Genomic DNA, 288,358 nt, shown 5'->3' with positions numbered 1-288,358 from the left:
GGTTACTTGTGTGTAATGGGGGTTAGTTCTTTTTTATGCTAATGTTTATCAGTGGTTTTTTTAATATAACGCATCTTCATTTTGCCAAATATGTGACATTGGTCCAGATTATTATTTTGGTTTCCATTATTTCGAAGCGTTAATAAATTTCATACTCATCAGGATATTCTGCTATGAATGAGTATCTTTAACTATTCAACTTTTAAATCTGCTTCTAACATATTAATTATAATGGATAATTATAAATCATCACTAAAGAATATATTTAGTAATTCCAAATTCTACCAAAAAATTATAATTACAACTTTTAAAATTATGAACAGTCAAACTATAAATACATGGAGTTTTATTATTCAATCAATTAATTATGCATAATTTTTTAAAAAAACATATAAGTCAATTACATTTAAATATATTACTTATATTATTTTATGATAACATTATTATTAGAAATAAAATCATGTTTTTTTTTTATTTTTGAAAATTAATTTTTTATTTTAGTTTTATTGGTTGGATATTGGATCACATGGACCAAACCAATTTATTGTAAGATTGGCTTGGTTCAAATTAGGAAAAAACACTTGAAATCCATATTTTATTGCATGTACCTGTGCACTTCTAGAAAGTTTTGGGGAAACCACGACACTTATAGACATCATGTCCAAACTCTGCCACGGCTTTTGTTACATGGAACAGTACAAAAAATAGTTAATATTATATATTTACACAAGTCAATATCATGCTGCTACATTTTCATTAAATTGTTAAAAATTCTCTAACAAATTTTAATTCTTTAAATAAAATTCCACCATCAAAATCATAATAACTATCATTTTTCATATAAGTTTAAATTTTCACGAAATTTATTACCACATTATAAGGGAAGACAGAAAGTTGAAGGTCCTTCTTTCATTTTCTTAAAATTGTGGGTAGGTTATTTTAAAGAATTGAAAATGTCACTCTATATTAATTACTGATTATTATTTCCCTATATTATTACTGGCCTCAACCGTTCAAAATGGGCTCACACAAAACATATTTTGTTTGTTGCCAAAATACAAAAAAGAACCCACATTTTGGAAAACCTCGATCAAACACTGCAAGAAACAAAACCAACAAAAGTTCACTGCCAACTTCTTCATTTTTCCACCGTTCAACGTTCAACCGACCTCTTAATTTTCCTTTCTACTCAATCAGACAGCTTCAAACAGACCCCGCACACCTCTACAACTCACGGTCTCAAAAGGATTTTTAAATTGCACTGCCTTAAAAAATTTAAAAATAGCCTCAATTGTATACATCTAATAACATGATAGAAAAATCTCACCACAACCATTGATTCTCAATTAAATGAATCACATAGTTTATATTCCACACGTATATATAGTGGGAGCAGTTTCCAAACTTGGAGTAAGCACGGTGCAGTCTTTCTCCAAACTAATGTACTCACCGTGCATATCAATCAGAGGGGTGGCACGCTAGCATTTGTAGAGCATATGAAACTGTGTTACATGTGACAAAACTGTGCAGGCATTACATGGCCACCGTAGGACTTGTTTGGCGCCATTGTGCTCTATCACTGGAAATCACTCTTGCAACTCATCTCCAAACCAGATCCATCTCCTGAACCGAACAATTAACTATTTTGGTTTATTGTTCTTAAAACTAATTATAGCAAAAGGGGACAAAATTATTAGTTTATTAGCTGTAGAATACGGAAGGGAAGAGGATGAATCTAGCTGGTAACAGATGATACATCCACGGCTGACATGACAAAGCAAACTAGTATCAATCAAGATACTTTTCCATGTGTCAGGGATAATTGGATGTGAAGTACTCCTGTGGATTCTCCTCCCTTAGTTTGTAAGGTACTGTATCATCACTAACATCAAGTTGCTTCTTTTACTACTAGTCTTCTTCAGCTTCTTTAATTTTTTTATTAAAGAACAAAAACAAAATTTAGGTATATTTTAACAATAAAAATATATTTAAACTTATAATATAACTACAACACTGTGTCCCTTGCAGTTGCACGAAGAGAAAGCAAAAAAAGAAAAAGAGAATGAAAGGTTGAAAGTGATGGAAAAAAAAAAGAAAAAAAAAAAGTTAGTAGGCCGTATTATATAAAATATTGACACGTCTCCTGTTGATTGATGACCAGAGGAAAAATAGGCACTATTTGTACCTGTATTTTTTTAGTATTTTTATTTTTTAGTAAATAAAAATAGAATATAAATTAACTTTAAGAAGTTATTTTTTTAATAAGTTTTGTGATTGAAAAGTGATTTGTACTTTATACTCGTCCATTTGTACTTTAAGAAGTGATTTGTAAATTTTTTGTCTTTTTTTGTAAGGTTTTTTTTTTCTAACTTTGGTTTGAATTAATTATTTTTTTTACCAAAATACCTTTAGTTATTTTAGTCCATAAACAATAATAGATGTCATGAATTGATTCTTTCTCACAATGATGGAAGGATGGGAGAAGTTAGTTTTAAAAATTAAAACTCTACTACTATTGTCCTTTTTTTACACATTAAGGTTATATTTGATAAAATTATCACAAAAACTAACTGAAAGATAAAAAATTTATCAAAAGCGAAAAATTACGAATAGTTGAAAAATTAGAAGTTGATAGTTTGAAGTTGAAAAACTAACTTAATAAATTATAAATATTTCATAAAATTAAGCATTTCAAAAAATACTAGAAGTTATTAGAAAAGATTATTTACCAAATAGTCAAATAAATTTTTTAGTAAATAAAAAAATGGAGAAATTAATTAAAATGTCTTGCCATAAAACATAGTCTAATTATCTAGGTGGAAAGTAATTAAGTGAAAAGAAGTGATATATTAAATATATATTTTTTGGTCTTTTAAAAAAAAAGTGATATATTTAGTCTCAATAATTTCAAGAATAATTTTTAAAATATTATAATTACAAATAAATATATTGCTTGTTAATTAAATTAACTAAATTTTTTAATAAATATGAATTAGTTACAAGTATCTTATATTTTTGGGACATTGAGAGTTTAACTTAAAGAGTAAATAGGTCTAATAAAAGTAAAAATCAAATGTAAAGTATAGGCTTTATTGCATGTATAGATAATCCATCATTCACTTAAACTCAGGCTAGTACGTAACCACTTTTTAATTAAAAAAATTTGGCACACAGATTAACTTTATAATCTCTAGGCGCATAGCATTTGGTTTTATCGTAAAACACTATGCAAGTAACCTTGTTCCTTTAAAACAATTTCATAGCAGCTATGCCCAAACTTGACAAAAGGGACGATGTGGTGTTGTGTGTTCGAATGCTGCGAATCTTAGGCTGAATGGAATTGTAAAATCTCGACATTTAGGACAAAGAAAGTTAATGTTTTATTTGTTTATTTATTGATGATTAGATGATGATGAGGAATAATAATGTCAAATTGGGAAGCTTCAAATTTCAGAGGGAAATTACCCATTCGTGTCTTCTCAAGGTCGTTGGCAGTTGGCACTTACAATTGCTTCCTACAAGTCAAGGTTTCCTTCCATTCCTTTTCTTTGCTTTTACTCCATTAGACTCTCTCTCTCTCTCGATACACACACACTTTCTGCTTCACTCTTTACGTAATCAATAGTTTCAAGTGTGGGCTGAATATAGCTTATACTACTACCCCGTGTTTATCTTCATGTAAAGTTGGCTGCTTTTTTATCTGGGTGGTGAGAAAATATGTATCTTTTTCCTTTTTTATATTAATTTTTGAAATATTATTATTTTATGATTGATTGTGAAGCTGTAATCTATTATTGAGTTCTGATCATGCACCTAGCATACTTAGTTCTGGAATTTCAATTGTGATTCATGTTTTATTGTTAAGATGACTGAAAAGTTTGTTTGTGGGCGTGTTTTGGTGAAGGGGAATGAGTAGAACTTGCTAAGCTTGGAAAAATTGGCCCTTTTTGCTTTGAAATTGAGTGTGTGATGGAGTTTCCTTCCTTTGATCATTTAAATGTTTGGAGGGCATGTGCAAATGTGCGAGTTTGGATCCTTTTCTTACTCCTGCTGCTACTGAAGAGTGATATTGCGTGTTCTGGTTCTGACTACTTGGTTGGTCTTGGAAGCTATGACATTACTGGCCCTGCTGCTGATGTTAACATGATGGGGTATGCTAACACAGGACAGATTGCATCTGGAATTCACTTCAGGCTGCGGGCTCGTGCTTTCATTGTTGCAGAGCCAAATGGTAACTGGGTAGTGTTTGTAAACCTTGATGCTTGCATGGCTTCACAGATTGTGAAGATCAAAGTAATTGAGAGGCTGAAAGCAAGGTACTAGTAGTGACTAGTCTCAAGAGTTATTGTGATAAAGAAATTGTGGTATCTTGAGAAATTTAATTTGGTTTCTGCTTGTAGTAAAATATTTTGATCCCAATAGCTGTGTGCTTGAAGTCATACTTTCATTCTGTTTGGCAGATATGGTGATCTATATACTGAAGAGAATGTGGCCATTAGTGGAATTCACACTCATGCTGGTCCTGGGGGCTATCTCCAATATGTTGTGTACATTGTAACTTCTCTTGGATTTGTGCACCAGTCCTTTGATGTCATTGTCAATGGCATTGAGAAATGCATTATCCAGGCCCATGAAAATCTCCGCCCAGGATCAATATTTATCAATAAGGGTAAGGGAAAAAATTGTATACTTTTCTTCTTTCCTCCCTAGGCTCTTATACACAGGTACAATACAAGCATTCAATCCAGCATCCATAACTTTCATTTTAATTTATTTATTCAGATGGTAGTTTTGCACACTGTTGAATCATGTCAGAATACAGGAATCAATTTTAGTATTACATTTTGTGTAGTATTTTTAAAAGTTCAAAGACCAAAGTGCACATGACCCTAAGTTGAAGGGGAAAAATTGGATGTTGCTCTTACTTTTATTTTGAAATTGGAACAGTGGTACTGTTGAGTTATTCTTTCAAGACCACTTCATAACTTTCACTTTGAATTCTTATGTACGAACTTTAGTTAGTGTTGATTGCTACTCGGTGTCATGTATGTCTGGCACTGGCTTGGTTGATGAAATATCAAACTTGGGAATATATGTGCTAAGAAAGAGGAAATAAATAAAAACCACAGCAGGTATAAAGTAGCACCATAAAAAGTTCATTTATTTTTTCTCTAAGTGGTAGTTATTGGTTCAAGCTCAATACTTTATCTCTGTTGCTGTACTGGTTTTGTTTTTCACTGGATAAAATTATGATCTTTTCCCTCCCTTAGGTGAAATTGGATGGTAATAACTTATGACTCATTGAAAGTTTATCTTTAACTTGCAGGAGAACTCTTAGATGGTGGTGTAAATCGCAGTCCCAGTGCTTATCTCAATAATCCTGCCACAGAGAGAAGAAAATATAAGTATAATGTTGATACAGAAATGACTCTTTTAAAATTTGTTGATGATGAATGGGGACCTGTTGGAAGCTTCAATTGGTTTCCTACTCATGGAACTTCAATGAGTCGTACAAACTCATTAATTAGTGGGGATAATAAAGGTGCTGCTGCACGATTTATGGAAGACTGGTTCGAGCAAAAAGATTATGGAAAAACAGATTCTGTTGTATTTGAAGATGATGTCTTGCTCCGAAGAATCTCAAATATAATTCCTAGCCGTCATGATAATCGTATGTTACTTATGCTTTGTTTTTGGATGCAATTAGCTTCTTTTCCAACACAGATTAAGAAACAAGATAAGTATCCAATGTAACATTTGTAGTTCTACATGTAACTAGGTCAGTAGTAGGGATATATCTGAAAATAAAAAATGAATTATAGTCTAATTTAAAATTCATTGGTGCAGACCATGAATTACTGGAACTTGCTACCTCCTTCCAGTCTCCTCCTGGTAGACCTGTAAGCAAAACTTCGAGTGTTGCTAAACGAGTGAGAAGTGCTCATAGGAAGGTTGACAAGCCTCGATTTGTATCTGCATTCTGTCAATCAAATTGTGGAGATGTTAGTCCAAATGTGCTTGGAGCATTTTGCATAGACACTGGATTACCTTGTGACTTCAATCATAGTACATGTGGAGGGAAGAACGAATTATGCTATAGCCGGGGACCTGGGTAATTATTCATTGATACTCTTGTTGTCATAAGTGCATGGAAATGCCATCTAAGCCTTTGAAATTACTAATTGCATCCCATAACTTGTGTGGCAGCTACCCAGATGAATTTGAAAGTACCCGCATTATAGGAGAAAGACAATTTAGAAAAGCAGTGGATCTTTTTAATGCTGCAGATGAAGAGATTGAAGGGGGCGTTGATTTTCGACATGCATATATAGATTTCTCCCAACTTGAGGTAACTATTTCTGATCAAGGATATTCTGAGGTTGTAAAGACATGCCCTGCTGCAATGGGGTTTGCATTTGCGGCTGGAACAACAGATGGACCTGGAGCTTTTGATTTTCAGCAAGGTGATGATAAGGTAATCATTGTTTTATACCTTATGCTTGCCCATTATCCTAGACTTGCAGTCTTAAATATTAGTCATGGTGTATGCTTATTATTTGTTCTGATACACATCAGGGCAATCCTTTCTGGAAGCTGGTCCGTGACATGCTTAAGACTCCAAGCAAGGAACAAACAGATTGTCAACGCCCAAAGCCTATTTTGCTAGATACTGGTGAAATGAAGAAACCATATGATTGGGCTGTAGGTTACTCACACATCCTGAATGGAATGATTTTGTAGTCCCTTCGTTCAGTTCAATTATCTTTTCTATGTTGGTCGAATAGGGACTCCCTTTAGCATTCAACAAATATAACACTGTCTCATCTTGGTCTAGTCTTTTACTCTGGGATAGACTTCTTTTGGAAAAGCAACCTTAATTGCAATCACCCCCAAGTTGATAGCCTTGGACTTGAGGGGGACTGTTGGAAAACTACCTTAATTGCAGTCACCCTTAGTCTACCTTAATTGCAACCTCTTTGGAGGCTGCCTTAATTACTGCCTCAATGGTGGCGTTTTGTCCCACGTCGACTAGAGACATGCCTTAAATAGAGGTTATAAAACCTGGGCAATCCTCACCTTACAAGATGGATTTGTGGGGTGGAGTTGGACCATAAGCCCAAATTCTAAGTTTGAATTATCCTGTATCTGTGGTATACTTTTTTTCATGACCTTTTTTTTTGGAGTAAATTGCTAAATTGTTTGGCTTCATCTGTTTCTTTATTTTCTATTTTTGAGCAATTTCCAACCAATTATATAAAGTTATCAATGTATATGTGTCAAGTTTGATGTAAAGCTTGTAATTAGATGGAGCTATGGACATATATGTCTAACTATGATCACTTGATATCAACAATTGTAGTTTCCTCAATCTTATGTAAATTTCTTTTCTTTTCTTATTTTCTTGGGGGAGGGGGGTATAAATGTCTTGGGATCTTGATTGATAGATTCCAGTTCCAACACTTGTGTGTCTCATTGTCTCTCTTAAACTTCATTTTGTTCTAAATTCAGTTATCTGGAAATGGTTTCTGTGTGAAATATAAATTTGATAAAGGCAGAATATAATGATGTTTTATTTCAAGATATGTTTCACAAACCGACCTAAAGAAGTGCATTGTGCAGTTAGTAAATTGAATTGAGTTTTCAAGTTGTTTAAGAATTTTGTATAAATGAGGATCTATTATTTAATTACACGGATTGCATATATTATGGATTCAATGCATTTTAAATTTTTTCCCATTCATGTCCTCTGTTAACAGAAGTTCTATATAAAACTTTTACTGTATCACTTTCAGTCATGCAGATCTTGTATTGAGTGCTAATAAAAAGATAACCATTACTGGTATAAACCTTTCTTATTCATGTTAATTTTGCAGCCTTCAATACTTCCAATTCAGATCCTCCGAATTGGGCAGCTTATCATTCTTAGTGTACCAGGAGGTACCATCTTGTCTCCTTCTCTCTAATTTAGCCGTAATATGGTATTGCTGGAATTTCTACCTTCACATCCTCAATTGTTGTTTCAGTTATGACAGAAACTGTTATAATTGTTTGTAATTGTTTTCATTCTGACAGAATTCACAACAATGGCCGGGAGGCGTCTTCGTGATGCAGTGAAGACAGTGCTAACTAGTGAAGAATATTTTGAATTTGATGACATTCACATTGTTATAGCAGGGTTAACTAATACTTATTCACAGTACATCACTACATACGAAGAGTACCAGGTGCAAAGATATGAGGTCAGTTGTAAGAGACATGAAATCGCAGCAAACATTTCACATTTCTTAGATTTCCATAGCAAGAACAAATGCAACATTGGCGAAAATTTGTTTTTAGTGATCCAAATTCTTAATCAAATCATATTACTTTGTATTGACAAGAGAGAGATGGAAATTGGAAACAGACACTCGGTTTTCTAGCATGCTTGAAAATTTGTTCCTGCTTCTGTCATAGATAGACCAATCATCATGCACACTTGTGTGCATATGTGCAAACATGCACATGCATATGGAGAATATTACAGTAACAATATCATTTTTTCTGCAGCTATTCCATATAGCTTTCTGACTTTTTTCTTGTTCTTAGGGTGCTTCTACGCTATATGGTCCACACACACTCAGTGCATACATTCAGGAGTTTAAGAAACTTGCAGAGGCTCTCGTCTACGGCGAACCAGTAGAACCTGGTCCTCAACCTCCTGATCTCCTGGAGAAGCAAATAAGCTTACTTCCACCTGTTGTGGTGGATGCAACCCCCCTTGGTGTAAATTTTGGGGATGTTTGCACTGATGTACCACGGAACTCCACCTTCAAGAGTGGTGACTTGGTGACAGCTTCGTTCTGGTCTGCATGTCCTCGTAACGACCTTATGACTGAAGGCACCTTTGCACTGGTGGAATTTCTCCAAGAAAAGGATGCTTGGACTCCTGCTTATGATGATGATGATTTCTGCCTGCGCTATAAGTGGTCAAGGCCTTCCAAACTGAGTTCTAGGAGCAAAGCAACCTTGGAATGGAGGATACCACAGAGTGTGGCTCCTGGTGTGTACAGATTAAGACACTTTGGAGCTGCAAAGGGCTTATTTGGATCAATTCATCACTTTACAGGTTCATCCACTGCGTTTGTAGTAGCCTAAAGGGAGGCATGTTGTTTCAGCCGTTACTATATTTGTGATTTGTTTTTCTGAACTTTAGCAGAATCTATTCAATCCTAAAGAAGGATGTTTCACTATGGATCATCATCTGTTACCAGCTCGTCTTTATCCTCTTCCCCACAAATTCTACCGCTAACCGAATATTTGCTTAGTGTTGATATGGCAAAACTTACTCTTTAAAACTTGTTAACTACTTCTAGTTCAATCATTTACAATTTGAAAACTGCAGTTACATTTTTAAATATATTTATCATGAATAATCATCAAATTAGGATTTCACTGTAAATTATTTATAGCTTACTATTTCTTATGTTTTAAGATTCTGTTATTAAAATGAAATTCTGTGCTGTGTTTTTCTACCATATCTCTGATGTTGGTTGTTAGATGTAGTGGAGGTTGCTCCTTGTTTGAGACTCAATTCATCCTACACATCTATAAAATCCAGATAGACAAAAGGGATTTTTGTAACATTCGAATTATAATTTTTTTAGTATGGATCAGATGTATTTTTCACTCGAAGCAATCTTACTTAAATCGGGTGGAATCACTTTAGGTTGAAAAGTTATCCCTCAAGTATTTAACATACTTGCGTACTAACTTGAACTTAAGACATGGTTAAATAAAAACAACTCTTGTATCAGTTAATCCACGCACTTGGTGATAAATTACAAAACTTGAATCTATAGTAGGAACTTCATGAAAAGTATGATTTAATGCAAACAACATCGATGGGTTTCTGTGTTGCATGAATATGGGTACAATGTTAGTATTGGAAACGAGTACAGTTATGGGTATAGATACGTGATTTTCCAAACTTAGGGTACGGGTACGTTATATAAATTTTAAAAAAATCTATATACGTGAAAATAGAATTTAGTATTGATATGACTCTATTTATAAATGTTAAAAAAAGCATATAAAAGAAAATTAAATTCTGCAACATGACAAAAAATATCTCATAATAAAAACCTATAATACATAAATGTTCACACAAAAATATTAACACCTTAACATGACTATGATATCACACCTTATCAATTTCTCGTGTTATAGTCTGTGTTTTGCTGATTACTTGCTTACAATCTTTCCATAGAATGAATAAGAAAATGTGTTCTAATTTCTTTCATAACATGAAGTAGACATGGGTATCTGCGTGGTAGTACCCAAAAAGTATCCATATGTATCCATTTTTTCTGTAAAATATTTTTGGTATGTATCCGTACGTACTCACAAGTATCCAACGAGTATCGAGTATGAGTACATATGGAGTACGCGTATCAAATAATTTTAGAAGTATCCATGCATCAGAGGTTGGTTTAGTAGATGAGAGCCAACAACAGAATAAATAGTTAGGCTTAAATATAATTATATTTTATATTTCTATTTTAACAATTTATAATTTTGGTTCTTTTATTTCAAAATATAAACCGTTAGTCATCATGTTTTTTAAAATTCACATTTTTGTTTTAAAATAAAGACATTTAATTCTTAAGTTTTGTAAAATATGATTTTGATATTTTGTCAATTTGAAAACATCAACGATTAAAAAATTAAAATTGATTATGGTGTGAAATAAATAAATAATCACGTGTCACATAATTAAATTTTGATTTTGATTATATGAGATTAATTCTTACAAGTAAATGTTTCGTATATGATGAAAAAATCAAGATTATAAATTTTATAAAATTGAAAGAATAAATATCTCTATTTTAAAATACATTACTAAAAGTATGAATTTTTATAAAAAATGGGAACAAAATATTTTTGTTTTAAATAAATTAAAAAATTAAAATTACATTTAACCCTAAATATATATTATATGGTAATTTGACTTCAACACTGTTTTATTGAAATGAAAATGGAAGAAAAAGAAGTAGTGAAACCTGATGAGTGACGCCATAATGTAGATGCTTGTAAACGCCTTTGCCTATATTCTCGCATATAAAGTTAAATCACCTATTGATTTCCTAAAAACGCCTAACTGACCTTGTCATCAACACGGCTCTGTAGTTAAGTCTGGTATCTTTTACCGCAAATATATAACTCCTATTATACAACAATAACAAGGTTTTAATCTAAAACTTAGTATAAACTATTCAAACTTTCAGACTATAAATACACATATATAAAGAAAACTACCCACGAGCAAAACTAATAATAAAATCCCAACTTTTTTATTGGATGGGTCACACACTAACCATAACATGACGTACACAAGCACACATACAGCAGCCTTTTCTTACAAATACTACTACACCTCTTCTTCTTCTGGCGGCTGCTGCATTTCTATAATTGGCATCTCATGATCAGCAAAGATGTTAGGAATATGATTGAAGAAGCATACGAAAGCTATGAGTGAAGCAAGCATGTTGACCATAGAGTACCACAAAATGTCAGTAAGAAGAACCCAGATGAGTACCTCACATCCAACTATTCCTGACAGGTGGAATATTATGACTGGACCTTGCAAGTTCGTGTCAGCCATGGATGCCAGGCCATGGCAAGTGATAGCGGCGACGAAAAGGGACATGGTTGGAGTTGATAGGAAGGCATTGGTCACTGCCTCTGTATACTTAATTTGAACTGAACCTAACAGCAAAGTAAACAGAATAACGTATAAGGCTTTGCCATTTTCCATTGTGTGTGTTGATCAGAAGGATGGTTGAGACTTGATAGAAGAAAATATTGTCTTGATAGTAGAGAGAAAGTTTGAACCTTTGTGGAAGAAAGAGTTAATTTATACTTATAGGAAGCGTATACTCCTCTGTATAGTTTCTTGAAATATAAAATTTACTAAATATTTATTTTTCCAAAAGTCATCAAGGTTGAAAGTTTCTTGCTGGTTTCTTATGTATGTGTAAATTATCTTTCTGCCACACACATACAGTTCAAGAGTGAATGCCCGGTGAGTTATATACATATGACCAAAAGTCATCCAATAAGAAGGGCATTAATATTAATATATAGAAATAGTGGTAGAGAGTAAAAAAGTAAGTCTAATTCTTTATTTGTAATGAAAATGTTATTGTTTGTAATAAAGGACTACACCTATTTTTTATTCTCCTTCACTATTTTTATATAAAAACTATACCATGCTAGTTAGTAAATTTTATATTTCTAGAAAATGTACCATGCATGCTAATTAAAACCTTGTTATTGTTGTATAATAGAGTTGTATATTTGCTGTAAAAGACACCAGGCTTAAATAGAGACCGCGTTAACGGCAAGGCCAGTTAGGCGCTTGCCTGAATTGTCAATGTCATGAGGATTTCAAATGATTGTCATAACCAATTAATATGCTGGCATCCATTTATTTTCCTATTCACGTTAATTACTAATAGCATGGCAGACTAACTTTTAAAGTTACTATTGTAATTATATCAATTTTAGGTTCTTTAATTTTGAAGTCAGTATTGGAAATTTATATAGATTTATTTATTTATGGATAAATAATTATTTTTGTCTTTTAATGTATAATATACTGATAAATATATCTTTAAAATATAAAAATATAAAATTTAGTCCTTAAAAGTTAAATATGACTATTAACTTTCGTTCATTATTAATAAAATATAATCAATATTCGAAGAACTAAAATATGAAATATATATTATTTTTTATTTATAGTGAATAGTGACTAATTATTATAATTTAGAAATATTTGTGATGAATGGTACAATGTTACAATATTTATTTTAGATAATTTCTATTGTGATAAATAAATTATGGCTAATAATTAATGTTATTGTTATTATATTATGTTTGTTTTAAATTATGTTTATAATATTTTTTTAAGTGATTATTATAATGTTATGCCTTTAGTGATAAAAATGACAAAAACTTACTCTAAAAGATGAAAATATAAAATTTAGTCCCCAAAAATAAAATATGACAATTAACTTTCACTTATCACGGTTAATAAAATATAACCAAGATTCAAAAAAGTGAAATATGATATATATATATATATATATATATATATAATCTTTTATTTATAATTAATTGTAATTAATTATTATAATTTGAAAAAATTTGTAATGGTTGACACACTATTACAATGTTTATTTTAGATAATTTCTATTGTGATAAATTATGGTTAATAATCAATATTATTTTTGTTATTATGTTTGTTTTAAATTATGTTTACCAATATATTTTTTAAGCGATTATTATAATATTATGTTTGTAACAATAAAAAATGACAAAAATTTATTCTAAAATTATATTTTATCTTTGAATATAACAAAATTTTAGATCTAACAAATTAGTCCACTAGAAACATATAGATATTTAAGTCCAATAAAAAATTAATAAAATTTGTATCCAATAATGATAACATACATTGGTCCAATGCATGTATAAATGTACTAATTACTTGCGAGTGCCCAAGATACTTATTTAATATCTTTTGCGAATTTTATAACAATAGTAAGTATAAATTTTTTTGTCATTCCTAATTATGCATACTATTTATAATTAAATATCAAATGATTTAATATTTATTTGTTTTTCATAAGATTTTTAAATAAATGATAAAATATATTTTCTAAATTTTACAATTAAATGGTTGAGTATGAATAAAAATATTAATAAATATTATATATTAAATTAATAATTATATTACTCTATCGATATTTTAATTTATTATAATAAGAATTTTTAAAATTTATGACAATTCAGAATTTAGGATACATATCAACATTTGATTGGTAATAAAGTTATTAGTAATTAACTTATTATATTAGTTTATTAATAAAAATATATTGATTAATTAACTTATTGACATGAATGTATTATATTAATGATAATTTGCTGTATTTAATTATTAATTATATTTGTTTAAATTAAAAAATAATGTCATTTAATTATTTAATTTTTTGTAGGAAATAATTTTGGGACTGATACCTCACATAATCTAAATAATCTAACACTCTTTATATATATATATATATATATATATATATATATATATATATATATATATATATATATATATGTATATAATTAAATCTTGAATGAAAATTTCTTTTATCCATTCCTCAACAATCTATTATTAAAAACTTTATCTCAATTATTTTTACTGTAACAAAAGTGACCTTATATATTCATAACTTACATCAAATAAGAGAAAGAAAAAATATTCACGATTATTTATCGCTTGATATATCTCTTAGGGATATTTTAAATTTAATAATAAATTGATTATTTTGTACCTTAAGGGATCACAAATTAGTGAGACATTAATGTATATTCAATTTAATTTATATATATAGAAAAAAATTGATTTTATCAGATAATGTCACTTCAAACTCTTATATTTATTTCCTCTAAAATTATTATCAAATGATGTTGGTGATTCAATTATTCATTTAAATAAATATTATTCTATTATGTAAAAAGTTCTATTTTATTATTTATTTTAATTTTAGTAGGGCATCATTTAATTATTATTCTATTTCTGTAAATAACTATATTATCGTAATACTTATATATATAATTGATTAGTAAATAATATATAATTGATTGATTAATTGAATTATTATAATGGATTAATTCATAATTTAATTATTATAAAGTAGTATCTAAATTTTGGTGTTATTACTTCTGTACATTTCTATAAATTCAGATTTAAATTAAAATTTACATTATATTCTCTCTCGTCCATTTTTAAGTTTTTACCTTTCCTTCTTTACCCTACTTGCCAAACACGTAACAAGTACGTAACAATTAATAAGTTACAAAGGTTTCAATTAAGAAGGTAGAGAATATAATGTGAATTTTAGTTTAAATATGAATTTATAGAAATGGAAGTGGAGGGATGTGTAGTCTACTTCCTTAATTTGTTGATATGGATTGGTCCCTCACTCACATTTGCTTGTCTCTTTTTCTGCCTATGTCCCACTTTGTCCCCTCCCACCCTTACACCACCCTGTTCAACCTTTTTCTCAACACCTTTTCAGCACTTTTTTCCTTACTACTTTTTTCTATATGTTCTTTATTTTATTCTGACTAAAAGTGTTTGAACAGAAAAACACTTCCAATAATATTTGAACTGGACAGGATTTATAAAATATTGACACATGGGTACGGTAGGGTGGTTATGTGTATTCCCTGCATTCAAGCAACCTTAAAGTATTTAGTAGAGTGACAGGGATAGTTGAAAGCACACCGTTCCTGATCAGGCAAAGCATTATTATTCCTCAAATATGGTCCATAAAAAATAAGCACAGACAATATGTTTGACTGCGTATTGAAAATTAACGCATAAATGTTATGTTGCCAAAACAACAAAATTTAAGAAACCAGTTATGGTCCTTGTACATCTTTATTAAGTTCTTCTGGAGAAACATCATCCTAACCCATGTCTTGCATTAGGTTATTCATCACCAGCTCAAATGTGGGATCTCTACTTTAAATGCACACGAATAACTCTTAATAACTAAATAGATAAATTTTGTGAGCTCCAAAAAATTGATCTAAAAATTACTCTCTAAAATAAATTCAAATAAAATACACTAAAATATAAGTCTAAATAAAATTAATTATATTTCAAAGTATATTCACAAATAAAAATATTTATAAAAAATATTTACGTATTTAAGTTTGATAAAAAAAAAATAAAAAAATGTTTAAGTATTTTAATATTATCAAGCAACACATATCTATAGGGCTGAGTACCATGATATATATTTCCATGTTGATTAACAAATAGGTAGTAAAAATACATGTACAAATATACTAATTACTTGTGAGTGCCCAAGATACTTATTTAATATCTTTTGCGAATTTTATAACAATAGTAAGCATAATTTTTTTTTTGTCATTCCTAATTATGCATACTATTTTTAATTAAATATTAAATAATTTAATATTTATTTTTCATAAGATTTTTAATTAAATGATAAAATCTATTTTCTAAATTTTACAATTAAATGGTTGAGTATACATATAAATATTAATTATTATATATTAAATTAATAGTTATATTACTCGATTGATATTTTAATTTATTATAATAAGAATTTTTAAAAGTTATGATAGAATTTAAGATACATATCAACATCTGATTGGTAATAAAGTTATTAGTAATTAATTTATTAATAATAATCTATTGATTAATTTACTTATTGACATGAATGTATTATATTAATGATAATTTATTTTATTCAATAATTAATTATATTTGTTTGAATTAAAAAATAATAATCTCATTTAATTATTTAATTTTTTTGGAGGAAATAATTTTGGGACTGATACCTCACATAATTCCAATAATCTAACACTCTTTTATATATATTATTATATTATTAAATCTTGGGGTAAATTTCTTTTATCCATTTCTCTCAACAATCTATTGTTAAGATTTCGTCTCAACTATTTTGACGGTTAAAAAAAAAAAGTGAACCTTATATATTATTCATAACTTACCTCAGCCAAGAGAGAAAAAATATTCAAAGATACTGATGATTATTTATTCCTTGATATATCTCTTAGGAATATATATATATATATATAAACGAAAAGAATCACCAATAAATTAGATATAATTACCGTAATTGACTGTGCTAAGTTTATATTCAGTTTACGAATAAATTGATTATTTTATACCTTAAGGGATCACAAATTAATGAGATATTAATTTATATTCAATTTAATTTATACATAGACCAAATTTGATTTTATTCACTTGATAATCTTATATTTATTTCCTCTAAAATTATTATCAAATGTTGGTGATTCAATTATTCATTCAAATAAATATTATTCTATTATATAAAAAGGTTCTATTTTATTATTAATTTTAATTTTAGTAGGACATTATTTAATTATTATTCTATTTCTGTAAATAACTATATTATCGTAATACTTATATATATAGTTGATTAGTAAATAATATATAATTGATTGATTAATTGAATTATTAATCAATTATTATAATGGATTAATTCATAATTTAATTATTATAAAGTAGTACCTAAATTTTGGTGTTATTACTTCTGTACATTTCTATAAATTCAGATTTAAATTAAAATTTACATTATATTCTCTCTCGTCCATTTTTAAGTTTCAACCTTTCCTTCTTCTTTACCCTACTTGCCAAACACGTAACACGTACGTAACAATTAATAAGTTACAAAGTTTTCAATTAAGAAGGTAGAGAATATAATGTGAATTTTAGTTTAAATATGAATTTATAGAAATGGAACGTTGATATGGCTTGGTCCCTCACTCAGATTTGCTTGTCCCTTTTTCTGCCTATGTCTACGTCACGTGGACTCCCACTTTGTCCCCTCCCACCCTTACACCACCCCGTTCAACCTTTTTTCTCAACACCTTTTCAGCATTTTTTTCCTTACTACTTTTTTCTTCTTAAACAATGTTTTTATATATGTTCTTTATTTTATTCTGACTAAAAAGTGTTTGAACTGACTGGACAGGATTTATAAAATATACATGATAGTTACGTGAGATTTCAATGTAAACATGACACATGGGTAGGGACAGTCGACTCTCAAATCAATATATTAGTTTTAATCATTCCCTTATTTGAATTTGTTATAACATTAGATGTATCTAATTATCTATAAGATACATGTTATTTATAAGTTATAATTATTTATTGGTTATTATCTATAAGTTGATAGCTATATGTAAGAACTTTTATTTTATTATAATAATTCTTATAAACAAGAATTTGCATCAATTTTATAATTCTCATCTAATTTTTATACTTGAGTGTCAGAATCTTTTATTTTTTAATTTATTTCATTCTTTTTCTCTTAACAAAGGAAATTTATTGTCCGATGTGTGAGATCTAGGAGCTCATCTTGGCCTGACATGAGACAACTCTAGATTTTGATAAGTATACTATTATAGATGACATGCCAATGTTGATAGGTGAAGAATGACAATTAGAAAAAGGTAGAATTTTTTTCCCAAAAGAAAAATCTAGGAGCTTCCACCAATTTTTATTTAAGGAAAACATTGAAAAAATAAAACAAAGTAAGGAATAGTCTACGCTTTGAGAAAAATGATTTGAGAGTCGTTTACGTATGAGGAAGGTATCCACACCCCATGCGTCCATCATAAAGACGACAACCTTTAATCGAGTGTGATAAAAAATAAAGTGACTTCTTAATCATTTATCTTCCCTTAAAAACATGAATTATGTTTGATATATTTTTATTTATTTAGAAAAAGAAAGCAATTTTTTTTTTAGAAAAAAAGAAGGAATTTTATGTTTTTTTTTTAGATTTTTAGGTCAACAAGAGATTTGTTCTTGCTTCTATGTATCCTCAGGTGCAATAAGAAAATTAAACTTACATAATTCTTTGCAGAAAAAACCTTGTGTGTTGGGTTGATTTTATCTTTTTCAAAAGATTTATTTTAATTGCGTGAGAAAGTCGTTAAGGTGTTGGAAATTGAAACAACGTTGAATTTTACGTGAAAAACGGAAAGGATCGCTTAAGGCATTGGACCTTGAAGTGATATCAAATAAAGTGTATTTTTTGTGGAGAAAAAAGAGAATTGGGTGATAATTTATTTTGAGTATTTTTTTTTACCTTTTTAAGAAAATATTTTGGTTTTTGTGATAAACTTTGTGAAGTCAAACAAGTTGAAGACCCAACATGATATTCACAAAATTTACTCACATGTTATTGAAACATCACCAAACAAGTAGGAGACTCAACATGGATTGCACGAAATGTGAAAAAGGAGACCTAGCATTCACAAAATTTGAGAAGTCAAACAAGTTGGAGACCGAGTATAACATTCACAAAATTTATTCATACATTATTGAAATACCACCAAACAAGTCAGAGACCTAACATGGAGTGCACATAAAGTAAGCCTGTACTAAAGAATATTAATGCAAATTTACAAAAATACATAAATAATTGACATAGCGCTACAAAATCAAATAAATCGAATATCAATAGAAAGAGATAGAATAGAAGTGAGGAGTACACTTAGTAATTAATGATGGGGAATTAAAACATGGGGGATATCAAATAAATAGCGAAATATTTAAAACATATTATTAATTAAACTAACTAATTAGGCCATGATAAAAAGACAAGTAAATTGAAAAAATACAATAAATAATAGAGACAAAAAAAAAGAAATAAAATAAAGAGTCATCCACTAATTTACTTATTATGTATTTATTTATTCACTATTATTATTATTTTTTAGGGTCAAAGTCAAAGGTTTGACACTGACGAAGTGCTAACATGACAAGCCTGTCCATCAACCTAGGTGGCAAGGGTGCAAATATAAAATAGGAGGGTGTAACTATTAGTTTTTATTTTATTTAAGATTTAACAAAAACACTAGACCCAAAATGAAAGGGGTGTATGTGTAAAAAAAGGTGTAAATAATAGTGTTTATTTTATTTTAGGGAGACAAACTAGGTTGTCAATATTTTTTTTCATTTTTTTTACTATTATTGGACTAGGGTTAGAATTGGGCCATGACAACCCAACCCAACTCGTAATTAGAAAAAAGGTTGGAAAACCCTAAGTGTTTAACCCCCAAAACAACACGAGAAAGAAGGCTGCTACCATGGAGGGTGGAACACCCACTATGTTGTTATCAGTGCAGGGTTTGGCGGCGCGAGGTCGCTACGAGGATGACATTGGCACGAAGGAGTCTCAAGAACACAAACGAAGAAAGGATGAAGATGATGGGGAATGTGCGAATAACTAAAAAAAATGCAATAGCAAATAAAAAATAGCAATGCAACTCATATGGACCATGTCGACGCGACCAAGGTGCCCACCGATGAGATGAACCAAAATAAATAGCAGATCACAAAAAGAAAGAATGGGGAACGAAAAAGAAGTGGGAGAGGAAGATAGGAGAGGGAAACATGAGAGTGAGTGATGGAATGAAGGGTTATCTGGAGACTCCTTTCTTGATTTAAGATCATTGAGGGATACCATAGGTCCATCGATCCCGTTGAAGCTTGATGACATGGACTGATCCTAAAAGGATTTACATGACAAAGACTACCCTTGGATTCAAAAAGAACTCTAGGGTCTCTGTGTGAGCGACTGACGTTGAATGTATCCTACTATCACAATTGTCTTCAGGCATCGAGTTTCTTGTTGAATGAATTTTCTTCTCAAATTGTGCAAGTATGAACCTTAAGATATCAATTGTTTATTTTCTTATTTTTCTTTTCTTCTTCCTTTCTCTTTATCCTAACAATCACAAGTGTGTGTTCTATTCCAGAATCCAAATTCAAATAAAATTAGTCTTTCTTTGATTCACATGAATTTTATTGGACTTGTAACGTAGCCAGAGGTTAAGAGGGCCGTGTAAGAAAGGTCAGATAGGCTCAAAGAGTATTTAAGTGTTTTATAAAATAAGAACCTTGAACATCTTGTACTTTTATTCATTATTTTTACCTTTATTCATTTCAACCTTTTGAGGAACTTTACTCCATTTGTCTTATACATTGACCATCATTACAAGCCTTCACTCAATTTTTGTCTCTAATTTAGTTTGCATTTTCTTAGCCAAATAGCTTGATTTGCTGCTCTGACATTTCCCGCTTCAGCAGAAAGCAGTGTTGAGAGTCGCTACTTGCTTTTTGTCTCTCATATTTACTTTCAACTAGCTTATTTTTAATGGATCCTATTTTATCTCTCCACTCACACAATAACTCTCATTTTAACTTTAAAAAATATATAGTTATGCAAACTTAATAGTAATTACTTATATAAACAATTTCTACAACAACCTTTTAACAATTCATTTGCTCTAATGATATTTTCAAGTGCTTAACTTTAATAACTAACTTAAGCGATAATCTTGCTAATAGTATTTCCAATGTTCTGTTGAATACTTTACATAAAGTTGCCCTTGGAATCCAAAGAATGTTAGAAATTAAGGCCATTTATACTAGGTGTCTATGTAATATATGTCATTTTTAACCATGTGTCATTTTTCAATCAGAGGAACGGGGACAACAGATTATTACAGTCACTATATTACAATGGCCCAATTTATATTTATCTTTAGTATATTGTTTATAGTAGCTTTTCAATTTGGATAAGTTTTCCATTTTCAACAATAAAAAAGTGCCTTTAGCCTTATAGGTAGTATAAAAAAGCGCTTATAGCCTTATAAAACAAGCTAGTCGTGGTCCAAGTTTATAGATGTCGGATGAAGTGAAAGGCCAAAAAGGTTATTAAATAATCCGTTATTGACCTCAATAAAAACATTTCCTTTCTTGTTGTTGTGCATTATTTTTATTCTTCCCTATTTAGCCTCACCCCAAGTCCCTCTATTTATGAAACCAATCTCCTCTCTGTTCCTTACTTCTTTGATACCTCCTATTCAAGCCCCCTCCTCTCTAAACAACAAACAGTTATCTTTCTTTCTCATCTTTACTGTGAAAATCTGCAAAGCCTACCTTATTCTTCCTCACTGCTATGTTTTCCCATGTTCTTGCATCCACAGCTGACATGACCAAACAAATTACCATCATAACATTTCACATGTCAGGGATAACTGGATGTGAAACACTCCTGTGGATTCTCATTGCTGACTTTATGTGGTACTGTATGATCAACTTGCTTCTTTTTGGACTAAGCCACTCAGCTGCTCGTTTGCTTCTTCAACTGCATCAGTCAGCTGCTGCTCGTGTTACACGTTCACACCTTGATCAGATACCAAATATGGAACTGCAACCACTGCAAGCTCAGGTGTAGCATCTGAACATTAACATAGCCTGGTTTCATCAATATATATAGGCTTTAAGTTGTGTTTCTGGTTTTATGCTCTTATTATATAGTCTTATTTTTCTCTAGGAACATGTTATGTTGCTGTGATAGTTCCTTTTTAAAATTCCTAATGATTAAGGGCTTTGCTTAATCCCAAAATCATGGGGTTGTTAGCAGCAAAATGAACCAGACTTTTTTGGTTTGACTTTGATTCTCTGTAGAAGTTGGATTAGTTCCGATGTATACACATTATTGTCTTGTTGGACCCCAAATGTTGCTAAACTCAGTATTGTTCATGAACCAAATGGGATAGGTAATTCATAATTGTAAAAGTTCTACATAGCTGGATTGCCGATCAGTTCTAAGGGAGCAAGTTTTCTTGCTAATATTGGACAAAACTCAATTGAGAGGCCTAGTTCCACTATAAGAGATGCTTTAAGCGGAGAATTTTGGGGAAAACATATTGAATAGGGCAACATTTACAAAAGAATCCCTATTATCAAGGGAAAAAAGGCTTCCCCATATGAGGGCTCTTGATGTAATAAGGCAATTACAACTGTGAGGAGAAGCTTAAAATATAGGATACCAAAAGAACTGAACCGAACTAAAAACTAAAAACACCTTATGTTGCAGAAAACCGAAAAGAGCAAGGACTTGACCAAAGCTATGAAACTTGTGAGTACTTTGTAGAAATGGAATGGTCTTACCTTCCTGTTTTTTGTTTATTAAAAAAAATATTAATAAATCGTGGATATTATTAAATAAATCCAGTATGTCCTAATCTTTTAATCCCTATTTTTTTTTTGTTTTACGCTTCCTCAGCCAGGTTTGGGCAGAATAGCAGAGCAAGTATATTAGCATAGCAAAAATGCATTCCTCGTCATTAATATGTTTGCTAGTGGTAAGTGTGGCTTCTCGGGAGAATTGATGAATGCATCAAAGATGCACTTGCTATTGCTAGTACCAGTACATCTAATAATTCTTAATTGTTTGGTTTAAATAGCTCCGGACTGTGGAAAAAGGAGTATCCCGAACCTACACACCGAGGTATTGACGGCTATTCTCAAATATCGCAGAACAGAACAGAATGGGATAAGATGAGATAGAATGCAATAGAAACAAAGACAAGGGGAAAATGAGTTATCTACTCTTCTTAACGGTCAAAGCGAACCCTTTCATTCATTCCGAATTACAGATTTCGGAATCAATAAAATCTCCCCAAGTAGGATTTACGACAAGTCAGTTAACAGCTGACCGCTCTAGCCCCAGCGGGGATGGAGCGAAAGAAGTTTTGAGAATTCAAGAGAAGGTCACGGCGAGACGAACCATTTCTAATTAATGATAGGTGTCAAGTGGAAGTGTAGTGATGTATGCAGCTGAGGCATCCTCCAGTAGACTTGAACCTTGTTCCTACATGATCCAATCAAGTCGATCAAGCACTAGTCATCCATTTTCATTGTTCAACTCTTTGACAACATGAAAAAACCAAAAACTCTGCCCCTCCTCTCTATTTATTCAAGGGATGGAAGGGCAGAGGCCTTTGGTGTCCCCTCCAGTCGAGAATTAGGGCCTCACAATGAATAGCCAATATATTTGCTTTTATCTCATGCCTTTCTTCGGTTCATGGTTCAATATTCTAGTGTCCTAGGCATAGAGGAACCACACCAATCCATCCCGAACTTGGTGGTTAAACTCTATTGCGGTCACGATATTTTAGGGGAGGTCCTGCAGAAAAATAGCTCGGCGCTAGGATGATAAAAAGCTTAACACCTCTCATTCTTATTACTTTTTCAATATTAAAAAAGTAATAAGAATGAAAAATAAAAAGGTCGTCTTATCTAAAACCCCAACCAATTATGAAATCCCCTATCTCCCACTTCACACCTTGGAACGCACCATTCTTATAGAGAGAGGCGCTTTCACATCTTCTTATTTAGAAGTTTTCTGCCTTTCCTGGACACATACAAAACCAAGCACAAAACTCAGTCCTAAACTTCTAAATATGTCACCATATAAACTACTTGAGACTTATCCTTGAACATTCAAGTTTAGTCCTAAGGGATTCAATTGTATTCTTGGTTTGAGCCTTGGTCATAGTGCATGCCAACTGGTTTCCAGAGCTGCAATTAACTAAACTAACTTATTATTCTCCCTCTTGGGTTGCATGAAATATAAACAATATATATTTAAGGATTTTCAGAGATGGTAATACCTTATCTATTGTCATAACCACAATAAAATAGCTCCATTACAATTTTGTCCCAATTTGTTTGGGCTTTTCCTAGCCAAATAGCTTGTTATGGCGTTGTCCCTACTGAGATATTCTAGGCTTCAGCAGAGGATTGAGTTGGGCCACTACTTTTTTTTGTTTCTGTTTATCATGTTTACTATCATCATTTTGCCTGGGCAGGAATAAAATATGATATGATGCATCTGTTTAGATCAATTGAGGTTGTAAGTTTTCTGGCTAATGTTGGGTAAAATTGAATTCTGTGATGCCAAGTTCTGCTCTAAGAAATGCTTTAAGTTGATAGTATCCGGGAAGATCATATTGTGTAGGCCAATATTTAATAAGGAACCCCTAAAGTGTAAAAATAAATTTCTCCATAACAAGATTCTTTTGGTTTGTGAATCGTAATGTTGTTGATGGACTATACAAGTTACAACTAATAGTAGAAGCGTACAATTGGAATTGCTCTGGAGTTAGGGTACTTATAAACAGAAAAAAAAAAAAAATAGTCCTGCTACATAGAATGATGCTAAAAAGATCTGAACTGAACAGAGCATATGTTTCTACAAACGTGTGAATCATACGTTTCTGCCACTGCTTAATCTTTACTGGGCATACAAACGAACTTCTGCATTAAACATGAACAAACCCCAAAACTTAGTCCTAAACTTAAGGATCACCACATCTTTTGCAGTCAGAATGTCTGTCATAAAATTTCCTACAATATATGAATACAACCCTCCTCGAGGTTTATCCTTAAATATACAAGTTTAGTCATAAGAGATTCAAATGTATTTTTGGTTACCGCCTTGGTCATCATATGTGCTGATAGGCTTTCAGAGTTGCTATGAGCTGGACTTTACCAGCCTTTTCTCTTTATTAGATTTCATGAAACTTAACTTTTGTGTGCTTAGTCCTTTCATGCTGAACTGGAGTGTTAGCAAGGGCAATGGTTGCTTTATCATTTATGATCACCCCACAATAAAATAGCTTCATTCCAATTTTGTCTCAATTTAGTATGCTTTTTCTTAGCCAAATAGCTTGATTTGCTGCCAAGACATTTTCTATTTGAGCAGATAATTGAGTTGAGAGCAACTACTTGTTTTTGTGTATCATATTTACTATCAACAATTTGTTTTTGGATGGATCAAATATGATAAATCCTATCGTAAAAAATGTTGAGTATGGTTTTTCAAACATTTGACTCACTCAAAATGTTTGACTGATTCCAGGTACTGAAAGAACGTCAATGATTAGTTTGCACCTGTTGAAGTGTCAACCACGAGTTGTCCCTTTCCTTTGACATCGTGTATTCTCCATTACGCTATCAGGACTTCGGAGAGTAGGTCTTTTCTGGTTTCTTGGAATTGTTTGCATGAGAAGCAATGATACTGATGCTGCCTTTGTTTATCTGCCAAGCATCTATGTTGCTCTCTGTAGCATAAGCACATAACAGTTGGTGACAAAGAGTTTCTCTTCCTCATGCTCTTGATATTCTTCAACTTGAACTTGCTGTGCTTTCTGATTTTTTTTGTTTTGTTTTGCAGACCTTCTCTACGTCCTTGAGGATTGCAAGCAATATTTTAATGCGGAAAACCCTTAAAAAGATATGGAAAAAATCAAGGACAAGACTGGAGAAATATTTTCACTAAGTAGAAGAGAAATTGCAACCTCTCTCTAAATAAAAGAAGAGAACGATTTCAATCTCTCTTATAATAGGATAATAGACCTCTCTTAATACAATAAGAGAAACACTCAAAAAATTATCTATTGTTCTTTCTTGGATGGGATGCATAGATGAGCAAAATGGCTTGCTATTTATAGGCAAAGATTTGAATTAATGCATTGAATGCCACGGCAAAATTTCTTTACTCCAACCAATTGTACAGGCCTAGCTATGTAGAGGTAGATTTTACCACATGCCATTTTTTACTTTCTATGCCACAAAAGTGGCTTTACCATTGGGTGGTTTCACATTCTGTTCTGCAAAATGAAATGTGTCACCAGCTTCAAGAATTCCAAGACCTTAAAGGGTCTGCTGGCATGAATGGAGAGGGTTGGGGTTGGCTAGTAATTTGGTTCGCTGTAGTCCGTGCTATTTTGTTAGGAAGAAATAACATGAGTTTTGGACAAAAAACAATTCAGATTAAATACGTAGTATTGGAGGCTAATGTACATTCTTGGAAATGGCTAAGGTCAAAGAAGAAGGGGTTAAGCTACTCTCTGGCGGTGTGGACGACAATCCCAGCAGCTTGTCTTGGCCAATTTCAACAAAACATTAAGGGGGGCATGGGTGGGGTTGTTACGCTGGTTTTAAACAGATAAGTAACACACTGTATATAGCAGAATGATGATGGATTTATACGTGAGAAACATCCTGCGTTTCAGACTTTGGTATGATCCTGGGGGAGGTACATCTGTGAAGGGATATATGTTATTATGCTCGTTTTTGTAGGAGGTTAATAGGATAGCTGCGAAATTGCGGAAACAGGTTATGTGCAGAGATAATTCGAAGGGTTTTTTTTGTGTTTGCTGCAAAGTTATATACTTAAGTACTTGTTGGTTCTGAGGTTCCAAATGTTGGGGAAGGTGCTTTCGGTCTTCACAATGTTTTTTTAAGTTTGTTATTAGTCTTGGATTGGGGCACAACTTGTGTCATATTACAGAGCTTATTTAATAAGATTCACTTTTTGGCTGTTAAAAAAAATTAAGGTAACTATAATAATCTATATTCAAATAATTAATTGAACCAAATAGCTGACATAATCAAATAAACTAACCTTTCCAGGAGATACCTGATTTTTTTTCTTAGCATATCTGAAGGTAACCTATATGAATGGGTGAGGGTGATGGGAAGATCTTGTACATGGTGGCAAATGGTAATTAGAAAGGGGCATTTGGAGACCTATGAACAAAAACATAAGTGACCAGAGAGAAAGAGCATTTGATTTCATATCGTGGCAGACATTAGACACGCACTTTTGCAATAGAGTGAAACAGCTTGGGGTGCATTTTCTAGCAGATAGTGTATAAGTAGGGGACGACCAAGAGGTATATTTAACTTGTAAATGATTCTTAAAAATTAAAAATATATTTAAGAGATGTATAAGGGAGTGTGTCCTCAAGAGGCATGGATGTGTTGTTTATCAACATATAGCAAATTGTAACAGACTGCATAAAAGGCAGTAACACATCAGCAAAACATGTGATGTGGCAGAAAGATAGTTATTGACATTGAAGGAATTTATTAATAATTTTATTAATGATTAATGTTTATTTGAGAATTTAATAAATTGTTTTAGTGTGATATTTTTTTTAATTATATTTTTTTCATTCACAATATTCAAATATGAAACATTCATTAAAAAAATCAAATCCAAAACTTTTGATCACTCTTCATCAATGACTTATTAATTTTATATATTATAAATATTTCATTTGATATAAATTTATTGAAGATGGAGTTTGTGTAAACTCAATAAGGTACCCAAAAAAATACCCAACACTCAAAATTTAAAAATCCAACCATGATTAATATTAATGATTAATATTTTCTTAGATTCTTTGCTAAATATATAACTACAGAAACAAAAACCTAAAAGAGAAGAATATGACACTCCGTGATACTGATAGGAAGCAGGAAAATTGCTCCTCTTTGTTCAAAAAGAATACTAGTTCAGATTTGAGGCATGAAATGCCCTTTAGAAAGATCATCAAGGCAGTCAAACAAAAGAACACTTGACGAATGAAACAGATAAATAGTTCGACAATTTTGTATTAGAAAATAAAAATTAGAAAAACAACCCACGCACGGAATCGTAGAGGAGCGCAGCAGAAAAGCTCCACATAAGCCAGCAACAAGCTGCTCTAAGGATTTTTTTTAAAAGCTACATCTTATGAAAATTTACACTATAATATAAGCTACTTAAAATTTAAGAATTTTTGTGTAATATTGTTTGGCCCAATTTCTTCTTTAAATAGAAAAAAAGTTAAAATTAAGTTAGATACGTTAAAATTTCTGCATGGCATGTATTATGATCGTTCATATATTTTACATATAAAAATATGTACCAAAAATAAATTATTCCACACATAAAAAAAATTATTAGACGATTTAAAAAAAAAACACTTGTCCTAAAATTAATCTTACTTACCCAGAACTGATTATGAAAATTAACAACTTGTAAAACAGTTTAACTAAATTTAATTTTTCTAGTTAGTATAAAAGTACTTTTATATAATTTTTTTTTTCTACTCTCCTTTTTACTCATAACAATATTAAACTCAATTATTGGCAAATATTAATTGCTTCCAATTTTATAAGAATTAGAATTTTATTGTTAGCATACTAATTTATATACTATGTATACCCCAGCGTATTAAGGATGTTGTTAGGCGCACCCAATAGTATTGTTGGTGTACCTAGCAGTATTGCTAGCAGTATTACTGGTGTATCCAACATTCCTTCTAAAAGCCAAAAATGTCCTTGGGTCCTCGCATACCGGCAGATCAAGTTGATCCGTAAGTGTGCAGAGGATATTTTTTAAAAATTGAAGGTCATTTTTTTTACAATTTGAAGCTTTATTTTTTTTTTACAATTTGAAGCTTTATTTATTTGAGTCATGACCAATCAAAAAAATATTTACAAACTAAAATCCATTTGAAAAAATAATTAATTTTATTTTATGTCTCTTTTGTTTATGTAAATTAAATATTATCCTATGAATGTTTAGTTAAATGTAACATTGAAACTATTTCAACGAAATTCAAATGAATTTGGAATCAAGTAATTTAAAAATAACACTTAAACGTTAACACTAATATTATAAACAAAAATAACTTTAAATATACTGAATGTTAAGCAAAAAACAAAAATGTGGTCTAGTACAAGAAATGTATATACATCGAATGTCAATATGAAATGTGTAAAGAAACTACGACTGATCCATGCGGCGCCTACATCGAAATCTCACGTACACAATGCGGTCCTGGGTGACACTCCTAGCAATCTTGAGGCATTCTTCGATGACCTCATGTGTTTATGTGCCTGACATGACTACCCCTAGGCTGAGGTGACGCTCCAACCTGTCGGCGATTACATCGCAAGCCTCCTATTAAATAGAAAACAAACAAATTAGACAAATTAGTATTAAAAAATTGACGTAAATGACATTTCATACGTCTAACCATATAGTAACACTTACCACTACATGTCTGGGCTCTTCGACATCAGACCTGACTGGATCATCCGGGACCTGAGGGATTTGTCTGGGCTACACAACAAGTGCATTTGCCAGAGGATCTAATGACTGTGCCGCGATAATGAATGAATGAGAAATACGAAAGAACCAGTCAATGTAGTCTGACACACATTGACCTGGCATAACACATGGATCACTTGCTGCCGCCAGATGGTCTGAGTAGTGCGTTCATGTATCGTCTATGCCATCATATGACACCTATGGATGGACAGGGTGTGCAGGAATGCACTAGACGTAGCCGAACTAGCGCATAACCCTCTCTGGTCTGTATCTGGCAACAACAGGCCCCAACAGACTTGTCCCGAGAAGCATGAAATCGGATGAAAGTCCTACACAGGTCGGTGCTCTGAATATGGCATCCAGCAGACATCTGGGATTCACCGACGATCTAGGCGCTGCCTGTACGTCGTTGTAGACACCTTCTTCACAGTTTTCTTTGTTGCAATTCACCGACACGCATGTGGTGACACCTCGTCATAGTCCGGATCAGCATTGCACTCCGCAACTGACAGAAAGTGCTCGTATATCCAAGACTACAGGGTTTACACAAAAATCATACATGTTAACTAAATATACACTTATTAAAACATTGTTGTAATTAAATTATAAAATACATCTTAATTACCTGTAACAAGGTGATGTAACCAGCAAGCTGTCGACTGGTGCTGAGACTGGCATCATTAAGCTGATCGTACATATGGACGAGCCCAGCAGCTCCCCATGCATACCGCCCAACAAGAGTGAGGTCACGCAGGGCATGTAAGTGTACGACATGAACATGGGTTGCACTCTTATTAGCAAAGAGAGTGCAAAAAAGATGCAGAAGATAAGTGCGAGTGATAGTTGTCTTGTGTTGCGTCTGACATTTACGTTGGTATATGTCTCGCAGCCACTGCAGGCGTACGTATGGTCTGCCACATTGGCCTATCTCGGCCATGACCACCTCTGGTGAGACCATAAGTAACTCAACCAGGAGCAACATTGCCTCGTCAATGCACAGAGGCTGGAAGTCACGCAGTGCGCCAACGATTGACAGATGGAGAAGAGTCGCGATGTCATCCAGCATTATCGAAATCTCCCCCATAGAAAGGTGGAAACTAGAAGTCTCCCGGTGCCACCTCTCGACAAAGGAGGATATAAGTCCCTGATCGCCAGTGTCAATAGAACACACGAGCAAAGGACTTAATCCTATCCCAACAACCATGTCCTCAATTGCAGGAACAGGCCTGCCTAAGTTATGCACCTTTCTTCCATGGGAGGGTAACTTCAAATCAGGACGTTTTTGAATTAAAGTACAAAGGAACACAATTTGTTCAAAAAACGTGAATCAATAACCAATAAATAAAAAAATAAATGTTAACTAACTTTAATATTATAAATACATGTCCAGACCATACGCTGGCCGCAACATGGTCAGCATACTCTGTAAGCACTGATGGGTCTCTGGGTCCACCAGGAAATCCCTCAGGCTCGTCCTCGTCAGTCTCTGTACCGGTATCCTATGCGTCAATCTTTGCACCGGTGTCTTGTGCGACAGCATCTACCATGGGCTCATCCCCAACTACAGCAGCCTCTGCCTCTGGTACTGCAGGCGAATTCGCAGGTACCACAGACACATCATCGTCAACAATGACTGGTACTTGTCGCCTGTATACCGATGTGGTCGGCCTTCCGATGGGAAGCACCGTCAGTATCATCACCATCCCCTCCTCTCCCCAAACCTCTGGCAACAACCCTACCTAACGCACGGCCTAATCCTCTAGTCTTAACCAAGATCTACAAATGTCTATCACAAATTCCATCACTAAATCACACAAATTCCAATCAATCCTTTTATGTGTGTATGGTTTTCGAAATTTCATTTGGTTTGGTTTCGAGAAATTTGGTGTTTTGTGTTTGGGTTTGAACTATTGAAGTTATGTTGAAACTTCTTTAGATGCTTAATATTTGTTTTTAGCCTAATCAGCCAATTAATTGCATGATTCTAATTATTCAATTGTAATCAGAAAATTTTGTTGAATTACGAGTTGAAGAAGACAGCTAAAGAGGATTGGTCATCAATAAATAGCACTAGCAGTGTTATAAGCTTGAGAATTAGCAAAAAGGTTGTGATTAATCAGGAAAAGCTTTTGTTTGGGAGAAAGAAGGACAAGATGGTAACGAAAGCCTAAGGAATTGAATTTTAGAAATCAGAGAAGCTGCTTATGATTCTGATGATGTCATTGAGTCATATGCCTTCCGAGGAGCTTCAAGAAGAAATTTGACTGGTGTTTTGAGCCTCATCAAAGATCTTTGAGCTCCTACTCACATGTTATTGAAGAGGACATAATTGGTGTTCAAGATGATGTTAGGATTTTGATGTTATGTTTGGTTGACCCCAACAAAGGCCATAGAGTAGTAGCCATTTGTGGAATGGGGGGTTTGGGGAAAACAACATTGGCAAAAAAGGATACAAGAAACAAAATACGAGTTCTCCACTACTCTAAGCCAACTAAATTAAATTTAACCTATGATATTTTCCTAAGTTTCTCACATGTACCTATATATATGTTTATGTTATCTTTAACTTGATTGTTGTCATATTAATAAGTATGGAGTATCAAAACCAAAGGGCCAAGGAGGGTAGATTCTGTGAGAAACTTAAGATCAAGAATAAACCAAAGTTTATAGGAGTGAGACAAAGGGCTTCAGGGAAATGGGCAGCAGAGATCAAACACACATCAAAGAAGATTAGGCTACAACTATTAGTTTGTGTTAAAAGCAATTCAAATGATGGCATTTTGATATTCTCTGTTAAACTAGTGGATTGGTTCATAGATATTAAGGGAATGCTTTTACTTTGCAGCTAGCAAGCAAGAAGAAATGCCATCATATGGAGTGTTCCCTGAGTATAGAGATCATCCAGATGGCCCACCAATCACCAAAGAAATTAGTAGAATTGGGCATGGTCCACTTAGACCAGAATCAAATGAGGTGAGCCATTCATTACTAGCCTCTTAGCATATCCACAAAAGCATGGCAGAAGACAGAAGACATTGTTTTGTACCCACAACTTTTATAGTTATGAACCCAACATGTGTTCCCTTTAATATAGGATGGCTATAGATTTTGGCAGAACTTTTTAAAAAAAATGATGCATTATGTGAAAGAACTTATCAACATGACCCTTACATTGACACAATATCAAGCAAATGGTCTTTAGTCTCTTTGGTGATGTTGGGTTTTGAATTAGTGATTTTGTTGTGCTATATATAAGACCCACAAGTTGCTAGCTAGTTAATTATTGGATCATTACAGGGTGTTGCATCGTCATTTTAGTTGATGCAACTAATTTACCTAGTGGTTTTAACATGGCATTGGTTAAGCTTGAGATATTCATTTTGTTCTGTATTTTTCTTTTCTCGTTTTAGGTTGAGCTTCTCCTCATGCTTAACCAATTCTTCTCCCCAACTTGTGTTACTAATCTGATTGCAGAGAGAAGTAATCAGTGAGAAAGCAATGAGGGGTTTGAATTTTATACCTTTCCTAAGCATTATACCTCATGCTTTAGTTAAACAAACCCATCTTAAACAAAATATAAATCTCATACATTAATACAAATAAAAAATCTTTGGTAAACATTATAATTTAAATTTTTTAAAACTAAAAACATTCACGCGGATCAACTTGATCCACATGTATCCTGCAGATCAACTTGATCCGCACGAAACATAGGGATCAACTTGATCCGTGGGAAACATGCGGATCAAGTTGATCCATGGGAAACATGTGGATCAAGTTGATCCGCATGTATCCAGCGACACAGAACTCAAATGCGGATCATGTTTTTATGGTTACGGATCATCTATATACAACGAAGAAGACACACAATGGAAGCACGATAACGAACAACAATGGAAGCACGAAACGCCTACCATCATCTAAGATGCGGATAATGCCTATAAACTACCAACTACACAAAACGAACAACAATGGAAGCACGAAAGCAAAAGGCACGAAACGCTTACCTCGATGGAAAAGCACCAACTGTGACACCCTCTACCCCTCACATATATACTAATAAGGAAAAAAAAAATTCAAATATTAATTAAAAGTATTTTTAAAACATTTTTTTTACAAGTCTTTCAAAGGGGAAAAAGGCTCACATTCATTTTCTTCTACATCATATTCAAACTTGTCCAAATAAATAATAAAGTATTCTCGACTCAAACAAAGTCATCTAAGCTTCATACAATTAATATAGAACCTATATCCTAATGTCACATCTATCAGAGCGTTGTGTTCCCGTGTCCTCTAGCATGAGGTTCTTCATAGTCATCCACATATTCATCTGCTCCCCCGAACACAAGTTCAAGATCATCACAGGATTCAAAGACAACAACACACAGGGAGTGAGTTATCACATTCCTAGCTAATAGAGAAACAAGACAATTAAATATACATATTATATAAATGAGATACCACTTGCTTAAACATAGCTCACGTAACTTCACCACTTCGTCATTCAAAATTCACTTTTCAATCATCAATCACATTACACAAGAATCCCACACTTCGATCAAGATATAATAACACATCAATTAGCAAGCATATGCAACAGTTATGCTAAGACTCAATCCTATATACAATGTAGTACCATGTCAGTGAAAAACCACCCTGGGGTGCTTAGGAGTACATAGCAAGACACATCACACCATGGGTTTGTCAAGTCACTCTCACTAAGTAAGATCATAGGGAGACCAGTCAGGGTCACGATGTTTTGCGAGAATGCTCCAACCATATGGGATCAACATAGGCTTAAAGGAGCACTCAAACCCAGTGACCCCCAAGGCCAACACTCCGAAGAGTCCGTCAAGGCCTCTCTCTCCTGATTCAGGTCCAACCCCTAAAATAATTTTTGCATGCAGACACTGCTCATGAATTATACAATACCCACGACCTTACACTCATGTTTTAAACACGTTCAACGCAATTGCGCTACGATTTAACACTGGTTCCTAAATAGGAAACCTACATTTTCTCTTTAACACTGCGCATCAACGCTTTTCTCAAGATAACGCTGATCGGGTTATTGTACAATTCATAGCTTACAACACAAGTAATTTCACATCAAGTGTTAACTACACACTTATCCATAACTAGAACTCATTCACAATTTCACATCTTATAGTGTCACAATCCACCATCACATGTTTACACGTATCTCACAAATTAACACATGTTCAACTTTACACTTATACTCAATCTCAATAACAATATTATAATCTCAAAGCAACATGTTATTCTACAATTCATCACATACTCACAATTTGAATCATCATGTCATATCCTCAATATAACAATTTATATAAAAGACTATCACAACATGAAGACTAAAACCCCTCAAATAATATTACACAATTATATCAAAATCATAGATCGAAATATACAAATATCAAGAGCACAATTTATCAAGCAATTTTCATTAGGACATCAATATTTTATTTATAATCATAAAGGAAAAATTGCAATTTAACAAACATCCCAAAATAAAATCCCAATTTAGTACTCTAAGGATCCCTACACATGTTCTCACTAATCCCCAACCGTGAATAACTCATCCCTTACCTCTAAGCGAATTCACGTGTCTTCCCACACCGATAGCGTCATCTCTAACGGTTCTCTAAGATTCTTTCAGTTTTTCCTCCGACAGTTCCAATAGAGTTCCCAAACGTCAGAGAAACGGAGAAAGGATTAAAGCCTCCATTTGGACTATCTTCATGCGATTATTTTTTCTCCCTCCACGAACATTATCTCACAAATCCCAACGGTTAAAGCGTGCGAAACTAAATTTCGAACAACATATCCAAATTTTATGACAATCCAACGGTTAACGAAACCGGGATCGTAGTTTTACCAAGACGTCTCTGGGTTTCTGCGGGAAAGAAAAATGCTACAATGCGAGGGGTATTTCTCTTAGCTCAGACGTAATATCAAAATTCCCAACGGTGAGAACGCTCAGAAATGGGTTGCGGACATGCAGTTTAAATTTCACGACGATCCAACGGTGAATGAATCCGAGATCGTCATTTTTTCTGAGACAGGTTTGATGACCTGCGGAAAAAAAGAGTGGGTTTTGGGAGAGGAAGAGAGAAAAAACGAAATTGGTAGGCAGAGGAGGCTGAGAAGTCAGTCTGAAAATTGACTTACCATGTCACTATTTATAACTAGGGGTATTCACGACCTATTATTTACTTTATTTATTTATTTTTATTATTTTATAAAAAAAAGAAACTCTATTTTATTCTCCATCAAATGAATAATAAAATACCCTTTTTATTTTCTCTCAAACCATTATTTTATTATAACTATTTTTCTTTATTTATTTAATTATAAAACATCATTATTCTCTAAAATTTTATATACGAAAAAAAATGGAATGTTACACCAACGAAGAAGAAGAATGAAAGCACCACCACGACGCCGTTAACAATGGTGAACAGCAGCACCACCACTTCGCTGGCAGCAACAAAGCCCAATGGTCGGGGAAGCAGCAAAGCCAAGAGAAAACGACGGAAACGCGGAGGAAGGAGAGGAACTCAGCTCACGGAAGAGAAGAAGACGAACACGAAACAGAAGAGGAACAGGCGTTGCTGGGTGCACAAATTTTTTAAAAAATCATGGATATTTTGGTCATTTCACATAAACTGATGGATGCACCAGCAAAAATGCTGGGTGCACCACGAATTATGTGACGTCTATGCTGTTATATAAGCTGGATAAAAGAACATGGAAATGGAGGCTCACAGATAAGCTGGAATGCAACTTGGAGAACTTAGTGAAACAAACCCAAAAAACAGTTACAAGAAGAGAGTGACAAAGACAGAATGAAAATCAAGAAAAAGAACAATGAATTCCGGTTTCTTCTGCTGACGTAGTTTCATCAACAAACAAAGAAGAATATTTTATGACCGTCGTAGAAGGATGGACTTTCAACGACAGCCTACTCAAAGTCGGTCTATGACCCGGCATAGAATATCAGTAAATAATCAATGTAAAAGGTCATTTTTTTAGTAGTGTATGCTACAACAGTAATGCTTATGCTTTTGACTTTTATTTGTTAAGTTTGTGTTGATTACGATTGTAAACTCAACTGAATCATTAGTATATTCATTCCCTTTCAAATCTAGAATTCCATGAGTTCATTTGAATATGCAAATATATATCTAGATGTTCGGTCTTGCACTGTTTTGATGTATAATCCTGGACTGTTTTGCAGTTGATGGATTCACTATGTCAACGTTCAATTTTGAGTTGATGTACTGAAGAAATTCACCGCAATCAAAGAAGTCTGGATCTTCGGAAAATGTACAATACAAGAGACAAGAAAAATAACTCTTAAGTCTAATTTTTCCAAGCATCATTTATTATTCATTCCAAAATCTTTTAGTTGTCAACATATATTATATTGGCTCTATAATTCTCTACCGATTGCTAGAATTCAACCACGGGAGTTTCATGATATGGATTCCAAAAAAGCATACTTGATATACAAACCGATTGCTAGAGTTCAACCACGGTAGTTTCACTGTCTCAATGACTAATATATATTAAAAAGGTTTATTCACACAAAATATCACCTCATCGGTTAAATAGATTCAATGCAAAGTAAAATGATCTAATACAAACAAAAATTTTAATATACAAACTATCTAATGCAAAAAAATAAAAATTAATAGGAACTCAACACAGAAATCGATCATTTATTATGATTCTTAAACATATTTAAGTCATTAAACTATATTTAAAGTATCAAAATTTATTGAAAGTTTGGAGTTGTTGTCATTTGTTTCTACATGCCCCTTTCCTTTCCGAATGTAACGAGGATTTAATTAAATTCATTTTTTCATTAAATGTGTGTATTTATGTACGCATAAATGTTTTCTTAAAACAAAGAATTGTTGGGATTAAATAATTAAATTTAAATTTATACATTTTAATAATTTAACAATTATTTTAAATGCTTTCTTGAATTTTTAAACTTTTAAAAGATGATATAATTAGTTTCTTTAAATTGTAAATAGTTGGGGCTAAATTGTAATATCAAATTTAACAATTTTAATTATGTAAATGTTTTTATAAAGTGGGTAAAAAAATTGTTATAAATATTTTTTTGAAATTTAATTTTTTGAAAAGTTTTATAAATTCTTTCTTGAAACTATAAAAATTAAGGCTTAAATATAGATTCAATTTTTCTAATTTTAAATATTTAAATTTTTTTATGATAAATTCTTTTATAAAGAATGAGTATATTAGGTGTTAAATAATTAAAATTAAATTTAAAATTTTGATTATTTAATTATAAAAAAATTATCTTATCAATGCTTTCTTGAAATTTTAAATTTTTAAAATTTTTATAAAGCTTTATTTGAATTATGAATAGTTGGGGGTTAAATTAGTGAATTCATATTTACCAATTGTAATTATTTAAAATAATTTATAATTTTTTATTGAATTTTTTTTTCTAAAAAATATTATAAATACTTTCTTAAAATTGAAAATAATTGAGATTAGATAGTTAAATTTAAATTTACTATTTTAAATTATTTAAAATTGTTATTAATAGTTAGAAAAATTTAATGTAAACTATGAACAATTTTATAAATACTTTATTGAAAAAGAATGGTTGAAGTTCAATTAGTAAGTTTAAATTTTATAATTTTTATTATTTAATAATTATTATAAATACTTACTTTACATTTTAAACTTTTACATGATAGATGTTTTATGCTTGTTACATAAAATTCAACTTATTTTATATTTTTTCAACAATTTAAGAAATTAACAAAATTGTTAATATTTATACATATAAGAAAGTGAAAAAACTTAGATGCAATTTTATAGTATTCTTTATACTATTCTCCGATTAAAATTAATCTAAGTTTTGTCCTACAAAAATTATTGTCACCACAATGTATCTACGCATCGAACAGGTTCATGTTCATGTCAACATTAAAAAAAACATAATCAAATATTCATCATCAAACAAGGAGAAGGAAGAAGAAGTGTGATGATGGAATGAGACTAACGACATTGAAAAAGTTAATTTATCAGGGACTGAAAAAAGGTTTCAAGAACCAATGCAATATCAAAATTGTTATTTTATCTTAAAACAAAAACAAAAAAAATATTAAAAAAAATACAAAATTTGAATATTAATTAAGAATCACACAATAATAAGATATAAAAAGATAATAAAGAGATTAGTGTAACCCTAATTTAGAAAAAGATAATAAAAAATCAATTAAAGTGACTTAGACACATGTGTGTGCAAAGAAGACTTCAAGAGACACCACTGAGAAAAAAAAGTAAATTTTATGACTTTTACTCCCTTGAAAAATGAGAGTGAGGCCAAGAAATATGCTGGATGAATTGGTTAGGAGAAATCTCAAAGTAAATTGTATCGATAATAATTGTTATTCAAGAATACTAAATGCATTAAAAATGGATAAAAAATAATAACGTGCCTCTAATTTTATGATTTCTTGTGTGAGATTTGTAAATAATTGATTTTGTGAGTTTATACCGTGAAAGATTCATTTGGATGAATAATGTTGCAATTAATTGGATTTTTAGGTTGAAAAAGAAAAGATTTGGAAATGCTGTTGAAGAGTTCGCTTAGCGAGTCAGATTGGTTAAATGAGACTAATCCACTTAACGAGGAAGCCAACTCGCTCAATGAGAAAAAAACCCTAGAGAATGTAAAGACAAAGAGTAACACGCTAGGCACGCAGCCAGCCCATCCAGCGAAGCCTTTGTCGCTTCTTGCGCTTAGCACAACCAAGCCGCTATGCCTAGTTACTAACTCTCGCTCAGTGAGACATGCTCACTAAGCGCGCATTTGTAATCTGAGAAGTCCAAAAGTCATTAAATCTGGAAGAGGAAAGGGAAAAACAAAGCGTCAAATAGCGTGAGAGAGAAGGAACAGAGCTTCAAGTTCTTCACACTTTCACTTCACCACTCCATTTTCCATCTTATTTCATCCTTGTATTGAGCCCTCCTTGCTAATGGAGGGCTAAACACTTCATTGTTGGAGAATTTTTTCACTAAGCACTCTTGATGTATAAATTCTAATTATCTATTTAAGATTATTTGCTAGTGTTCTCTACTTCTATCCGTGTTTATTGTCCATATTTGTGGCTTGATCATTCATTCACATGTTTTGTTAGGATTTAACTATTGAAAAATGTTTTTAGTCCTTAGAACTTGGTAGAGCAGTTAGAAGCCTTCATTTCTAGGAATAGTGTGAAATAATCTAGTAAACACTGCATCTAATTCATAATGCGGCAAGAGAGAGTTAGACTCTTTCCTGTGAGAAATTGCAACTAAAGTAACTTAACGATGCAAAGAACATTAGAATAATGTAAAATAGAGAAAAACTTTTTTAATCACGGCAAGAGAGAGTTCAGTAGAATACTCCCCAATACATTCATCTTAGTATTTGTTTCATCTTCCAACTCTGTGTTTATTTCTAGTATTTGTTCTTAAGGCAAGAAAAATTTCTACCGTCACTTGAAAACATGAATGAGCTATTTCATTTTACTTTATTGCAATTAAAATTGTTTATAAATTGGATATGTGTCATTAAAGTATAAGAAATTTTATGTGGATACAATACTCGATCTTGTCATTTTAATTATTACTTGAACGAATTGGTGTATTTACCCATCGCTGAAACTGACATCTTAATTTTTAATCTAAGTTGAATAACATTATGTGATTTATGGAACCAATTTTATTTAATGGGATAAGATTTTGTTATCGTAATTGGTTATGTATCAATAAAATCCACTATTATTATAAGAAGAAATACTTATGATAATTATTTGCATTTGTCTATAAAAGATTTTGGGATGATTTTTTTCACATAAAATAGAATATATATATATATATATATATATGTATGTATATATATATATATATATATATATATGTATGTATGCTTGTGTAGAGATATTTTTATGATTGGGAAACAAGATTCCTAGAGGAGTTGGAGGAGTAGGGGCCGGGGACCTCCCAAGAGAGAAAAGGTAAGGAAAGGAAAAACATATTTCTTCTTATTCCTTTTTCATTGCCTCATTACATGCATATATAGCTGATACAATAGCTAAAGGACAAGCAAGACCAATAACAAAAAATACTAAGAGCACTAACAATGGAAGATCTAGAGCACTAACAATGGAAGAGCACTAACAGAAAAGCACTACGACACTACTAATTAACAATCCTAACAGAATGATTATAAAATGTCTAACGGTCTTATAGTTTTTTGCATATAAGATATTTGTACGAATTCAATTTAGACAGGCCACATCAACAAATAAAATTTATTTACAGTGTCGAAAGTAGAGTGTATAGCATAGAAAACACGCCAGGAACACACATACAAAGCATTAGTTTGTTGAACGAGAATCGTGAACTATAGAAATTAGAATATTATTGGCAGGTGATTCTGAAATGAATCAATCTCAAAAGTTGATTGACTCAATCTTCAATACGTGAACATATTCAATGGTTGCTGTAAACCAGAGTGTTGTGTGTGGAATAATGCTGCATGCTTTTTTTTTCAACTTTTATTATATTTTTAATTCCCACCCATATCAATCCATCATCCCACCACATTGGTTAATATTCACTTTGGATATGACTATGTAACTTTTAATCTCATCTGTTTAGAATTTAGATACATCGAATGATCCAAATTAAAGTGTTATTACTTCTAAGCCCCATTTGAATGGTCATCGTAGTGCGCCTTTTTCCTACTAGTACACTTGCTTTTTCTTCATAGTTGCATGCCTTCTTTTTATCCTGTCGTTATCCCTGTTCAATGCCTATATAAGTCTACCAAACTTATTCTCATGGACTTATAAGAAACAAGTTCATTCCCTCTTTGTATAATTCTTTCTTTGTTTCACTCTCATATCATATACATCTTCACTATGAATAGCCACAAAGCATACCTTGTTCTGATGGCTTTAGAGTTAACTTGTATTGGAATAAAGTATGGAGTCTCCGACAACACCAATCCCTTCCAGCATTCAACTCCAACCATCTTGCTTTTTCTCACTGCTATGATTTCCCATGTCCTTGCATCCACGGCCGACATGACCCACCAAACTACAACCCTAACCTTCCACGTGTCAGGGGTAGTTGGGTGTCAGACACTACTGTGGATTATCGTGGCTCAGGTCATGTGGTACTACGTAATCAACCTCCTTCTTTTACTTGTAGCCTCCTTCCGCTTCTTCAACTATGTCACTCAGCTGCTATCTGCTACACCTTCGAATGCTAATGATCTCATGTCCAACACGGAACTGCAGTCGCAAGAAGCTCAGGTGTAACATTTGTATGATAGTCTAGTTTCATGGATATATAAATAGGCTGAGTCGTGTTTCTGGCTTAAAGATGATGTAGTCTTATTTTTCTCTAGGAACACGTTTGGTTGTTGTAATAATACTTCCCTCTTTTCATGTCTTTAGGATTCCGGTTTACACTCCTTGTGGCAGTAAGACTCACTTGTTGAAGTAAACGTTTTATTTTAATAGAATAAGTAATTATTGTCTTTTTTACTGTGCTTGAACTGTTTATGTTTAAAAAAATATTTTTTGTTTTTATAAAATGAAAATTATATTTGTTTCTTTAAAAAACATTTATATAAATTAAAAAATACTTATTTTAAAGTTGCTTTTTTAACTTTAAACAATCTCACCCATATGAAATTATGAATTTCAATTTTTACAAAGTATTGTCTTCTATTTTATTTTCATATTTATTGTTTGATTAAATAGTTAATTTAACAGAATCATTAAAATTTAAAACTAATTATCATTATAGAAATTATGATAATAAAAAATAAGTCTTTTATACTTTTAATTATATATGTACATGTATGTGCGTGCTTGATAGTGTTTATTTAATAAAGATTAATAAAAATTCCTTTATTAATTTATATAAGTAGATGATGTGAATTTGATTATTTAACTATCTCAATTAAAAAATTTTATTGATTAATATTATCTTAAATAGTTAATAAAAAAATTCTCAAGAAGTAATATTTGTTTACTTTTAAGATTATCATAGTAACTAAAAAATTATTTATTATATTTTAATCACAAATACCTAATAATTTAGTGCACTGGTTAAATGTATATGAGAGATACTTAAATACTTTTAAAATTAATAATTAATTAAGAAAAAATCTATCATGATAATAAATTTCATTTCTATGATAAACAAGGAAAACAATTAAATATAATAAGATAACTTATATTAGAATTTGATGATAATAAATCCTAAAATCAATAAACAACAATAGCAAATTTGTATTGTGAATTTAGAAATTCATAAAAAAAAAGCAGTGGAAATTCTTAAACACATCTAAAAACACGGCCTTTGCTAAATGCACTTTCCTCATTGCAATGCAGACTCCCCTTTCATATTTTTGCTATTTTTCCCCCAAAAAATATCCTTTTCTTTACTTTGAACCCTGGAATTTGACATTTGAATTTCCCCCAAAGACTTCCGGAATCCATATTTTTATATTATGTTTGAGTCTTTTCACTTTTTCCTCAACTCACTTTAATTTGGATCAATTCATCACTTGTTTCAGCCATTACTATATTTGTGATTTGTTTTTCTGAACTTTAGCCAGAAATCTATTCAATCCTAAAGAAGGATGCTTCACTATGGATCGTCATCTGTTACCAAAAACATAATTATACATTCTTTTGTTATTAGGCCAATTAATGACAGACCTCAACTAATTGGAGTATATACATACTTTATTATTAATTAATAGCCTTAAATAACAAGGCCAATTAATTATACTTCAATAACAAGGTTTTAACCTAAAACTCAGTATAAACCATCCAAACTTTCAGAATATAAATACATATATATAAAGAAAACTACCCACGAGCAAAGCTAATAATAACATCACAACTTAATTATTGGATGGGTCACACACGAACCAAAACATGACGTACACAAGCACACATACAGCAGCCTTTTCTTACAAATAATACTACACCTCTTCTTCCTGCGGCTGCATTTCTATAATTGGCATCTCATGATCAGGAAAGATGTTAGGAATGTGATTGAAGAAGCATAAGAAAGCTACGAGTGAAGCAAGCATGTTGACCATACAGTACCACAAAATATCAGCGAGAAGAACCCACATGAGTACCTCACATCCAACTATTCCTGTTGTTTTTTTTTTGTTAATAACCGCAGACAGAAATATTAAAGAATAAAAGGGAGCATAAAGAAAGAAATTGAGATTGCAAAGCCTTGTTTTATTCCGATATGAAGCAACATATTTAAAAATATAGAAAAGAAAATAACTACTAACAGAAAGATAACACCACTAACATATCATGCCTAGAGAATAAGATTAAAACTATTTTATCCTATCAGTCAACATGACTTTTATTTTTCCAAAAAAATAGCATAAAAATCTTATCTACTATAGTTTGTTAGACAGTTCCAACAATCACATCTTAACACTCCTCCTTGACTTTGGAACTGCAAACTCCAAGCTTTTGTCTCAAGTATTCAAATCTGGCTTTTGGAAGTGCCTTGGTCAGAATGTTAGCACTTTGATTCTCTATTTTGTTGTACAGTAACTTCACTTCTCCTTCCCTTTGAACTTCTCTTAGAAGAAAAAGCTTTATCTTGAAATGCTTAGTTTTGCCATGAAACATCGGATCATTAGCAATTGAGATTGCAACCTGGTTGTCCACAAAAATCTGTGTGCTTTCTTCTTGTTTCATATGCAAATCTGTCATAATTTTCCTGATCCAAAGAGCTTGATTCACTACAGCAACAACAGCTACATACTCTACTTCTGTAGTTGATTGAGCTACAACTTCTTGCTTTTTAGAACACCAAGAAAAGACTCCAGAACCAAAGGAAAAACAGTAACCAGAGGTGCTTCTCATGTCATCAATACAACCTGCCCAGTCACTATCAGAATATCCATGGAGCTTAAATTTATGAGAATGAAAGTACATTATACCATAGTCTAAAATGCCTTTAACATATCTAATAACTCGTTTGGCAGCTTGAAGATGAACTTCACTAGCACAATGCATGAACCTTGAAAGTATACTTATTGCAAACAAAATGTCAGGTCTGGTTGCAGTAAGATATATTAAGCAACCAATCAAGCTTCTGTAATGCATTTCGTCAACTTTATTAGCTCCATCATCATTGCTAAATTTCTCCTTTTGGTGCATTGGAGATGTGGTGCTTTTGCAGTCCTTCATATGAAACTTCTTGAATATTTCCCTTGCGTACTTCTTTTGGTGAATGAGGATTCCATCATGATCTTGTTTCACCTCCATTCCCAAAAAGAAACTCATCAAGCCAAGATCTGTCATTTCAAATGCTTTAAGCATTTCAGCTTTAAACTCCTTTATGAGTTTCTCATCACTTCTTGTCACAAGTAAATCATCAACATAGACAGCAATAATGATTAAATTTGCATCTACCAATTTCACATATAATGCAGCCTCACTTGTACTTTTGACAAATCCAAGATCTTGAAGATGATTATCTATCCTGTTGTACTAGGCCCTAGGAGCCTGTTTAAGACCATATAATGCCTTTTTCAACTTGTAAACTTTCTGCTCCTCTCCTTTGATTTGAAACCCCTCAGGTTGCTCTACATAAATCTCCTCCTACAAGTAACCATTTAGAAAGGCAGATTTTACATCTAAATGATAAACTTTCCACCTTTTATGTGCAATAAAGGCAAGTAGCATTCTAATTGTATCAAGACGTGCAACTGGAGCAAAGGTTTCTAAAAAATTCACTCCAAACACCTGAGCATAGCCTTTCACCACCAACATGGCCTTGTATTTATTTATAGAACCATCTGGATTAAGTTTGGTACTATAAACCCATTTTACCCCTATAGGTTGCTTGTGTTGAGATCTGTCCACTAGCTCTCACGTGCCATTTTTTCCATCATTTTCAACTCTTCCTTCATAGCATTTATCCACTTGTCATCCTTTTTAGCTTCTTCAAATTCTGCAGGTTCTAGGATAGCTACATTACTCTTTTGATAAATCTCAGATAAAGATCTTGTACCTCTGACAGGAATGTCATCTACATTATCATCAAGGATCTGTGGGATTTCTTACAGCTGCTTCCTTATTGGCTCATCCCAACTCCATTGTTGATCTTCCATAAATTTGACATCTCTACTCACAAGAATTTTCCCATTTTGAGGTTGGAACATTTTGTAAGCTTTGGAGGTGTTGTTGTATCCAATGAAAACTCCGGGTTCTGCCTTTTTATCAAGTTTGTCCCTTTTAACCTGTGGAACATAAGAGAAACAAACACAACCAAAGATTTTTAGATTTTGTAAATCTGGTTTGTAACCAAACCAACCTTCAAATGGAGTTTTTTTGTGTAGAACTCTTGTAGGTAGTCTATTCAGCAAAAATACTGCAGTGTTTGCAGCCTCCACCCATAGCTCCTTTGGCAACTCCTTTTCATGCAGCATACACCTTGTCAACTCCATGATACTTCTATTTTTTCTCTCACTCACACCATTTTGTTGTGGGGTGTAAGGTACGGTGAGTTGGTGCTCAATGCTAGCTTCTTCACAAAATTTATCAAAAACATCATTTTTGTATTCCTTCCCGTTGTCAGACCTTATTGTTTGCAACCTGCAACCACTTTGATTCTCCACCAATGCATTTAAAAATGATACTCTCTGAGGTCCCCCCAACATCTATGTGAACCAATTGCATCTTTTGAGTTGCTCTCCAAGTTGATTGAGGAAATGGTTTTCTGACTAGCTTACCATATTGGCAAGCCACGCAATCGGCTAACTTGTCTTCAAGCATTGATATACCTTTCACCAAGGCATGTTTTTGCATGTATAAAAGTCCATCAAGATGGAAGTGTCTGAGCCTTTTGTGCCATAGTTCAACATTGGTGGTCATGCTTGAAAAAGCTATTTGCTTCTCCTCCATCAGATTTAGAGCATAGCTTTTAGCCCTCATTTTCACCCTGAATATGTCTTTGCCTTTTGCATCTTTGATCAAACACCAATTTTCTTCAGATATAAACTTGCCTTTTGCATCTTTGATCAAACACCAATTTTCACCCTGAATACGTCTTTGCCTTTTGCGTCTTTGCCAGATATATTTCAAACTTGCCAAGCTTTCAATAGAAACAGTCCCTTTTTCCCTTGACTGAGATGAAATCACCATTTCCAATTTTTACTTTGGAAACAATGGTTTTGTCAAGTTCTTTAAAGAGGTTCAGGTCATTGATCATATGGTTTGTGTAGCCGCTGTCTATTAACCATGAATCACTAGAACTATTGCTTGTGGCAAAACATGTTGCGACAAAGAGTTGCTCATCTTCTCGTTCCTCCGCAACCACCTTTGCTTCCTCTGATTTGGACTTGCATATTTGCTCTACATGTCCCATATTGCCATAATTTCTGCACTTGACATCTGGCCTCCACCAACATTTTCTTTCAGGATGATTTGTCTTTTTGTAATGCGGACAAGGAGGAAAGGTCTCACCTTGCTGCTTGTTGGAGCCTTCTGGGTTTTTGTTCCTCCATTTGTTGTTGTTCTTGTCTTTGCCACCTTTTTGAGTTTTGTGCTTTCGTATGAAACGCACCTTGTACCACCTCCTCTTGTCTCATCATTCTTCTCTGCTCCTAGGCTTGTAGAGCATTTATGAGTTCTCCCAAGGTGATGGTTGACAGGTTTTTAGACTCCTCCAATGTTGATATCTTCGATTCATACTTCTCGGGTATAGTGACCAAGATTTTTTGCACTATTCTTTCAGCAGGAAAGTCCTTCCTAAGAAGCCTCACTCTATTTGCTATGCCTAACAGTCGGTCAGCGTAGCCTTTAATTGTTTCAGTCTCTTTCATGCTCTGCATCTTGAATTCTCTGTCCAAGTTGAGTACTTGCATGCCTTTGGTTCTTTCACAGCCTTGATATTCTGATCTAAGATAATCCCAAATCTGTTTGGCAGACTTGAAGTTCATAATTCTTGTAAAAATAATTTTTGACACAGCAGAGAAAAAACAATTTTTAGCCTTAGCCTTGCGGTTGCTGCTCCACATTTCGCATCTGATCAATATAACCTGAAACTTGGAGCAGCAGCTGACTGATGTATTTGAAGAAGTAAACGACCAGCTGAGCGACTTGGTTGAAGAAGAAGAATTTGGCTAGAAGTAAAAGAAGCAAGTTGACCATAAAATAGCACATAAAGTCATGAATGAGAATCCACAGGAGTGTTTCACATCCAGTTATCCCTGACATGTGAAACGTTATGATGACCAATTTGTTATTTTTTGTTAATAACAATAGGCAGAAATATTAAAGAATGAAAGGGAGCGTAAAGAAAGAAATTGAGACTGAAAAGGATTATTGGTGTTGGAGACTCCATACTTAATTCCAATACAAGTTAACTCCAAGCCTATAAGGAAAAGGTACGCTTTCTGGATTTTCATACTGAAGTTGAGAAACAAGGTAAGCTTTATGGTATCGAAAATCAAAGGAATTGGAGCTCTGCCGATCAAAGACTCGATCCCAACTATTTATAGCGTCAAAAGTCTAAGCTGTCCTTAATCTAACGGTATATATTAAGTCGACTCGATCCCAAATTCATGACTTTATGTGCTATTTTTTGACAAATCCCAAATTCCCAAATCCACCAAAATAATTTTATTAACTTTTAAAATAAAAATTTTAAAGTAATAGGAAGGGATTGGTCACTGCCTCTGTATACTTAATTTGAACTGAACCTAACAGCAAAGTAAACAGAATAACGTATAAGCCTTTGCCGTTTTCCATTGTGGGTGTTGATCAAAAGGATGGTTGAGACTTGAGAGAAGAAAATATTGTCTTGATAGAGAGCAAGTTTGAGCCTTTGTGGGAGGGATGGGTGGGCTTATAAAGCTTGAGAGAAGAAAAACACTATGGCTCGATGAGTGAAATTTAATTTTGAGGTGACACTATGGCTCGTTGAGTGTTGGTTCAAGTACCAACTTAGACTCCATGTACTAATTTGTCCAGGTAAAATTCGGCTGGGGTATGGGAAAGTGTTTTATTGGTGAGACCCAATACACTTGGATACTTTGACAAATTTGTGAGGGCTTGATGTGGAAGCAAAGCTTCATGATGAATCAACAATGATTCAAAGATGTTTTGATGATAACAATGATGACAACAAAAGATGATGAACAAAAAGCTCAAGTGAATCAAAGAACATCTCAAGAGAATCAAGAACAAGTCAAGAGTTCAAGAATCAAGAAGAATTCAAGATTCAAGAAGAAAGCCTGCAAACAAGAATCAAGATTCAAGATTCAAGATCTCAAGAATCAAGATCAAGATTCAAGACTCAAGATTCAAGAATGAAGAAAAGACTCAATCAAGATAAGTATTAAAAAGTTTTTTCAAAACTTTGAATAGCACATGAGTTTTTGACAAAACCTTTACCAAAGAGTTTTTACTCTCTAGTAATCGATTACCATATTGTTGTAATCGATTACCAGTAGCAAAATGAGTTTGAAAATGTTTTCAAACTGAATTTACAACGTTCCAAATATTTTCTAAAGGCTGTAATCGATTACAATGTTATGGTAATCGATTACCATTGCCCTTGAACGTTCAAATTCAAATTTAAATGTGAAGAGTCACATTGTTTCATTCAAAAGCTTTGTGTAATCGATTACACATATTTGGTAATCGATTACCAGTGTTTGTTTTTGAAAAATCTAAAGATGTAACTCTTCAAAAAGGTTTTGACTCTTTCAAATGGTTTTTAAGCTTTTCTAAAAGATATAACTCTTCTGAATGGCTTTCTTGACCAGACATGAAGAGTCTATAAAAGCAAGGCTTTGTTTTGCATTTTGAAATCAATCATTCCAATCTTGAACACTTTTCCAATTCATTCAAACAATCCTTTACAAGCCTTGAATCTCTTTGAACTTCTTCTTCTTCTTCTTTGTACCAAAAGCTTTCTAAAGTTTTCTGGTTTTCTAAACCTTGAAAACTTGTGCTATTCATCTTTTTCATTCTCTTCTCCCTTTGCCAAAAAGAATTCACCAAGGACTAATCGCCTAAATTCTTTTTGTGTCTCTCTTCTCCCTTTTCCAAAAGAAGGAAGGACTAACCGCCTGAATTCTTTTGTGTCTCCCTTCTCCCTTGTCAAAGAATTCAAAATGACACAGTCTGAGAATTCTTTTGATTCTTCCCATTCCCTAATACAAAAGCGTTCAAAGGTTTAACCGCATGAGAATTCTTTTGTATCCCCATTCACAAAGTATCAAAGGTGTAACAGCCTGAGATCTTTGTCTTAACACATTGGAGGGTACATCCTTTGTGGCACAAGTAGAGGGTACATCTACTTGGGTTTGACTGAGAACAAGAGAGGGTACATCTCTTATGGATCAGTTCTAGTGAAGGGTACATCCACTAGGTTCAAAGAGAACAAGGGAGGGTACATCCCTTGTGGATCTTTGCTTGTAAAAGGTTTTTTACAAGGTTGAAAGAAATCCCAAGGACCGCAGGTTGCTTGGGGACTGGAGGTAGGCACGGGTTTATGCTGAACCAGTATAAAAATTCTTGTGTGTTTGTTTCCTTCTTCCCTACTCTTTTACTTTCCGTTGTGCATTTAATTTCCGCTTTTACTTTCTGTTAAGTTTCTCTTCTTCTCCATATTCTCTTAACAACATAAGTAAAAGCCTTAAAAGAGTAATTTTTTAATTGGTAAAGTTTTAGGAATAATTAATTCAACCCCCCTTCTTAATTATTCTGAGGCCACTCGATCCAACACTTGAGTGCAAGAGTGTTGGGGAAGCTCAAATTTGTCAAGTATCCAAGTATCCTAACCTCTGCCCACTAATAAAAAAGTTCAAATGGGTTGCACTGTTCTTTCTGAAAGTATCAAGGTGGTGGACCTTGAATCTCTCAAAAGGAAAAGGAACAGTGGAATCCCCTTGAAAGTTTTTTATTGTTATTTTTATTTTTAGAATCCCCTTGAAAGTTTTTTACTGTTATTTTTATTTAATGTATTGTAATTTTACAAGAGCATTTTTAGGTGTGTGGCTACCTAACCTTTAGTTTTAAATTTCTATTATTAATTATGGAACTTCAAAAAATAAATTAAATATTCTAAATAAAGTTCCGACAATAGTAATATAAGTGTTATCATCGTCTTATCAATTGAAATTTAAAAACCAATGATGTTTAAAACTAAGTGGTCTTAGGAGTTGAAAGGAAAAATGCATATTTGAAAAGTTTCTTTATAGCTTGTTCATCATTATTAATAAACTCATTTATATTAAAATAGATTAAAATGCAATATACATTTATTTAGGGGGAGGGACTATACAAGAAGAAGTAATTGTAATTTTATGAAACACAAACAATATGTTTAACTACGTAATGAAAATTAATGGCATAAATGTTATGTTGCCAAAACAACAAAATTTAAGAAAACAGTTATGGTCCTTGTACATCTTGAACTGGTAGTTCGAGAATATCTTCACAAAACCCCAACCTTCTTTGATTAGGTTCTCAATTATGGAGAAACAACATCCCTACCCATGTCTTGCATTAGGTTATGCATCATCAGCTGAAATGTGGGATGTCTAGTAGTAGTGATCTAGAACAAGAAGCTTAAGATTGATTTGTGGTTAGTTAAAAAGAAGGGATGGTTTGAAGCATAAGAATCCTCTCAGGCAGAGGATTTCTCTCAGTTGACTTCATCAGAGATAATTGGCACTCATCAAGATTAGGAGTAGAGAATAAAAATACGAATTAAATAGTCAGCAAAAGGAGTTTTATTGCAATAGATAGAGATGAAAGAGAAAAGAATGTAAGGAAGTGTGTATTATTGCACTGAGACACTCTTGAAATAGAAAATGTCTTGGCATCAAATGAAGCTATTTGGCTAAGAAAAATCAAACTAAATTGAAACAAAGCTACAATCAAGGGAGTGAAATCTTGTTTCTCTCCTCTTCCAAGGAAATCAAAGTACACCGGAGAGAATACTCACTATGGAGAAAGGTACGCATTATTGGTTTATTTATTATTTGTGAGAATCATAGATTTCAAGATTCTATTGGTTTCTTATAATTAATAATCTAGAAAACCCTTTAAATTTTTTACAATCTGATGAAGTACGATAGGTTTTTGGATCAATCCATTCATTCTTGCAAGTAGGCATTTCTTCTCCCTCACATGTTCATCTGCACTGCTATAAGAGCTATAATCAAGGGCCAACTATGGCTATGGAACTTCCGGATTCTCTTTACCACTTCAAAGCCATCCATTTCAGGCATGTGAAGTGTAACATCCCAATTTTCGTAAACTAAATTAAAAAGGATTGTTATTTATAAATAAATAGAGTTTAAAAAAATGATGAGATTTTATAAATAAATAAATAAGGAGATATAATTATTAATTAAAATAATGATTTTAGAGAAAATAAAAAGGGTATTTTATTTATTTGTTTGATAGAGAATAAAATAAAGTTTGTTTTTATAAAATAATAAATAAATAATTAGAGTAAACAATAAGTCGCAAATGTCCTTAGCTATAAATAACAACATGCTAGGTCAGTTTTCAGACTGACTCCTTTGCCTCACAATGTTGTTTCTTCTCTCTTTTCCCAAAACCCTCTCTTTTTCCCGCAGGCCACCTAACCTGTCTCAGAAAAATGACGATCTCGGACTCTTTCACCGTTGGATCGTTGTGAAATTTAAAAATCAGGTTCACAACCCAATTCCGAGAATTCTCACCGTTGGGAATTTCAAAATCATTTCTGAGCTTATAGGAAAACCATTCGCATTATAGCCTTTAAATTTTCCCGCAGAAATCCAAAACTGTCTCGGTAAAACTATGATCCCGATTTCGTTAACCGTTGGATTTTCATGAAATTTGGATATATTGTTCGAAATTCAATTTCTCACCCTTCCACCGTTGGGATTTGCGAGATAGTATTCGTGGTGGGAGAAAAAAGAATCGCATGAAGACAGTACAAGTAGAAGTTTCAATCTCTTCTCCGTCTCTCTGACGTTTGGGAATTCAATCGGAGCAGTCGGAGGAATAACTGAAGGAATCTCAAGGAACTGCTAGATATGCTGCTATTGCTGGCTGAAGACACGTGAGTCCGCTCAGAGGTAAGGGATAAGTTATTCACAATTGAGAATTAGTGAGAACATGTGTAGGGATCCTTAGAGATATCAATTGGAATGGGTTTTGAGGTGTTTTGTAATTTTTATTTTATCCTTATAATTATTACAGTGAATTATATATGTTTGACAAACTAATTGTTGTGAAATTGATATGCTATTGTGTTGAGCGTGAACCCTATAAATCGAGTACTTTTTCTAATTAATATGAATTGATGAAATAAAGGAGAAATTTAGAGAGATATTGATTTTGTATTTTTTCTTTTTCTTGTTGATTAGGTTTTTATATATAATTTTAAAAAAAATTAATATCATAATTAAAATTGACCAAAGTGTTCATATAATTATTTAGAATTTGTGCATTGAAAGCTTACTTTGTAATTTGTGATTCAATGTGATGTATGCTAGTTTATATATATATATAGAGGTAGTTATTTATATTAATAATTTATGTAAATAATATTGTAGAGTGTTATAGTATGATTCCAAAAATTATTAAGTGTTGGAGTTTGAGAATATTATGGTTAAATTTGATGAACATGTGTATGTTGTACCTTATGAATATCATTAGGAATGTTATGAGATGGTTGATGTGATGTTATGAGATATTAAAGTGTGGACATGATATTCGATTGTAAATAAGTGGATGTGTTTAACACTTGATGTTACATTAATTATATCGTGAGCTATGAATTATACGATAACCCGACCAGTGTTTATGCGTAGTGTTAAAGAGAAAGTGTAGGTTCCTAATTAGGAACCAGTGTTAAATTGTAGCGCAATTGTGTTAAACATGTTTGAAACATGAGTGTGAGGTCGTGTTATTGTATAATTCATGACCAGTGCTTATAAATGAAATATGTGATGAATTGTGGAATAATATGTTGCCTTGAGATTATAATATTGTTATTGAGATTGAGTAAAAGTGTAAAATAGAATAGGTGTTGAATTGTGAGATACGTGAAAACATGTGATGGTGGATTGTGACATTATGAGATGTGAAATTGTGAATGAGTTTTGGTTGTGAATAAGTGTGTGATTAACTCTTGATGTGACATTATTTATGTTGTAAGCTGTGAATTGTACAATAACTCGACCAGTGTTATCTTGAGAAAAGTGTAAATGCGCAGTGTTAAAGAGAAAGTGTAGGTTTCCTATTTAGGAACCAGTGTTAAAGACAAAGTGTAGGTTCCTATTTAGGAACCAGTGTTAAATTGTAGCGCAATATGTTGTACGTGTTTAAGACACGAGTGTGAGGTCGTGGATATTGTATAATTCACTAGCAATGTCTGTGTGCTAAAATGATTTTAGGGGTTGGACCTGAATCAGGAGGGAGAGGCCTTGACGGACTCTCCGGAGTGTAGGCCTTGGGGGTCACCGGGTTTGAGTGCTCCTTTAAATCTATGCTGATCACATATGATTGGAGCATTCTCGCAAAACATCGTGACCCTGACTAGTCTGCCTATGATTTTACTTAGTGAGAGTGACCTGACAAACTCATTGTGTGGTGTGTCTTGTTATGTACTCCTAAGCGCCCCAGGGTGGTTTTTCACTGACATGGTACCACATTGCATGTAGGCTTGAGTCTTAGCATAATTGTCTCATGCGCTTGCTAATTGTTTATTATGAAATTGAGGTGTTATTATGTCTTGATCAGAGTGTGTGATTCTTGTGTAATGTGATTGATGATTGAAAAGTGTGATTGATGGATGAAAAGTGAACTTTGAATGACAAAGTGGTGGAATTACGTGAATTACATGTAAATAAGTTTTATTTGGTTTATATGATATGTATATCTAGTTGTCTTGTTTCTCTATTAGTTAGGAATGTGATAACTCACTCCCAGTTTGTTGTTTGTGTTTGGATCCTGTGATGATCTTGAACTTTGTGTTCGGGGGAGCAGATGACTAGGTGAACTGCTTTAAGGAATATTGTGCTGAAGGACGTCAGGACACAACGCTCTGATAAGATGTGTCATTGGGATATAAGTTTTTATGTTAATTTTATGATGTTAGTCTATTTTATTTCACCTCACTGATTTAAAAAAATATTTTTGTAAATTTTGACGGCCTTATTTTGAGCCGAATATATTTTTAATGAGTTTATTTGGTAATTGAAGTGAATGTGAACCTTCTACCCATGTGATTTTGTTTACCAATATATTTTATTTTTTATATATATGTCGGGGTAAAGGGTGTCACATGAAGATCCAACAAGATAATTCTGAATGAGTTACCAGCACCACTGATAGCACTCAGGCACTCAAATCCTGATGAAACAACAATTACATGAAAACCAAGCTTCTCAAGTAGCTTCTTGGTCACGGTCCTGTTTATACCATCATCCTTGGCTAACACAACCTTAAGGCCTCTGAACTGTGAACTCGAATAATCTTTAGGTGCAAATATGGATTTTTCAAGAGATGGTCTTATCTGAAACTTGAGAAGTGTCATGCCTTGCACCAAACCAAGGGTGTTCGGAGATATCCATATATTACCTTGCATCATCTACATATTATTCCACATTGTAAAATCAGAGTTACGAAAACAATCATACAATGATGAATTAAAAAATATTACATAAGGTTCATTTGCTGAACAAATTAGCAGATAGGCAAGTTCACAGAAAGAAATTTGGGTTTGGGGCAAAACACTTCAGCATTTTGCTAGAGCTATTCACCCACTTAACCCCAAAATGCATGAACCTTCTTATTGGTCACTTAATCCAACCAATGAAAGAAAAATAGAATTTTTTTCTAGTCTAGTTTATGGTAGGAAAATTCTATAACTAATTGGATGATCTTACAAATTAAAAAAAGGTAATAATTTCCAAGGACATCATGACTTGAGTTGGATTATGACATAAACATCATGCCAACTCTTAGATGAATCTCGCCAGTAAGGAGAGAAATATGTGCAAAATTGTGTCAAATATAAGTAATCAACAATTCCGTATTAACAGATTGCCCATAGTTACACTTTCCGAATGAATTGGTAGAACAAAAAAAACTAACAAATAATTTCACTAAAGTTGAAGTTATCATATTACTTCATAAAATTTTAAAGAAAAAAATGGCAGCAAAAGTGATAGATTAGTGCATGGTTGTTAATTCATTGACAAGTGTATCAAATTGTCACAAGTAATAAAGTACTCAAAAATCCAAGTGTCGAATCCACAGACTTTATTTGTAATTAGATTAATGCAAACCTAATTTAAAAGTAATAGATAAATAATTTAAAATAAAGAATAAAAAATATAGGAGATAAGATAAAGATGTAAAAGAACATATAAAAGATTTAAGGATCAAAATAGAAGATAAAATATTTAAATTAAGATATGATAAAGATAAAAGAAAATAGAAGATAAAAGATAAGAAAAGTAAAAAAAGATAAAAATAGAAGATAAAAGAAATAAAATCAAGATTTGATAAGGTTGGGGTCTGCCTTGTTTGCTAGGATGTATGAGTTTATGATTTTTTTTTTTATCAATTTAGGTGACTCTGTTCTACCCACATCTGTTCAATTACTTGCCCCTCATTCCTCAGGATGATAAACCTATTTTATTTATCATTCTATTCCTAGCAATGATTTTCTTATTTCTATTTGTTCTATTAGAAGTTATTCTCTCTCGAGCGTCTAATCCCTATAACCAATGTATGCATACCTTCTTTAAATTTTATTTAGAAGTTACCCTCTCCCTGAGGAACTAACCCCTTATAAAGATGAATAATGCAAGATAAAAGCATAAAATATAATAGAATAGAAAACACCTTTGCATTGATGAATAGTACATCATACATTGCTTGACTTTTAAGCCTGTCAGGCCCTAACTAAGGGTTTAGCCACTCATGGTCATTGAGGACTTTGGGGTATAAGAACTGGGGTAAGAGGGGTGAAAGAAAGAAAATGAGTAAATGAAACCCTAGGAGAGGGGTTCTTCCTTTTTGATATTTTTGATATCTTTTGGATTTGTTTTGCTTGTAATCATATCTTCTTGAGATTTCCTGATATTTTGGATATTTTTACGATCTTTTTCTCTTTTAATCTCTCTTTTTCATATCTGCAAGCCATAAATAAAAAAAACATCAAATAAGTGAAAGATAACTGCTAAATAAATATTTTTAAAGATATTTTCAATATATTTTTATTATCAAAATAACTCATATTTAGCAGTTATCAATGATCAATTTGGAGTAGATGATCCCCTTTGAGCATCCTAGGGTGCCACAATTATTCAGCAACATATGAGCCAAATTAAGCTTAATGCAAACATGAAAAGCAAGGAACAATGATTCCACTACTGAGCACCATGCTCTATATATAACTTCCAAATGCTAAGGTGATAACCAAAATTTTTGAGGCATGTAGAAGGTGAAAAGGTTGTGGTATTTTATTTCTTGTTGGTTCAAGTTTGATGCATCGAATCTCAAATTCATCTCTAGAAAAAAAGGTTGTATAGGCACCAAAAATCATTGAAGTGAAACAGCAGATGTCAATAGCCGTTTTAGAACTGGAATTCAACTCGATATCCCCAGAATTATTCCCCCCACCCCCATTAGAGCTAAAAGCAGAATCTGACAAGAGGCAAGCAAACTTTCAAAAGCAAAATTGTGTTTTGTAACACACAAGCAACATGATAATATGCATATTGGTTTGAACATAACCGAGCACAAGATTTGTTGAGGCATTGACTAAATAGAAAGCTTCCCAATTATTATTAAATCTGATCTGTCAGCAATATCACCCAATCTAACTTGTTATGATAGTTTCACCACCCATTTCAAACATCATAAACAATTCCACATTGGATAATTCTGAAAATTCAGATCAGCAATCAAATTTGTCAAACCAAACATCATCCTATAAGCATAAAATGTAGTGAGTTAAACAAACCATTTGGTCCTTATAGGTGACACTCACTTAAGAATCAGTCCTTGTATGCAAAAAGCTTAAGTTTTAGTCTCTATAAAGCTATAAGGGCATATAGGGACTAAAACTTAAGAAACATAGTAAAAGCAGGGCCAATGTGTACTAACAAGTAATAAGAGCGTATATGGACTATAACTTCAATTTTTTTCATACAGGAACTGATTCATAAATGAGTGTTGCGAATAAGGATCAAATGATTCGTTTAACCAATGTAATTCTAAGGTCTAAAGCTAACTGCTATCAATTTATACAGTTAATGGATGACTGCATAAATTCACTAGAGAGGAGGAGGAATGTGTCCTTTATAAGTTACCGCTAAAAAGTTAACAGGGAAATTATACATCTGACTATAATCAAATAGATGATGATGATACAGAAATTAGATATAGATAATGATGCATCTACCTGTACCATATTTTTTGCACATGCTGAAGCTCAACCCCTCCTTAGTTTCATTGTTGTAGTACTGCCTCCTACCAGTATAATGTATTGTTGAAATTGCTTCATCTGGCTGAGAACTCGAGTAATCTGAAAATCAAATTTTATATGTACATACTCATTTGTACTGCTTGATCTCCAGATTCCAATATTTTTATCATCCCTGTCTCCACCATCACTTTCAAGAAAAACTCAAAAATTGAGAGTCCCTTTGTCATTCATGTTCAATAAATAGCCAATCATGTGTAAAATTTCTTGAAAAGCCCTTGCCTCATCACCCATAACTGTTTCAGGCAAAGACTTCTGGACATCAATTTCAAAACCAAAGCCTTCATAAACACACAAGCACTTGGCAGTGGAAGCAGCTTCCCTCATCATCGAATGAAAGGTTTCATCTCTAACCGGAAGCCTCCCTTTTCGTTTTCTGCAATTTCCATTACATTATTAATCAAACTGGAGAGGAGAACACATGGCCAACTTTCAACATTATATCACCAATAATCTTCTGCTCAGACCACAAATTATCCTCTTGAAACAATGACAGCATCCCCAGAATACAATGCATAGCCCTCCACATTCCATGGCTCATGACATTCTCAAACGACTTCGTTGCTTGGCTGGCCATCGTTGCGTTCTTTTAAGCCTGTTGCAGTTCTCAGTTTCACTCTTCCATATTCTGTCTCATTAGCTGAGACTCTTCAAGAACAGACGCATGAGACAGGGCAACATCCACTTCAACTATCTCCATCTCACGGTAGGTCCAAACTCTAGTGCTTCAATTATGCCACAGAGCCACCACTACTCGCAGCTCCTAGAGCAGAATTACGCCTCAAAATCTTCACCCCCTTGGTCTTTCTTATCTCCAACACATTAGAGTCGTTCACCGGAATAGAATTCTGAAAATATAATCAAAATAAAAGTTAGCAGTCTCACATCTCTAATTTTGGTGACAAATTAAAGGGGTTCAATTTGATCCAGAAGGGGGATATGTGAGGCAATGGCTACCTGAGATGGCAAGAATGTCAACCGAGTGGATCCATCATCCTTCGGACGCACCGCTTCCTGTGCTTAGAGCAGCAGGAGTTATCCCAAGCCAATAATTGATATAGATTTGGCCAGAGAAAGACTCACTGAAGCTATATTCAAGATGTGGGAATCTGAAGCAGCTGACTCTGAACCAAGGGATGAAGTTGTTGTAGACAACTCTAACACTGTTGAAAATTTGGACACTCGAAAAGTTTTAAAGTAATTTAAACAATAATTTATGATTAAATATAGTGTAACATGGTCAATACATAAATATTTTTTATACTTAGAAACAAATATAATTGGAGATATCCAACAAATATAATTGTTTGTCGTTTAGAGAGGGAACTCGACTAGGAGGTATCCAACAAGAAGGAATTGGTATGCAAAACCAAAAATTATATTTGATATGCAAAACCAAAAATATGTGAAGAGCTAACAAGGTCGTCCGATTTAGGTGTTCGTAATCCAACAATGTATTGTATGCAAAACCAAAAATATGTGAAGACCACGATGGAAGAATCCACATTAGATCAAATTAAAAATTAAGCAAAATGCGTTGTAGGTAACGCTGAAGTGGCTTAAGCAAAATGGTAGCCCGCAGCTAATTTGCGCTTTTTATTATAGAATCATGGTGTTATATATATTATTAATGGTATAAATTTGTTCTATGAATTTAACTGCATTATTGTTCTCTTTAAGTTGATGATTGAAATCAAGTCAGTCAGATTGCATTATAGATTTCCAACCAATGCAATTTACAAAGAACCCTATAATTGAAAATGAGTGTTTTGTTTGTTTCATTCACATGCATTTCTCATTTTCTCTTCTCTTTCGTTTTTTCCTTTTCTAGGGGATGTGTGGATCAGGTGGCCTTGATTTGGTTTAGATCAAAGTCTTTGGTTGAGATCAAATAGGAAGAAAAGATGAAGAAATTTTCAAATTTTTGTGAGTTTTACACCTTTCTCTTCTCTCCCATCAAACAATCCGGTGACATCTTTAAAAGAAACTTAATAATTAGCAGAGTCAAAGCAAAAGAAAGAATATAATAGGAGTAAATATCATTAGATTCCGCTAATACATTCTTCCCGATTGGTCCACCTCACCTATTTTTTAAAACTTTAACTTGTTTAACTGTACTCCAGATTTAATAAATTTATATTTTTTTTAAGACCCAAATTTTTATTTTCAACCCTAACGCGTTGCCCCTTTTTCATATATGGAAAACTCCCACACAGGCACAGTCAAGCAACAAGCTTGCAGCGTAGGGTCCAAATTCATTTACCCATTATTTTACCCTTCTTGCCCTTACATTTCTTGCACCAACAACTTCGTCACTTTCATATTTGGAAGGGGTGCTACATGGAAGTTGAGGGCAGGAGAGGAAAAAAGATGGATATAATTATGTAGCGAGTGGACTGAAGGGATTGGTGTGGATTCTTCCATCGTGGTCTTCACATATTTTTGGTTTTGCATACAATACATTGTTGGATTACGAACACCTAAATCGGACGACCTTGTTAGCTCTTCACATATTTTTGGTTTTGCATATCAAATATAATTTTTGGTTTTGCATACCAATTCCTTCTTGTTGGATACCTCCTAGTCGAGTTCCCTCTCTAAACGACAAACAATTATATTTGTTGGATATCTCCAATTATATTTGTTTCTAAGTATAAAAAATATTTATGTATTGACCATGTTACACTATATTTAATCATAAATTATTGTTTAAATTACTTTAAAATTTTTATTTTAAAAGTTAATAAAATTATTTTGGTGGATTTGGGAATTTGGGATTTGTCAAAAAATAGCACATAAAGTCATGAATTTGGGATCGAGTCGACTTAATATATACCGTTAGATTAAGGACAGCTTAGACTTTTGACGCTATAAATAGTTGGGATCGAGTCTTTGATCGGCAGAGCTCCAATTCCTTTGATTTTCGATACCATAAAGCTTACCTTGTTTCTCAACTTCAGTATGAAAATCCAGAAAGCGTACCTTTTCCTTATAGGCTTGGAGTTAACTTGTATTGGAATTAAGTATGGAGTCTCCAACACCAATAATCCTTTTCAACAATCAAGGTTTCTTATGCTTTTCCTCACTGCTATATTTTCCCATGTCCTTGCATCTACCGCTGATATGACCAAACAAATTATCATCATAACGTTTCACATGTCAGGGATAACTGGATGTGAAACACTCCTGTGGATTCTCATTCATGACTTTATGTGCTATTTTATGGTCAACTTGCTTCTTTTACTTCTAGCCAAATTCTTCTTCTTCAACCAAGTCGCTCAGCTGGTCGTTTACTTCTTCAAATACATCAGTCAGCTGCTGCTCCAAGTTTCAGGTTATATTGATCAGATGCGAAATGTGGAGCAGCAACCGCAGGATCAGGTGTAGCATATGTAACACAGCCTGGTCTCATCAATATATTTATATATAGGTTTTTACTTGTGTTTCTGCCTTTTTGCTACATATTATGTAGTCTTATTTTTCTCCAAAAATATGTTCTGTTGCTGTGCTAGTTCCTTTTTAAAATTTATAATGATTAAGGGGTTAGACTAATCCTAAAATCGTGTGGTTATTGACAGCAAAATAAACCAGGCTGTTTTAGTTTTACTTTGATATTCTGTAAAAGTTGGATTAATTCGATATACACATTATCATTTTGTTGGACTTAACAGTAGCTAAACTGGACTGTTCGTAATCATGGACCAATTGGGATACGTAATTCATGATGGTAAACGTTCTAGTTCTATATAACGTGATTGTTGATTACAAAAGAATTCCTATCGTAAAAAAAAATGGCTTCCCCGTACTAGGATTCTTGATGATGTTACGGACTAATCTTGCTCGTGTTGGACCAAATTCAATTGTGCAGCGTTAGTTCCACTAAGAGAGATGCTTTAAGTGGAGACTTTTGGCAAAAGCATATTGAATAGGTCAACATTTACATAAGAATTCCTATAGTAGGAAAAACAAGAATCCCCATAAGAGCATTCTCGATGATGTTGATCGAAGTAGTTTCAACTGTCATCAGAAGCTTTCTATGTAGGATGCCAAAAGAACTGAACTAAAAACACCTTATGTTGCAGAAAACTATTAAAAAGAGCAAGGACTTGTATTTAGAAGTTTTCTGCCATGAATGAATTTTATTAACTTCAGCTTTTCCTGGACAGGCACAGAACTCAGTCTTAAACTTCAAAGTCACAACTGCGAAATAAGTCTGCCCTAAATATCTCAGCATATAATTGAGATTTATCCTTGAACATCCAAGTTTAGTCCTAAGAGATTCACTTGTGTTCTTGGTTAGAGTGTCGGTCATGGTCATAATGTATGCCAACTGGTTTCCAGAATTAACTCAACTAACTTATTCCTCTCCCTCTTGGGTTGGATAAAATATAAATAATATATATGTTTAAACATTTTTAGAGATGGTACTAGCTTGTTATGGTGTTGTTCCTACTGAGATATTTTATGTTTCAGCAGATGATTGAGTTGGGCAACTACTTTTTTTTTTTTGTTTCTGTTTATCATATTTACTATCATCACTTTGCCTCAGCATGAATCAAATAAGATGCATCTGTTTTGATCAACTGTGGTTGTAAGGTTTCTGGCTAATGTTGGATAAAATTCAATTGTGAAGTCGATTTCTGCTCTAAGAAATTCTTTAGGTTGATAGTATTGGGGAAAATCATATTGTGTACTGTAGGCCAATATGATAGATTTCTCCAACAGGATTCTTTTGGTTTGTGCTTCATAATGTTGTTGATGGACTACAGAAGGTGCAACTAAATAGTAGAAGCCTACAATTGGTTTGGCTCTGGTGTTAGGGTAATTATAAATCGAAAAATAAATAATCCTGGTAAAATAGATTGATGCTAAAAAGAGAACAGAGCATATGTTTCTGCAAACTTGTCAATCATACATTTCTGTCACTGCTGAATATCATTTACTTAAGTTATAATGGGCACACAGACGAACTTCTGCATAAACATTAACAAACCCCAAACTCAGTCCTAAACTTAAGGATCTAACATCTTTTGCTTCTGGAATGTCTGTCACAAAATTTCCCACAATATATGAATACAACTCTTCTCGAGGTTTATCCTTAAAAATGCAAGTTTTTTCTAAAGATATTCAAGTGTATTTTTGGTTACAACCTTGGTCATTATATGTGCTAACTGGTTCTCAGAGTTTCTATGAGCTAGACTAAGCCAGCCTTTTCTCTTTCTTAGATTAATGAAACTTAACTTTTATGTGCCTAGTCCTATCATGCTTGACTTGAGTGTTAGGGATGGCAATGGTTGACTTATGATGATCCCACGATAAAATAGCTTCATTTCAATTTTGTCTCAATTTTATTTTATTTTTCCTATCCAAATAGCTTGATTTGTTGCTAAGATATTTTCTATTTCAGCAGAGAATCAAGTTGAGCGTCACTATTTGTTTTTGTCTATCATATTTATTATCAAGTATCAACGAAGTGTTTCTTCATGGATCAAATGTCATGCATCTTGTATGACTTATCATTAAAAATGTGGAGATTATAGTTTTTCAAGCATTTGACTCACTCATTAAGTTTGACTAATTCCAGGTACTAGAAGAGTATCAATGTTTAGCTTTGCACCTGTTGAAGTCTCAACTACAATTTGTTCCTTTCCTTTGACATCAAGTATTCTCCATTACCCTTGGTCTCATGAAATTGTTTGCATGAGAAGCAATGATATTGGTGCTGCCTTTGTTTATTAGCCATGCATCCATGCTGCTCTTTATCATGCTCTTGATGTTCTTCAACTTATCTATATGTCCTTGCTGATTTTTGTTTTGTTTCGCAGACCTTCTCTACATCCTTGGGGATTGCAGGCAATGACATTTATTATATCAGTAAGGACAACGAGGCAACTTTCCATTTCTCCTAACATCATTGTGCCTTTCACAATATTTTTTTCTTTATTTCTGTTTTGTCCAAGTTTCTTCCTTCAGTTGCAGGCAATCATATTGCTGTTGCATTAGTTGTAGCTTAGACTTCATATTTAAGCTATTAATGAATGTAGTTCTGAAATTTTCTTAGATCAGCTAAACTATTATAACAAACATTTATTCAATTAACTTTTTGTGAAGATGTTTCTTGTCTGATTCTGTATTTTCATTTCTTTCTCCCTTGGAAATGAAAGAATATACATACCATCTTTGCTTGAACTCTGCTCCATGTCAATCTGATCTTGCCATGGTCACTTCAGATTAGTAGATGAGGACCACTGCTGTGGAACTGAAAATGAATGAGCTTGTACTGGCACACTGCTTCTTACATGATGAAGAATCAGCTGTAGAGCAAATGTCTTGGTCAATGCTTGACATGCCAGTATCTTTGTTATGATTTTGAGAGTTATCCTTGTTCTTCCCCTCCTCTACCATATGTTTTGGCCTCTTCCGCCTAGGTGGTTCTGTTTTGGAATCCTGAAGTGCTGGCACCTTTTGATCATTAGCTGAAATAGTAGCTGATGGAGCCTTTCCCGGAACCACAACTTTTCGAGTGTCCAAATTTTCAACAGTGTTAGAGTTGTCTACAACAACTTCATCCCTTGGTTCAGAGTCAGCTGCTTCAGATTCCCACATCTTGAATATAGCTTCAGTGAGTCTTTCTCTGGCCAAATCTATATCAATTATTGGCTTGGGATAACTCCTGCTGCTCTAAGCACAGGAAGCGGTGCGTCCGAAGGATGATGGATCCACTCGGTTGACATTCTTGCCATCTCAGGTAGCCATTGCCTCACATATCCCCCTTCTGGATCAAATTGAACCCCTTTAATTTGTCACCAAAATTAGAGATGTGAGACTGCTAACTTTTATTTTGATTATATTTTCAGAATTCTATTCCGGTGAACGACTCTAATGTGTTGGAGATAAGAAAGACCAAGGGGGTGAAGATTTTGAGGCGTAATTCTGCTCTAGGAGCTGCGAGTAGTGGTGGCTCTGTGGCATAATTCAAGCACTAGAGTTTGGACCTACCGTGAGATGGAGATAGTTGAAGTGGATGTTGCCCTGTCTCATGCGTCTGTTCTTGAAGAGTCTCAGCTAATGAGACAGAATATGGAAGAGTGAAACTGAGAACTGCAACAGGCTTAAAAGAACGCAACGATGGCCAGCCAAGCAACGAAGTCGTTTGAGAATGTCATGAGCCATGGAATGTGGAGGGCTATGCATTGTATTCTGGGGATGCTGTCATTGTTTCAAGAGGATAATTTGTGGTCTGAGCAGAAGATTATTGGTGATATAATGTTGAAAGTTGGCCATGTGTTCTCCTCTCCAGTTTGATTAATAATGTAATGGAAATTGCAGAAAACGAAAAGGGAGGCTTCCGGTTAGAGATGAAACCTTTCATTCGATGATGAGGGAAGCTGCTTCCACTGCCAAGTGCTTGTGTGTTTATGAAGGCTTTGGTTTTGAAATTGATGTCCAGAAGTCTTTGCCTGAAACAGTTATGGGTGATGAGGCAAGGGCTTTTCAAGAAATTTTACACATGATTGGCTATTTATTGAACATGAATGACAAAGGGACTCTCAATTTTTGAGTTTTTCTTGAAAGTGATGGTGGAGACAGGGATGATAAAAATATTGGAATCTGGAGATCAAGCAGTACAAATGAGTATGTACATATAAAATTTGATTTTCAGATTACTCAAGAGTTCTCAGCCAGATGAAGCAATTTCAACAATACATTATACTGGTAGGAGGCAGTACTACAACAATGAAACTAAGGAGGGGCTGAGCTTCAGCATGTGCAGAAAAGTTGGTACAGGTAGATGCATCATTATCTATATCTAATTTCTGTATCATCATCATCTATTTGATTATAGTCAGATGTATAATTTCCCTGTTAACTTTTTAGCAGTAACTTATAAAGGACACATTCCTCCTCCTCTCTAGTGAATTTATGCGGTCATCCATTAACTGTATAAATTGATAGCAGTTAGCTTTAGACCTTAGAATTACATTGGTTAAACGAATCATTTGATCCTTATTGGCAACACTCATTTATGAATCAGTTCCTGTATGAAAAAAATTGAAGTTATAGTCCATATACGCTCTTATTACTTGTTAGTACACATTGGCCCTGCTTTTACTATGTTTCTTAAGTTTTAGTCCCTATATGCCCTTATAGCTTTATAGAGACTAAAACTTAAGCTTTTTGCATACAAGGACTGATTCTTAAGTGAGTGTCACCTATAAGGACCAAATGGTTTGTTTAACTCACTACATTTTATGCTTATAGGATGATGTTTGGTTTGACAAATTTGATTGCTGATCTGAATTTTCAGAATTATCCAATGTGGAATTGTTTATGATGTTTGAAATGGGTGGTGAAACTATCATAACAAGTTAGATTGGGTGATATTGCTGACAGATCAGATTTAATAATAATTGGGAAGCTTTCTATTTAGTCAATGCCTCAACAAATCTTGTGCTCGGTTATGTTCAAACCAATATGCATATTATCATGTTGCTTGTGTGTTACAAAACACAATTTTGCTTTTGAAAGTTTGCTTGCCTCTTGTCAGATTCTGCTTTTAGCTCTAATGGGGGTGGGGGGAATAATTCTGGGGATATCGAGTTGAATTCCAGTTCTAAAACGGCTATTGACATCTGCTGTTTCACTTCAATGATTTTTGGTGCCTATACAACCTTTTTTTCTAGAGATGAATTTGAGATTCGATGCATCAAACTTGAACCAACAAGAAATAAAATACCACAACCTTTTCACCTTCTACATGCCTCAAAAATTTTGGTTATCACCTTAGCATTTGGAAGTTATATATAGAGCATGGTGCTCAGTAGTGGAATCATTGTTCCTTGCTTTTCATGTTTGCATTAAGCTTAATTTGGCTCATATGTTGCTGAATAATTGTGGCACCCTAGGATGCTCAAAGGGGATCATCTACTCCAAATTGATCATTGATAACTGCTAAATATGAGTTATTTTGATAATAAAAATATATTGAAAATATCTTTAAAAATATTTATTTAGCAGTTAAATATTAAGATTTGATGTTTTTTTTATTTATGGCTTGCAGATATGAAAAAGAGAGATTAAAAGAGAAAAAGAGAAAAAGATCGTAAAAATATCCAAAATATCAGGAAATCTCAAGAAGATATGATTACAAGCAAAACAAATCCAAAAGATATCAAAAAGGAAGAACCCCTCTCCTAGGGTTTCATTTACTCATTTTCTTTCTTTCACCCCTCTTACCCCAGTTCTTATACCCCAAAGTCCTCAATGACCATGAGTGGCTAAACCCTTAGTTAGGGCCTGACAGGCTTAAAAGTCAAGCAATGTATGATGTACTATTCATCAATGCAAAGGTGTTTTCTATTCTATTATATTTTATGCTTTTATCTTGCATTATTCATCTTTATAAGGGGTTAGTTCCTCAGGGAGAGGGTAACTTCTAAATAAAATTTAAAGAAGGTATGCATACATTGGTTATAGGGATTAGACGCTCGAGAGAGAGTAACTTCTAATAGAACAAATAGAAATAAGAAAATCATTGCTAGGAATAGAATGATAAATAAAATAGGTTTATCATCCTGAGGAATGAGGGGCAAGTAATTGAACAGATGTGGGTAGAACAGAGTCACCTAAATTGATAAAAAAAAAAATCATAAACTCATACATCCTAGCAAACAAGGCAGACCCCAACCTTATCAAATCTTGATTTTATTTCTTTTATCTTCTATTTTTATCTTTTTACTTTTCTTATCTTATCTTTTATATTTTATTTTCTCTTATCTTTATCATATCTTAATTTAAATATTTTATCTTCTATTTTGATCCTTAAATCTTTTATATGTTCTTTTACATCTTTATCTTATCTCCTATATTTTTTATTCTTTATTTTAAATTATTTATCTATTACTTTTAAATTAGGTTTGCATTAATCTAATTACAAATAAAGTCTGTGGATTCGACACTTGGATTTTTGAGTACTTTATTACTTGTGACAATTTGATACACTTGTCAATGAATTAACAACCATGCACTAATCTATCACTTTTGCTGCCATTTTTTTCTTTAAAATTTTATGAAGTAATATGATAACTTCAACTTTAGTGAAATTATTTGTTAGTTTTTTTTGTTCTACCAATTCATTCGGAAAGTGTAACTATGGGCAATCTGTTAATACGGAATTGTTGATTACTTATATTTGACACAATTTTGCACATATTTCTCTCCTTACTGGCGAGATTCATCTAAGAGTTGGCATGATGTTTATGTCATAATCCAACTCAAGTCATGATGTCCTTGGAAATTATTACCTTTTTTTAATTTGTAAGATCATCCAATTAGTTATAGAATTTTCCTACCATAAACTAGACTAGAAAAAAATTCTATTTTTCTTTCATTGGTTGGATTAAGTGACCAATAAGAAGGTTCATGCATTTTGGGGTTAAGTGGGTGAATAGCTCTAGCAAAATGCTGAAGTGTTTTGCCCCAAACCCAAATTTCTTTCTGTGAACTTGCCTATCTGCTAATTTGTTCAGCAAATGAACCTTATGTAATATTTTTTAATTCATCATTGTATGATTGTTTTCGTAACTCTGATTTTACAATGTGGAATAATATGTAGATGATGCAAGGTAATATATGGATATCTCCGAACACCCTTGGTTTGGTGCAAGGCATGACACTTCTCAAGTTTCAGATAAGACCATCTCTTGAAAAATCCATATTTGCACCTAAAGATTATTCGAGTTCACAGTTCAGAGGCCTTAAGGTTGTGTTAGCCAAGGATGATGGTATAAACAGGACCGTGACCAAGAAGCTACTTGAGAAGCTTGGTTTTCATGTAATTGTTGTTTCATCAGGATTTGAGTGCCTGAGTGCTATCAGTGGTGCTGGTAACTCATTCAGAATTATCTTGTTGGATCTTCATGTGACACCCTTTACCCCGACATATATATAAAAAATAAAATATATTGGTAAACAAAATCACATGGGTAGAAGGTTCACATTCACTTCAATTACCAAATAAACTCATTAAAAATATATTCGGCTCAAAATAAGGCCGTCAAAATTTACAAAAATATTTTTTTAAATCAGTGAGGTGAAATAAAATAGACTAACATCATAAAATTAACATAAAAACTTATATCCCAATGACACATCTTATCAGAGCGTTGTGTCCTGACGTCCTTCAGCACAATATTCCTTAAAGCAGTTCACCTAGTCATCTGCTCCCCCGAACACAAAGTTCAAGATCATCACAGGATCCAAACACAAACAACAAACTGGGAGTGAGTTATCACATTCCTAACTAATAGAGAAACAAGACAACTAGATATACATATCATATAAACCAAATAAAACTTATTTACATGTAATTCACGTAATTCCACCACTTTGTCATTCAAAGTTCACTTTTCATCCATCAATCACACTTTTCAATCATCAATCACATTACACAAGAATCACACACTCTGATCAAGACATAATAACACCTCAATTTCATAATAAACAATTAGCAAGCGCATGAGACAATTATGCTAAGACTCAAGCCTACATGCAATGTGGTACCATGTCAGTGAAAAACCACCCTGGGGCGCTTAGGAGTACATAACAAGACACACCACACAATGAGTTTGTCAGGTCACTCTCACTAAGTAAAATCATAGGCAGACTAGTCAGGGTCACGATGTTTTGCGAGAATGCTCCAATCATATGTGATCAGCATAGATTTAAAGGAGCACTCAAACCCGGTGACCCCCAAGGCCTACACTCCGGAGAGTCCGTCAAGGCCTCTCCCTCCTGATTCAGGTCCAACCCCTAAAATCATTTTAGCACACAGACATTGCTAGTGAATTATACAATATCCACGACCTCACACTCGTGTCTTAAACACGTACAACATATTGCGCTACAATTTAACACTGGTTCCTAAATAGGAACCTACACTTTGTCTTTAACACTGGTTCCTAAATAGGAAACCTACACTTTCTCTTTAACACTGCGCATTTACACTTTTCTCAAGATAACACTGGTCGAGTTATTGTACAATTCACAGCTTACAACATAAATAATGTCACATCAAGAGTTAATCACACACTTATTCACAACCAAAACTCATTCACAATTTCACATCTCATAATGTCACAATCCACCATCACATGTTTTCACGTATCTCACAATTCAACACCTATTCTATTTTACACTTTTACTCAATCTCAATAACAATATTATAATCTCAAGGCAACATATTATTCCACAATTCATCACATATTTCATTTATAAGCACTGGTCATGAATTATACAATAACACGACCTCACACTCATGTTTCAAACATGTTTAACACAATTGCGCTACAATTTAACACTGGTTCCTAATTAGGAACCTACACTTTCTCTTTAACACTACGCATAAACACTGGTCGGGTTATCGTATAATTCATAGCTCACGATATAATTAATGTAACATCAAGTGTTAAACACATCCACTTATTTACAATCGAATATCATGTCCACACTTTAATATCTCATAACATCACATCAACCATCTCATAACATTCCTAATGATATTCATAAGGTACAACATACACATGTTCATCAAATTTAACCATAATATTCTCAAACTCCAACACTTAATAATTTTTGGAATCATACTATAACACTCTACAATATTATTTACATAAATTATTAATATAAATAACTACCTCTATATATATATATAAACTAGCATACATCACATTGAATCACAAATTACAAAGTAAGCTTTCAATGCACAAATTCTAAATAATTATATGAACACTTTGGTCAATTTTAATTATGATATTAATTTTTTTTAAAATTATATATAAAAACCTAATCAACAAGAAAAAGAAAAAATACAAAATCAATATCTCTCTAAATTTCTCCTTTATTTCATCAATTCATATTAATTAGAAAAAGTACTCGATTTATAGGGTTCACGCTCAACACAATAGCATATCAATTTCACAACAATTAGTTTGTCAAACATATATAATTCACTGTAATAATTATAAGGATAAAATAAAAATTACAAAACACCTCAAAACCCATTCCAATTGATATCTCTAAGGATCCCTACACATGTTCTCACTAATTCTCAATTGTGAATAACTTATCCCTTACCTCTGAGCGGACTCACGTGTCTTCAGCCAGCAATAGCAGCATATCTAGCAGTTCCTTGAGATTCCTTCAGTTATTCCTCCGACTGCTCCGATTGAATTCCCAAACGTCAGAGAGACGGAGAAGAGATTGAAACTTCTACTTGTACTGTCTTCATGCGATTCTTTTTTCTCCCACCACGAATACTATCTCGCAAATCCCAACGGTGGAAGGGTGAGAAATTGAATTTCGAACAATATATCCAAATTTCATGAAAATCCAACGGTTAACGAAATCGGGATCATAGTTTTACCGAGACAGTTTTGGATTTCTGCGGGAAAATTTAAAGGCTATAATGCGAATGGTTTTCCTATAAGCTCAGAAATGATTTTGAAATTCCCAACGGTGAGAATTCTCGGAATTGGGTTGTGAACCTGATTTTTAAATTTCACAACGATCCAACGGTGAAAGAGTCCGAGATCGTCATTTTTCTGAGACAGGTTAGGTGGCCTGCGGGAAAAAGAGAGGGTTTTGGGAAAAGAGAGAAGAAACAACATTGTGAGGCAAAGGAGTCAGTCTGAAAACTGACCTAGCATGTTGTTATTTATAGCTAAGGACATTTGCGACTTATTGTTTACTCTAATTATTTATTTATTATTTTATAAAAACAAACTTTATTTTATTCTCTATCAAACAAATAAATAAAATACCCTTTTTATTTTCTCTAAAATCATTATTTTAATTAATAATTATATCTCCTTATTTATTTATTTATAAAATCTCATCATTTTTTTAAACTCTATTTATTTATAAATAACAATCCTTTTTAATTTAGTTTACGAAAATTGGGATGTTACACTTCACATGCCTGAAATGGATGGCTTTGAAGTGGTAAAGAGAATCCGGAAGTTCCATAGCCATAGTTGGCCCTTGATTATAGCTCTTATAGCAGTGCAGATGAACATGTGAGGGAGAAGAAATGCCTACTTGCAAGAATGAATGGATTGATCCAAAAACCTATCGTACTTCATCAGATTGTAAAAAATTTAAAGGGTTTTCTAGATTATTAATTATAAGAAACCAATAGAATCTTGAAATCTATGATTCTCACAAATAATAAATAAACCAATAATGCGTACCTTTCTCCATAGTGAGTATTCTCTCCGGTGTACTTTGATTTCCTTGGAAGAGGAGAGAAACAAGATTTCACTCCCTTGATTGTAGCTTTGTTTCAATTTAGTTTGATTTTTCTTAGCCAAATAGCTTCATTTGATGCCAAGACATTTTCTATTTCAAGAGTGTCTCAGTGCAATAATACACACTTCCTTACATTCTTTTCTCTTTCATCTCTATCTAATTCTCTAAAACTATCAACTATCAACTATCATCTAACCAACTACCAACACTAAGCTTGATGAGTGTCAATTATCTCTGTTGATGAAGTCAACTTAGAGAAATCCTCTGCCTGAGAGGATTTTTATGCTTCAAACCATCCCTTCTTTTTAACTAACCACAAATCAATCTTAAGCTTCTTGTTCTGGATCATCCCACATTTCAGCTGATGATGCATAACCTAATGCAAGACATGGGTAGGGATGCTGTTTCTCCATAATTAAGAACCTAATCAAAGAAGGTTGGGGTTTTGTGAAGATATTCTCGAACTACCAGTTCAAGATGTACAAGGACCATAACTGTTTTCTTAAATTTTGTTGTTTTGGCAACATAACATTTATGCCATTAATTTTCATTACGCAGTTAAACATATTGTTTGTGTTTCATAAAATTACAATTACTTCTTCTTGTATAGTCCCTCCCCCTAAATAAATGTATATTGCATTTTAATCTATTTTAATATAAATGAGTTTATTAATAATGATGAACAAGCTATAAACAAACTTTTCAAACATACATTTTTTCCTTTCAACTCCTAAGATCACTTAGTTTTAAACATCATTGGTTTTTAAATTTCAATTGATGAGATGATGATAACACTTATATTACTATTGTCGGAACTTTATTTAAAATATTTAATTTATTTTTTGAAGTTCCATAATTAATAATAGAAATTTAAAACTAAAGATTAGGTAGCCACACACCTAAAAATGCTCTTGTAAAATTACAATACATTAAATAAAAATAAAAATAACAGTAAAAAACTTTCAAGGGGATTCTAAAAATAAAAATAAAAGTAAAAAACTTTCAAGGAAATTCCATTGTTCCTTTTGAGAGATTCAAGGTCCACTGCCTTGATACTCAGAAAGAACAGAACACTAGTGCAACCCATTTGAACTTTTTTATTAGTGGGCAGAGGTTAGGATACTTGGACACTTGACAAATTTGATACCCTCACAAATTTGTCAAAGTATCCAAGTGTACTGGGTCCCACCAATAAAACACTTTCCCATACCCCAGCCGAATTTTACCTGGACAAATTAGTACATGGAGTCTAAGTTGGTACTTGAACCAACACTCAACGAGCCATAGTGTCACCTCAAAATTAAATTTCACTCATCGAGCCATACTGTTTTTCTTCTCTCAAGCTTCATAAGCCCACCCATCCCTCCCACAAAGGCTCAAACTTGCTCTCTATCTAGACAATATTTTCTTCTCTCAAGTCTCAACCATCCTTCTGATCAACACCCACAATGGAAAACGGCAAAGGCTTGTACGTTATTCTGTTTACTTTGCTGTTAGGTTCAGTTCAAATTAAGTATACAGAGGCAGTGACCAATCCCTTCCTATCAACTCCAACCATGTCCATTTTCGTCGCTTCTATCACTTGTCATGGCCTGACATCCATGGCAGACACGAACTTGCAAGGTCAGTCATAATATTCCACCGGTCAGGAATAGTTGGATGTGAGGTACTCATGTGGGTTCTTCTCGCTGACATTTTGTGGTACTGTATGGTCAACATGCTTGCTTCACTCGTTGCTTTCTTATGCTTCTTCAATCACATTCCTAACATCTTTGCTGATCATGAGATGCCAATTATAGAAATGCAGCAGCAGGAAGAAGAGGTGTAGTATTATTTGTAAGAAAAGGCTGCTGTATGTGTGCTTGTGTGCGTCATGTTTTGGTTCGTGTGTGACCCATCCAATAAATAAGTTGTGATGTTATTATTAGCTTTGCTCGTGGGTAGTTTTCTTTATATATATGTATTTATATTCTGAAAAGTTTGGATAGTTTATACTGACTTTTAGATTAAAACCTTGTTATTGAAGTATAATTAATTGGCCTGTCATTAATTGGCCTTGTTATTTAAGGCTATTAATTAATAATAAAGTATATATATACTCCTATTAGTTGAGGTCTGTCATTAATTGGCCTAATAACAAAAGAATGTATAATTATGTTTTTGGTAACAGATGATGATCCATAGTGAAACATCCTTCTTTAGGATTGAATAGATTTCTGGCTAAAGTTCAGAAAAACAAATCACAAATATAGTAATGGCTGAAACAAGTGATGAATTGATCCAAATTAAAGTGAGTTGAGGAAAAAGTGAAAAGACTTAAACATAATATAAAAATATGGATTCCGGAAGTCTTTGGCAAAATTGACCAGCAAATAGAGAGGAAAGAGGAGGAAGTGAATGTGTTAGTGATTATCTGAGGAAGGTAATTCAGCAGTGGCTGGACAAAGGATTTGTTAAAGGAGATTTCAATTCCAGGTATTTTCACTCTTGCTTGAGGGCTAGAACATGCCGGAATCAGCTGTTATCAGTTAATTCCCTTTTCTTATGAGAAAATCAAGGTGGATGTATGGAACTAAAAGTCCATCCAATTTTGTTTCTAATCGTGGTTGAGAGTCTATTTGAATTATTTATAAATGGTAAACAGTTTGGGTCTTATAGAAGTCTTAATCTTGGCATTGAGAATGATTTCTCCATTTTACAATTGAGATCGTCGAGGCTGATCTCCAGGAAGAGGTGGTGGATTCTTCAACGATGGTTCTCTTGGTGGTGCACTTGAATGTCGTTGCAGCCATTAGAGAAAAGGGGAAATTCAAATGTCAAATTCTAGGGTTCAAAGTAAAGAAAATGATATTTTTTGGGGAAAAAATAGCAAAAATATGAAAGGGGAGTCTGCATTGCAATAAGGAAAGTGCATTTAGCAAAGGCCGTGTTTTTCGACGTAAGTTTAAGAATTTCCCCTTGCTTATTTTTTTTTATGTATTTCTAAATTCATACAAATTGTTGTTTATTGATTTTAGGATTTATATTATCAAATTCTAATCAGTTATCTTATTATATTTAATTGTTTTCCTTGTTTATCATAGAAATAAAATTCATTATCATGATAGATTTTTTCTTAATTAATTATTTTTCATATACATTTAACTAGTGCACTAAATCACTAGGTGTTTGGGATTAAAGTATAATAAATAATTTTTTAATTAGTTATTATGATAATCTTAACTATTTAATCAAACAATAAATATGAAAATAAAATAAAAGACAATACTTTATAAAAATTGAAATTCATAATTTGATATTTTAATTTATATAAATGTTTTTTAAAGAAACAAATAGAATTTATTTTTTATAAAAACAAAAAAAAATATTCTTTTAAACATAACAGTTCAAGCACATTAAAAAACAAAACAATAATTACTTATTCTATTAAAATAAAACGTTTACTTCAACAAGTGAGTCTTTGCCACAAGGAGTGTAAAAGGGAATCCTAAAGACATGAAAAGGGGGAAGTATTATTACAACAACCAAACATGTAATAATATCTACATCATCTTTAAACCAGAAACACGACTCAGCCTATTTATATATCCATGAAACTATAGACTATCATACAAATGTTACACCTGAGCTTCTTGCGACTGCAGTTCCGTGTTGGACATGAGATCATCAGCATTCGAAGGTGTAGCAGATAGCAGCTGAGTGACATAGTTGAAGAAGCGGAAGGAGGCTACAAGTAAAAGAAGGAGGTTGATTACGTAGTACCACATGACCTGAGCCACGATAATCCACAGTAGTGTCTGACACCCAACTACCCCTGACACGTGGAATGTTAGGGTTGTAGTTTGGTGGGTCATGTCGGCCGTGGATGCAAGGACATGGGAAATCATAGCAGTGAGAAAAAGCAAGATGGTTGGAGTTGAATGCTGGAAGGGATTGGTGTTGTCGGAGACTCCATACTTTATTCCAATACAAGTTAACTCTAAGGCCATCAGAACAAGGTATGCTTTGTGGCTATTCATAGTAAAGATGTATATGATATGAGAGTTAAAGAAAGAAAGAAAGAATTATACAAAGAGGGAATGAGCTTGTTTCTAAGTCCATGCGAATAAGTTTGGCATAGACTTATATAGGCATTGAACAGGGATGACTACTGCAGGTTAAAAAGAAAGCATGCAACATGATGACGAAAGAAGAAAGTATTTAATAGTAGGAAATGGGAGAAAGGAAGCCATGCATACCGACTGTCTTTAGAGTCTGCCTGCCCGTCTGCAACAACGTGGGCGGGGTCCCTTTTTTGCAAACACTTTTTAATTTGGATCATTCGATGTATCTAAATTCTAAACAGATGAGATTAAAAGTTAAATAATCATGTCCAAAGTGAACCAAAATGTGGTGGGACGATGGTTTAAAATGGGTGGGAATTAAAAATATAACAAAAGTTGAAAAAAAAGAACCCTGCAGCATTATTCCACAACACAAACACAACGTTTACAGCACCCATTGAATATGTTGACGTATTGAAGATTGAGTCAATCAACTTTTGAGATTGATTCATTTCAGAATCACCTGCCAATAATAATATTCTAATTTCTATGGTCCACGATTCTCGTTCAACAAACTCATGCTTTGTATGTGTGTTCCTCGCGCCTATACGAGAGTGAGGCCTGGCGCCAATCTACTTTCCACACTTGTTAATAAATTTTATTTGTTGATGTGACCGGCCTATCCATCACTACGCATACATACGTACATACATATATTATTTTTCTATTTTATGTGAAAAAAATCATCCCAAAATCTTTTATAGACAAATGCAAATAATTATCATAAGTATTTCAATTCTAATAATAGTGGATTTTTTTAATATTCTTTTATTGATACATAACCAATTAGAATAACAAAATATTATCCCATCAAATAAAATTGGTTCCAAAACCACACAATGTTATTCAACTTAGATTAAAAATTAAAATTTCAGTTTCACGATACAATTTACTTTGAGATTTCTCCTAAACAAACTCATCCAGCGTATTTTTTGGCCTCACTCTCATTTTTCATGGGACTAAAAGTCATAAAATTCACTTTTTTTTCTCTCACTAATGTCTCTCGACGTCTTCTTTGCCCACACGTGTGTTTAAGTGACTTGAATTGCTTTTTTTTATTATTATTTTTTTCTAAATTAGGTTACACTAATTTATTTATAATATATGATCATTTTGTATCTTATTCTTATGTGATTCCTAATTAATATTCAAATTTTGTATTTATTTTCTAATATATATTTTTATTTTAAGATAAAATAATAATTTTGATATTGATTCTTGAAATCTTTTTTTTCCCTATAAATTAACTTTTTTAATGTGGTTAGTCTCACTCCATCATCATACTTGTTCTTCGTCCTTCTCCTTGTTCGATGATGATAAATATTTCATTATGTTTTTTTTTTTTATGTTGACATGAACATGAACCCACTGGATGCATAGATACATTGTGGGTAGGATAATTTTTGTAGGACATAACTCAGATTAATTTTAATTGGAGAATAGTATAAAGAATACTGTAAAATTACATCTAAGTTTTTTCACTGTCTTATATGTATAAATATTAACAATTTTGTTAATTTCTTAAATTTGTTGAAAAAATATATAATAAGTTGAATTTTATGTAATAAGCATATAACATCTATCATATGTAAAAGTTTAAAATATAAATTAAGTATTTATAATAATTATAAATAATACAAATTATAAAATTTAAACTTACTAATTGAACTTCAACCATTATTTTTCAATAAAGTATTTATAAAATTGTCCAAAGTTGCATCTTTATCATATGATGAAGAAGTTTATGAAATCTTACAAACTCATTTAAGAAAAAAGGCAAATAAAGAAGATGACACAACTCAAAGCCCAAAGTTATAACTATTCAAGTCAAAATATGCATTTTCGTCATCAAGAGAAGAAGAAAGTCCATTAAAGAAAAATGTGGAAAAGAAATCTGTCATTAGCAAAAGTTCTAATCTACAAGCATCCAAGAAGTCAAAAGATGTATTTTCATTATCAAATGAAGTTTATTCAATCTCAGAAAGTTCATTAAGAAAAAATATGAATAAACAAATTGTTCTAACATCCTCTAATGATGAATAGTCAATCTTACTTCAAAGTTTAAAAAGAATCACATAAAAAAAACAAAATTCAACAATAGGTCGTCAACAAAAGGAAATAAATACAAAAAATATATTTAAACAAACAATTTTTAGAATTTTATTAGCATAATTTTTATGTGTTTTAACATTATGGTTGACTACTTTCCTTTTATTATATATATTTCACACTATTTGTTTTAACATTATGTGCTTTATTATGTCAATTTTAATTTATTCTTATATTACTCTTATAATATTTATGCATAACACTTATTTTTACCTTCCTGTTACTCAACTTTAATTGAATAGTCATACTCTAATTTTAAAATATTTCTTTATAAATATATGAATAAATAAAAATTATGTTAATTTATACATAATTTTGTTAACTCATTTAACCATAAATGATATAAAATATCATTAATAATTATATTTTTAACTTTATTTATCAATCAACTTATTTATTTAAATATTATTTAAATTATTTATAAACTCCCGGATCGCATGAGTCTATGTCTACTTTTCATAAAATATAGATTTTAAAAATTCCTTAGAGCATCTTGTTGCTGGCTTATGTGGAGATTTTCTGCTGCGCTCCACTTCGATTACGTGTATGGGTTGTTTTTCGAATTTTTATTTTCTAATACAAAATTCTGGAACTATTTATCTGTTTCAATCGTCAATTGTTTTTGTTTGACTTCCTTGACGATCTTTCTAAAGGCATTTCATGCCTCAAATCTGAACTAGTATTCTTTTTTAACAAAGAGGAGCAATTTTCCTGCTTCCTATCAGTATACACGGGATGTCATACTCTTCTCTTTTAGGTTTTTGTTTCTGTAGTTATGTATTTAACTAAGAATCTAAGAAAATATTGATCATTGTTGGATTTTTAAATTTTGAGTGTTTGGTATTTTTTGGGTACCTCATGTTAAACTCAATAGAATAAATAAGTTAGTTATTGATTGATATAGATATTGCCACGTGTAATAAGTACACTCATATATGCTGAACCACATACTAATTGTGCTGAATGAGTATTAGCCACGTGCTACTTCAGTGGCAGAAAAAACTAGCTGATATAATATCATTTTGTGTATTTGATCAATAGAATATAAAAAAATAGAAATAATTTCCGTTATAACTGTTTTTCCCTTTCTCTCTCTCGTTCTTGGAAAAGTGTATGTGCGTGATTTGATTTGATGAATTATACTCCTACAAATGGTATTCAGAGCAGGTTGTTGAAGTGTGATCATCGATTGAAAGTGAGGTGAGTGAAACCTACTTTGTGTGAGTGAAACCTAAACACGAGAGACGGTAAGCGAGTGAAAACACGAGAGGCGGTGAGGAACCTTATCAATGGCAACGACGAACGAAAACTTTCCGGCGAACTTTCTGGTTCTTGATGGGAGAAATTACGATCAGTGGAGTATGAAGATGAAGGCGATCCTCGGTTATCAAGATGTGAGGGATCTGGTGGTGAACGGACTTGATCCGTTGCCGGCGAATCCAACCGCTGCGCAACAAGCGATATATAGAGATGCGAAGAAGAAGGATTGCAAAGGCTTGTGCATTCTGCATCAGTGTGTGAATCAAGCAATTTTTGAGAAAATTGCGAGATCGGAGATGAGCAAAGCGGCGTGGGATGTTCTCGTGAGCTCCTACGCCGGTGATCAGAAATTGAAGAAAGTACGACTTCAAACTCTAAGGCGACAATATGAATTGCTAGGCATGGAAGAGAGTGAGACAATTGCTACCTATTTCACTCGTGTTCAAACCATGACAAATCAAATGAAATCGTGTGGTGAAACTCTGTCTGATGAGAAGATTGTTGAGAAGATATTACGATCGGTGCATTAGTGATTTGATTATGTCACTGTAGCGATTGAAGAATCGAAGGATCTATCAACGCTAAAATTGGAGGAGCTTCAAGGATCACTTGAAGCACATGAACAACGAATGAATGAGAGGAAGTCTGTGAAGCCTAGCATTGAACAAGCACTCATGACAGAAAGTGGAAACAGACGTCGTGACAGTCAAGGAGGACGTGGTAGAAGTAGAAACAATTACAGAGAAGGAAAAGGCAGAGGTAACAATTGTAACTCAAACTCTGGTAGAGGAAACTCTAGTAATAATTACAATAGTGAACAAAAGAACAATAGCAGTGAGAATTATAGAAGAAGAGGTGGAAGAGGTGGAAGAGGAGGAAGAAAAACTGATAAGAGTCACATTCAATGCTATAATTGTGAGAAATACGGTCATTTTGCTGATGAATGCTATAGTAATCCAAGCCACATTGATGCAAGATTGACTCAAGAAGAAGATGAGAAGGAGGAAATTCTGTTAATGGCAGTAGAGGAGGAAATTGGTGATGATGGAGTGGAAGAAGTGAGAAAGGAGAAAGTAGATATAGAAGAAGTGTTATCTATGGTGACTGTGAAGGATGAGAGTGATCATGGTGATAACTGGTTCCTTGACACTGGGTGTTCAACACACATGTCAGGAAAGAAGGAATGGTTTGTTGAGATAGATTTCACTGTCAAAAGCAGGGTGAGGTTTGCTGATGACAGGATTATGAAGGTTGAAGGTGTAGGAAAGGTGATGATCAAGAAGAGAGATGGATCTAAATGCTTTATTTCTGGAGTGTTGGATGTTCCAGGAATGAAGAGCAATCTTCTGAGCATTGGACAGCTACTGGAGAAAGGGTCCAAGATGGTGTTGGAGGATTGTGCCATGAAGGTGTATGACAATGAGAGGAGATTGTTGATTAAAGCAAATTTGTCAAAGAATAGAACATTTAAAGTTGAGTTAGATGTTCTAGTGCAACAGTGTTTAGCATCAACAATTGACAAGGAAGAATGGCTATGGCATTTTCGTTATGGTCACTTAAACTTCACTGATCTGAATAGGTTACAGAGTAAGGGAATAGTGAAAGGAATTCCCCATATCAAGGTGCCAAATGATGTATGTGGAGAATGTATAAAAAGCAAGATGTCCAGAAACTCATTCAATCAAAATGTATCCACAAGATCCAAGAGGAAGTTGCAAGTTGTTTTTTCTTATGTATGTGGACCAATCAACATATGACTCCTAGAGGTAACAAATACTTTGTTACATTTATAGATGAGTTTAGTAGAAAACTTTGGATTTACTTGATTAAAAGGAAGAGTGATGTGATTGAAGTATTCAAGAAATTCAAAGTTTCAGTGGAGAAATAGTGTGGAAAGAATTCAGAGATATTAAGAACGGATGGTGGGGGTGAATATGTATCTGCTGAGTTTGCTGAATTTTGTGAGAAAGAAGGCATCACACATGAAGTAACACCTCCATACACTCCTCAACATAATGGAGTAGCTGAGAGGAAGAATAGAACTTTGTTGAACATGGTGAGGAGCATGTTAAAGAGCAAAAAACTACCAAAATATTTGTGGGGAGAAGCTGTGAACACTGCTGCATACATCTTGAACAGAAGCCCAACTAGGAAATTGGAAAATATAAAACCTGAGGAAGCTTGGACAGTAGTGAAACCAAGTGTGTCTCACCTCAGAGTGTTTGGATCTATTTGTTATAGACATGTACCTGACCAACTGAGAACTAAACTTGATGATAAAGGAGAAATGATGATATTGATTGGATATCACTCAACTGGAGGTTATAAATTGTTGAATCCAGTGAACAACAAGATAGTGATAAGCAGGGATGTAGTGGTGGATGAAAGCAAGGATTGGGAGTGGAATGTCACACTAGAGATAGAAAAACAGAATCAAGTTGAATTGCAACTTGAAGACAGTGACACTGTGACTGTGCAAGAAAATGAAACTGAAGAAGGCAGTGCTGAGGGGCCAAGAAGATCTTTGAGACAGAGACAAGTCCCTCAAATATTAAATAATTTTGAATTGTTGAATGATGGTGCAATTAATCATGAAGGTGAGATAGTGCATTTTGCACTACTAGCTGAATCTGAGCCACTCACAGTGGAAGAAGCAATGCAGAATAAGAAATGGATTAAAGCTATGAATGAAGAGCTTAATTCCATAGAAAAGAATAATACTTGGGAGTTAGTGGAACTACCAAAGAATAAGAAAGCCATTGGAGTGAAGTGGGTGTATAAGGTGAAAGTAAATTCCAAAGGAGAAGTGGTGAGGTATAAGGCGAGATTAGTAGCAAGGGGATTTCTCCAAAGGCAAGGCATTGACTATGAAGAAGTATTTGCACCTATGGCCAGATTAGAGACAGTGAGAGTGGTGGTGGCACATGCAAGTTTGAAAGGGTGGAAACTACATCAACTTGATGTAAAATCAGCATTTTTGAATGGTGATTTACAAGAAGAAGTGTACATTGATCAACCACCTGGGTTTGTAGTGAAAGGCAGTGAGAGCAAGGTGTTCAAATTGAGGAAGACTCTATATGGGTTGAAACAAGCACCACGTGCTTGGAACATGAAAATAGATAAGAGCTTGACCAATTTGGGTTTTGTGAAATGTAGGTCTGAGCATGTAGTGTATGTGAAGTCAGGGGGTGAAGACATTATGATGCTATGCCTTTATGTTGATCATCTGTTATTGACAGGAAACAATGAAGCAAAAGTAAATGAATTTAAGAAAAATCTTATGAATGAATTTGACATGACTGACCTGGGTGAGTTGTCATATTTTCTTGGAATTGAATTCAAGAAGTGTAGTGAGGGAATTGTTCTCACACAGCAAAAATATGCTACTGATATTCTGCATAGATTCAATATGCAACACTGTAACAGTGCTGAAACACCTGCAAAAGCTGGATTGTGGCTCGATAGAGATAGTGAAGAGGACATAGTAGATGCTACTGAGTTTAGAAGGATTGTTGGGGCATTGAGATATCTCTGCAACACCAGACCTGATCTGGTTTTCAGTGTTGGTCTGATTAGTAGAGTTATGGACAGGCCTAGAGTATCACATCTCAATGCAGCAAAACGAATATTGAGATATGTGAAAGGAACAATTGGTTATGGAATTTTGATGCCCATTAACCATAGTGAAAATACAAGAAATCTATATGGCTAAACAGATGTTGATTGGTGTGGAGATAAAAGTGATAGGAAGAACATTGCAGGGTTTGTTTTTCTAATTGATTCAACACCAATTTCTTGGAGCTCGAAGAAGGAATCTGTGGTTGCACTTTCATCGTGCGAAGTTGAATACATTGCTGCTGCAATGGGAGCTTGTCAAGCAGTGTGGCTTGATACTTTGATGCAGGAACTGAAGATCAAAGAAGAAGGTCCAGTTGAGCTATATGTAGATAACAAATCTGCAATCAAATTAGCCAAACATCCAATTGCACATGGAAGATCAAAGCACATTGAAATCAAATTTCATTTCATAAGAGACCAAGTTGCGAAGGGAAAATTCAAGTTGAAGTTCTGCAGATCAGAAGATCAGCTTGCATATATATTTACCAAGTCCTTGAAATCTGAAACCTTCAAGAAACAGAGAAGCATGCTGAATATTGTTGATAGCAGGAAACTAGTTTAAGGGGGTGTGTTAAACTCAATAGAATAAATAAGCTAGTTATTGATTGATATAGATATTGCCACGTGTAATAAGTACACTCATATATGCTGAACCACATACTAATTGTGTTGAATGAGTATTAGCTAGGTGCTACTTCAGTGACAGAAAAAACTAGCTGATATAATATCATTTCGTGTATTTGATCAATAGAATATAAAAAAATAGAAATAATTTCCGTTATAACTGTTATCCCCTTTCTCTCTCTCGTTCTTGGAAAAGTGTATGTGCGTGATTTGATTTGATGAATTATACTCCAACACCTCATTGAGCTTACACAAATTCCACCATCTTCAATAAATTTATATTAAATGAAATATTTATAGTATATAAAATCAATAAGTCATTAGTTTGTAGTGATCGAAAAAGTCTTAAATTTGATTCTTTTATCGAATGTCTCATATTCAAATTTTATAGATGAAAAAAATATGATTAAAAAAATATCTTATTGAATCCTCAAACACTACAATCCTTCAACCTCAACCTCAATACGTATCTTTCTATCACATCGCATGTTTTGCTGATGTGGTACTGCCTTTTATGCAGTATGTTACAATTTGCTATATGTTGATAAACAACGCATCCATGCATCTTGAGGACACACTCCTTTATACATCTCTTAAATATATTTTTAATTTTTAAGAATCATTCATTTACAAGTTAAATATACCTCTTGGTTGTCCCCTACTTATACACTATATGCTAGAAAATGCACTCCAAGCTGTTTCACTCTATTGCAAAAGTGCATGTCTATTGTCTGCCACGATATGAAATCAAATGCTTTTTCTCTCGGGTCACTTATGTTTTTGTTCATAGATCTCCAAATGCCCCTTTCTAATTACCATTTGCCACCATGTACAAGATCTTCCCATCACCCTCACCCATTCATGTAGGTTACATTCAGATGCTAAGAAGAAAAATTAGGTATCTCCTGGAAGGTTAGTTTATTGATTATGTCAACTATTTGGTTCAATTAATTATTCGAATATAGATTATTATAGTTACCTTAATTTTTTTTAACAGCCAAAAAGTGAATCTTATTAAATAAGCTATGGAATATGACACAAGTTGTGCCCAAACCAAGACTAATAACAAACTTAAAAATACATTGTGGAGTCCAAAAGCACTGATAACGGCTAAATAATTATACTTTATTAATAAAAAATAAAGTAAAAATATCTTTAAAAATAATTATTTAGCAGTTATTTGCACTTAAATATTAAATAATTGATGTTTCGTTGAATTTTGGCTACAAATATAAAAACTGGTGGTGCTAAAAGCAAAAAGTGAAAAATAACGAAGAAAAAAAAGGAGAAATCAACAAAGGTTCAGCCCAGTGTCTCGCTTAGCGCACAATTTGTGCTCAGCGAGATAGGAGACACAGACGCTTAGCGACGCGTTAAGCACGAAAGTCAGAACTTGCGCCCAACGCGCAACACACCCTAAGCGCAAGCAACAAAAACAAAATGCGCTAAGCGTGCATCACACGCTAAGTGCGCATCACGCGCCAAGCGCGTGATCCAGAAGTAGCATGCGCTAAGCGAGAGGAGCTCACTAAGTGCACAATCTACACGTGCTAAGCAAGGGTTGTTGCGCTAAGCGAGCCTACGAAGGCTCAAGGCCCATTTCAACAACTATAAATAAAGAGTCAGTCCAAGGGGAGACACATCGAGTCTCAAAGCACTCTCACAACTACCTAAAGCCTAAGAACTCTTTCTCTTCCATCATTTTTCCACTTTCTTTCTTTCACCCCTTTTTCTCTCATCAGTTCTCATACCCCATCTATTGAAAAGCTCTCAATGGCCATAAGTGACTAAACCTCTAGTTAGGGTCTGACAGGCCTAAAAGCCAATCGATGTATGATGTACTCACTATTTATCAATGCAATATCAGGTTTTTCTTGTCACTATTTATCAATGCAATATCAAGTTTTTCTTATCATGTTATCTTTTCTGTTTATCTTTTCATGCATTATTCATTTTTACATTCTGTCAGGGGGGTTAGGTGCTCGAAAGATGATAATTTATAAATAAGATTTAAAGAAAATATGCATGCATTAGTTTTGGAGGTTAATTGTCCTGCTTTTAATTCTCTTGCTTTTTTTTTTTTACTTATAATTCACTCTTATTGTTTCCTATTTTTTCTTCTACCCCTCTTTTTTATTTTAGCTTTAATTACTCATTTAGTCCCTATAGTTTTCAGAGTTATCCAATTTAGTCCCTATAGTTAATAAGTGGTTTTTTAGTTCTTGTAGTTTACCATTTAATTCCCGATAGGTCTCTACTGTTAAAATTGTTTAACACCGTTAAGTTAATGTTTCCAGTCTCCTTCCCCGTTGCAACGGATATTGCACTTCCACTCCCACCCTCACCATCGACGCCCGCTACAAATAGTAGTTGTTGTTGCCGTCAACTATGAATCTGAACCCGTGAGAATCTGAACTTGAACCTGTGATTGTTGTTGCCGTTGGAATCAAATAAGGACTCGAGGTTTATACGTGGTTGAGGGATGGTTGCAATCATTGTTGACGGCGTTGGAAGAATAGATCTGTGGTGAAAATGAGATGGAGGGAAACGACGACGGGGATGAAAAGAAACAAAACATTTGTCATCATCGTTGAGTGCTATGTCTAAAACGGAAAATTTTGTCGTATATCATGCCGTCAAAACTTTCCTCTCCATTTCTCGCCTTTGCATGTGTCGGAAAAATCGACGGCAACATTGATTTTGTAGCGGGCGCTGACGGTGAGGGTGGGGGTGGAAGTGCAGTATTCGTTGTAAGGCGGGAGCCTCCCAGAAGAGAGGGAGTTCCAGGAAAGGACGACTGACAACACTAATTTAACGGTATTAAATAATTTTAACAGTAGGTACCTATCGGGAATTAAATGATAAATTACATGGACTAAAAAAGTCACTTATTAACTATAAGGATTAAATTGGATAAATCTAAAAACTATAGAAACTAAATGGATAAATAAACCTTTATTTTATTTTCCCTTATAAATTGAAAAGTATCCAAGATAAATACAACATCAAATTCCGATAAATATTGACATTCGGACTTCCCAGACTTTATTATTTGAACATTTGATATACTTGTCAAACCCCTTACAAGCACCTTCCTAACATTTGGAACCTCTTAACCAACAAGTACTTAAGTATATAACTTTGCAGCAAACACAAAAAAAAAAGACCTTCGAATTATCTCTGCACATGACCTGTTTCCGCAATTTCGCAGCCAATCCTATTCACCTCCAACAAAAACGAGCATAATAACATAAATCCAGATGTACCTCCCCCAGGATCATACCAAAGTCTGAACCGCAGGATGTTTCTCACATATAAATCCATCATCCTTCTGCTATATACAGTGTGTTACTTATCTGTTTAAAACCAGCATAACAACCCCACCCTTGCCCCCCTTAATGTCTTGTTGAAATTGGCCAAGACAGGCTGCTGGGATTGTCGTCCACACCGCCTGAGAGTAGCTGAACCCCTTCTTCGTTGACCTTAGCCATTTCCAAGAATGTACATTAGCCTCCAATACTACGTATTTAATCTGAATTGTTTTTTGTCCAAAACTCATGTTATTCCTTCCTAACCAAATAGCACGGACTACAGCGAACCAAATTACTAGCCAACCCCAACCCTCCCCATCCAGCCAGCAGACCCTTTAAGGCCCTGGAATTCTTGAAGCTGGTGACACATTTCATTTTGCAGAACAGAATATGAAACCACCCAATGGTAAAGCCACTTTTGTGGCGTAGAAAGTAAAAAATGGCATGCGGTAAAATCTACCTCTACATAGCTAGGCCTGTACAATTATTGGTTGGAGTAATGAAATTTTGCCGTGGCATTCAATGCATAAATTCGAGGGCGAGCCCTGGTGCAGCGGTAAAGTTGTGCCTTGGTGACTTGTTGGTCATGGGTTCGAATCCGGAAACAGCCTCTTTGCATATGCAAGGGTAAGGCTGCGTACAACATCCCTCCCCCATACCTTCGCATAGCGAAGAGCCTATGGGCAATGGGTACGAAATTTTTATTCAATGCATAAATTCAAATCTTTGCCTATAAATAGCAAGCCATATTGCTCATCTATGCATCCCATCCAAGAAAGAAAAATAGATAATTTGTTCAGTGTCTCTTATTGTATTAAGAGAGGTCTATTATCCTATTATAAGAGAGATTGTAATCGTTCTCTTCTTTTATTTAGAGAGAGGTTGCAATTTCTCTTCTACTCAGTGAAAATATTTCTCTAGTCTTGTCCTTGATTTTTTCCATATCTTTTTAAGGGTTTTCCGCATTAAAATATTGCTTGCAATCCTCAAGGACGTAGAGAAGGTCTGCAAAACAAAACAAAAAAATCAGAAAATACAGCAAGTTCAAGTTGAAGAATATCAAGAGCATGAGGAAGAGAAACTCTTCGTCACCAACTGTTATGTGCTTTATGCTGCAGAGAGCAACATAGATGCTTGGCAGATAAACAAAGGCAGCAGCAGTATCATTGCTTCTCATGCAAACAATTCCAAGAAACCAGAAAAGACCTACTCTCCGAAGTCATGATAGCGTAATGGAGAATACACGATGTCAAAGGAAAGGGACAACTCGTAGTTGACACTTCAACAGGTGCAAACTAATCATTGATGTTCTTTCAGTACCTGGAATCAGTCAAACATTTTGAGTGTGAGTCAAATGCTTGAAAAACCATACTCAACATTTCTTACGATAAGTCATACAGGATTTATCATATTTGATCCATCCAAAAACAAATTGTTGATAGTAAATATGATACACAAAAACAAGTAGTTGCTCTCAACTCAATTATCTGCTCAAATAGAAAATGTCTTGGCAGCAAATCAAGCTATTTGGCTAAGAAAAAGCATACTAAATTGAGACAAAATTGAAATGAAGCTATTTTATCGTGGGGTGATCATAAATGATAAAGCAACCATTGCCCTCGCTAACACTCCAATCCAGCATGAAAGGACTAAGCATATGCTCTGTTCAGTTCAGATCTTTTTAGCATCATTCTATGTAGCAGGACTATTTATTTTTTTTCTGTTTATAAGTACCCTAACTCTATTTACTTTTCAGGACTAAGTTTATATGGTGGCATATTTAGAAGTTTAGGACTGAGTTTTGTGCTTGGTTTGTATGTGTCTAGGAAAGGCATAATTGTTAGCCGATGTGGGACTTGGATTATTTTCAACACACTCCCACAAGGAGGGCTAGTGGAAGCGTGATCAAAACTTGCTCTCATACTATCTTAAAAGGTGAGTTTGGGTCTAATTCAACCCCAAAAGTTACCATTATTCTCATTGTGAGGCCCTAATTCTGGACTGGAGGGGACACCAAAGGTCTCTGCCCTTCCATCCCTTGGATAGATAGATAGAGAGGAGAGACAGAGTTTTTGGTTTTTTCATGTTGTCAAAGAGTTGAACAATGAAAATGGATGACCAATACTTTTGAACTAATACATGTTTTTAAGTAATCAGAACAATCAGTCCTATATTTTTCGTGCTGAATCACCACTACTTTTGCGGTTAAAGTATATGATCCCAAATATCTCATTCTTTGAGAAAATACACTTAGAGCAAGACATGGGCTGGTTTCTCCACTTTAGGTTGGGGGTTTAATGAAGATATTCTTGAACTACGGATGCAAGATATATAACGCCCATTTTTTCTTCTTAATTTTGTTGTTGATTTTGGCGGCATAGCATTTATGTCCTATTTTCAATGAGCAGTTATTCAACTTGTTTATTTATTTTGATTGGAACTAATCATATTTAAAGAATGATGATTGATTTGCTAGATGTACTGTTTTGTTTTTTTTTTTTTTATTGATAAATATTAGTTTATTAGTTTTTGTTAGAAATGTCAATTAGGGAGATTTGAATATGCATGTGATCTCTCCTTCTTTTGATTTTCTTTCACCATTTTTCAATTGGACTAACCTTATATCTCCTATGAAGAATTACTGCTTGATTCTCAAATTTCCCTAGTCTGCGCGCCTGCGAAATACCTTATATGATTTCTTGAGTGCGAGGAATATGCGAAATACCTTACATGATTTTTTGTTGTGCAAATTAACAACTCAACGAGTTGATCAATTTTTCAGCCAAAGCAGCCGGTTCGACTCAATTCATACATCGTTTTGGTTTGAATAAGGGTCATGATGGAGTTTTGGTCATGTAAAGAGTTGGCTCAATCCGGCTTGTAATTGGGTAACACTTTGATATTTATTTAAATATAGTTATAACTTTTTTTAGCTTAAGTTAATATTTTATGTAACATTTAATATTTTATATCTTGTGTTTTTGTTTTAAAATATAATTATAGACACAGAGACGGATCCAAAAAATCCATAAGAGGGGCTATTTTTTCATTATTTAAATATTTAATTTCTAACAAATAATAATCTCTAAAAAATATCTACTAGTTCATGTAACTTTTGTTTTAAATAATAAACATAAGAAACGTAATAAAATTTCCTAACACAAAAAAAAAACTATTTCAAAAGATAAAAAATTCTATAATACATGCGATATCGATTGTTTTAAAAAACTAAGCAAATGGAGTAATTATTTCTTAAAATTATTGTTGAATAATGAAATAATCACCTAATATAGATCGATTAGATTGTTAAGTAGTTTGTATGGATTTTCTATCTACTTGTCAAAAGCCTTGTATGTGTGCTTGTGTACGTCAAACATGCATATAACCGGCTATAATAGTCAAACCTGTTATATACATATGACCAACTATATGTTATAACCAAAACTTGTATACATATGACCAAATGACCGACTACATGTCATAACCAAAATTTGTATGCATATGACCAAATATACATAAGAAACCAACACTTGTACCAAAACAAGTAAACTTTATATTAATTAGTAAATTAATATAACTCTCCAGACCTTCACTCTTGAACTGTATGCGTGAGGCAAAAAGATGCTGGTTAATTTGAAAAATCGAGATGATACTGGATAAATATGAAGTCGTGTATAACACTTTCAGATTGAATCAAATTTCGGGGTTCAACCAAAATTGTTCAATCGGATAAAATCAGAAGATTATAATTCAAGAGTTTTGTTTTGGTCTTGTATGTTTTGTCACCCGTTATGCTTTCTGAACCAGAATGATTATTTATGATCAAAGAAAAGGTGGTTTTTGGCGGTTGATGGAAGTTATTTATTTTTAAAAATTGCCGTTGATGGAAGTTTTAGTAACTTCCATCTAACTTCCAACCGTTGATGGAAGTTTTAGTAACTTCCATGTAACTTCCAACCTTTGCCTAAACTGAACATCTCGTTATTACATTAAAACAAGCGTGCACTCTTATTTTAACATAATAAAGAGATCAATTACACTAAAATGTCCAACAAACCTCCCCCATTTTAGTGTAATTACCGATCAAATCACCAAAGTCATAACATACCACAAACTACTGCATAGATGAAATATCGTGACGATTGAATTTCATCTTAGCAAATTACACGTTTCAAATATTCGAATATCAGGGTGTCACTAAGGATTGAACCCTTTCTATTCATAATGAATACATGAAGATAATCTGCACAATAGTTTATAACATTACTCTTGCTCGACACTAGTTTTACTAGCCTGTGTCCCTATCCTTCATAAGCATATCAAAGCCAAGTCCCAACTTCTTGAAGCGGCTAAACTTCATGCTTATATAGGTAGTCCTTTTCTTTCTTGCACCTGCAAATGCAATTTTTCAAAAGGACCATTGAGAAGTTATACTTCAACCTCCTTAACTTACAGAACCGAACACATTCCTTTTGGGATACTTTCGATGATGTGTTCCAATCTCTACATGTTAAGCTTTCCACATTGAATTCAACACCTAATGTCATATTAGATGTGATTTGGGTATCTTAACATAAGAGATTTCAGATGGACTTTAATCTTAATCCCATAGCCGACCTTTTCACGAGATCTCTACTTAACCCTTTGGTTAAATGATCGGCCAAATTATGCTGAGTTCTCACAAACTCCGCTGATATCACACAATGCATGATTAACTCCCGAACCATGTTGTGTCTAACACCCAAGTGTCTAGACTTCCCATTATACACTTGACTATATGCCTTAGCCAAAGTAGCCTGACTATCGCACCTGATAGACATGGGAGGTATAGGTTTGGGCCACAATGGAATCTCATAGATCAGATTTCTTATAAATTTTAAATTTATCAAGAGCTTCATCTTTTGTATTTAATAAATATACATAACAATACCTTGATGCATCATCAATAAAAGTAACAAGATATTTTTTATGACCTAATGATGGAGTAGCATGCAAATCACTATGAATAAGGTCTAAGACTTTAGTCTCACTTTTAACATCCTTAAAAGGTTTCCTAGTGATCTTGGTCAACATGCAAGTTTTGCATTTTTCAATGTTCATATCAAAAGGAGGAATCATACTTGTTTTTGACATATCTTTTAATCTTTTGTAATGAACATGTCCTAATCTAACATGCCAAATTTCTGATTTTGTTATATTAGTTTTAGAACTACACGAGGCCATACAAACAGATTCATGAACAAAAGGAACATCAATGTTTAATTTAAACATTCCATTACAACGATAACCAAACCCAACAAACGAACTATGTCTTGACAAGATGTACTTGTCACTTTCAAGTACTTGTTTGAAACCACAATTATTTAAAACCATACCAGACAATAAGTTCTTACGAATACCAGGTACAAATAAGACATTATCCAAATACAAACTTTTTCCGGAAGTAAAAACTAAATTCACACAACCTAATCCTAGGATTGGTTCAGTTGCAACATTGCCCATCTTCACAATAGAGCCATCATCGATTGGTCTAAATTCCTTGAACCAACGACGATCTTTGCACACATGGCTTGTTGCTCCCGAATCAAACCACCAAGCAACGTCATCATCCTGCACATAGAATGCATCAGATATTAGTGATACATAATTTGAATTCGTATTCGAATTAAAATTATTCACTACAATCTGACCTTGTTTCTTTTTATGATCATTAGACCCACTTGGACCAGCCTTGTTCTTTCCTTTGAACACCCGGCAATCCCTCTTTAAATGACCAAGTTTCCCACACTTCCAACATGACAATTTTGTCTGTTTGTTTGGACCTTTGTTCTTATTTCCTTGAAATTTTCGTTTGTTACCTTTAGCATTGTAATTTTGCTTAACTGTTCCACTTTCCTCTACCATATTAACGGAAGAGGAACCTGCTACGATTTTATCATTGACTTTGTCAATTTCCTGAGCCCTCAGTGACTCCTCAATCATGAAATGACTATCGAGTTGAACCAGAGTCAACTCTTCCTTCTTATGTTTCAAGGTATGCTTGAAGTCTTTCCAAGAAGAAGGCAGTTTATCAATTATAGATGAAACTGCAATGGATTCATCCATTTTCAAATCATGTTGAGTAAACTGACCCAAAATCCATAGCAGTTCATTATATTGCTCCATAACAGGCCTCGAATCAATCATTTTGTAATTAAAGAAATTACTAACTAAGAATTTGTTACTTGAGGCATCTTCTACCATATACTTGGATTCAAGAGAGTCCCTTAATTCCTTAGCAGACTTAACATTTTGATAAATATCAAAGAGAGAGTCAGACATACCGTTCAGAATGTGTCCACGACAAATGTAATCGTCGTTCTCCCATTTCGAACGCTTCCTTGCTTGATCCAGAGTTTCGTCTTCCATAAACATCGGCATCGGTGTACTCAGCACATACACCACATTCAATGTTGTCAAGAGAAAGTGCATCTTCTTCTGCCATCTTCTGAAATCCTGCCCTTCAAACTGGTCCAACTTCGCAAACTTGCTTGTCATCTTCGAACTATCGTTCGTCATCTCAAAAAATTTGATTCAATCTTTTGTTGGTTAATTTGAAAAATCGAGATGATACTGGATAAATCTGAAGTCGTGTATAACACTTTCAGATTGAATCAAATTTCGGGGTTCAACCAAAATTGTTCAATCGGATAAAATCAGAAGATTATAATTCAAGAGTTTTGTTTTGGTCTTGTATGTTTTGTCACCCGTTATGCTTTCTGAACCAGAATGATTATTTATGATCAAAGAAAAGGTGGTTTTTGGCGGTTGATGGAAGTTATTTATTTTTAAAAATTGCCGTTGATGGAAGTTTTAGTAACTTCCATCTAACTTCCAACCGTTGATGGAAGTTTTAATAACTTCCATGTAACTTCCATGTAACTTCCAACCTTTGCCTAAACCGAACATCTCGTTATTACATTAAAACAAGCGTGCACTCTTATTTTAACATAATAAAGAGATCAATAACACTAAAATGTCCAACAAAAGATAATTTACACATCACTCAGGATAAACACTTGAATAGTGTTTCACTCACTATATATAGAGAGCTCCCTTCTTCATTTTTCCTTGCCCCAGTTGAGAAGCATTTCCTCAACTTTTCTTTTTTCCTCCCATATTTCAGCCGATGCATTTCCGGCAAACTTCTCCCTCTTTCTTTCTGTCGCTCTAAAATTTCGGTTGGCTATAATAGTGACTTTTTAAAGTCATATTTTTCGGTTGGCTATAAGAGTGACTTTTTAAGTCATATTTTCGGTTGGCTAGACTTTTCGAGTCATATTTTCGATTGGCTATTAGAGTGACTTTTCAATTCATATTTTCGGTTGGCTGTTAGAGTGACTTTTCAAGTCATATTTTCGGTTGTCTGTTAGAGTGACTTTTCAAGTCATATTTTCGGGTGGCTTTAGAGTGACTTTTCAAGTCATACAAGAGGGTGTAATTCTAGAAAAGATTCCCTCAGTGCAGTGGGAATCTTATACGGTGATCTGGGCTGTTTTATCCTGGGGACTTCATGGTTGATAGTCTGCTTGCACAATATTTGGCAGTGCCACGAAACGTCTTAAAGAAAGCGACATTGTCCGCGACTCAACCAGTAATTTTTTCGGTTTGCCATAAACTATTGTTCCAACAATTTTAGGTTTGAAGGGTATCATTTCAAACGTTGGCAACAAAAGATGAAGTTTTCTATGAGAAAAGTTGCCTATGTTTTAAACACTGATATTCCAATGATGCCTAAAGATGCTGAGAAGGAAGTGAAGGATAAAAAGACTATAGAATTAGCTCTTTGGAATGAAAATGATTACCTATGCAAGAATTACATTCTGAATAGGTTAGCTGATGATCTCTATGATTATTATAGCCCATATAAGTCTGCCAAATTAGTTTGGCTAGCTCTGAAAAAGAAGTATGATACTGAGGAAGTTGGGACTAAAAAGTATGTTGTTAGCCGCTACCTCAAGTATCAAATGACTGATGATAAATCAGTAAAGTCTCAATCCCATGAGATACAGAAAATTGCTCAAGAGTCATACATAGTTATGATAACTGAGATCAATATGATTGGAGGATCAGATGGATGGTGGGTAGACACTGGCGCTTCCTGCCATGTCTGCTATGATTGTGCTATGTTTAAAACATACACGAATGTTGGAAATAAAAGAAAGTGTTGCTGGGTGATTCCCACATCACTACTGTTGCTGGAACTGGAGATGTTGAACTGAAGTTTACCTCTGGAAAGACTTTGATTCTCAAAGATGTGATGCATACTCCAGAGATGAGAAAGAATCTAGTTTCTTATTTTCTTTTAAATTAAGGAATAGTGGGGGTACTTCATCTAGTCATCTTCCTGCTATTAGTAGTGAAAATCTTGCACAACCAGAACCAGATATAGAGCCTCGAAGAGGTAAGAGAGCAAGAATTACTAAAGAGTATGGGCTCGATTATATGAACTATACATTAGAGGAGGGTCCATTAGACCTTCAAGAAGCTTTGTCTTCTTGGGATGCTGACTTGAGGCAAGAAGCCATTAATAATGAGATGAATTCTTTAGAATCTAACAAGACCTGGCATGTAGTAAACTTGCCTCCTGGCTGCAAACCAATTAGTAGTGATCATTGTTGTGTAACAACTTTGATATGAAAGACCTCGGAGAAGCAAGTGTAATCCTTGGTATTAAGATTACTAGGTCAAAAGAAGGAATTTCTCTGGATCAATCTCACTACATTGAGAAGATCTTAAAGAAATATGACTACTTTGACTGTAAACCTGCTAGTACACCATATGATCCAAGTGTAAAAATGTTTAAGAACACTGGTGAAGGTATACAACAAACTGAGTACGCAAGTATCATTGGCAACCTTAGGTATGCCACTGATTGTACTAGACCCGACATAGCCTATGTTGTGGGATTATTATGCTGGTTTACCAGTAGACCTAGTATGGAGCACTGGCACGCTATTGAAAGGATAATGAGGTACCTTAAAAGAACCATAAACCTTGGATTACATTATAAAAGGTTTCCCGCTGTACTTAAAGGATACAGCGATGCAGATTGGAACACTCTTTCAGATGATTCCAAAGCAACCAACGGCTATATACTTAGCATAGCTGGTGGGGCTGTTTCTTGGAAGTCAAAGAAATAGACTATCTTAGCTCAGTCCACTATGGAATCTGAGATGATAGCACTAGCAACTGCTAGTGAGGAAGCAAGTTGGCTGAGAAGCTTACTTGCAGAGATTCCATTATGGGAAAGACTGATACCAGCTGTATTGATCCATTGCGATAGTACCATGGCTATTGCAAAAATTGAGAACCGTTATTACAATGGTAAGAAACGATAGATACGTCGTAAGCACAACACTGTTAGAGAATTACTCTCAACAGGAGCTGTTAGAGTGGATCATGTACACACTGATGATAATTTAGCAGATCCTTTGACGAAAGGATTAGCTAGAGACAAAGTCCATAACACTTCTAAAAGAATGAGACTATTGCCCTTACTGTGATGATCATTCATGATGGTAACCCGACCTAAATGACTGGAGATCCCAAGAACTAGGTTCAATGGGTAATAACAAGTTATGAAGTGATATGAGATGAACATGCTGTTATAAGTGAAAGCAACATGATTCCTGAAGTAACAAGAGGATGAGTTATGAAAAAAAAAATTCATAATTCTTAATGAGATCTATACTCTACGTTGAGTGGAGTACCTAGGCTACAGGAGTACTCTTGATAGACTCACCTATGTGAATGTTGAAGTGGGGACCGCTTCATATGAAATTTTGGGCAAAAATTTTTAGAGCGTTCACTATACCAGGAGAAACGTGCATGGCCTTTAACGCACGGGCTTTATAGAATACACCTATGAAAAGGTTGTGTGTGGTTTGATGTTGGAGATAGAGTTCAAGACTTCGAGTCACTCTAGTAAAATCTGAATTTTACTCACTATGCAAAGGTTCAAGTTGTACGACACCTTTGTTTATGCACAATTTTATGAAATCCTCGAAAATCTTCTTTTCAAATTTCAAGTGGGGGATTGTTAGAACAAAGGAGAATGTGGATGAAAGTTTGAAAAAAAAGAAAGAAAAAAAAAAGAAGGAAAAAAGGTTTCAAGTCCCACATCGCTCAGAATAAACACTTGAATAGTGTTTCACTCCCTATATATAGAGAGCTCCCTTCTTCATTTTTCCTTGCCCCAGTTGAGAAGCATTTCCTCAACTTTTCTTTTTCCCTCCCATATTTCAGCCGATGCATTTCCGACAAACTTCTCCCTCTTTCTTTCTGTCGCTCTAAAATTTCGATTGGCTATAATAGTGACTTTTTAAAGTCATATTTTTCGGTTGGCTATAAGAGTGACTTTTTAAGTCATATTTTCGGTTGGCTAGACTTTTCGAGTCATATTTTCGGTTGGCTATTAGAGTGACTTTTCAAGTCATATTTTCGGTTGGCTGTTAGAGTGACTTTTCAAGTCATATTTTCGGGTGTCTTTAGAGTGACTTTTCAAGTCATACAAGAGGGTGTAATTCTAGAAAAGGTTCCCTCAGTGCAGTGAAAATCTTATACAGTGATCTGGACTGTTTTATCCTGGGGACTTCGTGGTTGATAGTCTGCTTGCACAATATTTGGCAGTGCCACGAAACGTCTTAAAGAAAGCGACATTGTCCGCGACTCAGCCAGTAATTTTTTCGGTTTGCCATAAACTATTGTTCCAACATATCTATATATAGGTTTTGACTTGTGTTCCTACCTTTTTGCTCATGTTATGTAGTCTTATTTTTCTCCAAAAACATGTTATGTTGCTGTGCTGGTTCCTTTTTTAAATGTCTAATGATTAAGGGGTTAGACTAATCCCAAACTCTTGTGGTTATTGACAGCAAAATAAACAAGGCTATTTTAGTTTTACTTTGATTTTCTGTAAAAGTTGGATTAAGTGATATGCACATTATCATTTTGTTGGACTTAACAGTAGCTAAACTCAGTACTGTTCGTAATCATGGACCAATTGGGATACGTAATTCATGATTGTAAAAGTTCTATATAACTGGATTGGTGATCAATCTAAGGGTGCAAATTTTCTTGCTCTGTGTTGGACAAAATTCAATTGAGCTGCGCCTAGTTCCACTAAAAGAGATGCTTTAAGTGGAACTGAACTGAACTAAAAACACCTTATGTTGCAGAAAACTACTGAAAACAGAACAGGATGGACTTTTTAGAAGCTTTCTGCCATGAATGAATTTTATTAATTTAAGCTTTCCTGGCCACAGGCACACCAACTTCAACAAAATATCAAGCACAAAACTCCGTCCTAAACTTCAAAGTCGCAACTGCAAAAAAGAAAGTATGCCCTAAATATCTCAGCATATAAACTGCTTGAGATTTATCCTTGAACATCCAAGTTTAGTCCTAAGAGATTCAATTGTGTTCTTGGTTAGAGTGTCGGTTCCAGAGCTGCAATTAACTCAACTGACTTATTCCTCTCCCTCTTGGGTTGCATAAAATATAAATAATATATATGTTTAAACAATTGTAGAGATGGTATTAACTTGTTATGGTGTTGTTCCTACTGAGATACTTTATGTTTCACCAGAGGATTGAGTTGGACAACTACTTTTTTTTTTTTTGTTTCTGTTTATCATATTTACTATCATCACTTTGCCTCAGCATGAATCAAATATGATGCATCTGTTTTGATCAATTGAGGTTATAAGTTTTCTGGCTAATGTTGGGTAAAATTCAATTATTTGAAGTCGATTTCTGCTCTAAGAAATTCTTTAGCTTGATAGTATTGAGGAAAATCATATTGCATATTGTGTACTGTAGGCCAATATTTAATAAGGAGTGAAAAAAATAGATTTATCCATAACAGGATTCTTTCGGGTTGTGCTTCATAATGTTGTTGATGGACTACAGAAGGTACAACTAATAGTAGAAACGTACAATTGGTATGGCTCTGGTGTTAGGGTAATTATAAATCGAAAAATAAATAATCATGGTAAATTTGATTGATGCTAAAAAGAGAACAGAACATACGTTTCTACAAACTTTGAATCATACATTTCTGCCAGTGCTGAATATCATCATTTACTTAAGTTTTAATGGGCACACAGACGAACTTCTGCATAAACATTAACAAACCCCAAACTCAGTCCTAAACTTAAGGATCTAACATCTTTTGCTGTCAGAATGTCTGTCACAAAATTTCCCACAATATATGAATACAACTCGTCTCGAAGTTTATCCTTAAAAATGCAAGTTTTTTCATAAGATATTCAAATATATTTTTGGTTACAGCCTTAGTCATTATATGTGCTAACTCGTTTTCAGAGTTGCTATGAGCAAGACTAAGCCAGCTTTTTCTCTTTCTAATAGATTGCATGAAACTTAACTTTTGTGTGCCTAGTCCTATCATGCTTGACTGGAGTGTTAGGGATGGCAATGGTTGACTTATGATGATCCCACGACAAAATAGCTTCATTTCAATTTTGTCTCAATTTTATTTTATTTTTCCTAGCCAAATAGCTTGATTTGTTGCTAAGATATTTTTTATTTCAGCAGAGAATTGAGTGAGTTGAGCGCCACTACTTGTTTTTGTCTATCATATTTACTATCAAGAATCAACGAAGTGTTTCTTCATGGATCAAATATGATGCATCTTGTATGACTTATCATTAAAAATGTGGTGATTATAGTTTTTCAAGCATTTGGACTCACTCAATAAGTTTGACTAACTCCAGGTACTAAAAGAGTATCAATGTTTAGCTTTGCACCTGTGGAAGTCTCAACTACAATTTGTTCCTTTCCTTTGACGTCATGTATTCTCCATTACCCTTGGTCTCATGAAATTGTTTGCATGAGAAGCAATGACATTGGTGCTGCCTTTGTTTATTAGCCATGCATCCATGCTGCTCTTTATCATGCTCTTGATGTTCTTCAACTTATCTATATTTCCTTGCTGATTTTCATTTTGTTTCGCAGACCTTCTCTACATCCTTTGGGATTGCAGGCAATGACATTTATTATATCACTAAGGACAAGGAGGACACTTTCCATTTCTCCTAACATCATTATGCCTTTCACAATATTTTCTTCTTTATTTCTGTTTTGTCCAAGTTTCTTCCTTCAGTTGCAGGCAATTATATTGCTGTTGCATTCAGTTGTAGCTTAGACTTAATAGTTAAGCTATTAATGAATGTAGTTCTGAAATTTTCTTAGATCAGCTAAAATATTATAACAAACATTTATTCAATTAACTTTTATTTTGATTATATTTTCAGAATTCTATTCCTGTGAGCGACCCTGATGTGTTGGAGATAAGACAGACCAAGGGGGTGAAGATTTTGAGGCCTGATTCTGCTCTAGGAGCTGCGAGTAGTGGCGGCTCTGCAGAGCTGGGTGCTGTGGCGGCTATATACGCTCTTATTACTTGTTAGTACACATTGGCCCCTGCTTTTACTATGTTTCTTAAGTTTTAGTCCCTATATGCCCTTATAGCTTTATAGAGACTAAAACTTAAGCTTTTTGCATACAAGGACTGATTCTTAAGTGAGTGTCACCTATAAGGACCAAATGGTTTGTTTAACTCACTACATTTTATGCTTATAGGATTATGTTTGGTTTGACAAATTTGCTTGCTGACCTGAATTGTTAGAATTATCCAATGTGGAATTGTTTATCATGTTTGGAATGGGTGGTGAAACTATCATAATAAGTTAGATTGGGTGATATTGCTGACAGATCAGATTTAATAATAGTTAGGAAGCTTTCTATTTAGTCAATGCCTCAACAAATCTTGTGCTTGGTTATGTTCTAACCAATATGCATATTATCATGTTGCTTGTGTGTTACAAAACACAATTTTGCTTTTGAAAGTTTGCTTGCCTCTTGTCAGATTCTGCTTTTAGCTCTAATGGGGGTGGGGGGAATAATTCTGGGGATATCGAGTTGAATTCCAGTTCTAAAACGGCTATTGACATCTGCTGTTTCACTTCTATGATTTTCGGTGCCTATACAACCTTTTTTTCTAGAGATGAATTTGAGATGCAATGCATCAAACTTGAACCAACAAGAAATAAAATACCACAACCTTTTCACCTTCTACATGCCTCAAAAATTTTGGTTATCACCTTAGCATTTGGAAGTTATATATAGAGCATGGTGCTCAGTAGTGGAATCATTGTTCCTTGCTTTTCATGTTTGCATTAAGCTTAATTTGGCTCATATGTTGCTGAACAATTGTGGCACCCTAGGATGCTCAAAGAGGATCATCTACTCCAAATTGACCATGCACTGATGTATCACTTTTGCTGCCATTTTTTTAGCCATGCATCCATGCTGCTCTTTATCATGCTCTTGATGAAATTGTTTGCATGACAAGCAATGACATTGGTGCTGCCTTTGTTTATTAGCCATGCATCCATGCTGCTCTATATCATGCTCTTGATGTTCTTCAACTTATCTATATGTCCTTGCTGATTTTCGTTTTGTTTCACAAACCTTCTCTACATCCTTGGGGATTGCAGGCAATGACATTTATTATATCAGTAAGGACAAGGAGGCAACTTTCCATTTCTCCTAACATCATTGTGCCTTTCACAATATTTTCTTCTTTATTTCTGTTTTGTCCAAGTTTCTTCCTTCAGTTGCAGGCAATTATATTGCTGTTGCATTCAGTTGTAGCTTAGACTTAATAATTAAGCTATTAACGAATGTAGTTCTGAAATTTTCTTAGATCAGCTAAAATATTATAACAAACATTTATTCAATTAACTTTTATTTTGATTATATTTTCAGAATTCTATTCCGGTGAGCGACTCTGATGTGTTGGAGATAAGACAGACCAAGGGGGTGAAGATTTTGAGGCCTGATTCTGCTCTTGGAGCTGCGAGTAGTGGCGGCTCTGCAGAGCTGGGTGCTGTGGCGGCTATTTACATGTTGTTCCTTCATGTATCAAATTTTAAAGTTCAAGCACTAGAGTTTGGACCTACCGTCAGATGGAGATAGTTGAAGTGGCTGTTGCCCTGTCTCATGCATCTGTTCTTGAAGAGTCTCAGCTGATGAGATAGAAGCCGGAAGAGCGAAACCGAGCACTGCAAATAATGCAATGATGGCCAGCCAGGCAAGGAAGTCGTTTCAGAATGTCATGAGCCATGGAATGCGGAGGGCTATGCATTGTATTCTGGGGATGCTGTCATTATTTCAAGAGGATAATTTGAGGTCTGAGCAGAAGATTATTGGTGATATAATGTTGCCAGTTGGCCATGTGCCCTCCTCTCCAGTTTGATTAATGATGTAGTGGAAATTGCATAAAATGAAAAGGGAGGCTTCCAGTTAGAGATGAAACCTTTTCTTGAAAGTGATGGTGGAGACAGGGATGATAAAAATATTGGAATCTGGAGATCAAGCAGTCAAAATGAGTATGTACATATAAAATTTGATTTTCAGATTACTCAGAGAGTTCTCAGCCAGATGAAGCAATTTCAACAATACATTATACTGGTAGGAGGCAGTACTACAACAATGAACCTAAGGAGGGGTTGAGCTTCAGCATGTGCAAAAAAGTTGGTACAGGTAGATGCATCATTATCTATATCTAATTTGTGTATCATCATCATCTATTTGATTATAGTCAGATGTATAATTTCCCTGTTAACTTTTTAGCAGTAACTTATAAAGGACACATTCCTCCTCCTCTCTAGTGAATTTATGCGGTCATCCATTAACTGTATAAATTGATAGCAGTTAGCTTTAGACCTTAGAATTACATTGGTTAAACGAATCATTTGATCCTTATTGGCAACACTCATTTATGAATCAGTTCCTGTATGAAAAAAATTGAAGTTATAGTCCATATACGCTCTTATTACTTGTTAGTACACATTGGCCCGGCTTTTACTATGTTTCTTAAGTTTTAGTCCCTATATGCCCTTATAGCTTTATAGAGACTAAAACCTTTTTGCATACAGGGACTGATTCTTAAGTGAGTGTCCCCTATAAGGACCAAATGGTTTGTTTAACTCACTACATTTTATGCTTATAGGATGATGTTTGGTTTGACAAATTTGATTGCTGATCTGAATTTTCAGAATTATCCAATGTGGAATTGTTTATGATGTTTGAAATGGGTGGTGAAACTATCATAACAAGTTAGATTGGGTGATATTGCTGACAGATCAGATTTAATAATAATTAGGAAGCTTTCTATTTAGTCAATGCCTCAACAAGTCTTGTGCTCGGTTATGTTCAAACCAATATGCATATTATCATGTTGCTTGTGTGTTACAAAACACAATTTTGCTTTTGAAAGTTTGCTTGCCTCTTGTCAGATTCTGCTTTTAGCTCTAATGGGGGTGGGGGGAATAATTCTGGGGATATCGAGTTGAATTCCAGTTCTAAAACGGCTATTGACATCTGCTGTTTCACTTCTATGATTTTTGGTGCCTATACAACCTTTTTTTCTAGAGATGAATTTGAGATTCGATGCATCAAACTTGAACCAACAAGAAATAAAATACCACAACCTTTTCACCTTCTACATGCCTCAAAAATTTTGGTTATCACCTTAGCATTTGGAAGTTATATATAGAGCATGGTGCTCAGTAGTGGAATCTATCATTGTTCCTTGCTTTTCATGTTTGCATTAAGCTTAATTTGGCTCATATGTTGCTGAACAATTGTGGCACCCTAGGATGCTCAAAGGGGATCATCTACTCCAAATTGACCATGCACTGATCTATCACTTTTGCTGCCATTTTTTTCTTTAAAATTTTATGAATTAATATGATAACTTCAACTTTAGTGAAAGTATTTGTTAGTTTTGTTTGTTCTAACAATTCATTCGGAAAATGTAACTATGGGCAATCTGTTAATACGGAATTGTTGATTACTTATATTTGACACAATTTAGCATAGATTTCTCTCCTTACGGGCGGGATTCATCTAAGAGCTGGCATGCTGTTTCTGTCGTAATCTAACTCAAGTCATGATGTCCTTGGCTTAACATCGTTTCAGAGAAGATATTTTCCCCTGTATTGGAAAGATCCTTTTGTGTTTATCTCATATATATGTAACATCATTTATCCCTTTTTGGGAGCTTATCCTAGATTACTCTGAAAATACGGATTCCAGCAGGCTTACAACACACGCATCACAGGAAACCTGGAGATTATATTAGCAGAAATAAATTGCAATGATTACCATTTTTTTTTAATTTGTAAGATCATCCAATTAGTTATAGAATTTTCCTACCATAAACTAGACTAGAAAAAATTCTCTTTTTCTTTCATCGGTTGGATTAGGCTACCAATTAGAAGGTTCATGCATTTTGGGGTTAAGTGGGTGAATAGTTCTAGCAAAATGCTGAAGCGTTTTGCCCCAAACCCAAATTTCTTTCTCTGAACTTGGGGGATTTCTAAGAATATCAAACAATAAAAATAACCGGTTTTGTCCAACAATATGTTATGGCTTTTATACGTTAGTGCTTGCCTCCATCCGACTCCAACTGAGAGAGAGAGACGACATTAGGAGAAGAATCAAAATACGGGTTCATGAGTTGATCTTGAGTGTTTGGAAAATATTCGGTCAAATTAGTTTTGGCTATTGTTAATCTATTCCAAAGTCAATCAAGTGGCCCCGGCAGTGAGTGACTAGTCATTAACAAATTAAGTTAATATTATGATTATTTCATGTAACTTGAACATAATAGTTTTAAATCCTTTTATTTTTAAAATATACCAATCAAAATATCATATTATCTATTTTCTTTTTTCTTCTAATCCTAACCTTTTATCTTACAAATTTCTTTAAATTTCATTATTTCCTCAGCTTCAGAATCTTACAAATTGTTTTATAACCCAAATTTGTACCCTTAACTATTTGTCAAGGGATTTAGTTCATCAGAGTATATGAATTGTAAATCATTGATATTATTTTCAATTCTTACTGATAAAAAAATCCTCAATTATTTGATAAGAAAATCATCAATACTGATGCAGTTCCTCCTGTCAAGTTTAACTTCAACTATCTCCATCTCACGGTAGGTCCAAACTCTAGTGCTTGAACTTTGAAATTTGATACATGAAGAAATGGCATGTGAATAGCTGCCACAGCACCCAACTCCACTCCACAGAACCACCACTACTCGCAGCTCCTAGAGCAGAATCAGGCCTCAAAATCTTCACCCCCATGGGATTAGTCTGGGAGACTCCATACTTCCAATACAAGTTAACTCCAAAGCCATAAGAACAAGGCAAGCTTTTCGGCTTTTAATACTGAACAAGGTAGGGACATGCTAGGTGCACCCAGCAACATTGCTGGTGCACCCAGCAATTAGGTGAATGGGCAAAATTGTCCTTGCGTTAAAAAAATAATTTCTTCTTCTGGAAGAACAATTTGTGTTCTACCGGAAGAACCTTCTTCCGAAAGCTTTTCGGAAGAACCTTCTTCCGGAAGAACAATTTGTGTTCTAACGGAAGAACCTTCTTTCGGAAAGTTTCCGGAAAAACCTTCTTTCGAAGAAACTACCGGAAGAAGGTTCTTCCGGTAGAACAAATTGTTCATCTGGAAGAACCTTCTTCCGGAGAAGTTATCGGAAGAACTTCTTCCGATAGCTTCTCCAGAAGAAGGTTCTTCTGGTAGAATAAATTGTTCTACCAGAATAACTTTCTTCCGAAAGAATGAATTATTTTTTTAACACAAGGGCAATTTTGCTCATTCACCTAATTGCTGGGTGTACCAGCAATGTTGCAGGGTGCACCTAGCATGTCCCAACAAGGTAGTGTGGGATAGGGGTGTCAAACCGGGCCAAGCCCGACGGACTTGTTCGGCCCGTTTTTTAAAAAAAATTGGATTATATTAGAATTTGAAGATGGAAGAGGCTACGAGGGAGAGAGAGAACACTTGCGGCAAAGGTAGTGAAGGTGGAAGCACGGCAAAGAACCAGAGGGGAAAAAGAAAACGGGGAGAAAGAAAGAGAGAAGAAGAGGGTAAAATAAAAAATAAAAAAAACAATAACCTTTGATTTTAAAATAAATTAATCTAATGAATTAAAATAGACTTCGGATATCTTGTTGAAAAATTCATCAAATTCCAACAATGAAACCCAACACTTTCTCAACAAAAAAAATAATAACACATTCGTTACGAAGGACAAATTCAAGATTTAATGACTAGGGACCAAAATCAATCAATACGTAAACATTAAAATTCACCCAAAATAGTAGCTTTAAAAGCTTAATCTGCCATGGTATTAGTAACGTGAATAAGAAATTAAGTGGATGCCAGCATATTAATTGGTCATTTGAAATCTTCATGACAATTCACCCTTCAGATAATTAATGACAGACCTCAACTAATAGGAATAATCTCTTTATTATTAATTAATAGGCCTTGCGGTTAACAAGCCTGGTGTCTTTTAGAGCAAATATATAACTCCTATTTTATACAACAGTAACAAGGTTTTAATCTAAAACTTAGTATATATAAACTACCCAAACTTTTCAAAATATAAATACATGTATATAAAGAAAACTACCCACGAGCAAAACTAATAATAAAATCACAACTTATTTATTGGATGGGTCACAATTATTCCTGACAAGTGAAATATTATATGACTGGACCTTTCAAGTTCGTGTCAGCCATGGATGCCAGGCCATGGTAAGTGATAGAGGCGACGAAAAGGGTCATGGTTGGAGTAGGAAGGGATTGGTCTCTGGTTCTGTATACTTAATCTGAACTGAACCTAACAGCAAAATAAACAGAAAAACGTACAAGCCTTTGCCGTTTTCCATTGTGTGTGTTGATCAGAAGGTGCGTTGAGACTTAATAGAAGAAAATATTGTCTTGATAGTAGAGAGAAAGTTTGAACCGTTGTGGAAGGAAGAATTTATACTTATAGGAACGTATATTCCTCTGTATTGTTTCTTGAAATATAAAATTTACTAAATACTTATTTTTCCAAAAGTCATCAACGTTGCAAAACTTTCTTGCTGGTTTATTCTTATGTATGTGTAAATTATCTTTCTGCCACACGCATACAGTTCAAGAGTGAAGGTCTGGAGAGTTATATTAATTTACTAATTAATATAAATTTTACTTGTTTTGGTTCAAGTGTTGGTTTCTTATGTATATTTGGTCATATGCATACAAATTTTGGTTATGACATGTAGTCGGTCATTTGGTCATTAACTTTGGCTAAATATATTGTCTATTAATATATAAATTTTCATCAAATTTAAAATTAATTATCTGTTAATTTTAATTAAATAGATTGTCTATTGATATATCAACCTTTTTTTTTATCAAATTTAACTCACATTTTTTAAATAACAAGGCCTTGTATCCAATACTAAATTCAGCTAGAATTTTGTCCAACTAATCAATATATTAGCGGTGGAAGTCTGTATAAAATGTCATAGGAATTTTGGCCTCGTGAATTCGTGATGTTGAAAAATTCATTATCTTATAAACCTAGTATATCTATTATTTAGTCAAAAAAGGCAACAAGAGGCGCATTGGAAGGCATTTATTTTCTGTTTCAAACATAAATTCTCGTACACGGTTAGGGTCACTCATTATTTATTTTGTTATTCGATGACTCATTAAAATTTTGTTCTTACTAAAAAAAATGTTTCGATATATTAAAGAAAAAGAATATTTATAAATTATCACCGATGTCATCTTCTAATTAACATGAGACTTTGTAACCTACCAAACATTTTTCATATAAATTAAGTCCCTAAGCATTAGATCGATTCTTCTAATCTATAAAAACAGAACATCATACTAAACCAAAATAAGAAGATTTCAGCGATCCACGAGAACATGGATGCTACATAACACGGTATCCACGCGAGCTTCCTAGGCTTCGAAATTAATTTGGCGGGTGGCGTGTACCACGGATGAGCTCAGTGATATCCTTGTAGTTGAAGCAGAATGATGCCACGAGTAAAACAAGCACGTTGATGATGTACCACCATAAAATTTCAGATACAAGAACCCACATAAGTGTTTGACATGCAACTATTCCAGAAACGTGGAATATGAAAATAGTGGTTGGCAAGCTCATTTCAGCTGTGGATGCAACCACGTGGCTACACATTGCTGTGAGGAAAACCACATGTACTTGGGCTTGAATGTTGGAAGGGGTTGTTATTTGAGCCTTCATACTTAATACCAACTGCGGTTAACATCAAGGCCATGAGAATAGTGTAAGCTTTATGCTTCATTTGTGTGTTGATGGGAATTAACAAAATCAGGTAGTATTGGTAGTTGGGGGTCGTTTGATATTACGAACGTTGATTAAATAGGAGTAAGAGTATCATAGCTAGTAGTATCATAGCCGCACTTGGCTAGCTAGCTAGCTTCGATTCTTTTTCATGTTTATTCTTTCCCTTTTAGCTAGTCTCTGCTTACGTCTTGCTCTTTCTCCCTTTTTAGTGTCTGCTTACATCATGCTCTTTCTCCCTTTTTTTAGTGTTTAGTGTATGCTTAAAAAAAAAGCTTTCCTATTATAACATATGGATTTTTAATAAAATCAATATTAACAAAAGGATGATGATATTTTATAAATAAATTTATTTTTGTTAACATTGATTTTTTAATAATCGATGTTAAAAAATAATGTTGTTATTTGACAATAAAAAATAAAACACGTAATAGAGAAAAATAATAATAAACAAGATGCAAAAAAATTTATTTAGGATTAAAAGTGAAATTTATAAAAAGAAAGCTGAATTAAAAACATAATTAATCCCATATTTAATAATAATTAATATCATACAAATGTACCTCTGCATGGTATAGGTATTCTTGTCATCAGTGGACTTAATCCGTGTCCGAGTGTGTTTGAGATGGTAATGATATTTTAATAATTGATTCTATAAAATATTGATTATTGTTAAAATATTATGATCAGAATTAATTCTTATTTCGGTAAATTTATTGAAAAGCGATTTTAATAGACTCAACCCTTAACTCATAAAATAGAATCAAGCCTTGAGTTAGATGGTTTAATCAGGAGATTCACATAATTATGTAAAAAAATCACAAATAAAAAAATGTCATACCTCGCTCACCTTTTCATTTTCTTCTATTGAATAAAATCACCATTCCTCCACCACCTTTACATTTTCTTCCTAAAGTACATGATAATTTATAAATTGATCTATGATGACATAGTAGTCCCAGTTTGTAGACTCTGCAGTTAGGTAGAAAACATGCTAAATTTGTTTTCTATACTTAATTAATTTGTTTTTTTTTACCAATGTGTACTTAATTAATCAATAACTATTATACAGTACTTATACGCGCGAAACCCTTCATCTTTTATCACGTAGCCATCTTCTTGTTGTTTAGTAATAATGTTGCAAATATGCATATAATTTTCAAATATATATATATATATATATATATATATATATATATATATATATATATAACACTAAATTTTGAATGAATTGGGTTCATTATCACCCTTAACTGTAGCTATAACTTATTTGAGATAATTTATTTTAATATAATTTTAGTCAAATATCTTTTTGATGCATAGCAACACATAATTTGATTATGAATAATTAAAGTTATTTATATGTTGAAATACACTAAAGTATAAACAATATGAAATAAAAAGTAAAATATATAAAAATAAAGAAACGTATTAAGTACTAATTTTCTTCTAAAGCTTACATCTGAAATGTAAAAAATCACTTTTGAAATGTGAATTCAAACGTAGTAAGTACTAATTTGCTACCTTCGTACATAAGTTTTATTTTAATTCCAACCTCTTTTTCTCGCATTATTTGGATTGCATGTGATATTTCTAGCATTCATGCAGTCAACTAATCAGAATTGTTGGATGATAATTAGATGGCTCATTTTATCTTGATGAATTAATCCAACATAAAACATGCATCTGAGATGTGAATAGTCCTATTTTCCTCCAATGGTATCGATTCATGAGTGTGATAATGCAAGGAATTCACTTCCGTAAGAGTTGACACTTTCTTATTTTGGTGTTTTGTTTATGTGTTGTATAATGTGCAAGTGAACTATTAAATTGGACACTGTATATCTTGTTTTCTATGGTTACGAAATTGTGAAGCATTTGAATAGGGACATGCAATTCTAGTTTTCTTTGCTTTGGATTTGCCCCTCTTTAACTGTAAGGTTTAGATTTTACAATTACATTATTTATTTTATTAGTTCATGTGTTTTATCAATAGTTATTGATCCTTTAACAAGCACTCTGTATATTCTGGGAGTCAAATCCTTTTTTTAAGCCTGTTATAATATTATATACAAGAATGTTGAAGGAAATTCTTGTGTGCTCTTACTAATACAATAATTAAAACACACGAATGTGATGCAGAAATTTGATGATGTGTATGCGGAGTTAATATGATATTTAAGAGGATTTAAGCCATTGGTCTATTGCTTTAAGAGTATGTACGAATTTCTTTTGTTTCTTTGAATTTTCTTTTTAAATATGTTCTCTGAATTGGTTTTAGCCTGTTAATTTTGGGAATGGGAGAAATCGCGTATGCTGGGGATGGTTTTTTCTAATGCTAGATTTGCTAGGTATAAATGTCATTTATGTAGTTGAAAATAAGGTTCTTGCTTGAAGTTACAATCTATAGTCATTGATTTTTACTATATTTTTCACTTGCATGGATGAAGGGAGAACCAAGTTTTCATCTATTTGGATTCATAATGTGCATCGCAGCTACAGCAGCCAGGGCACTCAAAACAGTGCTTCAAGGGGTCTTGCTGAGGGTAATGAGCTCAAACTTTCAAGCCATTGTATTGGAACTCTGCTGATTGAATGAGTGAAACATTCATATTCCAAATATAGTATCTTTCTGATTTTTTGTCCAGGTCAGTACTGAAATGATTTCTTTGGTTTCTCAGGGAAAAGCTCAATTCTATGAACCTTCTTATGTACATGGCACCAGTGGCTGTTGCATTCCTTCTTCCAACTTCAATCATAATGGAGGAAGATGTAATTGGAATCACAATTTCACTTGCTAGAGAGGACTCAAGCATTTTGTGGTTGCTTATGTTCAATTCTGCATTGGCATATTTTGCCAATTTGACCAATTTCTTAGTCACAAAGCACACCAGTGCATTAACACTTCAGGTAATCATCCCTCTTCCTTTCCCCATTGAAATTGATGATTAAATATTAATGATATAATTATTATATTTTTTATATATTTAAAGATTGAATAAGAATTTTTATTTTTTCAAGAATAAAATTCCATCTATTTATATATTTAGGAACCAAAACAAAAATTGTTATTTATCCTTCAAAAATTAATTCTATAACTCATTTGTTTGAAGAAGTGTTTAATCCATATAAAAATTGAGTTTTAACCTCAAGAAAAAAATTAAGTTATGGTGACGCATTTGTGTGTGAATACATTGGAGAAGTTTTAGATGTGCAGGAGGCACGTGATAGGCGCAAGAGGTTTACATTTCTTCTAGATGTAATACACATTGGTGCCCATCCAATTAATATTAAAAAAAAATGAGCACGTATGTTGGTGCATGCACTCCTTATAAAAAAAATATGAAAAATGAAAATGACTGTGCTCATTTTTTAATACACTGCATGCGCATCACACAGTCGGATATATGGTATTGAGTTGTTTAAATACATAATATTAACTATTTTTGTTATTGTTCCATGTAACAAAAGCAGTGGCGGCGGAGCTTGGACATGATATCTAGAAGCCACGGTTTCCCCAAAAGTTTCTAGAAGTGCACATGTACATGTAATAAGATGTGGATGTTGATCGGGATTTCAAGTGTTTCTTTTTTCCTAATTCGAATCAAATCACAAATCAACCTTACAATAAATTGGTTTGGTTCAGGTGATCCGATATCCAACCAAGAAAACTAAAATAACGGCCCATGAAAGCGCAAACGGCCAATGACCTTGAGAAGACACGAATTGATAAATTTTCCTTTGGGAATTTGAAGCTTCACAATTTGACATTATTATTCCTCGTCATCATCTAATCATCAATAAATAAAAAAAATAAAACATTAACTTTATTTGTCCTTAGAGTGGGAATAGGTCAGGCCGGCCTACAGATATCTACGACTTGTCTACATAAAGTCTGACTTATACTGACTTATTTAATTAAAAGGTTAAACTCATACTTTTTTAAAAGTCTATTAAATTAAATAGGTCGGGCTTAGACTTATTAAAAAACATTATATTATTTTTTTATATCAATTATATTTATATTATTTTTTGGGTAGAATTATTTTTTTTAAAACTAGCAGAGTTTGATTATATATTACTGCTCCACAATTTTCATTCCTATAATCAAGTAAGACTTTAATTACAAGTTAGGTGTTTCTTTTTTCTTTAGCTTCCCTAATAGGTTCCCTACTCTAGAGCAAATGAATATTAAAGAATTAATGTGAAGAAGTTTTTTAAAAAGACTATCAGGTTAGGCTTTTTAAAAGATCAGACCGAGTCAAAATAAAAGTCTTTGATAGACTATAGGTCAGACTCAAGCCTCGGAAATTTATCGTAGGCTAGGCTCAGGCCTTTTAAAGCCTGGCCTATTCCCACCCCTATTTGTCCTAAATGTCGATATTTTACAATTTCACTCAGGGATTCGCAACATTCACAAAACACAACTCCACACAGCAGCTTTTACGATAAAACCAAATGCTACGCATCTACTAATTATAAAGATAATCTGTGTGCCAAATTTTTAATTAAAAAATGGTTGTGTACTAAGGTGAAAATGAGTCGAGGTAAGTCAAGTTTTACTAGGTTTGAGCTCGGCTTGACTTGAACATGTAAGGTTTGAGTTTGACTCATTACTTGTTATAAACTTTTTTTGAATACTCGATTTGGCTTACATAAAAGTTTAACTTGACTTAGAAGTCTATTTTTTATCAATTAATTATTTTAAAACTAAAAAAAACGTACAGAATTTCAAATAAGTAATGTACAAATCCAAAAATAATTAATAAACAAAATCATATTGAATTCAAGTTGTTAAAACACAAACTATATCAAAAGAAAATGAAAAAATAGAGTATAATATTAAAAAAATGTATGAATTAGAGATGATTTATACTAATATAGCCAAACAAAAATATTTAAATTGTTTGAAAATGTCTTTACAAAATATTTTTTCTTGGAAGTATTAATTTGGTTGCATTATCCTTTTATTCTCTTTCCTTTTGAAAATTTTTTACATACAAGTGAACTCTTTAAGCATTTTATGTTACTTTATCCTGTCATTTATAATGTCATAAAAATGATATAGATAATCATCGTTAATTTGTCAGATGCTATAAAGCTAGCAAATAAAATATAATTCAAGATATACACGCTTAAACCAATACATTAAAGTGCATACCACAAACATGATGTTTAACATTTCGTCAGCACTAGTATTATTATTATTATTATTATTATTATTATTATTATTATTATTATTATTATTATTATTATTATTATTATTATTACTTCAACAAATTGACTTGTTAAGTTTAATAATTTTTTTTATAGTTTGAGATTGACCTTTTATCTAAAAAAAATTTAAAAAAATTTGAGCTTGACTTTTATAATAAATAAGTCAAGTCGAGTTAAGTCTTAAATAAGCCAAGGCAAAAGCTCTTGACAAACTGGTTGATCATCTCTGTTATATACTTATGCTTGAGTTTATGTGAATGATGGATTATTTTTACACGCAATAAAGCCTATGTATACTTTGGATTTGATTTTTACTTTTGTTAGAGCTATTTAATCTTTCAAGTTAAACTCTCACTGTCCCAAAATATAAGACTTATTTAAAAAATTTAGTTAATTTAATTTAAAATATTATATTTATTTGTAATTATAATATTTTTAAAATTATTGAGACTGTTATAATTATGGGTATTATTAGATGTATCTTTAGAGTAGATTTCCCTATTTTATCTTGTTGTAGAAGACAGCAGTGTGTACTGTCTTGTCAAAGCTTGTTAAGTTGTCTCTCTCCTGTTTGTATGTATATATATATATATATATATATATATATATATATATATATATATGTTATTTGAATGAAATAAAACCAAGCAAGTGAGTGAAAAGTTTCCTTCCTCACATATTCAAAGCTTCAAGTTGGTATCAAAGCGGGTCGTATCCGCCGCCGTCTGCGCCGTCGGCCGTCTTCACTCCGACCACCATTTTGGCCGGAAATTGCAGGGTTTGGTGCGCCTCGAAGAGCACAACCTAACCCAACTGGTCGCCTGACCGGAAACTTCTCCACGCGCCACCACGCGCCGTTCACCTTCGTGCCAAACACCGACGCATGACCACCACGCGCCGCCTTCCCATGGCCGGAATCACACGCATCCTGTGTCGGCCGGCTCGTCGGACTCTCCTGAGTCCATATCAGTCATCAGATTTCAGTTTCAGCACCTCGTTGGTTGATCTTGTGTCTTCCTCTTCTCTTCTTTAGTGTTTCTTTGATCCGTGAAGCGAAAATGACCTCGTCTGGCCCAGTGCTTTCTTTTTCTGGAACCCCCACAATCACAACAGCAAAGCTCAATTGGAAAAATTACTTATCCTGGTCTGCTTCAGTAGAACTGTGGTTCCTTGGGCAAAGGCATCATGACCATCTTGAAAAAGATGCTGAGACAGTTCCGGATGATAAAAGACTTGAGTGGGAAAAGTTAGATTATCAGCTCTGTGCTGTCTTATGGCAGTCAGTTGAGGCAAATGTTTTGGAGATTCTCAGATCGTTCAAAACATGCTGCTCTTTTTGGAAAAAGGCCCGGGAAATCTTTGCCAACGATATTCAAAGTTTGTTTGATGCAACCATGAAGGTCACAGCCCTCAAACAAACCAGCCACGATATGATTGCACACATAGGTAAAGCTCGGGCAGCAGTGGAAGAATTGAAGAGGTTCCTTGTGGCTGAATCGTTTGAGGAAGTGAATAGAAAGCTAGATAAGTTCTATATGGTTCTCATCTTGAGGAGTTTACTTTCAGACTTTGATCACGTTCGTGATCAAGTCTTAGCTGGAGATCAGGTTCCATCGATGGATTCTCTCATCACAAGGCTGCTTCGTGTTCCCCATGCATTGAAAGAAGAAAATCTGGCTGATGTAGTGAAGACGTCAGCCATGGTTGCACCTTGTGGGAGAGGGGGAGGACGTAACAGTAGAGGAGGCCGCAGTGGGAGAGGTGGACGTCCTCAATGCACATATTGCAAGAGGATGGGCCACATTCAAGAGACTTGCTACTCCTTGCATGGCTTCCCTGATAAAGTAGCTCAGGTAACTCAGACCGAAAAATCAGAGTTTAAGTTCTCTGATAAAGAATATCAAGAATATTTGAAGCTGAAATCTGAGAAATCCAGCAGCCAAACTTCATCTTCCCCTGTACCATGTCATTCAACAGCATGTATTTCTCAATCTATTGATGGTCCCAGTCCTTGGATACTTGATTCAGGTGTCTCTGATCATATTTCTAGTAACAAGTCTTCTTTTACATCCATTTCTTTTCCAAAAATTCATCATCTTGTTACTGTGGCTAATGGTTCCAAAGTTGCAGCTCAAGTGAGTGGTCAAGTGTCTTTATCTTCCTCATTGAAGTTGGATTCTGTTTTGTTTATTCCTCAATGTCCCTACAATTTAATTTCATTGAGTCAGTTAACTCGTTCATTAAATTGCTCAGTAACCTTTACCGCTAATTCTTTTGTTATCCAGGAACATGGCACGGGTCGACTGATTGGAGAAGGACATGAATCACGAGGACTTTACTACTTGAAGCCCAACTTTTCTGTTTCTTGTTCAGCAACTTCAAACCCCAAACTTTTGCATGATCGTCTAGGTCACCTAAGTCTACCAAAACTGAAAATGATGGTCCCTAGTCTGAAGAATCTTCGAGTCTTAGAATGTGAACCTTGTCAACTAGGAAAGCATGTTAGGTTATCATTTTCACAAACTGTTCAAAGATGTAATTCAACCTTTTCTATCATTCATTCTGATATTTGGGGACCAAGTCGTGTTTCCTCTTTTGGTTTTCGATATTTTGTAACCTTCATTGATGAATTCTCCAGATGTACTTGGGTTTATTTAATGAAAGACAGATCTGAACTTTTGCCTATATTTGTGTCCTTTCTCAATGAGATTGAAAACCAATTTAAAACAACAATTCAGGTTTTTAGAAGTGATAATGCCAAAGAGTATTTCTCTCATGATTTCTCCTCTTTGTTATCTTCAAAAGGCATTCTACATCAATCTACATGTCCCCATACACCACAACAAAATGGTATCGCCGAAAGGAAAAATCGTCATCTCCTTGACACCGCACGATCACTAATGTTAGCCTCTCATGTTCCCACACACCATTGGGGGGATGCGGTGCTTACTGTTTGTTTCCTAATTAACAGAATGTCTTCCTCCTCTCTTGAGAATCAAATTCCTCACTCAATCATTTTTCCTCATGATCACCTATTCCATGTTTCACCTAAAGTGTTTGGTTGTACTTGTTTTGTTCATGATCTCTCCCCTGGTTTAGACAAACTTTCTGCCCGTGCAATCAAGTGTGTCTTTTTAGGTTATTCTCGTTTTCAAAAGGGTTACAAATGCTTCTCACCATCCACCAGGCGATACTACATGTCTGCAGATGTAACCTTCTTTGAAGACACACCATTCTACTCATCCTTTACTGACCATTCTTCTTCCATCCAGAATGTTCTTCCAATTCCCTCTCCATGTCCTCTAGATACCTCAAATCCAGATGCCAGTGAGGTTCCTTCTTCTCCACCTCATCCAACTGAAGTTGCTTCTCCACCTCTTCTCACAAACCAATGCAGGATACAGCCAGTTGGTCCTTCAGTACCTGAAGCTTCTCCTCATGATTCTCCTCCTTTTTCAATCAATCCTCAAGCCGTGGATCCTGCTACTTCTCATCCCTCTGATTCAGATTGGCCCATTGTCATCCGAAAAGGTACTAGATCCTCTCGTAATCCTCATCCTATCTATAACTTTTTGAATTATCATTGTTTGTCTCCTTTATATTCTTCGTTTGTTTTATCTCTATCTTCACATTCTGTCCCTTCTAATATTCATGAGGCACTTAGTCATCCTGGATGGAGACAAGCTATGATTGATGAAATGCAGGCTCTTGAACATAGTGGTACTTGGGAACTTGTTTCTCTTCCTCCTGGTAAGAAGGTTGTGGGTTGTAGATGGGTCTATGCAGTTAAAGTTGGGCCTAATGGTGAAATTGATCGACTTAAAGCTCGATTAGTAGCTAAAGGCTATACTCAGATATATGGCCTTGATTATTGTGACACCTTCTCTCCGGTAGCTAAGATCACTATTGTCCGTCTCTTTCTTGCTATGGCTGCCATGCGTCATTGGCCTCTCCATCAGCTTGATATTAAAAATGCATTCCTTCATGGTGATCTTGAGGAAGAAATTTATATGGAACAACCTCCTGGGTTTGTAGCTCAGGGGGAGTATGGTCTTGTTTGTAAGCTGTGTCGATCTTTCTATGGGTTGAAGCAATCCCCTCGGGCTTGGTTTGGTAAATTCAGTCATATTGTTCAACTTTTTGGGTTGAAACGTAGTGAGGCTGATCATTCTGTTTTTTATTGTCATTCATCCCCTGGAAAATGTGTTTGCTTGATAGTATATGTTGATGATATAGTAATTACAGGGAATGATGCTTCTAAGATTAATCAGCTAAAGGAGCACTTATTTAGTCATTTCCAAACCAAAGACCTGGGATATTTGAAGTACTTCCTTGGTATTGAGGTGGCTCAGTCAGGAGATGGTATTGTGATCTCTCAAAGGAAGTACGCCCTTGACATTTTGGAGGAAACAAGAATGCATAATTGTAGACCTGTTGATAGTCCTATGGATCTGAATCTGAAGCTTCTTGCAGATCAGAGTGAAATGTATTTTGATCCCAAGAGATATAGAAGACTTGTGGGAAAACTCATATATCTCACCATTACAAGACCTGATATTTCCTTTGTTGTTGGAGTGGTGAGCCAATTTATGCAAAATCCTCGTGTTGATCATTGGAATGTTGTTATGCGTATTCTTAGATACATTAAAAGAGCTCCAGGTCAAGGATTACTTTATGAAGACAAAGGTAATACATAAGTATCTGGATACTGTGATGCAGATTGGGCTGGTTGTCCTATGGATAGGAGATCCACATCCGGAAATTGTGTCTCTATTGGAGGGAATGTTATTTCTTGGAAAAGTAAGAAGCAAACTGTTATTGCTAGATCTAGTGCAGAGGCTGAATATAGATCTATGGCTATAACTACATGTGAACTTATGTGGGTCAAACAAATTCTTGAAGAGTTGAAATTCTGCAAAGTGATGCAAATGAAGCTGTATTGTGATAATCAGGCTGCTCTTCATATTGTTTCAAATCCAGTCTTCCATGAGAGAACCAAGCACATAAAGATTGATTGTCACTTTATTTGGAAGAAGCTACTGTCTAAAGAGATTGTCACTGAATTCATTAATTCCAATGATCAGCCAGCAGATATTTTGACTAAATCCTTAAGGGGGCCTAGAATTCAGTTTATATGTTCCAAGCTTGGTGCATATATTTTATATGCTCCAGCTTGAGGGGGAATGTTATAATTATGGGTATTATTAGATGTATCTTTAGAGTAGATTTCTCTATTTTATCTTGTTGTAGAAGACAGCAGTGTGTATTGTCTTATCAAAGCTTGTCAAGCTGTCTCTCTCCTGTTTATATATATATATATATATATATATATATATATATATATATATATATATATATATATATATATATATATATATATTTGAATGAAATAAAACCAAGCAAGTGAGTGAAAAGTTTCCTTCCTCACATATTCAAAGCTTCAAGTGACTAAATATATTACTTCTTTTGTTGGGAGACAAAAAAAATATTTAATATATAACTTTTTTTACTTAATTACTTTTTACCTATATAATTAGATTAGATTATGTTTTTCGGTAAGATATTTCAACTAATTTTTAAATTGTTTTTACTAGCTGAACAACTTAAGTAATTTTTTTAATGAATTTTAGTATTTTTTTTAAATATTAGTTGAATTAGTATTTTAAAAATATTAATTTCTAAATTTTTTTTTCTTTTCTTTTTGTTCTTGATATTTTTATCAAATTTTCTAATTATTATTTTTAAATAAATTATAATTTTATTGTTTTTATATTATTTTACACTTTTTAATTATTCTAACCACTAATTTTATCAAATATTTATAATTTATTTAATTTTGTAGCATCATGTTACTGACTTTTAGTTTTTAACTATTAATTAATTTTTTAATTTTTAACTAATTTTTTATATAATTTTACCGAATATAATCTTAATGTATACGGAAAGAGTAATAGTAGTAGAGTTTTAATTTTTAAAAGTAACTTCTCCGATCCCTCCATCATTGTGAGAAAGAATCAATTCATGACATCTATTATTATTTATGGACTAAAATAACACAATGTATTTTGATAAATCCATTTTACTAATTACACTTTAAGATTCTCATACTATTCGATTTTATACAGCTCCAATCCCACTAATGTCATTACACTTTCAGAATTTACTAGAAAGATCTGCTGTTATGTTTGGAAAGCCGTACTAATCACTGTCCGCCACAATTTACAGCAAATTCTGCATCCATTAAATTTATTATATTTAAATGAATAGTCAAAGAGGTGTTGTCTACCACAATTTACAGGACGAACTTGAAATTTATTATAAATTATGAATAGTCAAAGTGTGGCGTTTCGCTGGTCGGTTTGGTTAGAAAATAAAATAAAATAAAATAAATAAGAACAAATGTAAATTCTTTAATTAAATAATAAAATAACAATAATAAAATAAATTTAATTGACAACACATGAATCAATAATGCATTATAGCATACAATAAGCACAAGAAAAAAATTAAATCAAGGAAAAAAATTAAATAGTTTGGATTGACGCACGTAAACGTTATCCTCAGAGAGAAAACGCCTCCACTGCACGGGTAAAAAATTCTGATTGCGCTTTTCTTCCAAGATACGACAAATCATTGGTTTTGATCGTGTGCAGCGAAAGAATCCCCGAATCTTATGAACAGTCATGTTCTTACTCTAAAGAAATAAGTTTTTATAAGAGAAAAAATATAAGATTTTAGGAAGAAAGGAATGAGACTGTAGGTCTCTGTCAGTAGTGTGTTCTGTTTCTAGATAGAAAAAAAGATATATATAGGCATTTATGCAACAACAGAATATGACCGTTGGAAATATGACATGACTGTTGGATAACAACCTAGAGGTACCAAGATAAACTTAACACACTGTTGACTCATTAAAACAAAATCTTAAGAAAATCTAAAATAAATATTTTATTTTATAAAATAGAATTAATATAAGTAATATATATTTATAAATTTTAAATTATAACGCAAATATTTACCAACATTCCCCCACATAATTTAAAATTTTAAAATATATTTTCTAAAAGATAATTTGTATAAAAACAAATGTAAGAGAAAAAACATGTGATATTGTATTTCAATATAAAGAACCTTCCGAGTTTGAACCTTATACTTAGTGATTATGAACTTCCATTCGAGAAAAATGTAGTGACTTAATTGTCTTGAACTACATATTCTTTAACCGGACTTAGTACACAACCCCTACAATATTGGCATTCAATTAAGTTCTAATTAGCGGTAGCGCATTACACGTCATTGCACTTGTATCTTGTTTCGTGTGTGTCACTTATAGATTAACTCATATCTCACAGTGACAGTCCCACCACCACACTCACTAGGTGAATCCTCAAAGAGTGGGTTGTGACCCCCACCCCTACAATAATTTTCATCGGATTCATTAAGAGGTATTTTTGTTTTACCAAAAATACACATATATAAATACCTCAACCTTAATATTGTCACAATTTATAATACACCTCATCATAAAAATGAGAAACGGAATAGCTCCGCCAAATTTCATTTTGGTGTACTTTAGTCAACAAATAATTTCGTTGTTACCCATTGAACTTCATTCATGGGATCACCAATCACACGGAGACGGGTGTCCATTGTTGTAACTAAATAATGGACTTTAGTCTCATTCCCCTCGACGACTCAAGTACTTGTTGACATGTCAACCTTTTTGTAAGCAGATCCGCAATATAATTTTCTGACCTGACAAAGTCAAGAGAAATGACACCATTAGAAATCAAATTTATGTTAGACTTATGTCTCACTCTTACGTGTTTTTTTTTATTAAAAGTTTTGCTAATAACTTTAGATATAACAACTTGACTATCACAATGCATTAAAATTGGAGGTATATAGGCTTATTCAACAATGATAAATCGCATAATAAATTTTTAAGAAATTCAACCTAACTAGCTAGTAGCAATATCTAAAGCAATAATTTTTGCTTTCATGTGAAACAATAGTTTGTCTAGTAGGTTTTCACGATACTGCACAACCAATTAAAGTAAAGACATAATCACTTGTCAATTTTGTTTCATCAAAATCAGAAATTCAATTTGCATTACTAAACCTCTCAATTACTTTCCAATCTACAAACTGCATATGCAATGTCAGACCGGCCTAGAGAAGTTTGTCAAATGTAACAAAAACCAATAATTTGATAATATTTATATGAAAAAAAATTAGTTTAATCAAATTTTTCTTTAACTTAATGGATGAGTCATAAGGAACAAAAACATTTTTCACATCAAAATAATTGAAATTTCTCAATAGCTTTTCAACATATTGTGATTGGGTTAAAAACATATCATCATTTTTCTTTATAATCTTAATACCCAATATCACATCTACGTGACCAAGGTCCTTCACACCAAAATTTCTAAACAAGAAAGACTTCACATAATTTATGAAATGTATTTACTACCAAATATCAATATGTCATCCACATACAAACATAAAATGACACATCCAATATCATCAAATTATTTCACATACACACATTTATCACTATTATTAATTTGAAAATCATATGAAAGAACAACTTGATCAAACTTTTTGTGTCATTGCTTTGGAGCTTGTTTCAAACCATATAAAGATTTAACAATTTATTTTTCAAGGAAAAACATTTTCAAAGAAAAGATGTCATAATAGCATCATTAGAAATTTCAGACACTTCTGAATTAACAACTAAGAATCTATAAGTAGTATTATGTAAAGAATACCCAACAAAAATATAATTAACATTTTTTTGTCAATCTTTCTTTTCTTATTAATAGGGATGTTAACCTTTATTAGGCACCCTCACACTTTAAGATATTTTAAATTTGGTTTTCTTTTTCACCATAACTCATAAAGATTTTTTTAAAAAAAATTATAAGATACCATGCCATGAAAATGACATACAAAATATAAAACTTCACCCAAGTATTCATTTTATTGCTTTGTATTTTATATTTTCACATGTTTATTATTTTTATAGCAAGAAACTACATATATAGAGACAATCCATCACTAACGTGTAACATTAAGAAATAGAAAATAAAAACTCGAACAAACTTCCTAACATTAAATACTTTTAACGTTCACAAAGGAAATTGACAAAGTAAAATATAGCTTCATAACATATATGAATGAAATTAGTGGGATGTTTATAGTTTTTCACATAAACTAATTCTAAAAGCATTTTATCTTTAAAACTATCATTAGTAAAGAAAATATATTTAAATTTTAAATTTCAAATTATAAGAAAATATTTTTCAACAATCTCGCACTAATTTAAAATTTAAAGAGATGAAATAATACAAAAAAAATATTTTTAATGGACCATAAGGACTCAATGTATCCATTGCATACATTTTGATAAAACAGGATGCTACTGCAGAAAAGACTATGCATGAAGAAAGTATAAAACCCTTTTCTCTCTAAGACGGTTAGAAAATAAAATAAAATAAAATAAATAAGAAGAAAATGCAAAGCCTTTAATTAAATAACAAATAACAGTAACAAAATAAATTTAATTGACAACACATGAATCAATCATGCATTATAACATATAATTAGCACAAGGAAAAAATTAAATCAAGGGAAAGAATTAAATAGTATGGATTGAAGCGTGTAAACGCTATCCTTAGAGAGAAAACGCCTCCACTGCATGGGTAAGAAATTCTGATTGCTTTCCTCTCTCAAAATATGACAACCCGTTGATTCCGATCGTGTGTCGCGAAAAGATCCCCGAACCTTATGAACAGTCATGCTCTTACTCTCAAAAAATAAGTTTTTATAAGAGAAGAAATATAAGATTTCAAAGAGAAAAGAATGAGACTGTAGCTCTGTCAATGTTCTGTTTCTAGAGAGGAATATAGACATATATATATATATATATATATATATATATATATATATATATATATCCAACAATAAAATATGACCGTTTGAAGGTACCAAAACAAATTTAACATGACTTATTAAAATAAAATCTTAAGAAAATATAAAATAAATATTTTATTTTATAAAATAGAATTAATATAAATAATATATATTTATAAATTTTAAATTATAACACAAATATTTACCCGCAAGTTTTAATCTGTTCTGGCCCATGCATGGGTGGATTTGCAATTGCTACTTAAGAAGGGGTGATCTAATAAAATGTTTGCGTTTTTTTCAACCTTTATTTTGCCTTGTGTCATTGACTGGATGTTGTGATTGGATGTGTGGGTGTAAATCGTTCTAATTCTCATGTGACTCCTTAGGTCGAATGAATGTTCTTCTCTTTAAAAGCACATCAATCATAACTTTACTTCTCTTTGTATTTATTCTCTTTAACTCTTTCAATTTTAATATTTTTTATCCAAAAAATAAATAAAAAATAAATAATATCAAATTAATATATTGAAAAATTTTCAAAATTTTAAATTTGTTGATCCAAAGACACTCTAATAAAAAAGAAAAATGTAGTAAATCACTCCCCTTTATTCAGAAGTTTTACATCACTTTGCTAAAGAAATTAAGTGGTCCACATACAGAAAACCCAAATCGAGAATCAAAGAAGAAGTAAACCGAAAAAAAAGGGGGTAAATAAAAAGTGTGGTGCATTTGCTAGGCATGAAGGGGACGCGTGGCCAACGTTGTTGTAAGCGTGGGAACGATGTGGGGCCCACACAGAAGCCACACGTTCCGGGAAGAGAACTAATTTTATTTGAAAAGTACAAGTATTGTTACACTTTTTCTCGGGTACACGAATATTTGTAAAAGTTACTTGACTTGGTTTGGTTGACCATTGTTTTGGAATTGGATTGAATAAGCTCCTAGGAGTGGTACTTAATTTAGAGAAAAATATAAATTGTTGTTTTTTAGTTATTGCTGCAACTACGCAGTCAGCGTGGAGGACTGGAGGTGTTGAAATCTGATCCCGGAGGTGTTAAAAAGTACCAATACTGTTACAGTTATTCATACTTCAGGGGTTATTGCACTTTTCCCAGCCCCTAAGACTACCACACAACATGAAAGTTCAATAGATAAAAAATAATTAATATAAAAGTGAGGTTTTTTATATTTATAAGCAACGCTAAATTTTGACATTAATAGGATGTTTATTTCAAAATAACTAATATTAGTAACACTTGTATAGCAGACATTTTTATTACTTGTTAAGAAATTCAACTACTAGAAATATATTGTATAAAAATAAGAATACCAAAAGATATAAAGTATATTTGTTCTTTTCAAATTTAATATTTTCTAAAAATATAATTTAAGTGACATGGTTTTTACATGCCTAATCCCATGTTTACCTGTGATCTTGATGTTATGGTGGTGTGATTTTGAATAAAGTGACTAAAAATATATAACCTTTTAAATAAAATATTTTTTATATTTTTATTTATTTATACCATTGACTTTTCATTCATGTGTTAAAAGAAAATACTATAAACTTGTATTATTTTCTTCTTATGACAGACAACATGAAGATTGATACAGAATAACTACGATGAGTAAATACTATAAACGTGTAAAGACAGGGAACAAGTGTATTAATTTATTTTTTATTTTTATGTTTTTTTATTTCTTTTATGGTTTTTTTTTATAACAAAATTTATTTACTCCTTTATTTTTATAAGAAATTGGAATAATAAATTTAGTATGATGAAATAATTCTATACACTTAAATGTATAAAATTATCCGTACTGTACATTTAAATTTCATAATGTTTTCTTTTTTAATGTTTCTTTCATCTTAAAAAATGAAAATTTAACTAAATATTTTCACATTTTCCATTAAATATAATCTTCCACATCAATTTTTTTCTTGTATTATTTTCACATCAAGTGTTCTTTTATTCTCGTCTCTTTCTTATATGGGCTTGTGTGTGAGATGTGTTTTTTCTCCTCCAAATAAATCATTTTATTTATCAAGAAACAAATGTGGTGAAAAGAGAAATCGGTGTACGGTCTTTGAAAAATTATAATTATTTAAAAAAATACCACCCTTTTCATGTTCTGTTTTGTGGTACGGACGTTGACCTCGTCAAGGGAAGTTTCGGTCGGTTTCCAAGACTGGACCCCACTAGTTTTATAAATACATTGGCCCAACGTTCAACTTCTTCTTCAAGACATGAGTATTTTCATCCTTCTGATCAACACACACAATGGCAAACGGCAAAGGCTTGTACGTTATTCTGTTTACTTTGCTGTTAGGTTCAGTTCAAATTAAGTATACAGAGGCAGAGACCAATCCCTTCCGATCAACTCCAACCACGTCCCTTTTCGTCGCCTCTATCACTTGCCATGTCCTGGCATCCATGGTAGACACGAACTTGCAAGGTCCAGTCATAATATTCCACCTGTCAGGAATAGTTGGATGTGAGGTACTCATCTGGGTTCTTCTCACTGACATTTTGTGGTACTCTATGGTCAACATGCTTGCTTCACTCATAGCTTTCGTATGCTTCTTCAATCATATTCCTAACATCTTTGCTGATCATGAGATGCCAATTATAGAAATGCAGCCGCTGGAAGAAGAGGTGTAGTACTATTTGTAAGAAAAGCCCGGTGCATGTGTGCTTGTGTACTCATGTTTTGGTTCGTGTGTGACCCATCCAATAAATAAGTTGTGATTTTATTATTAGTTTTGCTCGTGGGTAGTTTTCTTTATATACATGTATTTATATTATTCTGAAAAGTTTGGGTAGTTTAAAACCTTGTTATTGTTGTATAAAATAGGAGTTATATATTTACTGTAAAAGACACCAGGCTTGTTAAGGCAAGGCCAGTTAGGCGCTTGGCTTTGGCCTATTAATTAATAATACAGAGATTATTCATATATATATATATATATATATATATATTCCTATTAGTTGAGGTCTGTCAGTTCATGAAGATTTCAAATGACCAATTAATATGTTGGCATCCACATATTAATTTTCTTATTCACGTTACTAATACCATGACAGACTAAGCTTTTAAAGCTACTATTTTTGGTGAATTTTAATGTTTACGTATTTGATTGATTTTGGTCCCTAGTCATTAAATCTTGGATTTGTCCTTCGTAAAGCACATAATAATTTATAAATTGATCTATATGACGACATAGTATAGTCCCAGTTTGTAGACTCCGCAGTTAGGTGGAAAACATGCAAAATTTATTTTATATACTTAATTAATTTGTTTTTTTACCAATCTGTACTTAATTAATCAACAACTATTATACAGTACTTATACGTGCTAAACCCTTCATCTTTTATCACGTAGCCATCTTCTTGTTGTTTAGTGATAAAGTTGCAAATATGCATATAATTTTCAAATATATATATATATATATATATATATATATATATATATATATATATATATATATATATATATATATAATATTAAATTTTGAATGAGTTCGGTTCATTGTCAATCTTATTTGAGATAATTTATTTTAATATATTTCTAGTAAAATATCTTTTTGATGCATAGCAACACATAATTTGATTATGAATAATTAAAGTTATTTATATGTTGTAATACGCTAAAGTACAAACATATGATATAAAAAGTAAAATATATAAAAATAAAGAAAGAAAATTATCAAGAAGATAAAAAAATGCTATTCAATGGATACTAAAAGAAATACTCGAAAAATTGTAGAAATTATAGATCATAGATAGAGTTGAAGGCAACCAATTTTTCATTTTTTTTCTGAAATTGCCGATAAGGTTGGCGATATGTTTGAAAATGGTCTTATTTGATTATTTTTTTAAGAAAAAAATAGTGTCATACTTTGTTCTATTACTATTAAAAGCAAGTCAAACATTTTTTTGTCATTTTCTAACTTTTGTTGGTCTCCTTTATATCGTTTGTGTTGGTTGGTCTTGGGAGGGAGTGGAGAAACAGTCAACGGAGCACGAACTGTAGCTTCTGCGTTGTTTCCATATTTTGACGCAAAAGTGTCCCCAAAATAAATGCATGTGTTGGAGGTGCATGCAAAAACTCTCTCTGAAATTCGAAAGTTGGGGTTGGTATTGGTAATAACGGTGACAAACCATGCACGTACGCATCCATGCGTTATATTATTTGAGCAAGCAAGTTTCTGTCGACATAAATCCCACAGTTTACTTTATACACAAAAAAAGAAGTAAAATTTAGACACAACTAATGGTAGGATGACACGAGTAAAATTAAAAGAAAAATAGAAATTTGATTAATTTTCACGTATTTGACACATGCCAAAGAAATTGAATAATGTATTAGTTATTAAAAATTTTGATATCTAAGTTCGATTCTGTGAATATAAAAGAAAAGATACTGCGTGATATATAATTTAAATTTACTGACAGAATTTAATCTGTCAAAAAAAAAACCATTGGTAATTAATATTTTTTTTACAGCTATAGTCAATTTAAATTTACTGACAGAATTTAATTAATCTGTCAAAATAATCCTGTAAAAAATGTCATAGGAATTTTGGCCTCGTGAATTCGTGATGTTGAAAAATTCATTATCTTATAAACCTAGTATATTTGTTATTTAGTCAAAAAAGGCTACAAGATGCGCGTTGGAAGGCATTTATTTTCTGTTTCAAGCATAAATTGTCGGACACTCATTATTTTGTTATTTGATGACTCATTAAAATTTTGCTCTTACTAAAAAATTGACATGAGAACCGGGCCCGTATCTGTGGAGTCTGTCCTGGACTCACCTCGATTTTGACAGAAAAATCTGAATTAAATAAAATTGGGGTCGAATTTTTCCCGATAACTAAAGTCAGATTCGGAGTTGGGAATGAAATTATTAATATCCGCCTTGAACTCTTCCCCAAATCCATCTGTCATAAAATTATAAGATTGAATTTAAGGTTAGTATTGAATTGAATTTTATGTTTTATTTAAAATTATATTTTTCATTTTATGAAAAATTATATTTTTTAATAAAATTTTATAAAAATATCGGGGCCGGGACGAGACGAAAAAAACATGACCGGTTGGGGATAGAGATGAGATTAAATATACACCTCCATCGATTTCGAAAAAAAACAAAAAGTTGGGAACATGGTGAGGTAAACAAAACCCGATCTCGACCCACCCCATTATCATACCTATTAAAAACAATGTTTGGATATATCAAAGAAAAAGAATATTTATATATTATGAAGGATCTCATCTACTAATTAACATGATACTTTGTAACATATCAAACATTTTTCATATAAATTAAGTCCGTACGCATTAGATCGATTCTTCTAATTTATAAAAACAGAACATCGTACTAAAACAAAATAAGAAGATTTCAGCGATCCACGAGAACATGGATGCTACATAACACGGTAACCACGCGAGCTTCGTAGGCTTCGAAATTAATTTGGCGGGTGGCGTGTACCACGGATGAGCTCAGTGATATCCTTGTAGTTGAAGCAGAATGATGCCACGAGTAAAAGAAGCACGTTGATGATGTACCACCATAAAATTTCAGACACAAGAACCCACATAAGTGTTTGACATGCAACTATTCCAGAAACGTGGAATATGAAAATAGTGGCTAGCAAGCTCATTTCAGCTGTGGATGCAACCACGTGGCTACCACTACTACAAAATCAGAATTTAACTTAGGTTAAAAACGGTATTCTATGTCGGTTATGGACCGTTAGGTGGAAAACATGCAAAATTTATTTTCTATACTTAATTAATTTGTTTTTTTACCAATCTGTACTTAATTAATCAACAACTATTATACAGTACTTATACGTGCTAAACCCTTCATCTTTTATCACGTAGTCATCTTCTTGTTGTTTAGTGATAAAGTTTCAAATATGCATATAATTTTCAAACATATATATATATATATATATATATATATATATATATATATATATATATATATATATAATATTAAATTTTGAATGAGTTCGGTTCATTGTCAACCTAATTAACAACTTATTTGAGATAATTTATTTTAATATATTTTTAGTCAAATATCTTTTTTGATGCATAGCAACACATAATTTAATTATGAAAAATTAAAGTTATTTATGTGTTGTAATACACTAAAGTATAAACAATATGAAATAAAAAGTAAAATATATAAAAATAAAGAAAGAAAATTATCAAGAAAATAAAAAAATGCTATTCAATGAAAAGTAAAAGAAATACTCGAAAAATTGTAGTAATTATAGATCATAGATAGAGTTGAAAGCAACCAATTTTTCAATATTTTTTCAGAAATTGCCGATAAGGTTGGCAATATGTTTGAAAAGGGTCTTATTTGATTTTTTTTTCATAGTGTCCTGCTTTGTTCGATCTATTACTATTCAAAGCAAGTCAAATACTTTACTTTCCGAAAGTATAAAAAATGTAACAAATATATTCAAACGTTAATAATAGATGATGACTCATTATTACAATTTAAAAAAATTATAATGATTATAACAATTTTTTTAACAAACTCGTAAATTAAATTGAGTTTAAAAGAAAAAAGAATACTCATCTTACAAACTATAAATATTATTTTTACATTCTCATATTTGATGAAAGGTTCAAGTAAAAAAAATACTTATTGTAAAGTATTATAGTTAAATTAGGTCCATGAATAATTTTTAGGAAAAATTATAACGGTAATGACACCTTTAATTTGTAAAACATACGCACCTCTTTTGAAATGATTTTTTTAAGGATATGATTTTTTAAATGATCAATCAATAAAAAATAATTGTGTATGATTTAAATTTTTTTAAAAAATCAACAAACTTTTTAGAAATTCATATTTTATTATGAAAAAATTATTAAAAAACAATTAATTAGATAAATAGAGTTTAATTAAACAAAAACAATAATTTCCTTATCGTTTCACAATATAAAAAAAAATTGTTTTTCCTGTGTTGATAGCATTTGTTCGAGAGTTAACAACCAAACGATTGATTTTTTTTTTTTGTAGTTGAAAAAAAGTAAGAAGAAATCACCAAAATAATAAAAAAATCACTTTCATTGGTAATATTTTATATATTTCTTAACAGTTGATGAAGTTTAAAAATTATATAACAGAAATAGATACTTACCGATGTGAGATAGCTCTCCCAAAATTTTGTCGTAATCATTATAAATTTTTTCAAAATTTTGATAATTAATCATAATCTATTATTAATGTCCAGATATATTTGTCACATTTTTTACACTTCTGAGGGCTAAATTTTAGATTTTCATCTTTCAAGAATGTATTTGTTAGCAGAGGGAGAAAGAAAAATTCAAAAAATATATTATATAACAAATATGTCTCTATACTGACCAGAGATGATCATGTCAACAATCATTCCGGTGACAAATTTGTTGTTCTGTATCATGTAGACTATTTTATTAATGGTGAAAAATGGAAATTAACTATCGAATATATTTATAGTATTTTTTACATTTTTAATAACTAAATTTTGTATTTTTTTTATTTTTTAGAGATACATTGCTGAGCAAATGACACATTCAGGATAAAAATATTACTTTATAAAAAAACTAAGTAAAATTTAGACACAACTAATGATAGGATGACAAGAGTAAAATTAAAAGAAAAATAGAAATTTGATTAATTTTCACGTATTTGACACATGCCAAAGAAATTGAATAATGTATGAGTTATTAAAAATTTTGATATCTAAGTTCGATTCTGTGAATATAAAAGAAAAGATACTGCGTGATAATTTAAATTTACTGACAGAATTTAATCTGTCAAAAAAAAAAACCATTGGTAATTAATATTTTTTTACAGCTATAGTCAATTTAAATTTACTGACAGAATTTAATCTGTCAAAATAATCCTGTAAATTTAAATTATACAAGGCAACAGAGTAGTGGAAAGGAACCATTACAACCAAACTTATTCGCACGCTGAGACTAAGAATAAGAAAATTTCTGATGGAAAATAAAATCGATCCATCACGACATCTTTTGTTTGTCTTTATTTGTCTTATCAGGTCAACTATTTATTACATCTATTCCACTGGGCGTAGAATAACATATGAGTGTTTAAGAATCGTTTTCCTTAATGTTATTATTCTGTGTCTTCAAATCCAACATCTGATCAGCATTTGAAACTGTATCCTTGAAGCAGAAGCAGCAGATTGGTGACATAATACCACCACCACCACAAATAAACATGAGTGTTTCACATGCAAGTATCCCAGAAACGTGGAAGATAACACTAGTTGTCAAGTTGGTTTCACCCATGCATGCAACAACGTGGCAAACCATGGGTGTTAAGGTTTAATTGAACCATTTAGCCAAAACTAATTTAGCATTATTTTACCGATCGATAATTAATATAATATAGAAAAGGATTACTGGGTGAATTTTGTCTTTTTAAATTATTAATAGAAATATTTCCAACACTCTTCCACATGCAGTGGGAGATGTTATATTTTCCCACCGTAGAACCCATCCTTTTATTATTGGATATTTTTAAATGGAAGCCCATGTACTGTAGCAAGCCACTTGTGAATTGTATTATTTCTCAACAGCCCAAACTCTGATGTCTTATTTCCTCTTCAAAGTTATGAAATTCAATTAGAGAGTTTGTATGTCTAATCCCTTGATGCTCTACATAAACATCACAATGACAAAATACAAATATTAATTATTAGTTTGAAGCCACTGTAACTTGTTTATAGAATGACCCCTCAATCACTATACAAAATTTGGATTCATGATGTAACACTGATCCACTATGCAAAGTTCCCTGGTCCGTCCTGGATTTCTAGCTATGTAACCTATTAAGAATTATTAAACCAATGCCAATTTTATTTAATGAACCAATTAGATCAATTCTATAATGAAAATATTTACACTGTTTTTGATTCGCATGAAAGTTGAGAGATGAAACAAGCTGAAACACTTTCAGCTCACATGTTTGTTTCTACTACAATTGTGATGAAAGTTTTTTTTTAAAAAAAAAATTGAGTTCCAACTGTGAAATTTTCACCTTAAAAAATGAAGTAAAAGTGAACTAAATATATAGTGTCCCTTTGTTCGTTTGTCAACATTCCAAAAGAGCCCTTCCCTGCATGCACTAGTGCTCTCATGTGAATCATAAAAGCTTTTTTACAGACACATAATCGACTATGGACCTTTAATATTTTATTTTTTAAAACGAAGAAGCTTACTACCATTTGGCATAATCAATTTTTGAAAAAAGCTTACCAAAGACATGTAGTAGATTATGCCTTTCCTATCAATTTTTATTCTTTTTAACAAAAACTTTCGTACTATAAAAGACGAGCAATTTTATTTCCACTGGTGGTCAAAACGAGATTTGATAAATGCATACTTTTAGTTTACTTCTTTTGTTGTTTACCTAATTATTTTAATTTAAATATTATATTAATTTTTCACTTTCTTTCATATTTATCAAATAACCTCACTTTTTCTCTCTCTTTCATATCTGTCGTTCATTCATTTTTATTTCTCACGCTTTCATTCCTTCTCATTTCTCTACCAAACACAATATTAGATATTTGCTTTATGAAATTTTATCTAATTCAAGCTTAAATAACCTTTTAGTCTATATAAAATAGGAAATTTCTATTCTAGGTTTTTAAAGATTTTTATTCTAATTACTCATTTAAATATTTTTTATTTTAATTTATTTTTAAGTAACAATATTATATAATAATGTAATAACTACATAACAATTCATTAATCCATTAACTTATCTTATCGTATCATCAAAGAATGAAAGAATATAATAAGATAAACACATGTAATTTCTTTGTAAATTATATTTTTAATTTGTCACATGTTTAAAGCACTAAACACATAATTTATTAAACAAAATTACATTCTATTATATACTTGTGACATAACAAGTTATTAGACTATTAATATTGGGAATATATTATTAATTAATGTTAGTATTTAATATTAAGAACTAAAAACAATAAAAAATCACTTTGTTCAAAATTTAGATTAGGACTAAAAGTATAAATTAAAAAAATAGAAATAAAAAATACTAAACCTTTCTTTCGATTTTTCTCATCTCTACTACCCTAAACCTACTCAAAATAGGATACACATTTACAATTTTCCTTTTTTCTTAATTCTTCCCAAAGAGATTCTTTAATCGCATATATTAAAAAAATGATTATTTTAATAATAGTATAACAGATAACATCCCCTCATGTTTTAGGACTCACGTAACAAAATTTTCCAAACCCTTTCACCTCCACAGAGCTTCTCACTCTGCATCACCCATTTTTTCCTCTCGCATTCCTTCTACGTACTCTCCCCCAAAGCCAAAACCCATTTCCTCAATCCACCCTTCTTTCACCCCACATCATCAAAATCCTCTCTTCACCCATTTCAATTCCTCCCCCACCCCCCACTCCTCCTTCTTTTCACCTCTCAGATAATATCCACACCATTATCATCTCTAAGAAAAAAAGAAAAAAAAAATAGCAACAATCACATCAACACCATTGATACATTACATATACACCACAATGAAGGTTTCAGTCTCGGGAAAGCTCTTCACAGTAGGGTTGATAAGTTTCTGGTACGCCTCCAACATAGGAGTGTTGCTGCTGAACAAGTACCTTCTGAGCAACCACGGTTTCAGGTACCCTATATTCCTAACACTGTGCCACATGATGGCTTGCTCAATTCTCAGCTACGTTGCCATTGCATGGCTCAAGATGGTGCCCATGCAAACGGTGCGTTCGAGGGTGCAGTTTGTGAAGATATCGTCGCTGGGACTCATATTCTGCTTGTCCGTGGTTGGGGGCAACATCTCCCTCCGCTACCTACCGGTGTCGTTCAACCAGGCCGTCGGCGCTACCACGCCGTTCTTCACGGCGGTGTTCGCCTATTTGATGACCCTCCGGAGGGAGGGTTGGCTCACGTATGTCACACTCCTCCCGGTTGTCGCTGGTGTTATTATTGCTAGTGGGGTATCACTTCTCTCTTACCTCTTTGAATTGAAAAATTATAGATGAATACCCAATATGCTAATGGACTCCAGACGATATACCCAATATGATAAAAGTGGGAGAAAAAAAAATATAGATTTTATAAGTAATGTGATTCGACGTATAAAGAAAAATAGAGAAAAATTAGAAGTGTTTTGTTAAGTGTATAAAAAACATAGGTGTTCATCTATCATCACTTCTTTGAATTTCTTTCTCCTAGAAAGAGGATTAACGTCAAAGGACAAACTATTATTAGCATGTTTGAAAACTCGTTAAGAATAGAAGAATGACATATAGGATGCGGAAGTTATAATTATAAATATTAGCTTCTAAAGCTTACATCTGAAATGTAAAAAATCACTTTTGAAATGTGAAATCAAACGTATTAAGTACTAATTTGCTACCTTCGTACATAAGTTTTATCTAAATTCCAACCTCTTTTTCTCGCATTATTTGGATTGCATGTGATATTTCTAGCATTCATGCAGTCAACTAATCAGAATTGTTGGATGATAATTAGATGGCTCATTTTATCTTGATGAATTAATCCAACATAAAACATGCATCTGAGATGTGAATAACTAGATGTACGAAGGTAGCAAATTAGATGATAATTAGATGCCTCATTATATAGTCCGATTTTCATCCAATGGTATCGATTCATGAGTGTGCTAATGCAAGGAATTCACTTCCGTAAGAGTTGACACTTTCTTATTTTGGTGTTTTGTTTGTGTGTTGTATAATATGCAAGTGAACTATTAAATTGGACTCTGTATATCTTGTTTTCTAAGGTTACGAAATTGTGAAGCATTTGAATAGGGACATGCAATTCTAGTTCTTTGCTTTGGATTTGCCCCTCTTTAACTGTAAGGTTTAGATTTTACAATTACATTATTTATTTTATTAGTTCATGTGTTTTATCAATAGTTATTGATCCTTTAACAAGCACTCCGTATATTATGGGAGTCAAATCCTTTTTTTAAGCCTGTTATAATATTATATACAAGAATGTTGAAGGAAATTCTTGTGCGCTCTTACTAATACAATAATTAAAACACACGAATGTGATGCAGAAATTTGATGATGTGTATGCGGAGTTAATTTGATGATATTTAAGAGGATTTAAGCCGTTGAGTCTATTGCTTTAAGAGTATGTACGACTTTCTTTTGTTTCTTTGAATTTTCTTTTTAAATATGTTCTCTGAATTGGTTTTAGCCTGTTAATTTTCGGAATTGGAGAAATCGTATGCTGGGGATGGTTTTTTCTAATGCTAGATTTGCTAGGTATAAATGTCATTTATGTAGTTGAAAATGAGGTTCTTGCTTGAAGTTACAAGCTATAGTTATTGATTTTTACTATATTTTTCACTTGCATGGATGAAGGGAGAACCGAGTTTTCATCTATTTGGATTCATAATGTGCATCGCAGCTACAGCAGCCAGGGCACTCAAAACAGTGCTTCAAGGGGTCTTGCTGTCTTCTGAAGGGTAATGAGCTCAAACTTTCAAGCCATTGTATTGGAACTCTGCTGATTGAATGAGTGACATTCATATTCCAAATACAGTATCTTTATGATTTTTTGTCCAGGTCAGTACAGAAATGATTTCTTTGGTTTCTCAGGGAAAAGCTCAATTCTATGAACCTTCTTATGTACATGGCACCAGTGGCTGTTGCATTCCTTCTTCCAACTTCAATCATAATGGAGGAAGATGTAATTGGAATCACAATTTCACTTGCTAGAGAGGACTCAAGCATTTTGTGGTTGCTTATGTTCAATTCTGCATTGGCATATTTTGTCAATTTGACCAATTTCTTAGTCACAAAGCACACCAGCGCATTAACACTTCAGGTAATCATCCCTCTTCCTTTCGCCATTGAAATTATATGAATTTTTCAAAGCATTAGTACACCAAGAATGATCATATGTATGGAATAAAAATTTCTTAATAGTAATAGCTACTTATCTTGTCGTTTTCTATTAAGTAGACAATAATGCTATGATTGAATGGAACAATGGAAATATGTCTACTGGAAAGAAGTTTTGCAAAACTGTTTTGTGATGTATAAACACAAAGGTTTATAACTTGATTGAGATCGTATGGTATCTACTTATCACTTCGTTCCATCTGTTCCATTTATCTGAAAGTCTTACACAGGTTATGAAGGTTGCACTGGGTTAAAAAATAAACTACCTAAAAGCTATTTTTTTCACACCCTTCTCTTTTCTTCTTTTCTTACCAGTGTATAATGTGTTCCTGGTTAACAAATTTGTGTGATTGCCTACATACTGCATAAGATAATTAATATTGGCATTACTGAACATCTTTGATAGGAATCAGGAAGTCTGCACACTGTTTCCTTGAACACTAACTGCCACTAATAACATCGAGAATTAGTATTTAGATGAAAATAAGGTGTTTAATTGCAGTCTTTTAACAGAAAGGAAAACAAAAGTAAATGCAGATAGAACAAGCCCTTCAAGAGGCTTGCTCTATTGTGCTCATATCCTAACTCAATACTTGCCTAACTTCTCTCTCACCCTATCCTGAATCCTCCCTTATATTCTTGCCGACCTCCCATGTTAGCAGGTTAGTTACAAAGTTTGTCTTGCTCTTGCCCTTTCATATTTCTCACACAGCCTTCATAAGGAATAACATCCTATATTCTGCTGTTTGTACCCGTGTTACTAGCGTGCACCTGAGTAATAGGAGGGTGCTTAACAGTCTTGCAGACCATAAATTCATTTTGTATTAAAGCTTCGAATTGAAGGGTTCCCTGTATTAAAAGTTTCTGTCGGCATATTAGTATAGAATAACTTGAATTGCATGGTCTGTTTGTTATACACTATTGTTAACATTAACAACTATGACCTTGTGTTGTTTGGTGTTCCTGCATAAACTCATTTTACATCAATGCTATTCGGAATTTGAGCACATTAATGTATTCGCTGGTTTGTTTGAGGTGATAATATAATTTAGTGATATTTTCAATAACATCTAACCCCATGCATTTTTTGTTAATATCGTACATCGTTAACTTTAAGTCATAAATACTGTGCCAGGTGCTAGGAAATGCAAAGGGAGCTGTGGCAGTTGTTATCTCCATTTTGATATTCCGAAATCCTGTATCAGTGACTGGAATGTGTGGATATTCTCTCACAGTCATTGGAGTCATCCTATATAGTGAAGCCAAGAAACGGGGTAAATAAAAGTGAAAAATGCATCCATTGACTCTTAAAACTGCTGATGCAACTATAGGAAAGATTTAATCTTCTGATTCATTGAAAGTATAAAAATTTTGCCCCTTCAGCCAAAGTTCAATCGTATTTAGTCAAATTTTTTAAGAAAAAGTTGGAAAGTATTTTGCCTTAGCAATCATCAGCAGTGAAGTGAATCAGCCTATGGGCGAAGTTAGTGCTCGGGCTTGAAATGTGTAGGAATCAGTGGACTGGAGAAAGAACTTAATTTGTTGTAGCATTTGCCTTCGTTCTTTTAACTCTTGTATGATATTTTGACCTATAAGGGATGCTGACGCAATTTTGGTGAAATGAGCAATTTGCCTCAATTTAATATTTATTTAAGCAGTACTATTATATGGTTAACTCAAGGTTTCTACTTACATGCAGTATTTTGTTATGAAGTTGTTCCAGTTCACAAAAAATAAAATCACATCAACAAGAAAAATGCACACCAATTGTTTCACATTGTTCTAAACAATAAACAATAAATTCAGGAGAAAATAAGGTGGCAGGAAACTAATACACATAAGAAATCCACAAAATGCCAATTCGTTGCTCACAAGGTTAAAATATCTTCAAAGATGTATAACAAAAACAAGTTCAAAAGGCATTAAAATCCTAATATCCTAACCCAACATCTAATAGGTAGATTAAACTTGAGGTTTCGTATCTTCTTCATCCTCTTCTATCTTGGGAGCCAAATAGAACCGCACATAACCCATCTCAGCAATCTTATACTCGACTACAACTGGCAGCTCATTTGACAGACTAATGGTAACTGTGTTGGACAATGGCGTTGCCTTTGTAAAAGAGTTCATATATCGCAAAGCAAATGTCAAGGACACAGGCTCATTCATCTCAATGACAGTAGCTTCTTCAGGCTGCAATATTAACCAAAAATTACAAGCATGTAAAAATCTCACCACAATGCAATTCAATAATTGACTATTAAGCTAAAAAAATCATAAATGGAACAGAAACTACAAGAAGGAAAACAATATCTCACCTTGTCCACAGAAGTATTCTGCCTGCAAACTATATTGGCAGTTCCAATGTCTCCTTTGGTGGAAAACTTAACACCCTCCTTAGTAATTGAAATGACAACTTCAACATACACAACAAAACACCCAACATTTATCAGCATAAATTTCTCAACAAAACAATCAAACATTAACAAACCACTGAAACAGAGAAGCAAAGCCAATTACCAGTGTCACCAATACTACTGAGATCCTTGCAGATCCTAGCAAACTCAGAGGATGGCATCTTAACAATGGCATGATACTCTGCCTCTGGAATCCCAAGGTGCTCACTGTCAATGTCCATCAGCTTCATCTCAAAATCAGAAATCTTATCTTGTGCTGTAAAACACAACCCCAAAACATAAGTCAAACTAAAATTGCCATAAATAGTAATTATGTTTCTTGACAACATATGAGTACACACCTCAATTAACATTCATTATTTCTATACATCTCTCTAATTTGACACATCACATTACATGTTACATCCATGTTTTTCTCACTTTCACTCCTTTTTCTCTCTAGCTGTCTACTAATGCATCAATTTTCACATTAAAAAAGTTCAAGACTTCAGAACTCAGCCATACAGTACACAAATACTTCCTTGATAAAAGCAACCCCAAAAATCCTGAAATTTGGGAATCTTGAACCAAATAATTGCAGTATAAAGCTAAAAACATCAATGGGTTTGTTAAAAAAAACCATTCTTTATGCAAAACCCATACCATTTCAAAGAGAAAACCTATTTCTTTTAGAGAAAAATAGAAACAATTGTCTCCAGCAAGTAATTGAAAATCGAAGTACAAATGAAACAGTGCGTGACTGGTTTCGATTCAAGAACACACATCTCGGTAGTTTTTCATGTCAAATTAATAAAAAAAAAGTCAAAACATGTTATATCTACTTCACGCACAAGAAAACACAACGATAATTATAAAAACAGAACAAATAGCACTAAACAAAAACAAAAACCTAAAACATCAAATTCGGCAACAAATTCAAAAATTAAAATGAATGTTCAAGAAAAGGGGAACGTACTAGGGCTTTCGAACATGAAAGTGACGGTGTCGCTGCCGTCGTCGGCCTTGATGGTTATGATGTCGTCATTGCCGGCGCACTTGAGCATCTTGGCCATGTTGTTGAGGTTCATGCCCATGGAGGTATTGCGGTCGCAGCGGTAGTGCTCAAAGCCCTCGGACCGGAGGAGGAGCGCAACGAGGGCGACGTGGCTGGAATCCATGGCCTGGAGGGAGAACCCGGTGGAGGAGCAGTCGAAGTTCGCGTCGTTTACGAGCTCCTTGATCGATTCCAGAACCTTCTTCAGAAGGGAACCTTGCACGAGACGGAGTTCCAACATCGTAACGATCGGAGAAGAAGACTTTTTGTGACGACGAGAGGAGTTAGGTTAGGGTTTGAGCGGATATTGAAATTGAAATGGAAATGAGAGGGAAGGGGGGTTTATATAGGGGAAGGTTCTGGAAGCAGTTGGCGGGATTTGGGGGGAAATAATTCAGTTCCCACCATGAGGTTTTGTGGAATGTGTGGAGGGAACGGAAAAATATTTAATTTTTTATTTTCTTTGTCTTTTTACGATTATTATAATTAGAGCAGTTGATTGTAACCAAAAAATAATTAGATTGAAACACAAAAATCAAAATCAAATAAATTAATCTAAACTCATTCATTATTTTATATATATATATTAATTATGACTTACTATATTAACTATATGAAACAACTTAATAGAAACATAAGACAACCAATCTAAAACGTCACAAATCCTCAGCTCTGGGATGCTCTCAATGTCAAGGAACATGTACAAGGTGTATGTGTGACCCGTGCAAATCGTATATTAAGAAGAAGAATTTAATTTCATTTTTTCAGTATTATTGATTGGTTAAGATATTGTGAATGGAGTTTTCTCAATCACTATTCTTGAAACAACTTATATTTTTGCCTAGACCCCTAATTGGAGTTCAAGATGGGTTGTTGCTTCTTGCAACTTTTCAGAATGTATTTTTTTACCCTTCGAATTAACCATTTCAGAAGCTAAAAGTGTAACTAATCCAAAAGGTAATTTTACATTCTTTGAACAACCCAGAAGTAAAAAAAGGGTATAGGAAGCAAAATTTAGGTACAGGAAGCAACAGCCTCAACAATGTGGGTTTGAACTTTGAACGCGGAAATAAAGGCCTAATATAAGCCCACAACCATAGTCCCAATATAATTGGGTTCATCTACTAAGTCTTTACTGGGCGTACATGTTTCTTCTTTTATTTTTTTTGTCGTATTATTGACTTGTTGAATGTTGGTTATGGATGTTTAAATTAAGTTTGTCTCTTTCTTATTCTTCTGCATTGTTTGAGAACCGTAAAACCCGAGATTACATTCAAGACAACAATTATTTCCATGTTAAATCTGTCTTTATTAAAGTCACTAATACTTTTTTTTGATAAGTAACTTAATATATACATATTTTGAATAAAACTTAATTCACTTAAATATAAGATGAACACGACTCATGATATAACTTATTAGAGATTTGGCCATTTGGAGATGAGACGTATTTTTACAAAGTAGCAATATAAATTTTTACCAGAAAAAACTCAAAAATCAATCGGGTTCAAAACATTATAATTCTCACTAGAATATATAAAACTTAAAAAAAAAAAAAAAAAAGGTCACCATAACGTGACAGTTGTCAACAACTATCACTATTATTTTGGCCATGTAACGTCGATATTTTCATTAAGGGGGTAGCTTTCTTATTACTGCATCTGCATCTCATGATTCACATCAATTTCTCCCTTCGTACCATTTTATCTCGGGTCTGAACGAAAATTTGGAGTGTGAAAGTATCGCAATTAACACTGCACACAACAACTATATAACTCGTTTGAAGGAGAGTTTTGGATTTAACAGAAAGTGGTTGCTTGCGTTAATGCTACTACTCTCCTTCAGCTTCTTAATCACTCACTCAATCCTTTCTTCTTCTTCTTCTTCCCAGAGTCAACAATGTCAGATCCCAACCAGATTTCGTTCGCTCAAGCCTTCTTTTGCAGCGCTTTCGCCGCCTGTTTCGCCGAGGTAACCTTCCTTCTCTTCCTGGTTCCTTTCGTTTGATTTCGATTTCGATTCAGCATTCGGAATAAAGCTTCTCGCATATTTGATTTTGTTGGATAGAAAACTGAATCGTACTGTTTGAAACCGAAGGAAAGATAATTGAGGACTCAGTTGTGTGTAGAAATTGTGAAATGGAAAATTGTGTGTTATTCACTTTGCAATATGCATTATATGTAATATATAATGTTCATTGTTGTATTTAGTTTGAGAAAATAGTGTAAAGTGTTTTTACACGGGGATCCGATAAACTTTCATTTTTAGTAAGTTGACTTTTACAATAATTATTTTAAAAGTTATATCAACAATTATTTTTCATTAGTTGACAGTGTGAATTTTTTTCAATGACAATGTATTGAAAAAATTGTGAAGTAAAATTTTGAGCTGGCATATTAGGATATGTTAACCAAGGATCTAGCTCAATTGGTTGAGGAAAGTGCCTGAGTTGTTGTAAACCCCTTGGCACCTGTTTTCCAATCACACAAAAAAAAAATCACATGAACACTGCGATTCTTAAATCTTAATACTTAGAAACAAGCATTTTTGGGGAAAGAATATAGGGATCCAAGTGAACAAAGAGAGGTTACGGACTGGTCCACTTATACCTATCGTTGTTGATCCTTGATGCTCTCTTATCATACAGACAGATTGTCATGACTAGTTACCTGACCCAATCTCTTAGTTTCTATGTGTTTCTTTTGCAATAGCTTTGTACTTTGCTTTTCCTCCTTAATGAAATTTCTTTTTTCTATATAAGAAAGAGAATAATATGTGCACCAATAGTATAAAGTTTTTACACTGCCAACTAAGCATAAACTCTCTTGTATGGTAAGTTTATTGACTTTGATAATAACTATCTTGAACTTAATAGGCATATAAAGGATGATTTCTAATTGGTTGACAATGTAGTTTGTTTACACTTACCATGCATACCTATTAAACTCTAAAAAAAGCTAGTTATCATGCTTCAAATTTCTCTACATGTTTCATTTCTGCTTTTTTAAAGTTAGATTATTGATAAATGAATTCCTTTATGTCAATATTCTATCCCAAGTCTTCTATAGAACTTTAAGCTAGAAACGTGTCTGTCAGAAAGTAATTCTAATAATTCCTTTGTGCTTGGGTTTTGTGTAGTTTTGTACCATTCCTCTGGACACCGCTAAGGTCAGGCTTCAACTCCAAAAGAAGGTAGGGGTTGATGAGGGAGTGGGTTTACCTAAATACAAGGGCTTGCTGGGCACAGTTAAGACCATTGCTAGAGAAGAGGGTATATCAGCCCTGTGGAAAGGCATTGTTCCTGGTTTACACCGCCAATGTTTATATGGGGGCTTAAGAATTGGGTTATATGATCCTGTGAGTATAAATATCTAACTTTCATTGAATAAGACTGTCATTGGAAGAACATGGGTTGCACATTTGAACTGAATCATGAACAGGTGAAAACATTTCTCGTTGGTAGTGCATTTGTTGGAGAGGTTCCGTTGTACCATATGATACTGGCTGCTCTGCTGACTGGTGAGTACTTCTGAACAGTTCTGTTTCTTCAGATTGCGTGGCATTCATTGACCTTCTCACCTTTGTGTGGAAATTAGCCTCCTCCCTGGTTTCAATGGGACAAAAAAGTCATTATAATTTAAAAGGAAAATAATGCTTGAATTATGTTCATTTCCCCCATTTACATGAAAATTAAAACTTTAGCTGTGTTTTTATATATTTGTTATTTATCAAGCAACTTCCTCATCTTGATATTGTAGCACAAGACTTTATCATAAATGTGAAATAGTAACTGCATATTGTAAATTTAGACTTAATGACTTTACATTCTTATAATAGAAGTTGAAAAAAGAAAAACCTTGTAAATTGGAGGTATGGGAAATGCTAATAAGCAAGGAAATTAAGAAGGGAATTAATTAGATTTGTCTTTCTTTTAACAATAAGATTTAAATGCTCACAAGTTGTATTTTCCTTCTAAATAAAGAGAGTGGTTCCTTATCCAATTCAAGGTGTGGAGAATTCTACTTCTACACAAAGGTGAGGAACTTAGCATTCCCCATAGATATAATATATGTATGTTTTGTATTATATTATATGTCATAGTCATTGACTCACTTTTTTGAACTTGTGATAGGTGCTTTGGCAATCACAATTGCTAATCCGACTGATCTAGTCAAAGTTAGGCTTCAAGCTGAAGGTCAATTGCCATCTGGGGTACCTAGGCGTTATTCTGGCGCTATAGATGCATATTTAACTATACTGAGACAAGTAAGCCTTTCTTATAGTTATTTTGGTCTTCGTTTCTCTCTATATGTTGAAAATATAGTAATATACTAATCGAGTCTAATTCTCTCTATATTTTTTTTGTTAAACTAGGAAGGGATAGGGGCCTTGTGGACTGGTCTTGGGCCCAATATAGCTAGGAACGCAATTATAAATGCTGCTGAATTAGCAAGCTATGATAAAGTGAAACGGGTAATCACATTATAGGGTATTCTAAATTGGATTTTTCCTATAATTCGAATTACATCCTTACATAAACTTTAATTGCAATGCTGCTCTGATTCTTTATACTTATGCAGACGATTTTGAAAATTCCAGGGTTCATGGACAATGTCTATACTCACCTACTTGCTGGCTTAGGTGCAGGTCTTTTTGCTGTCTTTATTGGTTCTCCTGTTGATGTGGTAGGTGCTACCCTAGCCCCCTTTCCTCTCCCCTTTTTGGTTTGTCTGCAGTCTACACTTATGCTTGAGTAGAACATATCATCGATATCAATGATAGTCCTGTTTATAAATGAAAAGAGACAGAAAAAAGGAAATTATAAGTAACTTGGAATTGTGAAATTCGAGAACTATTGTAAGTTTCCTAAACAATATTGGTGAAATTCCTATGAATAAGCACATTCTACTTTTATGAATCAAGGGTTGACTTATATCCATGCTCATAATTCTCCAGGTGAAATCCAGGATGATGGGGGATTCAACCTACAAAAGCACATTTGACTGCTTTCTCAAGACTTTGCTTAATGAGGTTTGTGAATTTCTTTATTTGATTTGGTCATTGATATTATAATTGGTGTTTAAAATCTAGAAACCTAGGGAAATTGAAAGATTTCTTACAATAGTTAGCACCTTTTTGTTGCTATTTTTTTAATTTTGATTTTTTAATTTGGTTGTCTATATTGTTTTATATATGTCCCTGGTAAAGACATTAATTATATGATGTGACATGGGAGACCGGACACAAAAATTTTAGTGCATAGTTAAAGAGGCTATTGAGCAGCGCACTTAATCCCCCAACAATGAATATTGCTTTTCATACTTACTGCAAGCTTTGTTGTTCTGATCCTTGAACAAACTGAAAATATTTTTAACAGTTGCCACGAGGTTTTTAGTTCGATAAACAAGTTAATATGAAGGTCTGCATAAAGTTTATCTTTTTATCTGTACAGCTTGAACTCATATCATAAATGTATTGCAGGGATTTTTGGCCTTCTATAAAGGTTTCCTACCTAATTTTGGTCGAGTGGGAATCTGGAATGTAATTTTGTTTCTTACCCTTGAACAAGTAAGATATACATCTTATCTTGGCTATGCTGTTTGTGTTATCTTTATATTCTTATGTAATTTATATATCGTATTACACCTAGTTAACCTCTTACAAAATGTCCTGCTTAAATGTTTAAGCCACTTGTAATATGTTCAATTACACTGCTAGCAAATTGTACTTAGTCTAATCAATATTTTAAATGTTTTTTTCCTTCTGCTTCAGCTTTTACTATTACATGTCTTGTAGAGAAAATAGCTTTCTGTAACTTATTTTTTCACCTTGATCAGAATCAAATAAGTAGAGCTTTTGTGTGAAACTTGTTATAGCCAAGTAGAATGATCCTGTTTCAAACCAAGGGTGGATACACTCGTACTTTTTCACTTAACATGCTGTCATGCTTTCTTACTTCAGAGAATCCAAATTACAATTCTAGACCCACCTTGGGTGTAGACATCTGTGAATTTTCCCGTAAAATTGACCTTGTAAATTACAAAAGATACTTTTGCTTTCTTACTATATGAAACTGCTTGTCAATATTAAAAGTGTTACTTATTCATGTGACAGGCAAAGAGAGCTGTAAGAGGATAATTCTTGTTTCTATTCATGATTAAGATTCACCAAGCAGATATAGTGTTCTTTCTCCGGTGATTGCTATCAGATGAACAACAGATTTGTTAGAGGAGAAAGGTGGTTGGTCTTTCTACATTTACTTCTGCCGTGTGGATGGACGTCACGCTTCATATATTCTTAGTCGAAGAATAAACAGTCAAATTAGCTTTGTCTCCTACTTGTGCTATGTGGACGCCACAATTCAAACATTCTTAGCCACAATGAACAGACCATGAAAATTACATTTACTTGAAAGGCATTCACTGTGCTGGATTGAATAGACAAATGTTTTTCTGGGAAATAAGTTGCGTATTTCCCGGCTCATTGAATAGACAAATGAAATGAAACATGTATGAATACTTAAGAGTAATAGGGTCTATTGTCATTTTAGAATGAATATTGAATTTTGTTGGTTCCATGCAAGAACCCAGATAATCTTGGCCTTAGGGATTATAATAATTATCCTTCCTCTCGTTTGCAAGTCAATAATTTGGAGAGATTCAAAAAAATAGCTTGCTAATATAGATTTGGGAATGGACTATGTCACAGTCACTTCAAGGTCAGATTCAATCACCTGGAAATCAATAAACTAGCCTAAGGATTTTTCATATTACATCAACAGCCCAGTAATCCTGCTAGGCAAATATTTGGATCACTCATCACTCAAATCAGTTTCTTTAAAACATGACTAACTAAAGAGTAATTCTATTTGCACCCTCTTTATTCTCTTCACATTCCCCTACTTTTTTTTTGTTTTTTTGTTTTTTTCCATTTTGGAAATTAGTCTCTAGTATTCTAGAAACTAATTTATGGAATGAAAAATAAGTGAGAGGGTGGAACCAGAGAAATAAAGTGGTGCAAAAAGAATTTCCCCTCAGAAAAACTTTATGTTCTGGCTATCAAATAAACTCTGGCCTTTATAACAGAACCATTCCCAAGCTTAAATCCAGGGCTAACTGGAAACCCTACAACCTGACCAGCCGGCACTCGGCCGCCTGAAAATTTCACTACACTGTCCATATACTGGGGATGGAACTCAGCTCCACGGCTTGCCTCAAACTGACTTGGTGCAGGGTTCAACGAGAATGCCAGTAAATGAAGCAACCACACTGTCTTGGCCACCCCTAGAAACTCATTGTAGAACTCACTCCTGGGGTGGTTCCCTGCTTGGACATGACTGTGCTGCTCCAAGTTCCCAAACAAGGACTCCTCCATCTTGGGATGGACAATGGCAAGGTACTTCTTGGAACAGAATTTGCCAAAATGACATGTTGGCAAGATTCCAAGAAGCTCAGTTGGATCCATGGACTTCATGTCACGGTACTGAGTGAAGCAATCGCGGCGAAACTGGTCGGGGTTGAGGAGCGAGGAGAGGCTTCCGTCCATGTAGAAAGTCTCGTGGTCAAACCCTTGGAAGATTTTCCTGGATATGTAGGATTCAAGGGCATACTTGGCATGGTAAGCCGAGACAATGGATGTGGTTGAAGAAGTGTTATGGAATTTATCAGTGGAGGCGGTAGCAGCTTCAATGGAACGAACTGCAGCTGTTATGTCCCAATGTGCATTGTGCATGAGAGACAGAAGCAGAGATGTGAAAGACTTTGAGGATTCTCTCACTTGCATCATCGTTGCTTCAAAGAGTTCAGGGGTTGGTACTGCTGCCATTGCTGCAGATAGAATTTCACAAATTTGGAGAATGAGATCCTCCATTCATTTTCTCTTCTAGCAAGTCTTAATGTTTGTTTCGGCCAGAATTTACAAAATTGACTTTGTCAGATTGATTTCACAAATTTGGATATTTTTACTCTAAAAGCAAGTTTGATCTAAAACACTGTAAATTTTGCAACCTAATGCAAAAACTACTTCTATTCTATCACTTAAAATCAAGTTTTGGCATGTTTGGATTCACGTTAGATGATCCAAAATTACATTAAAATATCAACTAATATGATTTTGAGTAAAATTTCACATATTTGGTTCTATGCCAAGAAATTAATTTTGGATTCAGAATTGAAGTACCTCAAGGTAGCTCTACATTGAATGAAAAAAATTATATTGAGTTTCACTACTAATTAGCTTTTTGAAAGAAAAAAAGAAAAAAAAAATCCCAACATAAATCATGTCATTTGAAAATCAGTTTTACAAACTTTCATCTAAAAATACTAAAATCAGGTTTGAGACAAAATTATTTCTCATACTTCACAGTTCACACTTCAACCAAACACACACTTAACTATGGTTTAGCTTGAAGGAGCTTCTGAAACCCAAAACCACGCAATGCAGGAGTTTCCCAAAAGCCAAACCATTCACATCCAAGAATCAATTCGAACAAAAGTCATACACTTCTCTACTTTATTTTGAATTAAACACACTTCCAAGTTCAAAGCAACAAAATAAAACAAAAAGAGACTTTCCACTTTCCTTTTCTAATTTTTCTGAATATTCCATCCATCTGAATCTAAATACCACAATTTCATTAAAAAAGAAGAAGCATCTCTTCGGTTAAATAAAATAAAAAGTAAGTAGCATATTGAAAAATGTACCTTGAATTCCCAGTTTCCTCTTAGACAGAGACCTCCCAGGCTTCTTTTCAGCACTTCCATTAGTAGTGAGAGCAACAGCACTATCAAGCTTCTCCCTCAGATTCTTCACCTCCAAATCCTTCACCTTCACCTCCTTCTTCAGCTCCTCCACCACCGCCTCGTACGGTGCCACTACCTCCCTCACCGACGCCACCCCATCGCGGCCGCCGCCACCTCTTCTCCTGCCCTTCTTCCTCCCGCCGCCGCCGCCGCTCCGCCGGAACCTCTCCCTGAGCACGGCGAGCTTCCGAAGCTCCGCCACCACCGCCACGTCAGCAGCTCGCATCCTCTCCGGGTCCCACGGCGAATGCGCCTCCTGAAGCCTCACGTAAGCCCTCTTCATCGACGACACCGTGTCGAACACTTCCTCCATCAGCACCTCCATCTGTTTTACTTTGAAAGCCTTCAAGGGCCCCAACATTCTCTCTTCCTCCTCGTACTCCTCGTTCTCTTCCTCCTCGTACTCCTCGTCATTCTCTACTTCTTCCTCGGACTCGTAGGGCGAGTTGTCGTCTTCCTTGGCGGCGGCGGTGGCGAGGGGGTGGAGGAGGCAGGAGGCGGTGACCCTTTGGATCAGATCCGAGAAATTCGAGACCTTTCTCGTCATTGGTCTTGTCTTGAGATGCGTTGTGTTGTGTGTGAGAGAAAAGAGTGAAGCTCAGAAATGGTGGCAAGTGAATGTGCAAGTGGGACCAGACCAGTGTGACTCAATAATAGTGCCATAAAAAATTTAGTAATGCATATTGGGAATACGTGTTGTGTGTGTTTGCGAGAATGTGACTTGCTGGATTCTGCCAACAGTGTCAGAGACCACCTACAAAGGCTTCTCTCATAGATATGCAATGTAAATAATTATTGAATGATTTTTATATTCTTTCTTGATATATAAAAGACATCTTTTTTTAAAAATACATAATGTTAATTTCTTATTATGTTTTCAATTTTTCATACAAGATGATAAAAGTTTCCTTTCTTATGAACTACTAGTAGTTACCTAACTATCAAATGGGATATAGGTGAGAATGTGTAAAATTGAATGAGCTATAACTACGCCGTATACAAGAGGTAATGTACATATATCTATTTGAATATATTTTCTGATTTTCACATATTTAGTTTTATTTGAACAAGAATTTTAAAGAAAAATTTAGAATTAATTCTAGATTAAATTAATTTTAAATAATTTTTATGTTAAATTCAAAATTTTATAATAAATTTTATTCCTAACTTAATATTATAATAAAACATCTTAATCTAAACCATATCACCTCAAAATTAATTTTAATTTTTAATATCTTCCTCCGAATACATACTGATAATAATTGGGAATTAAATAGTACTGGTGTTGAGGTCCAGTTTTTAAGAAGAGGGGGAATGGGCACTAGGGAGGGACTACTAAAATGAGAAAAGAAAACATGAAAAGATAAAGCAATGGCTTGGTAAGGTAACACTAGGGAGTAGGGACTACAATGTAAGGAGAAAGAGAGAGATGGTTGACCTGTTGCCGGAGTAATGTGGCGGCGTGCTGCGGCTGACGGTGGCAGTTGTTAGAGTGGGGGTGGTTGTGTTCTGCAATTAATGTGGTGGTGACAATGTATGGATGGAATGGAAAAAGTGGAGCTGATTGGGATTGGGTTAGTAATTGCTTGTAGTGAGAGCATGTGATGAGATAAGGAAATGCAGACAACTGTGTTGTGTGGAGACAGAAGAGGACATTCTTAGTGTAATATCCTTTGGCTGTTACCCAAGAGTTTCTCATTGTTAATTGTTTGTTATGCATAAAATATAGGTCAAATATATAATTTTTGGACTTTTATATGTGGAAAAGAACAAAGAAAAATGTTATAAAATTTATATTTTCCTATTTAATGATAAAAACGGAACATGAAAAGTTCAATAAAAAAATACAGAAAATATATATAACAATATTCATACCAGTGGAAAAGGGGCATATTCTCTCTATATATATTGAAAAAAGTTAAAAGACAAATGAAAAGTTAAGAGAATAGCTGTTGATAATGGTTACAAAATTAAAGGAAAAATAAATGAAAAAAAAATCATCTCAACCAATAATTATGGAAGTTAAAGAATTGAAGGATAACAAATTATTGATGTAATGATGTAAGATAATGTTGTATTTACATATAAAATAATAATAATAATTTGTATTTTGATTTTTTTATGGAAAATTTTCTTAACAACAAGAGATAGTAAGCAAATTAGTTTCTAACCTTAGACTAAAAAAAAGATAATTCAATTGAGGGATAAAGAATTGTGTGTTAGTGTGCATTTGGGTTTGCCCGAGAGCCACCCACATAATCTCTGCGGTCTTCATGGTATATGAGCTTTAATTTTATGAATCTATTTAAATTGTGGGTTTTTTATCTTGGCTTGTTTAACTTGTGGGTTAAACAGGTTTGACTGTGGGTCTCGTAGAAAAATCATAGGTTTTTCATGTCTTAATTAAAAAATATTTTTTTATTTAGTAAAAGTAAAATCAAAATAAAAACTAGACTAACCAAAAAAAAAGAAAGAATAGGAGCCGTTCTACTTCAAATTAGATACATTTCAAAATAGCCAACACCAAACTAAAATATATAAATAAAACTTCTCAGACCTGCATTGATTAATTGAACTATAAAATGATAATAAAAGGATTTTTAATTTAATTTTTAGTCACTTTTTTAATTTGATGTTTTTAGACGACTGTTTATAAAAGGATTTGTAAATAACTTTTAGATTTTTAAAATTTGTTTTTTTAATTTTTTTGGTAGATGCAGGCATACTTGTTTAGTCCACGGGCTCGCTAAAACAAAGCTCGTTTGATTACGGGCCTCGCAGAACGAGCTACTTGAGTCCGCAGGTTTTTGGGTGTTGCTAGGTGCAGAAGGCATATTGTTTCTGCACCCAGCATAGAAAGTGAATTTCTTAAAATGTCCTTCATGTATGAGTTATATATACGAATCACTTGATCCGTGTGAGTGATATGAATCACTTGATCTATAAGTGTTAGCATGAAGCATTAACCAACTAAATTAATAGGTTAATTATGATATAAAATAAATAATATTGTTATATATAACAGTAAAAATTTTAATATATATTTAATACAAATGTAAATTTAAATAATAAATTTTGTGACAATTAATTTTAATATAACTCATACGAATTATATAATTCGTATATTTTTTATATAAATAAAAAATATTTACTATTAAAAAAATTATTAATAAATTAAAAAAAACATATGAATTAACTAATTGTATAACACACAAATATTTTCTTGTTCTTAAATATAATAAAATTTTAACTAATTTTACCTCATTTAATATTATTATCTTTAAAACAATCTTTATTTAATTCAAATTTTAGTACAAATAACTCATTTTATTCTTAATATTAAATTTCAATAAAAAAATAAATCAAATAAAAGTTTAATTTTTAATTAAAATTAGTTTAATTAAATATAATTAACTACTTTTTAATTATGCCGATTTATTTTCTTTTATTTGAGATAAGATAAAGATGTTATTATGGTTACAACCAACCGACCCTATTCACTACATTTACAGGACTTTTCATGAATTTTGTGGTTAATTATTACAAGGTAACTGGTTAACTTTATTTCTCCCTAAACGTGTAGGAAAGTTGGCCTTGTCTAGCATGAAACCCAAATGGATAAGATTTCCTAGATATTTTGCATGGAAAAAGGGTCTCAAAGGGATATTTTTGAGGACGTACCAACTTGAAGAAATGTCAGCTCCAAAAATATCTGCCAGAGCCACCAACTCTTACAAATACACATCCCATTGAACAAGTTTTCATTGCACAACAAAAGGTAGGTGAGGAAAACTTTGGACAAAAAATGGAGTGCTACACAAGGCCAAACAGGAGTGACATCCACCTCTCAGCAGAGGAAGAAGCCACCATAGAAGCAAAGACCAGAGAGTACTTTGATGGAGTCGCACCACAACGCCACACAAAGCCTCAACGAAGTGACTATTCAGCTCAATATGTCGATGCTTTCTCCAATGCCCATCACTCTTCTTTAACTATACCAGAATTAACACAATTCCAACTCCTCCAGAATGATCCCCAAGAGAAGGTTGGTTCCTAATATCATCTCTAATTTTTTCTTCTTCATAATTTCACTTTTATAGAATAATAACAAAAGAAGTAATAAAAAATGAAAATTGCGTCCCGTCCTAACCGTTGGACTACAAACGCTTGTCATGTTACTTAGCATTACTTTTTGAACTTAATATAAAAATAATCTTGAATAAGTACCCAGATTATTAGTTATCTGATTCACTTCTGATTTTGAGACTTTGAGTTATACAAATTATGTTTTTCTTTTAAATAACCTTCGTATGGGCTAGATCTGTTATTTATTTAACAAAAGGGTTGACGTAGTGGTAAGATCTCATTGTGTTCAGATGTGGAATAACTCATTTAACAGCAGAATTTTTCTTAGACTAACAACAGTTACACACCGTGTTCTGACCCAAAAAAAAAAAAAGATCTGTTATTTATTTATAAGCTAAGATATTATGTATAGACTTTAATTTTGATTTCATTGAATCCTTTTACTCCTGTAATTGTATTCAGAAATTGGTGTACAATGGAAGTCAAGTACCGGAAGAATTTGTGGAAACAGAGTATTACCAAGATCTCAACAGCGTGGACAAACACCACCATACGGTATTCAGTTCAATCCTACTTGCATGCATTCTTCTCAAAATATTTGATGTGTCTCGCAAATACATATCTGCATTAATTTATATACTCGTTTCATTGAATTTGATTGCAAAATATTGAAACCATGTGTCCTTGTAATGAAGACTTTATATTCAACAGGTTACCTAGGCTTGTGTTTAGCATTTACAAATTAGATTTGGCTCTTTCTCCTTATTTATTAGCATGACAATGTCATGTGTTAAATAAACAAGATAGAAAAGCAAAAGTAATAGACATTTATAATAGATAATTTTTATATTAGTAATATGATAGCATCTAAATCCTTTTACAAAAAATCATAGGCGTTACATGAATGAAAATTGTTTCTGAGAGAATATTGTATGGTTTTTAACCATGAGAAAATGATAGAGAAAGGCCAAAAAGGATGGAGAAAGAAATTGTTGCGGGGAATATAATAGTAAATAAACATTTTTGAGAATTTGTTCTTTCACTGAGTTCATTGAGATTTTGTGATACATGTAATCGACCCCGTACAATAAAATAAGATTTTTGTTGTTAAAATAAGACTTTTGTTGTTATAGATACAGAAGAAAAAAATAAATGAAAAAAATAATTATATAATGCAATATCAATTATTTATGTTAAGCAATTCATGAATGTGTCATCCACAGACTGGAACAGGATTTATCAAAGTAGAGAAAAATGGAAATGACTTTCACATAGAACCAGATAATGACACTGGTTGCCATCACTCTTGCAAGGGCAATCCAGCAACCAATGATTGGGTTCCTGCTCCTTCCACTGAGGTACCATACCATATATATTAATTTAAAATTTTTCTCTTTTACTGAAAACAGAGTATATCATCTTTGTGTTTTTCAGAAAATTTTGCTGACATGAATACATTTCAGGTGGGTTTCAATTCAGGCAAACCTAACAGGAGTGACAACTAGAAATGGAGGAGTGGCTACATGAAGATATCAATATCTCAGCTTCTTTTCAGATTGTGTGGATTCCATGTGTTGTTTAAAATTACAATCCAAATATATATATATATATATATATATATATATATATATTTAAATAAAAAAAACCTTGTGATTTGAATTCAAGGTTATTGTGTTTGAAATGTGGTACTAGTTAGCGTTCCATCTTGTATCCTTGATATCTTACATTCCCGGATATGTCATTAATCGCATATGAAGATTATTTAAGCAAATTAGCATTTTAGTGATGCACCATGAATTAAGTTCAAGAATTCCAAGAAAGTGTGACATCAGTCTGACTAAGCTAACAATCCCTCATTGTCATATTGCAGTATTCGATTCCTCATTCTCCCTCTAATATAATATTAGTTATAAAAAAGCACATAATAATAGGAAAAGGAAGATATATAATATCCATTTAATTGACTGCATAGTTATAAAATGATCATAACATGCATGTTGCATAGTTTTCACAAACAAGGCTATTCACCTTACATTCACCTTACATTGATCCCACAGATGCACATTTCAAAATATTCATATCCAAACAAAGTAAAACATATAGAATAGCATAGATACTACTAGCAAGTTTTATAATCAAATTTCAACAAATTGTGATACCTAATAGATAAAATAAAACTACAGTTAATTTGTTCATAGATCAGAACAGAATGCACTATCCTCGCAAACAAGTGAACTCATTTCAACTGACATAAGGATATTTGCTTATATGTGTGTTCTAGAAATTAGATCAATATTGGACTGCGAGCAAAATTTCCATGGTTTGAATAGAATATAGAGCAAGAAGTAAAAATTCAGCAAGCAACCAAGACATTTGAACTCCATGTAAATGCACATATTCCACACACAATTTAGATTTTAGATCAATATTCCACATACCAGATCTTCCCCCGAATATATGCTCCAAATTAAACAACTAAATATACATTCTAAGTGAAATGTTTACTATGAACTCTAATTTATAAAACTCCTACTCCAAAATATAAAAAAAAAAAGAGAAAAAAAAAGAAGAATTACCAAGTAAAAAAACAGAGAAAGAAAGAATCACCCATCGGAGGATCTTAAAATATATAAAATAATGTTAAACGTCAATTCAATTTTAGAGTAGAGGGAAGAGAGAGATAGAGAGAAGAAAGAAAAAATAGAGAGAGAAGATGATAAATATAATGTAATATAATGAAGAAGGTAGGGGAGAATAATAAGAAAAATGAGATGAAATGCAAGAAAATGAAGTGTATGTTTATAATTACCCGTCCACATGCACCATTAAGAAATATAATGTAATGTGCTTTAAAAATAACGAGCATCTATATACTCCTGTTGTATCTTTTATCCTTTGAATCAGATACAATGAAATTACTTTTATAATACTCCTCTCCTGTTCTTTGATCTTTATGATGTGTGTGCTCACATCAACTCTTGTATTTTTACTCAATTCTTTAATATAAGAGGACCTTTGACAGGGATAAGTTTTTTTTTATGCTAGAGGATCATGATTTTTAGAAATAGGAATAATAAATTTTGAGAATCATTTGGTGAGAATAAGTAAAATTGATTTGATTGACCATTGAAAGCATTTAAATAGGTTTTCTTAAAATTAAAAAGTTATGTGATATTTTTATTGGTTATTTTAATTATTTATTATATTAATAAAAATATCATATAAAAATAACATGATATTTTTATTATAATAAAAGAAAATTTAAACTTTAAAAAAGAAAGATTTCAGGACCTCAGAAAACTCAAAATTTCTCTTCTATCAAACATCTCCTAAGTGTCTGTGTATTGCATTTTTATACGGAGTACAAGCCTGTTTTTCAATTTGTAAATTACAACGTTGTTTCTTTACACATATGGATGCAAATAAGATATGCAGAGTGTATTAAACAACAAACATGTACACACTGTATATGTTTATAATTATAGACACACTTGAGCAACAAAACTCACCTAAGAAAACATGTACAAATATATCAAACTGCCTTTGTCTCCGTCAGTTTTAGTGTTGGATATGATAGAGCACTGGTACAAAGTATGATATCTCACTCGAAGAGAAGATCCAGAAAAGGCTTGAATTGAACCAAATTAATTAACCCTATGATTTTAGGAATTTTCTTGCTGTATCCAATATTTTTTCAATATACCCGACGGTGAGAAGAAAAAACCAAACATATTCTTACATATAACCACATATGGTTTATAATCCATATGAAGTTTACATTGATAACCTGTTCATATGGATTGGTAAGAAGCTTAGGGCTTATCAATTGGCAATCCATGGATCCCATAGGGATGTGTATCAAATATATTATTAGATCAAAATTTATATATGTAAAAATATATTATTAGATTAAAATTAATTGTTACAAAATTTATTATGTAAAATTATATATGTATTAAATATATATTAATTTTTTTAGTATTATATATAATGATGTTAATTGTTTTTTTAACATAATAGCCTATTAACTTAACTTATTAAAATATTATTCTAATAATACAAAAAGCACAAATTCAAAAACTATGTAATCCATTAACTTTAAACTATTTCATAAAACATATTTTTAACCATGACCTTACATGTTGTTAAAAGAAATTTGAATGAAGTAGGAAAAAGGTTTCATAATTTTATTCCAAAGAGCATGATAAACCCAAACTTTGATCACGCCCAAAGAATCTTCTAATATCACGTCCAAGGCCCCAGAGCATAATCCATTGGTAATGTGTAAGGTGTTCCCAGTCACGACCAAAATAAGAAAAAAAAAATCAGATAATTTTCCCCAAAACCAGTGTAAATTTTGGCATTTCATCAGAGATTTAAAATATATTTAAAAATCCAAATGAATTTTAAGTATTGTTTAACGAATATATATATATATATATATATACACACACACGCATATTATATATCACTTTTGTTGTTATTTAAAAATATTAAATAGTGAAGGCACTTCTTTTTCATTGCACAAAAAATAGCGTAAAAACTTGGCAGAAACTAGAGTTTAAAAACATTAAGTGGAAGCTTCTCTATTTTATCAGAGCCTGGTTTCGATCCAGGGACCTGTGGGTTATGGGCCCACCACGCTTCCGCTGCGCCACTCTGATTGTTGAGATTTGTACTTTAAAATTTAATAACTATTTAATCATTATTTCGTTTAAACTTTCCATTCAATGCAAACACTGCTTAGGAAACACAAATAACAAACATATATATATATATATATATATATATATATATATATATTGAACAATGATTTGGCAAAATCAGAAAAGACTAACGGGAAAATTAAGAGAATTGCAGAAACAGTTTTGTATAATCCCTGGCACTTGGATTTGGCCGTTTATAAATGGAAACTAGGGAAAGTTTGTAGCTTTGGAGGAGCTGGGTTTGTTTTTGTGGTCCTTACAACAAAATTTAGTTTTAAAGTTAACTACAGAAGGTATGGAAGGTCAATGGGACTGCATGGAAATAAGATAAATTTAATGAAATTTTAGCTATGAGGTGAATGATGGAGTTAGAGGTAAAATGTTTTAAGAGTTTCTATTTCGTTATAAGGTTCTGCATGTTGTGTTCCATATTGCAGGTGATAATGCATACATGTTTTTGACATTTTTTTTGGCGGGTGTGATTAGTGATTACTTGAGGGTTTTGAGTTTTTAATTTTGGTCATTAATATAATTTTGTTTATTCGTTTTTGGAAATTCTTTATTTAATATATCTCTTATTCTATTTTCTAATTTTTAAAATGTGATTTTTATGAAACTATTTTTTATTCCTTTAAAATTATCAAAAAATAATTCATTTTTAAGCCCTAGATGGTTTAAAAATGTATTTATTTTGTTAAAATTAGGTATTAATGAATGACCTGTTTTATATATAGATAAGAATACGAGTTTTTTTAAAATATTTTAGTACTCTCCTCACCATATTCGCTCACAAAAACCACCATTGTGCCACCCCTTCACATACCCAAACAACGGCGAAGTGGGTGGCAATCATGGAGTTTCAAAGAAAGTTCTCAAAGGTATGTGTGAGATTGAAGATGCAACGCGCCTAGCCTTAGCACTGTATGGGATTGGAACCGCATTGTTCTGCACCTGTTGAACCACTTTGATTTTGAGTTCTTTTTCTATTTTGTAACAAGGTCTCAAATCAAAGTTGAAATTTCAAAATCAAAGGCTTTCAAAACTAAAACTAGGTTTGATTTTCAAATATTTCAAAACTAAAAACTGTAAACTACCCCGAACTGGGGGCCTTAACTTCTCAATTATGATCAATAGCAAAATCATATTTATCTACACAAATCACGAGTTCAAGAAATTAAATAGTGAAATTCTTATATGCATTTTATGATCCAATTAAAAGTAAAGTCTGATTTTTTTTAAGAAAAAATATATTTTATTCTCTTGAAATCTTGTTTTTAGTTCTTAAAATTTCTTATAATCCAATTTAGTTCCTCCAAGAGCCCACAACATAACTTACCATGACAATCTTCCAATCAATTTGATAACACCCCACAATAATCTCTTGTACCAAAGCACTATATATGAATAAAAATAAGACAAAAACTTAACCAAAAAATGGCATATAAGATGCACAGAATATCATTCCACCCACAAGAGCAACCAAAGCTTGAACCATAGAGAATAAACAACATAAAAAAAGGAAATAAATAATGTTATACCACCACTTGAAAAAGCATCGGGATCCAGCTGAAGACTAGCCTCATATTTGAAAACTTCTGAAGTGTGATGCATGTTTCTTTTGACAAGATAATCATAAATTAAAGGAAATGTTCAAACCTTCAGAAAAAAAAAAGGGAAAAATGATTAAAAATAATAAGAACAAGAATGTGGTGCTTAGGGTGGTGTGAGAGTAGAGAAGAGAACAAAGAGAAAACAACAAGAACAAGAATTCGGAAGAAGAACGAAGGAGGAAAGAGAAAGAGAGAGTTAAATGAGCATTGGCATTGCAAAGAAACGTTTGCTTTCATTAGATTTTAGTGATGAGATAGTGAGAATAGGGAGAGAGTGGAATGTGTAAGTGCAAGGTTCCATGCAGCCAGCAAAGAAACGGTTCTGCTCTTCGCCAGTGAGCGTTACTTCACGGGTGTAGCCAACACTTAAGAGGGAGAAGACTGTAATATTCTTGATAAATATTTTAAGTTGATTTGTAAAAGACTTACAGATCAAGAATTGATTTATATGCATTTAATATTAACATATAAATCAACTTGATTCGTATCAATCTTACGGATCAACTTTATCTATATGATTTACGAACAATCCTCGGGTACACCTATCACAAAATCTAAGGATAACTGGATGCACCTAGCAACACTCTTACTACTTTGAAGAACCCCATTTCTATTGACTATTCACTATTCTCTCACTTACTGTCAGAAGAAGAATATCCTCTCTTTTTTCTTTTTTTCTTTTTTCGAAGTGTCAAACACATTACTTATCCCACATTTTTATTATTAATGTTAAATGAAGGTGATGCTATAATATTGCTTTTAATTTGTTTTCTATTATTTCTTAGCTGTAATTTGATAGAATTTGAAAAATAACGTAAATCTCTTTCATATTTAAAGTGTCAAAATTATAATTTTAAGACTTATTTTTAATATTAATATTAAATGAAGGTGATGCTGTCATATTACTTTTAATATATTTTATATTATTTTTTTAGTTGTACTTTTATAGAATCTGCCGCAGAAATGTTAGTCTCTTTCATATTTAATGAGACTGGATTGTAATTTCAAGACTTCAATAATTTTTAATGATTAATAAGGTCGAGAAAAGGATTAAAGCCTACTAAAAGAAAAATCACATCAGTTGTGAGACTTATATTGCAAATATTTCTCCTGCCAGTGTTATGATAGAACGACACTTTTTCTGCAACACTTTTTATAATATATTTTATGATTTAATAAATATTTCTCTTACCGATGTTACAATTGAAATTTACTTTATAATAAAAATATTTATTTAAAAATACCATTAATATTTCTGTTTTTATTGACGACAGAAAGATGCATCTTTTTTGGTTTTCTTAATAATATTGTTAAACATCTTTACATTAATATTTTTAATTTATACAAATTCTATTATATTATTTTTTTACTATTTAAGGTTATGATAATTATAAAATGCATAAAAAGAAGTTTTTTTATACAAATGCAAAAAATAAGTTTTTTTATCTCTTTCCTACTAAGGTGACATTTATTTTATCAAAATGGATTTTTTTTTCACAAAACCAATTCCTAAAACCTTGGAAGGGTTTTCTGTTTTTAATTTTAAAATTATTAAAAGTTAAACTCAATTTTAGTTTTAAGTGTTGAATTTCAGTTTTTAAAATTTTAGAAGCCCGTTCAATTTTCATGTGCTTTGAGGGACATCACTATGATCATGGTGATACTAGACTATGACGAGGTCTTCACAGTTGCAAACCTCAACACCAGAACCGACCCTCAAGTAATCTACATTGATCCGACCACCTGCACGCTCCATCACTAGACTAGGCCAAGCTAGGGTTTGATTTGTTCAAGTCGCAGGGCGAGGCCTTGGATTTTGTCACCAACGGATTGCAATTTGCCTGCAGGAGCAGGACGCTTGCAAGGGCAATTCTAGGCAATACCATGCAGGGGAATGTGGTGCTGCTCCTCATCACAACGAAACTGGTCGCGAGTGTTCGAATCACGAGAGGTAGGGGCAGATTGATGCACTAGAGAGCAAGAGCAGCAGCACGGCGGAGGGAGAGGACATAAGAGGAAAGGGAGGATTGGGTGTGTGTGCAGCAGCAGTGAGCGGCAATCAACGTGAAGCAACGATGGAGACGACAACGCATGAACAAAGGAGAGATAGAGAGCAGCTTTGTTACGTATAGCCACTTTTAAGAAACAATTGAATATAACTATATAAGTTTACATATATAAAGAGAGAAGGGCGACCAATTGACACGGAAGTATCAAACTTTTACACTTACACCACTTAATACCTTTCATTAAAAAAACAAATTAGCTAATTCAACCGTTAAATTAGAAGTTTTTAATATATAAGTAAATGTCTATTGCTAAATAACATACCAACAAATGTCCAAATTATGTAAAATTTGATGCACATTATCATAAAGATAACATCAAATGATTCGACGGTTAAATTTATTTTCATATCCTACATATAGAGATATTAAGCAGTGTAAGTGCAAAAACTTGACACCTTGTATCAATAGATCATGTTCCAGACACACACGTATACACAAGGTATTTAAGAATGATGGCGCAAAGCCACATAAACATGAATAAAATAAAACATAGTGAGCCGTTACATGGTCAATGAGTAATCCAAAGGACGAGATCAACAATGAAATTCATTTTTTTAAAAAAAATTGTAATACAAAGAAGTTAAAAAAGAAAAGGTAAGGTGCATATTTAAGGAGCATACAAGTTATGCAAGGAATTCATTATATACAAAACATTAGCATGTTCAATAATGATCATACGCCAGTAATATACAAGCTAGCTGCAAATACAATGTCACGCTTTATTGCATTAGAAGCAATTTCCATTTTTTTGCAGAGAGCAGAATTACCCATAATAGCTGCAGCATTTTTGAACTCCCGACATGTCTCGTCCAACCTGACAATGGTCCTTACTATCAGACCTTCAGGAACATCAGTGAGCTCACAAATGTCAGCAAACGGAGTACCCTGCATTAAAGAAATAAGAGATTGGTTAACAAACTACCCCAGAAATTAATGATGGAAGTATGGAACTAAATAGTGTGTTATTTTCTGTGGAAGGAAGGAAACCTTTGCCCATTCATAAACCACTTCAACGAGACCAAATTTGAGATTTTCTTGGGCATACTCAGCAGGGTTTATTGGTAGATTAAAGTGTGCTTGGAGCTCTCCAAGTCTTATAGCTGTTTGGTATAATCTGTAACAAATACATCCAAGTTAGAATTCGTATCCTGATTCCAGTGAGAATTTTGAAGAGGAGGGTAGACAAAACGATATCATATAGTATGTTCTCAGAGAAATAACTATTGAAGGTTTTACTAGGCTTATGTTATAGGGGTATTTCAAAAAATGGACAATTGCAAGTTACCTGTGTTTCGCTTCAGACAGCTTGGGTGTGAGTGAAGGTTCAGACGTATTCTTCTGCTGGAACACAAAAGCTGACATTATCGCCACTGCTTCTTCTGGTTCCAGTTCATCCATTTGGTTCTCAAACAAGCACTCAGTACATATCAGTTCCTCCCCAGAATTCATCTCACAAGCAACACGGCCTTTCATTTGAACAACGAGGTCTTCATCAATGCATCCAATTTGCTTCAGAACATCAATCTGAAGAAGCATAACAAAAACAAAATCAAAGGCACCATAAGACTGAGTACTAAAACAATCAAAAATATCAAATATCTTTTCAAGCATCAAGCAAAACTAAATGGATTAATATCTTATACCCGGCCCTGAAAGTCAGGCATCTGTTTAAGTGCTTCATCTGACATTTGAAACTGAAGAGCATAGACTTCTTCTTTGTGTTTCTTTATCTCCTTTGCCAATTTCAGATGTTCTTCCAATTTTATACACCCATGGCACTGATTCTGGGACATCTTCTCCAATAATCTAGTCCACTTATGGTATGTTGCCACAAGTTTCACATCTCTCAACTTTAGATCTGAAAAGGCAATATTATTGTTATAAATCAAGGTTTTAAAATCAGATAAGGATACCCAAGTGTTAAAATAAAAGAATTAAGTTATTACACCCAACGGAGTATGGAGTATAGACAACACCTCAACTCTAGAAACATCAATATTGCAGGTTAGAAGGTGTTGTTAAAAATCACTTGATTAAAAAATTGCTTCTATTATTCTATCATGCCTCCTCTTGCATATATACATCTGGCAAACTATAATTCCTTTTCTTTCATTTTTCTTCATAAAAAGTGGATAAATTATCAAAGTATAAATCATGCTTAAACCACAAAATGATAATACCTTTCACAGGATCCAAAGCTGGAGGATACTTATTTCCATCTGATTTCAAATCCATGAGCAGCTGAACAGTCTTCGAATAAACAGAACTGCTAATATCTTCAAGAAGCCCAACTCGGTCAATTTTAATTTTGCTACTGCATATGCACAGAAACTCTTTACTGTCAACTTCTCGGACTTCATAGCCCATTCCACAGGCAGAGCCAGAATAGGGCAATCTGATGGTGATGACACCTTTCCCTTTGCGGGCAGAAACAGATGTACTATATTCATCTACAACAACACGTCTTGATTTCGGCATTACAAAATAACCTTGGTCGAATGCACCACTTTTATTCTGCATATTACCGCTACTCGAGGCATTATCCACTGAGGATGGCATGTCAGGTTTAATCACAAAAACAATGTACATCTTATTAGTTGGAGATGGAGTTTCCACAACCACTCCAAGCAAGTGGTCCTGCGCCTGTAAATCAATCATGATACAGGTTAAACATCTATTACTGTGTCAAGGAGCTAATATATACTAAAGATTCAAATTCTAAATAAATGGGTGTTTTATAACTCATTTGGCAAGGACCAAAGATCGTAAAGCAATTATGGTTTTATAACAGAAAGCGCATCTACATCAAACTAGGTCCAGTCTTCTAATTCTTCCAACTGTCCAAAAGATGTAAATGAAACCCTAATGAATGAGACTAAGCATATATTAAAAAGCAAGGCATCCAACATTTTTACAAAACTTTAAAGCTCTGAAATTCAATGACTTTCATTCCACAAATGAGAATTTGGTTTCCTTCTTGTTTTCAGCCATAAAGGAGGCCTGATGCCTTCGGTCAGAATTGGTTTCTGCTGATGAAAAAGGTCATTCCATGTCATCAAACGGCACATTTGCGATCAAAACTAATGACCAATCTCAGTATTATGGACCAGGCTAGTTTCATGCATACTTATCACAACTTAATCATATCAATGTTTCAGGAATTTTCTTTCTGGAGAAAAATTATGTAAACCAGTCCCTTCTTCCTTTTAAGATAGAAGCATGATCAGATTCCCATGCATCTAATTATTCAATGTTATCAACTTATGGATTTGAAATGATATAATTGACAATAGACTAGGAAAATGTTTGCAAATTGATACTAAGAAAGAATATATATTACATTTAACAGAACAATTATAAAGAATAGAACTGTTTCCTGAGACTCTAATCCTTCCGATGATATATTAAATCCCATAATTGAGTTCTACCATTATTTCCAACAACCCTCCAATAATTCCCAATGCCATACTGATTTTGGCCAATTTATGTTTGTTAAAGTGCAGCCAAGGCATCCAAAAGGTCCCCTTAAAAACCGGTTCATAAGGAGGTGGCCTACCCAGCTATATAAGCACTTATCATGTTCGTTAACTATCCGATGTGGGACTCGCAACACGCCCCCTCGAGCCAGGGCTCGTCACCACAAAGCAAGGGCTAGTGGCACTATCCACCACACCACCGGGCAGAACCTAGCTCTGATATCATGTTAAAGTGCAGTCAAGGCATCCGAAAGGTCCCTAAAACCCGGTTCATAAGGGGGTGGCCTACCCAGCTATATAAACACTTATGATGTTCGTTAACCACCCGATGTGGGACTCGCAACAATGCTCTTACAACAATTGTGTTCGATTCCTTTTAAGCCCCATCTACGAAAATGTTTGTGAATTACTTAAGTGGTACTCAGCATTGTCAATATTCATATACAAAAGAATAAATAAATGTTTTTGATTTTTACAAGAACAATAATAATGACTCTAATCCTTCCAATGAATAATGATGCATAAAATCCAATAATTCCTAATGGCATATTAATTTCTACCATTATTGTACATTAAATCTAATAATTCCTAATGACATATTAATTTCTACCATTATTGTACATTAAATCTAATAATTCCTAATGACATTAATTTCTACCACTATTTCCAACAGCTACAAACGTAAAATATGAATATGACTACTCACTGATTCTGATTTTACAATTACAACTCTTCCAGTATTGAGAAATTGTTGTGCACTAGGAGACTGCAAAATTGCTTCTGATATCTGGTTGCTGTATGTCTCTGCTTCTAAATATAAATCATAGTATTCTTCAATGGTTGGTTCACCCTTTAAACATCTGAATAAAAACATATAATGCTTTAGAAACTACAGAAGAATATGCAGCATCAAAAAATAAAATAAAATAAAATTTAATACTGAAAGCATTCCTTTTGTTGGTCATCGTGAATCTTCCAAAATTAATCAGTATTCCTAAAAAGAGATCTCATCAAAGCGATACCTCATCCATCTGAGGTGACAAAAGGACTGGATCTGATTTAATTAACTTAGGAAGACAGACAATTATGATAATATTAAAAAAAAGCATACAAATGTATGTGAATATCATATGTAAATTAAATGAACTTTATTTTCCTCAATCACAAGTTTAAATCTACATGATGCTGCCCATTGAACTATTTATAATATACTCAAAATCCAATGCACCAATATTTATTATTTTTGTTCAATATTTTCATTAATCTAGAAGCACTACATAAAAAATAAAAATAAAAACTGTCATCAGGTGCTCATAAAAAAGTCAACAGAAACACTGTCTTTGCCTCCCCATCATCAATGTTTTTATATTGGATTAATTAAGCAAGTGACCACCCACCATGGATTCATTTAGAAACAGCAAAATAGCAAAAAAGTATAAGAACAGTATAATGACAGAAAGATTGTATTATGAAGAGACACAGAACTGAAGCATGAAACAAAAATATTGAAAAGAAGAATTGGATAATTGGCATACTCAATAGCCTTTGTGGGCTGATTAAGCTTTCTCTTCAACAGCTGTTGCATTTCTGGAAGTTTTTTCTGAGCATGGAATTCTGCAAAACTTCTTTTAAGCATGTCCTCTACCTGCGACCCAAAAAATCTCACTCAACTTGGTAATAATTATCAAGAATTAAAATTGCCAAGATAAAATGAATTTACTTATAGCATTTAATTATAGTATTTTCAGTATTTTGTAATATTAGTGACAGTTCTGTAATTGCATTTGATTCTTAGTTGTGTAGTTTTTTACTGAACAGTGCATGTTGTAGATAAAATTCAATTAGTTAGTGGGTATATGTTAGTTAGGTAGTTAATGGGCTGTAAACTAACTACTTGTAACTGTGTACTATAAATAGTGATGTATGTGCAATAACATGAGTAAAACTTATTGATCTTCAAAATGGATGATCAATAGATCATTAAATTAGAGAAATTATTCATTAAAAGACTTGGATAATTTCCATGTGCACCTTTAATTCCTCAACTCGAAGGAGATGTAGAATCATAATATAAGTTAGCCGAAATTGAGATTCAAGGCGAGTTGCACTTCCAACAATGACAGGCTCTAAATCACTCTCTTCTGGGAGTTCATCACGGCACATCAAAATAACAGTACCAATCTTATCAAGTCCTCTTCTGCCAGCACGACCAGCCATTTGAGTATATTCCCCTGCTAGTAACTGCCTAAATTCCTTGCCATCAAACTTCCTTAGAGTATCAAAGACTACCTGCAAAAGAATATAAAAGAAGTTTACATCAACTGTGTCATATCAGAAACTGAAGGTTAAAGGATTTTTATTACCAACATTGGCAAGGAGCCAAGGATATAAAAAAAAATGTAGAAGTAATCATTCTTATTTGTCAAAACAAAAAATTTCATTCAAAACTAATTATGGGTATATAATTATAACAAAAGGGCTACCATGTGCACAAGGCTCTCACCAAGTGAGGTCTGGAGAAGGTAGGTACAGTCTAGTATCAGAGAGAAAATGGGGAAAATCACCTAATTATTTCACAAAGGCAAATACTAATGGGTAGCCTCAAAAATGTAATAAGTAGAAAGTATTCAATGAATAGTAAAGCTTTATAAGTTCCCAATATATTAAATACTGTGCTTCTCATTAAAATAAATATTTAATTTTACAATTTTTATTACTTAACAGGTGCCCTAACTGTTTAACATATATCTACACTTACTAGAGAATTGCTAAATTTCTTATTTCACTTTCCCTGAAGGAACTTGCTCAACTCAATCTTAATTTTTCTTTTTTTCTAAAAAAATTGTCAAATTTAAATATAATTAATTATATCTTCTATTCCAATTTAAAATACTTTTCTTTTAATCTATAATTTTTCAAATTCTCGCAAAACTTAAAGTAGAGGGTGAGCCTGGGCACAACGGGAAAGTTGTGCCTTGGTGATCAGTTGGGCATGGGCTCAAATCCGGATGCAGCATCTTTGCATATGAAAGGGGAAGGCTGCGAGTGCATACAATTACCCTCCTCCATACCTTTGCAAAGTAAGGAGCCTCTAACACCAGGGTACGTTAGGGTTTTTTTTAGCAGAACTTAAATTAACCTTTGTAATGTGCATGGAATTCACTATTCAAAAAGATCATGTGAAACAACCTCCATTTGATCGAAACAGATCCTAAAGTAATCAGAGACTCAACATAAACCACAGAGCAAAATTTTTTAATAAATGCTTTTAACAGTCACTTGTAAAAATCATAGCATAGTTTGATGATCAGTCAAACAATCACCCATAAAATTACTAAGTTTTAATAAGTTCAATAATAAATTAGACTTCATTGAAATTTTCAAAGAAAAATTAAAATGTCTCCAATTTTAACAGCAATACTGAAAAGAGACTCACCGTTCTAGCAGGTGCGTTGACTCCCATTGCAAATGTCTCCGTTGAAAACAAGACCTACAACAACAAAAAATAAGTCAAGCGGTTGGACATAAATCTTGAAATAATTTAACTACGAAACCAGGGGGAGAAAATTGTGAATATATGATTCTCAAAATATAAAGTATTTTTCTGCATCTTTGAATAACAGCTGGGTTTGATATGATGTCTGATAAAACAAAAAGCCCAACTCACCTTGATAACCCCACGACAAAATAGCATTTCAACAACTTCCTTTACAATTGGAAGAAGGCCAGCATGATGCACACCAATACCTCTGCGAAGAAGATTTTGTACTCGAACAACCTGTATAACACATATTAGAAGTGCAGCTCAATCACAAAAACACTAAGCTATACATCAAGTCACCAACTGACCTGTGGTAAATTTTTGTCAGATCCCTTCAGTCGTGAAAATGCTTTGTCACAGAAAAGTCGGATCTCACTTTTCTCTGAGCTACTAGTGAGGTCAGTTCCAGTCAGACTATCAGCTGATTTATCACAGCGATTCTTAGAAAAACAAAATATAACCACCTGCATTCCCATATCAAGTTCAAATGCACAATTAAATTTTAAAATAGTAACTAATAATAATAATAATGCATTGGCTCCCAAATAATGCTTTAATTTCCTGTACTATGCATGGTTTAATAATAATTTATTAAAATTTATTTATGGATGAATTTGTGTTTGTAAGCGTATTTGTATAATCAAAACAAAAAAAATTATGTGAATAATCACATGCACAAAATGAGTGGGAAAAAACCATTCAAATGGACAAGAATGAAAAATGGGCAAGGAAAATCATTCACACAGAAAAAATGGGCAGGAAGAAAACCATGCATTTGCAAATGAACAGAAAAACTGAGCATGCAAAAGAGTTGGCCAAAAACCCTCTATTATGGCATATGTAGTATATAGAGTAGACTCTTAATCCTAATTAAATAAGGAAACAAATTATGACATATAAGGAAATACGGAAACCAATGAAATGGAGAAACAAATCCAGAGATAATCGAAGATACTCTAAAATATTGTAATATATAATATTAATACTATGAGATATTTTTTTATATATTTTAACAAGTTAAAACATTATCAACAAATAGTAGCACTCAATAATAAAATAGAGGGAAAATCACAAAATGGAACTTGGTAAAAATATTTCTAATTCACAAACAATTAAATCCTCAAGTTGTTACCATTAACAACTCTTTGAACTAAACAATTAATTGTTCCTCAATTGGAGATAATTTTACCAAGAATTCCTTTCGCAGTTATTGCTTAAAATATATTAATATAACACAATCAACATACAGGCAATAATGACTTTTTGGAGAGTTTGTTGATAAGCATCAACAACATTGAAGCATCTGCTCTCCTCAGTTCCCAATTGCTCTGGCCATTGCCATTATTCTGATAGCCTCTACCAGTTCCATAGAAATTAGCTCCATGATGTTTAGTGTGAGATGTATTTTCACGTTTTTGAACTCGAGCTTTGTCATGACCTGGTGAAATACCTGGCTTTGGTCCAGAACCACCACCAGCAGTCAAATTCTTTTTTCTTGAAGCCTCTTTTTTAGCAGCTTTCAATCCCTGAGGCAGAAATTTTTCACTTTCACAAATTTTGTAAAGTTCTCCAGAATAAAACAGGCAGTGCTCCAATGGGACAGGTCTTTTTGTTGTCCTGATGGAAAAAATTTAGCAGGAAAAATAATAAGACACTTAGAAATATGAAAGAGCTTATAACTTCTATTTATGTACTGTCAGCGTAGATTTCAGTCTTATACTGTTAATCTTTACAATACAAGAAGAGAACTTTATTGTTTAGACTACGTACTGCCCCATTTAAAATTGAAGGAAGTTGCAAGCTAAAGAGTATGTGGCATATCCTAGTAGTTTCCTTCTTTTGACTCAAATCTTTAATTTGAAAAGTGAACAAATATCCTTTCTGTATTCTTGTATATTTTCAAAAGAGTGAATATGTTTAAAAAATAAACTCTTCCACTGAGTATTTTCAACTGCTAAATAACCCTCAATTGACTATGCTTTGTAAGATAAATTCACCACTTACCCCGTAACCCTTATTTCCTTTTGTTTTGTCCTGCCAATCCAATCGGCAAATTCAATAGTATTAGGAACCTGCAAAATATTTTTTTTGAGATAATGACAGGTAGCTTTGCTGAGTAACAGAAGGCAAAAAGGATGGCATAATCCAAAGCAAACAGAAATATACAATATACAAGAATTGTGAAAGGAACTGATTGCAAAAGAAAATGAAATTTTAAGGAAACAGAGTAGCAGACTACAGTGCACCATATAATCAAAATATGGTTTGGGGAAGTAAAGACAGTTGATGATCTGATGCACAGCCAAATAGTCAATGTAACAAAATTTTATGAGTATTCAGTAGCAGCCAGCATCTTGGCATGCTTAAAACAGAGTAAGGCAAGTGAAAACATATCACTTTCACCCCATCAAATAATTAGTGGAGCTTATAATAATGATGATGATCATCATCATCATAACAACAACAACAACAATAATAATAGTATAAAAACTACTAAAAATATCAATCATAAAATTAACTAAGCCAAATTTAGATAATCCAAAACTGACCAGCAGTAATCTGGATCAAAATTTAAATAACATTTCATTAGTGAAGCCATACCAAAGTTTCTAAGCTTAAATATTTGGGATCAATATTACAAAATGATGAGGAAATCAAGGAAGATGTCTCACACATGATACAAGCTGGATGGTTAAAGTGGAGAAAGGTGTCAAATTTTTATCAAAATACCTACCAAGCTCCAAGGAAAGCTGTATTGTACTATTATACATCAAACTATACTATATGGTAGTGAATGTTGGGCTTTAAAGTGACAAGAGGAATGACTACACAAGAAAGAATAGGATACAAAATGATTGTATACGAAAGATATTAGTGCGACATCATTCGAGGAAAAGATGCCAGAAAACCAGTTAAGTTAGTTTGAATGTGTGCAAAGAAGGTCATGGGAGGCATTAAGGCACTGGTGAGGCGAGTAGATTGTAGATTGTAGATTGCATGGTTTTTTAGCACTGTGAAAAAAGTGAGATGGAGACCAAGAAGGACATCGGAGGAAATTGTTAAGAGGGGTCTCATAATGAATCATATCCTTGAGAATTTAGCCTTTAACAAAGTCCAATGCCATCATACGATCCATGAAGCAAACCTTGCCTGGTGGGATAAGGCTTTTGTTATTGTTGTCTCTTTTCTACCCAATTAAAAAAGTATAGAAAGAAACCAACTTTTTATTCTCTTCTACTCCTTTCTAACTTCTCTCCATCTAAACAAGCTAAAAATCATCCTACTTCTACTCACTTTCTCTTCTCTCCTTTTTTCCACTCTACTTCCTTCCTCCTTACCTCTCTCCACATCCAAAGGCTAAGTTTTTTGCTATCTTTCTCCTCTTTAAGTTTAAGAAGTTGCTAAAAGCCTAAATGTACTCAACCTGATTAAAATTGTAATATAAATCAGGACACAAATAAATTTGTAAGAGAAATAAGTTAATTATATATATATATATAGACACACACACACACCTCCCAGGCTAGTTTTACAATTTCCAAATAACTTTTTTATTTTTCTGTTATTAAAAATACATTCCAGCATTATAATGCTCCATGTGCTTTGAGATGCAGAAACAAATTAAGCTTTGGAAGTATAAGAGCCCAAAATTCTTTTTACACAGAATATCCAGCATAAATCATCACAAATAGGATAACAACTGAGGATCAATTTATACCGTGGCGGAAAGGAGGACGATATTGATATGTCTTGGAAGCATGATAATTACTTCTTCCCAAACAACTCCTCTTTCAACATCATTGACGTAGTGCACCTCATCAAATATAACCTACCACATTTATGCAGAAAATAAATACAGATAAGTTGTCACAAATTCACAAGGACAAGATTTTTCATAGTTGAAGAGAAACCAGAGAGTTACTTACCCATTCAATGTCTCGAATAATATCAGCACCCCGGTAGAGCATTGATCTTAAAATTTCTGTGGTCATGATGAGACAAGAAGCCTCTGGCCTCAAGCTTACATCACCAGTAAGAAGCCCAACATCAAACTTCCCACATAAATCTCTATATTTCTGATTGCTGATGGTTTTTATTGGAGCAGTATACACAGCTCTCGTGCAATGCTGCATTGATAAGTTTCAAACAGAATTAAGATATTCATTCTTGTTCTGCAATCAAATTGATGAAAACTTTAACAACGACAAACTTAACAATATTACAAGACTGGGTCAAAATAACACGAGGATGGTGGAATAAAAGCATTGTACATTAATGATATTGAACAATTCATGACTTCATGCAATTACACTGCCTGGAAGCAAAAGAAAAAAAAACAGAGAAACTAAATCAATAGCCAAAAATCTGAGCATACTTTTGATGCTAGAGCAAATGCATATTCGGCAACCACTGTCTTTCCAGCAGATGTGTGAGCAGCCACAAAAACAGATTCCCCCTTCTCAAGATAATAAATAGCCTACAATTGTTATAAAAGAATCAAACAAATGCAATTATAAGAAACACAAATATAAGTAGCATATTCATGCTAGAATTGACAAGAAAAGATAATATAATACAAGTGACTCTTCATAGTAAAAAATAAAATGAAAAAGGCTAAAATATAATTTTGGTCCCTCTTGAATTTTAGGTTTCAATTTAGCCCTCTATGTTTATGAAGAGTTTTACTTTGGTCCCTTAGTGTCCGTTAGACCATGTTGGTCCTTCCATTAGCTTACTGCACTGGTCAACTTGGTATGGCATACTATGATAGATGCCACATCAGATGAACATTTGCCATGTCCGGCCAAAATTAACACCGTTAGTACAAAAAGACTGATGGACGGACCACTTTGGTCTAACAGAGATACGTTAAGGGACCAAAGTAAAACTTTTCAAACTTAAGGAACCAAACTGAAACAAAAAAATCATGAGGGACAACAATTATATTTAACCAATGAAAAATTTATTGACTGAGAAAGAATAATCTTCTGCATAGTTGGAAGCTACGATGAACATAAATTTCTTTTAAAAATAAATGACTTATTATGACAAAATATATTTAAGAATTAACTGATGCAACTCCTCCTAATGCATATGAGTTTATGTCCCAATTGGTTGAATCTGCAAAGATCAAATTATTCTGTTAGAAAATAGGTTATTATATCCTTATTGTACTAGGCTACCGTTCTTCTTTTTGACTTTTTGTATCTGCTCTGATCTGAGTTTTCTGTAAAAGCTTCCTTTGTAAGCTAAGTTTATATATATATATAGAAGAGAAGCTAAGTGTTGAGAAAACACACAACTAACACAAGCATTTCATCCAAAATTATCTCTCACTATATTCAAGTTATTCCAATAACCAAATACCATAACACCCCCTTGCCTCAAGAATTTGGAAGTAAATGACATCCCAATCATCATACAATCAACTGAAGACATATGAAAGAACATGTGAAAATTACTAACAATAAAAAGAAGTACGTTCTAACTAGTCAGTTCACAAAGTGAATTTAATCAAAGGAACAAACTAGATACGGAAAGAAATAGAAAGTAAGAAAACAAGTACAAAAGAAGAAAGAAAAGATTCTGTATCATAATAAGGATAAGAAATAAAATGAAAGTACGAAATAAACTGTTCAAATCAGAATTTCAATGGTAGTAGTATCTTGCACAGTTGCAACAACAAATAAAATAGATTGCAGACCTCAATAATCAGTTACTTGAAAAATCCATGGGGACATTTTCACACAAGTGGAAGGTACATACAACTCAGAAAAATGTGAGTAAAAGGATCAGTTTCCACTTTCCATCCCAGAACAGAAGTAGGGAAGGGAAACAGGAAAACACGCAAACATAGCTTTTTTAGTTATTAGTTTTTAATTTTTACTATATCACTTCTATAAAACAATTATTTCATGTCTGTGTTTGTAGTTTCAATCATAAGTGCAGGAGTATGGTCGCTGTACCCTGATGAAAAATAAGAGGAAAATTAGCATGAATAAATACCTCCTTCTGAAATGCATCCAATTCAAAGGGAAACTCTAGCGCCATGTCAGGAACAAGTTCATGAAAGGAATCTACAATTTGTTCACTGGTTTCATGTATAGCCCAAGCCTGCCAAGAGAACAACTTTCCTATCTCAAGCATTGCCACATAAACAACAAAAGTCTTATCCCACAAGGTGAGGAAAATTGTCGCATAAACAGAAACAAAAACATGATGCATAATAAGAAACACTAAGTGTTATTTTAAGCACAATTCCTGATAAACTTAGTCCACAGCACTTACTTCCTTCTTCTGCTGTCCAATTTCATCATTAAATCCATCCAAATGCAGTTTTGATCCTTCTGAGTCAGCTGACAAAATATCATCAAGTGACATTTCACTCTCATGTGCTCTACTGGATACCTCAGTTGTACCAACTTCAGCTTCCAATGTAATAGTCTCCACTTCTGATAAATGACCTTAACAAACAGCAAAATCATTAACAGAAGTGAAAATTCATCTGATCTACTGACGATCCACATTGATCGCAGTGATTTGGTTCATTTGGTTATATTTATAGTACAGTGAAAGAATTCCCATACATAAAACATAGATAAAGAAACTGCAGTTAGTGTATGTCAAATACCATCTTCTTGATCTCCAACAGCATCCTCATCCCATGCCTTCTTAAATAAGTCATCAAATTGTACGGACAATCCACTCTGTGTTCCAGAACGATTCAAGCAAATCATTTAAGTAAAGATAGCAGATCATATATATGATTGCTTCTAAATATAATCAAACAAGATAAGAACATCCTTAAACTGACAATCTCCCGAGTACTGGCACCATATAGCATAAGCATTAGAAGATCTACAATGTCTCTTAAAGGAATATAAATTGAAACAGCTTTTCACAAATTTGGACGAAAAAATGGCAATAATACAATTAACTAACCAATTTTTCATCTGATGAACTCTTGAGGGAATTGGCTTCCTTGCAGACATTCCACGAGCACGGATAGGGCTTCAAAAAATATAAAAACGCAACATGCATCGGTTATATGGAATTTCAAGTTAGGAATAAGTTCAAACATAAAACAAGCAATGATTTTCCTCAAATGTGAATAATTAAAAAAAAATAACCTTGAGCATGCCAAAGTCCAATCCTTGCTTTAAGCTTGGAGGAATTGTCTGAGCAGGACCACCATTCAAAATTTCATGCACCCATTCACCATTTGAAGCACCTTCTGGAAGAATTCTGTCTAAACTTCGGGAATCATCCAAACCTCCTGGACGAAAAGGACGATTATTGATGCTTCCTCTAACAAAGTCCTTTCCAGAAGTGCGCGGTAATGGCCCAGATTCTACAGCTCCTGATGTCAGATCTGCTACATCCACCTAATACAACATTATAGGCACTACCGATAAAGGTGACATAATCAATTAATATCAACTCTAAACTAAATTTGTTCTGATTGTTAACCAAACTTTCCAACACAGATGTCGAATTTGCAATTTCATTTAAGCACCCCCCACCTCCTCAAATTTTGGTTCCCAGATTCCTTTCACTGATCCATTGTTTGAACGTCGAAATGGTGGTTCCCAAACTGGAACTACCATAGTTCGTGGCAATGACGGCTCTAGAGGAACTTTAGCCCTGTCAAACCAATCAAATTCCCACTGCCTCCCAACTTTTTCTGGCGAAAAATCATCAGGATCCAATCTTGGCTGGAGATATGTCTCTTCTATGTACTTCTTTATAGATTCAGGCGTCTCGCTAGGAAAGGCAGGTGGCTGAAATAAAGTAGACAAAAATTACCAAGATAGATATAAATCAAACTTGAGCTTCAAAGATTAGAATATCTAAGAACTGCATATTTCAGGAAAATTTTGGTGGTAAACAGGATTTTGGAGGAAAGGGGAAGGGAGGGTAATTTTTTATTTTTAGTAAATATTCTCTAATTTGATAGTTTATAAAAAGAAGTAAAATGATAAATTAGCATTAACTTAATGTGTTTGCTACCACTTTAAATTTGCACATCACTCAATGTTTCCGCGCATCAATTTCAGAGTTAACGCAGAAGCTACAATATTTTGCTTCCTTCTTGATGCGAGTCTCCTATTACTAGGTGCCAAACCAAACACCCTATTGATGCTCTAATCTTCTGTTCATTTTAAAAACATTGTGTAACTCTCTTAATTGAAAAAAAAAAAAAAATGCCCTCCCTTTCCTTTTGCTCCAAAACCCCACTCCGAAACATATTCTTAGGGTTTTTTAAACCAAACATCTTAGTGCCCAATTGTTTCAAAGTTACAAGGAATTGATTTTGAACAGTTTAAGTTTAATTAGAACGTGTATCCAAATGAATCTCACTCACAAATTAAACATCAAACGTATCCATAGTGTGGGGAATTAATTCCTAATGTAAAGCATAAGATATGATACGAACCCTTATATATTACTTTTACTACTCGGTACACTATGGTATGGAAAACCCACTGCAGGTAACAGATTGAAACTACTTCATAGAATATATCACTGAAAATGTTAATTAATTTATACACAGAGAAAGCAACAGAAGATAATCAGAGAGATTAGGGAACAACTGAAGTGATAGTGTGAGGTGGCACGTGGCAGCAAAAATTAAAACCTAGAGAGTGCGAAAATGGAGTAAAAGGGAGAAAGCGTAGGGGTCAACGGCGCGGTGACTGACCGGAATGAAATCGGGAATGGAGCGGAGCGGGTTGCGGCGCTCCTCCGTGGAGAGCGGCTCCAGGCGGAGGTGGCCACTGTGGCCGGAGAACCCGACCCGGAAAGCGAGCTCATTGGCAGCTTGGATCGGATCCATTGGACGCCACTGTTTGTGTGTGTGTTCACTCTGGCTCGCTCTCTTTTGTATTGCGCTTTTTGCTATGCTCCCTCACTCACTCTGGTTGTTGTGCGTTTTGATTGAGAAGGGTGGGTTTGATTTTCGCGGGTTTTGGGTGGGGCGGTGAGAGAAGGGTTAATGATGGCACTGAGGTGAATGAAAGTTCGATGCATGCAAGTAAGTATTTGTTTATTTTTTCCTTGATTTATTTTCAGCAGAAATAATATATGAATCCCTCATGTAATGTCGTTTATTTTTTTATTTCTTTTTTTTATCATATCATAAATGGTGTCATATTTATATTATTTTTTTCTTTTTTTTTACTCTTTAGTGTTTATCAAATATTTTCTTTTTTTAATTAAAGGATTTTTATTTTTATTTTAGATAAAAGGGATTTTAACTTTTAAGGTTTTAATGAAAAGGATAAAGGATAGGAGAGAGCGGATAAAAAGGATAAAAAGGAGGTTTGATGTACATTCAGAACTAAAAAAATAAAATAAATTGTAAAATAAATTAAGGAATTCTTTATATTATTGTTATTTTGTATAATTTTGGTAGAAAATTCTTTAAATGTCAAAAGAGATAACGTTTTTTTCCTCAATTGTTAATTGTACCGATAAAAATTTGACTATAATCTCATCAAAAAAATGATAGGTCTAATCGTTACATTTTTGTTTATGTGAAAGGTTTGATTTCAACATATGATATGGGATAATATTTATAAAATTATTCTAATGGACATTAAGTTATATTTAGCTATCTCTACTTTTAGATTAAAAAGGGTCCTACTTTACTTGCAAAGAGTATCTTGTTAACATACTTAGGTAGTTTCCTTGGTAGTGGTTCCATTTCACTATGATTACTTGATTATGTCTTATGCCATTTTCAAAGACATTCTATCTCCTTCTTATTCTTTAGTTATTACATCTCTCTCGTTGTTATTGTGGCAATTGGTGATTATAAAGATCTCGACATTCAAAGTACATATATTTATGATATACGGATATCCAAAGACAACATCATCTTGTAGATATGATGTGGTTAGTGAGTGTTTGAGATGTATACTTGAGTATTTGATTTCTAACTCAACTAATATATTAAAAAATGAGTAAGAGTTTTTTATTTTTACTTTATTGTCTATGGAAAAAGAGTTTTATCAATTGAGTCTACTCATGATCTTGAGAAGGTTTTGCTTTTACATATAAAAAATTCATGAAATACAAAAAAAAATTGTAAGAACAATTAAGTAACATTCATTATACCATTATTAATAATCAATTAAAGATATTAAAATAATCAAATTTAACAACAACCAAAATTTGAATAATTAATATTTATTTATTCAAATTACATGTATTGTTAAATTTGAATATTCAAATTTGAATTAACCAACAAATATTTTCTCACTATAATGAGAAAATGTGTTGGTTCTCATCCAACTTCTCTAACAAATACTTGTCATTTGCTTCTATCAAATTCTCATAAGCATTCTATTTTCTTCTATCGGATTCTCCCAAGCATTACACTTTATTTTATAGAATCCCCTCTGCATTATAGTTTGCTTCCATTGACTCCCCCATGCAATGTAACTTGTTACTACGGAATTGCCTCAACCACTTGGTATATTCACTTCACCCAAAAAAAAAGTATGCCTACTTCCATCCATAATTTTAAACAAAAAAAAATGGAAATAGGTTCCATTTTGATATTTGTTGAATAACAAAATGGAAACAAGTTTTCTTTTGCTTATTCATCAAATATGAAAAATGAAGATTTATTTCCTTTTTATAAATTCCAGTGTATAAACACGTTTCAATTTTGTTATTTAATAACAAATAATATGAAAACGTGTTTCTGCTATACTTACAATAGAGCAAAACATGTATTTTTGCTAGATCTACAATAGGTTTTAAAAACGTTACCACATTAAATGCAACTAAGGGTGTGACATGTGTTGACACGAAGAACAACAATGAATATAACCAACACGAAGTTGTGGTGACGAATTCAACAAGACAAATAGACATCTAAGGTGAGGGGACGAAAGAGACAGAATGAGCTTGAATGCAAAAGTTATGTGTATGTACACAAAATAAGAAAATAAGGATGTGAAGAAAAGAAATGAAGGGGATAAGGTGTGACTAACCGAGGGAAGGGTAGATTAGATATTTCAAACTTGTGCTTTAAAAGCTTGGGGGCATGGACGAATCTAGTGTATGTGTAGAATTTTATAAAACTAATTATGTTTATTGTTATTAATGCAATGGTTAAGGCTATAATTAATGTAAAATTGTAGAAAATTAGTTATGTTTGTTATTATTACACAATTAAGATTATTATCATTTAAAATTAAATTTTTTTAATTTTGTGTAAAAGTATTTTTTTTAAATTATTATTTATTAGAAGTTAAACATTTAAACAATGGTAAAGGAAGAAGAAAGAACATTGGCCATAGATCCCTAGGGGCTTGGGGTGCACTTAGCAATAGGAGGTGCTGTCAATAATATCCTCCAATATCAGAACGGAAGATAACGGCCCACGGGCCACAAAGAATTCAAGCGCGTTTAATTCTGGTTTGGTGTCCGATTCTCCAGAAGCCTCCAAAGAACCACAACCTCACGCTTCTCCCTCTATATAAACCTCTTCACCCTCGCCACGTTTGTTTTCCCTTAACGCAAACTGTCATCTTGTCATTCACCGAGAAAGTCGTACTGATTCCTCTTCATCTTTCGTTAAAGCGAGTACTTTTCGTTCTTGATCTGTTGGTTACGGTAAGCTCAAATCTCTTCCTCTCATCGATCTGAATAGAACGATTTAGCTGATTGCATCTTTTTTTTTTCCCATTGTTTTGGGAAATTTGCGTCGATAATTGGACTTCTTCTCGCGTAGCTTTGAAAAAATGCATGGCTCAATTGTTGTCTATATTTCCAGAAGCCTCAATATTTTATTTATTTATAAATTTAGGTTGCATGATCGGAGAGTTTTTGGAGCTAATTTTGATTGATTTTTATAATTTCATTTTGACTTGTGGAGGGATTTAGGAATTGTGTGTGTGTTATGTGATGTTCGATGGAACCGAAATCATGTTGGAGTGGATGCTAGAAGTTAAAAGTAGTTGGATTTGAAACTACAATTTAAAATATTGGATTACAATTTAATTATTCGATTTTATTTCGAAGCTTTGTTACTAGGACATACTGGTAATTCGTGATCAACTTATGAATATTGAATACTTTGTTTTTTCATATTTTTTGGACGTACGTGGTGGATATTGGTAATTTGTGTTGGTGGGGTCAAATACTGATTTTTCAAACTATAAAAATATACCTTCTTATTTGGATTTTGTTAAATGTTTGGTATTTTATTTTTTGTGAATTGACTATTGTCTCATACGAGTACTGATTTATTATTGTTGTGTTTTTTTGGCTGTTCGCTGAATCGTTGCAGATGTCGTATTCAAGGAGATCTAGGTGAGACGCTCACTCAGTGTTTAGTTTCTGCTATTCTGTTTTAAGTGGGATGTGTTTTTTTGCTTACCTATTTCCATTTTCCATTTCATAGGTATTCTCCTTCTCCTTCTCCTTCTCCATACAAGCGATACGGTAGGTCTGTGTCCAGGTCTCTCTCAATATCAAGATCCAGAAGCCGTTCAAGGTAGGAATTTTTTCCCACCTGTAAATGATTGTAAAAAATTTCTCATTGAATATTAATTCGTATAGAAGAATTATAAGATTATGCGATGGAAAACAGCCAAACATTTACCATGATGTATGGTGTTCAATCTATTATAGTTTTTACTTTTAAAAGTGAGTGACTGTGAAAAGTCCCTTTTTTAATAAAAGTAAAACAGAGCGATGGAATAATCAAGTAAGGTTCAGCTAGTAGTTTTACTTCCTTCAGTTGTTTTTCATCTAACAGTATATTCTTATTTGACTTCAGTTTCATTGATGAAAATTGGTGAAAGCAAGTAAATAAGGTGAAAAACAATAATTTTTTAATCATGTGACTCATATAGGTGATATGGAATCATAGTGATTCATGCTTGTATGGTATGATACTATGATTCAAAGCCATTTATGATTTCTTGCAATATGATCAATAACTTGCTGCATCATTTTGAATCCCATTGTGGATTGTGTGATTCTAACAGTAACTGTGAGAACCTTTGCATGTTCATTATCTGATTATGTATTCATGTTTAATTTGTTTGCTTCTGGTAATTATCTGATTATGTATTCATGTTTAATTTGTTTGCTTCTGGTAATTTAGGAGTTTATCAAGAGATGCAGAAAATCCAGGAAACAATTTGTATGTGACAGGATTGTCTCCTAGGATTACCAAGAGAGAACTGGAGAAACATTTTGCTGCTGAAGGAAAAGTAAGCTCTTCAATCCATTATCTTCTTGTTGGAATTTCTAATATAATAGTTGAAAATAGCTTATTATTCCATGGAGATGTAAGCGTACTGTCTGTATACTGTTTCTTATATTTGAGTTGCTCTTCTTAGGTGATAGATGTCCATCTGGTAGTTGATCCTTGGACAAGGGAATCCCGTGGGTTTGGCTTTGTGACAATGGAGACTCTTGAGGAGGCTGAACGATGTGTAAAGTATCTGAATCGCTCTGTACTTGAAGGGCGTGTCATCACGGTGGAGAAGGTATAATACTTACCTAGCAATGCCCTATTTTGTGGGGCCTGGACTTTTATTAGCTATGATTTTTTTATTCAACTCCAATGCATGGAAATTATATGGGGGATTTCTTCTTTAGTTCATCTAAGTTTTGAAAGTTTTGTGCTTGTTTCCATTTGAAGTTTCTGTGGCAGCAGGTTAGCTGTGTGAAGCAGCTCTTCATCAAACTCTCAAATCACAACTAAACAAACAAATCAAATACACCACCAAGTATCAGATCATTGGGGTTGTATGCCCTGCATTACTCTCTTTTTTATTGCGTTTATAACTTATTCTTTTGTGCATTGTGAATTTGTGGGTTTTAAGATTCTCCTCTCACAATTGTGCAGTGTTTAGTTTTTTTTTGGAATAATCATGTAGCATTTTGAATTTATATTGATGCTACTATTGCTTACCCTGTGCATGGCAATACCATCTATTCATGCTCTTATTTGTATCTATTGCAGGCTAAAAGACGACGTGGTCGAACCCCAACGCCAGGGAGGTATCTAGGACTGAGAACTATTCGTGGTGTGTTTTCCTAGTTCTTAAGATTTATTTATTTTTATGTTATGATTGTATAGAATTATTATTATTATTATTTGTTTACCTTGCTAATCCCTATTATGTATTGCATTACATACAGCTCGACGTCGCTCTCCAAGTTACTCTCCTCGTCGCTCTCCTAGCTATTCTCCCTTCAGAAGAAGCTACAGTCGCTCTCCCTATTCTTCAGACCGAAGTAGGAGTCGTTCTTACTCTCCTGACTATCAGAGGAGGAGGTCTTACTCTCCATATCACTCCAGGCGGAGGTCTTACTCTCCATTCTATAGCCGGTACAGGTCCTATTCTCGATATGATCGACACAGGTCATATTCTCGATCTCGCTCTCCGTATAGCAGGTCACCTGTCAGCATGCATGACAGATCATACTCTCCCTATGAAATACGATATGACTCGCCGGATGCGCACTCCTACAGAAGGCACCGTTACCGATCTGTTTCACGAAGTGCCTCGCCTGATGATCCTTATTATGGAAGGCACCGTTACAGGTCTGTTTCTCGGAGTGCCTCACCCAGGCCAAGGAGAAGGTCAAGGAGGAGCTACTCACGGAGTGCTACACCTGTTTCAAAGAGAAGCAACTCACGAAATGTGTCCCCCAGGTCAAGGAGGAGCCATTCAAGAAGCTCTAAGAGGAGTGGCAAATGTGAGAAACGCTACTCAAGAAGCTCGAGTGTGAATGCAAGTTCAAGATCAGTATCGAGGTCAAATACTCCAAGGTCTACCTCTCCTTCAACTTGAAATTTGTTGGTCCTATATGGCTTAACATCTTAGGCTTATAGTGGATAATATATTAGTGTGGTATATGTATGCAGTTCTAGATGGAGTTTTCGTTTGGTTCCGTTCAGGACTTGTCTAAAAACCACCTGATCTTATTTCATGTAGTATGGGATTGAAATTATGTTACTCAGTATAGATTATCTAATTTCGTACTTTCCCTTGGTTTGGTTCCATTTTCATTTTGCCATTTGCTTCTTTTAGACTTCGTATTTTTTGTGTTGTCTTTTCTGATATTCAGAGGATGTGGTCTTCCTAATGTTTACATTTTTATAATTAGATGATTGCCCGATTGCGCTGTATAACATGCTCTGTTCTAGATTGTGATATTAAATCAGCTGCTTTATCTCCACTGTGCGCTTTGGGCCATCTAATTTTGTTTTTGAAAAAGATACAATTAATTTTGGTTATTTTAAACCTAATTCTTGTTCTTAAAATATTTTAAATCAAAAGTGAAAATGTAATTTTTTTTGTATGGTTAAATATTTTTTCATTATTTAGTTTAATTCTGTACAATGTTATAATAATAAATTAGCAATTATATTAGATAACAAATGGCAACCGTTCAAAAAAAGAAAAGAAAGGGTACTTGTATCTAACTAACGTGTTGTATAATTTTATACAAAGTTTTTTTCTTTCTCTAATAGAAAAAGATATTTAAGATATTTCATTTGTGATGAGAGAAAAAATACAATGAGGAACTTAATAGAAAACATGTCTACAAGCATATAAATTTGACACTTTAAAGTTGTGAGTGACATGATTATCTTCATGTCATACAATACTTATTATTGAGTTTGAGAAACTAGAAAGAATAGATTTTCAACTATTTATTAGAATGTGAAAATCTGAATATCCATCTGACTTATTGTGCAACTCCTTTTGCATCCATCTCTATATCAACAAAGTATAAGTTTGCTCTTTTATCCACGACAACACATGTAGGAAACTCCAAGTCTCCAAGTTTCTGCTGGTTGACTTCATACATGGTAGTAGTTTTGGCAATTACAAAAGTTCCCCATTCATCTCTAATACAAAGATCCATTTTATACAAAGTATTTTTTTTCATATATAGAAAAGACATTTAAGGTATTTCATATATGATGAGAGAATAAATATAATGAGGAACTTGATAGAAAACATGACTATAAGCATATAAACTTGACACTCTAGTTAAGCTGTGAGCACATGATTGCTTGACCTTGTACAAAACTCATCACTGAGTTTGGGAAACTAGAAACAAGAGATTTACAACTATTTATTAGAATTTGAAAAGCTGAATCTCCATATGACTTATTATGCAATCCTTTTTCATCCATCTCTATATCAACATAGTATAAGTTTTGTTCTTTTATCCATGACAATGCAAGTGGTAAACTCCAAGCCTCGGCTTTTGCTGGTTCTAGGACCCCAAACATGGTGGCAGTTTTGGCAATTTCTAAACGTCCCCATTCATCTCTAATACAAAGACCCATTTTATACAAAGTTTTTTTTTATTATAGAAAAACACACTTAAGGTATTTCATTTATGATGAAAGAAGAAATACAATGATGAACTTGATAGGAAACATGACTACATGCATATAAACTTCACATTCTAACTAAGCTGTCAGCGACAAGATTAGCTTGAAGCCGTACAAAACTCACCACTGGGTTTGGGAAACTGGAAAGAAGAGATTTACAACTATTTACTAGAATTTGAAAAGTTGAATCTCCATTTGACTTATTGTGCAGAGCTTCTACGACTCCTTTTGCATCATCTCTATATCAACAAAGTATAAGTTTTGTTGTTTTATCCACCACAACGGATGTAGTAAGCTCCAAGCCTCTACTTCTATTGGTTCTGGGACTCCAAACATGGTGGCAGTGTTGGCAATTACAAAACGTCCCCATTCATCTCTAATACAAAGACCCATTCCAAACAACTTCTAATACGATAACAATGCAGCATCTATATTACATTTCAAACACCTAGGCAAAGGAGGTTTCCAAGGGACATGATGATTTTGGGTCGCAGCCATGGAAGAAGGATTGTATCGCGCTTGTTTCCACTTGAACAAGTGTTGATAAGCTAGTAACATCGCCATAACTGGAGCGGTTTCAACATCTTCCCAAACTTTCTCATTTTGCCTCCTCCATATGGTCCTTAAGATGATGGCTTATTTGTTGTAATCCTGGTCTAGATTCAAGGCATCCATAAGGGGAAAGATTAGTTGTTGTATGACTTCTGCATTGTGTACTTGTTGCTGAATTTTTGGCCATAGACCCGAGGCCATCCACACTGAAACTACATGTTCACATCCAAAGATTCAAGGTTGTTGTGACAGAAAGCACAAGTTGAAGGGCATTGAACTCCTTTTGCATGAAGACGAACTCTGGAAGGAAGACAATCACGTTGAATCCTCCGAATAAGATGCTTGACTTTGGGAGGAACTTTTAGGGCCCATATCTTCTTCCAATTTCCTTGAAGACGAACAGATTCATCAAATAAAAGAGAGTCCATTGTAAAATGATAAGAGGAACAAATCAATAGACACCGTTGAGAGCAAATTTCCAAATTCTAGCATCATCATCCATTGTTGTTGGAAATAGGAATGCTATGAATTTGTTGAATGTCTTCATTGCTTAGAATTTGTTGCATAATGTCCACGTGCCACACCTTGTTTTCATGATCAATGAGAGTTAACCTTCATTTGTTCAAGGCCATGTGACGTTGAAGAAATAAATTGGTTGCTACTTGATGTTAGCCATGGTTGGTTCCAAATGGGCCTTGAAACTTTTGCTATTGTTGGCCAAAAAATCATAACCAACATTTGACCAAAATTCCTAGTCGACATCGGCCAAAAAATTCTAACCAATATCAACCAAAAATCCTAGTCGACATCGATAAAAAATAACCTCAACTGACGTTGATCGAGAAAAACTCTAATTGACATCAACTAAAAAATAACTCTGATCGATATTTATCGAAAAAATTCTAGTTGACGCCAACAAAAATATAGTTATGACCAATGTCCATTAAAAAAATTAGTTGACATCGGCCAAAAAAAGTCATAGCTGATGTTGACAAACAAACATCATCGACAGGCGTGACAGTTGACATGGACCGGAAAAATCTCTAGTCAACGTCAGGAAACAATCACCGATCAAACAAAATAAACCTAGTTGACCTCAACCAAAAGGATATCATTGGCTGACATCAGTCAAAAAAAAAAAAAAAACTTGGCCGATTTAACAAAAAAATAGTCTTAGCTGATGTTTGACAAAAATTAGCCTCAATCGAGGTCAGCCAAAAACAATCTCAACCAACATTTATTGGGACTCTTTATTATTTTAGAAATTATTGTGAATTGTTTAAAATGTATTATTTTAAACTAAATATAATTAAGTTTTAAATTATATATTTTTTTGTATGGATTGGATGTATATCCATCCATGAAAAAGTGTTAATGGATGAATTAAATGATTTTTTTTTATCAAGATTGACAGATTTACAAGCAACCATGACGTGAGAACACGATAAATCTGCCAATCTTGATCCCATGAACCATGTACTGATATTATTCACTTTACAACACATTTTGCACATCTATGAGAACTCCTTTAGTTTACTCCCATACGAATCAATCAATGTACCAAGAATATGAACGGGAAAATAGAAAAAAAAATGAACGAAGAAGAAAATGAATGGAAAAGTAGTAAAAAAATGTGAAATTTGCTGGCAACATGATCATAACAGAAATAATTGTCCTAATATATGTCTATCTTAAATTTTTCTTTAACCAAGTGTAATTGTTTAATTATTTTATTAATAATGTAATATAATGTTCTTCTATAAATAAATTGTTAAATAAAAAGTCTTATTATTTTTAATTAAATCTAATGACATAAACAAATTAATTATATTTATTAATATCATATTTTAAATAAAAAATATTCACCTAAAAAATATGTTAAGTAAATTAAATAATAAAACAAAAATAATTATATTTAATAATATCATTTTTTTAAAAAAATTATAAAATTTAATTTAAGAAATAAGTAATTTTAAAGCGAATTAAAAGAATTATATAATATAATATTTATATTTTATAATATTTTAAATTTTAAAAGAAAAACAAAGAGGAGAGATAATATATTCACGTTCATTTGAGTTTATAGCTGTCGGATCTCTTTAGTCAGATTCATTTGTAAAATAGTGTGAATCAAAGCACAAAGTCCAAATAGTATAAATTGAGAATTAAATTGCATATATTGAGAAAAAACAGGAAAAAGAGTGTATTTGCGGAAAAAAAAATCTGTAATAAAGAGGCTAATAACTCTGTCCATTTCCTTGGAGAAGAACTTGTTGTCAAGGAGTTCCTCGGCTCAACTTGTTCCATCATCCTCCTGAAGACTAAGCAAGATCCTACAACTATCATCCATGTGCCGCATTAGACCACAAAGATAAAAAAAAAAAGGACCTAACCTCTCATACTTATGTTGAACTTCTGTTACTTCTCTTTTCCCGGCTTCCTTATTCTTGATGTCTTCTTCAAAGGCTTTCGAACATCAAGTTACACGTGAATTCTCATATAAGGACGCCAATAATTTGAGTTCTTCTCATCATATTCTAAGAATTTCTCAATATGCTTGCCAATATTTGACCCACACCCTGAGACATGTATCCCATAGGAAGTCCGGGAATTTGTATCCAAAATGAAACGTCAAATAACGACACACTTGCTGGATTTTTGCCATTTTTTGATGACTCCTCGGATGAGCAATTGCTTGTCAAAACTCCATAGGTTTCCCTTCATAGCTTTCTAAATATCAACGTAGAACTAGAAAAGCAAAGTATCCGGCTGCCTCCATATAAGTGACATACTTTCCTTTATTACCTCAGGAACCTTCCTACCAGGCATAAAATCTTCTTGCGAAATGGCTTCTATGGGTATGTTAAATTCTGGAACCTTCATCATGAAGATGAAGGTTATTTAGGTTTGGTACGGTATTTCTTCAGTTGTCATATTCAGGTAACTCTCAAAAAGGAAAGCCAAGGAATAAATCTCACAGTTTGATCATGGATAAGGAAAGAAGAGATATGATTAAAAGAGTAAAATCAATCAGGATTTCATAAGGATTCTAGGTCTCAACTTCTCAGGTAGAGAGATAGAAAGACTAACAATAACTAATTTTGTACAAAGTTATATCTATAATATTCAACAATTGATGTAAAAAAATCATTTAACAATTAGTCAAAGTACAATGTTATAAAAATTAATAATTTCACTGTATGGTAGTTTTAAATTGAATGACAAAATCTATGCATTGTTAGTATAATTAAATTCCTATTAATTTATGTATAAAGGTCAATTAGATGGTTGAAATAATTAAAAAAAATTAAAAATACATTTTTATTATTAGTATGATTTTAGTAAGAATTTTTTTATTAAGTGATTAATTATTATATTGATCCTAAATAAAGTTTGAGAGAAAAATATAATGTTGTAACTTTTAATCTTCATATGTTTAAAATAGATCTAAGGATCTTGAGATGATTCGATTCAATTACAAGTCTTCTTATCATATCATATCACCAATAATATTTATTATTATTATTTTTTCTTTTATCTCTTTTTATTAGGTGTCAATTAACATTTTAAGTGTCCAACTAATATTTTTCTTAAATTGCTTTGTTGCTCATGAAACAAATTTATCTAATGATCTGACATTTGTTTTCCTCTATAAAGCACAAACTCTACAACTATTAATGTCTAAAATATAAGACACCACATCAAAACGTTACACCCACCCACAAATGATACTTGCATATTCTTGTGTACTTAGTGTTTTTTTCTTCAAAATAATCCCAAAATAAAAACAAAGTTATATCTTTTAAGTAAGATATATTCACTTTCTTAACCTAATTTTTGACGTTTTTTTATGATAATGATTCTCATTGTCAAAATAATAATATTTATTTACTGCCGTGCTTAGTGCCATATGGATGTAAAGTCCATGTTTACATGACGATCCATGAGTGGGTCGCTTCAAAGTGTAAAAGGTAAATTAAAAAAATAAATAACATAAACATCTGCAACTAACTTTTTTAAAAATTAAGGAATAAATTACACAGTTACAAACATGACATGCATCACCTGCACATAAAAAATGAATAACATACTTGCACAACTATTTTTTTTAAGATTAAAAAATAAATAAAACACAACTAATTTTACTAAAGGTTAAAAAATAAATAACAAACGTGTATATACACAATTAGCTTTTCTAGAGGTAAAATGAATAACACGCATGCTCACCACATGTATTGCACCCAAATGCACAACTATAAATATTAAAAAAAAAATACTACAAACACACATGCACAGATGCACATTTATGTGAGTGAGGTGGTGTATTTTGTTGTACTTAATTTGCACAGAGCAATATTCTCTTTTAAATAAATTAGATTTTTAATAATTAACATAAAGTATTATCTTATTTTTATATATCATTGTCCTTGGTAAAAAAATTTACTGTATCTAGCTAATTTACTTTATTGAGACATTTCTCAATCAATTTTTGCTGAACTCCTTTTTTGAGGCAGTTGCATGCGTACTTTGTCTTCTCTTGGGAGACTATACATTGATGTATCATCTTGTTTATTTGTCACTTGCTGATATTTCCAAGTACTAAAATGCATAGTCCTTTTTTTTATGTGAATACTAGATACGCAGTGCCTACAATATTTAGTTCTAAACCTGAAAATCTCAATATAATGAGAAACGCATTAACCACAATTATTGACAAAGCCAATAAAAAATTGTATATTTTTATGCCCATGACTAGAGAAACAACGACAAGTAACAAACAAAATCTACAATTAAAGATGTTGGTTCTATGTTACCCATCAAGAAGAAAGAAACAGAAACTACCAAGAAAACAATAAACTAAACCAAAGCCAAGAATAACAATTAAAAAAAAGCAAAACCCAAAAGCAAGAACACAATGCAATTATGTGGTTTAGCCAATGTAGCCTACATCCATGAGAAATAGTAGCTCAATTATGAAAACAGAATTGAAATGAGATACAACAAAGAACTCCTTGTTCTTGTCCCTTACATTCAAGAACTCTCACGCCCTTGAATCTTTATCTCTCCTACTGAATCTGTCTAATATCGCAGAGGAGTTAATATGACAGAGGAGTTATTTCAGGATTCCCTACTCAAGTGTTTGAGGTGTTAGCTTAAGTGTATGTACCAATTATTTTCTTTTACTTATACAATGGGAAGTGTTTATACTTGTCAGGTAAGTGTTGTGTGAGAATTGTATCTTATACGCCAATAGTTCACACAAGTGAATTGTCCATCCTTCATAATTAATAATGCATTGATTAAGAAATTAATAAAGTTGTTTAAAAATTATACACTTTTCTATACAACTTCACTTTTGATTCTTTAATCAGTGTCTTCAAAATACATGTCAACATTTTTAGAGCATGTCACAAAATAATTTAAGGGATCAAGTTAGTGAATTCGTTAGGCTGATATCAATAGAGTAGGTAAATTACATTTTTACTTTCTAAGGATAACTAAATTTCGTTGTCTTCTTTTTCATTTAAAAATTATACTAATTTTAGACTTGACAGTTTAATGTATGGAACATTTTAATTCATCTTAATAAAAACATGTCTCTGTCTTTCTCTCCGTTTTTCCAACTCCCTTGTGTCCATCAACAACTAATTTAAAATTGGAATCTTTAAAAGATGAAGTAAATTGGAATATTCAAAAGATGAAGTCTTGAAATCAGTAAGTTAATTAAAATTAACTGCCAATGAAGTTGAAAGCTGCATTGAGAAGAAAAAGTCATGGAAAACTCATTCATAATTTCTCTTTGCCACTAAGAAATTCTGATTATATAAACTAAAATATTACACATTTTATCTTTTAGAAGATGTTGGTTAATTTGAAAATTCGAGATGACACTGGATAAATCTGAAGTCGTGTATAACACTTTCAGATTGAATCAAATTTCGGGGTTCAACCAAAATTGTTCAATCGGATAAAATCAGAAGATTATAATTCAAGAGTTTTGTTTTGGTCTTGTATGTTTTGTCACTCCATTATGCTTTCTGAACCAGAATGATTATTTATGATCAAAGAACATGTGATTTTTGGCGGTTGATGAAAGTTTTTTCTTTTTTTAAAAATTGCTGTTGATGGAAGTTTTAGTAACTTCCAACCGTTGATGGAAGTTTTAGTAACTTCCATGTAACTTCCAAAATTTGCCTAAACCAAACATCTCGTTTTTACATTAAAACAAGCGTGCACCCTTATTTTAACATAATAAAGAGATCAATTACACTAAAATGTCCAACAAACCTCCCCCATTTTAGTGTAATTATCGATCAAATCACCAAAGTCATAACATACCACAAACTACTGCATAGATGAAATATCGTGACAATTGAATTTCATCTTAGCAAATTACACGTTTCAAATATTCGAATATCAGGGTGTCACTAAGGATTGAACCCTTTCTATTCATAATGAATACATGAAGATAATCTGCACAATAGTTTATAACATTACTCTTGCTTGACACTAGTTTACTAGCTTGTGTCCCTATCATTCATAAGCATATCAAAGCCAAGTCCCAGCTTCTTGAAGCGGCTGAACTTCATGCTTATATAGGTAGTCATTTTCTTTCTTGCACCTGCAAATGCAATTTTTCAAAAGAACCATTGAGAAGTTATACTTCAACCTCCTTAACTTGCAGAACCGAACACATTCCTTTTGGGATACTTTCGATGATGTGTTCCAATCTCTACATGTTAAGCTTTCCACATTGAATTCAGCACCTAATGTCATATTAGATGGGAATTGGGTATCTTAACATAAGAGATTTCAGATGGACTTTAATCCTAATCCCACAGCCGACCTTTTCACGAGATCTCTACTTAACCCTTTGGTTAAATGATCAGCCAAATTATGCTGAGTTCTCACAGCCCTACATCCCCAAATTTTGAGATAACTCAAATTTGGTGTCTTTTTGTTCCAAAGTTCATATGGGGTAACCTTATTCCTTTTGTTAGGAATTCGGTTCAACAAGTAACAGGCTGTCAACATAGCCTCACCCCAAAATCCTTCACTTAAACCCGAATAGGATAACATGGAATTCACCATTTCTTTCAAGGTTCTATTCTTCCTTTCGGCTACACCATTCTATTGTGGTGTATAGGGAGCTGTAGTTTGATGTATTATTCCAGTAGATTGAAAATAAACCAGATTATAATACTCACCTCCCCTATCCGTACGAAGAGTTTTGATTAGCCCATTTTGATGAAGTTCTACCTCTTTCTTATAAATTTTAAATTTATCAAGAGCTTCATCTTTTGTATTTAATAAATATACATAACAATACCTTGATGCATCATTAATAAAAGTAACAGGATATTTTTTATGACCTAATGATGGAGTAACATGCAAATCACACAAATCCCTATGAATAAGGTCTGAGACTTTAGTCTCACTTTTAACATCCTTAAAAGGTTTCCTAGTGATCTTGGTCAACATGCAAGTTTTGCATTTTTCAATGTTCATATCAAAAGGAGGAATCATACTTGTTTTTGACATATCTTTTAATCTTTTGTAATGAATATGTCCTAATCTAGCATGCCAAATTTATGATTTTGTCATATTAGTTATAGAACTACACGAGGTCACACAAACAGATTCATGAACAAAAGGAACATCAATGTTTAATTTAAACATTCCATTACAACGATAACCAAATCCAACAAACGAACCATGTCTTGACAAGATGTACTTGTCACTTTCAAGTACTTGCTTGAAACCACAATTATTTAAAACCATACCAGACAATAAGTTCTTACGAATACCGGGTACAAATAAGACATTATCCAAATACAAACTTTTTCCGGAAGTAAAAACTAAATTCACACAACCTAATCCTAGGATTGGTTCAGTTGCAACATTGTCCATCTTCACAATAGAGCCATCATCGATTGGTCTAAATTCCTTGAACCAACGACAATCTTTGCATACATGGCTTGTTGCTCCCGAATCAAACCACCAAGCAACGTCATCATCCTTGTTGCTTTTCAGGATCATTAGACCCACTTGAACCAGCCTTGTTCTTTCCTTTGAACACCCGGTAATCCCTCTTTAAATGACCAGGTTTCCCACACTTCCAACATGACAATTTTGTCTGTTCGTTTGGACCTTTGTTCTTATTTCCTTGAAATTTGCGTTTGTTACCTTTAGCATTATAATTTTGCTTAACTGTTCCACTTTCCTCTACCATATTAACGGAAGAGGAACCTTCTACGTTTTTATCATTGACTTTGTCAATTTCCTGAGCCCTCAGCGACTCCTCAATCATGAAATGACTATCAAGTTGAACCAGAGTCAACTCTTCCTTCTTATGTTTCAAGGTATGCTTGAAGTCTTTCCAAGAAGAAGGCAGTTTATCAATTATAGATGAAACTGCAATGGATTCATCCATTTTCAAATCATGTTGAGTAAACTGACCCAAAATCCGCAGCAGTTCATTATATTGTTCCATAACAGACCTCGAATCAATCATTTTGTAATTAAAGAAATTACTAACTAAGAATTTGTTACTTGAGGCATCTTCTGCCATATACTTGGATTCAAGAGAGTCTCATAATTCCTTAGCAGACTCAATATTTTGATAAATATCAAAGAGAGAGTCAGACATACCGTTCAGAATGTGTCCACGACAAATGTAATCGTCGTTCTCCCATTTCGAACGCTTCCTTGTTTGATCCAGAGTTTCGTCTTCCATAAACACCAGCATCGGTGTACTCAGCACATACACCACCTTCAATGTTGTCAAGAGAAAGTGCATCTTCTTCTGCAATCTTCTGAAATCCTGCCCTTCAAACTTGTCCAACTTCGCAAACTTTCTTGTCATCTTCGAACTATCGTTCGTCATCTCGAAAAATTTGATTCAATCTTTTGTTGGTTAATTTGAAAATTCGAGATGATACTGGATAAATCTAAAGTCGTGTATAACACTTTCAGATCGAATCAAATTTCGGGGTTCAACCAAAATTGTTCAATCGGATAAAATCAGAAGATTATAATTCAAGAGTTTTGTTTTGGTCTTGTATGTTTTGTCACTCCGTTATACTTTCTGAACCAGAATGATTATTTATGATCAAAGAACAAGTGATTTTTGGCGGTTGATGGAAGTTTTTTCTTTTTTTAAAAACTGCTGTTGATGGAAGTTTTAGTAACTATGTAACTTCCAACCGTTGATGGAAGTTTTAGTAACTTCCATGTAACTTCCAACCGTTGATGGAAGTTTTAGTAACTTCCAAAATTTGCCTAAACCAAACATCTCGTTATTACATTAAAACAAGTGTGCACTCTTATTTTAACATAATAAAGAGATCAATTACACTAAAATGTCCAACAGAAGAGAATGGTGGAATTTCTTTATTTTTAAAAAGGATAAGTATAAGTTGAAAATTTCTCATTTTCAAAAGATGCGAAGGTAATTTACCCATGTCAATAATTACTGCATTTAAACTTTCTATAACAGGATTTTATTCGACTGAACCAGAATGTTCATTACAAAGATGAAAAATAATACTCAAACTTGGAAGGCTAAGTAAATTGACATTAATTGAAAAACAGAACATGAAACTATAGATTTATTTGCATATAGAAAGCTCTATCTGTCGAGAGAGCAATTAATGTAAGAATACAGCTGAAATCTTATATGACAAACTAAATATTACAGAAAGCTAAAATCTCCTTCACTTTCTCTTTTCAGTAAATTATTTTTAATTTTTATTTTTCACTTCTTTATATTTATCATTCTGTTTGTGCTATACAGTAACTTGAGTGCAAGAGACACATCCAGCAGAAATTATGGCACGCGGCACTCTTCTATGTTCCAAATTTCCTTGGCATATTGAGCAATTGTTCGGTCACTGCTGAACTTTCCACTCCCAGCAGTGCTTAGGATGGACATTTTTAGCCATTTTTTCCTATCACTGCAAGCAAATCAGACAAATAAAAACATATAATTAGGACAACTTTAAAGTTTTAGAGCTACAAATATATTCAGAACCAGACCATATTTTTCTTCAATCCTTCCTAGTTCCTATTACTATGTCTGAAACTATTGGCCTATGTGATTGTCAGTCACCATTAAAACCTCATATTAATAGGGTGAAAATTGTTAACACTAAACACCAACTTTGCAGTAGGCTTATGTGAAAATTTGCAGACAAGGCTGACATAGTACAAATGAATGAGATTAAGATCAAGCACTATAGTTTGACTAAACCATTTTGAATGCATGCTAGCAAGTTCAAAGTCCATACATTAAGATTCTAAAAACGGTTAACAATTTTGCTTTAATGAGGTAATATGGCTGTATACTTATGTAACTATACAAAAAGGGTTTTATTTTGATGACAAACAAGTAGAGGAAAGTAAAACGTGAAAATGCCTACGAGATTTAGTCTTACCGATACACTTCATCAACTTTTGCTTGAGTATCCATGTAGCTTGGGAAGTCATGACCAACTAGAAAGTAATCACCACGACCATAACCAGAATTTCCTTCCAAAGACTCGAGCAATGGATTATAGTCATAGCTTCCAAACACCCCACTCCTAATAAACTTCTTTGCCTCTTCAAATCGAGGATCGGGTTTAAACTATAGAAAAATGCGGTGATGTTAATAGAATTACTTTTCTAGGAATTTAAAGTTACATGTGTTTAAATTGAATTAGCTATTTTGAAAAAAAATAGTCGTTTGTTTTTGCAAATTGCAACCCTTTTTGAAAGACTTAGAAAAGAAAAAAGCTATCATTTCATGGAAAATAATTGGTAGCAAAACATGCATCAATTGAACTGCATACCAGTCCATTCTCGCGTTCCTTCCTCAGTCGAGGGACATCTTCTGCTGTGGCACCAAAAAGGAAAAAATTCTCCTCACTAATCTCCTCCCTGATTTCCACATTGGCTCCATCTAAGGTACCTATTATAAGGCACCCATTCAAAGAAAATTTCATGTTGCTTGTGCCACTTGCTTCCATGCCTGCAGTGCTAATATGCTGAGAAAGCTCACTTCCTGGAATCAGCACCTCTGCCACAGACACATTGTAATTTGGAACAAACACAACCTGACAAAAAAGTTTAATAAAAACAGTTTAGATTTTGTTCCCCACTAAGAATAAGTTTAATAATCATGCAGATACATGATGCTTGTGTTCATGCAGTAGACATGTATGCATATGAGGATGATAAGTCAAGTAATCAAGGCAGATATAAAATTATGAATCTAGCTATAGTCCCACAGATCTAAAAGTTTCCCCATTCGTCTTTTACATTGGTCAAAATAAGAGTATCATAAACATTTATTGCAATCAATTGGGAAAATATACATATAATAAGTCTACTCCAAGTACTTGACAAGGAACCATCATAAGCAGATAAGTATATGATAATATACAGAAAAATAGTATCCTAAATTTTTCTATTTTCCAAACGAAAGGACTTTATCTAGGAAATTGAACAAAATTAAGTTACCTTCAAGTAGCTATTGACCTCAGGGTCACTGTTGACGACGGCACCGACATCATTCACCAGCCTGACTATCCTGATAGCATTTGTGTATGTTGCAAATGCCTTTCCTCCAATCATCACTGTGCGCGGAGTAGTTTTTTTCCGTTCTTCAGGGCTCATCTCCTATTAAAGTTATAATGATTATCTTCAGCATAGAGCATATATTTTGTATAATACTGGGGTATTTTAAAAATACATCTGACAGTATATTGGTATCTCCTACATTAAAGCAGATGAAATACTATACTAGACAGTGTTGATGAATTTGTATGAGACCGACGTTGCTAAATATTAATGTGCAAAAACTAAAACGTTAAAATAGCTGCTCTGGTACGAGGATAAGGACACAGGTGATCATGACTCATCATGAATATGGGTTAAAAGTGGTAAAACAAAATATTGGTAAATTAGAAAGATTGGCATATCACAAACTTACCCTACCAAACAGCAGGCTGTTGTCTTAAAAAAAAAACACCAGGCTGTTTCTCATACCTTTAGCTTCTTGTATCTATAAATCACACCAAGAATGTTAAGTAGCTGCCTCTTGTATTCGTGGATACGTTTGACTTGAATGTCAAACAGACTATCTGGGTCAATGCTCTCCCCTGTCACCTGCAAAACATACCGTGCCAAGCGCTGCTTACTAGCCATCTTTGCAGACAGCCATTCTGCTTGCAGATCTTCATTGTCAGCAAACTACAGGTAAAAAACATACCAGGAATTTAATGTTAGAATACTGTAGTGAACTAGTACGAGGAATCAGTTACTGTAGAGAATAAGCATTTGGGTACTTACCTGTCGGAGACCTGTTAACAAGTCAAGATTGGTTACCCACTTATCAGTTTTCAACCACTTGGTGATTATCCCGCTTAGCTCAGGGTTGCAAAATTGAAGCCATCTTCTAGGTGTAATCCCATTGGTTTTATTTTGGAACTTTGTTGGCCATATTGAAACATAATTTGCAAATAATTCTGACTTTAGTATATCACTGTGTAACTGAGCAACACCATTCACCTACAAAGAGATAGACACCAAGAAGTAAATCAAATTCAATTTTCACAAACATAAACAACAGGGTTATAGGAATAAAAGAAAAATAATAATTAAGAAAATGGAGTAAGTTGGATAAGTATAGAACATTGAGGAAATAGTCATGTAGAGCCATAAAAGGCCGAGTCATGTAGAGCCATAAAAGGCTGAGTCATGTAGAGCCATAAAAGGCTGTTTGGTATTCCATATCTTAGACAACATAATTAATTTATAAATTAGGACACCTGCACTAACCATATTTAGTTCTTACTTCTTAGATTACTACTCTTACCTTGCTATAGTTTTTCAGTGAGATGGATGGTAGGAAGTGATGGTAGAGGATAAATTGCATTTTAACAGATCTTTTTCTATTGACAACAACATTTGAATAGAGCATATTATGATATTAATTTAACAAAGATTCTTCGCTTTGAAGAACCATGATACCATCACAAGAATAATATACACTAAGGTTAATGAAATCTGCATTAATATTTCACTATTTTCTCCTTTTTTTATCCCTTATTTTCTCATTGTAGTATCTTTCCACTGTACTATTTCTCCTGGTATGTAGCTTTCTTGCCTTTCTCAGTAGTGTTAGTTAGAAGATTACTTTGGGATTGGTCAATCCATTTTCTGCATAAATGTAGTATTCATTGATCAACGACATAAACCCAAGAGAGCAAATTCACTCTTTACAGGTAATGTGCTTGCTACTTGCTAGAGTAACACTTCAACAAGACTCTGATTCACGTTCATTTCAAATGTTCAGTTTAACCTTTATTCCAATGCCACTATTAGACACTAGCTGAGTTTGGAAATACAAGTGAACTGTGCATTCCAGTTTAACTTCACAGAGGTTCTTGACAACCAAGAAGTCTTTGAGAAAATAATACAACATGCAGGAAATATACTTGCTAGAGTAACACTGTAACTGGAATTTGATTTAAGTTGTTTAAAAATATTTAGTTTAATGTTTTTCCTAAACCAATATTGGAACACATTGACTTTGGAGATTTAAGAGGATCTAAAACAAGAACATGGTAAGATGGATGCGACTTTTTTTTTCCTTTCAAAAAAGTGCACCACGTACCGCATGAGAAGAAACCACACACAAATTTGCCATCTGAACTACTGGCTTCTGGGGATTATCATCCAAGATGCGCATGGAGGAAAGCTCACTCTCAAGGTCCAATCGGGTTGTATTTATCATTGCAGTGAACTGCAAGCATTTCATGATTTCCATATTGAAATATACCAGTACAACTTTCATGGAGTTAATAAAAAAGAAACATGGAAGGTGAGCAACTTACTCTCTTGTCTATTTCTTGTATGATTTCCATATGGCGTGGAAGCAGTTTCCACATTACAGGTTGAGACCATTTCTCTAGTGCTTCAGGGAGGACAGTATGATTAGTGTAAGCAATAGTCCTGGTTAAGATGTAGCATCATGTTTTAGTGGCAAGTTAATGAGGTGTAATAATACACTACAACTGTGAGGGGTGGTGGAACAAAGAAAATGGAAAATAACCATTCCTAAAAACATTATCTACAATTTACTGACTTTGATATCACATCCCATGCTTCATCCCATCCAAGCCCTTCATCATCCATTAGTAATCGCATCAACTCTGGTATTGCAAGTGTTGGGTGAGTATCATTCAACTGTACAGCAACCTTTGTTGGGAACTCTGACCAGTTCCAAGGCCCTTGTCTCCTCTCCTTAAATCGGGATATTATGTCCTGTTATAGGTTCAAGATAGGAATGGACAACAGTAAGGAAAGGATGTCAAACAAAAGACGTAACCTAATTTCTTGGTATTTGGCAAGAATGAATTATGTAACTAGACTCCAAATTGGTTCTCATGTGAAAAAAATCCATGCCATTAAATCCATAATACTAGTACATTCTTTGTTACATGAAGAAAGGGTTGTCAGCTAAGGCATTCATTAAGTTAAGTCCCAACAGAAACTAGAACATTTTGTTTGTTACATCAATTGATTAAGAGGGGATAGTGAATTAGTGATAACTGATAATATCTCTTAAAACTTCAAAATGAAGGTGAATCCTAGACTTTAAATTAACATAACATCACATCAACATTATACAGTCACTCACCTACCACCACTGCTGAAAGTTTCAATCTTAGCTTCTTATTTTGAATGAGAACAAAGAACAATACTATAAGGAACACTTAACACGAAAAGGAAAATTATCAAGTGGATTTAACTTACTTGGAGTGATGCACTGCAGAGAAAGAACTGCTGCTTCAACCGTAGAAGTTTTCCACCTTCTGTGGTATCACCAGGATATAAAACTGCACAAATCTACAAATAAAAAATTTAAGATAGAACTGCTTCACAGAATTTTTGCTTGATTTTTTTTTACAGGGACCAAGGACAAGGAGAGGGGATTATGGGGGTTGGGGACATAACTAAATCAACAGGATTTGTTTTAAGATAATATAATGGCAAATGCATGCTTATCTCTGTTAGAATTTCATTCTTATTACTGTAAATGTGTAACAGGATCTTTGCAAGTAGAAAAACAACTATTAATCTATTATAAATACTACTCACAGACAATAGGCACCCACCTAGTTATTCTTGAACAGTAATGAGAATTCACGGATACCAACCTGTTGAGCTCGTGAGTGAAGCCCTGAAGCAGCATCATGTTGCCCATCATTAAATAAAAATAAATTGAAATCCTCAGCACTCGCTTTTGCCTCCCAGAGGCGAAGACTGATAGTGTTCTTGGTTTGGTAACCTGGAATTGGCACATCATAAGCCAGTGCTTGCACTACCTCTCCTCCAACCCATTTTCGGCTGGTATAAACACCAAACTGTAAGTACTTTCATATCATTTAAAGAAAAAAGGATTATGTTTTCACCATCAAAGATAGTCATAAATCAATAGCCTAAAACTGATTTTATAAAGTAACTCAGTATATTTACACTTACCTTCCATTAGGATTAACCTCAACATGACCAAAGAATCTGATGGGGTACAAAATGTCATGCCTCACAACTTCCCAGGGGCTAAACTTCTGTTTAGTTTTCATTTGATTTTACACATCAGTATCCCATGATATATGTGAAATAGCTCCATAGATTTAAAATAAAGGAGGCAAACCAAACCTCAAGCCAGTCTTCTGCAACTTCCTCCTGACCTTCCCTGGTGATTCTCTGCTTAAATAGCCCATATCTGTACCTCAAACCATACCCCCAAGAAGGCAAATTAAGTGTTGCCATGGAATCCAGAAAGCAAGAAGCAAGCCTACCAAGACCACCATTTCCTAGTGCTGCATCCTTCTCCTGCAAAGTTGCACGTTTAATGGTCCAGCAAATGAGTTTTATACACTAGATATTAAAACCAACCATACATATGAAGAAATGCAGACTTTTGGAAAATGCTTTCATTCTCAAAAATGGTTGTTGAATTTATCAAAACTATTCCATAGTTATTAAAAGTCTAAAGAAATAGAAATCAAGTAAATTATTTAGGATGAATCTCCTCACGAGTTATCTATCATTTAAATAATTTGACAATCATAAGATAGCATAAGATTGCTCAATACCCATTGCACTATTTACCTATCTACATTCCTTTTCGTTTTGAACTTTTTAACACATAATGCTTGCTTTTTTGCATGATTTTACATTGGTTGAAATATTTCCAGGAATCAAAAGCACAGACAAACCATCCTTTCTCATAAATCATGTTTTCTTTCACTTTATAAATAAATCCTTGGTGTTAGTGATGTAAACCATTCGTGTAACACCATCTAATAACTTAAGATTTAAGGCAAGTTGGTTTTCAGCATGATTTAAAGTCTCTGTGCATGACAAAGTAGTGATGCAATGAGTTCAGCATTTGCTGCTCCCATTCTTTATAATAAAATTGAATTTTAGCATAAGATACAGCAGGCCTGTGTTCTTTCAATTTCATATACAGATTGTAATTTTTTATTACCTGCTCTGCTATTTCTTCAAGTTCAAGTCCAAATTTGCACAAAGCATTGGTATATGTATCATGGATGTTCAGATTTCCAATGGCATTGGTCAAAGCTCGACCTTGAAGGAACTCCATCGATAAGTAGTAAGTTTGCTTGGGATCAACTTTGTGAAAATGAAGGTAGGTTTCATTCCATTGCTGAAAGGGTAATCATCAATGTACAACAACAGCATTAGTCCTACGCAAACAAACAATTCAAGTATACCAACCTTGGACTTAAACCAGTAGTGATGAGAACAACCTATTAACAAAATCTGAAGAACTTATTCAATGTATTTGGCATAATTTAATTACCCTTTATTTATGTAGTTTTTATCTTAAATAGATTCCAAAGAAATGATTCACAACTAGCACCTTGATTAAAAATATCAACCAGAATTTATAAATGTGCCAAAATTCCAGTTCAATTCAAGCTACTGAATCAAGCTGTCACGTGGAAAAGCATAAAAAGATGGGAATGGATCCTCTCATACCCACGACTTTATCATGTTAAAATTTGACATGACAGGATCCATGCCCGTGAAAAGGTTCATCACTTCACACACGCACACACGTGTGCTCACTTCCATACACCGAAACACTACAATTGGCGTAATGACCAGTTTGCAGTGCTAGATCTCTATCACAGGGAAGAAAAAAAAGCACACATTTTATCCGATGTCAATCTTCAATTGCTATTGAGATACCAACATCATCAATCACCATTATAACATGAAAGTGAAACACATGCATACTCCTAACTGTTTATAAACAAAACACTATTGACTCACAAATGATTATTATAGGCATCCAAATTCCAATCCAAGAAGTACATCATCGTACCCGAATGAGACGATCACGAACACTCTCTGCAGTGGCATAGTAAGCTTGTTCCAGCTCAAACTTGAAAGGGGAAAAATGAGGACTGAACTGAGCATGGTAACTAATGTTGGATGCAACCTCATCAGGCTTTTCAGCCAATGGGTGTGCCACTGCTGGAACCTTGGCAGAAACGGCAGAAACATCACTCTTACCACCACCACCATTAGCCTCTACTTTAGCAGCCATTTCCAATTCTTTCTCTCCTGTCACCAAAAAAAACAATTTTTTGTCCACTACCCTCTTATCAAATTGTCACAAAAATTATAAACTTTATCCACCACCAATCAAAACAATCATGAACAAAAGCCCCCAAAGTGAGAGAGCAATTACCTCTTCCAACTTCAAGCAATGCTGTCTTTCTATCTATCAATATCAAGAATTAAGGAAATGGGCAAGTGGAAATACAAGAGACTAATAAGCAAAAAAGAAAACCAGGGTGTGGAAGCATATGGGAAGATATTTCACCGAGAGTTATTGCTAAGCCACAAAAGGGAATCAAGAGATATGATGCTAAATGATACCATAAGTGAGACTGAGATATGGAAAGAGACAAAGAGATAGAAAAGGAAGGGAAGGGTTTGGAGTGTGTGAATGGTGATTATAGAAAAGCAAGAAAATAGGGTGTTGCTAGGTGCACCCAGGATTATTGTTGGTGCACCTAGGATTATTGCTGGTGCACCCAGCACCCTACGTGAAAAAGAAAAAATACCCCCGTGTATTTTTAAAAATGTTTTTGTGCACCCAACTCATTCAGCTTGATCCGTGTATGCTATGACGTGATTTGCATAGGTTTTTGTTGATCCGCAGAAGCTATATTTGATCCGTAGTTGACATAGATGATCTGTAAGCTTGTTACGGATCAAGTTGATCCGTAAGCCTGTCGCAGATCAAGTTGATCCGCAAATGACTTACGGATCAAGTTGATCCGTAACAAGCTTGCGGATCAAGTTGATCCGCAAGTTACTTGCGGATTAACTTGATCTGCAAGAAGCTTGTGTCTTTGTTTTTTTTAAAAGAGGATTTTATTTTATTTTTGAATATGAATAACATAAGATTTACACGAATTTAAACGTAAAATCATTCCAAACATAAAAATAACATTACATTAACTTCAACAGAGTCGAAAGAAATAAAATTAGCATCAAATACGACAACTAAGTGATCCTAATTTTGCGACAAGGACATATTATCTTCCATTTCGATTACATGCTTACTAAAAACAGCTAAAATTTTTATTGGCCCAATTTATTTTTCCAGTAGTTAGAATGCACTAACACCTTCAACACGTCATCGTTGGTTTTCAGTTCAATAATTTCGAATTTGATAATTTTATCTGAATACTCATAGTGACTTGGTTGTCAAAAAAATAATCATCTAACCGTTTGTGATTCATGAATACCATAAGGGGGAATCCTATGAGGCGCAACTTGCTTGATCAAATCCTTCAGTGCATCCATGGTACATCCAAAAGGAATGTCAAACTTTTTGAGATTTTTTCTTGTGATCGAGTAACCAACAAACTCATTTTGGGGTGACATGTTCCACCTCCCATTGTAATATAGCAAGGCATCATGAGTAGGGGTCATAGTGGCTTTAAGTATGTTTAATATACCATCTGGTGTTCTACCAATGGTGCATAATAACTCAATTGGATCAACACTTGAAAATTGATTATTACACATTAACATTGTGTTAACATCATCATCATTTTTCAGTTGCATACATTGAAAGCGAAGATGGTTACCTATATCTGTGAATGGCTGCCGGTAGTGAATTTCATCCAAATATTGTTCGTCGGTTAGCTGAAGGGTATTGTGTATTCTAGTTTTTAACGTTTGAAAATCATAAGCGTTAGGTACTCGAAAAGGTACTGGAGTGAAGGTTTGAAAATAAACACCACTGTCGTTGTGAACAATGGAACCATTTGAAAAAATAAAACCTAATGTGGAGTTCACAGTTGTCTGACTGTTTGTTTCTCCCAAGAATGTCATACTTAGTTCAAAAAGTTGAGTTAGGAATGAATGTTTGATTTTTTACAGTGTTCGGTTGTGTGATATATATATAGATGAGTTTCAGTATCATTGATTCAATTTTTTCAAATAAATACATACACGTGCACATGATTTCTGTCTGTGTTGTCAACCACACCAATGACGTGACATGCTAACACGCTTGCATTTCCCAATGTGTAGTCAAGTCTTACAATGTCCTGTTATGTTTTATATTAACACGCTTGCATTTTCCAATGTGTAGTCAAGTCTTATAGTGTCTTGTCACGCTTTATGTTAACATGTTTGCATTTCCCAATGTAATGTCAACTCATACAACGATTTATCATACATGCGCACTTTATTTTAGTTGCACCAATTATTTTTTTCGAAAAAGCAACAATTAACTAATAATTTTTATGTTAACATAACAAATAAACAAAGACAGATAACTCTAATGTTAGATTCAAATTCAAAACGATCATTCATTCAAAGGTACATTTTCAATCATCATTTAAGTCAACATAGTCTCTTTTGTACATTGTGAAGCTTCTATAATGATGCATTCTACTAATATATGGAGTTGGTCACTGTTTCGCTTGAGGATGACAATTGCTAGACCATAACAATGCTAACGGCGGTAAAGGACAACGATCTTTTAAATAAATCTTTCGTACGTGCAAAAAAAAATATTAACTCAATCGTACACAACTGATTGCATAAATATAAAAAAAAACTTTATATCTACAATGTACCTGAACAAAATGATTGTCATAGACGTAACCGATACAAATTATGCGATACACCGAAGAATCTCCCGGTGGTTGACTTCTAAGAGGAAAAAACGTCATGTTTTGTTTGTGAGACAAGGATACAAGGATTACATTATACCTTGATGCAATCACATATCCTATGTCGATTATATCCATCCACTTATCCATAGTGACCTGAATGAAACAAATATAGACGTCGAAGTTAATTTTAAAGTTAAGTCTTAAAAATCAAAAACATAAATTAAATACCTTGGTTAACCCATCAACATGTAGTGACATCCTTAATTCCTCAAATATGTTTGTGCCACCAAAGAGCTTGATATAGTCTTTTGAGAATTTGCCAAGTTCTATAAGCAAATGGGTTCGGACCAATGACCAAGAGTCTTCACCCATACCTAATAAACCGACAACCGACCGATACCCACAGTTTCCATCAGCTTGGACATCAACAATGTTATCAATGAAGTCGTAGATAAATGGCTGAAATTGATCTAACATAGGCATGATCCTTCTTGGATTGGGTTGCTCAAAAGATGATGCACTACACTTCACTGACAAATTGCTATTTTGCGTAGAATGAAAAACATGTACATACTCCTAGTAAGATGGATCGCGCTTTGTTGACCTTGGGTTTCTTTTCATCGGTTTCTTTAGTGCACCTTTTGTGTTAACCTTTGCTGGAGGAAGACACATCGAATTTTGATCAGGGTATGCAATTTCGCAAAGCTTAGTCTTCAGAGTAAACTTACCACAAACATCAAATTCTTCAAATCTTTTGGATATTGTTTTCATTACTTCCTTGATGCTCACCTCGGGCTCAGATAACCCTTGGTCTAAAAAACTGAGTCTCCTCCAGAACATATGGATTGAATTCAGTGAGATGCAACCAACAACATATTTGGATAGCTCACAAGCACAAGGAATACCGTGCGTGGTTCTCATCACACAACCACAAGTGGAAGGATTCTTGCCAACATAGTGAACACGCTCAAATTCAATAGCAATCTGATTTAAAGCATACCTTGAATCCATTCCAAGAAGCCTCTTATATAAGATTTTTTTGAAGATATGTCCAACGACATGTGTACTTGTTTCAAATGATGCTCTAATTTCCGTGTGTTGTAGTGTCATCATGTTGTTCATGGCATCTCAAACACTGCATAAGTCTCCAAGACTATTCTATAACACTCTTTTTAAAGCCTAGTGAGCAGATTCAACCCTACATTTCAAATACACAAATAACAATAAACATATACAACAATAAAAATCCATCAATTCATCAACGTTAACAGAAATAAGTGAACAATTTCATACCTGTTTGTTGTTGTGTTCCCTAAGTGCATAATCTTATTCGTCTACGCAGTAACAAAATTTTCCTTATGTGGAATTATCCATGTATCCTTGACATAATTAACAAACATTGGCCAAGGTGAACAAACCATTTCAAACTTCTTTAGGCACTCATCAAATTGTTGCTCCGAAGGACAATCAACAAGAGTTTCTCAGGTATCCATGACATATTCTCAAGCATTCCTTTGACCAATTAACGATTTACATTTGTCCTTCACATTCTTGTTTATGTGAAAGCTACACAACAAATTTGTACACTCAGTAAATACAGTTTTCACTGCATTCATCAATTCTAGGTCTCTGTCAGTGACAATAACTCCAGGGAGGACATCACGTTTTAAAAATATACCTCGGAAGCGTTCTAAAACCCAAACGACATTATTAAGATGTTCACCCTCCAGATATGCAAAACCGGCAGAGAATGTCATCCCAGTTGGTGTCACCCCAACAAAATCGAGTAGTGGGAGTCTATACCTATTTGTTTTGTAGGTATTGTCTATCAAAAACACCAAATTATATGTGTTAACTAACTTCACTGCATGAGGGTGACACCAAAAGATATCACAAACCACGTCTTCATCCTTTAATTTATGCCAACGAATATACTGATCCCGTTCAAAAAGCTTCATTAGATGTTGCATTTCAGTATCACTTCCTCTTATGGAAGAACGGTATGCACTTCTTGTATTGTATATTTGTTTGATGGTCGTACAACTATTGGCATTGTGCTTCTTCAAAGTCAGCAGAATGTTTCTTGGTTTAACCATTGACTTCGTCATATCATCAATAAGTGTTTTTTTAGCTTTAGTCAATCACCCGACATATGGATGTTTAACTAATGACTTGGCCAATTCATGATTATGAATCCCATAAATCAACTTCACCATCCAGCCTTGTCCTCGAACCACTGGCTTGCCACGAAGCTTGAAGGGACACGTACATTTCCTAGTCTCAGTGTCTCTTCTAACAAATTCTTTCTTCCTACACCTATACTCGTTACTCCTTTCACAGCCAATTAACACAAACGAAGTCCTTCCTCTGCTACATGTGTTTGTGTCAGACCTTACAATCACCGCCACAAATCCATTTTCATGAGCAACGGATCGAGGCCACCGCAAAATATCCTCTCGGCTGTCAAACACTTACAAACCAATCCAGATAATTTCAGTTTCCTACAACATATTCATTTTATTTTATTAAATCACTCACAATCATGAATATTATTACCTAAGAAGTATTGAACGCATCCAAACAATCAACATGTGGTTCATTCACACCATATTCTTCTTCATTTTCATAATCCATATCCGCTTCTTCAGACATTATACTTTCATACATCCACTGATCTTCGTCCATCTTAACAATAAATCAAAAATTTCAACACAGACATATAACACCAATCCGAACTATACATAACATACAAAACTATACATAATAACTCATCGTTAGTAAACAAAGTAATAATTAAAAAACAAAATTAAAATAAAAAATGGTAATACAAACAAAGTAATAATTAAAAAACACAATTAAACTTAAATAAAAGTTAAAATTTCAAAAATGTAGAATGTTACGGATCAAGCTGATCCGCAAAAGACTTACGGATCAACTTGATCCGCCAGTCTTTTACGGATCAAGTTGATTCGTAAGTCTTTTTTGGATCAACTTGATCCGTGATAATCAACTTGATCTGTAGCTTTAAAATCAACATGCGGATAAAGTTGATCCGTAAATTTCTTACGGATCAACTTGATCCGCACGATCTACCGTACACCAGAACGTACCATGATGCAAATGCGTACCTCGTATGCCGCCGACGACCACTGCAACACTGAACACCGGTACCTTCACTTTCACCGAACCTAACCGATCGCAAGGAAACGAAGAAACAGCGAAACACTGTGCACCAAAGACAAAAAACGAAGGAGAGGATGCACAAAAATGGAGAAAGAAGGACTATTTAAAACATAAAAAAAACTTTTTAAAGGAGAAAGAAGGTGCAGGGGCAGTTTTGGGTTTTTGAAAATTTGCTGGGTGCACTAACAATAATGCTGGGTGCACCTATCAACTCACAAGAAAATATCATGCAAGTTGAGTTTTTTTTTCTTGTCCCCTATGGAAGTTGACAAAAAAAAAAAGAGAGAGTAGTGAGAGTGAAGGAAGCAAAGAGTCTCGTGAACTAAAAGTGGGTAGATGCTTAGGTTTTGATTTAGCATTGGGGTGGCAAAATTATGATGAATTAGTGGCAGAATGGGATTAGATAGTTTCGGAACGGTGAGAAGGAGAACACGTGTTTGATGTGATTGGAAGCGGTCGTAACGGGAAAAAGGTTGATGTTCTACAAGAGCGGTTGGAGCTCACGGAAAAGGAAAGAAACGTTGGTGTAAGTCTTAGACTAAGGTCCCGTTTTTTTTTTTGTTTGCGGTGAAACAGAATTAAAAATGAAAAAAAATCCACCGTAAATGAAGTGAAATACTTTTAGTTTATGTTTAATTTTCAAGTAAAAAAATATTTTTGAAAGAACAATAATTTTGTTAAAAAGTTATATTCTTATTTTTACTTTCATTATGTTTCTATCATTTGAATTTGTATTAAAATATGCATATAATATTTCTAATTTCAATTAAATATACAATTATATTTTATTTTAATTCAAAACATTTATTTTTATTTATTTTCATTTTATTTAATTTCATTCTGTCAAACACTTTATTAAATAACATGGTTGCGAACATTACCCTAGCACATTTTGTTATTTAAAATTTTAAGTCTTAAACTAATTTTACTCGATCTCTTACATTTTGTTTCTATCAAAATAATTGTAACAGTTTTTGATTAATTAGGAGTATTAGAAGAGTCTGACAGAACCAACATTATATTGCTCTAAAAAGAATTGGGCTTGATTCCTTCCAACAAAATTTTAAATTCAATTTTTCTGAAAGGAAAGAATTGAGGTTTAAAGAAGTGATAAATTAAAATAAAATGTAATTAAGAGAAACTTTTGTACTAAATTTGATAAGCCAAATTCCTTAGTTAAGATTTGTGGTGTAAGAATAAAAAACTTTGGTTTGAACTTAAAATGTATTATAACTAAATTAGCATTTGATTTCATTTTTTAATTATAACTTTGGTTTCACATGAACAATTTAAATTTAAACTTGATTTGAGTTTTGGTTTGACCTAAACAATTTAAGTTTAGGTTTGTTAAAGTTTTTTTTAATCATCTTATTATTTATTATAAAATATTTATCAATTTTATTAATAACTAACTCTATAAAAAAATATGGTTAGTTTTAGTCACTTTTAAGATCTTTTTTCTTTAAGATTATTTTTAACAATCCCACACTACTAAAAAAATGGCTTTTTAAGACACGTGATTTACGACGGTTATTTGAGGAACCGCTTTAGAAAGTGGTGCGGTGGCATTTTTGTAATTATTGTGTAACAAATTTCATTTTTACGGTGCACTTTCTAAGGCGGTTATTGAAAACCGCCTTAGAATGTTATGCTTTTTTAAATTTATGCTGGTTTTTTAGAAAAAACCGTCGTAATCCTAAAAACAAAAAAGGGAAAATTGAAACCTCATCGCGGCTGCTGTGTACGTTTCTGCTAGCTAGCTTTCGAGATTGCTTTGAACCCTAGACTGCTTGCTCCTTGCTCCTTCGTTTGAACCCTCCCTTTCTGCTTGCTGTAATAACCGTCTTTGAATGTCAACCCAGATGTAACATTTAAAGACGGTTATTACATAATAACTGTCTTTGAATGTTGAACCAGACACTACATTCAAAGACGGTTATTACGTAATAACCGTCTTTGAATTATTCTAACTTTCAAAGACGGTTATTATAATAACCGTCCTAAAAAGTAGTTGCGTTTTAACGACGTTATATACAACGACGATTTACAACCGTCGTTAAAAGCACTTAATAACTATCGTAAAAAACTATTTTTCTAGTAGTGCCAACTACTTGATACCACTTCCTACAAAGGCCAAAACTGCACACCAAAATATATTGATGGCAAGAAGAATAGACAAAACACTTGGGGGACCAAACCAAACCCAATATTGCAAAACTATGCGAACCTATATGTGGGAAGCTCGTGTCTGTACCTAATTAAGGAGCTGCTGAGAGATTAAAAGAGGTGGGGAACTCCCACCATATGTGTAACTTAAACAGTCATCACAACACTAAACTAAACGAACAAAACAACAAATAATAAAGAACTTAACCATAGTTTAGCGTTGAATAAAAGCTATGAAGGTCCTAGCAAGTTTCACGTTCAAAAGCTATCATTAACATATCCATGTCATCTACCCATTTGATCAGCCCCCATAGAGTTGTTGAGGTTGAATTGCATCGTAGGAAACCAATTCGGCTGCTGCTCAGTGTAGTAAGGATCAATAACAGAATACTCATCATATCCACCCATATTGCTTGGGAGACAATGTCGGGAGAAACAATGTCTTGTAAGGTTTGTCGTCGTCTATGCTTCTTCTTTTCCTCTCTTCCTTTGGTTTGATTCGTTCCAAATACTTTTGGGCATCACTAGCAATCTGAGTAGGATTTCTTGATGGAACAAAATCTCTTGAAATGTCTTTCCAACTTCCTTTATGATATTTTTCAACATCAATGAGAAATAACCTGTCACATAAAAGGAAATGTAATGTGAATTTTTAAAGCTTTAAAACAAAACTAAAATATTGGAGAGTAAAAATATTTTTAATAAAACAACATGAAACAAGGAAAGAAATATTAAAAGCATTTATTGTTGATAAGGTAAGATTTAACAAGTTTCGAACAAACGTGTCTACATTCTCAAGGGTCCATTTTTCTGTTATTTTATTTGGCAAATAGAATTAAACCAAGTTTATAGAGAATATACCAAAGATGCAATTTAGAATGTTAAGCCTCTACTGTACGGCGAGGCTTTTTCTTACACCCCTAACACACTTGTAATCCAACAAAAGGTGACCCAAACTCTAAAAACATGTACTTAATCATAAAATATGAGTCAATGCATAATATTTCAAAAAATTTTGCACCTGTGTGCTTGTTCAGATCAACATTCATGCAATAACTTAATGCTACTGTTGGGGCTCAGTATGGGTGAGGTGCGATTCCTTTCCAGGCTCAATGTTGTTGAAGTTGAACAATATCTCCTTCAAGGACGGCTTCACAAGATCCTTCAAGAACTTACCTTGAAAGTAATGTTCGACGACATTGTCATTGAACTTGCAGGTCTTGTTCTTGGTCGTCCTTCATCAACTCATCTTCAATATTCTTCGGGAAAGCAAACCCATTTTGCTCGTACATTGCGGAGGAGCCTTTCATGATATTAGGAGATTGTTCTTCGCCTTTGAGATCCAGGTTCAACAACTGATCTTGAAAGCAGCAGTACTCGAAAAAATTATCGTCATCCAACTGCACCTCTTGCTGGTCATCTTGGTCATCTTCGATAGCCTTCAAGTAATCATATTGAATTGCGGAGTCTGTCAAGAACTGATCTTGATGGGTGGCAGCAATACTGGGAGATTGTTCTTCGTCATTGGAGTCGAGGTTCAAGAACTGATCTTGAAAGTAACGCTCTGACAACAATGTCATTCAACTGCAGGTCGTCTTGGTTGTCCTTCATCAAGTCATCTTCGATGGCCTCCAAGTAATCATAATGAAGGAACCCATTTTGCATTGTATCGTAGCCTTCCATGTGTTGTTGAACAATGTGCTAGCTTTTCTGATTATTTGTGTTGCAATGTGATCAGTGAGGTATTATATTCAAGCTTCTTTCTTTTTCAGTTTGACTGGTTTCGCGCGTTACTTTATAGGGAGCTTGGCGCCAATTCGACGTACAACGAAAATATATGTTAGTTCAAGATCACGTTTAATTAGTGTCCTTCACAATTACGTAGTGTTTGCTTTGTTAGTAAGCAGCTGCATGCCATATGCGCATTAGTTTCAGTTTTTACTGTGGTTAATTTTTTCTTTAATTTCCTCATGATAAAAAATTATTATAACTACACTACTACAGTCGAAAAATCCGGATAGGTGGTAAGTAAATGGACGTCTGATTTTAGTTTGTTTTATCTTTCTAAACAAATCTCTTCACTCTGTTATCCCGTATCCTATAAAAGTTTAAGAAATAGTATTTATGAGGAGTTAAATATATATAAAAAAATAAAATTGGAAATTTGATAAAAATATAATATGTTGAAGGTGTATATCAGCATTTACCTATTGTTCTTATCATTTCTTTCCATTACAAAAAATCTCTATTTAAACAGATTATTATTTAATAAACATTTAGTACATTCATCTCTCTTCATTTTATGAGTTAAATTTTTTCCAATAGAATATATATTTCTTGAACATATTATCACTCAACTAATAATAAAATAATTCAGGTTAGCCAATGAAATGTGATGCCATTAAGTTGGCCATTGAACTATCAATATGAATCAGTTAATTATTGATCCAAAACAAACTTGTATGTTTTAACATAGAAATAAAGTTGGGCAAGTATGGTTCATCAGCACACAAACATTATGCACACAGATGTATGAACCTCACCAAAATAGCTTTATAGGAGGAGCTTTAGATTCCTCAACAGAAGGAGAATCTCGAGGAATATGGGAGCATAACCACCAAATAAACTCCAGAATTAATCACCCACATCAGAATCACCAACAAATTTTCAATCCTCTACAACAATAGTACAATTATGATTTGCAACATCTTTTTCCCTCACAAAAACAGGAATATTCAAACCTATTGCTGCCACTTGGCATTTTCCACCATGCTTATTCTCCTTGATATATATATTGAACAACCTCCAAAGCTTTGGCTGTTTCTTGAACGGTAGAGTTGCACCCACTGAAGAGGAAGATTTTTAAGGCAGTGTCAAGAATGAATACATCTTCAAGATTCAATGATGACCGCAGAAATGGCACCTAATATATATATATATATATATATGACAGGCTATACTAATCAAATTCCAATTAAACATAAGGACATGTAGGCAAAGTATTATAAGAAATACAAGTGAAAAGTCAAGCAACTGATAGTTTGAAAGCAAACAAAAGAAAATGGTACTAAGAGCTATGCTGTCTTGAAACTAACATGTATGAGCACAGAAGTGATCATCATTAATATTATCATCTAAAGCTATTGATAACTACGAAATTTAGGTTTAATTGATAGTTAATTTATACAAGAATGGTTAGATTTCTTCTACTTTAATGTTATTTTAATTCTTGACAAGCAAGATTCAAAAGAAGAAAAATCATAAGTGCTTTAGAGGTAAATTGATGCAAAAACTAGAAAAAAAAAACAAGAAGTTGAAGTTGGAGCATTTTGCTTAGTGCGCAAGACATGCTGAGTGCGACGCCTTGCTCAGGACCTAGTCCAAGCTTAGCGCAAAAAAACCCACGAAGAAACATGAAGACGCGCTTAGCGCGAAACGAGTGATCACTATCGTCATACTTACTAAGCCCAGATGTCACGCTTAGCGAGAGGTCACGTGAATTTTAAGCTAATTGAGCAAAAGAAAAAGACACACCGAAATTCATAGCTCTATACTAAATACACCTAAAGCATGAGTATCTCAAATAGGAGAAATTCTCTCTACAACCATTTCTGCTCTCCTTATCCATCCATATTCTTCTTCCATCCTCATCAATCCCTAAAGCGTAAAGTTTTTCATGACTATGAGTGATTAAACTCTCATTATTGGGAGCTTAGCGGTCAAACTCTTATAATGTAATTATTTCCTACTACCTATTTAATATAATTCTAGTCTTTATTGTTATTTTTTTTCCTTATTATTATTGATAGTGGTCTGATCACCATACTCACTCATCTGTTTAAGATGTAGGCATTGAAAAATGTTTATTTTCTAAAGAACGGGAAAGAACATCTAAATGAAATAATGTCTAGGAATAGAATGAGTTTGTTTAGTCTATTCATACATCTTCTTCGCAAAAGAAGTTAGGAGAAAAAATAGATAAATTAGATTCTTTCATCTGAGAAATCAGAGTTAGAGTATCAAAATAGGTGTGTATGAAAACTGGGCTAACATTAGACACAGAAACATGGTTAACATTACATCACAAGAAGTGTTTGTTTTTTTTATCTTTTCTAATTTTAATTGTTTTGTTCTTAATAATTTTACTTTGCCTTTAATTTTTCATTCATTCTCTTCAATTAATTGCTTAAAAATTAAGTATAAATTAATCTAAATACAAATAAAATTTATGTATACTCAACATTCGGACTTTTTATTTTATTACTTGTGTCAATAAGTTAACAATTATCAATTATGGTAAAAAAAAAACATTAAAAAAAATTAGAAAATTAGACCGTATTATTTGGAGAGTGAAGACACAACTCACTTCAGACAACAGTTAATTATCAAACTTGAGAAACAATTCACTTCTTTCACGTGAACAACATAGTCTCCCTTGCTGGTATACATGCTGACTTGGTATTCACCATTCAAGTTGCCCTGCTTTGACTGTGAAACAATGCCGATCATTCTGTTTAATCACAGTCAACAATTCAATATTCATACTTATTTTAAAAAACTATGTTCATTGTTTAATGTATCTTTTAAATCAAATGTTTTGAATAGATATTTGTTCCAAATATCTTTTACTCATTTCACTTTTTATAATAAAATTCATTTTTGCTGATAAAAAAATATTTGTTCCAATATAGCAATTACCTTCCTTGGTCTATTTAACCACATTAAATCACCAAGCGAATTTTAGTCTTTATTTTGCTTTTGGATAAACAGAAATTACACATCAAGCAAGTTTTATAAGGAAATTTTGGAACCATATATTAGTCATTACAGTTTCAAATTCCTTCAATGGTATAAGTCAACATGTCAATGTCATATTAATTTGGGCATCATTGCATGACCCTATTTAAATGGATTGAGTATCGACGCTTCAGTAACTTTCATGTTCTTATTTTATCCACGTACAATACAATTTTATTCATTTTTTATGGTATTAACATTTAAGATTATTCAACAAAAAAATCAACATCTAACATTAATATTTCAGTACATATTATGATGTACAAATTCAAATAAAAATATTTAATTTAAAATATAAAAAACTATACTATTGAATAAAGTTTACATATACTTTTGATTCCATAATTTACTATTTTTTTTTTTTAGTCTTTTATGATTTAAAAAAAATCCTAAAATATTTTTATTTTCGTTGGTCCTTAACGTAGCTAGCTAACAATTGTTAATGTTAATAAGCGTCATGTTAGTTGGAACCAAAAACAATATATATATATATATATATATATATATATATATATATATATATATATATATATATATATATATATAATTTACATTGTCTAAAAGAGAAAAATGGCTTATTTATGGGACTACAAATATTTAAATCTTAAATTAAATAATAATATAAAATAAATGCTTAAGTATGAAATAGACCTATCTAAAACTTTAAAATGAAATAAGCATTTCAAAACTTAAGCTTGGTTTGTTCAACTGTGAAAGTCTAATTTTTAAGGCTTGGTTCAACCTAATTGAAGCTCTAATTAACCAAGGCTGAGAACCTACTTACATGATCTGACCCGCTTAAAGGGTTTATAATGGTTGCATTATTATTTTTTTATTTTAATTTTCACTAAAGAGTTGACCCATGGTGCAACTCATAAACCATCACACCAATTACCACCTAAAAATTCATAGCACCAAGATCGTATTGCACTTCAATGTGCCAAACTTTGATACTATAGATCACCATTCATGCTCACATATCACAATAATTAACCACCTGACACAATCACCTGTGACGGTCACCAATTAGACTCAAACACAACCCGTTAGGATATGTTTCACAAAACCACAATATTGAGCCGTGTGGCAGTAAGGAGAAGTCACCCTGAACTTTTTGTTGAGAATTTATTCCTTTTTTTCAGATGGAATTGTTTTTTTTTTTTTAGTTGTGTGGGGTTCGGTTATGAGATCTAATACACATTGGCATTAATTATCTTGCTAAAAGTCAAGGAGGGTAAAAATTTCTTAACTACCGATTTAGAAGGAAATAGTGGAGCTTAGAGGAGGAAAGGAAAAGGGAAATGAAAGGGAAGAAAACATGTGTGGATAACAATGTAAGTAAATTGAATTGAATAATATTTTTCTTAAATAGGTCTGACTTTTTAAAATATTCAAGACCCAATCTTAGCTTATTACTTGACATGCATGTACTATTATTTTCAACTTGACCTATGATAAAAAAAAAAAAAAAAAAAACTTGACCTGACCCATTTTAAAATCTTTAAGTATGTTTTTTTTTCCTACTTAAAAGCCTATAAAGGTGGAAATATGCTAGGCGACCTGTCAAGGGTTAGGCCTTAAAAATTGACCTGTAACATCATACTCAAACTTTGTAATTAATATTCAAGCGGGATATGCTAGGAGGCCTGTCAAGGATTAGGCCTTAAAAACAATACTTGACTATCATCAACTTAATTGCCTCCCAACAAGAAAGTTATAATTTGTAAATGGATATGCAAAATCAAACAAAATTCGGTGGTATTATCGCAAGATAAAAGGCCAGACTTGTGACCAAAAGATTTACTCAACTCGAATGAAGGGACTATGCAAAAAATGAAAAAGAAAAAAAAAATCTCCCATGGTAAAAATCACAACTGTGAAATTTGTCTTGACCCTTACAGAAACTCATAATCGGCCTTCTTATATGCTGACCTATATGAAGAGATCTACATTACCAATTCCTCAAGGATTTAAAGCAACCTATGACAATCAATTTGCAAACTACAAAAGTCTCTTTATATATATGGCTTAAAAGAAGCCTGTAGAATTTGGTGCTTTAAACTGACTTCTACCCTTATTTATTTATTTGGGATATATTTTTTTTTTATCGTACCCCATTGCCCAGAGGCTCTTCGCTATGCGAAGGTATGGGGGAGGGATGTTGTACGCAGTCTTACCCTTGCATATGCAAAGAGACTGTTTCCGGATTCGAACCCATGACCAACAAGTCACCAAGGCACAACTTTACCGCTGCACCAGGGCTCACCCTCTTGGGATCAATGTGACACCCTCTACCCCTCACATATATATTAATAAAGGAATAAAAATTCAAATATTAATTAAAAGTATTTTTAAAACATTTTTAAATACAAACTTTTCAAATGAGTAAAAGGCTCACATTCACTTTTTTCTACATCATATTCAAACTTGTCCAAATAAATAATAAAGTCATCTCGACTCAAAGAAAGTCATATAAGTCTCATACAATTAATATAGAACCTATATCCTAATGTCACATCCTATCAGAGCGTGGTGTTCCCGTGTTCTCTAGCATGAGGTTCTTCATAGTCATCCACCCATTCATCTGCTCCCCCGAACACAAGTTCAAGATCATCACAAGATCCAAACACAACAACACACAGGGAGTGAGTTATCACATTCCTAGCTAATAGAGAAACAAGACAATTAAATATACATATTATATAAATGAGATACCACTTGCTTAAACATAGCTCACGTAACTTCACCACTTCGTCATTCAAAATTCACTTTTCAATTATCAATCACATTACACAAGAATCCCACACTTCGATCAAGATATAATAACACATCAATTAGCAAGCATATGCAATAGTTATGCTAAGACTCAATTCTATATGCAATGTGGTACCATGTCAGTGAAAAACCACCCTGGGGCGCTTAGGAGTACATAACAAGACACACCACACAATGGGTTTGTCAGGTCACTCTCACTAAGTAAGATCATAGGGAGACCAGTCAGGGTCACGATGTTTTGCGAGAATGCTCCAACCTTATGGGATCAACATAGGCTTAAAGGAGCACTCAAACCCGGTGACCCCCAAGGCCTACACTCCGAAGAGTACGTCAGGGCCTCTCCCTCCTGATTCAGGTCCAACCCCTAAAATAATTTTTTTTTTACATGCAGACACTGCTCATGAATTATACAATACCCACAACCTTACACTCGTGTTTTAAACACGTTCAACACAATTGCGCTACAATTTAACACTGGTTCCTAAATAGGAAACCTACATTTTCTCTTTAACACTGCGCATCAACGCTTTTCTCAAGATAACGCTGGTCGGGTTATTGTACAATTCATAGCTTACAACACAAGTAATTTCACATCAAGTGTTAATTACACACTTATCCACAACTAGAACTCATTCACAATTTCACATCTCATAGTATCACAATTCACCATCACATGTTTACACGTATCTCACAAATTAACACATGTTGAACTTTACACTTATACTCAATCTCAATAACAATATTATAATCTCACAGCAACATGTTCTTCTACAATTCATCACATACTCACAATTTGAATCATCATTTCATATCCTCAATATAACAATTTATATAAAAGACTATCACAACATTAGGACTAAAACCCCTTAAATAATATTACACAATTATATCAAAATCATAGGTCGAAATATACAAATATCAATAACACAATTTATCAAGAAATTTTCATTAGGACATCAATATTTTATTTATAATCATAAAGGAAAAATTGCAATTTAATAAACATTTCAAAATAAAACCCCAATTTAATCTTCTAAGGATCCCTACACATGTTCATTCTAATCCCCAATTGCGATAAACTCATCCCTTACCTCTAAGCGGGCTCACGTGTCTTCAGCCAGCGATAGCAACATCTCTAGCGGTTCCCGGAAATTCTTTCAATTATTCATCCGACTGCTCCGATAGAATTTCCAAATGTCAGAGAGACGGATAAGAAATTGAAACCTCCACTTGTACTGTCTTCATACGATTCCTTTTTCTCCCTCCACGAATATTATCTCGCAAATCCCAACGGTGGAAGCGTGCGGAATTGAATTTTGAACAACATATCCAAATTTCACAATAATCCAACGGTTAACGAAACCGGGATCGTAGTTTTACCAAGACAGCTCTGGGTTTCTGCGGGAAAGAAAAAGGCTACAATGCGAAGGGTTTTTCTCTCAGTTCAGACATGATATCGAAATTCCCAACGGTGAGAATGCTTGGAATTGTGTTGCGAACATGATACTCAAATTTCACGACGATCCAACGGTGAACGGGTTCGAGATCGTCGTTTTTCTGAGACTGGTTTGGTGGGCTGCGGGAAAAAGAAAGGGTTTTGAGAGGAGAAGGGGAAAAACGAAAATGAGGCCAAAAGGAGGCAGCTGACTTAACATAACTATTTATACCTAGGGTACTCAGCCTATTATTTGCTCTATATTTATTTATTTATTTATTTATTTATTACTAAAAAGCTTTTTAAATTTATTTACGAAAAATTGGGATGTTACAATCAAAACTATCAAAATATGATTATTCATTAATCGTCCAGTTTTCCTATATTGTGATAATCTCTCAGCAATTCAAGTTGTCCACAATCCAACTTTTCATGAGAACCAAGTATATAGAACCGGACGGTCATCTAATTCGAGAGAAACTACAAGTTGGGATCATTCAATCCAACAGCTTGGAACTCCTTTGTAACCAAGCTGAACATGCATGATATACATAGTCTATCTTTCACATATGTATTGGGAAATACCCAAGTCCCACATCGGCTGCCTCAATCCTTAGAGTGCAGCTTATATACCTGTTGGGCAACTTCACTTAATGCCAATTGGTTTTAAGATGAAATCTAACATGGTATCAGAGCGGGCTCTGACCCTGGGACCTCGCCTTCGCTTCCGCTGCGACGAGCACCCACCATTTGTGGTTCACGCACCAAGCCCAATAAGTACTGGGCGTGAAGGGGGTGTATTGGAAAATACCCAAGTCCCACATCGGCTGCCTCAATCCTTGAAGTGCAGCTTATATACCTGTTGGGCAACTTAACTTAATGCCAATTGGTTTTAAGATGAAATCTAACAATATGCACATCCTTTGTTTAAATACATGCACTAATGAATCCTGGCAGCCTTTTTTTCCCCTTATCATAACACATATTCAATCAACCCTGTGAAAGATTTTCAACTCTACTACAAGTTTGTTTGAGCATTTGGAAGAAAAACTCTATACTATGTTTTTCTTTCAAGCAAAAAACAGAACATAATTCCACTTGCATGCGCCAAAAGCATCCTCTTCATAATATTACATTATGAGATCAAATGAAAAGATAAATATGTAGTAAGTTGGTCAAATACTATATGACTCGTATTTCACAAAAAGGGGAGCAGCTCAAGCTCAAACACTTAATACACAAATGAGGTAAAATTTGTATCATCCTAAAATGTTGTAATACAGTGCCACAAAACAAAACACAGCCATTAGTTGGCCTTGCTCTAAAATAGATCCAGAGACATCTTCAGTTTGTTTTGTTTCCATCTAGGAAGCTTATAGAAAGCAGATTTTGGCATTCCAAACTTCTCGCGGAACTCTTCATTAGATAAATATACCTAGATTCATCACAATGTGTAGATTCCAGTCAATTTTCTATCAGGAAAAGAGTGAATGCCTATCTATAGCTCATAATAAAAGTTCAGCATAATATATAGACAAATTCATTAAATGGCCTTTCAAATTGATCCTCCAAGACCAAGAAAAAGTAAGGTGAAGATGCCTAGCAAGACTGTTGAGTGAGTTCAGACAGTACCTCTCTTTTTGTCAAATCGATGCCAGTTACTGGATTAGCAGAAACCACTCTCAGGCGCTCATAGGGGTATATTGCCGTATTCTCACCATCCACATTTCTATCCTTCTGAGGGAAACTCGCGGTCTCATCAGATGAGCTCAGTTCTGTTGCTGGAGAACCAGACTGTGGCATTGTTTTTCCTAGGATACAGAAAAAACAGTGAGAAAAAATAGCAAGAAAAAGGATGAAAAATTGAATGAATATAAGAGAAATGGCATAATACTATATTGTGACACTTGAGTACTTCGCATTCCTTTCCAATTTTTTAGTGGTTCAAATTTCAGCCTAAACTTTATTGAACAGGATCATTGACTGGCCTTCACTATAATTTGGGGGAATATGTTGGACATTTGAGTAGTAATTCATCAAATTAAAGAACGGGGGGATATGATATCCATTATCCAACTATACAAACTTTAGAGTAGTAAAGAGGAACGCATTGACATATTGACTAACTATCCAACTAAATAAATTTCACATCATTAATTGATGAGAGGGATTCTTATTACCAGCACTACTCTGGGAAGGAGATCCTTCGAAGAGCTTCTTGACAACTGGAGTAGAGCTAGAAAGACTCCTATCACCTGATTGCCTAAGATCTGAGCCTGCACTACTAGGTATAGGTGAACTACTTCTTCCACGTCCATTGGAGAAAACAGAAATGCTTCCGTGACCATCAGGAGTAGAAGGCCTGGAGTTTGCTTTCAATGGGGTTCTATTATGTCCCTGAATAAAGAAAAAGAAGACAAAGACAAAGTAAAGGATCAGAGCTGAAAACATTCTGAAATTATTATTTAAGTTATCATAACAAGACCCAAACCTTCCAGAAAAATCAGTATAATAACTCTAATACTACCAAGTCACGTACCTCTAGAGATTTTGGTTTTCCTTTCAGAATTGCAAGCTTTCTCTCGAATGAGTTACCAAAAATCTACAACAATTCATTCAAAATAGTTTATAAGATGGGTGACAAATACAATCAAGGCATGTAATGCAAGAAAGGTGCCAAATCCCCCTCAAAATTTCTTGTATGTAGTATAGCATGTTGAAAGAAAGGAAGGAGAAGGTAGCAAACAATCTTAAATATTCCCATTACTCAGGAATACAAAATCATATCAAATTAAACTTCACTTAACATGTTAAACTAATTATATACATTTCCAGCAGAAGAGCACAAATATGTGGCCGAATTCATAAGAAACAGAAACAGCCTAGAATATAAGTGGAAAACAAGAACAATGAGAACAGAACGAGTATCTTGCAACACTTGAAAAACAGAGTAGGGTCATTCAAACAAATAATTTATTTGCCATCATAGGATATAAAAAACATGGAATTATATATCTGTGACATTTTCATCAAAGCATAAAGAGACAAACAAGTTTCCATGTCCTGTGTCAAATTTCAAAACTTCCTCTTTTACTGTACATCCAATTCTTTGAATAAAGTTGTACATAATAAATGCAAAATTGTATCTACTTGCCAGAATATAAATTATCTGAGTTTAAAAAACAGGCATGCAGAAGAAAGCATTATGTACATAAGAGAATAAATGAAAATGATAACAGAAAACTACATTTATAGGTAAATCAACATCGGTATTTTTTTTGAAAGGCAAATCAACATCGGTATATATAACAATTTTCTTGCAGAGTTCGGCAATCAATCTGTATTTTTGGGGAAGGTGGGGGCAGGGGATGGCCTCAAGTCCCTATAATGCTCCACCACTCTCCCAATGAAAAGTTGAGAACTTCCTAAAATAAGTCATCATAGTATTATGATCAATATTTATAACTTTGAAGGGAGAAGACTTACATTTTCTTTTGAGTGATCCCATGAAAAGAAACGAGTGAAAAAAGGTGGCTCATGACCTTCCGTTACAATATAAATAGGGATGTTCAGGGATAGGCCTTCAACAAGGACATCCATTTCCAGAAATTTCTGCTCATTACAATTTCCATTTTAAGAAAAACATATGGCATGAAACAGTAAGTCCATGTAACATTAAAACCGTAGAGTTTGATCACATGACTCATTTTATAGATGAATAAGAACTAGTTCCTAAGATGAGACTGTCAAATAATTAGTGAATAATGAATAATGGAGAAACAACTATCAAACTTGGCTCTTCAAGAATTAGATGTATAAACAATGACTCCTTGTATAGTATAGAGGCATTTTCATGAAGCACTTGGATGCATTGGCAAAGAGTTCTAGGGGCTGTGGTTGAGATCCACTCATGCAAGAAAAAATAAATAGTAGAAGTACAAAGTAATTATAACATATGTTAATGGTGAGAATTCAAATGTGAGCGAAGTATTGAAAAGGAATGACTAAATGAAGACCATATAAAAGTGAAATGACATATTGATTCAAATGTGTATGTGTGAAAACATCATGGTGTGACAATTAGCGTAAAAGCTATCAGTGAGTTCAATATAGATACCAGGCCAAGATTAAGAGCTTCTTGTTTTGATTTGACAGCCGAATGTAAACCAACCCACACATAAATCTCTCTTTGGCAATCAAGCAATAAAACATCTTCAGTTATTAAGTCATCCTGTGTATAGTTGTATATCTCTTTGACCTGAAATATTATATCAAGGCCATCATTAATCACATTAAAATAATGTGTGTATGTATGCGCTTGCGCGCACAATAATTTTTTAACAAAAACAAAGTTCATAGATTTTATGAGGAAAAAAAAAAGACCTTAGTTCTAATGATTCTATTTGCATTTCAATCAGATAGTTTTAATGATTGTTAGAAAAGAAATGATAACAACATAATCTTTATGATTGGCTGAAATTTATTGAAAATCACAATTTTTTGTAGGTCCCACTAGTGTGTGTCAAGAGGAGTTATTAGAGAGTGTGTTGCTAGCACTTCTCTTGTTAGAGATGCTATTCATGGTGAGTTTTATCTCAGTCTTCCTCAGCAATAATATTAGGTATTCATATAATTATTTATTACATGTGACATGATCAGATTCAAATTGTAGAAGAAATATACCTTGAAGTCTCCTGAGTTGAAATTCCAACAAATGAGCGTGAGAAACAGAACCATCAATTAGACATGCTTTCCCTGTCATTTCACCCAGGATAGTTCTAAACCAAGTGAGATCTAGATTACTTTTCTTAAAAGGGTGCTTTTCTTACCTCTCGTTATTTTTAATGCAAACAAATGTGGGTCATCTATGAATCCTTGAATTTCTTTGCCCTTTGGATACTCTGCTTTTCCACTGAGAGCATCCCAGAAAATATCAGGCTCATTCCCTTCCCTCACAGAAACAGGTAGCCATGTTGGCTGCAGATTGCATCAAGGAATGAGATACAAGTTAACACCACTAGAAGAAATATTTCAAATAGAAGGCAGTAATGAACTGTCTTATAATTTAATATAAATCCAAATGAAAACTCATTATTAAATGCTTCCTTTGCGGTGACTGTCATTTAGATAAACATTTCCAACACCATATGTCAATTGCAATGACATACATTAGATAGTTCCACCATTCTATCAAGGAGATTATGGTCTCTAGCTGAAGATAGGCTCCCAATCCAAGTATAGATAGATGCTTTACTTTGCAGAATGTAGCAATAGGATGAATTCAGGGAGGTTGAAACCTATAACAATTTAAAATACATGGTCATTACATGCAAACAAAAAATATAAAATTATACATAAAAAATAAAACAGGATACAAACAAAGTGTGTTTCAAAGTTACCGTTTCGAGCACAACAGATGGAAAAATAATTATTCTGATTATAATTTTATTTTGGTTCCAGCCAACATATATATCAGCCAATAGACCAGCATTAATACAGCACAATAGGTTGGACTTAAGTGCCTAGTATTTTAGTCCATATTCAATATGAACAAGATATTGAAATAGTTAGTAATGAAATTTAGAAGATAAAAAAGGATTCAATAGCTATGCTTGAAAGCCTTGATAATTGCTATCCATTTTTCTGGTAATTAGAGATAAGATATATTAAAAAGGGCTCCACTATGGATAAAGTCAGAATCATTGAAACTTACTTGATCAACTTGGATGGCCTGCATATTATCTGGACTTGTACCTTGTACCCGAAACAAAGCAACCAGGTTTTCATTGTATGTTTCATCCACTATACCTTTTTCTTCTATAAACTTCCTATATCCTGAACTGTTTCCCCCCTTACAAGAGGAAAAAATGAAGAATTTGGAGCTCGTGACTTTGTGACTTTTTTTTTAATATTAAACACAACTTAAAAATGAGATTCTATTGGGAACATACCTTCAATATGATTAATCTCTGAAGTATTGAGAAAAACTGAGCTGGTTCCTTACCCTCATGGATTTGAGCCTGAACAGACATTCGATGTACATTGAATATATTAGGCATAGTAATATGCAGGAAACTTATATGTCTTTTATATGAATGTACTCAAGATGCAGAATGTAGCAATAGGGAACTCGCACCTGTTGAGTGATAAAAATTGTAAACATATTTCCCAAAACTATAATATGATTATTGTACACATTCAATCAGCACATGATGAAAGAGTTAGCAGAGCAAGAACCGCACTAACCATAACAGGATTAGTTCTGATTGAATCGGCCATAGTACTCATGTGGGAAATGGCAGCTGCTTTATCCTCCTGCAGGCCAAAATTATAGAACCAAAGGGCAATTTGTGTTAGGAACTATTACCAGCAACTAAGCCTATTTCAAAAAGATGAGATTAAAAGTTTATCATTGTTGCAGAAGTTGAAGAACTGAGTACAACATGGAAAAGACAGATTTGAGAATTTTAGATAACTTCTGGAAATGATTTACAATTTTTTTCTATAAATTTCAATACTAAGTAAGATGCCATGGTCAGTAATCTAAACAGAGGATATTAGACTATCCTATTATACTTTTCTGATCATAACAGTTTTTCATACAACTATAGCTTTGCATTAAGGGTTGTCAAAGGATTAGCTAAATTCTGTTAAGGGTCAATTTTGAGCTCCTAGCATTTTGCTCTGGTCTTGGATGTGCTTGCTGAGCATATGTAAGAGTCAGTGCCTCAGTGCATGCATTTTAGGATGATATAGTCCGAGTTGGAGAGCCGATAGAGAAAATAAATGGGAAGATATAGATGTGGAGACTAGCTTACTTTTGTTTAAGTAAAAGACAGGGTATAGGAAATATATAAGTTTTGCAAGAGGCACAGTGATCTTATCTTGTAAATGAATCTTAGAGACTGTACCTTACCACAAGTAAATCAGTTTAAGCATCTTGGGCCCATCATACAAAACGATGGAGAAATAAAGAGGGATGTAAACCATAAGAATCAAGCAGGGTAAACTGGAGGAGTGTCTTAATTGTTATCTATGACAAAAAGGAAAGGCCCAAGCTTATAAGAAAATTTTACCCCACAGCTATAAAACTTGCACTGTAATATGGAATTGAATGGATGTTGGTCGTTAGAAACACAAAAAGAGAATATAAACATAATATATTGACACCACACTTTAACTCAAAACCTTAAGGCTCAAGTTTATGGGTCTACTCCTCATTTATATGGTACTCAACTTTTTCACTTTTACTCAATGTGGGACTTCACCTCACACTTGTATTCCAACAATTTTCTCTTCAAGTGTGAGTCTCTTCCACATGATAGCCTTCCCCTCGAGTGAAAGTCATTATCATCCACGAGTATTTCATGGTAGCCATTAGAGCCCACATGCTCTAGGTACTTGCACCGCCGCTCCACCCATGGGACCCACCACCAGGAAGACTTTCGATACAAGGGATCTCCAGACTAAGGATCCATTTTCGCCATCTTACTCGTCTGAGCAGGTCACCAAGTCGAACCATCAGATCTGATACCAATTGTTGGACAATTGAGGGGAGTAAACACTGGGGAGATTTACACTAATGAGTCATGAGCAACCACATAAGGAAACTTGACACCACACTTTAACCCAAAAAGGAATAAATGAATTAGAGAGAAATTTGGGGACCTTAGAGTAACACATTGTAGAAAAAATGGTATAGTCTTGATTTAAGTGATTTGGGCATGCATGGAGAAGACCTATAATGACTAGATAAAATAGAGAAAGCCATATTATTAGAGATAGAGGGAGACCAAGAAAACAATATAGTAGAAATCATTAAGAAGTGTTTACAGGTCAATGATTTGTGTATAGATATGATGCACAACAAACATGTTGAACGGGTTGTTTTGATCCATGCAATCAGCTTCACCTAGTGGGAAAAAGCTTGATTTGTGTAGTTATGATCTTAAATGACAGTTTAATCCATTTGTAAGAATTACAAGTTAAAAAACTACCAAGTGGAAGACAGAAAACCTTGACTAGTGCCTACCATTACACATTTGGAGCCAAGCCAAGCATAAAATAGTGTCTCATCCCTTCCATTTCCCAGAAATGTATACTGTACTATATAGCAATCTCCACTGTAAAGCTTTGTCAGTTCTGCAACTGAAAGAAGGGACAATTCATCACCATCCACCCGCCAAACCTGAAATTGCAGTATTCAGTTAACAGACAACACAGGGAAAGATAAATATAATCACTGGACAACAAGAAACAGCCAGGTTATGAGCAAGAAGATACTTTTATTGTGCCACTGCAATCTATAGATGGCTCATTGTCTTCTTCAGGAAGCTCTTTCACCTCATAACCCTGGTGCTTGAATATGGCTGAGGCAGAAAAAACAAATATAAAGAAAAGAGTAATAGAAGACACACTAATTGCACACTTCTTAAACACAAGTAATATGTTTAAGATACTAAACCTGCCACTTTTTCTTTGCCTTCCTCATAAAGCCTAGGCTCCACTGTTTTAGGCCAATTAGTAAAGTAAGACCGAAAGATGGTACTTTCCAATCCTTCTGATAAAAATGTCAAATGAGTCTTGTTTGATCTGCCTTCATTTCTGACAAATTCCTAGTAAATGGACATAATAGTGAGCACAGGCAATGCCCTCAATGCAATGCTTGTGGACAAGCACAATTGACAACATGCATTAGGAAGTTAGGATATACTGAAGTTCAGTTTCTATGAAACAAAAGGAAACTTCAAGAGAGTATTTACTTCTACAGCTCTGATTGTTGTTCTTCTTTCTGTCAATAAAGTCTGCCTTCCCATCCAGACAAAAATCTCACCATCACAGTCCAACATATAACACTTGTCTGTCTCAAGCATTTCTTTGCTGAAAGCATTGCTTCCAGTTTCACAAAGTTTTCCCTGTAAATTTATCCTGTTGAGATGTGAAAACAACCACTCTTTAGCTAAGACTAACATTTCTTGAAGTAAGCAAAGTTCATTTTTACTATTTCTCCTTCACACGTCCCTGAAGCATAATGCCTTCCATTTAAACCAACTAATAAAATAATTCGGGTTAGTCAATAAACTGTGATGCTATTAAGTTGACTATTGAACTATCAATATGAATCGGTTAATTATTGATCCAAAACAAACTTGTATGTTCAACATAGAAATAAGGTTCTGCAAGTATGGTTCATCAACACACAAACATTATGCACACAGATGTATGAACCTCACCAAAATAGCTTTACAGGAGGAGCCTCAGATTCCTGAACAGAAGGCGAATCTCGAGGAATGGGAGCATAACCACCAAATAAACTCCAGAATTCACCCACATCAGAATCACCAACAAATTTTCCATCCTCTACAACAATATTACAATTATAATTTGCAACATCTTTCCCTCACAAAACAGGAATAAGTACCAAAAAAAAGTAGTGGATATTCAAACCTATTGTTGCCACTTCGCATTTTCCACCATGCTTATTCTCCTTGATATACTGAACAACCTCCAAAGCTTTGGCTCTTTCTTGAATGGTAGAGTTGCACCCACTGAAGAGGAAGATTTTTAAGGCAGTGTCAAGAATGAATACATCTTCATGATTCAACGATGACCTCAGAAATGGCACCTAACGAATACATATTTGATTAGACAAGTTATACTAATCAAATTCCAGTTAAACATAAAGACATGTAGGCAAAGTATTATAACAAATGCATGTGAAAAGTCAAGCAACAGATATTCTGAAAGCAAAGATGTCTGGAAACCAACATGTATAAGCTCGGTATGATCATTAATATTATCATCTAAAGCTATCAATCATCCCTTGAATTACTTGGTTGCATGTATGTCTTAGGAGTGACATGTTTCCTTTTGATATGTGAAGGATGTAGAGTTTCCTCCAAACTTTATATCTTTACTTCAAATGCAGAAAAGGATTGAAGATCTTAAAGGAGTGGGGAAAGATGCATACCAAGAAACCTTGTGGGTCAGGGAATGCAGCAAGGCACCTTGACTAGTATTCTGAAAAAACAGGGAGATGAGAGAGAGAAAGAAACAAAGAGTGGGTGAGAGAGAGAAACATAGTGTGGGTGAGAGAGGGATCCCGATGTAACTACACTGAGAATAGGTATGGCCAACAATCAGCGGTGACATTGGCGGCACAACTACAGGAACACGGAAGGACAAATTGGAGGGATGCACCGGACGTTCGCTCCTTCTATTTCACAAGATTTCCAAAGGAGATGGGTGAGAAGGATCTGTGGTTTGAATTTTAAGAAATGGGAGGATGTGAGAGAGGTCTTCATTGCGAAGAAAAAAAACAGAAGTGGTCGGAAGTATGGCTTTGTTAGATTCAAGGGAGTGGAGGAAGTGGGGATGCTTGAATGTCAGTTGGACAACATGGTTATTGGGGATTTGAAACTGCATGCCAATCTCCCAAAGCATGGAAGGGAGCCAGTGATAAACGACAAATCTATCATAGACATGAAGCACAAGGTAGGGTTAGTCATGGACAAGGTAGCAGAGGATGAGCAGCAACAAGGCAAAAAGGAAACAGAACACACGTTCAAGAACAGAGGACTACTAAAGCAACATCCACAACGAATGCAATCCCCAGTCTCGTACGCGAAAGGAAACAACAACATGGAGAGGAGATGTTTTCCAAGGCATGTGACTCCAACGAGATCAATCTCTCATTCGACGCTGCAGCCGAGTATACCCATAGAGGAAAATAAATGGTACTATAATGCGTGGGTTGGAAGATTAAGGAACTTGGTGCTATTCGATAAAATGGAAGATCAAATCATGTGGGTTGGAGGAGAAGATATCACTCCTAAATACCTAGGTGATGATATGGTATTATTGTTGGGACTCACTGATACAAGAGCTAAAGAAATGTGTAGGAAGGGAGCTGTGAATGGAATGACCTTATTCTTCTCGTTGGAGAAATAGAACCCAAGCATGAGGACGGGATATAGACTGGTGTGGATTCAGTGTTGGGGAATCCCACTACACGCATGGGACAAGGAGAATATTAAGAAGAATGTGCCTGCGGTAGGGGAAGTAGTGGAGGTGGATGATGAGGTTGGCGAACTTCAGCAGCTGGATAGGGCTCGGGTATTAATTAAAACACCATGACACCCTACCATTCATCACGTTGTAATAGCTTCAATTAATGGGGAGGAGTATACAATTCATATGGCAAAGGAGACATGCTACAGTCCAAACACCTGTAAATGGCATATGAGGAGCATGATGGGGTCATCAGAGGAGATTAGCTCTAATGAGAGCAAAATGGGGTTGCCATTAACCGCGGCCAATGAGTCATCAGAAAGCAAGTTTCCAATGAACATCAGCAATGAAAATGGAGGAGGCGGAAAACTGGGAGGTGTTGCTCGTGATAAGCAATTCTCCGACGGACAATGCCCCACGCTTGGACCCAAGGGAATACCCTATGGGTGCTAACACAACAACCACAACAACCCAGGCATAGGGACGAAAGCTGCGGATAAAGTGAGACAGCAGGGAACGTTAACCGTGGTATAAGCAGACCTACTCAACAACTACAGTCTAGAGGCAAGGATACGAAACATACGACAGCCAGAGATCACGAGGAAGAGACAGGAGGGAATAAGGTAGAAAAGGGGAAAGAGGAATTGGCCTTGGAAGGATAAAAATCAGAGTACTGACATAAATGGAAACATTGGGCAGGAAGGGGGGCCATCCAGGTTAGCAAATTTTGAATTAAAGTGGAGGGGGTCACAAGCTCTTGAGGAAGCTGAAAGCCCTTTAATGGGCCTTGCTACTCAAAACCACAATGGAACAAATGCAGGAGAAAAGGACAACTTGGAAGTTAAATCAAATGGGTCAGCTCACACTTGGCAAGTATACTCAAGAAATAAAGGACGTAAAAAGCAAATGGGACTTAACAAAACAGCTGACCTCAAAGTTGGACATTCAACACACAAAAATACCAATGCCTCACGTATATGTAATATATCATCATCAGTGATGAGGGGTAACAGGCTGAAGGAAGTGGCTGGATAGGAAGAACAGAATAGTGAACAACATGTAATAGGGGAGACATCCTCAACCTGTGAATAGGTAAAGGAAGTTGCACTGAACTGGGATATGGCAAAAACTTTGGAAGTAATTGATAATTGATAACTGTTAATTATGAGTATATTTTGGGGTTAAATTATATAGGAATTTGTAATTTTTATCTCCTAATTCTTCCTTTTTGAGCAAATAATTATTAAATTGACACCATTTAAGTTTTTGTGCAGAGAATATTGAAAGTGATGGATTAATGATGCTTAGTAAGTAAAATAAAGCCCAAAAAACAGGATAATTCAAGAAAGCAGAGATAACTAAGGAAAACAGGACTAATTCAGGAAAATAGACTAATTAAGGGAAGCGGGCTATGTAAGGAATGCAGGCTAAATGAGAAACCCACTGACAGCCAACTGTAATTTTTCTTCCTATCTATTTCTTGTGCTTAATATTATTGTTTGTGGCCTAATCACTCATTTGCTGGTAAGTTTTAGGGGTAGTGTTTCTCTTTAATTAATCAATTTAAATTCTTGTTTAATTTCTTCTCTTATTTGATTTAATTTTCTACCAATTTAAATTATTATTTTTCTCATAACTTTTTCAAGTCAACTTTCTTTAACTTCTTTTATTAATAAAATATTCATCTACCTAAGTACAAACAAAGTCCATGTGAATTCGACACTCGGACTTCCGCTTTAACTTTACTACTTAGGATGAATTGGTGCACTTGTCGATCCATCAACAGTAATCTGCAGAAAAAGGAGGAATCAATGGTGCCTAAGTTGATCAGCCTAGAAGAAAGGGATAAGGAGGTGGTTCAAAAGTTGGGAAATAGGGAGGATGTCCCATGAAGATTATATCCTAACAATATAAAGGAATTGGGGAGAGAGGTGAAGTGGGCAGCAATAAGAAAAATGGTAAAGAGAGAAAGAATAGATATATTGTGCCTACAAGAGACTAAGAAGGAACAAGTAGATAAGGTTGTATGCCAAGCCTTGTGGGGTGATGCGGATGTTAGCTGGGAACTGCAGCCAGCATGCAATAGTGCAGGTGGAATTTTATGCCTATGGAGTCAAAAAACCTTTAGATTGGAGAGGAAGCACATTGGCTGTAATTTCATTTATTTGGAAGGAATTTGGGTTGCTGATGGAGAAAAAGTAAATATAATCAACATCTACTCGCTGTGTGATCTGAATCAGAAGAGAATTTTGTGGGAGCAAATTAGACGGCTAAGAAACTCAAATATGGGTGGCTTATGGTACATTTTAGGTCACTTTAACAGCATTAGAAGATCATCTGAAAGAGTGGGCACCTGTCATAGAGGGCAAGATGAAAGGAGTTTGCAGGAATTCAATGAATGGATAGCAAACTTACAGGTGGAAGATGTGCCTTGTGTAGGGAGAAAATTCACCTGGTATAGACCAAATGTGACAGCAAAAAGCAAACTGGACAGATTTCTTGTATCGAATGAATAGGTAAGTAAATGACAAGGAAGCACTCAGTTCATACTATAGCAAAATTTTCAGATCATTGCCCAATCCTATTGAGATCCTCAACTGTTGATTAGGGACCGAAACCTTTCTGGGTTTTGGATTGTTGATTCCAAGATAAAACATTCAGAAAAGTTGTCCAAGAGTGCTGGACAACCAACAATGTCAGAGGTTGGGGAGGCACTTATTTTTCAATGCTGAAATAGATATAGCATCCAAGTTTATGGAGGATATAGAAGGGCTCACAATTCATCCTTACAGACATGACAAGTGGGTCTGGAGGGGAGATCCAAGTGGGAGTTACTCAGTGGGAAGTGCGTACAATTGGCTAGTTAAGGAAATGGTAGATGAGAATCAGCATAGAGTCTTTAATGATTTATGGGAACTCCAAATTCCAACTAAAGCCGCTTTCTTTGCTTGGAGACTAATTCGGGACAGATTGCCTACAAAGACCAATTTACGTCGGAGAAATGTGGAAATCAATGACAGTATATATCCATTTTGCAGGAATTTTGAAGAGGATGCAACACATTTATTCTTTTCATGTGATAAGGTCATGCCGCTATGGTGGGAATCGTTGTCTTGGATAAATGCAGTGGGACCTCTCTCGCAAAATCCGAGGCACCATTTCCTCCAACATTCCCCTTGCAGGCTGTCGGGTATCAGGAGACAGCGTTGGCAGAGTTGCTGGATATCCCTAACTAGGAGCATTTGGCACCATAGAAATAGGATTGTTTTCTCAAATGTTTTCAATGGCAACAAATTGATGAAGGATGCTATATTTCTTTGCTGGACATGGTTTAGAAACCTAGAAAAAGGATTTGACTTACCTTTCCATTACTAGTCCAGTAATATCAGGGATGATTTTTGTAATGAGGGGGGGAGTATGTTATAGGTATTGGGTAATTATATACCAAGTTTACAGTCAGATGTTTGGTAGCCTAATTCTTGTTAATTAACTTGAATTAGGTTACCATACTTCTGCATATCGTGGTGCTGATGTGTATTTTGTACAGTACCTCTTGTACTGCTGTTTATATCTAATATATTAGTATTTTTGCTGATAAAAAAAAAGTTATCAATCATTGTTCTATCCCCTCATAAAAATCTTGGTAAAAAAACCCCTTCAAAAAAATTAGAAAATCAGAGTATTATGTGGAGAGTGGAGACACAATAAGTTCTAGTCCATATCTAAATTTTTCATCAAGAGGAATAGTTGGAGAGGAGATTCACACTATCAGACAACAGAAGCAGTTAATTATCAAACTTGAGAAACAACTCACTTCTTTCACGTAAACAACATAGTCTCCCTTGCAAGTATACAGGCTGACATGGTATTCACCATTCAGGTTCCCCTGCTTTGAAGTAAACACTCCTTCAATGGGTATAAGACAAGGTCTGAAGTATGACAGAAACTTCTGCGATTCTTGGCCTTGAATTTCCCTGTATTGAACACTACACGATCCTAAGGCTGCATCCAGTTCAAGTGCCTTGTCTGATGCCAAGCTTGAGTCTACCTGTAAACACTTACTTGACTGTGAAACAATGCTGATCATTCTGTTTAATCACAGTCAACAATTCAATATTCATACTTATTTAAAAACTATATTCACTTGTAAATGTATCTTTTAAATCAAATGTGGTGAATAAATATTTGTTCCATTATACCTATTACCTTCCTTGGTCTATTTAACCACATTTAAATCACCAAGCAAATTTTAGATAAACAAATACACACCCTTAGTCTTTATTTTGCTTTTGGATAAACAGAAATTACACATCAAGCAAGTTTTATTGAGGAAATCTTGGAACTATATATTAGTATTTAGTCACTACAGTTTCACATTCCCTCAATGGGGCAAATTACATTTCTATACAGTTTCACTCTCTTCTCAGATAAGAGAACAATTGATTACAGTAAACATGACGAGAAATGTTATAGGAAAATGGAGGACCACACCACGTTGTGAGTAAAAAGAATAAGGAACCAATTGGGGAAAATGGACTAAGGGTATATACAGCCTAAAAAATTTGACTTGCAGAAAATTAACAGTAATAAATTATTATCACTATGAAAAATGTTAGGAACACACTCTTTTGAACATAGTCTCTTATTAGTTGAAATTTATTGGAAATGACAAGACAATTAAAAAAGAAAGGATACAAACCTTCTTGGCTTCATTTCCCAACCAGTAATGTATGTCATACTGAGGAGGGCCAATTTTTGGAAAGACTGCCTGTTTTCACAAACACGTAAAAAGGTCTGGATCAATTGTATGTATAAAGAATTTAGATGAAAATAAAGCTCATACTGACAGGGAATTGCTAAAACATCATTATGGTGAAGGTGGCTCCAGAAGTAATGGATTCAATTTCAAAAAGGGATAGCAAAACTAGGAAGAGATGACGAAGATAATCTTTGAAATTTTGGATTTTAACTGAGGAGATATAGCCATCAACTTCTTCATGCATTTAAAAGGATCAATGAGGAAATAAAGTGAGGAATATCTTACATTCAAGACTAAGTATGCACTTCCAGTATAGAATTTTCCATGGCTTGACTTTGACACCGAAACCAACCGCTGGTTCTCAATACACCAAACTTCTAAGCCTCTAAGAACATTAAGCTAAGTACAAAACAGAAATTTGAACAAAGAAATGTGATACATTTATAAAAAAATGTACAGCTAAAACACAAATCTGGAAGAACTAGGAGACATCTTTAAAAATAAAACTCAAGAAATAAGTCTCAAGGTCAAGATTTTTATCTGCTTATCAACTATTCTTAAAATATACCATTATTAGAATACAAGAACCCAGTTTCCTATCCTATTCTTTATTTTTTCTACATAATCAATAAGACATTCACCAATGGCCGAGGAAACCCATGTCAATGGACATGGGCTAATTCAAGTTAACCAGCTATTCGTTATGGTGCCTTTGTCATAAGAAATTAATACCAATTCTATTTTCTTTAGCATGAAAAAAATTGAACGTAAAATAACTAATACCTATTCAACATACTAGCACAAACTATAAATCAATTTGAAAGAAAATGGTTGTAAGGATACGGGTTTGCTCCTGCAGTTTGGAATGCGAAATCCATATCTTTAGTGGCAGTAGGCATTGTGTCTATGGCTCTAATACTCCACCAAAATAACTCAACACTAGATTATTCTGCAATCCAAGATTTAAACTATGTTAGTCCTCAGAAGCTGAGACATATTTAACTAATACAATTGCACTTTTCAGAGCATATTATTAAAACTTATCTAGTAAGGTTTAAGATATATCCATATGGATTAAGCAAACAGAGAAAGTAGAATGAAACTTGGGGGCACACATTAATTACTTATGTTTTTTGTCAGCCCATCTATAATCCAGAAGCAGTGCTATAATAAATAAATCAAGGTAAGCAAACACATGCTACCATTATGCAATTAATCTAAAACAGCTAAGGTTGCACTTAAAGAATAATAATCAAATCTATTGTGTTCATAATCTGCAGAACTTGGTATCAGTATGCAACTATGTCAGTCACTTGACTATTAATTCCTCAACATAATGCTGTGCAACTAATTAAGAATTTAATTCTATCAAGAAAATAAACCAATGCAAGACAAAAAAATAGATCACACAAAGTTTTAATTATTTTGGTTATGAACTGTTCCAAAGGAGAATGTACATAAGACATGAAAAGTATGCATATTTTGTTTCTGCAACACCTGTTAGGTTTAACCTATGCCATTTTGCTGCTGAATTAACTAGAATGAAAAATAATTAAAGAATTGATAAACACATTTTTCCATGTAGACCTCAAGAATTTACAAAAATATAAAAAAATCTCATTCAACTAATCAGCTTGATAACTTTTCAAGTGAATTGCAAGATGCTTAATTTTAAGATTTGAATCATTCTATAACCCCCACCCCCTATTATCCATGCTCTAAAATTAAAGCATCTGCATCTACTGGCAAGTGGGAAGACAGCCAACACTAGCAGGAAATCTAAACTAATGACTCAAATAAAAATGCCTCAAATTTTCAGAAAATATTTGGAGAAACTAGCCCAACAGACACCTAACTCCCAAAATCAACAAAACACTAAAGCTGACCACAAATGACTATAGCAGTCAATACCAACAACTGAGCCTACCCCAAAGTCCTCATTTTTAAGCCTCTGAAACAAACACATCAAGCATCAACCACAAAGGCCATTCATTTCTTGGGGAAAACAAAGTCAAAAGGCAATAACAATGCAAGTCAAAAAGGAGAGAAAGAGGATGATCTACTGCGATCAAACACAAAGCATAAACAAATTCAAATAGCAAAGAAAACTCAGTTGACCAGAAGGGTAGATCAAACACTCATACCTTGACTCAACAGCAGATTCAGGAGCTAACAGGTGATGCTAATGCTGATGGTGATGGTTGAACAGACAGAGAGAGAACAAAAAAGTTGGATATTCCTCCCATTTGAAAAGCCAAGCCAAGGCTGAAAGACAAATGCAAAAAATGAGGCATTTATATTGGAGGGTAAAATGGCATTGGAATGATGATAACAGCGTTTGGTGCAGAAAAAGACTTCAGAAAAGGCAAAACAAAAAACAAAAAAAAAAAGGAAAAAGCATGGTTATCTATCTTTACCGTCCAGCTTGTAAGAGGGGCCCACGAAAGCGCTTTCTAGTTGTTAACTTTCCAGTGTGGTGGATCAAAAGACGGTGATGATGACGAAACTCAGCTTGTATTGTGTTGTGTTGTTGTGTCTGTTTTACGTTTTGTAATGTGACCAGAGAGAAGATTAAAGCATGCTCATGGAAACTATCATAGACATAGAGATTTCCAAACTCCTGTAACTTTCAACGCTCTCTCTCTCTCTGTGTTCTGACATGCCTCCTAGGTACTTATAGATGTCTGTCTCTTTGTGTATGTACCAGTATCTTTTTTTATATTATTAGTTATTAATAGAGAGTTCTTATGAATTATGATAAGAAAAAAATCTGAATTTTGATACAATTGTTTTTGGAACAATAGTTAAATGAAGTTGGATATATCATGATACTAAGAAAAAGAATGGAGTGGGAGTTTATTAATAATACTAGTGTTGAAATTCTTAAATGTTTTGAAGATATCATAAAATTGCTCTATTTATTATTAGGTTGAATTGTACAAATTGTATTGAACTATTTTGAAATTTTCAAATAATTGTTTATATTTTAAGTTGTTAAGCTTATAAATTATTTGTGATTATTTTTTTGACTTAAGGTTTTTGTCAATAAATTGTAAATTTGGAAATTTATTTTAAAGAGATCAAATAGGTTAAATATCTTTTTATTTTTAAGTTATTCCATTGACCAGGTCTAACAAAATGGTGTCTTTAGAATTTGGAAATATTTTAAAGAAAAGGGAAAGTAATCTTAAAGGGAAAGTAAAATTATTTTGACTAAAATTTATCGATAGATATTTTATTAAGTGAAATTTAAAATTTAATAGTTTTAAAAGGAAACTTAAATCATTTAAAAGTTAAAAAAATGTATAAAAAGAAATCAATAGTCAAGAATTCTAAATTCTATTTTAAAAATTAAGAATTTCAAAATTCTTCTCTTCCCCCTTCCCTATTCTCCTCTCTTTTAAATTTTATAAATGAACGAAATTTAATTGTTTTATTTAATACAAATTTTTAAATGGAAGAATTTTGTTTATTTTATCGTAACAAAAAAAATAGATATAACTTTTTTTATTACTTAATCCGAACACAAAATTTTTAACATGAAGAAATATACCTTTGTCAAACAAAAACAAAAATGAAAGAATGTCAAAGAAATTAAAATTTTTAAAATTTTAAATTCTTCAAAATTATCCAAACACACGCCGTCACTTGAAGGGTGTAAAGAAGATTGATCTTAACTTAGTATGCGCTCTTGTAATAATATTGAGATTAGATAGAACTTATATTTTTAGATATGACATATCAAGTATAAATTGTTCTATATTTAAGGAATTATACGTGTAAAGATGATACAAAACCACACTACAAGTTTTAGAATATTCTTCTTTTATAACCATTTCCCTTTACCTTGTTTATTTTTTATTTTGAACTCATGAAATTGTAGAATTATATTTTTAGAGAAAAAAAAAATTGTCATAACTCTTAGGTTGATAAGGGAAAAGTGATCCTCATTAATTCGGAATTCAATTGGAGATAAATAAAATTTGATTAAAAATTATTTTCACCAAATATTAAACTCGTGAATACTTTTATTTTCCTTCAGTTCAATAGGAGTGTAAGTGGGTCAATTTGGATTAAGTTTGGTCAAACCCATGATCCAACCAAATTAATTTTGAACAGGTTGGTTTAGGTCGGGTTTCTTAGGAAAAAAAAAATTCAACCCAAACCAACTCATTTATAAACAATTTAGATTGAATTGGGTCAACGGGTCAAAATATTTAATTTTGTTTATTTTTTTAAAATACAACATTTTTATAAGTTAAAATTTTTATTAAATGAATCAGATACAACTGCTTCTTGTTAGATTTTTAATTAAAAATAAAATTTTGTGATGTTGTCACATCTCACTCCACTCGATTGACTCATATCTATCTATCGATAACAGATGAAAAATTAAGCATATCATATTCAAGATAAGGAATTTCAATAAACATATTAAGAATAAGTTTCAAATATTTTTTTCTACCAAAATCAATGGGACATTACAAGACCTATTTTTGTAAATAGATTCAAAATATTTTTAAAAGTCCATCTGAAGTTGCTTTAATCAATAAAACTTTTGTCGCTTTTATCCTGAAGGTTAAGGATACGTTGTTGCTTACTCAATTCATGTCGATAAATCTATATAATCAATAGTCAACAGTATTTGATTTTTTATAAATTTAAAAATATATATTATATATTACATATATTAATTAAAATAATAATTTAATACAAATTAACAGATCAACAGGTTCAAATATTAAAACTCGTGATCCAACTGAAAAACTCAACAAGTTTGATTTGGGTTTAACTCAAACACAGAAATTATTCAAATCAAACTATTTGAGTTAATTTGGGTTAATTCAAATTCACGGACAACCTTTTTAGTCAAGCAAGAATTATTGTTAGACTATTGTTCATGATTTATTTATGAATTTCATTGTGTTTGGGTCAATGTATTAGTGTTTTTTAATCTAAATTAGTCATATGGGCAAAAGTGGCTCATAAGAGCATCAATATATACAATCCAACAACTAATTTTGAGGTTCTTAAATGGGTCAACTAAAACCAATATACATCCTCATGTATATCTTTTATAATTTAAGTAAGGGATTTTTTTCCTGCATCCAACACCATTTCTTCTACACCTAACATTTTGAGTGAAAAACCAATTTTGTTCCTCCTTCATTAACACTTGAATGTGAAATACAGATTGAGAATTCGTCTACGTGCATCATTCATTCACGCATTTTTCATTTCTCCTCTTAAATTCTCTCATCTTCTTCTCTTCAATTTGTGGTTGTTTTCATCAATTCATGGTTCATCTTCATCAATCTGTGTGTGTTCGTCATTGGTGTTCGCCTTCGTTCTGCTATCGTCGCCTTGAGTTCTGTTGTTTGTGTTATTTTCTTCCTATGTATTGAGCATATACGGATTGCCAATTCATATGGTTAATATGGATTGCCAATTATACAAATTGTCATTCATATGGATTATCAATCTGTATGATTCATACGAATTGTTAATCCGTATGGTTCGTATTGATACGAATTGTTAATCCTTATGATTCATATGGATTGACAATCTGTATGGAGTAAATGAAGGCAAAAAAACTTACAAGTGATGATGCAGTGCTATTCATGACGGCGAAGGAGAGAAAACTCGTAGAGGACGACAAGCAACTGCCGGAGGAGAAACTAGGGAGGAGTCATGGACAACAAATACACACCACGAATAATATCAACTCTAGCTTCACGGAGGAGAAGAAAGAGACCAACAGACACACCAAAAATTCTAAATGAACAATGCCTTACGGATTGTCAATCCATAGACTATACAAAGAAAAGAGAAAAGGACAAAACAAAGAAATAAAAAATGATAAAATTTGAAATTTTAAAAATATATTGGTTGTAGAAGAAATTTGTTGAGTGTAGGAAGGTTAACCCTTTTAAGCAACTCACATCCACAATCCATTATAACTCTACAAATTTTATTAAGTGAGGCCCACAATATAACGTGGAGTCCCACAATTGTTTTAAGATCTTAAACACTTATAATTTTAGAGCAAGTGCAACGAGGATCTTGCACTGTTCTTAAGAAATAAGAACTGATTCTTACTTCTTACAAACCATTGGATAGGTATCATATTTTTTTTTTATAACATATGCTCTTTCCTTATATAGCCACCGCTCCCTAGTTTGAATGGTGGCCAAAAATTTGTAGAGAGTAACTTTTTTCATTTAAAATAAAATAAAAAGTAATGGTTTAAAGTAACTATTTAGTTAATTATGTAGAGGTGTTGGGTTAGAGAAGTTGAATACCTATTAAGATCCTTAAATTATATATAAAAAGATAAGTGATGTATACAAGTAGGACTATTTAAGGTGCTTAACAAATTTCAAAGAGTTAAGCACTATATGCTGCTAAAACTATTGTAAATAATACTCTATATATTTTTTTTCTTTCTATTTTTAGGTGAAAGTAAACAGAGAAGTTTTTTTATATACGAAATGATGTAGCACAAAAAAAAAACAAAATATATACAGAATGATGTAGTAAAAAAAAATTACATTTCATTAGTGCAATTATACAAATGAGTTTACATATAATAATTCTATTTGAGCAGTGTTCTACATCTATTTACATAGAATTTAATAACTCTATACATTATTTTTTTAGTTTTTTAACTTCTGTGTATATAACACTTTATTTTTATGTGTTTTTTTATTAAAAAAAATCCTGTCCTTGTGATTAGATCCTTATTATTGTTACCGATTTAACTAAAATTACATAGGAGGTATGGATATAGTATTATTTGACTTGGGAGTGATTTATTTGTTAGCGTAGGTTATACAGTACACCAACAGATACTATATTATTTTATTATCTTATTTTTCTAATAATAATAATAATAAGATATGCATAAGTTGTTTGATTAAAAATCTACCCAACTACCATCTAAAAATTCAAAATTATTCTTAGATTACATTATTGGTGTCAAATATCAATTCTCATAACAACCACGCGGTACATGAAAGTGATGAAAACTGTCCATTTGAAATTTAAACAACACCTTCATATATAAATCTTAAAATCAGGTCAAGTAGGGAAGAAAATTTAGGAATTACATTCCTTTGAAATTTCATGTCATTCTCACTTTTTAGTCTCAAATATAGGTTTTTAAAATTTTCGCCCTCTTTTTTTTTTATCATTATGTCTTTGGTGTAATGTTTTTGTCACTTTTGTCAATAATTAATATTTATCAAAAAAATTCAATTGATCACCATGATGATAAGACTCTCTTAATCATATTTTTTTTATTTATAAAACTCAAGTTCTAACATTTTGTTTAAGCTTGAGAGATCAATGATCTACAATCATAATAATATATTACTCCTACTATTTGACAAGTATTGAGTAGTTTGATGTGGGAGCATTCTCATATAAGAATCTGAATACTACTTTTTACACAGAATAAATGCAAGTAATAATAGTGGCCAAAAAATACAATGCAAGTAATAATTACATATGGAATTCTCTATGACCAACTGTATGGAGCCAAGCCAATTAAGATATCTGATTCTGCGGCAATTCAAAAAAGTTATCAATTGAAGCATACCTAAAAGTCTGAAGTTCCAACCCCACCCAACACTGAAAGGAGCAGTTATAAGGCTTGGCCACCGATCTATGGTTTGCAATCGATTTCATCAAGCCAGGCCTCCCATTTGTTTTCACCTTTCTTGCTGCTTGTGCATTGATCTTTAATTTGTCCCCACCTTTCAAACATTTTTATCCGTTTCTCTTTTAATGTTTATATCATTATAGTAACATACAAATACTGGAACAACTCGTCCTCTCTTTCCTCCCCCAGGTTTTGTTCATTTTTGTTTAACATCTTAGAGGCTGTTTGTATTAACCTTGCCATTATTATAAACTTAATTTTCAGAAAAGTAACAAATTTCTTTTCACTGTGTCAAATAAAAAAAAATACCAAACAAGATCGAAATTAAACAAAACAAAAGAAAAGCTGGAGATTGAATATGCATCTCTAATCAACAGTAAAACAAATGTGTCCTTAAATTTAAGACTAAATTATTTAATTTAATTATTTATCTTTTTTGGTTTAGTTTGATGATTTATCTTTTAAAAATTTGAACTTGATTATTTATCTTATTTTTTGCTTCAATTTAGTCTTTATCTTTTTAAAAAATATTATTTAATCATTTATCTTATTTTTTGACTTAATTTAATCATTTATTTTTTTTATTTGATCCTTCTGTCTATTTAAGATTGTTATCGTTAATTATTTAAAAACAAATTTTTTTAGTTCAATTTTCTCACATTTTACTCCACTTTATTTTTAACAAAATTTTATTCTTAAATAATTAACAATATTAAACCTAAATGGATCAAAGGATTAAATTGAATAAAAAAAGATAAATCACTAAAATAATTTTTTTTAAAAAAAATAAAAGACTAAACTCAACCATAAAAAAATAAAGGACAAGATTAAACTTAAAAAAAAAAAAAGCACCCAAGTGAGTAAAAAATATGATAAAAGATGAAATAGTTCGTTTGGCCTAAATTCAAATGGGGCAGTTTGAGAGTTTAATTTGCCTTCAACTTTAATTTATATCCAATCACATAAGGCAACCGTTGCTGGGAAAATGAAATTATAGACATAAATATGTTACATAATTATTACATGACAATGATTTACTATCTAAATGTATAAATCCTCGAAAAGGAAAAGTTCATGTTACTTTCTAGAGCACATAGTACAGATAATTACAAGGAGAAAAAGTGTTTAATGAAAATACATGAAGAGTAACATTAAAGAAACTCGTAAAAAAGACCAAGTAACACCGTTCCAGGTGTTCCTTCTAAAAGTATGTTGTTATGTATTTTATATGATTTTAAATAAAATTAATTGAAGTATCTTAATAGTTTGAAAGTTTTAATAGTTTTATTTGATTATTAATTATTATAAATAATAATAAGTGATCATACTAAATAACACTCGTTAAGATGTCTTAAAGCTCAATTTAAACTCAAGAAATCTTAGCAAGCTATACACAAAGTGACATGATTAGAGGAGATCATCTATTTATCGAGTGTGTCCTCAGCTGTCTTCTAACAATTTTTGCATTTTTTCTGAAGTGACATATGTGATATTTCTCTTCCATGTAAGAAGGGGGTCATGTCTTAGTCATATATTGTGGAAAAGATATAAATTTTCTCTAATTTGGATCTATGGGTTTAAGGCACATAGGGTCTTCAAGTCATGTGAATTATTCGATAGAATAAAGGGGACTGTTTGGGTCAATCAGTATTTTTGAAGGTACATCCAACAAAGTCATGTGAATTATTCGATAGAATAAAGGGGACTGTTTGGGTCAATGTATTTTTGCAGGTACACCCAACAATTTTCCAAAATACTAAAAATATCCTTATGGGTATTTTTGGTTACAAATAGCATATTAGTTTTTTTATTTTTGTACTGTCTTTTTTTTTTTTTTTTTGTAAAAGTTGCATTCCCATGTTGTAACTTGTTTCCGTTAGTGTCCTTTCATGAATGTTTATTGTCGTTGGTGGTGCACATACGTTGTTTACAAATATATGGTGAAGTTTGGTGGTTTTTCGTTGCCTGATGAGAAGAAATATGTATTAAAAAATTCAAAACATACAGATTGGCGTTCATACGGATTGACAATCCGTATGTTTTAAATTTTTTTAAAAATTATAATTTTTTATACATTATTTTATTTACAAAAATTGATAATTAAACAAATTCGATATTTAACTGAATGTTGTATTCAGATGTTTATTACAGTAATTAATAGTTAAATAAATTTGATATTTAATTAAATGATATATTTGGATGTTTATTATAGTGATTGAAAATTAAACAAATATGATATTTAATTGAATAATGTATTTAGATGTTTATTACAAAAATTGATAATTAAATAAATTTGATATTTTTTTACATATGTAAATTTTTATTAAACCTATGATTTTTATTTATAATTTACACATGAAAACAAATTAATTATTAGATAAAAATTAATCATCACAAAATTTATTATGTAAATTTACATTTGCATTAAATATACGTTAGAAATTTTAGTATTATATATAACGATATTAATTATTTTATAACATAATTGGTCTATTAGCTCAATTGGTTAGAGCGTTGTGCTCATAACGCGGAAGTCACAAGTTCGATTGCAATCCGTATTGGGCCTACCAATTGCCAATCCGTATTGAGCTTAAAAAAAACAAAATCGACATTTCACACCTTATGCTAGGTGTACTAACAAAATTGTTGGGTGCCCCTAGCATGTCCCTAGAATAAACTAGTTACAATTGTTAGCCCATGGACATTGGCAAGTCTATGAGTTTGGATTGTGGTTGGCTTATGCTACTCAGTTATATCCTTGGGGTTGGACTCAGTGAAAACTTACTTAATCAAACATCATTTTAAAACATTTATTTTGGTTTTTTAATTATGAAATTTGACTTAGTTAAGTTATTAAAATCTTAAAGTGCAAAAAGCTAATTTCTATAATTTACAAATATAATTTTCAAGTTTTTCTAAATCGGTTCAAGTGGTGATGGTTGTATAATTAGATTCATCAACATGAAAATAATGTGAATGATATATTATTTGTACAAAATAATCTCATATTCATAAGAAAAAGAATGCAAAAAATGACCATCAAGAAACTATTAAAGTACAAAACATGTTTTTTGCATTTTGAGATACTTTTGTCAAACCTTTTTAAACCGATTTAATATGTAAAATTTATACCATTAAATTTATCTACATAAAGATCATCAAACTTAACTAATTTTTTAACCAACAAACTTCCAAAACAAAAAAAAAAATCACGCAAAAGTCACTCCCACAAACAACATAAAACTAAAATTTTAATAACTTCACTAAGTCAAATTTCACAATTAAAAAAATCAAAATGGATGTCTTAAAATGTATAAGAAAAAAATAGTAAAAAAAAGAAGAGAAAAAACAATTTACCTAATTAGAAATATCTTTTAATGATTTTTAAATAACAAAATAAATAAAAAAACAAAAAACAAAAAATGTTAACAATTTGGTTTATGGAAAATGGAATTATTAAGATGAGTGTGCAATATATTGTCAAAAACAAGTTGTGAATTTAGTGGGTAAGGACCCGAATTCACACTGCACCAAAAAAAAAAGGTATTTATATATATTTAATTTGAAAATGGGGATATTCAGGAACTTTTTTTTTTTATAGAAAAGGTGATATTTACATCAGCCAGGTAATGGCTAACACCTATTGTGGAATATAATCTATCCAATAACTTCCCTCAACCGTAAAAGACATCTTTGCTAGAGTGTTCGCAACTCTATTACCTTGTTTTTTCACAAAGAGAACCTTGGCATTTGCACTTTCTTTGTTGATGGATTTACAATCTTGGAGAATGGCATCAAAAAGGGTGGTAGGCCTTTTGCTTTTGTTGACCCAAGCTTGGGCTAGCGGTAAAAAACCAGTTTCCATCACACAGTTCTGAAGACATAAATCTTGAGCCATTTGTGAAGCCCAACACATACACAAGGCTTCTACAATTTTTGGGGGCACACCAAGGTTATGAAACTTGGTTGCATAAGCAAGCACCATACCCTCATGGTCTCTACAAACCACCCTTATTCCCACTTTTTGACCATCTCAAGTGGCAACATCAAAATTAATCTTCACGTCATGATTACCAGATGGAGGTTCCCAAGAGGTTGGATGCTCAGCTTGTACTCAGATGGGTTCCTTTGTAGCTTGGCAAATGACCCAAAAGGCTCGGTCAATAAAAAGATGAATTGGGGTTCTCTTCCTCTAAAAAACCCACAGGCTCCTCATTTTTAAAATAGACCATAACAGACCAAAAATTTGTTGCATAAACTCCCCCTCACCGGTTTCTAAACATTGTCCCAACCACCTGTTAAAAGGAACAAAGTGGTCTTGAACTATACCCCCAACTTGGCTAGCAAACCAGATGCTTTTAACCTCTCTACAATTCAGGAAACCGTGTTCCACTATTTCTTCCTCCTCTCCATAGCAAGGGCAAAAAGGATCAATATGCTTCATCTTCTTTTGTAAGTTTGTCTTCATTGGAACTATATTTTTACATATCCTCCAGACTAGATTCTTTCACTTGGGTACCCCATTGACTCTCCAAATATCTTTCCACAAATCTCTAGATATTGAGCTTATAAATGTTTCATTATGTAAGGCTCATTGCATAGCTCGATGGTATCCAGATTGAACTGTGTACATACCTGACTCGGTGAAGGTCCAAAAAAGTCTATCCTTAACTAGATGAAGAGTGATAGGTATGGAAGTTATCTTCATGGCATCACAAGAAGGGAACACATGATATATCAACTACTCATTCCATGTCCTCTACTTGTGGTTTGTAAGCTCAAAGACTAATAAACTCTTATCATCATCATCTTGGGGTTGAGCTGAGGTTTTGAACTTGACATTGGATGGGATCCACGTATTTGTCCAGGACTTAATCTGAGTTCCATCCCCCACTTTCCAAATAATTCCTTTCTCCACAATCCCCTTAACACTAAATAAACTTGTCCATGTATTGCTAGGGGAGTGCCCTTGGTTTGCCTCCAACGTTGTTGAGTTCGAGAAATATCTAGACTTGAGTACCCTTACCATGAACGATTTTGGCCGAGAAAGAATCCTCCACCATTGTTTACCCAAAAGAGCTTTGTTGAAGCTTGAAACCATTCTGAAGCCCATTCCATCACAATTCTTTGGTTTTGCCATTTTATCCTATCTGATCCAGTGGATTTTCTTCTCATCAACATTTCCTCTCCAAAAAACCTTGGCAATCAATGCCTCTATTTGATTACACACTGAGGCCAGAAGCTTGAAACAACTCATAAAATAGGACAGGATTGCCTGGACCACCGCCTTAATCAAAGTCTCTCTTCCTGCCTGAGACAAGAACTTCTCCTTCCACCCTTTCAACTTTTTCCAACCACGTTCCTTAACAAATTGAAATACAAAAGTTGTGGATCTGCCAACAATTGTAGGCAACCCCAAGTAAGTCATGGAGTTTTCCATAGCCTTAACACCAAGGAGCATTTAGAGCATGATCTGTCGGGGACTAGGAACATTTCGGCTATAAGATAGCTCTGATTTGTTAAGGTTCACCATTTGCCCGAAGGCTTCTTCATACTGTCTAATGATAAAAGCCAAGTGAGAAGCTTTTTCTAGAGTGGCTCTAGTGAAGATAACACTATCATTTGCTAAGAAAGGATGAGAGATCTCTGGTGCCATGAATAAAATCCATCTTCAGTGCCCTATTATTAATCAAGGTCAAAAACACTTTAGCACAAAGGATAAAAAGTTAGGGGGGCATTGGATCCCCGCCAATCGTTCATATCGAAAGAAGATTTTATTGGTTTTTTTGTCCCCAATTTTAGCATCATTTCCCTCCTCAAGGGTCTAGTCACATCCACCTGCACCCTTATTCTCATAACCTTGCCATACATAATTTCGTCAATATCATCCCATGTCAAAAAAGTTCCAATGGAATTCCCTATAGTTTGTGCCACTGCCTCCGACCTCGATGCTCTAGGTAGGTCTGACTCCTGGACCCAAAACAGGCTTGTTGAGAGATCAAACTCCTCCAGGTTAGCATCACTCTTCAGTTCCACCAATATAATGATCCTTTTGTCAAAGTTCCATGGGCTCAAGTTGATAATCTTCTGCATGTTTTTTCGATCAATAAACCTTGAAGGTGAAAAGGTTTTTTTGACACATCCCTAATCTCACACATGTTCTTCATGTTCCTAGCTTGGACCATTGTTGACTTAAATGCCCCAGGATTTACATCTCCGTCTGTAAGTACCCATCCAACCAGCCAGGCACCTCCCTCTTTTGTTTTGGGCGAATAGTCACCTTCGTTGATTTAGACCACCATTTATTCATCTCCTTGAAAATCAATTGTTCTTCAAACCAAACTAATATTTCGCAGTTTAATTTTTGTGATTTTTGTTGTTATAAAATTGTCGAAATTTTATAATGGGAATGTGCCAAATAAAGTCTCCCAATTATTATTAACAAGACATATATAGTTTAGGCATAATGTTGAAATTTAAACACAACTTTCAAACTCTAAACAATAAGCACAACATAAAGACAACTCCAATATACAATATAGTTTTAATTTTTATCCTCACAAATTCCATTTATAAATCTTATTTTTCACAAAACTGTCAACACAATGCAACACCCTTCTGCAAAGACAATACGAAACAAGGTTTCTAATATCTACCAGCACAGATAAAGACCAAGACAACCCAAGCATCACATTGCTTCAAGATCTAGCAGACATGAAATCCTATAATTAATCAATTAGATAATATAAATTAAATATTAATCAGTTCTTAGAAGTTGAGGTTGAGGGCTCATTGGAAACACATAACTGAAAGACTGAACCCAGTGGCTCATTGAAACAGTGAGTCTATAACAACACAACGAGGCTTCGCAATTCGACAATTGCACAATGGAGACTTGGTGGGGTGACGGTTGCATTGAGGTTATCGATGGCACCACAAATTCGAGAGTAGAGGCACACGAGAGTGAGGTTGAAGGAGCTTAGAGGCCACACAAATTTGCGGTGAGGTGAGGGGAGACAAGACAATAACACTATAGAGTGGGAGTGCGACAACAGCACATAACACATAGATATTAGTATGCGGTACTAGAATTTGGTTCCATTTGAGTCAATTCTAGAATTCCAAACCAAAAATTGAACTAAATCATTCCTCCAATTAGAATCAAATCCAAAAAAAAAATGATTTTGATCGGTTATTAATTTTTTGGATTGGTTTTCAATTATTTTTTTTAATCAATTCAATCTTGAACACCCTTACAAATATTTAGTTGCCATAACAAAAAAAATTATTAATGATATTCAATTGCGCAAGCCCAGTCTTTTATTAATTCATTAATTAATGATAATAAGAAAAACACAAATAAATCGCCTTGATTATGAGGCGGGAAAAGAAGATTGTCACAATTTGGCGCGCTCATATGAACTTTTTCCCGCTAATAACACAAACCTTATGTCATATATTCTCTTCTTCCTTCACTCCGTTACCAGATCCCATTTTCATTTTCTTCTTCAACCTTGAAAATCCTAATCCCATTTCTCTTCACGGTTCTCTCACCTCCAAAACAATGCCAGTCATCGCCGCCAAGCGCACGTTGCGATCTCACCCTTCCTCGCCCCCTCGCAAATCTCCCCGCCGATGCACAGCCGCAACCCCCAATTCCACCCCTACGGTAATTCCCAGAAACCCTACTTCCCCTGCGACCACTCTCTCCTCTCTTTCAATACCCCTAATTAATTTATTTCTGTTCATTCATTTGCAGAAAAACAGATTGGGTGGCGCCGACGAAAACCAAGCTGATCCGGCAGCTGTGAAACCCAAGTGGAATCCCAAAGGTGAGGTTCTAGATTCGTTTCTTTTCTTTCTTTCTTTCTTGTTTTTTGTAGTGGTAATTTTTATTTTTTTTATTGTGGTGGGAAAAATAATTAGATGGTGAGCAATTGAAGAGGGCAAAAATGGCACTGCACTTGTCCACTGCACCGTCTTCGGTTGTGTGCCGCGAGGAGGAGCAGAATATGGTTTTGGAGTTCTGCAAGGGGTGCGTTGAGCACCAGAAGGCTGGGAGTCTCTACATATGCGGGTGTCCCGGAACCGGGAAATCATTATCTATGGAGAAAGTGAAAGATAAATTACTCAATTGGGCTAAGGAGGTATGATATACTTGCTGATTTCATGCCCTTAGCGATGTTATGGATTGATGATTGTGAACATGTTGCATAGATATTGAAAGCTATGTTTTGCTCTTTTCCCCCCCTCTTTTCTTTTGAAAGTTAATTAGCCCTTGTTTATTATGTCTAATATGCCATTAGTATGTTTGATAAATACAATGTCGTGTGCTTTTCCATTGGATATGATTGATGATTCTGTATAATTGGTTGAAGAAGCTTACCACTACATAGATCTTTAACTTGGAATGATCTATCTAAGTTGTAATGTGATTTGTATTTATTTACTAATATGATTTTGTCAATATAATTTACAGGAAGGTCTTCCACTGCCAGATGTTTTGTCTGTAAATTGTACAACCCTTACCAATACATCAGATATTTTCACTAAGGTAGGAGTGCTGAAGCACATTTCATAGACCTGAAGTTAATGTTATCAGTTGACTTACCCACTGGCTGTTCTAGCAGATACTTGGGTTAAACCAAACACAGGGTAAAAAGGTTTCAGCCTTGCCCTTGCAGCAGCTTCAGAACATGTATTCTCAGAAATCATCTGTCAAGAACATGACGTAAGGAACATATACCTGCCCTGGACTAGGACTCACTAGAGTTTTTCAAATTGAATATAGTGTGATCTGACTTGCTTGGATGCTAACAAAGAAGTAATGTACCTTCATTGTAACAGATTGATAGTAGCTGATGAATTAGATTATTTGATAACCAAAGACAGAGCCGTGCTCCATGATCTTTTCATGCTCACCACCTTTCCTTTTTCTAGATGTATATTAATAGGTAAATTTCTTTAAAATGCAAAATTGTTCGGGACTGGTAAATCAGTTTGGGCAATTCAAGACATATTGTGCTTGTTCATACAGGTGTAGCGAATGCAATTGATCTAGCTGATCGATTTCTTCCAAGGCTTACATCATTGAATTGTGAGTAAATCAAGTCAATAAGTTTATATATAAAAAAAATCTCATTTTATTTCAAACTCTTTGGATATTGCATCTCAAATTCTCAATGACCATAGTGATGGAGCTATCCTACTTGTGTACATCATTGGACATTATTTTTATTGTCTTTTTTTAATCTCTTGCATTTGTTTTGTTCCAGGCAAACCTATTGTTGTAAATTTTCGGGCTTACTCTAAAGATCAGATCCTCAAGATTCTTGAAGAAAGGTTAAATGTAAGATTAATTTTATAAAACATGAGTTATATGATCTTCACCTTGAATCGTGACCACAGGAAGAAAATTGTCATTGTGATGCTTTGTTAAATAGTTTACTGACTTCGTGGAATAAAAAATGTGAACCAAATGTTGCATTTCTTCTTGTTGATTATTATTGTTAATATCCTTGTGTTTCATCACCAGGAATTTCCTTACAGTGTTTTCCAACAGCAAGCCCTGGAACTATGTGCTAGGGTGAGTCCATTTATATATTTGAAAAAATAATGCTTTGCAATCATTTTTATTCTCATGTAAGGTGCATCAAGTCCCATTTTACTATGTTTTAAATAAATTAATGAAAAGAGGAGCTTAAGAAAGTGCTATTGTAATTCATCTTGAATATATATACCATGTAAAGCCTAATTAGAACTGCACTTTGCAGAAAGTAGCTGCAACTTCTGGAGACATGCGGAATGCTCTTTGTATATGCGGGTCAGTCTTTTATTATGATAATTTAGTGCATCCAAGCTTATTCATCTAAAGTTTTCATTTTATTTATAGAATAAAAGTTGAAATGGAACCTTACTACAATTCCAGACCTCATCCATAAATTTGTTGATTATAAATAAGTCACTATTTGAACTTGAACCGGGAACATATTTGCAGGGAATTAAAACTCAGTTAAAATAAAAACTGTCCAATAAACATTTAAATGTATTTGATTAGAGTAAATAAATTAGGAAAAGGGAAGTTGGTTTGGGGGTGTGGATGTGTGATTGAATTGAGGCTTCGGTTGGAGAATTTTCAGGTTTCTAATACTGGGAGGGTTTCTAATTTGGATCATTCTTATTAGATTGCTGTCACAATTTGCTTTGTCAATTTAGCAAGAGCAAAATCCAGCCAAAGAACAACTTTAATAGTTTATTCTTTTTCCAGGAGTGCAATAGAGATGCTTGAAGCAGAAATTAGAGAATCTGCCTGCAATTTGAATACCTCATTGGAAGAGATATCATCCTCAAGACAAAATTTTGCAACAGCTCCTGATTTTATGAAAAAACGAGAATTTGATACTGTAAGTGTTCAATAATTCGTTTCCAATTTTTTATGCTTACCTGTGGATGAATTATATAAAGTGTTGCACTGAAGTAAAATTGTAAAGAATTTAAGGATGAAATATAATGATTAGAAATTTACATTCATGAGCATCTCTTTTGACTATTTAGTAGGTTCGAATAACATTTCTTCAAGTTGTGTTATAATTTTTAAATTCAGTTGGTTGCTCTCAGGTGTTGTCATTAAATAGAGATACATCAGTTTTAGTCTGATTTGACTTATCAGTCATACTAGGTATAGGCAACTTAGTTCCATAATAGCATTCCATAATATTATAGCTGCAGTGAACTATTTTCTTTAATCAGAATCTGTACTATCATTGAGGCATGTTAAAGACATCTGAGCACCAGTATACAATAATTTTTTGTTTATTAAATGAGTAAAGTTCTTCTGTCATTTATGCTTCCTACTTTTGTACTAAATTCCTAAGCTCCTCAAAATAAATTGCAGGTAAAGACTGATCATATGGCTCGTGCCTTGTCCAAGACATATAGATCACCAGTGGTGGATACAATACAATCTCTGCCACATCATCAGCAGGTAACTTGAACTATGAATGTTGTGTGAACTGTAGAGCTAAGGCTTCCTATTATTGGAACTAACAACTTTTTATCTACTTTAGATGCTATGGTAGGTGTGAATATGTAATGGGCTAATTTCAGTCTTAATCATTATTATCACAAAAGTCCTATCAAATGTTCAAAACTTTGAATAATAGATGAATGGAAGTGTCTTATTAGGGCTCTTAACTACAATACAATAGCAAAAAATCATAATTTTCTGCCTGTATAATCTGAATTTTATACATTTTTCCAACAAATTTGAAAGATGGAAGAAGGGACCTTTGATCAATCATGTGAACTGTGATAGAAATTGAAAGTCATTGAAGGGCAGTAACTTTGTATGACATTAAGGGTAGGCAGTTTAAAGGCTTGAGTAATAGAATACTCAAATTTACCTAAAGATCTTTGACAGTTTGACTAAGGCCAAGTTTGGATAAATTTCTTCATTAGTACTTATAGGAGAAGAAATGAAGAGTTAAAATGAATCAAAATCCTACAAGTTAAAATGAAGTTATGCACTTTAGTTTCTAGCAGAGTTAGATGAGAGCTTTTAAAAACTAAGGTGCTAGCCATGTAATAAGCTTTTTGCTTGTTTTACTGAATACTGAAATTAATCAAACCCAATGCAGAAGCTCCTTTTATACTAGGTATTGGCTATAACTTTCTCTTGATCTGCACTGTTTGCAGATTGTACTCTGCTCTTCTATGAAACATTTTCGTGGAGCCAAGAAAGATGCAATCCTTGGAGAGGTATGTTTTGCTCACTCACAAGACTGTGATCCATTCTAACCTATATATTGATTTCTAAACTGAAATAATGGTGCAGTTGTATAAATCGTATGTGGGGGTATGCAAATCTTGTTTAATTCCTCCAGCGGGAATCTTAGAATTTTCAAACATGTGCAGAGTGCTAAATGACCAGGTATTGAAGGCAACTTGATTTGGTTTTTAGATTTTTAGATGTAACTTCCTGCAACTAGATAAATTTTCATATTCAACTTCAGTGTTTTATCAATGAGGGAAAGTGATAATAGGTGAAATGATGAAATATATTATAACTGCAGGGCCTTATTAAACTTGGACAATCTCGAGAGGATAAATTGAGAAGAGTGTCACCTAAAATAGACGAGGGTGATATTACGTTTGCATTGCAGGTAGTCTTTCAGTCCCTTAAGATCTTATATTATTTGATTTTTATTATTTCTTAATTTATTTGCATCTGGAGATTTGTAATTGATCTTAAATTATTTCTTTGCCATTTAAATTCCATGACACAGGGAATACGGTTTTTTCAAAACTGCCTTTAATGATTCTACTGATAGACTGGTAGTTTTCACTCAGCTTGACGTGAGATCAAAGACTCTTCTTTAGATTAAGGTTGGAAGATTATGTTGTACATGCTTTTTCTTATAGGGCTTATGTATGTAATTTAATTTTACGTGTCAAAATTTTATTAACTTGTTTTCTTGTGCATATGCAGATAAGTTTATTTGGTTCAAACCGGTGTCTTCAACTATTCATTGTATGAAGCGGTATACTCGAAGCATGGAGTTGAAATCACTTGTGCAAAATTTTCACCCAATAAGCAAAAGCTGTTGGAGAATTTTTTTTTTTTTTTGCTATTTTATTTTTTCAAGAGCTGAGTTGCATTGTGTAGTTTATTTAGCTGATCGCACTTAGTAGTAATAAGTTATAGGGATAAGGTTTTATTGGTTTATTTTCTCAGGAGCAGAAAATAGCTATAGATACATTTATTTATACTAAAATTAATTCTCAAATGTAAACATGAATATGTATTATTGAAGTTGGGAGATTATAAGATATTCCTCTGAATGGTTGTAATCAAATGCCAAAATTAGTTTGAAAATTTAGTGAACTAGAAGTGAGATGGACTAAGCAAATATGATATGATGAATATATTAAGTTCTTCAAACTTCAATTTTGGTCTGAAGAGCGGTTAGAGTAAATCAAATTTGGTTGTCCCTTTCAAATTGGATTTCGTTTTAATTAAACCAGGGGTATACGAGAATTGGATCTAATATGTAAATTTGTCAAATTCAATTAGATATTTTAGTTGAATTGCATTAGCTTTAGTTTAATAAATCTAATTAAAATTGGATTAGGTAACATGTTGAATTTTGGATTCAATCAAATCTTCATTTAACTTGTATATAATTAAATTATTAATAGAAATCCTTAATTAAGTATATTTGTTTCTCAAGGTAATTTATTTTTATCTTAAAATAATATATTGTTTTATAGTTTTTTATTTATTTAAGGTAATATTTTTTTTATGAATGACATTATAAGTATGTATTTATGATTTTTTTATCATATGAATAGTATAGTATTTATGAATATTGATTTAAAAAATATTCTTACTATTTTATAAAAAAAATTATCCTTAAACTAAATTTTTGAATTTGAGAATTTTTTTTAAATTTTTCTTAGATAGTTGACAACTTTTTAATGATTTAACCTCATAATCAATCCAAGTTGAATTGGATTGACAAAATAAAAAGATAAACTTAATCCAATCTAATTAAGTTTAATTAGATTAGATTGAAAAATAGATAATTTTTTTTTCTAAACTTAGAAAATGTCAACTTTTTTAATGATCCAATCCAATCCGATTAAACTTGGATGAGTTAGATTGGATTGACAAAATTAAAAAGGTATACCTAATTCAATCTAACCCAATTAACTTTAATTAAATTGAATTGAAAATAAAAAAAAAAAAAACTTAAGCTAATCAGAACCAATTAAATCTCTAAATTAAAATATAGTTTTAAAAATGTGATTTTTTAAGTTGCAATGGCAATTCATAAAAAATAAAGTTGTAATGACGAGATTTACTCATTTCCTATTTATTACTCAAAAATCACACAATGAAAAATAAGAGATAACATCATAAATAAAATATAAAAATATCAGAAATTATTTAACGTGATTCAACTTTCACCCATACATCTACAATTTAGATTTATTTAATGTTCATGATCTCCTCAACATAAGTTTTAAGACAATAAATAAACTTATAAACATTTCGTCAACATGACCCCTCTCTCACCCAAGATAGTAACCCTTCCTCTAAGTAAAGACCTAGAATCATACTATTAAACAAGAAAATAAATCTCTAATTTACAGAATAAATCTTTAATTCTAAATAACACCTTAGAAATAAGATAATATTTTTTTTTAATTCTAAACAATATCCTAAAGATTTAAAATTACAAATTTAAATTATTTCCAAAAGATTGTATTGGTGCTTTGCCACCGCAGATTTTGCTACACTTGTAAAACTTTTTTTTTTCTTTTTGCACTCTTGTAATTTGTAAAACTTACACCTAGATAAAAATAAAAATAAGTAAAAATAAAAGTGTTTGGTTGAAGAAAAATAGTGAAAAAAATAAGGAGATAAAAAGATAGGCAGAAATATATAGTTGAGTCCCACAATTTCTAAACTATTTAAAGGATTAAGAATTTTTTTTAAAATACTCCTGTTAAAGGAAAAATTCTTAAAATCACTCAATGAAAAATAATTCTGAAAAAGTCTCTCTCACACAAAGATATTTGTCCTTTACAATGCACAAACTTATACTACTAAAATTACAATCTAACTAAACTAACATTTGCACTAAGTGTTCTGAGATTTTAAATTAAAATTTCATATAAGAGTAATTATCAACAAAAGTGGGTAATAGTTATGAGCCATCCGATACATCATGAAAAAAATAGAAGTGAAGTGTATTATTTTTTATTTCACATAATGCAACATAATAAGAATTACAATAACATATAAGCATTCAAATTATGAAACTTCTTTCTTCAGAGATTACCGACTAATCTAAAGTACAATAATTCCAAATTTGGTTACTCCTATTCATAATTTGGGCCTCATTTTCCTTAAACTGCGGTGATCCCAAAACATATTTGGTCATGTTATCATAGCAAGTTTTCCCTACATCCGTGACAACGTTTTTGCAGCAATCTTTACTAATTGTACCCCTGCCATAAAATATCCCAGCATAAAACTGGTCACCACAATGTGGATGCAATTTAGCTGCACAATCCCTTAAATAATTTTCATATGATGGGCTTACAGGTGGATCAGTTGGAACATAACCTGCATCACTAGCAAGATTATTGTTTGGAACTTCATGATCTAGTTGGGCAGAAGTGTTGTTGCATTGCTTCCAAACTTGGTTACTCCTCTCTAAAATTTGGGTTCTCTTTGCTTCAAATTTTGGTAATCCTATAAAATATGTTGTCAATGCATCATGGCATGGTTTTCCCATGTCATGAATATTGGTGCAACAATCTTTGCTAATCCTTTTGTTACCAAAGAATATTGTACCGAACACATAGAGCTCGTCACAAGGTCTTTGCAACTTCATTATACAAGCAACCAAGTGTTCTTCAACATCAGTCATTGGAGGGACAGCTTCCTCAGATGATTGATCTTCGTATGAATGTCCTGTTTTGACCAACAAAGCTGTAATGACCATGGAGACTACTACCATTAGACAAAGGTTATTGAATGTTGCCATGACCTTGTTTTGAAGAATAAAATTTTATTGAGGCTACTGAAATGCTTTTGTTGGTGGTAATAAGCGAATGGTGAAACTATATTTATAGTTGAAATTATAGGTTTTACTAACGTTTGGTCGAATGAGTTTTTGTAACTAATGAAACAAACAAAATGTTTTGAATGCTCTTTATTACTTGGTAAATGCTAACCTATTTAGTTTTCATCTAAACCGGTGGTTTCTATCTTTTTCGTTTTAAAGTTTGTGTTCAAACTATAATTGTCTTAACTCGTAAGTTACCAAATGCATTAAAAAAAAATACTCCATACAAGTAAAAATAATTAATTTCAAACTAATTAAAAAAATTAATTGATATTATCTAATTTTCCTAATCTCAACTAAAAAATAATATTATTTTTAAAAAGTTCTTCATTGAAATTTACTATTGTTGGTTCAGTTGAAAATCTAGAAAGGAAGATTTGAATAAATTTTTTGAAATTTTACCAATTATTTCTTAGATTCAATTAAAATTAATACCTTTTTACAAATCAAGGAAAATTTATTGAAGAAAGATCAACAACATATAAAATCAAAATATTCAAAAATCTTATAAAACAAAGTTTTATGACACACACATATGTAGTAATCGATTACAAATGTGGTAATCGATTATCTCATTTAACAAAGATCTTATATTACTTCTATGAACCAAAGAAATTGATTACAATGTACTAATCAATTATTTCGATGTCTAGCAAGCAATCTTAGTGTGTTAGAAGCACAGTAATCGATTACGATAAATAGGAATCAATTATTTTGATACACAGAGCCTATCCTTCACTTGAAACAAGCCTTGTAATCAATTACGATATTTGGTAATCAATTAATTTGATGATTTTTGGATATATCCCAATAGAAGTTGGTTCTTGTGCTATTCTTTTCATCTTGTAATAGATTACACTAGATTACACAAGCTGACAATCGATTACACAATGAAAATCTTGATTTGCTTCCAAAAACTTATGTATTAAGTCATCATCAATTATCATCCCTAAAGCATGCTGAAGATATATTGTGCTAATACTCAATAAATTGTGTTTCAGCCCTTCCACACACAACAAATTCTCTATAGAAGTAGTTAGTCAGTTTTCAATGTTACCTATACCAAGAAATTTTTCTTTGTTATTGTCCTCATAAGTTACAAAACCTCACTCCTTTACTTCCAAGGACACAAATTTGATCTTGTCTCCTATCATATGCCTTGAGCATTTGCTGTCAAGATACCATATAAGCTATTTGGTTTCAAAACATACTTACAAAACAATTTAGGGAGAAGTTTTAGGTACCCAAGAGATTTTGGATCCTTTTTGGGTAGTATCCTTTTTAGTTCCTTTGAGAATCCACTTATATTTCTCATTTGAAACTCCATATTTCTTAATCAAACAATTTTTAGAAGAATGACCTTTGTACATGCAATAAAGACATGTTGTAAATGGGGTGTTGGACACTTTGACAAATTTTAAAAAAAAATCTTAAAGGATTTTTTTGTCAATTATGTATCCAAGACTAGTTTTATCAAATGTGCACCTTTTCTGTTCTAGGAGTACATCAAGGTTATCTCTTCCCGTTGTGAATTTAGATAAGATTTTCAAAAAATACCGATTTTAGATTCAAGAGCCTTATACATTTCACATTGGGAAAGAGAATTAGTGGAAATAACATTATTATTACAAGAAGATTCATTCGTAGCTTTTTCAAAAACTTTATTTTCTTTTTCAAATTGAGTAACTCTTTCTATCCACATGCCACCTTAGCTTGCCTTTAAGGAAATTATTACCAAGAGATAATTTTTGTACTTCCTCATGCATTTCATCAAAAGCATCAATAACTTGATCAATATTTTCATTAGATTTAGAATCAAATGCACTTACATTGCTATTAACTTCTTCATTGGCCATCAGGCTAAGATTTGTTTCCTCTTCATCACTACTTCCACTTGAAGAGCTTCAAGCATTTTGTTCCCATGCTATATAGGCTTTCTTCTTCTTGGTGTAACTTCTAGATTTATCTCTGTTTTCTTGTTTCTTCAAAAAGATAGGACACTCAGATTTAATGTGGCCAAGTTTTCCACATTTGAAACATGTGGAGAGTTTGGCTTATTCTTTTTGAAACTTTTCTTCAACTGAAATGTTTTTCCTTTTGGATTCTTCTTCATGAATCTCTTAAAATTTCTAATGAGCAAAGTTAAATTTCAGCTTCCGATCCTTCTACATCTTCTCTTTCACTATCATCACTAGTTGGTATGGCTGATTTGAGAGACAGTCCCATACTTTTCTTGTCTTTTGCCTCTTATTCAACCATATTAGTCATGTTCATCTCAGATTATCTCAATTTTCCAAATAGCTTAGCATGCGTTATGGATGTGAGATCTTTTGACTCCAAAATGGTGGTGATCGTGGGTTGCCATATTTTATTGAGGGATTTCAAAACTTTTACATTCAGTTCCTCTTCCTCAAAAATCTTCCCTAGGCCTTTGAGATAATTTAAAATGTGAGTGGATCTCTTTTGGGCATCCACAATATTTTCCCCCTGTTTCATCCTAAAAGTCTTATAATCTTAAATGAGAAAGTTTTTCCTTGCTCTTTTCACTTTCAGAGTTCCTTCATGGGTGACTTGGATGAGTTCCCACATTTCCTTGGTGGTTGTACATGTTGACACCTTGAAAAATTCATTAGAATTTAATGATAAGTGAGTGACGTTCACAACCTTAGAATCATATTCTCCTTTTCTAGTTTTTCTAAATTCCAAGATTCAAAGGGTTTCTCTAGAATTTTGTTTTCAACAAATTGTGTTGGAATTGTATAGCCATTAACCATAACTTGCTAAATGCCTATGTTAATCGATTCCATAAAGATCTCCATCCTTACTTTCCAAAAAGGGTAATTTAAATCAAAAAAGAGTGGTGACTAGTTAATAGACGTTCCCTCAACAAAAGGTAGTTAAATAAAATCAATTAGATTTCAAGACCCTAGCTCTAGATACAAATTATTGGTACAATTGAGAATCTAGAAAGAGGGGGGTTTGAATAAATTCTTTGAAATTTTACCAATTACTTTTTAGATTTAAATAAAATCAATACCCCTTTGCGAATCAAGAATTTCTTAAAAGACTTGTTGAAGAAATATCAACAACACATAAAACCAATATATTAAAAAACCTAGGGTTAGAGAAAGAGAGAATCAAATACAAGAATTTATACTAATTCAATCCTCAAGAAGACCTACATCCAATTGTTCTACAATCCCTTAGAACATTCCATTATTAGAGAACCAAGTACAACCACTATATACATGTAATTTCCTAAATCTACTTTTCCCTTGAACCCTATAAGAGAAAAATCAAGAGTTGAAACCCTATCAACTCAAAATCCTTTGGTAACCCTAACCAAGATTTAAAAAAAACTAGAAAGAAATAAAAAGTTGGATTGAATACACCTTTGATATGCAGATCAATACTTCTTCAAGCTTTATCAATGATCAACCCATGATGGAGATTCCAATATCTTTGTTGTGTTGATCTCTTAAGAGAAAATGCATTAGAACCTCATTAGATGACTCTTAGAAATATTTTGAAGTGATAAGTTTCATAAAGAAAGTCATAAAAAAGATAGAACAAGTAAGGTATTTATAAATTTAATAGAAAGAAATAGATTTAATTTATCAACAATAACTGCAATCGATTAATTAGACTAAAATATCATTGTTCTGCATTTCTAGAATCGTGATAATTGATTACAATATGAGGTAATTGATGATCTTGATGAATAGAGACCTTGTATTGCTTTTGTGAACCAAAGTAATCGATTACAATATGTAATAATTGATTATTTCAATGTCCAACAAGCAATCTAAGTGTTCTAGAAGTATTGTAATCGATTACCATAAATGGTAATTAGTTATTTCAATATACAAAGCCTATCCTTCACTTAAAACAAGTGTTGTACTCGATTACGATATTTCGTAATCAATTAATTCAATGATTTTAGGTTGTATCTCAATAGAAGTTGGTTCATATGCTAGTCTTTTCATCTTGTAATAGATTACACAAATTGGTAATTGATTCCACAATGAAAACCTTGTTTTGCATTCAAAAACTTATGTATCAAGCCATCATAAATGATTATCCTAAAGCATGCATAAGATATATAAACTATTATAAGCACATGCGTGCCTATCTAAACAGTCAATAAATGTCACACCTATAAAATGTGTTTTGACATGTAAAAATATCAAAATCAAAACCTAAACTAACATATACAAGATCCTTCAATGTACAACTATCATGAATAAAAATGAGTAATTGAAAATAGAATTGGAATTAAATGAAGAGTATTTTAGGAATGATAACATTAAATAGGACAAAAGTAGTTAGATTGCTTATATTTAAGTTCAACATACAATACTACTTTTGTTCTTCTTAGATTTAAGTCTAGAGGAAACACTAATTTGTGGCACTATGACATTTGTTAAGGAACTTAAAGTAAAAATATTTTTATTAGGATACAAGAAATTGTAATGTCCATGGTCTTTTTGACACTTATCCTTTTAGTTTACATAATAAATATTTTTTTACTTTCAGTTTCTTAACCAATACTTTTAGAACACTGATTAACAAGACTCTTAAAAAAAACTTAAAATTATCAAATGAAAAACAAAATTGCAATTATAATTTTTGAAACTGGCAATTTAATTAAATTTTTTATCGTTAACAAAAATTACTTTATTTTATTTTTATTTAAATCTATTTGCTAAATATAATAACTTCTTGTAAAATATGCCAGAAGTATAAATTTCATTTAAATATATATTATTTTATCATGTTATGGTGGAATTTTTTGATACAAAAATATACAAGTTTATGTTTTATTTATACATTATTAATATTTTTAACTTAATGTCCATCTTATTACTTGATAAATGCAAACTTGTTTAGTTTTCATCTAAACCAATGGTTTTATCTTTTTTTGTTTTTAAAGTTTGTGTTCAACTTTAGGGGTGTTTGCGAGCCGGTTTGGATTGATTTTAACCAAATTCAAGATTCTACCCAATCAAATTTGATTGGTTTGGTTCAATTTGGTATTTATAATTTTTTTAAACCCAACCCAACCCAAAATGATATGATTCGTTTCAGGTCATCAGATTACCTATTTAAATTAGATTTTTTAGAACTACTATTTTACATCATGATTTATCCAAATACCAGACACAGTTAACATAATATTATCAAATATTTGGAAATAATATAATTTGTTCATTTAATATCATCAACATAATATTATAAAATAGACTAACATAAATTAAAAACAAATTATTCTTCAATGAGATTTATTATGATAGTCTGAATCACAATTATTTTTTACAAACTAACTTCTTGCAATAAACTTTACTACAACCAGATTTGCTACAACAAATAAATAAAATATGATACATTAATATTATAAACATGACAAAAAAAATATGAAAAAAGGTAAAATAAATAACAATGTACTAGAAAGTAATACCTTAAGAAGTTTCAATAGTTGTAGCTCCAATACTTGAAATCCCAATATTAATAGTATTTAGAGACAAACCAAACAACTCTAACAATTTTGGTCGGTTCATTTAGGTTTTGATCGGATCTATAAATATAAACCTATAACTCAACTCGTACATGAATAGTTTTGATTGGTTCAACTTAGTTTTAACTCAAATGCATAAATGATCCAATCCAAATTGTTCATATTGGTTTGGATTAATTTGTGTTCGCGAATAACCTGTACCTATAAAACACTTCTATTCAAACTTGTCACCTAAAGTCACCAAATAAAAAGGAAAACTACAATTATAATTTTGGAAAGTGTAATTTATTTAAAACTTGATAATTATCAGAGTTAATTTTATTTTATTTTTATTATAATATTTTTGCCTATTTTATTCAAATTTATTTACCAAATATAAATATATGATACTTTCATGTAAATTATGTAACAAATGATAAATTGTCATTTTTTACACCATTATAATTGTCGTTAAGCATGTATTACCATGTTAAGGTGGAATTTTTCAATGCAAAAATATATAATTTTTTTATTCATGTGTATCAATATTTTTAACTTAATGGTCATCTTATTTTCATAAATAGTTTTTTAAAATATAAATAAACTTTTACAAGTTATTCTTTATTAATATCTTAACATTCTAGCCATAATATAAAATTATACACACACATGGGATAGGACACAAACATTTTCAATAATTGATATTCAATGATATGTAGTGTCATTACATGTTTATATGTAAATTTTAAGTAATCATTGACAAATCATATTATCATTTATGCTTTTTTTTCAACTTTTATAATATATAAACACTTTGACGAAGTTTAAGTAGTTCTATTTAATTTACAATAAAAAAGTAATTCAACTTTTTTTTAGAAAATCATATTTATCCAACAACTCTTCTCTTTTTTATTGTAAAAAAAGAAATCTTGTCATCTAAATAATTCTATTTACGTGAATTTAGAACTTTTTTTTTATCAATAATTCAAGAACAAATTTATTTTTTGTTTGAACGATAACAAATTAGGTTGAGTTGAGCTCATAGTGTAAACATTTGGACATTTATATCCTACACTTCTCATTTTGCATCTTGCACCTCATAAATTTCAAAATCCCAAACTACCCTTTTCAAATTATACTTTCCTTTTCCTCCTCAACATTCAACTCTACAACCGCAAGCTTCTTCTTTATCTTCAGCATTAAACTTCACGAGGTTCCTCTTCCTCCTCAGCATTCAACTCTAATAGAGTCCCACAACCGCCTGTATTCATCTCCACGAGCTTCCTCTTCATTCCTCTATCGTATGCAACGATTCTCTTCCATGAGAGAGGAAGCAAAAGCCTCAATATTCATCGCTTAAACTTGTGTTTGTCCCTCTTTGTCTACATTTTTGTAGATGCCACAGTTGCACAAATCTAGTGAGGTTAGGTCCACATGTAGGTATATTTTCTCTTTTTTTTGTGAAGCTTTTTGTTTTGTGAACCACCCTTTTGGAAGAGAAATAATGGAAACTGTACTCACCGTAAGTATTATGGATGCCCAAATTATACTTATGGAATGGTCATTTCTGAACACAAATTGTCTTCCAAAATAGGTATTCTGGAGTACATAAAATATGCTTCCAAAATGGTTGTTCCGAAAATGTGTTTATTAACTATGAAACATGTAATCCAAAATGTTAATAGTGGTTAATGGAATACTCATTCTAGAAACATATTATATATACTCTGAGATGCATATTTTGGAACTCAATTTGTATTCTAGAATGACCATTTCGTAAGCATAAGTCATCTTCCAAAATAGGCGTTTCGGAGTACATAAAATATGCTTCTAGATTGCTTGTTTTGGAAACATGTGTATTTTTTCTTAAACATGTAATCCAAAATGTTAATAGTATTTAACAAAATACTTATTCTAGAACTCAATTTGTGTTCTAGAATGACCATTCTATAAGCATAATTTGCGCTTCCTAAGTGCCTATTCTGGAATGATGGATGAACATCTTTTGGGGGATTATTGTTTTGGAAGCCAATGGAGATTGGATAATTATAACTTTGATTGTTTTCGTTGCTTTACAATTTTAGTTTGTATGGAGGATGATTACTTCTGCAAGATGTCTGATGAAGTTGACATGGATATGTATAAGAATATGGATGATACAGTTAAAAATGAAGCTTGTAGCATATTTTTACAACTACACAGGTAATTTAATTGTGTTATTATCATGTGATTTTTTTTATTGTTGATGTATTTAATTATTAAAAGGTGAACTTCGACTAAAATTTGTTGTATGTTGTTTATGTAGGTTTTTGATACTTGAGAGAGTTATTGAAATAGGTTCGAGCGATTGCATTTGAGTTGAGTTTTGTTGTTCTTGTTTTGAGGTCAGACACAACAAATTGGCAACCTGGAAGGAAGTCATTTGTTGTCTTAGATTGTGAGAGGGATGATAAATATATGTAATACAAAAAAGATACAAAGATGACTACTGGGAGTACAAAATGTGATTATCCCTTTAGGTTGATAGAAAGACCACTAAAGAATGGTAAAGGATGGGTGGTTAGGGTGTTGTGTGGGTGTCATAATCATGATATTGTTGAGACATTGTTTGGTCATCCATATGTTGTTCGATTAAAGAATAATGAGAAGACAATGATTATTGATATAACAAAGAGTATGGTGAAACCTAAAAATATTCTTCTGACATTGAAAGAACACAATGAAAAAACATTGCAACCATTAAACAAGTGTATATTGTCAGAACTACATATCGGAGATCTAAAAGAAGCCCCAGACATAAATGTAACATTTAATGAATTTGTTAGAGCATGATATGTATATTCATTGGCATGTGATGAATGATGAAGAAGTTGTGCATGACATTTTTTGGACACATCCTGATGCGGTAAAATTGTTGAATGCACTTAATAGTGTTCTTCATGGATAATACATACAAAACCAACAGGTATAGGCTACCTTTGCTTGGGATTGTTAGTGTTACATGTATTGAACTGACATTTTTTGTTGCTTTTGGTTACGTGTAAGTTGAATGTGAAAATAATTTTGTTTAGGCACTTGAAAGGTTCAGAGGGCTTTTTTGCAAATTTGATAGATTGCCGAAAGTAGTTGTCAAGTAGAGATCTAACCTTGATGAATGTAGTAAAAATTGTGTTTCTTGAGTCACATAATCTGTTGTGCCAATTTCATATTGATAAGAATGTGAAAGCAAAATGCAAACAACAAGTAACTTCCAAAGAGACTTCAGATCAAGTGATGGAGGCCTAGGGTACTGTTATGGATTGTCCTACAAACTTTACCTATGAAGACCGTTTGACAAATTTTGTTGCGTATGTGAAAGATACTTGATTGATCCCTCACAAGGAAAAATTTGTAAAGACATGAACAAATAAAATCATGCACTTGGGGAACACAACAACCAGCAAGTATTTAACATTGGAGCACTATATTCTAGATACTATTAAACATTGGAGATTTGGAGCAAAGATTAGGAATTAGGGTTTATTACTCAATAAAAATATATTTCTAATCTTTTATACCAATCTCTATCATGCATATTTCTTGCTTTCTTTTAATTCAAAATATTGATCTATACTTATTTCCCTACATAATTTTTTATGAATAAGGACTATTGCTTACAAAATATCAAACAAGCATTGCAAAAACTAGTAATCAGGCTAACCATATATTAGAATCAGTAGAATAATATCAATACTCAATGCTCATCCTAAAAAATTATTGTTAAGTGTTAATTAAACAAAGCATAATGCATAGATATCCACACATGCATGTTGAGCAATTTTAAAACTAAGATAAATTACCAGGCTAATTGTAACAACCAACTAAATAAAGATTTGGTGGAAAAAATAAAAGAGAGGTACATTTAAAGCCAATGAAGGTGGGGATTGCTTTTCCAGAACAACTGTTCTAGAATATCTATTCTGAAATTGAACCCATCCCAACCATAACCCACCCTCTACCAACCTGCCGCCAAAACCCATCCCCATGCGAAAAAATAGATGAAAGGAACTTACCATCAATAGCGAAGCACAAAGGAAAGAGGGCAAACAAAGAGCCACGATGTTGTGAGGAAGGTACAAGGGGAAAGAGGTGGTGTCGAAGAAGGAGGAATTGTTGCGGTGAACCATATGTCATTGCAAGAAGGAGGTATCATCATCACGGGAAGGGAGGTGCCTCGTCACTAGGGTGTTAGGGTTCTGGGTTTTTTGAAGGAGGTGTTAGAATTGGGGAAAGGGAGATGCTATCTCATTAACAATATTTTTTACTTTTCATAAAAGAAAGGGGAGGTGCATGGTACACATTAGGAAGTATATGATTCAAAACCCAAACATTTGTTGTATCAAATCCGCCCGTGGCCCAATACATTTTATGAACTTGCCTTGGTGGTGGCCCAATATTTATAGATTTTGTTCAAATTATGTTTTTTTCAAAAAGAAAAATCTCATAATAAATACTCAGGTAGTTAATAATTGAGACACATGGAAAGAGTTTAGGAGTTTGGAAACATAAAATATATATCTTCTTTGGGTTCCTCCATCTCCATACCAAAAAATAGAAATTATATACAGTGATATCAACAATAAAATATAATTAAAAAACTATTGAAATATATGGGTAGAAGAATATTTTTCATAACGAACTAATTTTTAATTTAGTTTAAATTTGAGAAGTTGTTTTTTTAGCTCATTAAGTGATCAAGGCTTAATCAAAATTGTTCTGTTAAATACAGAACATCATCACCATACATAGATAACACAACAGAAGAGAAAGAAACAAACATTAAAATCTCACTCCAACTAAAATTTCACAAAAGCATCAACAAAAACTTTCAAAACAGCTAAAAGAGGGTTAAGTTCTTGCTTTGCGGAATTCTTAGCTGCTCCATCCCAGGATTCTAGATCGATCCTAACTACAGTTGTGTTTCTTCTTCTTTGAGAGTTGCCACCAAGTTTATCAATCTAGATTTGAGAAGTACGTTTTTTTTTTCTTCCCTTCAAGCTCTCTTGTCACTATTTCCAAAAAGTTGCATTAGTTTCAATGGAATCTAAATAAGAAATATTGTTAATAATGAATTAGAAGTAAATTCTAGCTAGTAATACTGTAATAGTTAAAGTGGCTTTGTCCAATGGAATTTTTTTATTAATAAATATTCATTTTTAATTTTTTTTGTTAATAAAAAAATTCAAATTCACGACATATTTTTCTTTTTCTTCTCCCTTCAAAGCCAACCTTATGAGGGAAAGCACTTGTTATAAAAAAAACTATCAATATGTTTATTTTCAAGTTGAAAATGCAGTCACACAAATTCCAATGAACAAAACGCGCAAGAAACTTGGGGCTTTGGTGTTTTGTGTCTTGAAATGTGATGCCTTTGTTGGAAACGCTACACAAACATGCATTATATATCTTACCGGAGCTAAGATTAATCTTATGGCTTGAAAAAATGGGAAAAAATCTACTAAGACAAGTAAAATTTAGCTGGCTTTTATCCAAATTTAAATAGTATGCTGCCCTTTCGCTAAATTTGGCCTTTTCTGACCCTTTCATCGTGGGTAAGAGGCAGAGTGTGTTCAAACTTCAAAGGAGAAAAGGGGATAGTCTTCAATAAATAAAGTGATAGCAACTTGGAAGCTAATTTTAAACTATGAATAATTTATATTAAATCCAAACATTATAATAAACAATAATTTATTTTTGTTAGGTGCAAAAGAGGATGATTAGGAACATACTCGAACGTGCATTATTTAACGCATTTATCATTGTTTGAAATTCACATAAATCTTACTAAATCAGATATTTTTCAATTTTTATTTTAATAAATCCTAGATATATTTTAACGAACAATATGTTGGAAATAGTAGGGTAGATAAATAAATGGTGTTAGCATTTTTCAAGTAGCTGCCTAGCAGGTGCAGGTGTTTGAAACTGCGTTCACTAAACAAGAAACTTATGTTCAACTCATTAACGTGGGAATTTGACACTTTCAAACACTGATAACGAGACTCAATGTGAACTTTGTATTGTAAATTATTCCTGCTTTAAAATTAAAATTTAGAAGAAAAAATTAACAATTATCAACCACACTAAAATGGCACGCGCACACATATATTATATAAAAGTTGAAATGAATTGAATCTTAAAAATTTATTGGGACCGAACATTTATAATTATAGATTATTCATCATTCATTAATAAGATCTTTACATTAACCATAAAACTTGAATTATTCGATTCATATCCTCATGAAATATGAGCTTGATTTTTATTAACTAGATCAACTTTTGATTGTTGTGACTACTAATATGATATTTATTGAGAAATACTTACACATTACCAATAAAATTCTCATATTTGGAAATGAGACTCAAACTTTTCTCTTTGTGGAACATAAGTCTAATTTTTAAGGATTAGATCAATCTTTCTTGATGATACACACGGCTCAATGTGTGTATAATAAGGATGGAGAAAACACATCAACAATTCCACACTAAATATGTATAAATGTGAATGGCAAATCAAATCAAACTAGAATGCTCAAACAACCAAAGCTGGCCCCTCAAAGTTGAGACAGTAAACGATGGAGACAATTATGCACACAACATCTTGAAAGTGACTACACCCACCCCCAAGATATTTTCCCTCTAACAATTCACGTGACCAAAACATCCCCCACCACACACTAAAGTTTCTGTTCACAAGGTCTAGAAGAAAAGGGTATTTTGGTCATTTAGCAAGGTAGCCTGAAGTAACAGAACAAACACTAGCCAGTGAGATAGAGATTAGGAGGAAAGAGCCATCAGAGGCTTTTGGTTTTTGGTGGGAGAGAAAGAGAGAAGAACAGATGAGGAGATAAGGAGATTGAGATTAATTGGCGTGGCAATGCTATTATATAACATCATCAGTTTCTGCATGTCTTTGTCCCATAAAGATAATATGTGTGTGCGTGTGGACCCCATGTGAATTTGTGACTCTATTATATTCTATATGTTTTGGCCAACGTTTTCCTTTTCTGTTGTGATGGGTTAGTTTTTTTAATTGCTTCATGATTCTGTTTGCATGTAATCGCTTCTGGACGAATCATTTCCTATCTCCATTGAATTTTTAAGTGACATTGCGACTTCTAATGTAAGCCACAGGTATTTCACACATCTATATCTGTCTATTTATTGTTCATGAGTTAATTAATGAAGATATATAAATTCAAACATCTGTTGGGAAAATTCGGACTTTCCTATTTGGTGAAGTTAAGATAGACATTTAGTAATTAAAGATAATAATAAGAGCACACGATTATAATTCTTCAATATGGAGATTCTTCCACTATACAAAATGATAGTAAGATTACAAGGATGTGTTTACAAAATTAACTCACTCTATGGTGACTCACTTAAGTTTGAAGATAGAGACTTTCCAAGCTATTTATCTTCTCTCTCAAAGAGGCTCTTTCTCACTCTAAGGAGTGGATTCACTCTTGTCTTGGATGGTTAGGAATGAAGGCTCATACTCTTATTTATACTACTTCATCTCCACAATGAATGGTAGAGATTACTTGTATCTTAGGATGAAGATTGATTCTCTAGAATAGTTCACACATTCTAGGAGTCTCTACACTCTTCTGTTCCCTTCCATACTCTTCCAGAAGATTCCACACATTTCTAGAATATTTCAGAGATTTCCACATTTTTCCACAAGCTTTTAGAGAGTTGTACACTACTCTAGAGTTCTCCAAGACGTTTTAAAAAATTTTACACTTTTTCAAAAAATTTCAGAATTTTCTAGAACCTCTCCAATTAAAGAAGGATCCTAACAACATCCATCATCACCCTTCTTCTTTTTTTCAAGGTTACATCACCCTTCTTAATTATGCGCACAAATTCTAGTGATTTGTAAAAGTTAATTTAATTCAAACTATGTCACTTTAATTTATCTTCAAATATGTACTAAAAAATTATTATATTCATATATATGTATACTTGTAAGGTAATGTGTGTGTGTTGACGTTGGATGATGGCTCAAGTGACGAGGAGCTTTTTTGCTATAAGGTCTTGAATTAGTTTTATGGATAGAAAAATAGCAAGGTAAATAGGTGTTTAAAAGAATTTTCTCTTCATAAAAGAGTTTATTCTAGTCGACTTAGATTAGTTAAGATTTAATGTCACTTGTGAAAACTAAATGTTTCAGATTAAAAAAAAAACAAACAGATAGGTAATACATGTAGATTATATGTATGTAGCTAACGATGCATATGTTACTGGAACGAAGAGAAAATATGATGCATGACATATTCATCTTACTGTGGTTTCTAGCTTCAAGTGGATAATATATAAACCTGCACAACCTATGGACGAATATTATAAGTCATTTCTAATGACTAATTAATGTACACAAGCTATTTTTTTTTCCAGTTCAACCTACTGTACTTTTAGTGAAACACGGTAGCAATGAGTTTAGATTTTTGTTTGGTAAAAGATCACATGAATCTTCTTTGCGGGAATCGATTATGTTTGAACTAATTAAGTGGTATGTATTTCTATATTATGTGTTTAGATATTTAATTATTATTTATTAAGTGTTTTATGATGATTTGTTAAATATTTTTTTGCTGAATGGATAAATATTTTATTTGTATAATACTTCTGTATAATTTTTTAAAATTAAGAAGATAAAAATAAATGTAAATAAAATTAAAATGATGTAATGAATAAAAGTAAAGAAAAAAGAGTTTTTTTTTTTTTTTGCTGAATAAGAAAAAAGTTATAAGAATGCATTACAAAAAACTGTGTGATTAAAAAACTTAATGACTCTTAATTTTATAAATATCTTAGCGCTTGGGTTTATACAAGGGGGCACCGTGTACAAGTTTGCTTTCTCTGCTTAGGTGTTTGTATAGTACAGCAAGCATTATCCTTCGATGTCCATATTCAACTAAATTGGGCAAAATCGTTTTCACATAATGGAGACATTATATATACACATAATTATATATCATTTTACTTATTCAACTATTGTATTATTTTTAGTCAAATTTAGATGCAGCAATGCTAATTTGTGGTTCTAAGTTACAAATAATATTGGTACTAAGTTACATAGTGTTTGATTCAGTTTATTTCAAAACATATATAATCGTTTGTTTTTATAGATTATATGAAAGATTTTGAAAAATAAATAATTGTCAGAATAGTCATTTTTCAAACATATACACTCTACCATATAGGTTTTTTTTTGGCAGGTATCCCATTTCGCTTGGATTAGGAGATTGGTACAAGAAAAGAGGTTGGAGCAGACACTAGGAGCAGTGTAGAATAACTTAGGCATTGATAAGAGGGCTCAGTAAGAACACACTAATACCTTAGGTAAAAAATAAAATTAAGAAAAGGATTAAATAACTATAGTCTAAAAGCTTTTACACTATTAATTAATAAAAAAATATTATTGATATGATAGTTTGTGTTTACATGATATACGACATACATTTATATACGATAATTTGTAATTAAAATAAAAAATTATTATTGATATGATAGTTTGTGTTTAGATGATATACAACATACATTTATATACGATAATTTGTAATTAAATATTAATGTATAACTATTTTACAATATCATAGATTATTTTCTCTTTAGAAAATTATTTATATTGTGAAAAAAATAGTTACTTTAAAATGAACAACATAAAATAAGCATTAATAATATTGTTTACCTTGCGCGTGGGAACTTTCAATACGGAGAAAAATGATATGTTAGCTTTTTTTGTGTTTCTTTTTTTTTAATTATGATTTTAGTTCTTGAATTTTTACCGACTTTCATTTTAAGTCTTTAAAATTTTATTTAGCTGCTCTTAGTTTCTAATTTATTTTTTGTTTAATTTTTAGTTTTTATCATCAAGTTTCTCTGTTAAATAATGATATGATAATTAATTTGTGACATTTTTTTAGATTAAAAACCACCAAAAATTATTTGACGGACTCATTTAAAATGTGTTTAATAATTTTTTGAAGATTAAAAATCATCATAAATTTTAAAAACCCCCCGGAATCAGTGAAGAATGTTGATACATTTTCCAATTTTTGAAATTTTTTACAAGAATGACTAGATACACTAAAAACCAATATAGATATTGGCATCAATATAAAAAATCACTTCTATAATGGTTTTTAGTACAACTAATGTATTAAATTCATTATAAGTTTTTGATTTTAACAACGCACTAAAAATTTGATTTTTGCTTAAATATTCAAATATTAATTCTCTGTTCCAAGATGCCTCGAGGAAATCATAAATAAATTGGCATACCCCTCTATCTTCCTCATCATACATCTTTTATTTTCATTTTATAGATGTGTGCTCTTTATCAATTTGTTCGTCTTTCATTCAAACTCTGGCCTCAAAAGATGCACTTAGGCATGATAACGGGTAGGTCGAACGTGACTCTCCTTATTCTTGTTCCTGCAAAAAGTAAGACTGATTCGAGTTTAAAATAGATAGATTTATGATTTTCACTTTTTTTGTTGCCCGGGCCACATGCAGAAATTTTGGCTGCACTTTTTTTTTTCGTTTGATATAATAGGAGTGTCAACTCCCTCCTACAAGTTACCCTTTTGTATTTTGTTTCACAAATTCGTTGATTATAAACACGCCACTTGGATTATATTCATTCATGTTTAAGCATAGGTAGAAGCTTTACCCGATTAGTGTATATCCTAAGTGGCAAATTTGTAATTAAAGAATCTATATCTATATACTATCTATAAAAGAGAAGTATCTGGAAAATTCTAAAATGCCCTTATTTAAGATTGTGACACCTGTCCATTTCCTTGGTTTTTCGATCTTTTAGCCTTTCAATTCCTCACTCCCCTGGTTGCTCCACGTATTGTTCCAGGTGTCTTCTTTTTCGGTCTTCATCCCGAGCCTTTTTGCTTTTCTTTTTATCTTTCTATTTCTCTATCTCCCGTGCTTTCTAGAGCTGGTGCAGCTCCTTTTTTATTTATTTATATTTTATTTTATTTATTCATTGATTGATTTTTATCTAACAAACAACGCAAAGGCTCTTCTCTCTTTCTCTCTCACTTACTTTCTTTCTCTATACAACTTGGAAGCTTTCTCTCTCTCAAAGCAGCAAGGTCCTCCACCACCACCACCTCCAATCTCCCTCTTTCACACAAAGAGAGATACTGTGTGTGAGACCAGTTTTCGGTTCATGAATTCTTTTTCTCTTCTACAATTCAAAGCATTTATTCTTAGTATTTGATATATTTCATTCCTCTCTCTCTCTCATATATTTTTTTCTTCTTTTAATTTACTATTTTTTGGTTTATAAACGGTCACCCATGATGCGGATTGGATTTTGTGTTGTGCAGGTTCGAACAAGTTTTGGGCTTTTGGTGGTAATGTGGTGGCTATGGATAAGGACTCGTGTGGAGTGGGGTTCGTGGCGGAACTATCCGGGGAAAGTAGCCGCAAAACGGTGAGTGCGATGACTTTGGCGTTTGCATGTGAGTGTGAGTATGGGTATGGTGCGTGTGGTGTGCGTTTTTACGATTATGTGTCATTTTTGCTGTAGGTGATTGATGCTTTGAAGATGCTGGTGCGCATGACGCACAGAGGTGCTTACGGTGTGAAGCCAACACTGGAGATGGAGTAGGGATCATGGTGGCTTTACCTCACCAATTTTACAAGGAGGTAGTATTCTATTCTATTTTATTATTTAAATTTTTTTACGGAGAACTTTTGATTTTCTTAGCTAGAATAATATTAATGACTTTACTAAATTTCAGTAAAAAAATTATTATTAAATATGACTTTGCGGTTTTATTATCCGCTCTATTTACCATATTTTGGCTAGCTGTTTGGCCAGTCCGTTTCAATTTTTTTAATAGAAAACTACTATTTTTTAAAAAATTAAACAAAATTTGAAAAAAAATTCATGGAATTACTTCACTTTTTTTAAAAAAAATCAAAAGTAAAAAAGTATAAAATCAAATGAAAATAATATATTATTTTAAATATTTTTCTATAGAATTAGTCTCTTTTTCAAAAAAAGAGAAAGTTTGCTTTTTTATGATGGTAAACAAATAATATAAATAAATAAATTAACTTTTTTCTTAAAATTTTTAAAAATAATTGATGCAACATAATTTGGGAATTATTTTTCTTATTATGTAACTACCTTTTTTTAGTACGTGCAAAGGATCACATAAGAAGTGTTGTAAGGTTTGCTATGGTGGTGCTTCACGGGTTCCATTTTGTGTTCCTGTTTTAGGTATTTTCTTAAAAAATCTTTTTTTTTTTTTCGCACAGGGTAGCAGAAGCTCTTGATGCTAATGTTAAAAGGTGGTCAAGTCTGAAAAAGGAAACTTGAGGGTGTTACCAAGAAAATTACTATATGTATGTGTAAACATTCTAAATGTGTTTAAGTTTACTGCACATGTTGAGATTGTTATGCCTTGATAAATAAGAACTTGCCATGAATCTTTCTTCTTTTTGCTTACTCTCTTGAAATTACCGTTGTAAGAATTTGGTTTGGTTACCAAAAACGAAAAAAGGTAATATTTTTTGTAATATATCTCTTGCTGTTGTAAGAATTTGATTTGGTTATATGGAGCTGGTGAGCTGTAGAGAAGAGGTTAGCCTTCCCCCAAAAAATGTTCATGGTAATAATGGAACAGTTCACTAATTACTATAAATCAAACATATATACACGTGCTCTGCACTAAAACAAAAAAGATTGTTGCATAACACAGAAAGAGAATCAGAGAAGTTAAATACCATATTATCCAAAAACTAATCAGGATGATGTGAAGATGGATGGATATGTTGGTCTTGCTTTGATCGGATTGTGAAAATAAATATATGTGAGGAATTGAATAGACTTTGTTGTTTGTTGCGTATATGACACAGGATTTTGGACAGCATATCACAGTTGATGCTGGCTTTTGATCATCATTTGCCAGATGCTACCCCTTCTTTCCTTTGTTTGTATTTATACAAGGGAAAAGGGATACATGCTTCTTTTGAGATCAGCACTGTCCAATGTACTTATATATATATAAATTGTCCCACAGCAACATGTTTCTTTTTTTTTCACTTTTTTATTTTGTTTTTCTTCTCACTTTAAATTTTTTAAAAACCGTGCAACTAATTTTTTTATTATAAAGTTAACAAAAATAGAAATAACGATATTTTCTTATACATATATTTTTGGATTCTAATGATATTGTGTATTTGATTATATAAATAAAATAAAGAAGATATGTATAATTCTTTTAGAAGGTGGTCCTTCAGTTTGGATATATATGACTGAGATGATTTTACTTACATTATATTTCTTTGGTTGATGTGTTTGCTCAATATGTTATGGTTGCTTATGCAGGAACATTACATCAAACATATAGTGAAGGAAGGAGCTCTTCACTTTCTTTGTATTGTAGTGTCCTTTCTTAAGTGCTTTGATTTTGGAGGATATTTAATCTCCATTTATCTATACCTGTTCTATCCTTAGTCCTTTATTTTTTTTTCATTATTTAAAAAAATCTTCAAGTTAAGCAGCATTTACATATATGTTGTTTGATTCTTTTCAGTACATAAATATGAGAAATCAGAGGGTATCATTCTCTTGAAAAGGAGGTTTACAACCCCTAATTGGGTTAAGGTCGATCTGTTATATACCCTTTTTTCAAACATATAAGACTGATGATCGGTTGTCTTTGAAAGAGCTTGAATCTCTGAAGTTTTTCCTTTGCTTTACATAGCATAAGGAACCAAGAGAAGTTCATATATTTGTTGATCTATTTCTTCAAGAGGTTGGTATATCTGTATATTTAAATCAGTCATTCTTTTTTGTGTCTTTTCAGTTGTATTGAATTGTTTAAGCATCGTGATTGAGTATTAGTCTTATTAAATGTTGCTAATCTGGAATATAATTGTATCATATTTGATGAAAATATATGGTAATTGATTGAAGCAACAACAACAATAAAAGCCTTATTCCACTAAGTGGGGTTGACTATATTAATCATGTGACACCATTGTTAAAAACCAAATTTTAATTGAAGCAAATTGGAGGAAAATTTTTATTTCCATTATTTTATTTCCAACTTGAAATTATAGTTAACAAAGTGAAGCAGGTTTTGCCTCAAGGTAGACGTAAGCACTACATGATAGTAATGGAAGTAGTCCTTCATCAAGGAGCAATCCCTTGCGGGAGGAGAAACTGGGTAGGTTAAATACTCAAAGGGCAAGGAGCCAACTTTTGGAAACGCATCTTGCAAAATTGTTTAAGCAGAAAGTTGAAATTTTCACAAAAGTAGAATATACACAGGTATGTCTGATTATTATATTGGTGATTTAAATTTAAATGATTCTTTGAGAGCTGTGATATCATTTTCCTTACGAATGGCAGGAGTCTGTTGTTACAATTATAGTTAAATTGGGTCTTAAAAGTTTACAAGAATTTGTCCTCTTTAGATGATAAATGAGTACAATCATTTGTATTCTTGTAGGAGGATTCCTCAATTCAAAGAACACTTTGGCTGCTTAAACCATCTCTATTAGAGAATGATATGCAAATTAACAAGTAATTTTTTTTCTATTCATTAGAAGTGACCACTCCATCAATTGTATATGCATGTTATAGATTTTGTAATTTATTTGTCTTTTTGAAATATTATTGGTTATAGGTATTTATAACAAATTGAATTTTATTTATTTTCTATATATTTTCTATATATAGAATACATAGGTAGAAGCTATTATATTTTTCTGAACTCAAGCCCAACTCTATATCTTTGTTCAGCATTGAGAAACATGAAAGTTGCCATTTCCCGTTGGTCTAGAGCTACAACCAGAACTACCAAGGTATTTCTCGCATTCTGCTTCTTCGAATTCTTTTTTATTTTTCTCCAAGTTTATTCTTTTAAATTTGAAGCTGTAAGCAAATGATTTACCATTTCTTTGTGATTTCAGGTTGACAATGGTTTATCAAAAGATTACAAAGCTCAAAAAGATTTTGAATTTGAACCTCTGTCCGTCTTTACTAAACTCTCCATGAGTTTTAATTTTATCTTTTTATTTTAATACATAGGTAGAAGCTCTTAGATTTTTCTGAACTCAAGTACAACTTTATATCTTTCTTTAAGATTGAGGAACATGAAACCTGCCATTTCTCGTTGGTCTAGAGCTACAACCAAAGCTGCCAAGGTATTTCTAGCATTCTACTTCTTTGGATTCTTTTTTATTTTTCTTCAAGCTTATTCTTTTAAATTTTAAGTTGTAAGGAAATTATTTTTCAATGTAGGGAAATGATTTTTGTTTATATTTTTGTCTTTCTCAAATTCTGCCCATTCACGTCCAATCTTTGGACGTAACATTCAATGCTCCACAGTTCCCAAACCACTTAACTTGCCGCCAGTTACAGCCTCCAAAAGGCAATGACCCTTCCATCACCCACTACCTCACACCATCAAACCACCCTTCCTTTTTCTACCACCTCCACTTCAACTCTAAGCAAATCATTCTGTCAAAGCGACTACCACCATGAGTTCCGCTTCATCAACTGCCTCAAGCAAGGTAAGTCTAAACCGAATACCTCACTGGATGTATATTTATTTCATGATTTTTTCCTTGCCTTTGCTTACATTTTTCATCGATATCCTGAACCAAAATTCAACATCTTGTCATCTGTATTTGTGACTTTTGCACTTGCAATTTAGGACAGACATATTGAACAATTCTAGCTTTGAATCCATGATTGTCTCACTCAACCTTCTTTCATGAATTTCGACGAAAGAATAAAAAGAAAGGTATTGTAAAAAAAACAAAAAGACTAACATTCATGTCAAAGAGTTCTATATATAGTGCAGTACATTGATTGACAAATTGATAGAAGATAAGAATAAAAATAGTTCCAAACAAAGATAACTAAAATTGTCTGTCAAAATAACAAAATAGATTGAATAACAACCGTAAAACCTAATCTATGTCGTTGTCGTCCCAATCTATTTCGCGTCTAATAACAACTTCCCAAATTTTTTCGTCACGACTATAGTAGAATGAAAAAAGACCAATCTCACCCGCTCTCTTTCTGCCATCGCCACTGCATCCGCCTACAACCAAGACAAAACTTTAATGTCCAAACTAGGTTAAACTTTTTCACAATTTAAAATACTAAATTCAGGTAAATTCAAAAGATCTTAGTAGCACAAAACAGAATATTTTCCTAGATTACAGGTTTTGACTTAAAATTAATATAATTCATAGTGAAAATCTAGCAACCACATTGTCAGTATCCAAGGATGATAGAAGATAAACATAAAGATGTTGGAAACAAAGATAACTAACATTGTTTTCCAAAATAACAAAATAGGTTGAATAACAACTGTAAAACCTAATCTATGTCGCTATCGTCCCAATCTATTGCGCGTCTAATAACAACTTCCCAGATTTTTTCGGCACGCCTATAGTAGAATGACAGCTCATCTCCATGGCTAAAATAACATTCTTAAAGGAATTTATACCAAGGCTGAGTGATATACTTATCACCAATCCCCTTGTCAAGCACGATTACATTCCATTGTAATGGAGGTCTGAATTTTCTCAGGATTGTCATGTGGTCACCACAATGGATTAGACATTGTGTGACAGAGGGTGGAAATTGCTATAGGCAAAAAAAGAGTTAGGCATTGAAATTAATATTTGTATAGAAGATATAAACGGATATGAATATTTTACCAGTGGATATGGTGCCCCTAGCATTGATTGGGTGATTTCATAGGTCCAGATATGTTTCCTTGACGTGCAGCGTCTTTTGCATGTCTGCTGGTGTAATGGTGGAGTGAAGTGGAGGTCAAATTTTGAATGGTGGTCATAGGCTAGGAAATTTATGATTACTTATTCATAAATCTGCAATTTTGTTCTCAATGTTGTTAGGCCATCAGCAAAGAAAAGTTTGCCCTTGTGTTGCCTGACTTGAATTTCATAGGTGGCCCCATCATATTTAAACTCAACGATTTCTAGATAATCTGGTTCCCATTGTCGTTGATAAAAACCTGGTATTTCTATGGCGTCCTGCAAGGAAAAAAAACTGTTTTAAAAAGGAAAGACAATATGAAAAACGGGAAAGGAAAAAGTATGGAAATGAAGCATTTGATTTTACATTGTCACAATGGAACGCAGCTTTAAATTGCAATATTAATGGTTGTCTAATAGCAGGGAATCTCAACTGCAGTGCAATGAAAAAAAGTGGAGTTAGCATTTAAAGAACATGTATATTGACCAATTTAATTGTCTACAACCCTAAATTGGGGTGTTGCTGCAATGTAGTAGTAATTGAATTTAAGAGTTCTAAATTAGGATAATCAAAATAACATAAGAGAAGATGCATATAATATAACACCTAAGAAGTTGAATCCAAGACATGAAAATAAGCAATACAGAACATGTGTAATTCATGCAGAGTAACGAAAGTAAAAGATCAAACCATGGGTCAATGGATTGAAGCATTGATTAAATGGAAGAAAGTTTGAGAGGACAGAATCAACATTATAAAAAGAACATAATAGATGATGTATATAACCGAACAACTCAGAAGCTTAATACAATACTTGGAAATAATGGTAATAGAAGCCTACAAAATTTAATAGACACTCAAAAAGAGTTCTATATAGTAGACACTCAAACTTGTTCAGGTTTGTTCATTGTTGCAGTTAAAAGTAACAACACAAATAGCTTTCTTATATAATGTGCTGAGCCCCAGTCTTTTGCTTCTTTGATTGCCTCAATGAATTCTTTATCATCTTGCAAAAACCTCATAGCAAAACATGTTTCTTTATATGTAGGATATTGAACATTATCAACTGTTCTTAAATCTTCAAATGAGGTAGGTCCTTTACAAACAGTAAGCATCATCCTCAAGTAAAATAATTTGCCTGTAATTGGTGGGACCCATAGTAATCTGCCAATGGTGTAACCTTTCTTCCTAAGGTGCCAACATCTTTTCTTCTGATTGTATACAAACTTAGAAACAAATTCTGCATAAGTAAGATTTCTTCCTTCAACAGAATTTTGGTTGGTGTTCATCCATGAAATAAACTTTGAATTAGAGATACTTGGCTTAGACAATACATCATCAATATCATCATGGTCTTCGTAGAGAACACTATGTTGGCCTGGAAAGGAAAGAAGGGGTAGCATCTGACAAATGGTGATCAAAAGCCAGCATCAACTGTGATATGCTGTCCAAAATCCTGTGTCATATACACAACAAACGGCAAAGTCTATTCAATTCCTTACATATATTTATTTTCACAATCCGATCAAAGCAAGACCAACATATCCATCCATCTTCACCATCATCCTGATTAGTTTTTGGATAATATGGTATTTAACTTCTCTGATTCTCTTTCTATGTTATGCAGCAATCTTTTTTGTTTCAGTGCAGAGCACGTGTATATATGTTTGATTTATAGTAATTAGTGAACTGTTCCATTATTACCATGAACATTTTTTGGGGTAAGGCTAACCTCTTCTCTACAGCTTACCAGCTCCATATAACCAAACCAAATTCTTACAACAGCAAGAGATATATTACAAAAAATATTACCATTTTCGTTTTTGGTAACCAAACCAAATTCTTACAACACTAATTTCAAGAGAGTAAGCAAAAAGAAGAAAGATTCATGGCAAGCTCTTATCTATCAAGGCATAACAATCTCAACATGTGCAGTGAGCTTAAACACATTTAGAATGTTTACACATACATATAGTAATTTTCTTGGTAGCACCCTCAAGTTTCCTTTTTCAGACTTGACCACCTTTTAACATTAGCATCAAGAGCTTCTGCTACCCTGTGCGAAAAAAAAAGATTTTTTAAGAAAATACCTGAAACAGGAACACAAAATGGAACCCGTGAAGCACCACCATAGCAAACCTTACAACACTTCTTATGTGATCCTTTGCATGTACTAAAAAAAAGTAGTTACATAATAAGAAAAATAATTCCCAAATTATGTTGCATAAATTATTTTTAAAAATTTTAAGAAAAAAGTTAATTTATTTATTTATACTATTTGTTTACCATCATAAAAAAAACAAACTTTCTCTTTTTCTGAAAAAGTGTAAGAAAACACACATGAAAACAACACCAGAACAGAACAACAGAAGTAACATGAACAGACAAACACGATAAGCTAACATGCAAACCAAACCTCGTCCAACACAGGAAAATGAAAAAATAACATGCATGTAACAAAACAAACATGAAAACAGCACTGAAACAAAAGCCAAAAAGCAAAAAGGTAACATGCATGTAAGAAAAGAGAAGGCAAAAAACGATAAGCTAACATGCAATGTAAGAAAACATAAGAAGATTGAGCTAAATTGAAAAAAGACATTGGTGTTATTATATATAACGAAACAAAAAGAATGAGCAATCAAAATTTTCCCATTTGAGCCATGTAATTAGAAAGATAAGGCTCCCAATCTTTATTATTGTGGAATAAAACAATTCCTTAAGCCAAATGACTATAATGTTTCTTCCCTTTGAACACATTATTTTGAGTTTAGTCATTGTGATAATGAAATTGTATTTGTATTTGATATATACACACAAGACTATAATATATATATATATATATATATATATATATATATATATATATATATATATATAAAAGTTGTTTGTATTTTTTCTATATTTATTGTTTTTGAATTATAATATTATATTGCATGTATAGAATGTAGTTGTGTTGTTTTTCTTTTTTATATAAAAATAAATAAACTTTGTATGAGTTCTTATCACAATCCACACAAAAAGTGAGTATTTTCTACATCAGTTCTTGTTACGATCAATATAAGAAGCGATTTTTTTACTGTCGGTTTTAAAATTGATCTATACTAATTATACATTTTCCTAAATTTTATCTAAAAGATTAAAAAACAACTAATATAAAAACTTTTTCGCACTATTGTTAGTCAGAACAAAAAAAGTAAGAAATAAAGGAAACATATTCACATTCTAATTTCTACATGATAAATGTAATGTTGAATTTGGGTTTTATCCCCAATCACAAAAAAATGCATTATTACATAAAGTTAATAAATAATTAGCATTTGAAAATTCATACTCAAATTCGCGGTGCTATTATTTTTTAATATTGGGTGATCATAAGCTAAGCGACCAATTGAAGGTTTATGATTAGTCCAACATTAAAATTAATATATTTATCAAATAATAAAATAAGTTAAATCAATATGGTTTTAAAAACTTATTTAATTAAAATGTTTGATTTTAAATAATTTTGAAAGTTTTAAGCCTGGTAAATAGACTTGTTTAAGAAAATATAACTAATAAACATAAAAAAAATCTTTAAAGAAAAAACCATATTTCAATAAATAAATCAAACTTTAGACTTCAATTTCAAAAAAATAAATCAGATTTATTTAGCATCAAAATTAATGTAGCCTAACTCCATTTCTACCAAATGATCATGTCTATAAATCTAACACCTTCCAAATGTCAATATAATTAATTAGTTAGTGGGAGGATATATAATGACAATCCATCTTTTAAATTGAGACATTGCACCAGCAATCCACATGTCTCTCCACATTAAATTCTCCATACTTCGTACAATAATTGGAGGTTGAGAAGAGAATTCATCAAATGGTCACTTTTTTTCTTTTTCTTTTTTGTAATTGAGCCCTCGTGATACACATTTTCAAGTTTTTGTGCAATTGATCAACACAAGGTATGAAGTCCAAAGATTTCATGACATGTGCTTCCGTGTTACCCCACCGTTTTAAGGCACTCCACTAGACAGGGACAATAGTTAGAGCACTTATCATACCTGCCTTTAAATGCCGTGACCCTCAGAGCCATGGAGGAGAATTGATGGCCGTGATAGCGAAAGTAACTTGAATTTCAATCTTTAATTTTATTTTTTTTACTTCTATAAAATTTATAAAAGAGATTTTTTTTTTTCATACATTAGATTATGATATGCTAGGGTTAACTATGTGAAATTTTCAGATTGATCAAGATACTTTTTCAAAATTTAATAGTTTAATTGTGGTTCAATCAGTAATAATAATTAAAATAAAATATTCTAATTTTATAATACAAAAAATTAAAATTAAAATTAAAAAAAATCAAATCAAATATATCATAAATTTTTAAGTCTAAATTTCAATAACATATAACAATATCCATTAACAAAAATAAATTAACATCCGAAAAATGACAAGTATCTTAGATTATTTTTTCTTTTTGAAAAAAAAATGAAAATTACATCAATTCAAGGGTTTTTGACTGACCCATTGTTATTATATATACGTACAAGTGCAAAAAATAATAAAATGACAACCGGTCAATGATTTATAATCACAAATTAATCTAAGCAATATTTGAAATTGGCAGGATTGTCAGCAACTATGGTAGCTAGCTAGCAGAAACATTCTTGTGCCATGTTTTCATTTGATGTGTGAAACCAATCAAGAAAAGTTAGTAGTTAAATTTTGGCCACAGGATATTGGTTCAACTTTTATCAACACTATACTCGTGAGATTAAACAAAATGATTTTTGAACACCCAAAATTATGTTTGATATCTAGTAAGAGGGGTAAAGAAAAACACATACACGCATAGTAAATATTCTGATGATGTTATTTTAGAAAATTAAATAAAAAATATTAATGAAGTGTTTGAAAAAATGAGATATCCAAAAATCATTGCTCGTTTCAAATTAAAATGAAGAATGTCCTTCCTAACAATTCTTCCATAGGCTTCAACAAATTTGTAACGTACGCGAGACCGTTGAAACATCCTTTTAACTCGCATGTTCTTATTGCATTGCTTTCAAAGAGATATATGCATGTTTGTTTTCGTGAAAATGATGCATTATTTGGTTTCTTTCTGTCAAATATTGTTAATGGCACTTTGTTGGCATTTTCTTTTTGGAAACTCTGTTTGTTTGTTTGTTTGTTTGGTTTGATCATATTCTGTCTCTCGTCCATGCACTCTTGGTTCTCTTTGCATTATTCCTCGACATAGAACATGAATCGTCACAAAACCAGGCGCCCTTATTATTTGCGTTTAGTTTGATATTTGAGAATTGATTCTGAGTCTATAATTAATTTTAAATCTATTTTTATATTTTTGGTTTTAGGTTGTAAATTTTTTTAAAATTGATTCTAATTTAAAGTAATTTTGATTAATTTTTATGTTTGTTAATATAATTTATATTGAATTTTATTCTTAATTTAATTCTATAATAAAAATATCCAAATATAAATCATAATCACTTTTAAATCAGTTCCAACTAAATTAATTTTATTGTGCTCATTCAAACACATAGTTTGATATTTTTTTTCCTTATTTTTTTAAAAAGAAGATTAGTTTGATCTTGAAATTTAATTAGAATTAAATCACGTTATCACACTTCCGTTTCCTACGTGCCTCCAAAAAAATAATTTATTTTTTTAAGAAAAAGTAATTTCTTTTAAAAAACCAAAGAGAGAGAATACTTAACTTCAAGGACTATTATTTTTTAAAATACATATGCAAATTGCAAAGGCTATAAAAAAATAGAGAAAAAAATTGAGGGACATAACAACCTCAAGGATATTTAAGACTTGAGTTGCCTCCTTTTCATCTTTGTTTTTGCCTAAAAGAATTTAGGGGGAAAAAGTATTTACTCATCTTTAACTTTATCTTTTTTACAAATAAACATCCTAAATTTTAATTTTGTTTCAATTGAGCTCTAAATTCTATCTCTTTTTCAAATAGGCATCATAAAATTTAATTTCGTTTCAATCAATCCTTAAGCTTTACCTCTTTTCCATATAGTCACCTAATTTCAATTTCATCTCAGTTAATTCTTAAAAATAACCCTTTTCATAAACAAAATCTTATATTAAATTGGAGTTAAACTACTAGCAAAAGAATCTCAATTTTTTATTTATTTAATTTCAACTGTTTGTTAGTTTTTTTTTTTTTGTAAATCACTTTTTTCAAACATTAAAACATAATAAAATTAAAAATTAAATAAAAAATCTTTTTATTAATGTTATTATTTTCCCCTCTTATGTATATCTTTTAAATTTATATTCTTTATTATATTTTAAATATGAAAAAATGACTTGTAAAAAAAATGAATGATTAAAATTTAAGATTAAAAAAATTAAAAAAATATTAGTAAAAAGATCAATTTTAAAAATTAATTGAAATGCAATTAAAATTCATGGTGCCTATTTTTTTTTTAAAAAAAAAGAGTATAGTTTAAGGGGACTTAGTGTTTTTTTTCCTTATTATTACTTATCTTTGAGAGTGTCATTATGGTGCACAGATAAATTTTTTAGAAATACTTCTGTAAACTTTAAAAATATTAAACAATAATATTAATTAACTGATATAAGTGGAAGGATCTATGTACTTGTCACATTTTGAATTAAATTATGGTTTTAGATTCCTCCCATACGTGACATATATATGCAACTTGTGTGTACACGCACTTTACAGTTAAAACTAGACTAAATTAGACATATTGGTTCACGGATTTCTACGCGTGCATGTATACGTATGCAACCAGGACTTGGTGAATTGAGAAAGAGATGTTTTCCTAAAGGAAAAGTATTTTTTTACATCCAAAAGTAATTTGACACCTAAGAAGAAAGAGAGTGAAAAAAATTATAAATATAATAAATGATATGATATAATAGAAAAAAAATAAAAAAAATAAAAAAAATATTGATAGATGATTTAAAATATGTGGAT

The 288,358-nt window shown here is 32.9% G+C and overlaps 14 protein-coding genes, 3 long non-coding RNA genes, 1 other non-coding gene and 2 pseudogenes across 31 annotated transcripts; 10 read left to right on the top strand and 10 right to left on the bottom strand.

The window, feature by feature from the left end:
* Window positions 1-3,224: 3,224 nt before the first annotated feature.
* LOC100781840 (neutral ceramidase 1) lies at window positions 3,225-9,335 on the top strand. 2 transcript variants are annotated; one of them, XM_006602044.4, is made up of 10 exons: window positions 3,225-3,527; window positions 3,905-4,316; window positions 4,461-4,669; window positions 5,327-5,671; window positions 5,848-6,112; window positions 6,208-6,475; window positions 6,577-6,702; window positions 7,875-7,938; window positions 8,074-8,240; window positions 8,587-9,335. In XM_006602044.4, exons 2-10 carry the CDS (start codon window positions 3,970-3,972, stop codon window positions 9,133-9,135), a joined length of 2,340 nt encoding a protein of 779 aa, XP_006602107.1. In that variant the 5' UTR covers window positions 3,225-3,527; window positions 3,905-3,969; the 3' UTR covers window positions 9,136-9,335. The 2 variants fall into 2 exon arrangements, with proteins under 2 accessions (XP_006602107.1, XP_003551333.1); XM_003551285.5 differs by lacking the exon at window positions 3,225-3,527 and adding an exon at window positions 3,550-3,707.
* A 12,089-nt stretch (window positions 9,336-21,424) lies between these two features.
* Window positions 21,425-26,785, top strand: LOC106796791 (uncharacterized). Of its 3 annotated transcripts, XR_005889714.1 has the most exons (3): window positions 21,425-21,872; window positions 22,713-22,791; window positions 22,894-24,155. It is a non-coding gene; the product is annotated as an uncharacterized lncRNA (long non-coding RNA). The 3 variants fall into 3 exon arrangements; XR_005889713.1 differs by lacking the exons at window positions 22,713-22,791; window positions 22,894-24,155 and adding an exon at window positions 25,353-26,785; XR_001385927.3 differs by having other exon boundaries at window positions 22,713-24,155.
* Window positions 26,786-29,159: 2,374 nt separating this feature from the next.
* LOC113000147 (protein MAIN-LIKE 1-like) lies at window positions 29,160-30,585 on the bottom strand. Its single transcript, XM_026126740.1, has 4 exons — window positions 30,007-30,585; window positions 29,852-29,914; window positions 29,325-29,393; window positions 29,160-29,231 (listed from the first exon to the last, which is right to left on the bottom strand). Exons 1-4 carry the CDS (start codon window positions 30,583-30,585, stop codon window positions 29,160-29,162), a joined length of 783 nt encoding a protein of 260 aa, XP_025982525.1.
* A 26,804-nt stretch (window positions 30,586-57,389) lies between these two features.
* LOC102670336 (protein EIN4-like) lies at window positions 57,390-59,520 on the bottom strand (annotated as a pseudogene).
* Window positions 59,521-64,251: 4,731 nt separating this feature from the next.
* Window positions 64,252-65,788, top strand: LOC102670066 (protein EIN4-like; annotated as a pseudogene).
* A 1-nt stretch (window position 65,789) lies between these two features.
* On the top strand, window positions 65,790-68,964 carry LOC121172714 (protein EIN4-like; the record flags this gene model as incomplete). The annotated part of the gene is made up of 2 exons (XM_041011960.1): window positions 65,790-65,801; window positions 68,629-68,964. Coding segments are annotated over 2 exons (348 nt in total), but the record flags the coding sequence as incomplete, so codon positions are not given.
* A 65,260-nt stretch (window positions 68,965-134,224) lies between these two features.
* On the top strand, window positions 134,225-138,009 carry LOC100788961 (probable sugar phosphate/phosphate translocator At3g11320). Its single transcript, XM_003552923.3, has 4 exons — window positions 134,225-134,783; window positions 136,185-136,288; window positions 136,422-136,650; window positions 137,863-138,009. Exons 1-4 carry the CDS (start codon window positions 134,337-134,339, stop codon window positions 138,007-138,009), a joined length of 927 nt encoding a protein of 308 aa, XP_003552971.1. The 5' UTR covers window positions 134,225-134,336.
* A 475-nt stretch (window positions 138,010-138,484) lies between these two features.
* LOC100817651 (proliferating cell nuclear antigen) lies at window positions 138,485-140,557 on the bottom strand. Its single transcript, XM_003551280.5, has 4 exons — window positions 140,100-140,557; window positions 139,248-139,400; window positions 139,046-139,143; window positions 138,485-138,920 (listed from the first exon to the last, which is right to left on the bottom strand). The coding sequence occupies exons 1-4, from the start codon at window positions 140,416-140,418 to the stop codon at window positions 138,690-138,692; spliced, it is 801 nt and encodes a 266-aa protein (XP_003551328.1). The 5' UTR covers window positions 140,419-140,557; the 3' UTR covers window positions 138,485-138,689.
* A 1,253-nt stretch (window positions 140,558-141,810) lies between these two features.
* On the top strand, window positions 141,811-146,795 carry LOC100816581 (mitochondrial uncoupling protein 2). The gene is made up of 9 exons (XM_003551279.5): window positions 141,811-142,148; window positions 143,316-143,534; window positions 143,618-143,696; window positions 144,310-144,443; window positions 144,552-144,650; window positions 144,758-144,862; window positions 145,134-145,208; window positions 145,659-145,745; window positions 146,292-146,795. Exons 1-9 carry the CDS (start codon window positions 142,077-142,079, stop codon window positions 146,313-146,315), a joined length of 894 nt encoding a protein of 297 aa, XP_003551327.1. The 5' UTR covers window positions 141,811-142,076; the 3' UTR covers window positions 146,316-146,795.
* A 40-nt stretch (window positions 146,796-146,835) lies between these two features.
* On the bottom strand, window positions 146,836-150,611 carry LOC100812857 (protein GRAVITROPIC IN THE LIGHT 1). 2 transcript variants are annotated; one of them, XM_006602043.4, is made up of 3 exons: window positions 150,417-150,607; window positions 148,880-149,534; window positions 146,836-148,003 (listed from the first exon to the last, which is right to left on the bottom strand). In XM_006602043.4, exons 2-3 carry the CDS (start codon window positions 149,523-149,525, stop codon window positions 147,222-147,224), a joined length of 1,428 nt encoding a protein of 475 aa, XP_006602106.3. In that variant the 5' UTR covers window positions 149,526-149,534; window positions 150,417-150,607; the 3' UTR covers window positions 146,836-147,221. The 2 variants fall into 2 exon arrangements, with proteins under 2 accessions (XP_006602106.3, XP_003551325.1); XM_003551277.5 differs by having other exon boundaries at window positions 148,880-150,611.
* A 2,070-nt stretch (window positions 150,612-152,681) lies between these two features.
* On the top strand, window positions 152,682-154,835 carry LOC100811254 (uncharacterized). Its single transcript, XM_003551276.4, has 4 exons — window positions 152,682-153,023; window positions 153,527-153,619; window positions 154,288-154,422; window positions 154,528-154,835. The coding sequence occupies exons 1-4, from the start codon at window positions 152,784-152,786 to the stop codon at window positions 154,567-154,569; spliced, it is 510 nt and encodes a 169-aa protein (XP_003551324.1). The 5' UTR covers window positions 152,682-152,783; the 3' UTR covers window positions 154,570-154,835.
* A 2,821-nt stretch (window positions 154,836-157,656) lies between these two features.
* TRNAM-CAU (transfer RNA methionine (anticodon CAU)) lies at window positions 157,657-157,728 on the bottom strand. Its single transcript has one exon. It is a non-coding gene; the product is annotated as a tRNA-Met (tRNA).
* A 4,256-nt stretch (window positions 157,729-161,984) lies between these two features.
* On the bottom strand, window positions 161,985-177,515 carry LOC100788432 (DExH-box ATP-dependent RNA helicase DExH11). The gene is made up of 23 exons (XM_003552922.5): window positions 177,168-177,515; window positions 175,990-176,247; window positions 175,597-175,851; window positions 175,409-175,477; window positions 175,098-175,173; window positions 174,755-174,930; window positions 174,473-174,580; window positions 172,842-172,943; window positions 172,393-172,593; window positions 172,185-172,295; window positions 170,471-170,538; window positions 169,714-170,083; window positions 168,775-168,930; window positions 168,593-168,703; window positions 168,362-168,415; window positions 166,957-167,214; window positions 166,461-166,570; window positions 165,632-165,785; window positions 163,630-164,092; window positions 163,093-163,307; window positions 162,735-162,973; window positions 162,437-162,563; window positions 161,985-162,334 (listed from the first exon to the last, which is right to left on the bottom strand). Exons 1-23 carry the CDS (start codon window positions 177,300-177,302, stop codon window positions 162,122-162,124), a joined length of 4,029 nt encoding a protein of 1,342 aa, XP_003552970.1. The 5' UTR covers window positions 177,303-177,515; the 3' UTR covers window positions 161,985-162,121.
* A 2,440-nt stretch (window positions 177,516-179,955) lies between these two features.
* Window positions 179,956-183,478, top strand: LOC100808038 (serine/arginine-rich splicing factor SR45a). 4 transcript variants are annotated; one of them, XM_003551273.5, is made up of 7 exons: window positions 179,956-180,094; window positions 180,771-180,793; window positions 180,885-180,977; window positions 181,593-181,701; window positions 181,831-181,980; window positions 182,460-182,523; window positions 182,639-183,478. In XM_003551273.5, exons 2-7 carry the CDS (start codon window positions 180,771-180,773, stop codon window positions 183,292-183,294), a joined length of 1,095 nt encoding a protein of 364 aa, XP_003551321.1. In that variant the 5' UTR covers window positions 179,956-180,094; the 3' UTR covers window positions 183,295-183,478. The 4 variants fall into 4 exon arrangements, with proteins under 4 accessions (XP_003551321.1, XP_040868024.1, XP_040868023.1 ...); XM_041012090.1 differs by lacking the exon at window positions 182,639-183,478 and having other exon boundaries at window positions 182,151-182,476; XM_041012089.1 differs by lacking the exon at window positions 182,639-183,478 and having other exon boundaries at window positions 182,148-182,476.
* An 11,510-nt stretch (window positions 183,479-194,988) lies between these two features.
* On the bottom strand, window positions 194,989-203,441 carry LOC100807501 (alpha-glucan phosphorylase, H isozyme). 2 transcript variants are annotated; one of them, XM_003551272.5, is made up of 16 exons: window positions 203,182-203,440; window positions 202,813-203,054; window positions 201,949-202,128; window positions 201,114-201,290; window positions 200,937-201,022; window positions 200,612-200,801; window positions 200,208-200,300; window positions 199,537-199,715; window positions 199,286-199,403; window positions 199,066-199,194; window positions 197,739-197,957; window positions 197,436-197,639; window positions 196,908-197,066; window positions 196,238-196,501; window positions 195,842-196,032; window positions 194,989-195,361 (listed from the first exon to the last, which is right to left on the bottom strand). In XM_003551272.5, the coding sequence occupies exons 2-16, from the start codon at window positions 203,035-203,037 to the stop codon at window positions 195,235-195,237; spliced, it is 2,541 nt and encodes an 846-aa protein (XP_003551320.1). In that variant the 5' UTR covers window positions 203,038-203,054; window positions 203,182-203,440; the 3' UTR covers window positions 194,989-195,234. The 2 variants fall into 2 exon arrangements, with proteins under 2 accessions (XP_003551320.1, XP_014626429.1); XM_014770943.3 differs by lacking the exon at window positions 199,066-199,194 and having other exon boundaries at window positions 203,182-203,441.
* Window positions 203,442-221,026: 17,585 nt separating this feature from the next.
* Window positions 221,027-238,407, bottom strand: LOC100787896 (villin-1). Of its 2 annotated transcripts, XM_006602041.4 has the most exons (24): window positions 238,176-238,407; window positions 237,903-238,023; window positions 236,602-236,707; window positions 236,044-236,143; window positions 235,699-235,767; window positions 234,814-235,047; window positions 229,437-229,614; window positions 229,223-229,349; window positions 228,752-228,917; window positions 228,454-228,604; window positions 228,273-228,358; window positions 228,022-228,177; window positions 226,236-226,304; window positions 225,941-226,009; window positions 225,703-225,840; window positions 225,158-225,286; window positions 224,819-224,966; window positions 224,673-224,683; window positions 224,107-224,247; window positions 223,476-223,601; window positions 222,529-222,591; window positions 222,170-222,386; window positions 221,622-221,800; window positions 221,027-221,424 (listed from the first exon to the last, which is right to left on the bottom strand). In XM_006602041.4, exons 3-24 carry the CDS (start codon window positions 236,655-236,657, stop codon window positions 221,311-221,313), a joined length of 2,727 nt encoding a protein of 908 aa, XP_006602104.1. In that variant the 5' UTR covers window positions 236,658-236,707; window positions 237,903-238,023; window positions 238,176-238,407; the 3' UTR covers window positions 221,027-221,310. The 2 variants fall into 2 exon arrangements, with proteins under 2 accessions (XP_006602104.1, XP_006602105.1); XM_006602042.4 differs by lacking the exons at window positions 237,903-238,023; window positions 238,176-238,407 and adding an exon at window positions 237,686-237,850.
* A 12,441-nt stretch (window positions 238,408-250,848) lies between these two features.
* Window positions 250,849-256,395, top strand: LOC100787371 (cell division control protein 6 homolog B). The gene is made up of 17 exons (XM_006602040.4): window positions 250,849-251,090; window positions 251,181-251,253; window positions 251,348-251,568; window positions 251,901-251,975; window positions 252,052-252,152; window positions 252,269-252,375; window positions 252,459-252,518; window positions 252,697-252,770; window positions 252,957-253,007; window positions 253,195-253,244; window positions 253,689-253,824; window positions 254,316-254,405; window positions 255,116-255,178; window positions 255,255-255,350; window positions 255,493-255,582; window positions 255,706-255,805; window positions 255,909-256,395. Exons 1-16 carry the CDS (start codon window positions 250,986-250,988, stop codon window positions 255,733-255,735), a joined length of 1,422 nt encoding a protein of 473 aa, XP_006602103.2. The 5' UTR covers window positions 250,849-250,985; the 3' UTR covers window positions 255,736-255,805; window positions 255,909-256,395.
* A 1,759-nt stretch (window positions 256,396-258,154) lies between these two features.
* On the bottom strand, window positions 258,155-259,013 carry LOC102669537 (uncharacterized). Its single transcript, XM_006603072.4, has one exon. It carries the CDS (start codon window positions 258,976-258,978, stop codon window positions 258,271-258,273), a length of 708 nt encoding a protein of 235 aa, XP_006603135.1. The 5' UTR covers window positions 258,979-259,013; the 3' UTR covers window positions 258,155-258,270.
* Window positions 259,014-262,201: 3,188 nt separating this feature from the next.
* LOC100802720 (uncharacterized) lies at window positions 262,202-270,248 on the bottom strand. Its single transcript, XR_001386299.3, has 2 exons — window positions 268,606-270,248; window positions 262,202-262,536 (listed from the first exon to the last, which is right to left on the bottom strand). It is a non-coding gene; the product is annotated as an uncharacterized lncRNA (long non-coding RNA).
* Window positions 270,249-275,556: 5,308 nt separating this feature from the next.
* On the top strand, window positions 275,557-282,992 carry LOC106796846 (uncharacterized). Of its 5 annotated transcripts, none has more exons than XR_005889712.1 (9): window positions 275,557-275,771; window positions 275,952-276,058; window positions 276,155-276,273; window positions 276,892-276,978; window positions 277,492-278,911; window positions 279,093-279,166; window positions 279,386-279,447; window positions 279,556-279,789; window positions 279,887-282,992. It is a non-coding gene; the product is annotated as an uncharacterized lncRNA (long non-coding RNA). The 5 variants fall into 5 exon arrangements; XR_005889709.1 differs by having other exon boundaries at window positions 276,892-278,393; window positions 278,718-278,911; XR_005889710.1 differs by having other exon boundaries at window positions 276,892-278,911; window positions 279,887-280,158; window positions 282,426-282,992.
* The last annotated feature ends 5,366 nt before the right edge of the window (window positions 282,993-288,358 follow it).

Source organism: Glycine max, chromosome 18 (assembly GCF_000004515.6).
Source record: "Glycine max cultivar Williams 82 chromosome 18, Glycine_max_v4.0, whole genome shotgun sequence".
Classification (NCBI taxonomy): domain Eukaryota; kingdom Viridiplantae; phylum Streptophyta; class Magnoliopsida; order Fabales; family Fabaceae; genus Glycine; species Glycine max.
Note: the sequence above shows the minus strand (reverse complement) of the source record. Positions and strands in the feature narration are given on the sequence as shown.

Excerpts from the sequence above, each read along its gene's own strand:
- LOC100812857 (XM_003551277.5), bottom strand. The coding sequence starts at position 149,525 with ATGACGAGAAAGGTCTCGAATTTCTCGGATCTGATCCAAAGGGTCACC. Across the intron at positions 148,004-148,879 it reads GAGGAAACTGGGAATTCAAG|CAATGGCAGCAGTACCAACC; the intron begins GTACATTTTTCA and ends TTCTATCTGCAG.
- LOC100788961 (XM_003552923.3), top strand. The coding sequence starts at position 134,337 with ATGAAGGTTTCAGTCTCGGGAAAGCTCTTCACAGTAGGGTTGATAAGT. Across the intron at positions 134,784-136,184 it reads GTGTTATTATTGCTAGTGGG|GGAGAACCGAGTTTTCATCT; the intron begins GTATCACTTCTC and ends GCATGGATGAAG. Across the intron at positions 136,651-137,862 it reads CCAGCGCATTAACACTTCAG|GTGCTAGGAAATGCAAAGGG; the intron begins GTAATCATCCCT and ends ATACTGTGCCAG.
- LOC100788432 (XM_003552922.5), bottom strand. The coding sequence starts at position 177,302 with ATGGATCCGATCCAAGCTGCCAATGAGCTCGCTTTCCGGGTCGGGTTC. Across the intron at positions 168,704-168,774 it reads CTGACAAAAATTTACCACAG|GTTGTTCGAGTACAAAATCT; the intron begins GTCAGTTGGTGA and ends TGTGTTATACAG. Across the intron at positions 163,308-163,629 it reads AGCTTTGGATCCTGTGAAAG|ATCTAAAGTTGAGAGATGTG; the intron begins GTATTATCATTT and ends TTGCCTTTTCAG.
- LOC100787896 (XM_006602041.4), bottom strand. The coding sequence starts at position 236,657 with ATGCCTACTGCCACTAAAGATATGGATTTCGCATTCCAAACTGCAGGA. Across the intron at positions 226,305-228,021 it reads TTGGCTCCAAATGTGTAATG|GAGGATAAAGCAGCTGCCAT; the intron begins GTAGGCACTAGT and ends TTTGGCCTGCAG. Across the intron at positions 225,287-225,702 it reads AGGCCATCCAAGTTGATCAA|GTTTCAACCTCCCTGAATTC; the intron begins GTAAGTTTCAAT and ends AAATTGTTATAG.
- LOC100816581 (XM_003551279.5), top strand. The coding sequence starts at position 142,077 with ATGTCAGATCCCAACCAGATTTCGTTCGCTCAAGCCTTCTTTTGCAGC. Across the intron at positions 144,444-144,551 it reads ATTTAACTATACTGAGACAA|GAAGGGATAGGGGCCTTGTG; the intron begins GTAAGCCTTTCT and ends TTGTTAAACTAG. Across the intron at positions 144,651-144,757 it reads GCTATGATAAAGTGAAACGG|ACGATTTTGAAAATTCCAGG; the intron begins GTAATCACATTA and ends ATACTTATGCAG.
- LOC102669537 (XM_006603072.4), bottom strand. The coding sequence starts at position 258,978 with ATGGCAACATTCAATAACCTTTGTCTAATGGTAGTAGTCTCCATGGTC.
- LOC100808038 (XM_003551273.5), top strand. The coding sequence starts at position 180,771 with ATGTCGTATTCAAGGAGATCTAG. Across the intron at positions 180,794-180,884 it reads TCGTATTCAAGGAGATCTAG|GTATTCTCCTTCTCCTTCTC; the intron begins GTGAGACGCTCA and ends TCCATTTCATAG. Across the intron at positions 180,978-181,592 it reads AGATCCAGAAGCCGTTCAAG|GAGTTTATCAAGAGATGCAG; the intron begins GTAGGAATTTTT and ends CTGGTAATTTAG.
- LOC100781840 (XM_006602044.4), top strand. The coding sequence starts at position 3,970 with ATGGAGTTTCCTTCCTTTGATCATTTAAATGTTTGGAGGGCATGTGCA. Across the intron at positions 4,670-5,326 it reads ATCAATATTTATCAATAAGG|GAGAACTCTTAGATGGTGGT; the intron begins GTAAGGGAAAAA and ends TTTAACTTGCAG. Across the intron at positions 8,241-8,586 it reads ACCAGGTGCAAAGATATGAG|GGTGCTTCTACGCTATATGG; the intron begins GTCAGTTGTAAG and ends TCTTGTTCTTAG.
- LOC100807501 (XM_003551272.5), bottom strand. The coding sequence starts at position 203,037 with ATGGCTGCTAAAGTAGAGGCTAATGGTGGTGGTGGTAAGAGTGATGTT. Across the intron at positions 197,958-199,065 it reads GTGTGGTTTCTTCTCATGCG|GTGAATGGTGTTGCTCAGTT; the intron begins GTACGTGGTGCA and ends ATCTCTTTGTAG. Across the intron at positions 196,033-196,237 it reads AGGAACGCGAGAATGGACTG|TTTAAACCCGATCCTCGATT; the intron begins GTATGCAGTTCA and ends ATTTTTCTATAG.
- LOC100811254 (XM_003551276.4), top strand. The coding sequence starts at position 152,784 with ATGGAGTGCTACACAAGGCCAAACAGGAGTGACATCCACCTCTCAGCA. Across the intron at positions 153,024-153,526 it reads AGAATGATCCCCAAGAGAAG|AAATTGGTGTACAATGGAAG; the intron begins GTTGGTTCCTAA and ends AATTGTATTCAG. Across the intron at positions 154,423-154,527 it reads TTCCTGCTCCTTCCACTGAG|GTGGGTTTCAATTCAGGCAA; the intron begins GTACCATACCAT and ends AATACATTTCAG.
- LOC100787371 (XM_006602040.4), top strand. The coding sequence starts at position 250,986 with ATGCCAGTCATCGCCGCCAAGCGCACGTTGCGATCTCACCCTTCCTCG. Across the intron at positions 251,091-251,180 it reads CCCCCAATTCCACCCCTACG|AAAAACAGATTGGGTGGCGC; the intron begins GTAATTCCCAGA and ends ATTCATTTGCAG. Across the intron at positions 255,583-255,705 it reads ATATTACGTTTGCATTGCAG|GGAATACGGTTTTTTCAAAA; the intron begins GTAGTCTTTCAG and ends TCCATGACACAG.
- LOC113000147 (XM_026126740.1), bottom strand. The coding sequence starts at position 30,585 with ATGGTTGTTGGGATAGGATTAAGTCCTTTGCTCGTGTGTTCTATTGAC. Across the intron at positions 29,915-30,006 it reads GTTACATCACCTTGTTACAG|TCTTGGATATACGAGCACTT; the intron begins GTAATTAAGATG and ends TAAACCCTGTAG. Across the intron at positions 29,232-29,324 it reads AAGAGCCCAGACATGTAGTG|GAGGCTTGCGATGTAATCGC; the intron begins GTAAGTGTTACT and ends TCTATTTAATAG.
- LOC100817651 (XM_003551280.5), bottom strand. The coding sequence starts at position 140,418 with ATGTTGGAACTCCGTCTCGTGCAAGGTTCCCTTCTGAAGAAGGTTCTG. Across the intron at positions 139,401-140,099 it reads TTTCATGTTCGAAAGCCCTA|CACAAGATAAGATTTCTGAT; the intron begins GTACGTTCCCCT and ends TGTGTTTTACAG. Across the intron at positions 138,921-139,045 it reads AGAATACTTCTGTGGACAAG|CCTGAAGAAGCTACTGTCAT; the intron begins GTGAGATATTGT and ends TTAATATTGCAG.